The sequence below is a fragment of the Carassius carassius genome, chromosome 2 (genome assembly GCF_963082965.1).
Source record: "Carassius carassius chromosome 2, fCarCar2.1, whole genome shotgun sequence".
Classification (NCBI taxonomy): Eukaryota; Metazoa; Chordata; class Actinopteri; order Cypriniformes; family Cyprinidae; genus Carassius; species Carassius carassius.
This window is the reverse complement of record NC_081756.1, coordinates 14,942,775-15,177,248: the sequence shown is the minus strand read 5'-3', so window position 1 is coordinate 15,177,248 and position 234,474 is coordinate 14,942,775. Positions and strand designations below refer to the sequence as shown.

At 37.8% G+C, this 234,474-nt stretch overlaps 6 protein-coding genes across 19 annotated transcripts; 2 read left to right on the top strand and 4 right to left on the bottom strand.

Annotated features, from left to right (window-relative positions):
- The first annotated feature begins 10,015 nt into the window (after positions 1–10,015).
- On the top strand, positions 10,016–27,838 carry LOC132104045 (CD99 antigen-like protein 2). Of its 4 annotated transcripts, XM_059509234.1 has the most exons (12): positions 10,017–10,270; positions 13,150–13,200; positions 17,749–17,796; positions 17,987–18,049; positions 18,457–18,564; positions 19,818–19,898; positions 20,715–20,777; positions 22,194–22,259; positions 22,373–22,438; positions 22,554–22,673; positions 22,760–22,825; positions 24,708–27,838. In XM_059509234.1, exons 1-12 carry the CDS (start codon positions 10,189–10,191, stop codon positions 24,767–24,769), a joined length of 876 nt encoding a protein of 291 aa, XP_059365217.1. In that variant the 5' UTR covers positions 10,017–10,188; the 3' UTR covers positions 24,770–27,838. The 4 variants fall into 4 exon arrangements, with proteins under 4 accessions (XP_059365224.1, XP_059365217.1, XP_059365243.1 ...); XM_059509241.1 differs by lacking the exon at positions 20,715–20,777 and having other exon boundaries at positions 10,016–10,270; XM_059509251.1 differs by lacking the exon at positions 18,457–18,564 and having other exon boundaries at positions 10,022–10,270.
- Positions 27,839–37,312, bottom strand: LOC132104068 (myotubularin-related protein 2-like). 2 transcript variants are annotated; one of them, XM_059509281.1, is made up of 17 exons: positions 36,974–37,312; positions 36,258–36,360; positions 35,850–35,873; positions 34,506–34,571; positions 33,981–34,059; positions 33,797–33,891; positions 33,567–33,674; positions 33,025–33,126; positions 32,831–32,914; positions 32,575–32,724; positions 31,761–31,949; positions 31,365–31,550; positions 30,168–30,374; positions 29,802–29,894; positions 29,523–29,636; positions 29,256–29,432; positions 27,839–29,146 (listed from the first exon to the last, which is right to left on the bottom strand). In XM_059509281.1, the coding sequence occupies exons 1-17, from the start codon at positions 37,096–37,098 to the stop codon at positions 28,979–28,981; spliced, it is 2,070 nt and encodes a 689-aa protein (XP_059365264.1). In that variant the 5' UTR covers positions 37,099–37,312; the 3' UTR covers positions 27,839–28,978. The 2 variants fall into 2 exon arrangements, with proteins under 2 accessions (XP_059365264.1, XP_059365255.1); XM_059509272.1 differs by lacking the exon at positions 35,850–35,873.
- Positions 37,313–38,072: 760 nt separating this feature from the next.
- On the bottom strand, positions 38,073–58,300 carry LOC132104028 (myotubularin-like). 4 transcript variants are annotated; one of them, XM_059509200.1, is made up of 15 exons: positions 58,172–58,300; positions 56,000–56,083; positions 54,105–54,177; positions 51,705–51,799; positions 49,131–49,241; positions 48,688–48,789; positions 48,397–48,480; positions 48,065–48,214; positions 47,053–47,238; positions 46,414–46,599; positions 43,457–43,660; positions 43,149–43,241; positions 41,879–41,992; positions 40,663–40,839; positions 38,073–39,999 (listed from the first exon to the last, which is right to left on the bottom strand). In XM_059509200.1, the coding sequence occupies exons 2-15, from the start codon at positions 56,060–56,062 to the stop codon at positions 39,829–39,831; spliced, it is 1,809 nt and encodes a 602-aa protein (XP_059365183.1). In that variant the 5' UTR covers positions 56,063–56,083; positions 58,172–58,300; the 3' UTR covers positions 38,073–39,828. The 4 variants fall into 4 exon arrangements, 3 of the variants coding, with proteins under 3 accessions (XP_059365183.1, XP_059365192.1, XP_059365201.1); XM_059509209.1 differs by having other exon boundaries at positions 38,073–39,993; XM_059509218.1 differs by lacking the exon at positions 56,000–56,083 and having other exon boundaries at positions 58,172–58,254.
- A 3,188-nt stretch (positions 58,301–61,488) lies between these two features.
- Positions 61,489–129,749, bottom strand: LOC132104016 (trithorax group protein osa-like). 2 transcript variants are annotated; one of them, XM_059509178.1, is made up of 5 exons: positions 129,406–129,749; positions 86,284–87,936; positions 64,550–64,672; positions 64,338–64,410; positions 61,489–63,242 (listed from the first exon to the last, which is right to left on the bottom strand). In XM_059509178.1, the coding sequence occupies exons 1-5, from the start codon at positions 129,451–129,453 to the stop codon at positions 62,215–62,217; spliced, it is 2,925 nt and encodes a 974-aa protein (XP_059365161.1). In that variant the 5' UTR covers positions 129,454–129,749; the 3' UTR covers positions 61,489–62,214. The 2 variants fall into 2 exon arrangements, with proteins under 2 accessions (XP_059365161.1, XP_059365170.1); XM_059509187.1 differs by lacking the exon at positions 129,406–129,749 and adding an exon at positions 88,215–88,262.
- Positions 129,750–157,428: 27,679 nt separating this feature from the next.
- On the bottom strand, positions 157,429–161,606 carry LOC132097069 (E3 ubiquitin/ISG15 ligase TRIM25-like). 2 transcript variants are annotated; one of them, XM_059502703.1, is made up of 7 exons: positions 161,497–161,606; positions 160,481–161,046; positions 159,828–159,923; positions 159,476–159,709; positions 159,231–159,381; positions 158,366–158,746; positions 157,429–158,282 (listed from the first exon to the last, which is right to left on the bottom strand). In XM_059502703.1, exons 2-7 carry the CDS (start codon positions 161,042–161,044, stop codon positions 157,732–157,734), a joined length of 1,977 nt encoding a protein of 658 aa, XP_059358686.1. In that variant the 5' UTR covers positions 161,045–161,046; positions 161,497–161,606; the 3' UTR covers positions 157,429–157,731. The 2 variants fall into 2 exon arrangements, with proteins under 2 accessions (XP_059358686.1, XP_059358694.1); XM_059502711.1 differs by having other exon boundaries at positions 159,476–159,707; positions 159,838–159,923.
- A 1,340-nt stretch (positions 161,607–162,946) lies between these two features.
- Positions 162,947–233,279, top strand: LOC132103994 (dysferlin-like). Of its 5 annotated transcripts, XM_059509165.1 has the most exons (57): positions 162,947–163,260; positions 172,605–172,660; positions 173,048–173,139; positions 174,385–174,490; positions 175,505–175,619; positions 175,799–176,016; positions 176,939–177,067; positions 177,160–177,222; positions 177,321–177,371; positions 177,523–177,553; positions 177,770–177,885; positions 177,996–178,122; positions 178,199–178,302; positions 178,389–178,457; positions 178,538–178,581; positions 178,741–178,823; positions 180,765–180,880; positions 181,764–181,877; positions 181,987–182,164; positions 183,135–183,259; positions 183,364–183,470; positions 183,556–183,751; positions 184,364–184,510; positions 184,612–184,743; positions 185,428–185,594; positions 185,691–185,805; positions 185,933–186,038; positions 186,140–186,282; positions 187,715–187,888; positions 193,605–193,692; positions 193,784–193,861; positions 196,884–197,065; positions 197,763–197,903; positions 198,346–198,375; positions 198,903–198,938; positions 199,060–199,101; positions 200,586–200,687; positions 200,853–201,014; positions 202,080–202,245; positions 202,676–202,749; positions 210,011–210,071; positions 211,014–211,027; positions 217,695–217,793; positions 219,840–219,968; positions 221,129–221,284; positions 221,895–221,986; positions 222,286–222,456; positions 222,732–222,874; positions 224,414–224,553; positions 224,903–224,991; positions 225,125–225,220; positions 225,484–225,625; positions 228,428–228,527; positions 229,362–229,534; positions 230,289–230,398; positions 230,565–230,712; positions 231,614–233,279. In XM_059509165.1, the coding sequence occupies exons 1-57, from the start codon at positions 163,173–163,175 to the stop codon at positions 231,671–231,673; spliced, it is 6,336 nt and encodes a 2,111-aa protein (XP_059365148.1). In that variant the 5' UTR covers positions 162,947–163,172; the 3' UTR covers positions 231,674–233,279. The 5 variants fall into 5 exon arrangements, with proteins under 5 accessions (XP_059365148.1, XP_059365128.1, XP_059365119.1 ...); XM_059509145.1 differs by lacking the exons at positions 210,011–210,071; positions 211,014–211,027 and having other exon boundaries at positions 162,948–163,260; XM_059509136.1 differs by lacking the exons at positions 162,947–163,260; positions 210,011–210,071; positions 211,014–211,027 and adding an exon at positions 165,402–165,811 and having other exon boundaries at positions 187,718–187,888.
- The last annotated feature ends 1,195 nt before the right edge of the window (positions 233,280–234,474 follow it).

Below are 234,474 nucleotides of genomic sequence, written 5' to 3'. Positions count from 1 at the left end.
ATTTTTGAGTTGACGATATCAACTTAATTTTTTAAGTTTTGAAGAACTACAATTATTAAGTTGTGTCAGCTAAGTTTTTCAAGTTGTGACAACTAAGTTTTTTTGATTCAAGTTACTGGAACTTCCAAGTCTGTAAAAGCCTACTATTTTGAGATCAGATTACCATCCCCTGTAATAACTTACTATTTTGAGTTTAAATTACCCCCCAACATTAAATCATCCACTGACAGTAAACCAGTTAATTTATGTATGTTTATTTGAACGACTTTGGCACAAACAGCTTTACAATTCCACAGTGTAAAAAGTAATCTTATACCCAAAGCAAATACATCAGGTTTCAGAACCATAATATGGGCAGTTTTTTTTTTTACTTTCCGACTCTTGTTGAGACCTTACAAATAATGAAATATTGCCAAAGATGATCGATAAAGAGTTATATAGTGCCTAAGTATTAATTCAGAAAAGTGTAAATCCCCAGCTGAAAAAGCCAAATTATCTGAACTTTCTGAATTATCTGAACTTTGAAATTAACCAAATATGCAAACATGCAGGCTATACCAGTAATGGTGAAACACAGCTTGCTTCTACTGAACAATCAATACTGTAGTCTCTTGACAGTAATATGACAGCTATGTTTTTAGTTCAAATAAAGCACTTGTGTCCAGAGCAAATAAGGCACATGTCAATAAGTTGGGGAAATATAAAGGACCCATATAAAAACTTTAAGGTGGTCTATGTGAAGACTTGCAAAATATCCAAACATAATAAATGAACAGACATGATAAAAGAAATCTTCCCAATGGACACTTGCCACACCAGCAAAAATGCAGACTATAACAGCAATGCTGAAACAAAGCTTGCTTCTACTGAGAAACAATCAATAGTCTTGTGACAGTTATATAGGACAGCTACAAATAGCAGATTTGTTTTTAGTCAAGAAGTTAGAAGGAATGTTTCTCTTCGACAAAGATGTCAGGGTAAGTTACCGTTGGCACTGTGACAAGATGGCGGACACAAACTTTCAAACTTTCGAAGGGAGCTCCTGGGAAAATCCTTGGAAACCCCGTCACAGCCGGTTGCCATGACAAATTTAAATCAGCATGCGCAGATAAGTTGACCAGAGGCGGACAGAGTACACAGCTTTATTACTTGAGTAAAAGTACAGATACCCCTTGCTGAATTTTACTCAAGTACAAGTAAAAGTACTACAGTCAGTTGTGTACTTAAGTAAAAGTACTGAAGTACTTGTTTTTAAAAGTACTTGATTATCAAGAGTACAAGAGTACATTTTCTAAATATTGCATTACTACTGCCACAGTGCTTACATTTATGTACAGAAACGTCCTACATGGAGTTATGAAAAATGTTAATGTTAATACCTTGGAGAATGTAAAAGGAATTGAAAGTAAAATCAAGTCATTTTCATCTTTTTACTATGTTTCTTTATTTAACATTTCTCACTTGCCAACAAGGCAATAGCACAATGGCAACGCTCTGACAAACCTCTGCTAGAGTTTTAATGGATTTTTTGCACCCACATTTGAACCTGACTGTGTTAAACACACCGCATACTCAAGAACATCAAAGCAAATGCTCAGCTTACATTAAAGTGTAATATCAGAAAAGAAAATTCAGCTAATTATTATGTGTACATGTGAGTTTCTGTTTTTTCATCAATCAAATCAATAAACTTAAATCAGCAAAGAAGGCAATATAGCAATGTTCTGATACACCTCTGAACCTGACCGCGATATACATGCAGCATAGAAGAGAAAATAATAATGATTAAAGAAAATCAGCTAATCAGCTGTGTTTAGGTCAGTGTACAAAGAAGGAAAAAAATTATTCAGCTCATTTGAGTGACAGTATTAAGCCCCTTCCTCTCACATTGACATACAGGCAAAGGCAGAAGAAAATACTTCCAGCTGAATTAACACCATTCTCACATACACAATCTATGTGTGACAACTCTTGTGTGTGTGTGTGTGTGTGTGTGTGTGTGTGTGTGTGTGTGTGTGTGTGTGTACGTACCAGTGTTGCCAGATTGGAAATGCCCAAGTATCGTACCAGAAGTTCAAAATTATCGTATTTGGAAGAAAATTATCGTACACGAGTCAAAAGAGTTATTTATCTATTCTAAACCAACAACATTTCGACACAACCTGCAAATTAACACAATAGATAACAAGGTGTATTGTTGGACGGAAGCAGTGAGACAAAATACTATCCCATTATTTTCAGTGACTGTCTCCGGCGTGGCGAATATTAAAACATATTTAAATGTTTTTTAATACTTGCTTTGTCTTATCCAGTGAAGAAGGAATTTAGCTGTTTCTGCGTGGTGCAGTTAACTCCACTTCTGAGCCGCTGTCATCGGAATCCTGCGTGTTGCCAGATGTTGAAGGGGTTCTTTCTGTCATGGACCGCAAATAGTGCAGGGCACCCTCCTGCATTCTTAACCCACTCTGAGGTGCACACAAACGCATTTAGAGTGTCTGTAATGAGCCGATTTCGTGTATGAGTAAAGAAGCCCTATGACTGCAACTACCATCATTTAAATTTTCATAAAATTCTGAAATTATCGTACATTACGGGATTTTTTCATTATTGATCGTACATCGTACAGAGGTAAAAATTATAGTACAAATACGATAATTATCGTAAGTCTGGCAACACTGGTACGTACTGTCATGAAGTGTTTGGCGGAAAGCTGAATGTGATTGCTGATAGGCTGTCCCAATCAGTGGCGCCTGCACAATCCAATCGCGTTTGAGAGGGAAACAACATATTGAGGGTTTCTGATATTTTTTCTTTTTTTCCCCTTTTTTTCCATCCACACGGAGACACGTTTCTGTGAATACGTACAATTTTTTTATCGGATAGTCGTTTCGTCCACACGGATCCGCCATTTTGCGTTTTCGTCTGGACGGCGAATCCGTATATTTTCTGAAACGATGATGTCATCAGCCCACGTCTCGCCCCTAATCAGACACCGCTACGTCATGTAACAGCAACAAAAACATGAACAAACACTGAACGATTGTCTTTTTATTAACTAACATTAACACAGATTAATAAATGTATTGTTCCATGTTCGTTTGTGTACCACTCGCAAGGTTTATGAGCATAGTTCATGTCTTCTTTTCCGTTTTAAGTGTATCTCTGTGGCGCCACATGCTGGTCTGGCATGTGTGTTGCCAGATTGGGCGGCTTCCCGCCCAATTGGGCGGTTTTGAATTTGATTTTGCGGGTAAAAATTGTCTTGGTCGGGCGGACAAAATTTGGGCTGGCTTGGGGTCAGTCTGGCGGTTTTCAAAAATATAAATTGTATAGGCTAATTGGCTAACAAACAAGCTCAAGTGTGCATATACTGCATTCGAACAGTCATCACGTTGTTATAAACTGCAGTGCAGAGGTGCTGATGCTGATGTGGACGTCGCGGCCGTACTTTTAGCCAATCACTAGTGATCTACAGACACACGTGATGATTCATGAGCAATAACGAATCTAATTTTAAATGTATGAACTGTATGAGTGATCATAATGCCTAAATATATGTTACATGGTAAAGAGTGGGAGAGTGTTTTAACACTCAAAACGTGAATTACACCTGTTGAGGGAAAGATGATACCAAGACTCTAATATTACTGCAACTCCTAAAATAGTGCACAGTTAAATTATTTAATTTATAACATAATCTATTTATATCTAATCTATATCTAAACGATCTTGTCTTTTATCTTTTAAACAGTACAGATTGGTATATCTTCTTAGTTTTGACTGTGCAAATGTAATGTTCTACAATATGAACTTCACAAAAGACTAAAGCCCCTATTAGGGCGGTATTGTTTCTCATGTGGACCGCTGTGAAAATAAATTTACATACCTCCTCAGTGATAAACTCATGGATTCGGATGGCGATTATTGTTGTTGTTGTTAATTTTCATACAGTATTTATCAATGAATGACAACACAGTTTTGACTGTTATATGTAAGCATAAACAAGTGTGAAATACCTAATTACGTTGCTTTTTCCTATCACTTATATTGGACACTTATGCATTTAAATTCTGACTGTTGACATTGAAAATGATGCATATGTTTTTTCGAGGGTATCGGTAAATCAATTGTAAATCAATCAAATGTTTTGACGGTGACTGCTTGCATAACCTATTTTAATCATATTCGGTAATTGTCTTTAATGTATTTGCCACCATTTGATCCATGGGAAATGTATCTAACGTTATTATTTATTATTTAGTTTTAAGGAGTTAAAATGGCTCTTAACAACTTTGACTGACATGTTGTATCACATTATTTTGTTAGTTAAAGTTTTTTGTTGGAGTGGGCGGGTTTTTGTGAGCTTTTGGGCTGGAAATCGTCCATCCAATCTGGCAACACTACATCGTTTTGTAGACGCGGATATTTCTTGAGACGAGGAAAAAAAAGATCGGATTGGGGTAAACTCTGTCTTCGTGTGGACGGGGTACTTACGGTTATGGATAGAAATGTAACGGAGTGAAGAGTACAATATTTGCCTCTCAAATGTACTTGTGTAAAGTTATGAGTACTCCCCAAAAATGATTAAAGTACAGATCCCTCAAAATTGTACTTAAGTACTGTACTCAAGTAAATGTACTTCGTTACTGTCCGGCTCTGAAGTTGACCTCACTCTAACTGGGTGTCAACTACAACTTCAAAATAAAATCAACTCAATTTATAAAATAAGATGAACTTTTCCTCAGAAACGTCTGAAAGTGAGTTCAAGTGGCTTACAACAGAGAGGTTGAGTTCCAACTTGCAATTTTATTGTCACTGAATACAAATATCTTTGTAAGGTGAACAATTTTGAGTTGTTGTTTTTACAGTGAAGGGAGTGGGCTCTCTCATAATTCTGCCCAAAAATCACTGCCATGAATAAAGAATTTTATCAATATGTCCTGCAAGAGTGACCTCTTCCAAACAACCATGAGCAATTTGCTGATGATCTGTGCATTTTCTAAAATGATGGAGCACCATGCCACAAAGCAAGAGTGATAAAGAAGTGGCTGGAAGATCAATACATTGAAATTTTGGATTATTTTCCAGGCAACTCCCCGGATATCAATCCCATAGAGAACCTGTGGTCAGTTCTCAAAAGGTGAGTGGACAAGCAGAAGTTCACAAATTGAGATCAACTCCGAGAACTATTAAAGCAAGAATGGATCGCCATCAGTCAGAATTTAATATCCAGCATGCCAGAGCGAATTGCAGAGGTAATGAAGAACAAGGGTCAACACTGTAAATACTGACCCATTATATTGTTTTGCCAACAAAACCCTTTAAAACTTCTGAAATGCGTATCATTGTTTTTCAGTATACTCTAGAAACATGTGGAAAAAATTATCTACAAAATACTGAAGCAGCAAACTTTGCAAATCAAAATATATGTCACTTCCCAAACTTTTGGCCATGACTACTGTATGTATTACAGTAAAGCACAGATATAATGTAAGTACCAATTTATACTCTCAGTATCAAAGTATGCTCACTATAATCAAGTCAAGTCAAGTCACCTTTATTTATATAGCGCTTTAAACAAAATACATTGCGTCAAAGCAACTGAACAACATTCATTAGGAAAACAGTGTGTCAATAATGCAAAATGACAGTTAAAGGCAGTTCATCACTGAATTCAGTGATGTCATCTCTGTTCAGTTTAAATAGTGTCTGTGCATTTATTTGGAATCAAGTCAACGATATCGCTGTAAATGAAGTGACCCCAACTAAGCAAGCCAGAGGCGACAGCGGCAAGGAACCGAAACTCTATCGGTGACAGAATGGAGAAAAAACCTTGGGAGAAACCAGGCTCAGTTGGGGGGCCAGTTCTCCTCTGACCAGACGAAACCAGCAGTTCAATTCCAGGCTGCAGCAAAGTCAGATTGTGCAGAAGAATCATCCGTTTCCTGTGGTCTCGTCCTGGTGGTCATCTGAGACAAGGTCTTTACAGGGGATCTTTATCTGGGGCTCTAGTTGTCCTGGTCTCCGCTGTCTTTCAGGGATGTAGACATGGCTGGACTGGCCATTGGGCATACCGGGCATTTGCCCGGTGGGCCGACGTGCTTTTTGGGCCGATATCTCATACTCATAATTTTTATTTATTTATTTTTTTTTTTAAACGGCCCATTAAATTTGTACATCGGCGGCCCATTTGTTTTGTTTTGTTTTGCTTAATTGGCGGCGCTGGGTTTGTGCCGGTGTAGTGCATTGGTCAAAGTCAGTGTTAGTTTTTTTTTCTGACAGACCAGCCCATGAAACACGTAGATCAGCGGCCCATTGGCTCTTTTCTTGATTGACACTGGGCTGGCCCAATCACAACTTTAAACGAGTGAGCGAGCGGCAGCAGTGTCAGTGTGTATCTGTAAAAAAAGATGGAGAAGAAACGCAAGGAATGTGCAGATAAATAGCGTGAAAAAATAGAACCAGGTCCTTAAAGCAGACACTGTAAACTGTGTCCAAATATATGTTTTCTGACCTTCATCAGCTCCTGTGGCAGATGATGATAGTGAGGACGGAGGATTAGGAGAGAGATGAGAAAGTGTAGAGCCTGCGGTAAGCATAACTACTTTCAAAACACTTAGGCCATGTCATGAGTGTAGATTATTTCCACATCTGCATAGTTGACAATTATCGCAATTCACTAGAAATTTAATAAGAGGCGTTTGTAAACCATGTTTTCCGCCAAAATAAAAGCTTGATGCAGTTTGCGTCAAAATAAAAGATCATGTGCTTATCTCTTTCAAGTATAGAAATTGGTACAACTAATTAAGAAAGTTTCCTTTATTTTTTTTGTGCATTTGTTTTACAAAATATGGCTATTACTGTCATTGGATTAATATTATAACTATTATTATGTATAGGTGTAATGTAAATAGACACTGTAACTAAAAGAGGTTTGAATTTTTCTTTGTTTAATTTGCACACTGAATATGGGTTGGAGCTTTTAATTTTGAACTCTCAAAGTGCATCAGATTAATGAATTTAACATTAAAATGCACAAAATTTTCTCACGGGGGGGGGGGGGGGGGGAGGGGGGGGCATGAACCCGAACCCCCCCTAGAAGGACCGAGGACACACCACCATAGTTTTAATAAAAATCCTGTAAGAAACACTGGTATTGCTATGCCAGAGCCGCTTATAGCTTGTTTTAGGATTCACCGCTGTGGAGTATAGTTCAACTGTATTAATAAATATAACATTTTGACTTATTTCATCTGTTAACTCTCACTCGTTCCTATACTCACTCATTACATGGCATTAGTGGTTTTAATGAATAGGAGTTGGTATGCATATAATTAAGGGCGTGCAAAGATGGGTGGTGTTTATGATCATATAATGGGCCGGTCTGGGCAAAAATGCCCGGGCCGATTTTTTGTCCCAGTCCAGCCCTGGATGTAGAGGTCCTTTCTTAATGCCGATCCACCATCTGGTCTGGATATGTACTGGATCCGGGTGACTGCAGTGACCCTCTGATCTGGATACAGACTGGATCTGGTGGCTACGGTGACCTCGGAATAAGAGAGAAACAGGCTAATATTAGCATAGATGCCATTCTTCTAATGATGTAGCAAGTACATAGGGTGTTATGTGAAGTGTTCCCGGTTCCGGTTTACCTAATTAATGCAGCCTAAAAATCCTTTCACAGATTTCCTGTAGCTCAATTGGTAGAGCACTGCGCTGTCAAGCGCAAGGTTGGGGGATCGAATCCCCGGGAACACATGATAGGTAAAAATTGATAGCCTGAATGCACTGTAAGTCGCTTTGGATAAAAGCGTCTGCTAAATGCATAAATAAATAAATAAAAAGATTTGAACTGCAAGAGTGTGTCTGCCTCCCAAACAATGTTAGGTAGGTTATTCCAGAGTTTAGGTGCCAAATAGGAAAAGGATCTGCCGCCCGCAGTTGATTTTGATATTCTAGGTATTATCAAATTGAGTTTTGAGAACGTAGCGGATGTAGAGGATTATAATGTAAAAGGAGCTTGTTCAAATTCTGAGGTCCTAAACCATTCAGGCCTCCCCCTTTGCCTTTTAGACGCGGCTCATGTTTATAACAGTAATCTTGGGGGGGTGGACTCATTTAAAATAATGTAATCATCAGGTTTTAGCCAGGTTTCTGTCAAACAGCGCACATCTAGATTATGATCAGTGATCATATTATTTACAAAAAGTGTTTTCATAGAAAGGGATCTGATATTCAATAAGCCAAGCTTTATCATTTGTTTATCCGTATTGCATCTGTTTTTTATTTGTTGAACCTCAATTAAATTGTTATTCTTAACTTGGTTTGGACGTTTTTTGTATTTTCTAGTTCGGTGAACAGACACAGTCTCTATAGTGTGATATGCCTCACTGTCACCCAGTTGCCCTGCTGCAGGGGCTCTGTTGACGGAACCGAACAATGTACAGGACTCCCTGAGCTAGACGCATCCAAAGCCGTATCTAGAGCCCTAACATTCTTACTGTCCTCAATTAAAGTTTTGATGCGTGTCTCTAATTCTGAAATCTTCTCTGTCAGCCTAACTATTTCCCTGCATTTATCACATGTGAATCCCTCATCTGCAACAGAGATAGATAAACTGTACATGTGGCAAGAGGTGCAAATAACAATAGCAGGAGAAGCCATTACTCACCGTGCTTGATGAAATATTGTTACCACAGTTGTTTGATGAACTTGTGAAAAACTGGAGCGAGAGAGAGAAGAGGAGAAAAGAAAACAGCGATAAGTTCGAATGAAAACGCTAATGACAAGCTAACGAGTGCTAACGCAATGCAGGTGTACTGCACTCACGGATATAAAATAAAAGTGAACGATCAAAATTAATCTGATAAGATTGATCGATAATATCAGAAATATGGTGTGAATATGGTAAGTATCACTTTAAAAAACAGAGAGTGATAGTAAGATAAAGATTCTAGAGAGAAAAAAAACAGCTACACGGAGCTACGATCAGCTGCAGCAAGGCCAGCGGGCCAACAGGAAGCAGAGAAAACACTGTCCAACAGCGACCCGTTGGACAGTCGCTGTTGGACAGCGAAACTATAATCTTAGGTTTCAGAAGTCAAAGAGCAGATCAAAACTCAAGAATACATGCAAATAAACTGGTCGTAATGCCTTCCTTTATAAAACTTGATTATAAAAAAGCTGTTAGTGTTATTGTTCAGTTTACCAACCAGAACAGTCAAACACCCAAATTACTACATTTGCCAGTTAGTGACTGAGAGTAATGCATGCTGCTAATATGACTACAGTGGCATGCACAGCCCTTAGCAGGGTCAGGGTCGTGTTATAGGGGTTCAAGGGGCAGGAGCTCCAGCCCCCTGCCTGTGCATGCCACTATGACAATATAATTTTGTTTTAGTTGCAATAACACTCCAGCATATAACTATGTAAACTAAGTGTCTGATAATGGCAAAAGAGATACTTCAGCCTGTTTTAAAGGTCCTCATGCTTTGTAGGTCCAAGTACCATGGTTTTGGACTTTATACTGTTTATTTACTAACTGCTAACAGTTCACAGCAGTTTTTATCTTGCTTTAATAGTATTTTGTTTTCTCCAAAAGTGCAATTAATTTCTTAATGCATTTTTTAAATTAGCAAATAATTACTCAATGCTAACTCATATATAAACCAGAGATCCACGTGTTAACCAACCAAACATAAATTATTAACTGAAGTCAATTGTGCAAGTCACTTAATTATTCAGAGACGCACAATTATCCTAATTCAGTCATTCTAAGTGAATAGGCAAATGCACGAGAGAATGCCATCTCTTCTCCTCGAGCAGTCCTTCGCTACCTGCTGTATTCTACATTCAGCTGGTCAAAGTTCACTAGTATGTTCACTATACTTTATTTGTAGCCAAACCGAGTATAATCGGTAGGTTCCCCTAATTATAAAAACTGTATTTCAGCGTGATCTAAGTAAAAAGCAGAGCTGAGTTTAAGGAACCGCCCTAAAGCCGGTGCTGTAACGTGATCTAACACGCGCCTCTGAAGCCCTTTCTCGCTCATTCGCACTGCAGACTCTCGCGCAGGCTTTTCTTGTCTAAGTCAGGAGCTACGGCCCTCAAAATTACCCTTAGGCCACAAGGGCAAATCTTCATATATTCATAATCTCTTGCCAATATTTAAATATCGCTGTAAACCCGATGCCATTTCGGACTTTCAACATGTGGAAACAGCTCTCGACATGGACGCTTCTAGCGGTCTTTTCTCTGCTGATAGTGAAAGGTAAGCGTTGCACCCCTCTTTGTTGAACCCGGTGCCATGCCTGCTTCATCATTTTCTGTCGGCCCCGTAGGCAAGCATTGATTTAAAGCATTTAAACTTTGACTTTAAGGCAGCCTTCGTAAAAAGCACTAGGCGCAGGAATCACACAAATCACCATGTTTGAGTTGCGTTTTAACATCTGTCTGGTCTAGATCATCTGTCTGGGTCGAGCCATTGCTACAGCGCCGTGCATGACATGCTGAGGCTCAACAAACGATGCTCAGCTAAATACGAAACATTACATTTAGTTTATTGCGTGGTGAGACATTTTAAAGCTGTCCGTTAAGCATACTAATGAGGATGATAAGTAAATTACTGTTCTTGCCTTTGAATATCGAAAGTGCATCACTAAAATTAATCTCTTATTATTTTGTTTCCCCTTGAGCAAAGATGAATTTAGGAATATTTAAGATAATATCGCTATGAATAGATTTGCTTCTTCTGTATTTAAAGATCAATCAGTCTTTTGATTAGGTTTCGCTTATTTCATGGAGTAACATCGTCATGTATTTTAAAATAAAATTGGATTAATACCGTGCCATGACTTGTAATATTTTACCAATTCATGGTGCATTGCATCTCTTATTTAATAGAGAATTAAATGTTTCATTGACCTTTTCTAACGCAATAAATCATGTTTTATATCTGGGCTGAAAAATAAAAACAAAACAATACTGTTCAGTACTGCTTGAAATTAAATAGGCTATATTCACAGAACAATATAATTTCCACAGTCTCCTCATGGTAGCACGGCACAGGTATCCAACGAACGTTGGGAGGCTTAGATTCAGAGCGCATGCGCATACGAAGCCACAATGCGCCCAGGTACAGCAGAGGAGTTTGGAGTTTTTTGGAGACTGCGGAAGATGGGAAGATACCATCATTTTATGACAGGGGGTAACGGTCCCCCCTCTGTTGGTGTGAGGCACACACGAATACAATGTAAAAAGATTCCATACTTGTATGAGCAAAATAGTTATATGAAAAGAATGGCATCCTTTTCTAAAAAAAGACTACTTTGAATACTGTTTAGAAGCACAGAGGATGTGGTGCATTGTATAAAAATCCCCTTACCTTACCCACCATTGAAATGAATGAGGAAATGTCAGCATCTGCAGTTCTTCTGGCAGAGGCAAACTGCCCCTCCCTCTTTTCCTGTCAGACACACCACACAGTTGTATATGTAATAGATACATGTTTAGACTCCCTTACCTGAAAACACATTGTATATTTATGACCATATAGTTTTACCACTGTTTCAGGTGTTAGGCTAATGTTTTGAAATGTTTGATTTTAATTATTTTTGTCAGTAATCAATCAATACCATGCCATCTGAATAACCAGTGGAAGCCAAAATGAAAACATATTAATTAATGTACTGTATTTAAACTCATAGGTATCTATTGTGAATGGGAAAAACATCAGATAGATTCACTGCTGTCACATGACGTATTGATCACATAACAGTGTGTCAATGCTGACCTGGCTTTGGCAGCGCTGCATGAGAGATGACTGTTGCTTTTAGCTTTTAGCTAACCTAATGTGTGCACTAAGACAACCTGTAACTGAACAAGGGGGAAAAAATGCAGAAGAGGCAGACAGAAAGAGGAATTAGAAAAAGACAGATTCAAAGAGACAGATAAAGAAATATAGAAGTTTAAGACTTAGGCTACCCCACTGGAGTGTTGCACCACATTATCTGTTACCCAGTGCTAAAAATATATGGTAGACATTCATTGCATAAGACATGGAGACTCAGAGTTGAGCCTGGCTTATTACAGATGAAACCATTTAGAAATGTACTGCTAAAAATGACACATGGGGCAAGAATCTTTGCAGAAACTTCTTTGTTGTGTAGTACATGAGCACAAAAGATTCTTTGTCCCTTTGTGCTTGAAGAATGCATTGCTAAGCTGTCATTTTCATGTCTTTGTTAAAATCCAGGAATGCAGCGGCACTACTGTGGAATTTGTATCAAAAAGAGTCTTTAGTAAAGCTGGGCATCAGATCCAGTTTTAGCTTTAGCATCATCTAAGATTTTTTTTATGGTACCGTATACTTCCCGTTTAGCAGTCAAATAAGAATATTAAGGGGCTTGGATGATCTGCGTGAATAAAATTATGCATTTATATGTAAGCAATAGGCCGTGGCCATGCTATTTTCTGAATAAGTCACGACTGAAAGACATTGTTTGACACGATGTGAAGCCCTCCATGAGTAACTTATTGCTTTTATAAAAAAGTTTTAACACAATACAAATATTTAAACCAAAAACAATTGTATTGATATGTTTGTATGATTGAATGCATTAAATTTTATCCTTCCGCTAAAAAAAAGTTCCTGACAGTGAAAGTAAAAGGCAAGAAAATGTTCCTTTACCAAGCCTCATTTTGTGGAGCTCAAATAAAAAAAAAAGAGATTACGAATTGTTCTCATCCGTCCTGTTATTTATTTGTTACCACAGGCTACATTATATTTTTTTACTCATTTATATCTCTCAGAATGAGAAAACATCTGTTTTTTTCCCTCTTTTAGGTAAAAAAAAAACAAATGATTTGCAGCACAGCGCAAATTTGCAAGCATCATTACAGTGTAAACTGATGGAATACAGCATCATACCTGATACGTAAAACTAATAAATACAGTAATATTCCCTCCACACTTCAGAAACTGTGGGCTTCCACACAGATGCACGCATAACAATGTATCTCCTGCATGAAAAGACTTTATTTGACTGAGTGAAGTGATCATAGCCATGCTTTATTGTGAATAAAACACAGTGGCTGACCAATTAGTGCACAGATATTTTGTGAATGCTTCTTATTTTGTGTGTTTTATAGGAATAAGTCAGGAGCTGGACTTGGCAGATGCAATTGAGAGTAATGAACCAAGTAAGTATGACAATTATGATGATGTATCCATGTTAGCATGACAGCAGTATTAGGGATCTGTATAAACAGGATTGCCTTTCACTGTACTAAAATCCTTTTTTATACAGAAAAAGCTGTGTTTGCCGGAATAATTCTGTAAAAATACAGTGAAATGTAAACATACTTACAAAACAACTACACTGTAAAAACAGGGTCTCCGCGGATCCTTAAAAAGTATTAAAATGTCTTAAATAAAATATAAGTTTTTTAAGGTCTTAAAATGTATTAAATTGCGCTAATTTTTGAAGAGTGGCATTAAATTTCATCTGGGCGGTATTCAATTTCATGCGGGCGGAATGAAAGAAAGTTATCTGAAAAATTATTTTCCATGCTAACGTAATTTCACCAGCGCACGTCCCTGTCTGAAGACAGTAAAGTAGCGTGTGCCTATGGCACAGGCATCATACACTATTTAAGGGGCAGTGTTTTCAACGTAGGCCTGTCATAGAAACAGACGAAGAAGTGTTTAATTCAGAGTGGCAGACGCGAGCCAAGAGGGGAAAGTGCAGGTTTAATGATAACTGGCTCGATGATGAGAAATATAGCAGGTTACAAAAAACGACGGAATACGAAGTGTGGTGCAGACTTTGCAAAAAGACCATACAATTGGGAACAACGAGCTGCAAAGCCCTTAACGCACATATGAATGGGGAGAAGCACAAGCGCTATGCCGACAGTCAGGCAACAACTGTCCTCAGTGATGCGCGGGTCAATGTATTAATAACCCGCACACGACCGACGTTTTCAACTGACCCGCCCGCAACTCGGACCGCAAAAAAAGAAAAAGAAAATATTGTACCCGACCCGCTTCCTGACCCGCATTTTTTAAAAGCAGTAAAAAATGCTCATTGTAGCGTCAATGGGCCATAGACATAGGAACTAGGCAAAAAAAAAAAAAAAACTATTCTAATTTTGTTAAGAATGTCTATTTTGATGTTTGAAGTTCAGCAGAGGTTCGGGTTTGTTCCGATCAGAGCTCGTGAGCGGAGAGCGCATTTCTGAATATTCCGCTCAGCTCACTCATTCCGTGGGGTCGCTCACTCAACCCAGAATGGCCTGCTGGTTCGAGAAATGTAATTGTTTAGTAATAAACTAGTGTTTTCTGTGTCGCTGCAAAAATGAAGTTGACGATGCTTACTCGCCATGAATGCCATAGAGAAATGCATATTTCGTATGGATTACATAATCAGAGAGTAGCCTACTTATTTTGGTTTGAATATTTTATTTTAAAATAGACATTTCAAGCTTTCTGCAATATATAGCCTTTATTTCTCAAATCTGTGAGGCACAAGCTGAGTTTCGGCACCCTCCAGTTAACATGCAATGCAAGTGATCGTGCCAGCGCCTCATTACATTGTCTGCTATATATTTCCTTCTTATTTATAAAATACGGGCAACTGATTGATAAAACATTGATCAAAATTAAGATTGTGTCTAGTACTATATAAATCACAAAGGTTTATTTGGCATCTTTATTTCAAACGACCCGACCGACCCGAATATCATAAAATTTTTTTTGGATGACTCGTAACCGCGGGTGACCGCAGGCACCCGCTCATTTTGGATCAACCCGCGCATCACTGGTGAGCACCGTCTTCAGGGCAATGTTCCCTGACTCGGATTGTGCAAAAACATTTAGTTGTGGCAAGGACAAAACCTCTTATCTTGCTCGATTTGGACTTTTTCCGTACATAAAAAGGCAACGTCTGTCAAGTGTGAATCAAGGCAGCTTCGTTCTCATGTTTGACGAAAGCATGAATAGGACGAAAAACAAAGAACTGTATTTGCATGTCAGGTACTGAACTGAGATGCTTAACGGATCAACAGTAAAAATTGTGCAAGAATATTGGGGTTCTTTGCTGTTGTTTGGACACTAATTCCCTTTTTTTACTCCGTATTTAACCTGTCATTTGCAATTTTGATTTGTTTACGCACTGTTTGTATGTTATTTACAGCAGTATTGTTGTAGTATTGAGAAGGCAGTTGCCTGATATGCACTTTATGTTGCTAAATATGCACTAACTATTTGCACTGTTGTTCACATACAAATGTGCTTTGTTAACCTGAACAGCCTAGAGTGTCGTGTGTATGTATATATATATATATATATATATATATATATATATATATATATATATATATATATATATATATATATATATATACAGTACAGACCAAAAGTTTGGAAACATTACTATTTTTAATGTTTTTGAAAGAAGTTTCTTCTGCTCATCAAGCCTGCATTTATTTGATCAAAAATACAGAAAAAACAGTAATATTGTGAGATATTATTACAACTTAAAATAATAGTTCTCTATTTGAATATACTTAAAAAAAATAATTTATTCCTGTTGCAAAGCTGAATTTTCAGCATCATTACTCCAGCCTTCAGTGTCACATGTAACATCCAGTCTATCACATGATCATTTAGAAATCATTATAATATTCTGATTTATTATGAGTGTTGGAAACAGTTCTGCTGTCTAATATATTTGATGAATAAAATGTTAAAAAGAACTGCATTTATTCAAAATGAAAAAAATAATATATTTTCTTTACTATCACTTTTTATCAATTTAACACATCCTTGCTGAATAAAAGTATTTATTTTATTTAAAAAAAAGAAAGAAAAAAAAATTACTGACCCCAAATTACTGACCAGTAGCGTATATTGTTATTACAAAATATTTATATTTTAAAAACATAGCTTCTCTTTTTTTTTACTTTTTATTCATCAAAGTATCCTAAAACGTATCACATGTTCTGAAAAAATATTAAGCAGCAGAACTGTTTCCAACTTTGATAATGAATCATCATATTAGAATGATTTCTAAATGATCATGTGATAATGATCCTAAAAATTCAGCTTTGCATCACAGAAATAAATGATAATTTAAAGTATAATAAATTTAAAAACAATTATTTTAAATTGTAATAATATATCACAATATTACATTATTTTCTGTATTTTTGATCAAATAAATGCAGGCTTGAAGAGCAGAAGATACTTCTTTCAAAAACATTAAAAATAGTAATGTTTCCAAACTTTTGGTCTGTACTGTATATATATAAATATAAATATTTTTATTTATTGATTTATTTTGCCGGGATAATGGTCTTAATTTTTATTCTTGAAGGTCTTAAAAAGGTCTTAAAAGTCATTAAATTTGTTGATCAAAAAAGTGCAGATACCCTGAAAAAATAATTGTGATTTAACAGTAAAAGACTGTTAACTGGTTAACAATAAGTTTCCATACTATATTTTATATAGTACAAAATTTGTACAAAATTATATAGAGCATATATAACCAGCAGTGAAATGTGAGTCAGGTCTGCTCCATGGACAGTGCAATTATTAAAGAATACAACACAGATGAAAATATACATAAATTTAACAATGAAAGAATGAAAAAAAGTAAACAATAAAAATATAAGAATAAAATATAAATGGGGGAAGAAACTCCTCCTGAGTCTATCGGTTTTTGCCATCAGGCTATGGAAGCGCTTACCTGATGGCAGCAAAGTAAAAAGATGGTTACTGGGGTGGATAGAGTCCTTGATGATTTTAACAGCTCTGCCTTTGCAGCGTTTGAGGTAGATGTCCTGCAGAGAGGGGAAAGCAGACCCGGAGATGCGCTCAGCTAAGTGCACAACTCTCTGCAGGGCTTTGCAGTCTTGACTGGAACTGTTTCCATACCACACTGAGATACAATGTAACTTTCTCATCACCACCAGTTTTTGGTGGTTCAAAACAGATATTAGTACTTCAATATATTGGTTTATTAACATTATATCTGTTGATGAAATACTAAAATGCTACTACCATATTCTTTATGTTGAAGTTCTGGCAACCACAGCTGCCAGTATTTTACTGTAAATGTCACAGATTTTTTTTACAGTGTACATTTTAGTTTAAAACTCTAATTAACAAATATATATATATATATATATATATATATATATAACGTTTAGAATGTTAACTGTAAACTATAAAAGTTTTTTTCACTGCCACAAACTACATGTAACAGTATTTACTGTAAAATGACATGAATTGTAAGGTTAGATCTATTACAGTTTTTCACAGTAAGTCATAGTAAGGGAACTTACCAGTAGACAATAAACAGGTTTTTACTTTCTTGGAAAGCAGGGTGGCCGATAGCTGATATAAAGCCGTTATAATTACTTTTTAAATTATTATTAATATTTAAGAAGTTTGAAATCATTTGTCAATGGATTATAAAAATAAATGTGTAAAATAAACATACTTATACTTTAGATGACAAAGTATTTTTCACAAATAAATAAATATTGAATAAAAATATAATTAAAAAGGAAGTAAACACTATCGGCCTTGGCGATTATATATCGGTCGACCACTAGTTTTTACTGTAGCGGTTTTAGTCTGTTATATTGCATACTTTTTTTTTTTTACAGTGTATTGTCCGATGGATATTATTTTGTGTATTAAGTTTTATTAAGAATTAAGCTTTTTTTTTTTTAATTCTTCAGCTAAACCACCACCTAAAGTGGACCCAGCAGGTGGTGCAGGAGGAGCAGGTGAGGGTAATCATTGTTTGTTGTAATTAATATCACTATAATAAGTAGAGAAAATGTTAAGTGAGCCTTTCAAAATTAAATGATGCGATCAGTTATCACCTTATGACTTAAAATAACTATCAAAGGAATTGAATACTTTATTTAAAATAATCTGGAAAAAATGTTATTAATTTGTTAATTTGTTCAACAGTGAAACCCATTCTTAAACCTGTTAAGCCCACAGTCAAGGAACCAGCAAAGCCCAAACAAACAGGTAAGAGGCACTTAATGTATCCCAGATGCTTGTTCTGCTTGAGATGAGCATAAAGCAAATCTCCCTACTAATCTTCTTCAATAACCACTGGACATCTTTGAGTGCTAAAACATATGTTTCTGTTTCTTGTGTTATGATGAGTCAGCAGGATTTAGCTCTTAGATAGAAAGCTCCTAGAGCTCATATAATATAGTTATTTGTGGTCAAATAATATTGTGTATGGTTGAGGTTGGGGAGTTGCCTATTTGGAACACTGAAGAATATAAAAGAAAAACCTCACAATCACAAATACTTACAACTATTCTGTATTTTGGTGCTTACTAATCAGTCTACATCATAGGTTTGAATACCCCGAATGTATTAAAATGCTTTACAATACTAACATATTAACTAACCTCCACTAACAGAAGAGACATTCACTGATTTGTCTGACGCCACCATTCGGCCAGACCTGTTGCCCCGAACACCCCCTAGTCTTCTCCGAACCTCTGTTCCCCCTCGGAAAGCTCAGTCTGGTTTGTACCGTGCTGTCAGTTTCCCTGTAGAACCTTTCATCGCGTTTGTCTCCATGTCTGTTTGCATGTAGATATGTGTATTCAAAGCAAATTTTAAAGTGGGATGAAAGGTGATTAGATTTCACTTTTGATTGAGTCTAATAATTAATGCAATCATGGAATGTTTAGCATCATTTTCTAAAGTGCTCTGAATGATCTTAATCAGACATAACAGAAGTCAAAGTCACTAATGATACATTTTTAATATAATGCATACCTTTCATACAGTTCATGGTAATTAAAAAACATGCTTTAGCTTGTACTCAAGTGATGTAAATGATAACAGAATTACGGCAGTTAAAATAAGTCATAGCACAGATTTTCTGGTGGATGTCCTTATCCAGCTTGTCTTATACCCCAATATCACAGCACGTTATGATAACATTGTTTACAGTTGTCTTCATTCTCATCTTGTCTTGTGAGATTGTGTGTGTTCAATCTTGACTTCAGAAAATCTGAAGCATTGAAAAGCTTTGTTTTGTTTCAAACATTTACATCTCAGAAACCATCTGTTTTCATTGTCACTTAGCCATATATATATATATATATATAAAAAAAAAAAATTGGTACTAGGGCTGGGCGGTATATCGTGTTTGTACAATATATCAGTATATTTTTTTGATATGGTAACGTTTATTTCGATATATATACAGTAATTTGATGTTTCCCTCAGTGCATAGCTTTTCACATGTATAGTCTCCATCTGTAAATGTTAGAAAGTCATGGAAATATTTCCATTTTGCATGCAATTCTCTGCTAAACTTACCAGATTTCAGCATACATTTTACTAAAATATTTGTAGTTGGACAATAAATGTGCTATGTGTACAAATTGTAACCCAAAAAAATAAGCTAAGTGTATTTTATGCAATTAAATAGCACTGTTTTTGTTTTTAGATTGTAATGTTACAATTTTAGAATGTAATGTGATTTTAGTCCATTTTTTTACACATAATATATAGCATAGCCTACATGGTTACTTGCACTATATTTGTTTTCATTGCCTTTAAACATTGTTTCATTGTACAACATTGGCAGGATGTAAAAATAAAAAAAGGAAATATATATAAAATCCAAATCGAAACATGTAGAAAATTGCATGTATTGCAGTTCAGCCAAAAATACCAAGATATACTTTTTGCCATATCGCCCAGCCCTAATTGGTACTGTGCATATTTCATTTGTTACACAGTGAGTATTTCTTTTGGCTGATAGATTTTGATGGCTTGAATCTTGAAGATGCCTTGAACCCTGACAATGACATCAGAGGAAAGGGCAAAGAGTCTGGCAAAGGCGGTAGGTATTTTTCTTTTTATCCACTTTTACCTTTCTCCATATGTCATTTTTTTCAATTGAGTAGTTCAGTCAAGAATCAGAAAGAGCTTTATTGCCAAGTGTGTTTACACACACAAGGAATTTGTCTGTGACAGAAGCTTCCAGTGCAGAAGAAAGTCCAGCATACAAGTGCAGCCATACATAGGAATCACACAGTAGAAAAGAAACACTAATTCAAGAAAAACTGAAAATTAAATAATGCAATATAATACAGAAGTAGACATATAGAGAAAAAACATATATAATTTCTTTACTGTTTCTAGAAATATGTTATTTATAAGTGTATGGTCAGAAACTTTTAACAGGAATAATGTAAACTTGTGCAGAGCAAAATCTAAAAGCACCTCTGGATAGAACTAGCCTGCTAAACTGAGTTGTAATATGAGAACGGTCTTGGCCAAAATAAGCTGCGTCATCAAAGCAGACTTTGTTCTACTGTACATTCTGAAGAGAAAAGGAAATGGTGAGCTGAAATAAAACTTTTCTCCAAAAGGGGATATGAAAGCACAAAGATGGTGCCGAAAATTAAGATGAGGGGCCCTCTGTTTCCTATTGAATTACATATAGTGTGCAGCATCAGTATCCATTTTGTCAATTTTCTGTAAAAGCCTGTGTACACTTGATGGTCATCAAAAGCATAGCCAAAGGCATCACTCAATAAAGTCAATAAATATTGCCCTTACAGTCTATCACTGGGAAACTTATGCTACTATGTTGCTAGTCAGTGTTGATTAATCCAAGCTAGCCAGGTTTGATGGCATCTCCTGTCCCTGCTAGATAAAGACCTCGGAGGAGGGGGCCGTGATGACGGCAAACCCAATAGCAGAGGTGGAACTGGGGGTAAGGAACAGAGTAACAGCAGGAAACCCCTTCTACCACCCTCTTCCTCTCTTTATCTTCTTGCTTGGAAAAATCACCCTTTGTACTTACAAAACGAAGCTGATCTCACCATTATTTAAATCTAATCATGTCTGATTTCAGGTCAAGGCTTTTTAGAACTGAAGCATTAACCTAGTGATCACCATGGTTCCTGATCTCTTGCATCTTAACTTTGCATGGATTTTGGTTTAATCAGTCAGATTGCTAGTTTCATTGCTTCCCCTAAATTGTATGGCGCAGTAGGGCTGGGTATTTATACAGATTACATGATTTGATTTTGATTGACAACCTCTCAAATGAATAACATTCAATTCTGATCTAAGTTTAACTCCATATTTGTTCACGTAAAACTATTTAATGTCTATGGCAATATTTAGAATATTTGAAATCTATTTCAAGTACATTTCAGTTTTTCTCAAGGAAAAAAAAATGTAATGCTAAACTAATAAACTAATGCTGTGAAATATACAGGGAACACTTTAACTGGTACTTTACTATTATATTTAACAACAAAGATTAAATTCAATTGCTATTTATTTTTAGATATAATAATAATCGATACTCAAAAAATAAATAAAAAATAAAACAATCGTCATCAGTTTTCATTCACTTAAAAAAAACACTTAAAACCAAGAGATGCTTCTGCTTTCTAATTTGGTTACTCATATTATTATGATATAATCATCATTAAAATAGTGGCTTTTGTCATGAAAACGTTTTTCACAATAGATTTATTCAAATATCCATTGCATAATTGTGACATTAGTAATGGGTTAAGTAAAATATAATGAATATTAATATAGTGCATTTATCAAAATGAGTTACTTCTTGCTAAATAACCAACTATGGACATTAATTGGCTTTCCAGAGTTTCAAAGACGTCTTGAAACTGTGATTGAACGATTGCATGAGACATTATACATTTCAGTAAGTTTTCCTGTCTTTACCATACCTCGAGATGTCAATTCATGATTATTTTGTGCTGTAATTTGTAGTAAAGTGGAAGAGATAATCGGTTCCCTCGTGCTCCTTATTTGCGTTGAGCTGTAAGTCAAGAGTGTTAAAAGAACACATTGTATCTTCGTCCATCTATAGGAAAGTACTGGTAATAATAGGATTTACGTTGATTAATTTGAAACCGGATGTACATTATATTAAACTTTTTTTGTGGAAATAAACAAAGAAAAAGTTTGCTTCATCTTGAGAATCAATATTAAATGGAAAGATTTTTTGACCCAGCCCTAGTCGGCAGCTCAGCCTTCTGTTTCCTGCAGTGTTGGAGTGCTGGGCTTTTCCTCTTTTGTGGTCACAAAAAAAGTAAAAAAAAAAGTACTTTTCATGATGTCCCCACGCTAATGGTCTTTTTCAACTTCTCAGGTTTCTCAGACCTAGACCTTGAGGATGTTGGCAATGATAACTCCTACAAACCCGACAAAAACAAAGGTGACAAACTGAAACTGCCTGAACGATCCTCACATCATGTGACGTGTCAAATAAAATAAACAATAATTGGCAAAAATGTAGGAATGTGATTTGAAGTGTTCATATTTCCACAGGTGGAAGTGGTGGAAGTAGTAGCGGACAGAGTGGCAGAGATTCAGATTCTGCTGATGACAACTACGGTATGATTGTGTTAAGTTGCAGCCTATTTAGGGCTATTAAAAGAACATTCTGTAGAGCATTTGCTAATTTGGTCCAGTTATATCTTTAAATAGTGGCCTATGTGTTCATTCATAGACACCATGGCTGAGACTGGAACCATTGCTGGTATTGTGAGCGCTATTGGTATGGCTCTGGTCGGTGCAGTGGGCAGTTACATCTCCTACCAGAAGAAGAAGTTGTGCTTCAGCATACAGCGTAAAGACAAACACATTTTCTTTGTAAGTGTACCACGTGGCTTGTGTTTTTCAGTTCATTCATTTTCATGTGCTTTATCTCTCCAGAGAGTCTGAATACAGATATGGTGAAAGCAGATGCCCCAGATGCTGTAGTTGCACAGGAGCCACAAGGTACTGACACAGTTTATGCTGAATATATGAGGCAAATGGCTTCATTTAACATTTTTGGGTGATGTTTAAAGGCTAAATTCAACTTTGTATTGTTACAGTGTTGGTGGTGTAAGTAATAACCAATGTGTATTATTTTTCCTTGTTACTTGCACCAAGAGTTTATTTGTCAGCAAAATCTGCCAGCCCTTTTTATCCCTGCTCACAGATAGTCTGATCGAACCCAATGCATTATGGGCATTTTTTTTTAACCTTTTTTCATCAGTTTTTTTTTTCCTAGTCGTCTAGCACCGATTTTTAGAAAAATAATTATTTATTTCATTATAACCCCATTTTGCCAGTGGTGATTTTTATTATTTATTTCCATTTTTCTTTTTTATTAATTATGTTCATTTTTCTAAACAATTGTTGCCTTAGACTGACACTTTCTGGTGTGGATGTAACATGATGCAAACGTTTTCGGTTAATTGCACTTACTGCACCTTCAATTTTGTCCTGAAGTTGTTTCTGTTTCTGTTTGTACTGATATATATATATATATATATATATCACCATATATTAGGATATGGTGATACACATATATATTAGGGCTGGGCAAGTTAACGCGTTATCACGTTAATGCATTATTTGATTAACGACGACAATTATTTTATTGCACGTTAACGCAGTTTCTTATTAATATGAAAGTCCATTGCTCTCTGGCACTGAATACAAATACAGACAAATCATGGGTCACGGGAGGGGCTGCTCCCGATCAAATTATTTAGGCTAAGCATCAGCATTCACAAACCACTGTAAACTGTTATTTTTAACAGAAAAGAATGCAACAAGGTCGTAATCATGACTTTATAAATTGGAAATAGGAAGTTTCCGATATCAAGTGAAGACAACAGAGGAGCACTCTCGCTCAACACAGTGGAGTGAATCATTTTGTTAACTTTGTGGTTTATTATTTTGAGTCGTATGGGATGCGGTAACATGGCCCCTCTCACAATATATTGCTTTACACATCTATAGCTTTTTGCCACTCAGAAATATACATGCAACCATGCAACACTTATCAGAAGATCTGCACTCTGGCGGGGTTAGCGCTCACACTTACTGATATATATATACAGTAACTGAGCCAAGCTCTGGCCCACCTCTTCCATCCGTGCCAGGGACTGCTAAACAGAACGATCACACTTGTCAAACGAACCAGGCTTTGGGGGTCAAACGCGACCTGGCACGCTTAAGATTGCCTAGAGTGAGCACACCCAAATTATTCTCCCACATCCCGCACATGAGTCTCTACCCGCACATCAAGTGTTGTCCTGCGCTGCACTCTGCTGCGATGGGTCCCGCGATCGTGCAGGTCTCTTAATAGGAAGGTGCCTGTTATAATGTTATGGTCCAGGCTATGGACTCTGAGTATAACTTTTTTTCTATAACAAATGACAAAATATTTTCTATAAAAATGTCCTGGCTGTGATAAATAGCTTGTTTTAAATTTACTTTAATTACATTAATGTTATAAGTTACGATTTAAGCTACAATAAATAATTTAAACTGCTATTATGTACAAGGAACACTGCTGTAAAAAGCACATTATTTGTTTAAAGTGTTTCCAAACCAAATGTTATTACACATTTGTTCATATAACAGTACGCCTACTTTTAAATAAAAAAAGTGCACAATACACTTTTGAATGCATTATTAGTTCTTTCCATAACAATGAGATTAACTACGATTAATTGCAGACAATAATGCGATTAATCACGATTAAAAAAAATTATTGTTGCCCAGCACTAATATATATATATATATATATATATATATACACACACACACACACACATACTTGATAGAATGATTAATAATTGAATTATTTTCCTTCCTACTGCAGTTCAGCAAACTCTTCTCCAGCCTCCCAACGCTGAGCCGCCAACAGAGGAAAATGCAGTGTAATCTGAAATGCATCATCCAAACTGAAGAGGGCGCAGTTCTAAATTGTTGTTGTCCCATTTGAATGCCACTGTATTTCCTGGCACATTTGCACCACAGCTCCCTTTTGAAGTACCAACGTGACTGTTTAAATCAACCTTAAACATAGTGTAATATTTTTTCCTTAAATTCAATTTGAACTGTTCACATGCAACAACGTACTAAGCCTGTTTGCAATAATATTGCTATGAATTGAATACCTAATAATGAATTTTAGCATAATCTGCTGAGAACCAAGAAATCTCACTTGGGTCTGTTTATAGAGGCCCATACAAAGAGTCCCACAAATACCATGCTACAGTCTTTTAGCTTGTCAGTTTAGCTCATCATTCCTATTGTGCACAAATTAACACATTAATGAACAGTGATACAAGTGATTAATCCAAGGTTTACAAAAACATCTGATTGGATAATCTTAGAAATATGCTTTTAAAAGGTCAAGACTGTTTTCCTTATGTTTTTACAGCAAGACAGGCTTAACAGATCCATTGTTGTGGAATCCGCAATTGAAAAAAAAGAAGGGTTTTTTGTTGTTGTTGTTTTAACGTGATCTGTATATATTTGCCTTGCTTTCACCGAGCAATGTGAAAAGATTGTTATACATATATGCAGATTTTGTGTTTTAGCTAACATTTTACTAGAGTGTAAAAAAAAAAAAACGGCGAACCACTGAAGTCAAAACCTAACCAACAGCTGCTTCCTTCTAATTTGCTTTTAAAAAATGAAACAATGACTAAAATTGGTATTTTAGTGATTGGTACTGTGAAGATGTGATGTGTGTTGATGAAGAAGCCGTGTTGACTGCTTTTGTGTGTGTTAATTGGATGTCAGTGGTTACAATTCCTTCTTTTGAGGAATAGTTTGATTCGGCGTGATCAGATTGCGTATACATTAACGTGAAGTAAATCGTGGCTGGAAGTAACCGAAGTTGTGTTTTCATGTTAGCGCAATACTTAAGCAGTGTAGTAACTCTTCGTTACGCTAATTCTGATCCATTGCCTTTTGTGAGGTTTTAAGGGATTAATGTGCTTGTATATTGCATACCGTTTCCAAGTTTGTACTCAAACTGTGTATCACATCTCTATTTACACTTGTAGCAGTAAATGTACATAAATGTTTGTGGCCCCAACTCTTTTTGGATTACGGGGAGTAGTTTTTTTGCCCCAGCTTAGTGTTTTTATCCTTTGTAGCATGTTTCAGCTTTAGCTTTCAGACTTTTTAGTTACCTGTTACACCCTAGCTAGTTTTGCTATTGCCTTAATGAGTCCCTAGCTGCTTTCCAGTTTTGCTAGTTTTCCCACTTCGTTAGCCAAGCCTCAGGCGTTGGTGCCACAGAGCTTGTCTAGACCCTTCATTTCTACGGATTTGGAAGGTCACCATCTAGAAGTAGAGTTAGCAAAACCGGGTTAAAGAGCAGCTCAGTCCTTAACTATCCTGTCCCCCACTTGAGATGCTCCAGATTTTCCTCTAGCTGTTGTTTTTCACTGTGAATTCAGGTGCACCTTTGTTTCCCCATAACTCAAGCCCTTGCCAATGGTGCTTTCCTTCCCAATGCCTTACCACGCTAACATTAGGGAAGACACACTAGTTTACTAACACAGCACTAACAGTCACGACCGTTAGAAGGGCTGCCTCACTTGAATGTCTACAAACTAGACGTACTAGGTTATGTACGTTGTTTCAGTTTAAAGGTGTGGTCACATTCACTGAAATTTGTGGGCAAAAATGTCCTCCGTCACGCAGATAACTTTCAAACCACACAGCTTTCTGTTAATTTGTGTGGCAAACTTGATTTGCAAATTCTGCATTCGGAAATCTTTTGTCCTCACGCAAAATTCCTGATCACATGGATTCTTATTGAAATTTCGACCACTGAAAAGTGCCGAACAACAGTAAATGTGATTGCACCTTAACACTCTGTTGCAGTTTGAACTGGTCTGAAATATTGTTAACTCACATGCCCAAGATAAAGCAAAGTCTTGCGAATGGCAATGATGTCAGACATCTCGGCGCAGAATGTTGCCTGGTACTTTCCTTTAAAGACGCGTCCTACCAAGGCTTTTGTACAGTATCTATGGTGAAAACCAACAAAGAGAATGTTAGCTGAATGTAACTTTTTACTGCTTTGGTTACGAGAACAATGTAGCTTTTTTTTTTTTTTTGGTGCTACACTTGTAAGAAATGAAGAACACCAAAGATGAAATGTGATGGTTTTGCCTTTTTGCATGTTCTTTGACTTTGGTGTGAGTCTAGTGATCCAGTGGAATGAATTTGAAACAGCTGAGTGAAAGATACAACCGTTTTGGTTAAGGCAAATGTGGAAATTCAAAAGTGTCTTGAACATTTTCTACAATATTATCGCCCGTTTCTGATGAACTGCTTCCAGATTTGTTGCTTTGGACGCATGATGTGTCTGTTAAAACCTCCCTTATTCCTTTAGTTAGCCATCTATTTTCTGGGCACTAGTAGTTTGTATGGTGGATGTTGCATTTGTAAGGATCTCTGGGCTCTCTCTGGTGTCGTTTGGCCAGTATAGTTGCAATTTTGTCAAAACAAGGGTGTACGTGCTGAACTGTACAGATATGCATGTTTTGGAATCTAGCTGTAGATATTAAAGGGTTTTCTTGTGTACTGGGTTTCTTTATGAACTTGAGAAATGTGTTTTTGGGATGATAGTTTCTGAAGTGTCTTGATTTGCACTGCCAGTTTAGTTCTTGCATCATGGTACTGCCACAGATTAGACTAATGCTGTAGGTTTATCGGTCATTGAATGAACTCAAATCCAGCTTTGACGTAAACCAAAAAAAATTGTCTTTCAGGATTAAACCTCAGTTTATATCCTGCTCACTCAAATACAGACGGTAATGAAAACAATTAATTAGACCGGTATCAACTGGCAGTCCTCTTCTAGATATTTAAATATTCAAATTTCACTCTGTATCTCACTGGTTATACTTGGTGGTAAAAAAAAACACACACACAAAAAAATCAGCATACAGAAACCCAATAATAAATAATTTATCTTGTCTTTGATTTCTTCAAGTCTGGTTATAAGTTTCTGGAGTCCATTTTTATTTTTTAACAGAAGTAAAAAATGTGCATGTACAAAGAATAACCAGGGTCGCACAAATACAAAAATATACTAATAAAATAAAAAATAAAAAATACACAACATATTCTTACATGAATTGTTTTTTCGGTGCATTATAATTATTACACGTAATTGTTTATTTTTTATATTATATGGCATCCCTTGTTCAAATGATCTGAACTGTTGGCCATTTGTAAAGTCAAAACACCCATGATTACAATTAAATAGTAACAACATAAACATGGGAGCGATTCACAGATAACTTTTGTTTGCACTTGTGTAATCAAACATGAGCTGATATATATGTATGGTCCGTACTTACCTTGTGTAAACATAGATTTCAGTAGTAATCGAAGTAGTAATAGGGTGTGCACATTAAAACCTAATTCCACTTTCATACAAACAAGTGCAACAGAAAAACAAAGACAAATGCAGTATCTGCTTCCAAAATGGCAGTATCGCAACAGCAACATTCAAATCCCCATTCCTTGTATATAAAAATGTATCTAGTAAAATCTAATTTCAATACGGAAAACCTGAACACAAGATACTATATGAAAACAAATTCACAGGTAGGGGAATGAGATGTTCATGTAAGATTTTATAAATAACTAAGAAGTGATGTGAAATATTAAACTGGTACTGGCACAAAGGCAGGCAAAGCTGAGGCAGTGAAGAAAAACTACAGAAAAATGTCACAGAAATACTGTGATTAAAAGATGCTCATATTATTTTGACTACATACAAATAAATTATTCAAACTTGTGTCAATAATTACAATTCAAGTTAAATGAAAGTTAAAATACTGGCCTGTTTTTCATAACCTCGGTCACAATCAAAAGCTTCCCTGGTTATCCGATCAGAAGGAAGTCTATCGCAGCACTTCCAAACAACCAAAATGAACCTGAATTGTGTTGGAGACTGTCTTCTTTTTGTGCTGGGCCTCCATATATTCTCCCCGAGGCATTATCCAGAGAGAAACGAACAATAGATTCAGACTTCACACTGTCTTTACTGTAACCTACAGATCTTCTACACTTTCTGTTAATGATGAATTCCCTAATGTGAGCACTGCATGTGCATTACACAGAGGTGTGTAGAGGTATACCATCATGTGATGGAGAATATGCATGCTCTGATGAAGAGGAGATCGAGCGTGATGAAGATGCTTCTTTCTGTAACTCCTCCACCTTCCTGTGTAGCTCTGCACGCAGATACAGCAGCTCCTTCAGGTTCTGATGTACAGGCACCTGACAAAAAGTGAATACACAAACCACATTTCAGTTCCTCAGAGAGCAGTTTCTTCATTGTTCACGTGCGTTGTTTAAGCTTTGCTAATGTGTTGAGAACATTTTGCACCTGTGGTCTCATGCGGGGGTTCCAGCGTACGTAGTATCCAACCCAGAGCTCCAAATGTCTGAGACTGGCCAGAGGGTACAGAACATGGTTTTCATAGTTTACATAGAAGGGGTTGGTGAAGTCCTCTGGCTGGCTATTGATGTAGGACCACAAAGACACCGTTTTACGGTTCACTTCCTAAAAACAAAGAGAAGGATTTGAAAATGTCAGCATTGGTCCATCAAATCTACTACTACTGAATCCCAGGGTTGACACAGAGGTGCATGCCTTTTCCACTCGCTCTTGGTCGCTGTTGTAAAGGAATGTCCCAAACAGGCAGCTGTAGAGGTGATCCAGGATGGTGATGAGGAAGAGCTCATTAAACTCAAAGGCAGCGGGAAACTGAGAACACATTATAAAAGACATTCATAGCGAGTTCCAAAACATCAGTATCCATTTAACGAGAATTTACAACACCAACATAACATCTTAAACAACATTTCATTAGAAATCTACATTTTACTATAAATGAAAATGTTAGTGCTTAGCAAAAACGGTGCAGCTCACCTGTCTCATCATTTGCCAAACACAGTCTACAAACTGCACAAATAGAGGCGAGCGCTCAGAGTTTGCATGATTTTCATCTCCGTGACCAACACGCTATGATAGAAAAAAGATTTTATTTTATTTTTTTAAAGAAATGAATACTTCCGTTCAGCAAGGACACATTAAAATCATTCAAATGACAATCAGTGCATTTATCATTTTACAAAATATTTAATAATGATCAAATAGATCTTCTTTTGAACTTTCAAAGAATCCCAAAACAAAATATTAATTAGTAAAACAATTTCCAACATTGATAACACTGAATAACATGCCAGTCAGTTTTCTACCCCATATAGAGTCTCTTTCACACTCAGCTTCCCTCACCGCAGCAAACTTGTGTCCGAAGCTGATCCATTCCTTCTCCAGCAGCACCTGGAAGCCCCTGAGAGTCCTGTAGTATGAGTCCAGCATCAGCATGACCAGAGAGGTGAGCTGAGCTGTGCGGTCCCAGCCGTCACTGCAGTGCACCACCACAGAGCTCTTACTCGACTCAACCTTATCTGCAATCTTCACCGCACCCGCAAGCAAGAGCTAGAAAGAGAGAGAATCAACTCCTTTAAACTGGGTGCACACTGTATGCCATGATTCGACCATCTGAGACAAATCTCGCGAATCCTAAAAAATTCCTCTGATTCTACGCCAAAATCTGTCGCGTTCGATCACTTGTTTGACATGTTCACCGACAGCCGATGACCATTAAAATTCAATTGAACCTTTTGACCTTAATAATGCAACAAACTAGCACTTACTCCACGCACATCTTTTTTTTATTTTTTATTTTTTATTCAAGGCAAGCCATGGTCAAAATTAAAAGCAAGAGACTGCTTTTCTTTGATTGTCGTCATTTAAATTCCATGTGTGAATGCGGCTTACCATCACAGAACGTGTCACGGATTGATGATGTAAAACTCTGGACACTCCATTTTTAGTGAGTCTTAAGGCCCGTTCACACCAAGCACGATAACTATAAAGATAACGATAAAGATATAGTTCTAAAAATTGTTCTCAATATTAAAAAGTAGCAGAGTCCACACTACAACTATAACGATAAAGGCATAGAGAAGCGGTATCGTTGGAACCATTTTCAGAATGATTTTTTTTCTAGCTGATGAACGATATAAACATTGACATCCAATCAGAATCCATCCTGCTGTAACGAGCTCGAGAATTTAAAGCGGCAGAAGCACGTGTGCTCAGAATAAACAGACAATATCCTTCGCTGGTGTGGACGCTAATATCGTTATCTTTATAGTTATCTTTCTTCGTGTGAACAGGGCTTTAAACATGGTAAAGTAGTCTGACATTAATGACAGCTGAGATCCCCCAGTGTGACACGGCTTATAGCTGGGATCATGTGCGTACAGTGTGTACAAAGTGTGCACCTGGCTTCACTTTCTGATTAGACTTGTGGGAAACTGACTACGTCCATTAAATCTTAAGTTGATAAAAAGGTGAGTAGGAGAACAAAAATGCCCACTATTAATTCATATTGTAGGAATAAAGATTAGAGCTGGTGCTTACTCGTATGTACTCCAACCAGTGTGTGGCATCTATGGAGGAATGCCAGTGGGGTTCGTCGATGGTAGGGTAGACCACCTCCTTCAGCTTACGCAGAGACTCTCTCATGACATGAATGCTTGGGATCTCCAGGAAATTCAGCTCCATGTTGTGGTAGAAATTCTCATTCTCATAACCTCCATCCTTAGCCTGAGGCATGAAACAGCAGGAAATAGTTAGAGAAGATTCTTGGCTTCCATTTGTATCTCCTGAAAGGCTCTTCAGATTGGCACAGATGGCTACTCAATAATTCAAAACTACAGTTGCGCAAAACATGAGCGTATGTGCATTATGTGTGAGAGAGGCATACAAATCTCTTCCCTACATTTTCCCTCAAAAATACTTAGCAGTTACTATTACCTTGTGATTGTGAGCCACAATGCTCTGTCGAGCGTCAAAAATGGTGAGTTTATGGGACTGTGCATTGGCATCCATGATGGTCTGGAGGTAATGCTCATCCTCCTTACACCGGCGGTCTGTCGGGCCCACCATGGGCTGACTACAGCGAACTATAGTGGCCTGAGTTTCTGGATGGATCCATGAGAGGACCTCAAAGAAAAAAGAGGTTGTGATTAGTGTTTTTGTTCAGTAATTACTGGGAATATTTCACTGGTACTAGTTTAGAACAGTATTGGAAATTAATCAGGGCTCAGGGAAAAATGCCACCAAAAGTGAATAAAAAAGCCCCACATATCATCATAGAGCCTATGTAGACACTGCAGTAAGAGTTTCTATTAATATTTTAAACATTTTAAAATATAAGTTATTCTTAAGATGGTAAAGCTGACTTTTCAGCAGTAACTCAAGTCTTCAGTGTCACACTTTCATATGCTGATTTTGTTCTAAGTAATATTTGTGTGGAAACTGTGATCCAATTGGTTTCAGGATTATTTTGATGAATAGTTCAAGAGAGTAGCATTTATTTTGAGTCAGAAATGCCTTTACCGTTTTTAAATGTCATGAAGTATTCATTTAAAAAAAAAAAAAAAAAAACCTCTTTCGAACAATAGTTTGTCTGTATTCACTTTCTCTGAGGACTCTGTTGCTGAATGCGTAACTACTGTGAAATGCTGACAACCCTAGACTGCAATGTGTAAAATCAAATATTAGGTGGAAAAAAGATGATTTTGTAAGGTAATGTTGCACGGACACACACACACACACACTCACTTACTGGTATACGGTGTTTCACTCTGAAAGAGGCCACACGTTTGATCTCATCCTCTTTAATACTGGCTGGGGTGACGAGCAGAGCAGGGTAAGTGTCACACACTTCATAATTACTGTTGATCTTACTGATGGTCCAGCTCTCATTAGGCAAACCCTGCATACAGTGTGGAGAAAGAAAAGAAGAGAAACAAGAACTATATAAAAGAAGGAAATCAGTCTGACAAGTCTATTGTTTTCCAGTGATGGGCGGCATGTCTCACCATTCTTTTATACTCTGCCACTGGATCATAAACCTTCCATCCATCCTCTGGAAACTGCTCTTTGTATTGGAAAGCGAATAAAGACTGCAAAAAAAAAGGAACAAATGGATTGTGGAGGCATGAACCAACTACACTTGAGAAATTACTGGCAGATCCATTGGCCAATCACTGCTCTGAACAGAGCCATGTCATACCAGCTCATTGGACAACGGGAAGGCATACTTGGTCAACACCTCCAAAATCTCCTGGTTACTCTGTTCTTCCTTTTTATAAGCAAACCTAGGACTCCTCATGTCCTATTGAGACAAATCACAAATCACTGACAATGGACGAATTGCAGTTTTTTACTTTTTTAGATATATTTTCCTTTAATAAGATTCAAATTTCATCCTTCAGACAACAATTTGAATTTTTTTTAAAAAATTCATTATGTTCCCTAAAAATACTGATGTAAATATGGATTTGCTTTATATACCTTGTATTTTGGTGTATGATGTTAATAACATGACTATACTACGAATTATCATCATTCAACATACTGTATACAATTTAAAATCAATTAAATATTTTGAATAAATATTTTTGTACTTTACCAGTGACAAGTTTGGAGTCAGTAAGATTTTACAATTGTACAACCCCTGTAGACCGACCCTGTGTTTACACTGAGCTCTGTTGGTGTGGGTGGATGTTTCCTATGAACGAGACTAACATGTGGGTGGAAGGTGGTGCATCTGACCTTACAGACGATCTCCATGCCACTAGTATTCTCCCCAAGACTCTGTACACTGAAAGTCTCCAGCCTGCTGATGGCACCCAGGTTCACATCCAATATGAAAGGAGCATCCTGCGGAGACAGATGGAATAAGACACTAACTTAAATGTTTAATTTCATAATTTGGGCATATAGCACAATATCAAGGCACTATGTTGATCTTGACACAGACAATGAGATTTTTTTCTTCATACCCGTTCTAGACTGACAAAGTAAAGTTTGTAGTCTGTGACTGTGAGTGTGCCGGTCACAGCTCCAGTGAAAGGACAGATATACATCACATCTTTAACTGCAGGGACAGAAGATAACAAATATAACCCAACACCATGATACAAGCAGAAACATGAATCCAGTGTCACCACGAATGCTCCGACATACCAGTGGTTTTGATCACCTCTCCGGGGACCAGTGGGACTTCATCCATGGGCGCCTGCCTTCGAATATCCTTGAAAATCTGCTACAGGGTAAAAAGACAAAACCTCGCAAAGTTCACACAGCAGTTACTTTATTCTGCTTATATCTTGTTCATAAACTACTGTTCAAAAGTTTGGGGTGGGTACGATTTTTTTTAATGATTTTGAAAGTAGTCTCTTATGCTCACCAAGGCTTCATTTATCTCTTTATTTGAAATAGTAAAGACATTTGCATTGTTACAAAAACTGTCATCAATTTAACGCATCCTTGCTGGATAAATGTATACATTTACATTTTTCAAAAGAAAACTTTTTTACTGACCTTAAACTTTTGAAAAGTAGTGTGTTTTCTCATAATAATTCAGCTGCTATCATAAAGTCTGGGCTGATGTAAAGGCTTGACAGCAGTAAAATAACTGAGTGAGTGGAAAAGAGGTGAGACAGAGGAAAGATAGACTTAGCAAGTAGTGTTGAAGCGAGAGAAACTTGCCGTAGTGTGAGACGGCAGTTCATAGTCACTGTCAAACTGACAAACATCTTCACCAGAGTCCTGAGACTGAGCATCGAACGCAGAAGAATACAGATAATGTGACAGAAAGAAAGAAAGAAAGTATTTGTTAAAAAGTTCCTGTGGTTTAAATGTTTGCTTTAGAAAGAGAAAGAGACAGAGAATACAACAAAGATGATAGTTGCTCTTTGAGGTTGATAGGCCGTATCCTCACACAGAGACAGGAAGTGTGATTTAAGGGGGAAGAGAAAAAAACATACAGCTGCTCAGCCATTACTACTTCATTAGCAGATCTGAGCTAATGGCAACTTAATAATTCTAATGTGTGTGTTTGATGCTTCTGATGAGCTTCAATACAGATTCTTACCTTCAAGTTTGGCCTCCTGGAAACCTGGAGATCACGCATAGACATCAGACAAAAATGAGTTACAAACACACACACACACTTTCATGTAAGTGTAGGCACAAAGTCACGCAGACTTAACACACATTAGACTGAATCTTGTCAAGAAAAATGTAAAGAAATTTCCAAGTCATATTTTACCCCAAAATCAGAAGAAGAAAATTATTTCACTTAGCAAAGGAAAAAACTATGCCTATTTTTAGGACATTTAATATTATCTACTACCTACTATCTAAAATATCATTCTCATTTATTTCATGTGTTAATAATTATTTAGTATTACAAAGCTGAAACGTCTTAAAAAAACAACAACAACTAAATTAATACTTTTATTCACCAAGAATGCATTTAATTGACTGAAAGTGTTTACACCATTACACAAAAATAAAAAAATCCTATATCAAATAAATGGTGTTCCTCTGAACTTTCCTTTTTTCCCCTTTTTTTTTATAAAGAATCCTGAAAATAAGAAGCAAAAATATTAAGCATGTAACGGATTTAAAAATGTATAATAATCTTACATTTCATTTCTGTAAAAACAGATTTACATTGGACAAGAAGTCTGAAAATACAGCAGACAGCAACAATTGTATCTTAAAAACAGGCTTTATTTTTATGCAAATTAGTTGACCTTTTTTCATTTTGAATGTGATAAAATATGACAAGAAATTTCTTCATCAGATTCATCCTTTAACACCCCGTTAAAGCAGAAAGAAGGGCGTATGAACAGAAGACACACACAACAAAAAGACAGTGTGCAACAAAAACATACTGAACACACACAAAGAAAGCAGACAAAGTGTGCAAAGACAGTAGTTATATTTGTAGTGTTACATATCATTTCTAATCTACAGCTCAAAACAGCTCAAAGCATTGGTCCTTTTGAAGCAAACTGACAAACACCCCACTTCCATCCCCCTTACCCTGAAATCTATCTTCTTCCCAACCTGTCAATCAAAACACAATATCATAATGGCTCACTCTGAGAAAAAAACAAAAACAAACAACAAAAATAAACGTAATATTTGACCACATTAATTTTGAATACCATGTTTCCATGCGTAAATATAACAAAGGTATGATAATAAAATATAATCGGAACTCAAAACTCAAATCAGTATTTCACTTTCATGTGTTTATTATTTGGTAAGCAGCAGAGTAATAAGTTGGGATCATGTACAGTCAGTTAGACATTATCACAAAACAAACCCGCTCATGGGTCCTCATCACCCCTCTCGGGTAATTTACTGATATCACCAACTGGTTGTACATTATCACTTGCTTATAATATACAATACAAGTCTGCCTCAGAGTGAAAGACATCCTCTAACCTTGCATTCACGGGTTATGGCTTCTGGAGGGACACCGCCAGAGATCTGGCTGGAGATAGTGGCCGCTATCAGCTGTTTACACCACTCCACATGAGATCCAGGACTGTGTGAGCAAAAAGAAAACAAAAAACACTCAAGCAAGTGCTTCAGTCAATGCATCTGCCATTAGCTGTTATTATGTGAAACTACAAGCTCCATTCTGGCACAGTTAGATGCAACTATTAATGTGCAGTGCTGACATCCTGTGGTCTGTGGACTAAATATGACAGATGGCGATCTTAGGTCACACAGACTGAGCTTTCGTTGCTGAAAAATGCAACAAAATATATTGAACTTCTTACATTTGGCTTCAAACATGCTTTTATGTCTCATCGTTTCAGTTAATGTTATCACTTCTTCGTCACATTAGTAATAGGCTAACGTTAGGTTACCTTAAAATGGTGATGAAAGGATGCGTGCTGACAGTTTCGGATGGATAGAAAACATTTCATTAGAAATAGTTTTTATATCAGTATTATCTGAGCAGAAACAAACTAATGTACAGTACACATCAGGGTAAATATCATACCAATAGACAATATATATAGGACGCGTTTTATCTCTCCATCACAAAAGGCCTGTTTGAATCGCGCGCGTGCACACCGTAGGTGGCTTGTTTATTTTAAAAAAAATGCATATATAATTATAAATTTCAGCATAAAACCAAGTCTTGTAACCTGTCTGGTGAATCCACGCTGTCCCGTCGAGGTGGAGGGAGGACTCCTCCGAGGTTTCGCGGTTTGCGCGGGACAGGCGGCAGCACCGGTGTCTCTGAACCCGACGAATGCTGCTGTTTCTCCATTTCCCACCTTTTCCGAGCACATTCGTGTAAGATGTGAATGTCTTTTCGCTTCCTCTTGTGTGTTTAGGAAGTCATCTGTATGCGGCTGTTCGTGTGCAGCAGTCTGCGGTCGCCTCTCTGCTTCCTGTTCTGCTGCCGCCGCTGACAAATAAACTAGCGTTTCTTTTTATTCATGTCAAGGAAGCAGCGATGACCAAACCCCCTGCACCCCCGCCATAACCCATATTTAGATCATGCGAATATATAGAACAATTTATGGTTAAACAAACATTTGGAATACTTTAAATAACATAAACATTCGGAATACTTAATAGTTTTAAAATAAATGCTGTTCTTCTGAAAAGCCAGCTATAGTCAACAATTAATAATTTAAACAGATGAATCACAGATTCCACAAAATACTGTTTTCACCATTATTAATACTGATAAAAAATTAAATATGTAGAGCTTGAAATCAGCATATTCGAATGAGTTCTAAAGGATCACGTGACACTGAAGACTGATGCTGCTGGAAACTCAGCTTTAAAATCACTGTTTGTGTTTTCTTTTTTTTAATGCATCAAACTAGAAAAGTTTCGAAATATAACGGGTTTTATTGTATTTTCAATAAAAACGTACATTGTAATAGATAACGTGATGCATGTACCTCAGTTTACCTAAGGAAACATCTGTTTGCTTTTAGATCGGGCTTGTGGTTATTAAATTTCCTGGAAATAATTTTATATCTATGCTGTTTTCACATCAGTGTGACAGTAAATAATTTTTTTTTGTGATTAGAGCATGAATTTTCAATGCAGTCATGCATGCTTGCAGGTCTTCTTAAATAACATCTTTTTAAAGGTGATCAGTCATTTTAGACAAAAAGTAAAGTGCACTGGGTGGTTTATATGCTAGTAGTACTGCATGTAATAGTAATGCAAGCAACCTTTAAAAAGCCCAGTCATACAATCAAGTACAATAATGAGCATACAGTCTTTTCCTTGTGAACTCTTTAAATTAATTTAATCAGCATTATGTACAGAACAATAGCTGGCCAACAAATAAAGGATACATGTGGGAATACAAAACAAAAATAGATCCCTCTAAACTATTATGTCTAACTTAAGCTAATGTCAAAAAAAGAAAAAAAATCAAAGTGTGCAGCTTTCCTTCACTCAATCTCATCCAATGGGATTGAGAACAAAAGAATTCCCTAGACAATCAGATCGTATTCAGATCTTTAAAATGTTACAAAGCAAAACCTCAATGCCCATTAAAAAAAATTATACTTATAAGAGGATGTCCAACAAATTACCAAAACATTTTTCTAATTACTTTCCTTTTTATAAAACTGTCAAATTTTACACTGAATAAAATAATTCTATTTTACAACAATAGAACTTTAAACAGTAAAATAGGTTTTTGTTTGAGGTAATTACATAGTTCTGGTACTTGTACAAAATAAAAAATAGATTTGTCTTTTTCCCTCTAGAAACATCCAACCGCAAATGTGTTTGTGTTTGTTTATTGGACTTGTTTGTCTTCTTCACACACACTATGGTTTAAACTTCATATCCTCATTGAGGTCAAAGTCTTTAGAAGTTCCGTTTTGTGAGACAGCATGAGCAGTGGCTCTCTGTAGCCGCCCTCTTTCACCCCGTGTCAGTCAGCGCTCTCTTTCTCAGGAAAAGGCTGAATTTGGAACAGCTCAATCAGACCGCTTCATATCCCAGCCACTCCGTCCAACCCAAAAGTCTTCGCAGACTCTGCTACATCTCATTGGAAGCAATACTGTCAGCTCCATCAACAACAAAATATTTGCTTTCCGTGGCAATGGCACATCGTTTTACAGGGTATAACCAAACGCCACTAGCATAGAGGGCTTCAAATTGTTCAACTCCAGACCTCAGCAGGAGAAGAAACAACCTGTTGCTTAAATGCACAGTGAATGGAAATCATTCGAATCTACCGCTGATGCTGCCATAAAGAAAAAAACAATGTTTCTCTAAAAAAAAAAATATACACCTGAAAGCCTCAGATATGAGTAAAGGCACCGAAAAGGTATCCGCGTCGCTCGCTTAAAAAAAACCCTGGGTCTGTTCAACAAGCTAATGTTAATTGCTTCAGAACATTTTCCTACCATATCATACAGAGGAAAAAGTAAGACATTTAGACAACGTTTCTGCTTCCTTTACCTTCTGAGGTGAGCCATTTGAGTTTGCCAAGCAGTTAAACCAAATGTACTAATGAAAAGATATCTCTACCCAAAGGTTGAGGACCCTGCTTGATACTGGATTGACTGGACACCATGCAGACTACGGTTTACAAGACCAGCACTCTCGAAACACCATTTACATGCCATCTTACTAGTGCTCAACATTCAAAAATGTTCTTCACTCAGATCTACACTTTAGAACACACATAACGCAACACATAAATCACATACGTCCTTCAGACTTGATCGCTTTCAATTGTCACATGACCATTCCAAGCAGTATCCAAGTGGCATCTGGGATACACACACGTAATCTGACACACTTTCGTCCATGGTATGTGGCATGAAAAAAAACGCACTGTCACTTTAAGGCTTCTCTTTTCGTTTGACGTTTTTGCACGATGAAGGCTGTACTGTGGTTTATTGCATAATTGTTTGTTACTCATTATCACCGACATCATTACTAATTGTGTTATCATAATAATCACTATTGCTATGTACAAATGTCCAATGTCTGTAACAGCTCGTGAGTGGGATCAAAACGGTGTCTGTAAGTGTGTGATGTGCTGATTGGGCGTGGCAGTGTTGGGGGTGGAGCTGTTTGTCAAGTGGGTGGAGTCAGAGAGCTGCAGTTCCTCCAGTTTCTTCAGGTACTGATCCCTCAACGCCAGTAGCTCCTTATAGCGCTGCTCCACTGGACTCTGTTGCTGATATACACAAATATACACAAACATGCACACATGTGAAATAGCCACCAGAGGGCAGCAAAAAATCTGCATTTTTATGATAAAAATGTTTTGTGATGCACGCTAGATGTTGGAATACTAGTTCTCGGACAAGCATTTTGTATTAATCTATGGCTTGCTGGATAATTATAATAAGAATTTGCACATTAATCATCACATGTGGTGCACTATGGATTGTACTCACTACATTTGAATGTTTTTACTGGTTTATTGTTTTGTGGCATGTATATTAATATGTAAATGGTAAACAGCATTAATCTTTGTTATGACTAAGGTGGTAAAATGTTTATTTATGCCAATGATGAAGCGGCTCCTGCAAAACCTCTGTAACAGAATGTGTGTGTGTGTGGTGATAAGGACATTCTGAGTGACAGTTCACTGCAGTGCCAGTCAGGACGTAATTTAACTGGAGAGAGGATTTTCTGCACCACTGAGTCAGGTGTACACAAACACTAAATCCCACCCAGATGCAAAAACACCCATTATAGAAAAGATGTACATGCCCCCCCCCCCCATACCCCTTTAAACATCCATCTGGATATACCTTAAGAAAGCTTAAATAATGCTTATTACCATACAAAATGCTATAGAAGCCACAACCTGATTGTGATTGTATGTTGATACCTGGTGTAGTATGCGAGGGTTCCACCTGATGTAATAAGTCACCCAAAGCTCTAGGTGGCGCATGCTGGCAACAGGGTAAAGCACACGACTGGATTCTGGAGTGTAGAAGGGGTTTATATACAAGGATGTGTCACTGTTGACAAAAGACCACAGAGACACCGTCTTCACCCGAACGTTCTAATTAAACAAAATGGAGAGAAAAAAAAGAATAGAAAAATCAGAAAGTTGGCATTTCGAATAAATAATATTAAATTATTTAAAGTAAATCTTAATTATTATTCTGTTAAAGAAAATGACAGGAGTTTAAATATTTACACTGCCAGCCAAAAGTTTGGATTTCTAAGTGTTTTTGAAAGACTTATCATATGCTCACCAAGGCTGCATTAATTTAATTTAATTTAATTCCAGTGATTAAAGCCACATTTTCTGCAGTTATTACTCCAGTGTTCAGTGACACATGATCCTTCAGAAATCATTCTAATATGTCTTTTGAACTTTACAGGTGATTTAAAATATTGGTAATACAGAATCAGCTGTTAAGTTGCATATATTGGTAATACATCAGGTAAGGTGTTTGAATACTTTGCTTAGCAGATGTAAAGCAAGACTGTGTTTCCTAACATTGTTGTTGCAGTGGACGGCTCTAGAATGAATGTTTAATCTCCCCAAAGTGTATTTGACTCCGACTGAGAGTTAGTGAAGCATCCCTTTCACTCATGCTCTACTTCACACAATAAGCACAGAGAGAAATAAAGAGCAATGTGTGCATGTGAGAGAAAAAAAAAGCAAAGGCCAATATATCCCATTGATGACAACTGGCCTCCAATAAGCAATGAAGAAGATTTTTTGTTAAATCATGACAAAATGAACAAATAATAAGAAATTTTGCATTCACATTAAATTCTCAATTCAGCTCAAATCAATTAAATTGTAATCATTTGCCAGAAAAAAATGATACATTTTATTAAATGAGAAAAATACAAAAAGCATGAATTTTCTGGGGGTTGCAAACTTTTGGCTCCACTGTATTTGGAAGGCAACCATTCAGTGGCTGTATGCAAAATCAGTGAAAATAATAATTATGGATTGCATTATTAAATATAACACTTTACTGTTAATCAGGGTAGGAAGGAACTTCAGAGTTTATATATTAATGTGGTTTAATATCACCGGCACACCAATTGCTTGTGAGGTGTGTTTGTGTGTTATTTCTTACATTGCTTTCACGGGCACTCTCACAGTTGTAGAGGAAAGTGCCAAAGCGGCAGCTGTACAGGTGATCCAAGATTACCACCAGGAGACGTTCATTAAACTCAAACGCTGTTGGGAACTGCAGATGTGGGAAAGAGATAAAAGTTTAAGATCATGACGGCATCGGAAAGTACAGAACATAAAAGTATCGGTCTCGTTCTCGTTGGAAAAAGTGGTATCAGTGGATCCCCAGTTAAAGAGTTTTACTTGCATTAACACATTCAACTCTAATATAACTATAATTTTACAAAACACATTACGAAAATGCATTTCAGATCTGTATTACATTCTCTTTTGATTTACATACTGGTAAAAAAAAAAAAAAAAAAATGTATAGCCTAAATGCACTGTAAGTTGCTTTGGATAAAAGCATCTGCTAAATGCATAAATGTAAATTTACACAAAAGAGATAGTTGAGATGCTGATTTCTGTGTTATAAAAGTAGACAATGATGTTCAAGCTCCAATAAAGTATTTAATACAACTGCTGAATACATACAATAGCTACCTTTGTGTTGTTAAGTGGTTTGCCGCTCAGATCTCAAGGCTGCATATATTTAAATATAGCGCGTTAAGTTGTTTTGTGCCGGGTTTGATATGAATTAGGGCTGCAGGATTAATCGCATGTGATTGTCGTGCGTGTCTCGTCAGTAAAGCTGGTTCTGTGATTAGTACTAAATATCCATCACCTGAATTCGAACGGAGCGGCACTTACTACACAGAGCCATAGTTCGCTGACAAGCTACGCAATACCACGTCATAATCGCAGATGAATCGCATTCGGTTATGAACGCGATATTGCGTAGCTTGTCAGTGAACTACGACTCTGTATATTAAGTGCCGCTCCATTTGAAAGCAGGTGGTAGACATTTACTGCTAATCACAGAACCGGCTTTACTGACGAGACAATCACATGCGATTATTCGTAATGATGCTAATATGAATGATGCTGAATGCTGTAGGTTGTCTCATGTTACAATACGGTCACATTTACCGTTGTTCAGCAAATTTTCACAGGGGGTTAAATCCAGTCATTTTAACAGAATCCAGATGATTGGGAATGTCACGTGAAGGCAGATGCTGTGGATCCTGATAGATCAGCATCCACAATGACTGAACAGCAGCTCAGACATTTTGCTAAATACCTCCTTTTGTGTTCCACAGAATAGAGAAAAAAAAACAAAAAAGCAATACAGGTTTGGAGCAGTATAATGTAGAGTACAATTGGATTCCTACCTGTTTAGTCATTTGCCACACACAGTCAATAAACTGCAAAAAGATAGGTGATCTGTCTTGATCTGCATGGTTTTTGTCTCCATGCCCGATTCTCTACACACACACACAAAGCATGAGTAAATATCAACTGATAACAATTCGTTTGTGTACAAAAAAGTTAAAACACCCAGATGTGGTTTATCCTCATTAATGCTCTACCAACTTTTTTAAAGCAATCACCCCGATAACATGGCTGACAGAACTCAAACTCCATCACTAAATGTGTGGTTTTCCAGATGCACGACTTTGTAAACCCAGCTGGGACTCACTGAGGCAAACTTGTGTCCGAAGCTGATCCATTCCTTCTCCAGCAGCACCTGGAAGCCCCTGAGAGTCCTGTAGTATGAGTCCAGCATCAACATGGCCAGAGAGGTGAGCTGAGCTGTGCGGTCCCAGCCGTCACTGCAGTGCACCACCACAGAGCTCCCAGAAGACACCTTATCGGCCACCTGGATGGCCCCTGATAGCACCAGCTAGTGCAGGATACAAGGTAGTTACAGTAGAGCATGTTGAGTTTTATAATCAGGGGTGCACATAATCTTTCCAGCCTGGATCTCAAAAGAGCACCTGGAGATTTGATTTGGTCTCCATACTGCACGTAGTGTGACCCATTAAATGGTACAGAAAGTGTGAAAGTAATTGTGCAGAATTTATACAAAACAATATATAAAAATAATGATAGTGATATTATTGCGGTTTATATATATACTTTTTTAAAATAAAATAATAAACAAAAATATAGCTGCAAGCAGCAATTACGGGGCCAAGCACTCCAACAGCAAATGTAGGAGTTAAGCATGGCATGGAGCATCACACCAAATGCATTAATGAGCAATAACAGCAATTTTAGGATTATTGTAATTGAAATGGCTTAAAAAATCATAAATACCACCTCTAGTAGCATGATTACTTGGCTTATCAAGTTTGACCAATAGGTGGCACTGTTATAAAATCAATTTGTGTACTCTGTGTGACTTTTCAATGAAACACACAAAGTTTGGTGTTAATTTGCCAAAAAGCATTCCATATATACAGCCTCAAGTGTCATTTTGTCATTGTGCCTCAAATTCGTCCCTGTGGTATGTGAAAACTGTTTTGTCTATCAACACAAAATCCATAACTTTGTGTCAGCATAGTCTGCAGATCATCTGATTCGAATTTGGTGAAAATCGGACCTACGGTTGATGAGGAGTTCGAAATAGTAGGTTTTCAACATGAATAAAAATGGTGGACCGGAAGTTCAGCATACACTGGCATATTTGGTATCTATGTTATCGGCATAAGCGAGGGAATATTTTGAGCCCAGTTTCATTCAAATAGGCTAATGCAATAAAAAGTTATTAGCATTTTTAAAAGTGTAATTATTCATCGTTAACGAATGTTTTATTACTCTTGACCAATAGGTGGTGCTGTTACCAAATTTTTGTGGCATGGTCAGTGTGAGGTGGCGATGATTCATACAAAGTTTGGTGCAAATATGTCAAAGCATTTCAGAGATACAGCCTCAAATGCATTTTGGCATCCTTCCAGCAAATTTGTTGATGCGCTAAATGAGAACCGTTTCGTATATCGACACGAAATCCATAACTTTTGGCCAGTGCCGTCTAAAGATGATCTGAGTCAAATTTGGTGAAAATCGGACTAACGGTCTAGGAGGAGTTCGAAAAAGTAGGTTTTCAACATTAATCAAAATGGCGGACAGGAAGTATGGCCAATTTTCGCATAATTGGTATCTATGTTCTCGGCATGACCCAAAGAATACGGGGAGACTATTTTCATTTCAATTGTCTAATTTACTCAAAAGTTATTAGCATTTTTTAGATATTTCATTATAACTTTTGACCACAAGGTGGCGCCGCCACCAAACTTTTTGAGTACCTTCAGGGCATGGAGCCGAACATTTTTGTAATTATTTTCGTAACGATACGGTAATGCGTTAAAAAAATACAGCATTTTAAAGCGTAATTCAAAATGGCCGACGCCTAAAATGGCTGACACGGGAAAGTTGGATATCATTCGACTCGACATGACCCACCGAATCTAAAGAGACCAGTTTCGTGATTTTTGGCCAAACCATTCGGAAAATATAAGCAAAAATATGCATTTTTCATATCTCCTGACCACTAGGTGGCACTGCGTCGAAACACTGCAGGTAGGCTCAGGACATGCTTGTTATAACACACACCAAGTTTGGTCTCAATATGCCAAACCGTTGCCAAGATATAGCCTCACATGCATGTTTGCGTGCTTTTTGTCAAATTTGTTTACGTGTCATTCGACAACTGTTGGACGAATCAACTTGAATTCCATTCGTCCAACGACTTTTTGCCTGCATGGTCTGAAGATGATATGAGCCAATATTCGTGAAGATCGAACTAACCGTCTAGGACGAGTTTGAAAAAGTAGGTTTTTCAAAAAAGTGAAAATAGGGGTTTGAATTTTGGGGTTCATTCGACTTGGCATGAGCCAAGGATTCAGAGGAAAAAAGAATTTCCATTTTCTGGCTTACGGTTCAAAAGTAATTAGCATACAAACATTGAAAGTTTGGACAAGTGGTGGCGCTAGAGAGTAGGAGTTAGAGACTTCAAATTTGCTATAGTTAATGTTGGGACTGTCCTCTATCAGTGTGCCAAATTATACAACTTTCCCGCAATCGGTTCTATGGGCTGCCATAGACTTGCGGCGGAAGAAGAAGAAGAATAATAACGCCAACGATTACAATAGGTGCTTGGCCCCTAATAATAAAATGTGATAATACAGTACTATTATATTTTTAAATAAAAAGAGAACATTGAATAAAAATACATTTTAAAATAAAATGCTAATATATTTCCTTTTTTTAAATGAATTTTCATCATTTTTAAACTTAAAATCAGCACGCTTTTATTTTGGCGGGTTGCCGGCAAGTATACGCGCTGCTGGGTTTAGCGCTGCCGATTGAAGAATGTCAGTGAAATGTCACAGTCTTGCATCGTGCTTTGAAAACGGCAGCTGATAGCCTAGATTCATGCTCTAAGTCGAATAGAAACCTTATACAGTATTACAGTTTGTCAATCTAAAATTGTAATTGTGCATTAACAGCTGTCAACCATGTCGGCAAGCAAATGAGCAGTCTGGACTTATTTACACAGTGCATTTTTTATTTTGGTTGCACATGCGCACCTGCGTACCACTTAAGTGCACCTATTTAGAATATATATTGGCATGCATGGAATAAAAAACAAACCTTAATATGCTCTAGCCAGTGAGTGGACTCCAGGCTGGAGAGCCAATGAGACTCTTCCACATTGGGGTAGACAATGTCCTTTAACTTCTTCAGTGACTCCCTCATGACATGGATATTATGGATGTCCAGAAAGACCAGCTCAGCATTCTGATATGCATCGTCGCCCTCGTAACCCCCTCCTGTGGCCTGCAGGGTAAGTGTACATGTTAACATATGTGATCATGTAAAGAAATTCTACACACTTATTTTCACACTTCATGTACCAAAACACATTTTCCAAGAAAAAACATATGATCAATAATGCCATTTGAAATGCTCTGTGAATGGTGTTCAGTTTGGCATAGCTTTCAAGCACCACTGTCGCCCACTTCTGGGTCCACATTGTGGTTGGTTTTGCTTATAATTAGTTTGGCAACACGCAAAAACTGACAACATACTCATGCAAAAGCAAAAGTTTTGTTTGTCTAATACAAACCAAGAGTCCAAGACCGACTGGAAAACAGTAACCAGCCCATACCTTCAGTGGATAAGGCCATAAGTTAGATATGAGGTTTTCATATTCAAAAACTCTCTAGAATTTCTTGGAGATGAATTTGAATCTCTCAAGCCCCACTTATTAGTAACCCTCTGTGATCTTACCTTGTTTGCCACTGCATTGACATTAGGCCTGGCATCATAGATGGTGAGTTTGGTAGTACCATTGGCCTCACGGATTAGGTCCAAGTAACGTTCATCATCTTTGTTGCGCTTGCCGCTCATTCCCACCAACGGCTGGCTACACCGCGTGATCACAGCATGGTTCTCTTTATGGAACCACGACAACACCTGAGAGGGGAAGGAAACACATCATCATTACAGAAGGTAAGGTCATCAACAAACATTAAAAAAACCCACATTGTTGAATTGAAGAGGAGGAGAACAAAAGAAAGCTTTATCATCATCTAGGGGTGCACAGTATGTATCATACCATACTGGTTGCCAATAGTAGGGATTTTCTTTTTTTATTTGTATATTAGATATAAATTCAAAATTGGTTATATATTGTCCATATTTAATTGTGCATGCTAATTTATATTACATTTTCATGTAATGCTCACTTAAAGTTAAACTTTAAAAACAGTATTAATGTAATAACACTGTTAATCACTTTTTATTTTTAGCAGATCTCAAAATGAACATCCATTTTTTATACTGTGCATTATAATGTTGTGATGCGTAAATCCACTTGTAGAATTTAAATGACAATGTAGTTTTATATAACCCCCCCCCCCCCCCATTTATTTAGACAAAACAGCATAACATTTTAATATAGGATATTTCTTAGTTATCAGTCATACAAAAATAATTTTGGATTACTGCAGTGGACAGAATTTTAAACATCTTAGGCATTATCATCATATAGAGATATATATACATTTCCTACAACATATAATAATAATAATAATAATAATAATAAATATCACATATTACAATAAATACATTAAAGTAAATACACAATTAAATAAATCTGGAAAGCATTGCTTTCTTATTTATGTGCAAAAATTTTAATTGGCATGCTCCAAAATGTTCCACTAAACAGATATATGACCTTCCAACTAAAATCACACCATTCTTCTGGCCTTTCATACTGGTCATCTGTGTAAGAGCTCACCGGGATGCGGCAGCGGGAGCGGAAGGCAGCAACTCTTCTAAGATCTTCATCTGTGGCCTTGTATGGAACAACAAGAATTGTGGGATAGGTGTCACACAGCTCGTAGTTCTTATTGATGAAAGTGACCCTCCACTCACTATTAGGTAGAACCTGACAATCAGAAAAGAAAAACAACACATAATCATTAATAAAAGTACACTGTGTAGTATTTTATGCAACTACATTAGCAATATTATATGAAAATTTTATATTACATTATATTAGCAAGTGAATGGCAAGTGTGAACAGTTTGAACAAGGGCGGCATGACAAGTCTTGGCATCTGGTCCTCACCTGCCTCCTGTACTCTTCCATGGGCTCATAAACGTTCCAGCCATTCTCCTCATACTTCTCCTGACTCAGAAAGGCAAAGAGTTGCTGTGAAAGTCAAAGAAAGGGAAAGTGAAAGTGTAAGTTAAACCAGTATTTCATGCATTCTGCTAATGATGAAAGCCGGTTATGAAATGCTGAAACACTTGATCGCACTGCATAAAATGCACACAAGTGATTAATGTAGTTTTAAATCATTTCTGAATGAATCGAAACATTAGCATTTGAGAATAACATTAAACACCAAACACTAACCATTCCATGAGACAGTGGGAAAGCATATTTGAAAATAATCTCAAAGATGTCTCTTCGACTGTGGCCTTCTTGCTTCAGAGCAAATCGCAGGTTCCTCATGTCCTGACACACACACACACACACACAAAATGATTTGAGAATGTCACACTTCCAAAAAAGGGATGCTAGTTGGGTTCTAACCTAAACTATCACGTTTTCATACTATACCAGTTTCCATTCAAAGCAGAAGCTGTAAGTACTCTAAAAACACAGATGAAGGTACTAATATGTACAGAAAAGAGCTAATGGTTATTAAACACTATGTGATACTACACATGCAGTATGCCAAGTTAAAATCTGGCTTGCAACACTTTAGGATCCCACCACCACATTTCCCCTCATTTGCTGCCCTTAACATTAGCGGTTATGGGATGTGAATTTCTAGGGCTTTGTGTGAGCGATACCTTGCAGATGATTTCAAGCCCGTAGGAGTTCTCTCCTCGACTGGAGGCTCCGCCCATCTTCTCTACACGGCTTATGACACCTAATGGCACGTCCAGGGTAACTGGTGTCTCCTTTAGACAGGAAGTGACAACAATCTTATTTGGACGTATGTACTATAAACACATCAGGTGTGACACTTTAAGTTCCTTGCAATTATATAAGTGCTAAAGCATGTCACAGAAAGTTTACTTAAAAGTTTGCGAGACACAACTAACTAGATCATCAGTCTAAAGAATAAGATTTTAAAACACTCAATGTAACATTTGCATGAGAGATGAAACAGTATAAAAATTTCTTATCATGATTAGATTATCAAAATGATCACCATTATCAGCATGGTATTTTTAAAATGTGCTGGAAATGTTCTACCATATAAATCATTTAACAAGTTTTATATTTAAAATCAACAAACAACAAATACAATTCATTTTTGTTTGCATAAACACTAAAACAATAAGAATACCAATTATGTCCGGATTTAAAACAACCAGATGACAAAAGTCTAATACCATGTATGAAATTTTTAAATAAAGCTTTGAAACATTTTCATAAAATGGTCAATCTCACATTTCAGCCTTTAAATAAAGAAAAGCATTAAGTGATTACTTTTGATTAATTAAATTTTATTTGCTCCACAGATAATTCTAGATTCCTTATCCGAATTGTTTAAATGTATAGAATGAAAATAAGTGTATTTTTGTTACACCGGTCAAAATGTACAGCAGGCCATGCAAATTCAGTCCATTTTTTGGCCAAACAAAAACTGCACACAGGCTGAATATAAATGCAACGCTCTGACAGCAGGTGGCACTAATGGCACAGCAGAATTAGAGCCGTTTTCATGTAACCTCCGCAGACAAAGCACTGCGGTAAGAACATTTCTTTATTAGGTATTACATGGAGTGAAGATGAAAACAAAATGCCACCGAATCTTTTCTGAAGACAGTGAGAACCCTCAGAGGTACATTCATATAATTAATTAATTCACATAATTATTAGTATAATTCACTCAGCGCTCTTTTAAAACCTCCCAGCTGTCCTGCTGTGCGCACATGAGACTGTTACTTGAAACTTTGCTTTATGCTGGGCAGTATTTATTTATCCTGAGCTGTTCAAATCACAGTAATCAAATACACTTTTAATGATCATTAAAATATAAAACATTAATACTAATTGGGGGAATTTTATCATGATTTATTGTCATACCGGTAATCGCTTCATCCCTAGTTTGTATAACTGTATCGACCCTTGAATGAATTTCTAATTTTTTCTTTCTTTCCACTTTGTCAGACAGACAGATCATGGCAACAGGCCCAATCAAGTCAAAACATCCACAAAATAGGGCTGCAGGTGTCCGCTACCATTTGCCAACCAAAGATAAATCCAGATACGAGATGAAAGTCTTTCTCTGACTGATATGATGTGATATGAATTCCCTCCTTCTTCCAGTGCTCCCAAATTCTTCAAATTGTTGTCTCTTGTAATACAGACTTAAAAGATGTGTGCTTTAACTAAAGGTGGAAACTAGGGATGTAACGATTAACTGTGAGCCGGTTGAAAATCGATTCAAATATGTGATGATTCAAATTAGTTAAAATGCTAAACGATCACGATTCAATTAAGGGTAGGAGTTTATACAGGGGAAATTGCTGTCTTTAGAAAAGTTTAGATGGTATCTTTTTCTTTTTCTTTTCCTTTTGCCTCTGTATAATGCATATTAAAGATAATAAGTGCAGCGCTGCTTTGTTTACAGTGGAAACCAAGGAAATGCTTTAAGTGCCACCTGCTATTTTTTAATGTATAGTTTTACAAAACTGAAGTCAAATCATTCTGTTTTTGCTAGAATATACAATTTAATTTAGATTAAAAACTGTTCATGTTGCATGTATGCAGCATCTTGGTTTGGATCATGATTAAAATGCAGTGGTTACCTCTAATTTTAAATGCAAAGAGCACAGACAAAGCCTTATTTTGTTTATATGAAGAGATTTCTTTTGTGTTATTTATTTGATTTGGGCATTGTTTTAAAATTTCAATTTACTTTTGTGACTTACATTTACATTATATTTACATTTTGTTATTTAGCAGACACTTTTATCCAAACAGCAGACAGAAACAACAGAAGCAATCAAAACTAACAAAAGAGAAATAATATACAAGTGCTATATAAGTATATTATTATAGTGTTATATTTCAATTTCACAAAGAAACATGCAGCATTTTGTCCAAGCAATAATAAAAGGACACATTTAATTTTATAAATTGTCTTAAATTGTGAATCGAATCGAATTAGATCAAAATTGTGAGTTAAGTGAATCGTTACATCCCTAGTGGACACTAAAATTAGTTTCAAAATAAAGAATGTGGAAACAAGCCTTTAAAGGTGAAATGGAGAAGGAAAGACTGAAAGACAGAAGGAAATGGATAAGCTGGTTTTAAAGGCGCACCTGACATGGCCTCAGAATGACTATGTCTGAACACGTAGAGAACTAATGCGTTGCATTTTGGGAAATGAAAATGAAAGTTTCTCTTACCGAGTCAGTATTCTTGAAGTAAAGTCTGTAGTTGGTGATGAACACCTTTCCTTTGACTGCAGCATTAAAAGGGCAGATGTAGATGATGTCTTTATCTGATGAGTAAAACAGTAGGAAATATAAATAAAGCTCAACATTTACATAGTCCCATAAAATCTGACTTAAAAGGTTTGTGTGAAACCATTAAAGGTGCTTTAAAGTTAAGTAGCTAAGATATGAAAAGTACTTTTGACAAACGTGTTTTGTCAAAACATACAATCACATTAAATGAAGAGTCCAGTCATATCAGTGGTCAAGACAAAACTATAGTATATAACAAAAGAGCGCTGTCCTGGCCATTTTGAGACCACATGACCAACCAAGTACTTTATTGTGATACTCCTCTACTTATTATTATCTATTACTATTAAATAAAACTGTGTGATGCTACATCTTTGTCCCCCATGATTTTAAGTTTAAAACGGTTTAAATATTTGGTTGGTTTTCATGAGTCAAAGCACTGACCTGACTCACTTAGGTGGCTTAAGCATTTATAGCTGCTTTATTAGTATGCTTTGGTAATGTGTACAGTGAACATGACGCCACCGGCATCTATACATTTACATGACTTTGCATGTAATGCCTTTTTTCCAGACTGTTTTGATATCACATCTTTTGTTATGTTGACTTAAACAGAGACAATGTGCATCAAAGTTGTAGTGTAAAGAAAGTCCTCATCTCTGCCGAACAGCAGTGTTGCTGGCACGATTGCTAAAAGCAGCTCCAGTAGTGGCAGAGATCGAAAATGCAAGATGTGCAAAGTAAAAGTTCAGAAAAGCAGTGTCTATTTTGCACACAACTTGAACAAACTACAACAGGTAAAGCTGTCAGCTGTATGGACAATAACAATATCTTTAACAGTTCTCGTTTATAATCGATACTAATAAGGCTTCTTGGTATCAAGATCTTTAGTCTATATGCTATGTTCAGTTAATGCCTGAACTTCATATTATTTGTTGCTCACTTGCCTTCCAATAAAATTTTAAATCTTTAAAATTCTGCCAAATTCATAACGAAATTCAAACAATACATACTATTTTGGCTCTCTTTAATGTGGCTGGAACGTGAACCCCTAGAATCATCTTTCTCCTTACTACAGTACTATAGTATGAAATAAACATGAATGGACACCAAAAGGTATATTATAAGATAGCCTACAGAAATACTTACTGAAATGTCTCATGTAATCGCTCATTCAGTGTTTCAAAACGATGGAAAATGTTTAAAGCTTGTAATCAATGCCACATAACAATACATTTACCACAGAATAACCATTCAGCGATTAATAAGCTCATTAGTCTAATAGAAAAAAATAACTATAACAAGGAGCATTTTGCTAAGTATATGCACTATACTGCATATTTATATTTTTATTTAACATGTTGTCTACATGATAAGAAAGAATGCTAAAGATCAAATTCAACACCTCCTATATAAATGCATGTTACTAATGAAGAAGAACAGACTGGATGTGTGCAAGACAACATTTATAGGATGCATTGAGGAGAAGCCCAAACTACACTCAATGGTCAAGTGATGCTGACATAATTATGGTCTGTGAAAAACAATTCTTAGTGACAGAAGTTATCAAGTCGGAAAAGATGTTTAGTTCCCACTTTAGGTGAACATTAGTTCCCAGGACATCTACAAGATTAAAATGGATTAAAATGTTAATGCTGTAAAGAAGGGGAGACATAACTACATGACAGTATGACTGAAATGTTAAGGTGTCAACAAAATAATTAAAAAAAATAAAATAAAACTGTGGCATTTAATAAAAATAATCTGGTGCCTATTTATTTTTCTTATAGGAGACTGATTTTTTTTGCCTGGAGCCCTGGTAAGCATGTACTGTATGCATGCATGATTTTTCTAACCACACACATTCTGTATGCTCAACTTGCATATGCGTCTTGATTTATTTTGCTTCAGTAACTTCAGGAGAGAAATAGTGCAGACACTGGACAAGGTCAATGTGTTTGGCTATATGAAACTAGATGAAAAACATTACATATTCCTTACTTATTAAAATGTTATTATTTGTTTAACTTTTAATACATTTATATTAAATGGAAAAAGATTTCATGATTTCTATTAATTAGACATGATTTTTGATCATTTGATTTCTGGAATCAAGAAAAATAAAACTTTAGGTAAAACTTCAGGCCCTAAATAACCAATTACTACTTTATCTTCAATCTCAAATCAACAGTTTTAGGACCGGCAAGCTATTTGAACATTACATTTCAAAGTGTTAATACATTTAAAAAAAATGCTAGTATGACCAAAAGGCTTATGGAGATATACATTTAGTACTTATTCAATAAGAGCCCACAAACATGGACGCATGCTCTCACTCACCGATCACTCTCTCTTCTCCTGGAAGCACGGCAACATCTGCCAGCGGCTCCATCTTCAGGCTCTCTCTGGACGCCTGTCAACACATGCAGGAAGATTGGGTTGACATGGGCACATCCCTCACACACACAAACACTCTCAAATAAGGATGATCACAACTGTTTTTCTACTCACAACATTAATACACTACACATCTGAGCACGACTGTACTCAGTGGCATCTGATCAGAGGGGGAAAAAAACGCTGGGGAAAAAAATCTGAGAGTGACAGGAAGTAATGGCAGAGGAAGTAGTGAGGAGAGGAAAATAAAGAGTAAGAGGAGACTGTCCTCTGTCACCCTCTGTCTTTGAGCACCAGTCTGATACTCTACGTGTATGTGATCAGGGATCCAGATTCTCTTTCCCTGGGCTATTTTCCTGCTGCCAGTTGAAGGTTAGTGAACTGGAATGTGAGCTTAGAGTGCCATTCACTGCGTGTAGTCATTTATTCGGCCTTTTGCTGCTGTTTACATGTCACAACACTGTGGGCAGAGTGAAGCAAGGGCTTCTGGGTAATGGACTATCCTGTGTTTTTGAGATGACAAATGGAGCAGCTAAACACACACACACACACACACACACACACACAGTGATCCTAGATGGAAAATTAACCTGTTTCACACAAATAAGTAGTAGTTTGGTAAACAGAAGCGGACAGATGAGTAAAGGGGGAGAACTAGTAAGAGGATTGAAAGAGACACCGTTAAAGACATCTTAAAGGTACAGTGTTTTGTTTGTTTGTTTTTTTCTGCAACATTCGTCTGCAATTGTTCACAGTCATCTGGGAAATCAAGCCCAAAAGGCTTAGTTATAATCATTTCTGCATATTAAGCTGTGACAGGAAAACGAAAGGAAGAAACAAACAAACAATGAAAGGAGACTCACTAAGATAAAAAGAGGCAAACAGAGGCAATCACAGAGACAGATGGACGATTCTCTGTACAAAATCACTCTAGCAGTCCTCGGGGACCCTGGAAAAATGGAGACTTGGGTTCTGCTGCCTATCACCTGCCAGGTGTTACAGCTCCACAAACATATGCATGGAACAGCAGTCTCCTGGCTCAAGCCCTAGTGATGTGCCAACTCCCTGTCTGCCTGGAATCCCCTCTGCCCAGAGACGTTCCCTTTGACAAGCCAGACACTGTCCGTGTAGGAAGCTCTGCTTTTAAAGAAAACTATTTATTTTGCTTTATCCACTATTACAAGTACCCATTTGATTTACACAATTTGTATACATTTAGCAACATGCAATATGCAAGCATATTATTAATCACTCTATAAATGTACTGAACAGCTATGCTGGACTGAGTGCACTTAAAATAGACCAGCTGGATAGATGAGACATAATGTGGACATCAACTTTCTTTTTTAACATCATGACCCTATGTAAAAAAAAAAATGTTTTACATTGTATTATGTTACATTTGATTATATTATATATATATATATAATTATATTTACCCTATTCTAAATTAAATCAAATTGTATATTTTAACTATTTGTTTTTTTTAAGCGCTAATACCACACGAGACCTTGAAAATGCGGTTTAAAATAGCTCAAATGTAAAATACGATATGTCAATAAAAGAAGCACAAGGCATCATATCTCTCTTCTAAAACATCTATATGACTGTTTAATGCTATAGGAAAGCAGAGAAAAGGGCAGCTCTATTTGATACCAGCGAACTGCATTATTAATTGATGCAGAACACTAAAGACTAACCCTCCTACAACAGGATTGCACACTTACAGGATAGTGTAGTTTGTAAGGAAAAAGGGAAAAAATGAGAAACATTCTGTTACAGTCAAAGGACAGAAGGACAACACAATTACAGCATGTCTGCACGCAGGCTTCACTCACGTTTGGGCTGGAGCTGTTCCCTAGAGGACTGGAGTTGTAAGGTGCTAAAGGAGCCGAGGCCATCACTGGGTTTGCTTCGTCCACCTCCACAAGACACATGTCATTTTTCTTTCAGCTCAACAATATAGTTTTTTTTTTTCTGCTGCCCAGTAGTTCAGATTTGTAGACATCAGTCCTGTCTACATTTTTCAGTCAATTCACCATAAAAATATCTGTATGTATTTCTAACATCTACATCTTTAAAATGACAGCTACAAATGGGCAATAAAGGTATGAAGTGATTTTAACGCATTAAACAGATGCTTCAAATACTTCTACAAATCATCGACACTATATATCATTCAAGATTTTGGAGTCTGTATGATTTTTTTTAAAGAAGACATATTCACCTGGGCTACATTTTACATCACAATTAAATTATTATATATTGTGAAATACTATTACAATTTAAATAAGCTGATTTAAACACATTTTAAAGTGTAATTTATTCCAGTATTTTGTGTCACATGATCCTTTAGAAATCAACAATTGTTTTTTTTATTTTAAGATTATTTGGTGAATATACATTTCTGAAGAAATTTGAATATTTATTTGAAACAGAAACTTTTTGTAACATTATAACTGTTTATTGTCAACTTAATGCTTCCTTGATTACCTTGAGTATATAATTCATTTCTTCAAAAAAAAAAATTCTACTGAGCCCAAACTTTTGAATGAAAATGTGTGTAAGCCAATCAATAACCATGGCAATTACCAGAGTAACATATGTAAATGAGCAGATTCACAAGATTAAAACAGACAAAAATTTAAATCTGGAAGGCAAAACACAAGTTTATAACCAAACTATGACAGACAGTATGTCGGTTGGCTCCAGGTCTTGTGTTTTCAGATGACTTTTCAACTTGATCTTACAGAATAGTATGACAGACAGTGAGGGGGAGAATATGGTCGGAAAATGATGATGGTCTTAAACCTGGGCCATACAGCTAAGATTGATATGTCATTCAAATTGTATATTTTCTATGAGCCCTAATGTTCTCAAGAAGCACAGTGGCTGTTTATAGTCAAATTCATATATATTTTGGCAGAAACTACCACAAATGTGTCTGAGTGGAAGTGAGAGAAAATATGAAACATATTGTGAATCGACAGCAACACCACAGCTATGAAAGGTAATGAACATCTTGTCAGTCGTGATGCATCATGGGACAGATAAGCTGACAAATCTTTACTTGATTAAACTGATTAAGATTGTACTGTAAATTAAATGATAACTTATTTAATAAACTTTAATTAAAATATAAAAAACTTTTTGTATAAAGGCCAACCAACAAGCCAAACCTGTTACAAGCTTCTTCATGTTGACACCAAACCCTTCACCAATATGTCTGCATACATATTGAAAAACATCAGCACCCAAGTCACTAATTGTGGGCTAAATTTACACTTATGCCACGAACAGTGTTGTTGAAAACTCAACAAGTTCAGATCTCTGATTAATTTGAGGGGCAAATATGAAGCTCTAAGGTTCACATGGACACCTGAGGGAATGACACATGAGGTTAGCAGTCAGAGACAGGCATGTAAACGATTCAGCCTTGGTGTGTGTGTGTGTGTGTGTGTGTGTGAGAGAGAGAGAGCTATTTATAATGATGATAGGACTGTTGTGGCTTTTACGTGACGGTGCACTTTTACAGCCTTCTTTCCCCGCCTATAAAAAATGACTTTTAGCTTAGAGATAGGAGAAAGGAACGCAATCAAAGGCAGTTTCAACCTGAGGCTTTAAATGCCCGGATCAATCATGACGAAAGCAGCTACACACTTTCACCAACTTATGTGATGATGTGATGGAAAATTATGAGCAGTATATGTACACACATCCACTTATATTCATACAATAAGAGATAACGACATACACGTCAAAACAAGCTTCTCACGCCTCAAAAAAGTCCACTTTTATAACTTCTAGCGATTTCGTGGGAGCTCTTACACTGTGAATGTATTCCAGCACAGGACTGTGACCAGGAAATAGGCCTATCTCTGCGACAGCTCTCAACTGCTACATTTACCCCCGAGTCCGCTCCAAGCAGCCCTAGATAAAGAGCAGACCCTCGCCGGGAAGTGTTAATGTGCGACCCGAGCAATGTTGGGTTTGCAAACGTCTTTACTTACCCAGAAACTGCAATTCTCCGTTCCTCAGATTGCCAGTCTATTTTGCTCCGCCGCAGGAAGCGCTCTGCCCGAGTCACGTGACAGCGGTCAACGCGCCCATTGGCTACTTGTCAAGTCGCGTACTGCAAGTAATTTAGGGAGTTGTAGTTTTTGATAAGGACGGTGACATGCGAGGCTTGTTCTCAAAACATGCTGTGATTTTGTCAAGAAATAGATTTCAGATATTTAAGAAACTTCATTTAAAAGAATCCTACCACAACTGATTATTTCATCACACAAAATATACACATTTTGACACATTTAATATAAGTTATGCATTAGTTTAGGATCTATCTAGTGTGTAAGAACAAAACAAAATGAGTAATTAATAATATAAATATTTTAAAATGTTTGTCCCTTTATTTCATGTCATTATTGTTATCAATGGCATTAGCTTTTGGAATAATCAGAAAGTTGTGAAAAAAATGTTTTAAGGTCAAAGTTCAGACCAAGATCCCATTAAACATTTGACAACTAACCTAGTGTGTGTTGTCAGTCAACATTGCTCGGAAAGAACTATAAGGTCAGAAATAGAGTAACTTCTTTGGACAAATTGTAGGCCTACATCTGTTTCCATTGTTGCCTGACACCATTAGCTCAGTTTATCATTTAGAGAAACACAAAAAAGTGCACGCCTAGGGATTTTATTTTCCCAAATAATTTTCCCCCAAAATTTACAGATGACAGAAAAATCTTTTTACTCCTCTCACTCATTAATATTACTCATTAACATTTGACACATCATGAATACACTACTTTTCTTGGATATTAAGCTGTATTAATTTGAGCCACTAAACAGGAACATATTTCATAAAAGTGCAAACTAAAGAGCTGCTCAGTGAAGTAGCTGATGGCTGTGCAATCTGATCCCAGCAGTTGCATAGTCATACCAACCATTCCATTCACTTCTTACAGATGGCAGTTAACTGTACTTCATTAGAGCCTGTCCACACAGCATCTTGTGCAAATTATGACTCTGGGAAAGAAGACACAGATACACACAAGGTATTGCTTTAAATTTTCAAAGTATGGATTGTCAAGTTTGAATTTACCCAGACTTCTGTTGTGTAGCTCTGATCTGTAACTGTGTGATACATCAACCTGTAGTAACAGATATGAGTTTCTAAAACCATCAACTGCAGATGCAGAAACAAAGGCCACTTTATATGTGGAAGCAAAACTGCTGATCTAAAAATGAAACAGGCAAAACCATAAAACAGCATTAAGAGGAACTATGCAAAAATGCCTGTTTATATTTATCTGTTTATCTAAGGAAGCCTATGCAAAAGAACAGATTGTATAGTGTATGCAGAATCTTGTACCAGAAATGAATATCGTTTTAGAGTCCTGTATGACCCTACTGTCTTTCCACTGCATGGTAAAAAAAATCTAGTATGCATAGCTGGAAAAAAGAAAAGAAAAAAGTACATTTTGAAAAATGTGAGGCTTAAAACACATTAAAAAATACATTAACCTATTCCTTGCTAAATACTTACAGACTCCGAAGAAAAGTGTGACAAAGGCTAAAGGTCTAATTGTAAGAAAATATCGCCTCACAAAATTCTGGAGCATCTTTATTAGACTAATTATTATGTTTATTTTATGTATGACCATATGATCTCATATTCCCTCAAGAAAATAAAATAATGATTTAATTTACCACACTAAAAAGCTACACTATGAAGCATGAATCAAAGGGATGTTCAGTTGTGTTGTGGAAAACACTGCCACATCAGGAATCACAACATCATGATTGGAAAGTGAAATTCTTCTGTGAGCACATCTTTCCTTTAAGTTTAAACTAAAGATATCATTTAACCCATTTTAAAAAAAAAGACAAAAGAAAAAAACTTCAACAAAAATTTAAGCGAGCAGCAGTTTTCTCTCTTAAATCAATATCACAAATATGTTTACTTAATCCCTGCCTCGTCCTGATAAGCAGTCACAAAGAGATATATACTGACCCTGGTGTTTTGTGAACCTATAACATTTTAGCACAGTAGTTATCAGGCATCTCAACACTAAATGAGGTATGGTGCTAATATTTATCTGTCGTCATAAACGTCACTCTTACCACTAATGGAAACAGAAGTAAGATATACTAAAGAAGAACAGGGGACATTTTTGTTTTTTTACAGTTTATTTTCCAATCTAAAAATATGAAGACAAAATATAATAAATCACAATTAATCACAAATCAGTCTTAAAGTTCATGGCACCAACTACATGGTCGTGAACTTTTGGAAACCCAAGACTCTGGACTGTGGGTTTTATGCACTTACTGTGAAAGGTGTTGCTCTTATATTACATAAAACGTGACGTGATCATATATTTGTCCCTCTGCTACATTGAGGCTGTTATTTCAGTGTAGCTGGTGTGTACTTACAAAAGACATTCCTAGAATTGCTGCAAAGTGTCCTTGTTCCAAAAGCTTCTAGATCCTTAAGATCCTCATTTCCTTAGATTGAACATATTATTACAAAGACACTGGTGTCTAGTGTAAAAAGTATTATGCTCTTGCAATATGACATAAATTAGAGAACCTTTAGATTGTGCAACTAATGTTAGAATTAAATTCTGTAACAAGGCTGAGAAAAACTGAACTCCAAACCTCACAATTTAAAAACGCAAAACAAGACAACCCTCTTAAGCCAGACTGGAGTACCAGAAGTCCGGTTATGTCAAAAACATAACAAATTGTTCACCTTTGTAATACATAGTATTACTCCAACACTAACCATACTGTCTTGCATAATACAAATTACAATAGAGTTGCTTAGTGTAAAATATTTAATTTGCAGTTTCAATGTGACACTCATATCTTTACATTGCATTTTTGTTTTATTTATTCTTTTAATAATTATTTACAAAGAAATTCTGAAGAATTCATCAGCAGAAAAGAAGCATAAATATGTGTACTTCCTCTTTTGTATGTTACAGTTTAAGAAACCATATTTTACAAAATCCTTTATGTACAGGACAAGCCCCTTTTGAAATACCCTCAAATAGTTCATCACAGAAATGATTTCATATGCTTTTCAAACAGCAAGAATGAAAGGCTGGACATATGAGCCTGGTCTGGCATGAGAATGCCAACAATACTGTTACCACATTGCATTAAAGGGACCGTTCACCCGTTTTACATACATTGAAAGTCAGTGTTGTTTTAAACCCCATTAACTCTCATTGTACAGACACATTTTTTTTCTTCAAAATGTCTTCTGACATACAGGTTTGGAACGCCATGAGGGCAAGTAAATGATGACAGAATTGTCCTTTTTGGGTGAACTGTCCCCTTAACTGAATGAGAACTTTCTTTACACTGCTGAGCAAAGCCCATGTTTTCATAAGTCAGTGTTTCATTCCATAATACATTTGACAATAATTACAATATTATCCTAAAACAGCGCAGGGAGCACTGGAAGAGCAACCATAGAGAAAAGGAAAAAGCATCTTATAATATAAGCCAGTTTAACGACAGCCAAAGCCATTTCAGGAGGGTTAGCAGTGCCTCATTTCCACTGATACATTCTCACTAATGCTAGCCATGACAAACAAACAACAACAAAAAAACGCTTTAAGACTTTAAGGTTCGTTCACACCAAAGATGTAAAGATATAATGATAAACTAAATAGTTTTTTAAGGCAATCAGATACCACATAAGTTTAAACAGCTTGCATATTTAAAGGACTTAATATACTGCGTTATTTAGAACAAAATTAGACCAACACAAAGTTTGGAGTTCGTTTCTGGGGTTCGAAAAAGCTTGCCAAAGTGGATTTCCATAAAAGTTCAGAAAAGTCAGGGCCTTACAACAGCAGACAATGGTGCTGTAAGCTTATAAGGAACAGAATATTATCATCCGTTGGTGTGGACACTAATATAGTTCTTGTTACAGTTAGCGCTCTTGGTCTGAACGCGCCTTTACAGAGCAATGACCCTACGGCCCCATTCTGGAGCTGTGTGTAGTGATTTATAAACCTAGGATGCTCTTGATCAGTCCCTATGAGTTTTGCTCAAGGTATTCATCAATCATGGTGAGATTGTTCAGCCAGTCTTCATTGTTGCCCACCAGAGTGTCTATGAAGTCCACCTCTGCCCTGCCACCACCTCCGCCTCCAGGTCCTTGTAGCCCCGCTGCCATTGCTCCATTGCTCTGATGCTGTGTTCTGTAGTCATAGGAAGGCAGTTTATCTCTAGGGTTGTAGCTCTGCGGTGAACAGTGTTTCCCCGTGGAAGTAGTCTGGTAACTAGGAAGCGCCATCCCATGGGCAGGGTGCATCATGGACCGTCCTCCTGGTTTCATAACAGCTAGAGCGGAAAGCGGACCTCGCATTCTGAAGTTCTGTTGGGACATGGAGGATAGTGGCTGGGTGTTGGGCATCTTCTGGTCCTGTCTGCTAACCAAACCAGGGGCTACTTGATTTGGAGGATGATGGGATCCAGGGAAGTTGGCTGGCATACCTGCCATGCCGGATCGCTGTGGAAACTGAGGACCTCGGCATCCAGGTAGGGCTCCTCCGGCGGGGAAGGGATGTTGGTGGTTTGCAGGGTCCATATGTGGTTGCAACCCTTGTTGGTGCTGCCAGAGCTGGGACTGTGACGTGGGCTGCTGCTGCTGCTGAGAAGGGAACATCATATGTGACTGAAGAGCTCCGCCTTGGTGCAGCACCTGCCGCAGTTGGTGGGTCGACACACGACCGCCTGGTAGGTTTGGACATGGCATTCCTGGTCGTGTCACAGCATGAGCCGGGTGTAACGGTTGACGTGGAGGGCCACCCATTCCCATCATGCTCTGGCCAGGCTGCATCGCCATTCCAAAGTCTTGTGACGGGTGGCAGAGGGGTTGTTTGGAACCTTTGCTGCACATGTATCCTCCAACGGATGGGCCCACCTGGGAGACTGAGCTGGAGGAAAGACCAATTCGATTTGAGGGTAAAGGGCCACTATGGGAGAGCATGGAGGAATTTGGCTGTTGAGAAGCTCCCAGAGGATATCCACCACACTCTGGAGGGAGTGGTCGACCTGGACCTGCACAACAGCGAAAATAATTGATTTTGAGCATGGCTTTTTAGAGCATATTACTGTTCAAAAGTTTGGGGTTGGTAGGATTTTATAATGTTTTTAATCCATGTCTCTTCATCTTTACCATGGCTGCATTTAATTTATTACAAATATAGCAAACCAGTTAAATTGTATATATAATTTATCCATTTAATGCATCCTTGTATTAAAAGTGTTATTTTTTTCTTAAAAAAAAGAAGAAGAAAAAAAAAGAAAATCGTATTGACCCCAAACATTTGAATGGGAGTGTATATGTCACTGGGGTATATTTTTAGCAATAATCAAAAAACCATTGTATGGGTAAAAATTATAGATTTTTCTTTTATGCCAAAAATTATTAGGATATTAAGTAAAGATCATGTTCCATGAAGAAATTTTTATTTAATTTCCTACCGTAAATATATCAAAACTTTGATTAGTAATTTGCATTGCTAAGAATTCATTTGGACAACTTCAAAGGAGATTTTTCTCAGTATTTCGATTTTTTTGCACCCTCAGATTCCAGATGTTCAAATTGTTGTATCTCAGCCAAATATTGTCCGATCCTAATAAACCATTTATAAAAAGTGAAAATTGACACTTAAGACTCGTTTTGTGGTCCAGGGTCACATATAGCTAAATTTTGGCACTAAATAAACAGTAGGCCTCATTCACTAACAATTTTATAAAAATTCCTATTTATGATCCTATAAATTTCCACCAATACATAAATGCATAAATATAGTAATTTGTATAAACATGCACAAACTATGTCCATATAAGGGCTTCTGTATTTTTATATTTATTTTTAAATATTTTATTATATAATTTTAATATTTTTTTCTATTAACAGTGTTTATGTATGTATGTATGTATGTATATCTTATTAAATGATTTGCATTTGGAACATTTTTGTGTGCACAGTTTAAGATATTTTTTTCTGTGTGTTTAAACTTATGAATCAATTTAAAAACTGATGAATCATGACTTCTGCATGAAAAAAAAACAAGTGTACATTTTATGCAAAAATGGTAAATCAGACCCAGTATTTACCAATGTTTATGTGGTTTGATGTTACTGTACCTTGAAATGATGCCACATGTCGGCAGTCTGTGACATGCCCTCCATTCATTTGCTCCATTTGCCTTTGCTTTTCCTATAAGAAACAGAAAGTAATACATTAACACACTTAAGACAGTGTACCAAATTCTACCTCTAAAGAAGTGCAAATTAAAAGGCAATTCAGCCATGCTAAACAACAAAACTGCACTTTAACATGGAGTTTGAGCACTGACTTGCTGAAGCTGTTTGCTTATTAGCTGATTCTTAAGCATCATGTTGTAGTTGCTGCCCTGGGGCTGCCGTGGCACTGCTGACGGAGGGTCCTGAAGAGGTGGCACCATTCCTGCACCTTGATCCTAAGAGAGACAATAAAAGTAAGATCACTATTAAACCTCTACTCACCTTCCAACTACATTTTAGCTACACATAACTCAAATGTGTCAAAACAATGCCTGCCAAATTCACACAGACATGATCTCATCTTTACTAGACCCACACAAACAACTCTAACTAACTACGTATAATCTGACCGTGATCAAAGACGTGACGCCATTCAGTGTAACCCAACACCGCTAAAAAGGTCATCTCAACCAAGCCCACATGTTCTAACAGGGCTTCTTTCCTTAGCAAAGTTGTAAACATCTGTAAAAAACCACAGAGGATTCAGACCAGACGCTGCCTTCCCCGAGCCACAGATGTTTGTTTTCGTTGGCTTTGTCTGAATGCACCCCTCCACCCGAGCAGTCCAGCTAGGCATTCCCATATTCCCATTCCTACAGAAGAAACACTCCCCACCCTCTTCCCTCCCTACTCCCATCCAAATCCTGAAAACAAATGCGTAACCTGAGTAGAACATTAATCACAGACCATTATGAAGACGTGGAGAGATAACTACTTCACGTCTGGCATTTCGTCTATGGCAGAACGCAATGATCTGCTTCACGTCATAAAGACACAAACACCAAATGAAATTACTAGGTTTATTATGTTGTGTGAATTCAATTAAATCTCAAACTACATATGCTTAGCATCACACACAGCTAATATCATGCTCAAGAACAAGCAGAGGTAATCTGAGGCACTAACAGACACTCCTAGCATGAATCTGGTGTAATCATCTTTGCTTGTAGCAGGCAGGGTGGTGAAACGGCTTCCCGGGGGAATATCATGGTGCTTTGCAGTGGAAATGAATGGCTTGTAGAGCTGGTAATGGATATTGATCCAGCACTTGGGTATGTGCAGCTGGAATGAAGAGCTGATTTAGATGCTTTTGTTGTTTGTGTTGTGTTAGGGCTGTACCTGAGAACTGTCCATGCATGATTCTGCTTGCCATTAAGAACCACAACTTCTAATAGATTCTAGACAACACTCACATCTGTTACTTCTTAAAGGTTCTTAAAAGAGTTCGCTGATAAATGAACATTCTGTCAGCTTCAGTCACCAATCACTTAAAGTCATATGGGTTTGGAACAACATGAGTGTGAGTAAATGATGCCAGCCTTTTAATTTTCAGGCGAACTATCCCTTTAAGATATCATGAGTAATGTTTGAACATTATTTAAACAGTTTCTGTTTTGCTCTGCAAAGCGCAAGGAAAGAAAACACTGAGTTGATTAGTATGATAATCAGCGACTCTCACAAATCCAACAGAACAGAGATGTATGAAAAAAAACGTGTTTTTTCCTCCAAGCGAACGCTAGATGGCCCCTGCGCACTCTCACAGTCCTAAACCAGATCAGAACGCCTTAAGAGTTTACGCTTTTCTGTCGCCTGTTTTTATCGACTGTAAAAACCCCAGTTTGTTCTCTACGACGTTTTAGTCTGTCAGGACGCAGCTTTGCGCTCTATCCGGGAAAGCTTGCCAAGTTAAACAGCGTTTCCGATTGTGCCCTCGATAAGGGAGGGCTTTTCATTCTTTCCCCCTGTCCTGAGCTACTCTCCAACACCTCACAAGATTTCCAATCCAGAGCCTCCAGCAACACACGCACGTTTCGAGTAAAGCAGTCCGTCAAGCCGCCTCCCCTTTCCGTTCAGCGCGCTCACTCAGCTCTTCATGCAACTCACATTTCAGTGTGCATTTAATAGATTAGATATCACAGCAGCAGAGGTTATCAAAGCAATCCGCTGTCTTTGTTGTCGAACAGAATGCAACCGTTCCTGTGCGTACAAGACGGTAACAAAGAAAGAGAGATTTGTTTAACCCTGCCAAATCCATCAATGCGGAAAGAAATGTAAATTTAGATTGCTCTCTCTCTCTCTCTCTCTCTCTCTCTCTCTCTCTCGCTGCATTGCAAAGTACGATAACAATAAAGTAATAGTAAATGAATTGCAAAACATTTTTTGCTGCTACTGAGGTGGGATATGGGTAAGGATAGGGACAGGTTTGGTAGTATGGTTAGCTTTAAGGGGTAGCCTAGAGGTAGGATCAACAGTGTAATTATAGCTGTAAACTAAAGAAATTACTAACTAGTCTTACTAAGACTAGTCTTAAAAGTAAGTCATCCAATTTTTTTCTTCAAGACTGGTCATAACTTTTTTAATTCAGTTACATAAAATGGTAGATACTGTATCTGAAAAGTAAGACCACTTGCTTAACTGATAGTTAGAGAAAATAGTTCTTAAGACAAACTGTTAACATTGTGACTAAGTTTATGCAACTGGCCCCAGATTTAATTAGAGGATGGTATTTTGGAATAAAAGTAGCATACATCGTAAAAACATGCATGTTCACACTGTGCATTGTATCAAATTACTTATTTAAATGTAAATACATAGTCAAGGACACTTAATATAAAGTGGGTCCTAATAGATAAAACTAAACAATTGTATAAATAATAATAAAATTAGAAGTGCAGAATAAAATATCATAATGAGATTAATGACATTAATTAAAAGTTTGTAAAGGTATACTGATGAAAAAGAGCACTAAATATGCCCTAAACCACATAAAAGAGACATAATTACCCATAGCAAACTAACAAGAGAAATAAAACCAATTATGCATTTGCGTGCTGCCAAGCATGAAAGGATGTTTTCTCACTTAACCCAGAGCATGCATGTTTGACCTTGCTTTTGTCATCTAAACCAGGGTTATAATAGATTTTTGACATTTCAGTATTTTCTTCCCCTTTCATTTAGTTTTTATTTAATTATTTTTACATTTTTTTTTCTGAAAAGTGATATGTTGAGTTCATTTAGCAATTAAAAAAATGTATATTCCTTTACAAGATTTATATTTATTTTTTTGGCGTCACTGATTGCAAATTTACTCACTCAAAAACCTCACATACAGAGAGTAAACTGTGGTTGATTGTTTTATTATGGTCATCCTCATTCATAATCTATTACAATGCTCCAATCTTGAACTTTTGGTTACATTGGTTTAAGATCCCAAATTAAACACCAAGTAAGGCTTTATTTGCTCTCTATATTTAGGTCCATTCTCAATGCTTTAGCTAATTGTCATGGGAAAATGTCTGAAAACCAGCAGTGCAGGACTATTGGAAGGGAAAGGGGGGGGGGGGGGGATGGAGAGAGGGAGGGAGCTGTTGTGAATGTCAGTGAAGTCGCTTTGTCATGCAACTCCAAGTGACCTTGCTGGGAGTAAAGAGGGGGAGGGACAGAGAAAGAGGGAAAGCATATGACTGCAAGAGTAAGAAAAGAATGAGATGGGGATGAATGGAGTGGACAGAGAGCGAGGAATAAGAAAAGAGGAAGGGACTGACTCAGGCACACAACTTTTGCAAAAAAGGTAGAATTAGAAAGCGCAATGGGTAAGCACATGCAAGCAAAGTGTGTGAAAGAAAGTGGGACAGGGTTGTGTAGAGCGCTCCGCTGTGCCGTCCTGCAGAAGTCCAGCTGTCCAGAGCACAGGCAGACACTAAGTACTGCTTTTATCTCCACAGTAACCAAGTTTATTTACGTCTATTGCCTTGATGGTGCGGTTAAAGCGCTATGAAATGATGACTGACAAATGACCTTCTTTACAAATGCATTCTGAATATATGAGTGTCTGTCTTGAATTGATAACCTCTGATCATATGCAAGTTTTGCATGCCCTGATTTATATGTCCACACACAGGGATATAAACATGTACATGTGTGTGTGATAGTGGGAACAGCTCACATCATTGGGCATGAGAGGAAGATGTTAATGAATGTGACGCCTGACCTACTTCCACAACAAACCATATCAGCTCTCTCTCTCTACTTCTCTGTTTGTATGGCTTGGAGACAAGAGCCAGTCTTTGTGCCAGTCTGGTTAACCACGTTGTGCCACGTCTACCATATGGGGAAGTTGTGGCCTAGTGGTTAGAGAATTTGACTCCTAACCCTAGGGTTGTGGGTTCGAATCTCGGGCTGGCAATATCACGACTGAGGTGCCCTTGAGCAAGGCACCGAACCCCCAACTGCTCCCTGGGTGCCGCAGCATAAATGGCTGCCCACTGCTCCAGGTGTGTGTTCACGGTTTGTGTGTGTTCACTGCTGTGTGTGTGCACTTTGGATGGGTTAAATTCAGAGCACGAATTCTGAGTATGGGTCACCATACTTGGCTGTATGTCACTTTATACATAATATCACAAAAATCCATTTCTTAGGGCACTCCTAACTATCCGGGGACCTTTTGAAACACCGCTTCAGATTGTCATCACAAGTGTGATGGGGCATGCCCACATACTGCATTCGCACAAAACATATTTGCACATTAAAAATGTTCTCACACGTACAGTACACACATTCACACACACCTGGGCTTAAAGGGGAAGAGCTGCTGCCAGCCTAGTGTTAACTTGGCAGAGTGCTTAATTTATTCAGCATTCATTCCTGCCGCAGCTGGGCTCTGTGTCCTCAACCTTGCAGAACCACAGAACGGCGCTGGGGCTACGGTATCTTCAGTATAGCTCTCGGCACCTTCGGCCCTGGCGGACCCTTCTAATTATTACTTAGTAAATTCTTGAATTGCTTTACCTTGGCTTTCTTTTAAGATCCGTCTCAGCAGTTCTTTAACAATGTGGCTCTCTTTCTCCGCACTGAATGCAGAGGCTTATTTGTTTGCGTTTGTCGGAGCTAGGCCCCATCCGAAATACCCTGGAACCATATTCTCTACCATCTGTGTACACCCCCCTCCCGCCCCTCTCCTGTCCACCCTCCTCCCTCTATTCCACCTCAGGGCAAGGTCACCCGGGACGGGCTCTGCTTAGCCACTACACTAGAACACAAAGACAACACGTGCGGCCTTCAACTGCATCTGACCGAGTGTTTTAATAAGCAATTTTAGTCACTGTTGTCTTATACTGTTAGCATGAATATTCTCTGTCACTCCTGTTTTATTCTCTTACTGTACACTGAATAATAATTTTAACTGAATAAACAATTATACTAATTATAGATATCTTCTAGTATTCAAAAGAGCTCTGTTGAAACTGAATCAATTCAAATTCTCAATGCATGAGTTCTCATATAAACCAGAAGGATATTGGGTGTGTTGGTTGGCTGACTAATATGTTACAGTAGCTCAATAGATAATGCATATTTTCATATTTTGTATTAATTTAATAGATAATTAAACTGACATACATTTAACAATTTATTAGTTTATTTAAATTTTTTTTTAACAATTTTAAATGAAATAATATAGTAAATAAAATAGATCATAGAGGTTTGTACAATTTAATTAAAATTCATTGTGCCGATTTGCTAAAATGATATTCTTTTAATTAAGTAATACATTATTACTTTTAGATATGCTTTATAATTTATTATATTGTAAATGTTTGTATATGTTTTGTTGCAAATGTAAATAGAATGTTAGTATATTATTTATTTTAATTATTTTAAATTCTATTTAAATATGTTTTAATTAAATATGAATTTAATAAATATAAATATTAAATTAATAATAAATTATTACATTTACATTGTATTGTATTGTATTGTATTTTACATTGTATTACATTTCAAATATATATATATATATATATATATATATATATATATATATATATATATATATATATATATATATATATATATATATATATAAATTTTATTAATTAAAATAATAGAGGTATGTACAATTTAATGAGGAAAAAAAGAAATATGAAAAAAGAATACATAGAAAAATAAACAAACAATCAAATAAAACGCATAACATTAATAGCGATTGGTCACTGGTAACTGACTTGAAAATTGAATGACAGTTCACTACTAGTTCACATGTTGCATTTACACAGTGTCTTCCAGACTTCCTCTCTTTCATGAAAAACACAAGTTGCTGTAACTGGATGTCTTACAGTCCCTGATGGGGGACAGACCTCTGACATTTCTTCTTTTTGATCTGATCACATGTTCAGGCTTTGCATTTCTCATCTACTTGGCAAACATACAAAGAGTCTCTGTGTGTGTGTGTGTGTGTGTGTGTGTGTGTGTGTGTGTGTGTGTGTGTGTGTGTGTGTGGTGCAGAATACCAAGCACACAGGTCTGGTGGCTCATATCTAATAACGAGGAGGGAATGGGGAGTGATTATTAGAAACAGAGAAATGAAGAGCATTGTGTGCTGCTACTATGTACTATTCCATTTCTCCTAGTCGAAACCAAAGACAATATCTTCAGTTAAAACACACATATGCTTGTTTTTCTATCACTGTGTTGACTTTTCATTGACTTCTATTGTTTTATACTGAGCTAATGATATTTTCTATTCCCTTCCCTGTAAAAACAACAACAACAATAATAACAACATTATTATTATTATTATTATTATTATTATTATTATTAGGTTTTCATTAAAGAGATAGTTGAAAAGTCATTCACAAAGATGAAAAATCTTTCATTAATGTCTTTTTACTTCTGCGGAACATAAAAAGATATTTTGAGAAATGTCCCAGTACTTTTTCGTCCATACACTTTCAGATTTATTTCCTACCCAAACATTGTAACTTTAGGGTACAACAGATTATTTACCTTCTTTTGTGTTACTCAGAAGAAATCAAATCATACAGGTTTTTGGAACGACATAAGAGTGAGTAAATGATGACAGATTTTTGAGGGTGCGCTAACACTTTAAGACATTATTTTGTATGTCTCTTCAGCTGTTTTCTCAAACAAATAAAACTTGCACACAAGGAAATAATTGGCCAAAGTTATTAATTTGCTTCATTATCCAGATATGTGAATATGCAGTCTCCCTATGAGGCTTCCTCACATCACAAAACACACGACATTAAACAACAAAACTTCAGCAAGATTCAGCCTGCATCCTCTGGGATGCACATGATCAAGCTAAATATCCACATTTTAGTTGAAAGAGCACTGAAGCACAAACACTTCAGCAGCACATCATAAAAGAGCGTATATGTGCAGTTTTTACTGGCTTTCAGTTTGCAAAAACAGTCAACAGCACACAAGAACTTCCTTCCTGTAGACCACAAGTGTGCGTGTGTATGTGTGAGAGTGTGTGTACAAAGAGGGATGAACATAAGGCAGAGCTACTTCTGTCTGAGCAGCAGCACAACACCTTCCCTAGAGATTATTCATGTAGACACACACACTTCCCCTCATTCCTTGCTCATTATGAAACTCTGATATTATTATTTAACTCTATTTCTCCATCCCTGTTCAATCTGCTCAATTCCGCTCTTATGCTAACACACATGTACTCTGAAACACACACACACACACACACACACACACACACATAGAGGGATGGTGGGGGGGATTACTGCTGTCAGGATAGATCAGCTGCTTAGACCACTCACCCTTGTCTAAATACGACTGGTAGAAGCTGCACGAAACAGACAATCCCTTACAAACACTTTATAAACACCTCCGATGCTCTTTCTAAACCTGTAAACCTGTGCTTATTAGCCTCTAATGCACTCCACAAAGCTACCACGACAGGTTGTCGCCCTAAAATAACACTCATTCCGTAGGGGTTTATCTTCCTCTAACCACACAAATCTTTTCGTAGTGCATTAAAGATTTGGCTTCCATTTCAGGATGAGTGAAACACATACAAAAAGAAAAATGCTAAAATAACTATTTCAATGAAATCCAATCAAAGTAACAATTTAAATCTTAAAGCTGAATCATAAACAATGTCTGTTGGCTAAAAGCTCAAGAAAATGCTATAAAGCCCAACAGGGTGGTCAGTACCCAGACTCACTTGGCAACTGACTAAATAAATATATTTAGAATATATTTGATCAAAAATACAGCAAAACAGTAACATCTTATTATAAAATATCTTATTTTAAAATGCTATTTATTCCTGGGATGGCAAGGCTGAAATTTCAACAGCCTGATCTTTCAGAAATCATTCTAATATGCTGATTTAGTGCTCAAGAGTATTTGTTTCAGCTGGGCTGCTTTTTTTTTTGGAAAACTGTATTTCTTCAGGATCTTTTGTTTTGATGAATTAAAGTTAAAAAGAACAGCATTTATTTGAAATAGAAATCTTTGTAACATTATAAATGTCTTTACTGTCACTTGATCAATTTAATGCAAGTAAACCCTTATAATTTAATCTAAAAATATTGAGAAATGTAATCAAAATAATGCATAAGATGTGTGTGTGTGTTCTATGATGTCTGCAGCCCGTTCAAGGTTCTCTGTCATCTTTATTAAAGGGAGACCTTGAGATCCACCAATTATTTTCTTTCCTCATGCAAGGATAGCAATTTAAATGCACTGATAAAGTGTACACACACACACACACACTACATGTCCTTGGGCACTTTCTCCCTTTATCCATCTAGTATCTCAGTATCACTCCCCTCTCCCTTGTCATGATGTAGAAATGTGAGAGGATCTAAAAACACTCGTGTGTTTTTATGTGGCTGCTCTTTCTTCTCTTCTTTCCTAGTATGATAACCAGAGCTAGTCTGATCAGGAAGGGGAGGAGCTATCAGAAAGATGTGGAGATTCTAAACTAAGTCCACTAAACAGTCAAAGCTTCAGGTTGTTACAAAGTATTTATTTTTATAATCAACTGAATATCAAGTACTAAAAAATCTACACAGATAACATCAATTTTTTCTGGAAATTTTCTAAGATAATTAGAGCCTGGTTGGAGGACAGGTTGGATAATTCTGGGTATTTATAGTCGTTAAACGATAAAAAACATTTCTAACATCAAATATAAAACAAACAGCTTCTACAGTTTAGTGTGGTGATTTTCTGCTGTAAATGCCTCAAAATATAGATGTCACATTTAGCTTGCTTGTTGTTTATAAATAATGAAATAATATGATGCAGAATCAACTGCATCAATTAACCAATTAATGCAGAATCAACCGTATAATCAGCATCAGACATATTTATATTTCAAGATGGATTCGCACATCTCTCTTCCACTCTCATTCTTCCCTCCGTCTCTTATTCTGTCTTACTTTCTTGAATGTATTCTCTTCTTTTCACTCTCTTTCACCCTCCGTTGTCTTTTTAATAACGCATCGTAATCCTGGATAAATGAATTAGGTTAATGCTGGGGAACGGGTCACATAAACAATATATTCTCTCTCTCTTTCCATCTCACTCTCATGCTCAGTAAGCACAGACTGTTCTTTTAAGCACTGCACACCCGGTTTCATTTGGTAAATTGATTGAGAGATTTGTGTGCGGAGTGGAAGATAAAGCCCTATGGGATGAGTGAAGGAGCTGCCACCATTAAAACTGACAGATGTCAAACATTCAAAATACAAATCGCACGCTAAGGGCCACAGTGGCTTATCATTATGTTTATTTATTGTTATTTAAAAGAGGAAACTAAATGAAACCTCCTTTTTCACCCTCTTACTCTGTCATTAGCTACTTGTATAAAACATTGAAACACAGCCAAGTACCTCATATGCAATTTAAAAGGCATTATACACAACACTCGACTTGCGTACATCAGTTTAATGATTGAAGGGAATGTTTCGATGAGCAATTCTTAAAGTTAAGAACAAATCAAGCTGGAGAAAAATAAATGAGGCAGAATTGGAATTTTATAAAACAAACTGGTGTTAACATGTTATTGGAGATCTGTCTAATTATGCAAGCCACATTCTCGCCCATATGTTCCTCTGCAAGAGTGCGACAGAGGAGGCAGGGATGAACATCCATGTGTGTGATGATCCCCTGTTGGGAATCTAAGAGATGGATTCACTTTCGTAACATTTGCTGCTGGATCGCCAAATTTAATCCTGGTATTAATCTTGTCTAAATTATTCTGGAAAGTATGTCAATGCAATATGTTTGTGTTATGCTGGAATCATTGATATGCAGATTCATCAACCAAAAAATTAAAACTGACATACTACCATTCAAAAATGAAGGGTCAGTGAGATAATAAATACTTTACAAAGATTATATTTAGCAAGGATGCATTATATTTATCAAAAGTGAGAGTTCTGTAAAGTTTCTATAAATCAAAGCATCTTGGAAAAAAAAATGTATCATGGTTGCCATAAAAGTATTTTTAAAAGTATTATTAAATCAGTATCACTGATGTCTGTCTTAAACACCAAATTAGCATATTTCAGAAGGAAACTGGAGTAATGGTTGCTGAAAATTCAGCTGTCAATACAGGACTAAATTACAATTAAAATATGTTAAAATAGAACACAGTATTACTGTTTTTACTCTATTTTTGATCGCATAAATGCAGACTTGAAGAGACTTCTTTCAACAAGGTTTCCGACCACTATAACTTTTGAACGGTTGCTTAGACGCAAATTGTATTGCTCATTGTCATATCCTTAAGAGGGTCTAAGTATCTACAACTACATGCTTCTCTTTTCACCCATATACTGTATAATGAAGAATTCTTTTACACAGGTCAAGCCGAGAGAGGTTTTCAAGTAACTTCAGACTAACCACTCACACAAACCATCTTGTAGGCTCTCTCTCTCTCTCTCTCACACACACACACTGCATATAACAGACAGGAACAAACACATATGTACAAGTGGTAGACTTGGTAGCTTAGACTGTAGCCACAACCCTGTGCATGTTCCTCAGCCAATGAGCATAAAGCATTGGGTGTGAGTGTTTAAATGTAGGTGTTTATTGGGTTGTTTGAACAGATACAGTAAAGCAGAGCATTTATTTCTGCTGTGCAGTTCTTTTAGATCTGCTCGTATTAATGACCAGTGGATTAAGCACAACCTTTCTATTCATCTGTGGTTGCTAGACATGAAATGAAAATAAACAAAATACAGTCTAATTTAGACTGATTAGCAAATTAATCATAAAAAACAAATTGTGAACCAGATTCATTCAAAAACAAGGTCTCAAAGCAATGATTTGTAATGTTCAGACAACACTAATGCGAGCGCGTTTACTCTACAGAAGAGCAATATCCAGCTGATTAAATATTTAGAGCTGAGCGCAATGACAAAATGCATCTTCACTTCAGACATTTCCATGACTTTCCATTACTATTCACTCTTTTGCATGGTTTGGAAAAAATGGTTTTAAATTCCCAGCTACTTCCAAAATAACCTGAAATTGCTGTTTTTTTTTGTCTAATATAAGGCTATACTTTGACATACACAATTCTCCACTGCGAAATTATGCTCTGATATTAGGCACTAGAATATTTGGAGTGTACTACCACCAGTAAATGATAGCAATTTTTAGATGCTTTGTGAGTGTTGTATTGTACACACTTAAAATAACACATTTATAGCTGAGAGTGCATTATTATCGGGACAGATGAGATGGATGGGGAGAAACAGGATGAGAGAGAGAGAAATCCATTATGTTGAAACAGTGACACACTGCACTTGACTGATATCTTTAACCTGCTCAAGACAACACATCCTTATTAAAGCTACGACACCCATTAAACGCACGAATCAGACTCAGATCTGGTAATTCTCTAACCGCACCGCAGCATTTTTCATTCCTGCTCAACATAAAAGTAGAACAAAGACTCAAATGCTCAGCGCTAGCTTTACGCCATCACCCTCTTTTTTCCTCTCCCTCCTCGTCATTTTCTCTCTCTTCTGTATTCTCCTTCATCACTCTCTCCGCAGGGTGTCTGGAAGAAGGCGAGGAAAAGACAACAACAAACGACTGCATGTCAGACAGAATGAATGGTGGAAGAAGAGGGAGAGCGAAAGTGAGAGAGAGAGAGAAACAGGAGCAGGAAGGCGCTGGGAGGAGAAAAGACTGAATCAGCATCCACCACAGCAAGAGCCGCTGTCAAGATCACTGTTTCTCAACCGCTTTGACTTCGGGCTCAGTTTTTACATTAGAACACAGAGTGGCGACCCAACACAGACCCCAAATTGTTTATCGTGCAAAAGTAAATGAGAAAGGCTCTGAAATACAAAATTAAATTCTCTTAATCTTAACTGCAAATTGATAATTTGTTGTAATATTTTCAGATCAGACTAACCACAGGCTCTTCTTTGTAGTTTGTTTGGACTTTGATGGCCTTCTGAACTTTTGACTTTCATGCTCTCTGCAGCCAATAATTCACTAAAAGCACAAACCATGTTTGTCCTCGCTGAAACTGGACCCGTACCGCATTTAATGTAGTCAGGGTCATATTTTCTTTTAGCTTGAGTAGTTCTGTTCATGGTTTCTGAGGATGAAGGCATATTTGGATACATGATTCTACTTTAATAATAACTACAATACAAATATTTGGCGATAATAAAAAAAAGAACAGACTCAAACTGTCTGAGCTGAAGGTTTTGCTACTCAAAAAGTACTTTCCTTCGACTCTGAAGCTAAAACTAAAACTAATATCAAACTTAACTTTTAATGATTCAATCAAGTGAAGTCCCATCCTATATTATATACTCAATATACAATTCCATTCAGTTTTGAATGCTGTCTTTAAGACACAATGCGCATTGATATGAAACAGAGCTTGCATAGTCACCATTAAAGTTACATAGATTTGATATAACAAAAACATGAACAAATGTAATAAAGCACCATCCATATAAGTATTAAAATGTACTCTGGCAAGCAGATACACGAGAGCTGTCAAACAGCCAGTCATCACTGTCCACACATGGCTTCATGTCATGTTAGACTCAATCTGATTTATAAATCTAATCTGATTTTACGTTTATATAACCCGCTGTAACACAAACACAGTGTCTAACCAAATCCAAAAGTCATCACACACGTGGCTGGTCATGTCGCCTAGTTTGTATGAACTGATGTTAAATATACAAAGAGCGCAGTTTAGCGACTTCAGCTGGGAATTATAGACTAAACAGGAATTTACAATATGGCAACGATACAGAGCAAAACACAGTTCATGATTGAGTTTGTGTTTTTAAATTAACATTTTAAGCACCTGGACAGTTCTCATTCACTTTAATGCACTGGGATTTTTAGTTCATATCTCTCGGAACGTAAATGTTTAATTGGTTTGAACTACTTAATGAACATGCACTTCACTGAACAAGTCACTATTTTGATATGAATCCAAAGACTTTAATGAGGCATCTTGTTCATTAATGAAGATCTGCTGATTTAAATAACACTTGTTCATTTTTAATCAGAATTTTTAACAAAAATGTATGAAGTCATAATCTCTGAGATAAAAAGTTGATGGGTTAAAAATCATAATTATGACAAAAAGTCATAATTGCGATATACTAAATTATAATTATGAATTATGACTTTTTATCTCAAACTCAATTTCAACTTATTTAACTTAATTAACCACATCAACTCTGGGGACCCACCGGTGGGTCCAATATTGCATATGCCTAATTCTCAAAAAATCAAATTTTGAAAAAACAGCTGAAGTGGTTAAGTCATAATTCTGGAGTTTATATCAAAATATGGCTTCTATTAATATTACATATTTTAGTTTAGATTTTTGCTCTTGTATGATGGAAACAGGCTTTCATTCATTACATGCTTATCCTAGCAAAAGGAACAAATACAGAAAGTAAAAAATACAATAACAAATACAGTAGCATTTGTCTTAATTGTGAACAGCAAATCTATTGTTTTTACATTTAACACCTAACCTATTAAATATGTTTTTCCCTGAAAAGTGTGCTCATGTTATCTGTCTTTAAAATAAACAGAATTTGATTTGACATATCACATTGTACACATCTCAAACAGAAGAAAATAACTTACAGGAACATCCAAGAGGCCTGAATAAATCTGAGCTAGTCCATTGATATATATATATATATAAAATCCTCTTGTGTAGGTGGATATTTTTATAGAGTGGTGTGTATATGATACTTTTAGAGTGTGTGTGTGTCTGTGTGTGTAAAGCAGCTCCCAGGACTCAGTCGCCAAGACTGTCTCACTCTGTCTGCCTCCTGTCTGTCTCTCCCTTTCCGCCTCCACTTTCTTCCTCCCTCCTTCTCTCTCTCTTCTTCCTTCACCACTAAACTCACATACTCTCTCTTTCTCAGTGCTGCTCACACACTATGCTTTCCCTGTATTTCTGCCTCATTCTCCTGTCTGGAGTCAGACTCTCTCAGAGTCTCTACACTGACACTCCTCTCCTCCCTCCCTCTCTCTCTCTCTCTCCCTCCCTCCCTCTATTCCTCTAGCATCCGCCCCCTCCTCTCTCCCCCCCACAGTAAGATGAAAAAATGAGAGAATTAAACATGAGCTGCCTTTGAACAGACAGAGAAAGAACATTTGGTGCAGATGGATTTAATCGTTGCCGTTCTTGCTACAACAGCAACAACATGCACGCACACACACACACACACACACAAACAAAGAATCAGAGAGGATAGGTAAATTTATTTGACATTGACAGAGTACGTCTGTAGATTCTAGCAGCTGGAAATGTGAGTATGAAGGCCAGGAATATACATTTGAGCGTGTAGAAAGCAGGCTCTCGTTCTCATATTAAAACACTGATGAAGGGTTGAACTGCTGAATGTCCTCTCTATCTCGATCTCTCTTTTCTCTCCGTCTCCTCGGGGCACAAAGCACAGAAGCTGACACAACAAGGCTTCTTTCTCATACACTCTGAATAAAATTAAACGAGGCATTTAGTCTAAGACCTCCTTGTCAGTTTCTTTACAATAAATCAAGATATCATTTGTTTCCTTCAGTAAAGGCTAAGCTGTAAGACAAGGGTGTTACGTTTATGAACTTTCTGTTCCTTTATTTGGTCACCTTCCTTTTCTTGTTTTGGTTAATTGATTATTCCCCACCTGTCTCCAGTTCCCTCATTACCTCCTGTGTGTTTAAATACCTGGTCTGTTCAGTTCTCCCTGGTCCGTGATTGTATTGTAACCTAACCTCAATGTGCATCTAAATGTGTATGTAACTTAATGTATTTGTATCTTAACCTATTGTGAAGTTAATGTGGTGTTGTGTATAGTCTGTATTCTCCGTCGTCATCCAGTAAACTCCTCATTTTGATCACTATCCTCCTCGAGCACTTTGTCTTACGTTTAGCACACACCCATACTTGTAACAGAATCACGGACCCAAACAGTATAGTTTAGTTAGCAGCGTTTTCCAGCAGTCCGTCTCCTGTGCCTGGAGCACAGGAGACTGGAGGACCATACCAGGGACTTACCCACTTCCCCGACCGCTCGCTCTCTAACTTCTTCTACACCGGCCTGAGCGAGCGGTGTAAGGCACGCCTACCAGCGAACGATCCCTGAGAGGATTTCGCCGCTTTTCGGTGCTGGAGAAAAATGGATCTTCATGGACCATCTGCACCGCCGAAGAGGATATCTCCAGCCACACTCCCGACCCAGAGACCAGCCAGCCACCATCAAGCCGCACGGAGCCAGAGCCCACCGCAGCCGCAGAGCCCGAGCCAATCACCGACAGGGTGCAGGACCTCGAAAAACGACTGACCAGGTGTGTGAGCCGGCAACACCGTGCATCGTGGGAGTCTTAGTGGAGATCGAGGGCGTGGAGGAACGCCCTGCCCACACTTCCGCGACTGAGGGTGAGCTGTATTCGGTCTCGGGAAATAATATGGAGCAACTATTGGATCTAATGGGCTGGTCTATGGAGGTGATTCCTGAATCCCCTGTTTGTCCGCTGGTGAATTTTCTGTTTCTCCACTGGTTCCGCCCAGCTCTGAATTTTCTGTTTCTCTGCTGGTTCCACCCAGCTATGAACTTTCTGTTTCTCCGCTGGTTCCGCCCAGCTCTGAATTTTCTGTTTCTCCACTGGTTACGCCCAGCTCTGAATTTTCTGTTTCTCCACTGGTTCCGCCCAGCTCTGAATTTTCTGTTTCTCTGCTGGTTCCACCCAGCTATGAACTTTCTGTTTCTCCGCTGGTTCCGCCCAGCTCTGAATTTTCTGTTTCTCCACTGGTTACGCCCAGCTCTGAATTTTCTGTTTCTCCACTGGTTCCGCCCAGCTCTGAATTTTCTGTTTCTCCACTGGTTACGCCCAGCTCTGAATTTTCTGCTTTTCTGCTGGTTCCGCCCAGCTCTGAATTTCCTATGTCTCCTGTATTCCCTCCCAGCCTCCCTCTCCCACCTCCTCCTAGACCTGCCAGTTCCCCTGCTCCACTTCCGCTGGTTCCTTCCAGCCCTGATCCTCCTGTGTTTCCTCCCATCCTTCCTCTCTCTCCTCCTCCTAGACCAGCCAGTTCCTCGACCTCATCTCTGCTGGTGCCAGTCAGTCCCGCAGCTCACCCTCAGTCCGCGCCATCTGGGCGCAATGGTTCGCCGCTGGACTGCCAGTCTCCAGCTCCGCCTTGGCGAGTGGATTCCCTGTCTCCGCCTCCAGCCTCCGAGCCCTGGACTCCTCCTCGGTCCTTCGACCCAGCGGCTCCGCCTTGGCTCTTAGCTCCCTCGTTTCCACCGTGGCCTGTCATCCCACCTGCTCCACCGGGCTCCCTCATCCCTCCGGCTCCACCTTGGTCAGTCGTCGACCATCTGCCGCCTCGGGACTCCATTCCTCTGGCTTCACCTCGTCACTCCATCCCTCCGGCTCTGTGAGGCTCCTCCTTCCCTCTGGTTCCACCTCCATCCTCAGTCACTCCGGCTCCACCTTGGTCGCCTGAGCCTTCTGCTCCACCTAGGCCCTCCGGATCCTCGGCTTCACCATGGCTCTGCAGCTGTGCTGCTCCATCTTGGGCTCCTCACCCACCAGTGCAGTCTCCGCCTGTCGGCCCCCTGGTGTCGTCGACCCCTTCTCCACCATGGCTCCTCCCGCCATCGACTCCACCGTGGATCTCCGTCCTGGCTGGTCTCTGGAGGACCATCTGGCTCCTCCTGCTCCGGGCTCCTCCATCCACTCCGCCCTGGTCCCTACCTCCATGCTCCCTCTTCACCTGCTCCTTGCCTGCTCCACGCCCGCCTCCAGAACCCCCACCCTCCCTCCGCCGGTATTCCTCTTGTGGTGTGAGGACGCACTGTTCCGGGAGGGGGCGAACTGTTACGTTTATGAACTTTCTGTTCCTTTATTTGGTCACCTTCCTTTTCTTGTTTTGGTTAATTGATTATTCCCCACCTGTCTCCAGTTCCCTCATTACCTTCCTGTGTGTTTAAATACCCGGTCTGTTCAGTTCTCTCTGGTCCGTGATTGTATTGTAACCTAACCTGAATGTGCATCTGAATGTGAATGTAACTTAATGTATTTGTATCTTCACCTATTGTGAAGTTAATGTGGTGTTGTGTATAGTCTGTATTCTCCGTCGTCATCCAGTAAACTCCTCATTTTGATCACTATCCTCCTCGAGCACTTTGTCTTACGTTTAGCAAACACCCATACTTGTAACAAAGGGTAATCCACAAAAAATTTAATAAAATAAATGAACATTTAGGACATTAAACATTTATATGTACATAGATACACTATTTAAGTCATCTAACATATAAGATGGCTTTTTATTTGTATTTTGTGTAAATTAGCTACAATTTGACGTTGTCTCATCATTGTATTTGTGATATTTAAATATAACTTTAAAAAAGTAATATGTGTAGTTGATTATGGTTCTTATGTCACTCATAATTTTTTTGAATTACAGTTGATTACAACTGGATCCCATAATCAGCAATCACCAAGGGAACTGATACTTTCGTAAAATATGTCATTTTTAAGAAAACTATTTTTTTTATCAGAAAATATAATTAAATTATACACCAGCATTTTAAAGTTTCCAAAACTAAGGTGTAGCTTCCAAATCACAGCAATTGTTCCCATTTCAGTTCAACTCACAGTTGAGGAAGAGTGAGAATCAGCTAGTTGTGAACTCCAGAACTGATTCACTGACTCATTGAGTCTGATTCAAACCAGCAAGTTTGAGGCTGTTTCAGTAATCATTTTAACCGACTCCTATTAAAAAAAAAAAAAAAGGTTCAAAGGCGAGTCAATAGTTTGCGAATCGGACTTCACGGCTCATGCTGTGTTTGTACAGTAGTTGCACACAGGAAACAGTGGGAGTGGGGTGCACTCTAACCAGATGATATCTAAATCTCATATTGGCCCCACACAAAAAGCTTTCCCAACAAGATTTTAAGTTGTTTTTGCATTTCTGACCTTTGTGTCCTACACATAACATGTCAATTAAATTTTTTTTCAACATCCTATGTGAAAATTAACAGTCAATTTCCATTTAAACATCTTAAAAGCCATATTTGCTTTCACTAGTTGATACTGATATTGGTATACTAGTTGATGTGAGAACTGATATAAAATAAATAGCAAATTATTATAAAAATTATGTTTACAGCAATTTTATATGGAGTACAACATCATGCAGGACACATCAACTTTCAAAATAAAGAAACAAACACAAACACATGCAAACTCTATAGATAAAATGTGCTCTTGTGGCAGCGTGACCTCACTCTCGCTTTGTCTGTCTGTCTCTGTATTTCTCTCAGACACATTTATGTACAGCTGACCCACTTAGAGCTTTTAAAAATGGTTAAAATCATTGAACGTGCCCAAGCAGAAGAGAGGCGCAAAACAAGGCTAGACTCTCCACACCCTGCTGGGAAGACTGCTGTGGATGTGTGTGTGTGTGTGTTTGGTGTTGGCATGCAATATTTTCTCCCGTGTATATAACCAACCACCCCCCACAACCCACTATTTCAGCCTTGAAGGAAGGACATGATCACACAAAAAAAGAGAGAAAAGAGAGCGATACATAAATTTACATACCAACAGAGTGGAGATCAGTGTTAATTAAAATTAAAATGATAAAAATAGTTTTCGTTGAATTAAATAATGGTGTAATAAAATAAATTACAAATATTAGATGAAAAATGTAAACTTATTTCAGTAAGTCATCAAGGCAACAATGTATTTAAGTATTAAAATTACTAACTAACACTGAAATTAAAATAAATTAAAGCTAATATTTATATAAATATAAAATGAAATTACACAAATACTAAATCACAGAACAAAATTACTAAAACTTACAAAATTAAAATGAAAACTGAAAATATAAAACAAGATATTTGAAGCTAAATTAATAAATACTATTATATTTTAATAATACTACAACAACACTGGTGGAGATTATTAATGGTGGGAGAGAGAATGTCTTTGTGCATGAATACATGAGTACAGTCAGACTAAACCCAGCAGTTTATCATACAGTATATACACTTTAGTCAAACTAAAATTCTCAAATTCAAACAAACAGACCCAGATCTTCATCTTGGTCCAGCATGCATACACAATAATCACTGACTTCAGTGCTGTGATTGCTTCAAATGTTCAGTTATGCTCTGTGTCATGTACTTAGAGATGATGACTGCAGTTTGACTTTCAAAAGTATCAACATCATTTTTTCATAAACAAAACATTTCTCATTCAATTATTCCAAAGCCAAGTCATCTAAGGACTTTAAGAAGAGTTCAAAGTTGATACTGAGATAGCACAGTTCCTAACTGATTCCTTATGAATGCAACTCTCTCCAGAAAACCACGTCTCCACATTGCTTTGATATTACACAAATGCTTTCCTTCTGACCTCAGAGTCACTTAAACATCAATTTAGCACAAGTGAAATGACATCACAAATGTCTGTAGTCACATAAACCAATCAGCTAAAGCCACACCTGGGGTTCTTCAGCAACCACTTAAACACACAGAGAGGTAGATAGAAGCAGCTATGCTGGAGACATGACAGCACACACCACAGACACAAATTAGGCATGTTTATAGCCTGTAGGCTTTGTGTGAGAGTGTGTGTATATTCAGTACATGTGGTCAAGAGGATACGGGGTAAAAAAAAAAAAATTCACTACTGCTGTGAGGGAAATTAAACATTCTCTCTCTTTCATTTTCTTTTCTTTCTTACTTTCCCGAATGGTGAAGTCTCAGAGAGGTTTCAAAGGTAAAAAAAAAAAAAAAAATACAATCTCACTTCTGCTTTTGAGCTCACAGAAAAACAGACTTCCTCCACAAACTGTAAGCATGACAGCGAGAGAACAGAGAGTGGTGTTCAGTAGGAGGAGGGAATCCCCACCTGAGTCAACGACTACAAGAAAGCTGCTCCTGCTGGGAAAATACCTGTGTTGCTGTTGAGTTCTTGTGAATCATGAGTCTTGATAACAAATCAAACTTTTGTTTTCTACTCTATTGCGCTCCTCAAGGAAAAAGATGTACATGGTTTATTTATTAAAATTAAATTATAATCTCGGCTCAGAAAAATAAAATATTGTGAGTTGAGTATTTAAATTTGGTTTAGAATAAAACTGAATTAGATCGTCTTTGTGAGTGTGTGAGAGAAGGAGAGAGAGAGAGAGAGAGAGAGAGAGAGAGAGAGAGAGAGAGAGACAGTTTTGGGGGATAGAAGTTTTGAATCCCTCTTTAGTTTGCAACCATGCATGTGAAGTCACTAAAGAAACCGACCCCCTTTTCTCTTTCTTCCTCAATCTCAGTCTCCTCTAAAATTCATTATCTTTTATTGGTGTGATGAAAGAGGACTACTGGGCTGAAAGAGGGGGACTCTGTCTTCAAACAGACCGCCACGCATGAGACAGAATGCACAGCCGCACTTTGAAACTCTATAGGCACACACATTTACACACACTGCCTTTCTCTCTTTAGCATGGATATACAAACACACACAGTCACAAAGCCTTTGCTCTTTGCTGCATAAACAAACACATATTTTCACTTCAGAGCAAAAAATTTATAGAACTCAAGATCGTCTCTTTTTTTCATTCAAGTAATGATCTTTTTAGACATGACACAGTAACAAAACAAAGTAATTTTGGCCCTATCCTAATTAACAGAGATGGACTGAGCATGTTCAGCCTTTTAGCATGAATGCTAATCGCATAAAAGACTCACATTCCTTCATTCTCTGCTCAGCTGTCCATTCAATTAACCTTTGGAGCTTCCTAACTGCCCCTCTTATACACACATCAGAGTTGGAACACCCACTCCCCTCCCTTCCCATGGTACACACCACAGGGTGCCCACTCCATCTTTCTCCCCCAGTATGAAGTGAGCATACCCAAAGCTAATGGAAAAACCAGGGCTGTAATTCCGTCTTCTTATATCTTTGGATTTTTAATTGCTTACTTCTAAAAGTCCTGTTTAAAACATAATTCTTTTGACACTTTTTCAATGCGCTAAATCATCTATCGACTATATAAATCAAGAATTTTGAAGATAACAACAGATGCATCACAGTCTTAGGAAATAAATAACAGCTACAGAAGTCATCTATTGCTTGCACTTAAAAGTAAAGTGTCAGTTTCGTGCCACTACTGACACCAAACAGAATCACAAAAATAAAATTGTGTACCCCGCCCCACCCGCTCCCATCTTCAAAATAATTGCTTAATTTCATTTGTCTCTCCACATTTACCTGGGATAGATGAAAGTAAAATGTTCTTGCCTCACCTTTACACTATAGTGATACTTGTACTGTATTCAATTCTATTTTCTACATTTATAAAACACAGTAATTTAGACATAAAGAAAAAAGCTATTCCTGAAGGTAATGAAAGATCACATTAAAAGTAGATTTTTATACTAGCTGTCTGGCTTTATATAATTTGTGAAAACAAGCAAGCAATGTTACTCACATCTCTGCAGTGAGGCACAATACCACCAGCAGGCATGCCCCTTTGCACACGCTGTGGCAAAAGATGTCCATGTCCTGTGGCTGATGTGGGTGTCGTGGGCTGCATGCTAGCATTGCGGTATGCTCCCACAGTCAGAGGACCCGGTTTGGTCACAGAGGGATTGGGGTCAAAATGACGTAACGGCTTGGTGTTGTTGAAGGAGTATGGTTCTGGACCCATACCAGCTGTGGTGGTCTTGTTTAGTTGCAGCTGTGAGGGTTTTCCCTGTGCCTGCATTAGGAGCTTGAGGCTACTGGTTGGCTGGTTGGATGTGATGGCCTTGAACAGCTGACTAGACATTGCAGGTGCTTGAGTATTTTGTGAGTTGAAAACAAGTCCTTGTGTGGGAGGTTGTGTTCCTGGTTGGCATTGCCCCGCTGGACTTGGATGTTTATCTGGTCGGTAAGGAGGCGATGGTCGAGTGTTGTTTGATGCTGGGGCCACACCAGGAAGAAAACTTGCCTGAGAACCTTGGATTGCAGTGCCTGAAACTCCTGGTGGGGCATTTCCAGACAGAATGCTGTTTTGGGGGCTGAATGGGGGCTGAGCAATTGCTGGGCTAGCCAGCTTTTCTGGCCTGTAGGGTGGTGAAGGTCTGGTGGACGGGGCTGGAGCCATGCTAGAGATAAGAGAACTCTGGGGGCTCTGAATATTACCTGCTGGGCTGAAAGGCTGCTGATGTGGTGATGAGTTAGGCAGTTTATCCCCTGGTCTGTAAGGTGGAGAGGGACCAGCCCAGGAAGTACTCTGCTGGCCCAATCCAGACAACCCTGACTGTGCAGGTGGGGGACCTGCACTGTTGTTGGAATGATGCTTACTATTCGATGCCATCTGCTGAAGCTGTTGGGCTCGGGGCATGTCATGCCAGTTGGATCCGGGCCGGCTTGATAGGGCAGCAGAAAGCATGGGCGAGCGTGCTTGATTTTGCCCTTGTGAAGAGGAGGAGGACAAGGGTGATGCTGAGAGGGGAGACAGAACTGTTTTGGAAGGGTGTGGTAGAGTATATGGTGCCCCAGCAGGACTTGGACCCACCTGAGGCGACCCAGCTTGAGAGAAACCAGGGGACTGAGTGAGGTGGGCCTCCAGGTGGGACTGTCTCTGTGGAGACCTTTTGGGGGTGCCATTACCCTCCAGGTGGACAAAACCTCCAGCACTACTTGCCTGGTCATCACTTTCTTTTCCTAAGATCTTCTCAATATCAAGTTCAGGTAAGGAGGGATCAGGGTTCTTTGTAAGTTCATCCAAAATCTCCTGCAGTTCTTGTTCCACTGAAGGAGTGGCTGAACTCCCATTTGGGTTGAAGTTGCTTGTCAAGCCCCCTGAGCCTCCCCCAGTCTTTTGTGTTGATCCAGGACTAGCATTTGTGGGTACGGAATATGGCGACCCCAAATTGTTGTTGTTGCTGTTCAGTCGATTAGCTTCCAGAGGGCCCCCCTGGTTGTCCATCCCAGAAAAGAACGGGGGCTGAGGGTAGCTGGGGCCCATGTCCAAGGTGACATCTTCCAGACATAGACGTTTGCCACCTCCCTGGGTTATAGACGTGTCAGAGACCCCGTTTAGTAATGCAGAACTCTCAACGGCCCCAGTCAATTTCCTCTTCAGGGCTCCTGGCAGCTATGGAGACACAGAAAGGCAAAGCCTTGTTATCACGGCAAGTTGCTTCAAGGAAAATGGAAAATTATACATACATATATACATACATTAGACTGCTGACAAGATTTGTGTAATGTTATGTGACAACTTCTGGAGACAAAATCTGGACATTCATTCACGTTTCTCAATATATATTTAGGTTTTTAGACAACAACTTGATTGTTACCACAAGTCAACTGGTCTGTTACTTCCCACAAATGGACTGTAGGGATCTCAAGGCTCTATCTTTTAAACCCTACGAGTATGAATGCCTATTTCCAAAATGGGCTTTTTGGGTCTGAGCCTTCCAAGGCCCAGCTGTTGTCCAATGGTGCCAGAAGTGGGATCATCCAGCAGACCGTTTCCATTAGTGCATGGGTCAACACTGCGAAAGCCTTCTCTCTTACCCCATCCTCCCCAATTCTAGCCCTCTGGAGAGCCCTCTTAACGGATTAAGACTAAAGAGCCGCCAATCAAAAGCGCTTCATTCACATTCAGAATAAAGATGTTTGCAAACTTGCAAATCACATAATATAAACGACAGAGCCTGGGGATTTGTTTTAGATGTGTGGCCTCCAAGGAACTCCTTTTACCAAACCAAAGCATTGAATGAAACTTAAAACAGAATGCTGGTAAACTAAAATAGCATGTGTTCATTCTGGTCTTACAAAATCAACCAAAAAAATCAGGTACTAGCAGTGTCAGTTCATGAGAAAAACATATTTTTAGGCTTTTTTCTTTATCTTTTAAGAGGCTATTGGACTCCCAAATGGGAGGCACAAAAAGGAGAGCGAGAGAGATATGGGTGGGGGGGGGGCAGTGTATTGTTGGACTTTAGACCCAGTGCAGCTTGAAATGCTGTGTGTTCCATGGCACTTTAAACCTTATAGAAAAATTGAGAGAGAGAGACAGAGATAGAGTGATGAATGAAGAGAGACCTCCTAAGAAATGGATTCTTGACAGGATGAATAATTTACTGTAACATTCCACCAGCAAAAGAATGTGCAGCATTTTTTCATTCTCGTTTCTCTGCATTTTCTCTTTTTTTATGAGGATCTTGACACCATTATCCATTTTTAAGCTCCTTTGAAGACTTGTAAAGGCAATTGGAAAAACAGTTACAGAATATTGCCTTGTACATATCATATAGAAGAAACATTCTTGACAGCTCTCTACATTCTATCCGCCTAGATTCGATACAGGAATGTATAAACACTACACCTCACACCCTTCCCAAAAAGCTGGCTTGTGGACACTACTAGTCCACTTCCTACTAAAGCTCTCTTCCCTCCTTTCTCTTCCTTCATCCCCACATTACCTACCCCCTTTTTATATAGGAGGTTTTCCACATAGATTCCTCTCTGACTAGAACAATGGAACTCCGGAGACACACCTTCCCCGGCATCGCCATGCTGTCTGCGCAGTCCACCCTGCTGTGCATGTGTGTGTGTCTGTGTTTTAAAAAGAGACAGTGTGGACACTTGACGGAAGAGTGTCTGTGCATGTGTAACAGAATATGAATTAATGCAGCCTTCATTTTAGAGCCTATATTCTCACTGACACACACGCACACACAATCCTCTCTTTAATGGATGCCAATTTCACCCTGAGTAAACACATCAATACAGACACATCGACTGTCTCTCTCTCCCTCTCTCTCTCTGCTGGAGGGACGCCTTTCATTCGGTAGCGATCGGATTTGCCCCATTATGACTGACACAACCATCTGTCAGCACAGAGCTCTGGCAAGAGAGAGAGAGAGAGGGAGCAGACCTATCATCCACACTGCTGTGCATATTCCTCATAATTATGGCTGGTAAGGCATACATCTGATTGCATTGCTCTGATTATCATTAAAGCTGCACTGAATACACACACACACACACAAACAATCACACATACACACACACACACACACAGAATGCTGAACAAACAGAATGGTACAGTGATGAGAGGGGATTAGTAAATTAGTGCAGTCTGAGTGTGTGTAATGGTAGATTTCAATAATTGGGTTGATGGATTTGGTTGGTATTGAGATTAAAATAAAAAGCATCAAATGTTGTTTTTTGCTCTTGTTAGAGAACACAGATGCAGGATGAGGAGAGTGTGTGCAAGAAAAAGAAAGATAGAGATACAGAGTAGGGCAGAGAGAAGGTCTGTGCCAAGTGAAACAGAATGGGAGGGGTCTGGAGACACTTTTTGCGCATATAAACAGAGTTTCGTCTAATAGACCAACATAAACACACCTAATGTGTGTGCATATGCCTGTGTGCGCTGGAAAACACAGTCATCCTGTCATACGCTCACAAAGACAAACACCCTCAAAGAGGTGCTGAGATAGAGGTACTTTACTGATCCTTATGGGACAATTAAACCCAGAAATGTCATTGTACAGTCAACTTTCTTTCTTCTATGGAACGCAAAACACACATTTTTGATTAACATCTTGGCCACTCTCTCTTCAATATAGTGAAAGTTAATGAGGACTGGGGCTTCCAGGATCTAAAAGGTCAAAAAAAGCATCATAAAATAGTCAGTAAAAGAAGTAAACGTGAAGAGAGGTGAGGCGGGGTGAAAGAAAACGTCTCAAGGTTACGTATGTAACCCTAGTTCCTTGAAGGAACGAGACGCTGCGTCGAAACGCTTTTGGGGGAACGTCCCTGACGAGACCGACTCTGAATATCGTGTGCAATCAGTCCATCGGAAAGGCGTGACGTCACGGGCGGGGTGACGTAGCGACCAGGAAGCTATAAAAGCACGTGCCGTGCAGCTGGCTTCAGCTTCGAGTAGGGAAGCAAGCGCCGGCAGGGGTGCTGGGAGTATGGCTCTGCGACGCAGCGTCTCGTTCCTTCAAGGAACTAGGGTTACATACGTAACCTTGAGACGTTCCTTTTCAGGAACTCGAGCTGCGTCGAAACGCTTTTGGGGAACGATGTGCCCACGCTGCCAGACTTCCAAATCCCTGCCTAGTGTGTAGTCAAAAGAGCACAGCTAAGACGAGAGAACAGAAGAGCCCGGCGTGGCTCGCATGTCAAGATCGTAAAATCGGACAAATGTGGAGGGCGTGGACCACCCCGCAGCGTTGCAGATGTCCAAGAGGGACACACCTGCTGAGAAGGCCTTGGAGGCCGCCATACTCCGAGTAGAGTGAGCCTTGGCCCCCAAAGGAGGGGGAAGACCAGAGGACTCATAGGAGACGTTGATAGCCTCGACTATCCAACGACTAAGGGTCTGCTTGGTGGCAGGAGAACCCTTGTTAGAAGGACCGTAGCAAACAAGCAATTGGTCTGACTTTCTCCACAGGGCAGCTCTGTGGACGTATGCGTCCAGTGCTCGCACTGGACACATACAGTTTAGCTTCTCTTGGTCTGGCTCCCGAAAGGGAGGAGGACAGAAGGCCTGCAGTACGATAGGTTGTGGTGTAACAGAGGGAACCTTCGGAACGTAACCCGCTCGAGGGTATAAGAATGCTTTGGCCATACCAGGGGCAAAGTCTAAGTAGGTAGGGGCCACCGAAAGGGCCTGAAGATCTCCAACTCTCTTTAGTGAGGTGATTGCCAGTAACAGGGCAGTTTTAAATGTCAGATGTCTATCTGAGATATCTTGTATTGGCTCGAATGGAGCTTTACAAAGAGCCTCTAGAACCACAACCAAATCCCAGGGGGGAACACGGGATCGTACTGGAGGTCTCAGCCTCAGCGCACCGCGGAGGAAACGTGTAACTAGGGGGTGTCTACCCACTGACTGACCATTGAAAGGGACGTGGAAAGCAGCTATGGCCGCCACGTAAACCTTTAAGGTGGAGTGGGATAACCCCGCAGAGAGCCTGGCTTGTAAAAACTCCAGAACTGTACCAACTGGGCAGCCTGCTGGGTCAAGCTGGCGGTCTCTGCACCATGAAGTGAAGAGCTTCCACTTCAGGGCGTACAGTTTCCTCGTAGAGGGAGCTCTGGATTGGAGTAGGGTCTCAACAACCTCGGTTGAGAGACCAGCTGCTAACAGCTGTGCCCCCTCAGGGGCCACACCCACAGCTTCCACAACTCCGGGCGAGGGTGAATTATCGTGCCCTGCGCCTGTGAGAGTAGGTCTGTCCTGATCGGTATCTCCCACGGAGAGCCGTCGAGGAGCGAGACTAGATCTGAGAACCATACTCGGCCCGGCCAGAACGGGGCTACTAGTAGTAGACGGGCCCCGTCCCGATGTACTCTCGCCAGAACTCCCGGGAGCAGAGCGATAGGGGGAAAAGCGTACAGACGAAGCCTCGGCCAGGTCTGTACCATAGCGTCCAGTCCCAGAGGAGCTGGATGAACTAGAGAGAACCAGAGGGGACATTGCGATGTCTCCTGAGTCGCAAAGAGGTCCACCTGGGCTGTACCAAATACTCTCCATATCTGCTTCACCACCTCGGGGTGAAGCATCCATTCCCCGGGCCTCGGCCCCTGTCTCGACAGTATGTCTGCTCCCACATTCAATCTCCCAGGAATATACGCTGCTCTGATCGAGAGGAGTTTGCCCTGGGACCACAGAAGGATCTGGTGTGCCAGCTTGTACAAGGGGCGCGAACGCAGACCCCCCTGGTGATTGATATAAGAGACCACTGATGTGTTGTCGGTGCGCACCAACACATGGTGACCTCTCAGGTCTGGGAGGAAATATTTCAATGCTCGATAGACCGCTAGTATCTCTAGGCAATTGATGTGCCATGTTAGATGGCGACCACTCCACAGACCGCGGGCAGGGTGGCCGCTCATGACCGCACCCCAACCGGTGAGGGACGCATCTGTCGCTAGCGTTACACGGCGACAAGGAACTCCCAGCACCGGGCCCTGATTCAAGAACCAAGGTTTCCTCCACATGTCTAAGGCACGAAGGCACCGCCGCGTGACCTTGATAACTCGACGTGGATTTCCCCTCGGGGAAAAGCCCTTGGACTTGAGCCACCACTGTAGGGGTCTCATGTACAGCAGGCCAAAAGGTATCACGTTGGACGCAGCTGCCATCAGCCCTAACAATCTCTGGAATTGTTTGACAGTGAGTGACTGGCCTTCTTTGACTCTCTCGACTGATGTGAGGATCGACTCGATCCGAGCAGGAGACAAGCGTGCCTGCATCGTGGTCGAATTCCACACTACGCCTAGATAGGTGGTTCTCTGAACTGGAGAAAGTACACTCTTCTTGGCGTTTAGTCTCAAACCCAGCTCCCCCATGTGTGCGAGAACGACATCTCGATGTCGAGCCGCCATCTGCTCTGATTGAGCTAGGATCAACCAATCGTCGATATAATTTAAAATGCGGATGCCCTGCATACGGAGGGATACCAGAGCCGCATCCATACATTTCGTGAACGTGCGGGGTGAGAGTGCGAGGCCAAAGGGAAGTACTCGATATTGATAAGCTTTGCCCCCGAAAGCGAACCTCAGAAACTTCCTGTGTTGTGGAAGGATGGATATGTGGAAGTATGCGTCTTTGAGATCTATTGTGACAAACCAGTCCTCGGATCTGATTTGAGCTACAACCTGGTTGACAGTGAGCATCTTGAACTTCAGTGACATAACTGAGTGGTTCAGGAGACGCAAGTCTAGGATCGGACGCAACCCCCCATCCTTCTTTGGAACTATGAAATACCAGCTGTAAAATCCGGATTCCCTGTCTAGAGGAGGGACCACCTCGATGGCCTCCTTCCTTAATAGGGTATTCACTTCTTGTTCCATAACCAGAACCTGCTGGGGGCCGACCACAGTCGGTGTAACCCCGTTGAACTTCGGTGGTGGATGACCGAACTGAATGCAATAGCCTCTTTCTATTGTACGCAGGACCCATTGAGATACATTTGGCAGTAGCTTCCACGCTGCTAAATAATCTACTAAGGGAATCAGTCTCTCGAGACTGACCTCTGGTGTAAGAGGCCCCCGAAGGGGCGGCGAGCATCCCAGCTCCGCTACGCTCACGGGCGGAAGTAACTGGGGGTGGCGCTCGCTGGAGGCCGCTGCGCCCTGAAGCTCTGGCAGGGTTGGCAGACCGACCTCCTGAGGGTACTGAGGTGAGACGGGCACCGTGTAATGAGGTGAACCGCGCTCTACCCCAGCAGGGGCTACCCTCTGGATCCTGGTGTCAGGATCTTTTCGTCGAGGACTTCCGGGCTTCGATGACAGATCTTAAATCGGTTTTCGCCCTAGAAGCCCCCGACTCAGAGCGTCGTTGCCCTCGGTCCCGACGTGGGGGAGCACGAGTGGCGACGCTCTGCATTTGCGCTTCCCGGTGTGAGGAGCCGGTATGTGGCGTGGTCATCTCCCGCCCAGATGCACCACGAGAGCGACGAGGGAGGAAACTCTGGAACGCCGCCGCCTGCTTGTGCGCCTCCTGGAACCTGTCGACGACAGTATTAACTGTGTCGCCGAACAGGCCCGAGGCTTGAAGCGGGGCGTCCAGGAGGCAGACCCTGTCTCGTTCTTTAATTTCTGACAGGGTCAGCCACAAATGCCTCTCCGCGGCCACTAAGGCTGCCATAGACCGCCCAATTGCGCGAGCGGTCTCCTTAGTGGCGCGGAGGGAGAGATCAGCGGTCTTTCTGAGTTCTTCAATATCTTCAGACTTAATCCCCTCCCCCTCATCGACATCTCTCAGCAGGTCAGCCTGATAAGCTTGCAGGACTGCCATAGTATGAAGGCACGCCCCAGCCTGACCTGCTGCCACATAACCTTTGCCCACTAGCGATGATGTAACTCGAAGCGGCTTAGTGGGCAATGTCGGAGCCTTTAGAGACGAGGCCGAACCGGGTGACAGATAGCCCGCGAGCGTCTGTTCAACCCGTGGCATCGCTCTATAACCGCGCTCTCCCAGCCCCATCACGTTGCCATAATATAGTGAATCAGGGCCAAAGAGGCGGGTCGAATACGGGTGATTCCACGATCTCGATAACTCATCATGGAGATCGGGAAAATACGGAAGGCTCCGACGTGGAGGTGGTTGCTTCGGCCGCAGAAAGCGTTCGTCTAATTTGCTTCTCTGCGGCTCAGTCTGTTTTTCAGCAGGCCAGTCGATTTTTAATTTATCTACTGCACGCGTGACCACCTCCAAAAGCTCCTCATACTGGGGCGATAGGGGTGGCGAATCCCCAGCAACAGTCTCCACATCGACCTCCTCGGAGGACGAGAGGTGAAGAGCTGATCCCTCACCCTGGGGGGAAGAAACCGACGAGCGTGCTTCCGAACCCAGGGCTTGGGCGCCGGATCTGGCAGATGAGGAAGGAGATAAGGACTGGCCCGTCTCCATTCCTTCTGACAGATCCACCTGCGAACCCCACGAGTGCAGCAGCCGCTCTGCCTCGGCAGAAGCGGGGCCAGCACCGCGAGGAACGCTGGTGAAGGCTCCCTCCTCGAAGAGAGCCCTCCGGGATCGAAGCGTCCGCATTGGCAAACGTTCGCAATGCGGGCAGTCGGCCCCCTCGAGAGCCGACTCAGCGTGCTTCGATCCCAGGCAAGCCACGCACAGCCTGTGTGTATCCCCGCTCGTAATGTAGCGAGTGCAGGGAGGAACACACAGTCTGTAACGCGGCTTGGAATCGCCCTTCAAATGTTTGGTCTTTTGCTTCTGCTTAGGCATATTGAGCTGTTTTAGCGATCTTTTTAAGCTAAGGGACAGACAACAATAAATAGGACCAACAGGACAGACTTTTGCACATGCACACACAGAGCGCTTGCTGACAGATTCGAAGCTGAAGCCAGCTGCACGGCACGTGCTTTTATAGCTTCCTGGTCGCTACGTCACCCCGCCCGTGACATCACGCCTTTCCGATGGACTGATTGCACACGATATTCAGAGTCGGTCTCGTCAGGGACGTTCCCCCAAAAGCGTTTCGACGCAGCTCGAGTTCCTGAAAAGGAACCCTACTTTCTGAATAAGCCATCTCAAAGAAATCAGTGTGCTTGTGTGACAGGGAGGGGAAAGGAAAACAAGTGACTACCCAGTAAAAGTAAACGAGTTGGCGCATATTTACACAAAGGCGAACAAGAGAGCAAACACACACGTGCACACCCACACACAGACCCGCATGTACACTGAGGTAGTAGCCCTGCTGAGATTAAAAGAGCAAGCTTTCTTCATTTATCTCTTTCCCACTGCACTCTTTTTCTCTTTTCCTCTCTCCCTCCCTCCCTCCCTCCCTGTGGCATGTAATGGTATGCCAATCATCATTACTGTTTCCATTGTTGTGCCCTTAATTACTGTTGCCTCTGCGATGCCACTGTCATCTAGATATGCTAATAAACAAAGAATAGCCCGCCAGCCGTACACCGCTGCACTAGTTGGAGCATGCGCTGGTGTCTTCTGGTGGTGGTTTCTGCCTCAAACTCTGTCTTTTGCAGCACAAACACAAACAGGATGACCTTGAAGATAAGCATTTGTTTAGACATGATCTGTCTAGTCACATAAATGTTAACTAAGAAAATAAATTACTAGATGTTTTTTTTGTTTTGTTATTGAATTAATTATAGCTTGTCAATTTAAGTGTAGTGAAAAAAGTTACAATCATACATATATATATATATATATATATATATATATATATTTATGCATTCAGTAGATGCTTTTGTATAGTGATTTACAGTACAATCAAGGTGTATGTTTGATCAGAACTGAACTTGTGATTTTGGTGTTGCTAGGCCATGGTCTACTGCCTGAGCTATATAGTAGTAGAAATGTATCATCTACTAATCAATAGAACTAGTCAACAACAACAGACGTAATGAAAAGCAGATTTCCTCTATTATACAGTATGTGGATACATGAAGCTGGAAATATATTATAGCTAGATTAGTAATTCATCTAAACAAAGAGACATGGAACTTTTCTCTCAACTCTCTGCAAATAAACTGAAGTTAAAAGGATCGATTGTGTTGACTCTCTCGTAAATAGAGGCAAAATTTGTTTATTGTAGAATATTTTTTGTTCTGTATTGGGGATAATAAATCTCAGCAAACATAATATGGAAAACATATTATTGCATTGCACTTTTTATTTTATTTATTATAGTCTAAATCCTTAAACTATCCTTTATTGAAACATCATATATTCAATAAAAAAAGCAGTAGGACAATAACTGCATTACGATTTCTGAAATATTTACAGCACCATTCAAAAGTTAGCTATCAGTAAGATTTTCAATGTTTTAGAAAGCATTTGTCTCAGCAAAGCTCTATTTATTTGATAAAAAAGCAGCAAAAAAAGTTATATTATGGAATATTATTGTAATTTTAAATAAATGTTTTCTATTTTAAATATATATTTAAAAATGACATTTATTCAGTGAAGCTCCAGTCTTCAGTGTCACATAATCCTTCAGAAATCATTCTAATATGTTGATTTAGTGCTCAAAACATTTATTATTATTATTAATGTTAAAAACAGTTGTGCTATTTAATATTTTTGCGGAAAACTTAATTTGGTTTTCAGAATTCTTTGATGAATAATAAGTTCAGTAGAACAGCATTTATCTAAAATCTAATCTTTTGTTACATTAGAAATGCCTTTAGTGTCACTTTTGATCGATTTAATGCTTTCTTGCTGAATAAAAGTATTTAAAATATAGCTTACTGATCCCAAATAGTGTATATGAACTCTGTATTGTTGAAGTTCATTTCTAAATGGAAATACCTTACAATCACGTATTAATATAGTCATTTAGGCAGATATTTTAGGCAGAAATTTTCCCAAAGTGACTAACTGCACATATATTGCAGGGATTCTTCCCTCTGGAGGAGCCCAGGAGTTCCTCACTCAAAGGCACACTGCCTATGGGGATCCCAATAATTCTGCACTCTATGAACCGCTAACAGACAGCTTACTAGCCCAGATCTTCAATCTTAAAATCATCACAATCCCCAAAACACACTGAAACCCGAACTGCTATTCAAATCTTCATTAGGAAGCAATAATTGTGTGGATAATTGAAAAAGGAGATGAACTGATGAACTGACAGTCATTTATCTTGAATATAATCTAAAACACTAAAGTGCGACTGATTTAGCAACTGTCTCACCATATGATTGAATATTACACCGTATTATGATAATTGGCTCACACATTTCATGTATTTGTAACCCATTTGGAAACCCATTTCCCATTGCCACATGCCAACTACATGCATTATATCTTTAAATCTTAGCTATATATGACAGAGTAGAATCTATCTATGTATATATATAAATAGGACAGTCTGGATACATAACAAACCATGTTTTGTACAAACAGCTTTGTTCCTACATCACTAATAAGTGCACTATGTATATCTGTACAATTAACCTATATTATAAGCTTGAACCTTAAATGTATTTTACGTATGACTGTGGTAACATAATGTGTGTGTGTCCAGATGTGTAATGACAGGTGGAATAGGTTTCAGACAGGATAAAGGGGATTAGGAGAGCGTAGAGTGAGCCCATCCCCAACACCCCAGAGAGCAAGAGCGAGAGACACAGAGATATAGAGCAAATCACAGCTTAAACAAAGAAAGACAAACAGTAATTATTTTTTAATCTGTCAACCATCTCACCCAAAAAATGTCCAACAAGTGAACTAATCAGCCCAAATAAAGGCATATTCACCCCTCTAACCCTTGCATATCCCCTTAAAATAATATAATCCTTGATAACAATTAGTCAAGACAACAGTCAGCCTACAGGTCATATTGACCGTATGACCAAATCACGCTCTGCTCATTGGATTAATTTGTCGTTCACTCCCACCATTGAGAAAAAAAGTAAATGTCTATATATTACAGACTTGAAATGAGTGTGCAGCAGTAAGGTGACATACAAGCTCTTGTGTGAGAAGTCGTCCTTCAATTCTCATCAGGAGGAAGAGTGAGTGAGATTTAGATAACTGGGGCACTTTTATTCTGAGTCACTTCTTGTTTTTCTTTCCATTCTTGAAAATCACTCTCATACAATGTGCGAATGTTTGTTTGTGTGACATTAGGATGTTTTTCCGGTTTTGATTTCAGTAAATGACGCGCAACTAGTAACAGATATCAGACTGAGGGAATACCCTAAATGCACTTTCCGCTCACTTTCTCCACACTGTTTTAATGTACATCTTTATCGTGATTTCCAGTAAAAATATCTAAACATTCATAAATAAGTGACATTGCATCTGATTAATATATATACACATATATATAAATAAGCAAAGACAATTTTTTTTTACAAAAAATTGGACATATACTCCAAACAAAAACTATTTTTAAAAATGATAAACATTTTTGACACATACTCCAAACAAAAACTATTTTTAAAAATGATAATTATTGTTAAATTCACCTGATAAACAACTCTAAATAAGATAAAAACCATTACATTTTTTTTATATTATCTTGATGTTTTCCATTAAAAACATTTTTAGAAGACAAAAGAAAAGTTAAATTCACCTGACAAGCAAGACTGCCAAAAATGCCAAATAACCGGCAAATAAATAAAAACATAAATAAATAAAATCTCTTTTTTTTCCAAGTACAATAATCATTTTAGAAGAAAATAAGTTCATCTGAAAAATCTTTTTAGCCTTGAAATGTTAAGTTTGTTTTGTAGTACTACGTTTTAGCTTAAATCAACTTTTTAAAAAGCAAGTGAAAAACAATTAATTAAGGTTATACAATCTCTAAAAAGTCTTAATATCTTGAACAGTTTTGTTTATTAGGTGAATAATCTTGTTTTTTATGTAAAAAGACGTATTACTGGAGAACAAGATAAAAATACTGATTAAAACATGAACATTTTCCAGTTCAAACACATGGACACCAAACCAAGTGGTTCCATCTGTTATTTTTATCTAAGAAAAGCGTGACTGTGATTTAATTCACTTATTGATACAGAATAACAATCCTAATCATAGAGCTAGAGTGATGAACACACACACAAACAGTCTCTGAGCGCAGAGTGCCGGAAGGTCTGAGCGCTCTGTGCTGTGTTCAATGAATGTCAATGAACTTACGAGGAGTGAGTGAGAGGAGAGAGACAGATGCACAGCCTTTTCATAGCTAAAGATAAATGCTGGACAAAGACAAAAGGAAACGGAGAGAAAAGAAATGCAAGACAGCCCGTCTTTGTTTGGATATGCATGCGTGTAGGCACATCTGTGTTCGCACAGATAGGAAGTGTTCATTCAGTGATTTTTTTTTACTGCATTTGTTAGTCATCTTGACCAGACACACAGCGATCCCAGCTTCCTCAGCCCGTTTTAACATCCATCCGAGCACTTTTATTAATAAAAGAGGAGAGAGATAGAGTGTGTGTGTTTGCGTGTGGCTATATATAAGCGCAGCTGTAGGGTAGGGCTAATTTAGCAGCTCTGCTAGTCTCACTGGACACTCCAGCTGCGTCAAAGCAATGAGACACACACACACACACACACACAACACAGATTCGTGTCTTTTTCCTGAGTCTGAGGGGTCTGACATTGACATGAAGATGAGACCTAGCACAGCTACAAACATGTACTATTAGATACTATTAGATTAGATAACTAATTAGATTCAGATTTAGTTTGATTGAACTGAGATTCATTTAGGCATATTTTAGTTAAAATGTTCAATCCTTCAGTAATGCCTTGAATGAAAGTGCCTGCGTCAGTATGAATTTAAACAGATAATTCTGAACTAGCTATTCATTTAAAGAACCAGCTCATTCGTTTCTGGAATTGTTCTATTCTGGTCAAATTCTATGCTTCTGAATCACTAAAATTAATCGACTCAAAAGATTCGGACTACAGTGGTCTTGCTGTAGGTTTTTGATTCACTAAAAATAACTTACTCATTAGAGTCATTTGTCCATGGAATGGAAAACTGACAATTGCAATGCTTGCCATTTCACAATAAATTCAATAGACAACTTGCCTTTACAAGTCAGATAAAACGCGATTTCTTTTGTTGTAGCCCTGCAGATTCAGCAGCGATTCTGTGTTCTGACATATTATTGTGGGCGCTCAGACACAGGCACACAGCATATATGTATATTAAATATGAAGAGATCAATACTTTAAACTAAAAAATATCAATAATTTTTTTCCCCTCAGTAGTTCACTTTGCTAAAAGGCTGTGTACCAGTGTTCACCCTCTGACATTTTGACCTTGTGACCCTGTAATCCAGAAATCTGCACCAATCTCCGCTCTCCCAGCCTCTCTGTAGTGTTTCATGCTCTGACTCACACACAGTTTATCCCCATGAGCAGAGGAGAAAGACCAAATAGACTAAAAGAAAAATACTTAGTTTTGTATGCCTTCTTCAGATAAGAAAGGCTTAGAGAGAATCAACTCGGCAAATCTTCAGAATCTAGTCTCCAAAACACACAAATGACAAAGAGATGAAGAGAGCAAGAGAGAGAGAGAGAGAGAGAGAGAAGAACAGAGGCAGTGAACAGATACTGTATTCATTTCACACATGTCAGCTGTGAGAGCAGAATCAAAATGAATACAAGGCTGAATGAAGAATGACACAATCTGAAAGCAGTAAGAGAGAGAGAGAGAGAGAGAGAGAGAGAACGATAGAGAGGATGGAAAGGGAGGGGAAACTGCTGATCCTGCTAGAGAAAAAGGAACACACTCTTCCAAAATAATAAGCAACCTACCATTCATATTCAGAAGGTAACCAAAGCCATACTTTCATAGTTTCCCATTTTTAGCATTTGAAGTTTTTATCGAGGTCCACCTAGAATGTTAAAGGGACACTCCACCCCAAAATTAACATTTTATCATTAATCACTTATCCCCATGTCGTTCCAAACTCCGTTAAAGCTTTGTTCGTCTTCGGAACACCATTTAAGCTTGGACTGTCCCATAGACTGCCAAATAAATAACAGTGTCAAGGTCCAGGAAAGTATGAAAAGCATCGTCAGAATATTCCATCTGCCATCAGTGATTCAACTGTAACGTTACGAAAAATACTTTTTGTACATGAAGAAAACAAAAATAATGACTTTAGTCAACAATTCCTTTCCTCTTGTCGTCGCTTCATAACGTAATGGTTAAATCACTGATGGCAGATAGAATATTCTGACGATGCTTTTCATACTTTCCTGGACCTTGACACTGTTTCTTTATTTGGCAGTCTATGGGACTCATGCCTACTGTTTTTTTATCCAAAATATCTTAAATTGTGCTCCGAAGATGAACAAAGCTTTTACGGGTTTGGAACGACATGGGGGTAAGTGATTAACGACAACATTTTCATTTTTGGGTGGAGTAATCATTTAATCTGTTTTTGTTTACCTTTTGTTTTTTTGGCTGCGGCCTTTAAGACTTCTATGTAAACACACCCACTGCTTGTAAAATGGAGCGTTTACGAATAAGAGAAAGAAATAACCCAAAAAATAAATAAAACAGACTTGGACACAGTCGTTTATGCATATTATTCTTATCATTAGTTCTTCTTTGCTACTTTTACTTCAAAGTGACTCGGTGGGTCAAGATTTTGGGCAAAGAATGAACATTGCTGACATCTAGGGCTGAAACGATTCCTCGAGTAACTCGATTACAAAAAATGATCGAGGCAAATTCCTCGAAGTGCCTCGAAGCCTCTTTTAATTTATTTTAAATCTCACGTCAGGTTCTTTCGCAATAATTTTTTTATGTGACACAACGTGTTTACGTCACCCACAAAGCGGAAGGAGACACAAGGAGATACTGCAAGAAGTCAGCAGTGTTTTGATTTGAGGGCGCGGGCAAACGTAAAGAGAACGTCGTGGCGTGTGTCCATTGCAAGATAGAGCTTGCATACCACAACTAGGGCCCTATGATTTCCGCGATGCAGAAAACGCGGAGGGAATCGCGGAATCCAGTCATAAAAACGGAATTTACAGTTTAACGTGGAATGGCACGGAATTTGCCAAATTTTGAATGAATGAACCAAAAATAGGTCATTGCAATTACATCAAATCACGATATGGACTAATATCTGTAAATATTAAGCCGGAACAGTCTGTTTTAATATGAATCCTACATGTTCTGCGTGTCTGTGTTAATGAATGGAGCAGAAACGCGACTTCCTTTATCTACACACAATGAAGCGCGCGTAACGCTCTCAGTGATTCTCAGCTTCTGTCCTCTCACTAAATAAGGACGTGAACACATGAACAACATCTCCAGAACTGCTCTGACAGTCACTTCATGAGCACTTGACCGTTTGATTTGAGTAAAACTAGCGTCACATCACATACACAGAACTGTAAAGGTATGTCAACCCGGTTAAAGACTATTGTTCAGCAGAATGTACATAGCCTACTACTAAAAAAAAAAATCTAACTTTTTTTTTAAAGGTTTAATCAAACAACATTTCTTCCATGTTCTATTTTTTATAGTAAATCCCCTTTGTTTACCAAAAAGTTAAGTTAATTTTCAATAATTAAAAGATAAATTAAATTAATGTTTTATGTGTTTAATGTTTAATGTGCATCTCAGAAAATGCTTTATTTAAAACCCCAACTGAATGGCACTTAAATGCACTTAATTCATCTGTCAACTTTATTGTCATTGTTCACAGTACAAGTACAGACAGAGAAACAATGGGTTATAATTACATGTTTATTTTTGATGCATGCATTGCATTCTATGCATTTAAAAAAAAAAAAAAAAAAATCTAAAAAAGGAAGCTTAGTTGTTCATTTTAAGAGACCCAGGAGTCTTATTTTCTCTTGCATAATTAATATTGCACTTTAATTAAGCAAAAACAAATTTTTTCAGATTACTCGATTAATTACTCGATGGAATTTTTGGTAGAATACTCGATTACTAAAATATTCGATATCAACAGCCCTACTGACATCTAAATGTGGGCATATATGCGATGACGAATCTGCAGAAGTTTCAATAAAATAACTAAAGCTGCATCGTATACATCTTTATATGAACCTATACAACATTTTAGAAGGGTCATGCTGAAAATGAACATGAAACACTACACACAGTAATAATGCTGCAAAATTCTGTATAATTACCATTCAAGAGTTAAGATTACCATTAAGACTTTTAATGTTTGCAAGTCTCTTTCAATTCTTCACAAAGGCTAAATTTACAAGATTAAAAATAAAGTAAAAACAATAATATTGCAAAAATGTATTAACATTTCCAAATATTATTCCAAAACGTTTAAATGGGAGTGTATGTGAAACAATATAGAAAAAATGGTACTAGGCTAGTTATCCTTATTCAGCAAATATGTGAAAACAGGAATGCATGCGAAACCAAACCGTAAAAACATCAAAAGTCAAAGATCATGACCTTTTGAACTCCATAATGAGCTACTACACCAAATGCTCTCATTCACAAATGGTAGTAAGTCTATTCAGGCATACAACAGAGCGTTTTTAGCAAGTGTGTGTACGTGTGTCTATGCCCAGCTGCTTTACTGTAAGCCTGGCCCTCAGGGAAGGCTCCTTGAGTGTGACTGCCCACCCCTACCTCCATCTCCATCTCTCTCTCTCTCTCTCTCTCTCTCTCTCTCTCTCTCTCTCTCTTCTTGCAGTAATGGTTTAATGGCAGATTACAGAGCCTCTGAGGGCTGAATGGAAGAGTAATAAAATAAATGGCTTTGTAAGGGCCCTTCCCCCACAGAGAGCAGACCACCGCTGAACTCTACAGTCTACTCTAGAGGATCCCTGCAGGACCTTACAAAATCTACAAGCCTGTGGTGATAAGCACACAAATGCGTATGTCTCTTTCTATTTTTCTTTCGTTTTCTTTAAACTCTTTCAAATGGATAGACCTCTTAATATTTTTATGTCTCATTTATCAGTTCATATTGCATTTCTGGATCCATTTTCATAATCTGCCAACTGTCCACCAGCCCTCTCTCAGCCCTCAGAAATTCAATTCTCTTCAGCCTCAATCTTTTTAGAAAAACAGCATACTAAAGCGTATCATTGCATAACCATGTTTTTTGACAAGATGTCATACACACATCTATTGCATTTTCATTTCGGAATTAAAATTCACTTCATTTGTCCACCATATCAAACAAAATCAATTTTTCTTCATCTTTAACTTCTCTTATTTGTCACTGACCCATTATTTTCTCACCTATGGGAAGAAAGGTGAAAAGTGAGCATCTGTTTAGAAAACTCACAAGGTTTATTTCAGATATCAGGATATTAGCAGGGTGGATCAGCTTGACCGGAGGAAACTCTCTTTCATAAAGACCTCATTCATGCCCCTGAAACACTATAGGGCAGGGTGGTGGAGTGTGTGTTATATCATTCACAGCCAACAAAGTGCACACAAAAGTGCACACATGCACAAACATTAGCACGTAAGAACATTCAGACATTGAATGCACTGATGCATATTCACACTTTAACCCAACCATGAGTCACATTCAGGGGAAGAATAATAAATGAAGAAATAAAAAGGAGAAAAATTGAGCGAGACAGGTGACTTACACAATCACTTAATAATGTTTCTGTTTCATTGCTAAAAGCTCAATCTACCATTCACCTGTCTTTTGATCTGCTATACTGTGTTCACCCATCAGGTGTCAAGCTGTTAATCAGCCTTACGATTATCTGCATGATCTGGGACAGGAAGAGACGGATCAGATGTGTTTTGAAAGTGTCCCATGTTTAGTGGCTAACGGCATCTATGTAGAACAATGCAGACACTCCTCTCTAATGTTGCATAAACACACTAACCTGAACGAACCTGCACTGAGCATTACAGTAGCCTGTATGTGTCAGTGTGTGTGTCCAGAACAGGTGTACGCCTGGCTTAATCTCCAGTGCGGTCGAAGCCAGTGTCACGCCACGATCAAAAGACAGCATTGAAATAAGGGTAAAAAGACTTTCTCTATTTCTCTCTCAGACAGGCTTGAGCACAAACTCATTTGCTGCATGGCTGGAAAACGGACGGCGATATTGCCAAGAAGTGAAAAGGCAGGGGTGAGCGAAAAAGACAGAGACGCTGAGACTGAGTGTCTTTTGTTTGATGAAGTCCCACCTGCAGCTCTATGGCCACCGAGACACAGCTGCCCTCCTTTACCCCTTCCTCTCTTTGTTTCTGTCCATCATCCCAGGCTCTTCCTCTGCTTATTGATCCTTTCTGCATCCCTTATTCTTAACGTTTTCAGTTTTTGGGTTTGTAGCCCTTAGCAGTTTTTTTTTTTTAATAAAAGCCTGGTTCCACCAGGTAATTAAAAAGAATGCAATTTTAAAGGTAATTGCAAAAAATTTACACCCCACAATTGTTATTTTATTTTCTATAATTACTTACAAAACTTACAATTGCATGAAATAAACTCACTTCATTTTTTTCCAATCAAAACTTTATCATTTACCTGCAACTTCATGTCACAATTGTACCTTCTCATAACTGTGACTTTGTTCCTCATAACTGCAACTTTATTTAGTGCAATTGTGCCTTTATTTCTCATAATTGTGACTTTGTCCCTCATTGTTGCAAATTAATTTCTTGCAGTTGAGCCTTAATATCTCACAATTGCGACATTGCTCTTGTAATGGCAACTTTATTTTCGCAACTGTCTCTCATCACTGAAACTTTATTTATTGTAATGGTGCCTTTAGTTCTCTTAACTGCAACTTCGTGCTGTTGTGCCGTTTTTTCAAGCAATTTTTTTCTTGTAATTATGAGTTTTTTTCTTAACGCAGCTTTATGCTTCTTATTATATCTAACAATTAAACCTGCAAGATTAAGTTTAAAAAAGGAAATAAAGGCATGGAGGAAACTGCCTTCCGCTTTTTTATGTTAACTAAGAAAGTCAGAAACTTTTTCTAAATCATCACTTAAATATTTGACTAAATATGAGTCCCTGAGTAAGTTAGAAATGGACACACTAAAATTTGTACGTTTTTTTATCTATAATAAGATTTGACAGATGTTAAACTGAAGTAACCTGAGGTTACTTGGTGACTGATTTGGACCGGTAGACTAGACTGTCACACCACTGACGCAAACCATCTTGCTTGTGCCTCAAGGGTGCTAGGACTATCAGCAAACTCCTTTAGCTCTTTACCACAAGACCCTGGAGTCTGTTTTCGATGGATTATGCTACTCTCTGCATATGTCTCTGTGTATATAAAGAGAATTAGAGAGAGAGAGAGAGAGAGAGAGAGAGAGAGAGAGAGAGAAATGTTGCTGAAATAGCAGGCACGCTGCCCTGACTTCACTTACAGAGACTGACCTTAACTGAATTCTTGTCATTCATGATGTCACAGGCTCATAGCTTCAACTTAAGCCCTCTTAGTCAGCCTTAGTTTAGATTTGAGTGATATTCATTGAAACTAACAAATAACACCTGTTTTGATATGGTTATATTCAAATAGTTGTGCTGTAATACTTTATCTTAAAAACCTACAGTGAATATAACTGCATTAGGGCTGCATCAATAGTGAAATTTCAATAACAATTTTTAACTTTTTTAGATATAATAAATTGTATGCTACAGTTGAAACAAGCACTCTTATAGATAAAACACCATTACAGGGTTAAATCTTTGCCTTAAAGGGTTAGTTCACCCAAAAATGAAAATTATGTCATTAATGACTCACCCTCATGTCGTTCCAAACCAGTAAAACCTACATTTATCTTCGGGACACAGTTTAAGATATTTTAGATTTAGTCCGAGAGCTTTCCTTCCCTCCATTGAAGCTGTGTGTACGGTATACTGTCCATGTCCAGAAAGGTAAGAAAAACATCATCAAAGTAGTCCATGTGACATCAGAGGGTCAGTTAGAATTTTTTGAAAGTATCCTACAGACTTTTAAAAGATTTTCATTTCTCAGTGGTGTTGGAACCCATGTGTATGGAGTGTAAACATGGCTCAGGAGACACTTTGACTGATATATCAAACACAAACATACAAGCGGCCGCTCAGTGCCTCTTACAGGAACCTGGATATACATTAACAGATACATGAGCAAACACAAAAGAGAACGCACCCACTAAACAAACCCACAAGTTTCCTGATCAGTGACATGTAGTAGTGTATGTCTTATTGTTTCTGACAGGCAGGAGAGATGAGAAGCGGCAACCATGTGCATGTATGTATGTGTGTGTGGGGTGCTTTGGAAATAGGTCAGCTTAGGCTGGCTTTAGTGGCACTAGGCCACTAGCAGAAAAGAGCCCTGGGGGCTCAAACACACACACACACACACACACACACACACACACACGCCCACACAAACACAAACACACACACATCTAGCAAAAACAAAGATGTACAGGCATATCCCACCAATTTACACAAAAGTATTCAAAATCGTACATATACAAACAAAGGATAATGGATTTTAAATGCTAAAGGCTGTTCAGTGTTAATCTCACCAATTGAAGTTAGGAGGAATAAAATGTTGCTTAACAAAACAAAAACAAAAATGCACATCAAGATTATAACCAATTGAAATTATATATATATATATGATATATATATATATATATATATATATGATATATATATATATATATATGATATATATATATATATATATATATATATATATATATAATATATTACAATTAAAAAAATAATAATAATGGATTGATTACAAAATATTAACTCAGTTTGAAAAATATTTTCATTTAAAAAAGATTTAAAAATTCCCTGTCAAACAAAAACCAAGGCTGTTTAATTATAAACATTACTTAATTATAATGTCTATATTATTGACCATGGGAGCAGCTATGAGTTGAAAAACACAAGCTCTCTAATTACCAGTGCATGGCCAGTCTTCTGAATGTGAGGAAAATAACACTAATGAGCTTCACCTCACTGTGACATTAATACAACCTGCTGTCTGCCATCACACAGACATGCTTGTGCTCATAACTCATAAACACACACCTATAAATCAACAGGATGGTTATACAGACAATCATAAAACGCATTAGCACGCTCTCTCTCTCTCTCTCTCTTACACACACACACACACACACGCTAAACATCATAAATCTTTATTCCTACAAACATTAACCTAAGTAACCACATACAATCCAAAGACGAAAATACTCTGTGTGTGAGTGCCTTTTTAAAAAATGTCTACAAGAGAGCTTGAGATTTTGAGGACAGAATGTAAAGAGAGGAGCAGATGAACAGATAGTGAGATAATAAATGAAGGGAAGTAGTGGAGGATGGAGAAAAAAAAGAGGAAGTGCTTTTGTCTGTTGTACCGGCTGCCCTGAGACCATTACTAAGGGGATCTCCCAACAGACACACTCACACGCACTCAGAGTCAAACAAAGGACAACAAGAACAACGAGAGAGTGAAAGAGAAGGTGTGAGATTTGGTAACAAAAGTACATTATTATATACATGCCTTTCTTCTTGAAGAAAAGCTCTTTTGTTCATGTAAACGAAACCGCATAAAGGGATAGTTTACCTTAAAATGAAAATTCATAATTTTATCATTTAGTTACTCAAATGTACCTCCAAACCCGTATGTCTTTCTTTCTTTGAGAAACATGAAAGGAGATGTTTTGAAGAATGGTGACTATATATATATATATATATATATAAATAAAGCTAAAATCACCTGTGCATTATATTCCAAGTCTTCTTAATCATATCTTTGTTTGTGGAATAGACTAGACTTCATCATCATATAAGACATAACAGACTACAGAATACTTTTATGACAGTTGTATGGTGCTTTTTAGATATTTTAAAGTTTTATATAAACTTTTTATATTATATAAAATAAAAGTGTGTTGTTACCAAGGGAGCCAGAATTCCATTCCATTCCATAAAATTAAATATGTGCCCCTGTTGACAGCTTCTGTCCCTATTTACTTTAACTCTATTGAAAAACTGAGTTTTCTGCAAAATGTTTTAATTTGTGGAATAAAGAAGTAAATGGTGATTTTTTTCCCCCCTTTTCTGAAAATATTCTGTTAAACTGCTGCAACCAAACAAGCTTATTAGACAAGTTTCCTTTTTAGTCCAGGAGGATGCTTTTCAATAGACTTGCAAAACTGTTTGTGTGTGAGTGAGTGAGAACTATGAGCAGGAATCCTGCACCCAAGGTTCTCCAAATCCTAGTCCAGCCAAAGTGGAGCGAATAAACACAGTGCAAATGGCCTGAGTTAGTGCTGGAACACACACACACACACACACACAGACACATGCACGCACACACGCAGAAGCACTGGCTGTCTTGCTGGTCTGGTTGTTAAAGCAGTATTAATATTCATGCTGAGGGCTGCTGCTGTCAGTGAGGCAGTTTTAAATGAACACTCTGACCTTGATCCAATCCATGGGGTCTCTCCTTTTCCATTACAAGAATGTGAATTCAAGGCCTCCATCTCTCTCTCTCAACACACACTTTTACTCCATATCCCCCCCTCCTAACTTCTCCCCCTTTCACCCCTTCTTTCCTTATTATGCAGAGTTGGAGGTGGTGTGTGTGTGTCTCCAATCTCTTTTTGATTTTGCTCACAGACAAAAATGGATCTGCCTTGATAAAGATGGCTGTTCAGAAAGAGCCACAGAGGGATTCAGATTCTCTCTCTCTCTCAGTGTATTTCTCCTTCATGGTTTTTGTTGATGAGGTGGGTGTGATACATTTTTGAACCTGATATTGAGAGAGAAAAACAAAAACCCTGACTTCTCCAAGTTTTGTAGTGAGATGAATCTAAACAACCTGTATGTGAAATCAGGGTTCGAAATGAGTGGGGTCTGGGGGGGGTCCCGGACCCTCCATAAGTCATTAGGGACCCCCCATAAGAAATCATTTTTGGATTTTGGGGGGTCCCCCACAAATATACTTTAACATTAAAACTGCTGTAACTTTGTTTCTCCAGAGTAAGAGGGTTACCTGTTAGATTATAGCCACTTCTCCAGACACCACTACAATACTGGGTCTAGCCCAAACCATGAAAAACATCCCAAGACCATTATCCCACCTTCAACATTGGTACATATAATTTTGCCTACAGTATATAGTGTAGCAAGGTAGTCTTCAGAACCTTTAATAATTACATTTTAGGGGACCCCCCCCAAGAGTCCTAAGCCATTTCGAACCCTGTGTGAAATGCAACATACAAACACACACTTGACTGGGAATGTCTGTTCCAATGTGTTATTTTTGGCAGTTTGATCTAATCATGTAAATTGTGAGATCTAACTCACTCAACAAGATTCTCTTTCCTATGACAGTTGGGAAACTTCAGAAAATATTCTAATATGCTGATAGATATAACGTATTATTTTGAATATTTTACTGGTAGTGGTAGTGTTGCTTGACTCTAATTGAATTAATTCCAAGTTTGATTCGCTTGTAGTTTTGCAATTTTGAAAAAGTGAAAGGCCACACTGCTGTAGATGTTTAGGTCTGGTTTTGACTAAATTGTGAAAACCAAAAGCAATCGTTAGAACCAGCAAACAGTTATATGTATATTTATACTGTACACATACATATACATACACACATACAAACATAAAGACAGATAGATAGATAGAGAGAGAGAGAGAGAGAGAGAGAGAGAGAGAGAGAAAATACCATCAGCTCACTGTTAAAGCAACTGAAAGAATTGGAAAGCCCCCAACATGTATGTGTGTGAGACTACGGGCACACTGCGGTTTAGGTGTATCCCTCCATTCTTCACTTACCCGTCCACCATAGAAGCCTCCTGTCTCTTTATCTCTGAAGGCTAAATAATGGACCTGCAGTAGTTGGGTCGGCCTGCTCTAGATCAGAGATCACTCAGATCAATGTCCACTGCTCACTTTCTTTCTCTGATGCCCCATCCCTCCTTTCTTTATCTCTTTCTTTTGGACTGAATGCGGTCATCTGTTCTTTCTGCCTCATGTCCCCCCACCTTTCCATCTCACTCTCTCTTTTGGTGGACCCCCTTTCTAATAAATCTCATGAATGGTTCTCCCTCACTAGCTCTTGCTTAAATGTGTCACAGCAATTACAGCCCTCGTAAAACGGCACCACATAAACCTAGACCCTGTGTTTGTATTTGTTTGTGAGATAACGTCCTTGAGGGGGCAAGAGAAGAGCTGGTTATTGATTGGAGGTCCCTGTACGACACAGAGGCTTTTGATTTCTCTTGTAGAGCACTGCCTCTTCCTTGTCCTCCCAACAGTATTCTACAAAGTCAAATAGAGTCGACTATTGACTGCTGTTCACCTATAACATCAAAATGCCACACTCTTGACTGTTTCTATAGTCACATTAGATTGTGTGAAAAAAAAGGTCTGAGTTGACTTTTCAGTCTATACTTACACACCAGTCCTGCTGTAGATATTTGGACACTTAACAATGTATCAGAAATAGCTGTTTTTCTTAACAAATTCTGTTTACATCTATGATGTTAGCACATAATTTGATGTCAGTCTTTGTTACATCACTTTTTGTAACCAAAAGTCCTTTGCCATGGCCTTATGGTTTAGTAAGGTAATTGAAACTTAAACCAAATCTCTGAAAACATGTGTAAATGTCTTTAAGGTCATGATGAAACGGACCTTCTTCTGTTTTTTGATGCACATCTGAGTGTATTACACAATGAATGAGAGCTTGCACTTGATTGTAGGAATGGAATTAAGTCACCAGAGAGAAGTCGGTATTTTTCACCAGAATATTGACATTTTGAATAAACATTACTAGGTCGAAAAACAAGTAAAAATAGAAATATGCATGTAGGAATTGTTCACAATGAGATCAATAACATGTCTTTTGAAAAAAGCCAACTTTAAAATAAATGGCACTTATGATGCAAAATGCAAAGACTTTTAAGTATTTTTAAGTTTGCTTTAATTGTGCAAACACTGTTTGGGAGCAAAGCAGGTTAAGTAAAGTGTGCTTATTATGCCACATATGTCTACTGGAAATAACATTTGTTAATAAAAGCTGCCAAAAGACTTTTTCCGTTACAGCAGCCAGCCAGGAAATACATATGTCTCACGCCAGATGTATTGTGGGGCCCATGCTTATTAAAACAGCAATAAAGAATGAGCTTTCATCACGCAGCATGCAAAATATGCTTATGTCAAACAGGTATCAAAAGATGGTTCCTATTATGGGTTGACGGATATAGATTTCTTTCAATGGCATATGGCGGATGTGCAATGTATCTGGTTAATGTAATTTACATGTACACATATGCTAAAATATTTATTACAAATTCACCCAAAAATGTCTGAAAAGAGAAAAATGCTCATATCTGTATACTAATGGACATTATTAGGCCAAAAATATTGGTCATTTAATGGGCCAAGGCTGATATATCTGGAAAATGTATTATGATAAATCTCATACCTACTCAAAATTAACTTAATTCCATATGTTGGAATATTTATGGATGTCTATTCACTTATTTGTCAGCACAGAGTTGTTGACATTTATATTTGCAAGCCTGACACACATCAAAAAGCAATAAGGCAAGAAATAAGAAGCGCATACATAGGCTACTTGAGACAACCACACACAGTTGTTAACTAGTGGGATAAAATAAAATCATCTTCTTGGTTAAAGAGAGGTCTGATAATCTGTATGAAGAGGGATTTGATGGAATGAATTAATGTATTAATACTCCAGGCGCTTAGAGTTGCAATCACCCCATTGCAATGCAGAGAGAACCGTGCCCGCGCCGCGGCATCAGTGCCGCTTCCAATGTGTCAAATTTTAATGACCTGCTAGGGAGAGGAATCTATCCACATGTTCATTTGTCATTAAGAAGGCATATTTTAACACCAGACTCAAGTGCTACAGTGTAACAACAATTTAGGGGAAAAGGAGGAGGTAAAGAGAGGGAGAAGGGGAGTTCTGACAGATAAAAGAGGAGGAATGTATTCCTGCAGCCAGCAACTCTATAAAGGGGGATGGCGAAAAACAAAAATGCTTTGTATCAGCACAAACGCACACACTGACTGCACCACAGCACTACTGCCAATATTTTGTTGTGTCAGTAGGTCAGAGAACAGGGAGCATTATGGGGGAAAGTGCGTCTATTGCCTGAGTGGCAGTTAGTCTTGTTGTATAACAGAGACAGAGAGAGACGATCCTACCGTTACTGCTTGCTGGGTGGTTGAAAGGCCAAAGATGCCATCTACATCCTGCTGAAGAACAACACATGTAGCTGACTCCTACACAACCACATGTACTCGGAAAGTGATGTCATTACAGCAGCTGCATAAACATGCACTGGGAAATCAATGAGCGTATGGCACATTTATCAGGCCCTGATGTGGCAGCATAGAAATGCCCAGCCCAGCTGTTATAATAGAAAGCAGTGTGATCGAGAGAAAACTAGAAAGATCTAACCTAACAAGACGTAGAAAGAAGAGAAAAACCCTTTAGCAAGCTAGTCCTACATAGAACTGTGTTTTCTTAAATCAAACTGCCTGGGGGCAAAAACTCAACTAAACTGTTGGAAGACATATTTAAGATGCAGAAATGACCAAATAGAGTGAATTAAGGGATGTGACCAGTGGCAGAATACTTGTAAAACAATGTAAAACAATGTGTCCTGATCATACACAGGCTTACATAATCTTGCCACAGTCCGACCTGGCTACCTTGAATAGACACAAATTTGTGGTCAGCTGATTTGATTTTTAAGTGCAGATGCCAGTATATAGAAAGTAGGGATTGGTTTTCAAATGAGTCAATATAATTTTTATTTCAGCAAGTGTATGTTCATCTCTCTCTCTCTCTCTCTCTCTCTCTCTATATATATATATATATATATGTATAGCCTATATTAGGGCTGTGACAGTCAAGCAATTAAAAATTTGAATCTAATTAATTACACAATGTGGCCATTAATTAATCTAATTAATCAGATATTGATCTCACATCAAATCTGGCTGAGAAAATACCCACAAAACATCAATTAAAGCTATTTTTGTCACATGAGAAAAGTATGATAAGGGTATTACAAAAAGTGGCATTAGAAATAAATTTTACTTAAACTGCCATAGGTGGCAGTTAATGAACAATGAACAAGACATTTAATCATTCATTAAATTCGTTTACGAAAAACGGCTAATTCATTCAGGAATTAAGTAAATGGCTCTCTTTATGAATGGCCAATTGAATCATTGGCTCACACGATTCATTCATAATGCGAATTAATTCAGATACTGTGCATTGCTTGGAGAAGCACAACTGTTCTGTTGTTGCTTTAAACAGCAGGTTATATGGGTTTTTGAAAAATATATATTTTGCAGCTTATAATGTAGCTATCCTTAAATGAAAACAATCTGCAAAGTTGTTAATCAAAAAAGTGCATGATAAATAAAGATACTGTCTCTCAAAAGAGAGAGTTGGTTCCGAAACTCCTCAACGAGTCTTATATTTTCTAATCTTTTGACTGTTACCAGTATACGTCACTGGGTAACACATTTGCATACGAACAGAGTCTGACCTGCCCACAAACACTTCGGCTATTGGTGTGATTACATGATGTTGTGAAGACACTGTGTTCAAGGATACCACAGAAATACAATTCGGACCTTTTGTTGTGTACATGTCATTTTATCAAGGACCGCTTCTCGAATCTTGGTTTTTATCTTCGTTGGCTTCTAGTCTTCTTAATTTGGACTAACAAGCGCTCCGAACCACTACCTGTAAGTAGTATGATTGATAAATTGTGTATATTTTCAATTGTTTTATGTAAAGGTGCTTTGTCAATGGTAGCACTGGCTCAATGACTCCTCTCTGTGCCAATCACAACAGGCTTGTCCAGCTGACCAATCAGAGCAGAGTAGGCTTGAGGAAGGGAGGGGTTTGAACGAATCATTTCCTATTCATTGGCAAATTACTCTAATATTAAATGTATATTCTGAGAAAATTACAATGTTTTCTGACCTTAGATGCATTTAAACCTGTTGTAGACTCCAACACAATATTAGGACACTTTAAAATACCATATGACCTGCCTTGGTGAGAATAAAAGATCCCAAACATTTGAATGGTAACATAGCTATATGCTATAAAATGATCATTTCAAAATGGCCAAAATCTGAAATTAATCGGCAGATATATTGGTGTAACCTAAGAACATTAATTTATCATGCCAATTCAACTTTGAATCCTCAATGTGAAGCAGGCAGGATAGACCTGACTTCCTCCTCAGCATTCACCTATAACTTTCTGTCACTTTATTACTTTCAAAATCTTTCCCTACCTTGCCTGAACTTCTGGGGGGGGAAAAAAGCTGTCAATAAAGCCCCCATCCCAATGTCAACTCAGTTCAGACAGCTCAAGTGAAGTGACATTCAGCCAAATATGGTGACCCATACTCAGAATTTGTGCTCTGCATTTAACCCATCCGAAGTGCACACACACAGAGCAGTGAACACACACACACACTGTGAACACACACCCGGAGCAGTGGGCAGCCATTTATGCTGCGGCGCCCGGGGAGCAGTTGGGGGTTCGATGCCTTGCTCAAGGACACCTAAGTCGTGGTATTGAAGGTGGAGAGAGAACTGTACATGCACTCCCCCCACCTACAACCGTCCTTCGGATGAGACGTTAAACCGAGGTCCTGACTCTCTGTGGTCAGTAAAAATCCCAGGATGTCTTTCGAAAAGAGTAGAGGTGTGACCTCGGCATCCTGCCTAAATTTGCCCATTGGCCTCCGACCATCATGGCCTCCTAACAATCCCCATATCCGCTGATTGGCTTCATCCCTCTGTCTCCTCTCCACCAGTAAGCTGGTGTGTGGTGGGCGTTCTGGCGCACTATGGCTGCCGTCGCATCATCCAGGTGGATGCTGCACACTAGTGGTGGATGAGGAGATACCCCGTCTATGTAAAGCGCTTTGAGTGCCTAGAAAAGCGCTATATAAATGTAATGAATTATTTTATTATTACAATTCCTGCCAGCCCAGGACTCGAACTCACAACCTTTCGATTGGGAGTCCGACTCTCTAACCATTAGGCCATGACTTCCCCCAGCTGTTTAGTTAGGATTCGTGGATGTCCTGTCAAGCACATGTAGGCCTAGAGTAGTGAATAACTGTTGATGCTTGCCGCAGAATCCCTTCAAAATCCATTAAAATAATTAAACAAATATCACGGAGAGGGAGAGAGAGAAAGAGAGTAATAAGATTCCCTGGCTGCATTGTAGCTGTGGAATTTGGTCCTAATGGAGAGTAGCTCCAGCGTCCAGCCTTCATCGTGTTTGATTTGGACGTCTGAGAGAGGTAGAAATATGTTCCTCCTACTCGCAGAGAATAAAGCCGACTCTGAGGAGATAAGTGCGAAATCATTTCTAACGAGGAAATTTCACCTTTATCAATCTTACATTTGACAGTGAAACTCATCTGCGGTTGTTTTCCCGGGCTGACGCAGTTCTTTGCGCGCAAGCTTATGACACAAATTATGGGAATGTTTAGCAAATGATAAACTCTTCATGAGCAACACATCAAATTGATAGCAGATAAAACCGAGTGCTGCCTCATTCCTAAAAACTTGCAAAACACCACTGCTGACTTTTAGATACAGTAATTTCAGAAGTGAGAGCGATAACACGCACAAGAAATCCTACACTTTGATGTCTCGCCCTATTTTGTGGTTTAGGCAGGGTCTTTAGCGATTTAATTCATCTCAGAGCTCTCCGGGGTTTAGGAAATCTGGGCCAAACTGTGATTGAAGCCATTAGAGCAACCCCTTCAAAACACTTTAGGGTGTGCATGAGAAAATGAGATGAAGTAAGGGATGGAAAAATAAGCAGGGAGAAAAGTGCATGACTAACTTATTGTCCTCTCTATTCACAACAGTCTGACAGGTTAAGATACTTATAAAACCCCTCTAACCACCACTTGCAGTATATGCAGACACTTCCATACATGCAATCAGAGTTACATTCATTTTACCCGGCCTAGAAGGAATTCTCAGCTTGCTTCGGAGTTTGTTTTAATATTCTGGTAATGGCTGAAGGATACAGAAGAGGGAAGAGGGTCAGACAAGTATGACTGATTTTTAAATGGCTTTTGTAGTGAATGATTCATTATCTCTCCCATTCTCTCTCTCTCTCATACACACTCACACTCACACACACACACACACACACACACACACGCGCTCTTTCTGTTTCTTCCCTCGCTCTGACTTTCCTGTCATTGCTGACATGCAATCACAGTACGACATGAGCTTGCCCCTCCACCAAAATGAGCATCTTGATCTCAGTTCTCATGTTGTCTAAAAATAACTAAACAGTGGATTAAAAAAAACACAAGAACCACAGAGACATAGTGATGTGTGCAGAGTGTCTCGAATGTAAATGACTGCAACAATAAACAATTTGTCTATTGCTCTTATTCTCTGTCTATAGGATTTCCCATGATAGTGCATTCTTTATCTAGAATTGTTGGCACATTTGTAGCCAATTAAATCAAATGCAAAGTATAACTTGGCTCTAATACAATAGTCTCTTCTACTTTTCTTGTTTAGTTTCTTGAAACAATAATAAAAAATTTTTTTTTTACCATTCCACATGGAAACTTTGAAGAAAGTGACACAGATTTCACAAAAGTCTACTGATTCCCATCTCAATGTGTGTTCTTTTAAATAGTTTATGGGGATGGCTGGATACACCTGTATGTGTTTGTAACCTGAATCACTGGGCAAACCATGGTAAAACATTATGTCTGAAACAAGTTACACAGTGAACCATGTGCCACAATCTATTACTATGGGCTTGCAAACAGACACTTGTGTTCAGGCATAGGCCTACTACTGCCATAGTGGCACTCTCACTGACCTCACCACTTACACATGTACATGGAGACAAAAAAAGAGGATAAAATAATAAAAGGAAGGACAGAAGGAAGGCAATGAAAAGAAAAAGAAAATATATGTGGGTGTATTTAATGAACATTAGAGGAACAATGAAAAAACTGAGAAAAATAGGTGTCTATCAATCTTCACGAAAAGGAACTACATGAAAGTTGCAAGCACACACTTGTGATCAAACGAAGACCCACACACACACAGGCTCTGTTAATGGATGACACAAGGGAGGAGGGAGTGACCTAGAATACCACTCGCAAACTAGACAACAATGAAACAATACAGAAGACAACCCATAATACTTACTTATTCAACACTGTTACCTGATAGATTGTTACCACAATAACCTATGCACACAGGCATAGATCATTTTCATTTCACATACATTACTTTGTTTCTTTCATTACAAACATAGATAAAAATGTCTTTGTGTATGAATAAATAAAATCCTTCCCCTACCATCTCCACTAATTAATAATTTACACCCCATTCCATTTGTATCCCTTAGAAAGAAGTAGGAAAAAGATCGCACTTATGAAAAACTGCCAAGGTTACTAAGACAACTGCTTCTGGGAATAAGTGCCTTATGAAGTGCCAGGAATTCTGGGTATTTTTACTTTGGGCAGCAGAAGAAATTGCGGCCGTTCGCATGCATGTGCATTCTTGTGGGCATGTTTGCTGTCTTGGAGGACCATTCATCACGTTGTACGCACGTTCAACCAAGAAATATTTACTTGTTCTTTTGTTGCAACATGGGCTCTTTGAAGTTTCCTGTGAGTCACATTACTGATTAATCTTCAGTCACATCTGTGTTCAGCTGCACCCTTGGAAGAACACCCACTGAGGTTGTTCAAGTTTCTCTAAAAACCAAAATAAAATCAAAACTGACCCTGTTTACATTCTTAACATGTTTGTGGTCTTTACTTTTCAGATGACAACACCAAACCCTCATACTTTTCAATTCATCTCCTCCAAGCACAATTCCCACTCTGCATTTTTTGTCTCACTGACAATCCAGTTTAACTCAGAAATACACTCACCTAAAGAATAATTAGGAACACCATACTAATGTGTTTGACCTCCTTTCGCCTTCAGAACTGCCTTAATTCTACGTGGCATTAATTCAACAAGGTGCTGAAAGCATTCTTTAGAAATGTTGGCCCATATTGATAGGATAGCATCTTGCAGTTGATGGAGATTTGTGGGATGCACATCCAGGGCATGAAGCTCCCGTTCCACCACATCCCAAAGATGCTCTATTGGGTTGAGATCTGGTGACCGTGGGGGCCATTTTAGTACAGTGAACTCATTGTCATGTTCAAGAAACCAATTTGAAATTATTTGAGCTTTGTGACATGGTGCATTATCCTGCTGGAAGAAGGGCATCAGAGGATGGGTACATGGTGGTCATAAAGGGATGGACATGGTCAGAAACAATGCTCAGGTAGGCCGTGGCATTTAAACGATGCCCAATTGGAACTAAGGGGCCTAAAGTTCAGTAAAACATCCCCCACACCATAACACCATCACCACCAGCCTGCACAGTGGTAACAAGGCATAATGGATCCATGTTCTCATTCTGTTTACTCCAAATTCTGACTCTACCATCTGAATGTCTCAACAGAAATCAAGACCCATCAGACCAGGCAACATTTTTACAACTGTCCAATTTTGGTGAGCTTGTGCAAATTGTAGCCCCTTTTTCCTATTTGTAGTGGAGATGAGTGGTACCCGGTGGGGTCTTCTGCTGTTGTAGTCCATCCCCCTCAAGGTTGTGCGTGTTGTGGCTTCACAAATGCTTTGCTGCATACCTCGGTTGTAACGAGTGGTTATTTCAGTCAAAGTTGCTCTTCTATCAGCTTGAATCAGTCGGACCATTCTCCTCTGACCTCTAGCATCAACAAGGCATTTTCACCCACAGGACTGCCGCATACTGGATGTTTTTCCCTTTTCACACCATTCTTTGTAAACCCTAGAAATGGTTGTGCATGAAAATCCCAGTAACTGAGCAGATTGTGAAATACTCAGACTGGCCCGTCTGGCACCAACAACCATACCACGCTCAAAATTGCTTAAATCACCTTTCTTTCCCATTCTTACATTCAGTTTGGAGTTCAGGAGATTGTCTTGACCAGGACCACACCCCTAAATGCATTGAAGCAACTGCCATGTGATTGGTTGATTAGATAATTGCATTAATGAGAAATTGAACAGGTGTTCCTAATCAACCTTTAGGTGAGTGTATGTCACATTACGTCAGGTAACATGGATTGCACTTGTGGCGTCATGTTGACTTAAGCCTGATGCACACTATATGTGATATTGGCTGTCTGGAATCGTTCTATTGTCAAAGTGCAAATTCATGAGTCTTTGATCACCTGGTGTGACGCTGATCAATGACTAAAGCCGAGTTCAGACTGCACGATTTTCAAAGTAGTCGGGTCACTGTTGTTTTCACACTGCATGACTATCTTGGCCAGCATTCAGTCGCTGCTGTGTTCACACTGCACGATGGATTGGCGACAGAAGATTTCACACTGCATGACTTTACATTTGGAAGAATCGCCGACAACTCTGTCTGGCACGCAAACTACGTTTCACAACCAAACACGCGTGAGATGTGACAAGAAAACAACGCGATATCACGCGTGCAAGACTGGAGTTCTCTAGTGAGACTGGGATTATTTTTAAAAATGGTCGCCCGCAAGATGATTGCAGTAAGAATTGCCTGTGCGCTGATTTGCAGCGAAAACAAGAAAAAGAAAAGAAGATTATGAAGGAGGAAATGGTTGGGAAGACGCGAGGAACAAGGATTGTGTGGTCTATAACCCCTCCCCGAACTCCCTGTTGCTCTGTATATTGCTCTCTCATTGGCTGTCGGTCATCGCCAATGTAGTTTTCAGTCAGAACACTTTTCACACAGCATGATTTTTAATCACCGACAGGTCCAGATATTTAGCATGCCAAATATCTCACGGGCATCGGCGACTCATCTGCGATATTCTCAGGTCGCATCTTTGCTCATTCACACTGCGTGAATGTCATTTGCCTGTGATTTCGGGCATTTGTCGGCGATTTCTCAAAACCTGTCGGCGAGCCGAAAACTGGGCTAAAATCGTGCAGTCTGAACGCGGCTTAAGTAGTGGTCTTTGTGAAGAATCTTAGCCTCCAACAGAGTTCTGTCAGTGTCAGATGATATGACTCACATGCACATGGACTTATGAATTTTGCACAGTTTTTTATGATTGCACACACACTGGCTGTTTTACAATGAACTGTCCTAGTGTTTCTCATCCAGTGTGTTCAACCAGCTTTTGCCAACACTGAACCGTGGCTAAATGGCTACAGTGCTGGAAACATCACACAATCTTCCCTGTCTTTCTTTTTAAGATCACATTGTACAATCTGTCATTGCATAATGCATTGCAAGGACTGAAAAATTGGTATAGTGTGCTTAAAGTGACTGGTTTATACCAAAATTTTCACATCCTTATAAAGAACAGATAGTCCGATGACACAGTTTAGATAGACAGATTAGATTAGAAAATCTGGTCAGCACAGAATTGAAACATGAAAAGTTGCTAATTGACCAAGTGCTGAACAGTGAACACTCATTTACAATCCAATACAGAAATTTGGAGCTGCACACATTTTATGTCTCGTTCTTCAACAGCACACACACTTTTTACAATTATGTTCTGGGAATGCTTTCTTGACTGTTCAATATTCTCACTTTATGTCTGAATGGTTGCAGTTAATTTCATCACTGCTAGCGATTTATAGGGCTTATAGTGGAAGGTAAAACAAACTATATCCCATCTACCCTGAGAACATACATTCTCCAAAAGAAGCCACAGGTTCATTACAGTCTGAGTGTGTAATGATGATGCAAGCGGGAAGCCACTGCTGGTGCCGAACAAAGATCTGTATTACACTTGGTGAGACTATAGACAGACAGTGTTGCAACAAAGTCTAATAATGAGAGAAGAGAAGGAAATTTGATGATCTTGAATGATTTTCTATATGTAAACTAGAGAAATACTCATGAAAGTGAGACAAAATGGAATGCTAAATATACACTAACACCAAAACAGTTACTTAACCATGGCAACTGCCCTGTTCCCTCAGAGCAGTACAATAACCTGAATAAACGGTGTCCTAGCAAATTTGTAGGCATGATGTCATTCACTGGGTACATGGAGACTTCCATTTCTCATTGTTTTGTTTAGCCTTTTCCCCCTGACGTTTTCACAAGTGATCTTCCCTTTTTCATTTAAATTCCTTCACTAAAAACCTTTTAAAGTCACAGTGAAACAGAAATAGTGGCTGGAAAACAAAGCACTTATCCCAACCTAAGATCGTTTGCTGGTCATATCTGGTTTAAAATGGGTCTTCCAGCCTGGCCAAACAGGTGTTTAGCTGGAATAGGACAAATATAATATATGTAATAAATGAAATAGGAAAAAATCTAGACCCATTTAAAACCAGACTGAGAGACCAGCAATTTCATCTGGTTTCAGAAGCTGTTTTTAGGGTATGTTACAGTTTACTTTCTAACATCAATCCCTGATTTGCTATCGAGCTCTAAATATGGTGGTGCAAGTTCAAATGACACCTTTTCCTGGTGTCAAATAAAACTAGCATAAAAACTGCTAAAACATTTTAGCATAATTCACTCTCAATGAATAAGCAATAACTAGAGGAAGAAGAACGACTCCACTCACAGGCCTGGAATAAGTCATAAATTTCCCACATTTTTGCACGGAAACAAAAACTTGGCTGCAATCGGCTCCAAATCGGTGTGTGGAGAGTATGCAACTTTTTAAAGCATTTTAGTTGCTGACGCAGCTAAAATGATGTGCCAAATGAATGATGTTCCTTTGGGCTCTCGAGCCATAACAGATGCTGAGTTCATAGGGGGCTTTACAGTAGCTGACTGTCAGAGGTAAAGTAAGCAGTCTCTTTTATTGTTGCCCTCATATCCCCTGACGTTTTCTCCAGAGGCAGCATACATTTCCTCGTTGCTAAGCTCTGGATCTCAAATTCATTTAATAATTTGGGGCTAGCGTTGTGAAAAGTACCGATGTTGGTACTGAAATGTTAAAAATGTGACAATGCTAGTGTTTCCTCTGATTGGCCATTGTTTTCATGTGCTCAACAGATATTTCTGTGATAGGTTCAATGATCATCGATTCACACACTTAATGGAGCGCTTATGTAATGAAGGCCAGCGAGTAAGTGCTGGGCTCCTTGTTTGTGTGTCCACCTCCCATGTCGGAGACCCATTCGGAACAAGAACGAGGTGTGAGGACCCTGAAGAGAGGGGTTACACTTACACATATACAAACACGGGAGTGTTTGAAAACCGCATCTATAAATTGATCCATCTATAAGCAGATATATTAGGGATCCACTGATAGATGTGGCTTACAAACGCTCCTGTGTGTATCTGTGTAAGCATGTGAAGCGATCTTAGTAGTCAATCTAAGACATATCTGTCGAGCTCGAGAACACAATGGCCAACTGACCTATCGTTATGCCCCTCCCCTCGAACACAGATGAGCCACTGGCAGTTGAGCATCAGCTGCATAACTCGGACAACTTTAGGTTTTAGCCATAGAGAAACATTGGAAAATCTGAAGCTTTCACTGGTTTGATGGTGTTTATGGTACAAAAATGGAAAAACAATGTGCCTGGAGTATGTGTAAAACTTATTCCAGGTATCCTGAGAGGATGGGCAATGGATTTAATTTTATTCCATTTCCTAAACCAAAACAATACAGAGTAAAATATCCCTAAGCATTCAACCCCAATCCCAATGAAAAAGAAAACTCAGTTTCTTTGTCTGAGTTAGCAACAGTAGCTAAAGGGGCGGGGCTTACTGAGTTAACAGCGCTCAATATGCTAGTTGGAAATGCTGGTATAGTCACATTTTTTAAATTTCAGTACCGACTGGTTCCAACATTGGTACTTTTGACAACACTATTTGGGCTTATGCATTTAGACTTCATCTTCTCATTCGCTGCTATGCCAGACTTAGCTTTCACTTCTGACAAAAATTAGGTGCTTGTAAGCTTTCTTCCACGTGTCAGTGAGACGCAGGTGTTTCCGGAGAGGGTCACTTTAAGCTGGCAAAGCTCTGAGGTGAGTGATCTACAGTCTAGTACCTCTGACTAAGTTTTTGTGCAAAGTTTTGGAGACAGGAACAGAAATTACTCAACCCAATATTCTGTATGTGCTCCTGTTTGTTTTTCATCCCTAGGCAACACTGTTATTTCCTGGTGAAGTCTTGCCTGATCAGTGACACAGTTTTTCTCTCATTCGTCAGCTTAGCTTGTTCTCTCTGTCCTTTTCGCCATCTGACATTAAATCAGGAAGCCAGAGTGATAGCAGGAACACATGAGGGTTTCCCTTCATGGGTGGACGGCCCATGCATTTTTCCTCACATTCATTCTTTTTTTTCTTTAAGTTCCCTTTCTATGCAAAGAGTCAGTACCAAAGACCTGGTCTGGAACTGGCAGGGTTCCTCTGAATATGTATGAAAATGTTTGTTTGTTTTTTATATATGACTAATGTGGACACTTTTTAATTTAGATATGGGTCTACTAATGAAAAGCATGTGTGCTTATAGACCACAAAGTTTACTAACACTTCATAAAACGGTAACGTTTTCTGAGGAGACCAGGTTGGAATCACACAATCAATGTAATTTTATGAGTAATCATTGATTTATCTTCCAATTACCCTGGTACTCATGCTCATTCTGAGCATAAACATGGGCGTTGGAAGCAAAAAAATAAAAACATAAATGTGAGTGTGTCCAACTCCAGAAAAATTGTACTGGAGTAGATGCCATTTGCGGTATTCTGGTATATTTTAATTAAACAATTGCTTTTTTAGCCACATACAAAGTTTCCCAAAAATGAGCACAGCAACACATGTCTAGTAAGTTGTTTTGATTAAACAAGCTGATGTACTGTAGCTAGCTAACTAGTCTAGCAAAAATGTCAGATAACAGTCATAACAACATAGTTTAACTGTAATACGATGCTGCAACGCAGACAACATGATGCCTTTAAAAGCCATGAAATCGCTTGAAAAATCAAAGACAATTTTGTTATATAAATCTGACTGGATTCGTCAGAAAGGAGAAAGACATATACACCTAGGATGACTTGAGGGTGAGGAATTTATAGGCTAATTTTCATTTTTGGGTGAACTAACCCTTTAACACATATGAAGTGAATGCATACTTTATAAAACGATCATGTTGCTATTTTCATTTAAAAATTCAACTTTCAATAAACATATTACAGTGCATTTAACTACCCTTCATGCGCAGAAATGATTAAAGACAGTGTGACAGACAGTACTTGAGCATAGAAAGAGGTTTGTACTAGAAATGCAAACAGTAAAAGTGTATGTTTGTACAGTAAACAGGTGTGTGTGTGTGTGTGTGTGAGATCAGGAAGACTTGTATTTGGCTAATTCAATACTCAAATGTTAAACCCATCTCTGCAATACAGTGGAATATTGCAATAAGTTTAGTAGGCTATACCACCCTACCTTATTAATCAAACATCTTATTTAATTCATTCATTTCTTTTTTTATTATTATTATTATTATTATACCCTCATTGGGGGCTGAGCCTACCTAAAATGAAATTCCAAGAATAGTCCCTGTTGAACAAACATCTGTGCTAAATGGTAAAAGTGAGTGGGTCCAATATCACTGGTTTTTAATGGTTCTGACAACTAAGCTCATGACAATGAGGTAGAAATGTCCATCAGCCACCATGAAAAAACATCTGGGCTAGGACAGCACAACCTTACTATCTTCTTTGTCTGGATTGGAATCACTTCAACACCCTATCTACATCTCTCCCTTCCATTCTCCTGATCTATCTCCTCGAGCCACCATATGGCTCCTCCTGCAAATCAGCACAATTTCATCCTTGTCTCCTCAGTCCTCACTAAGGAACAACAAGTAAGTCAAGGTGATGCATTGAGAACTATTCTTAGTTAGCGCAGGAAAATGACAGAGCGACTGTTTGTGGTATGAGGGTGTGCTGAGTCTCGCTCTTTGAAGACTGCTTTTGAACTCACAAAGAAAAAAACGCCTCAGAGTTAAATTCCTTCGCACAAGCCCTGACTCAGTGATCTCATCCTAGAAACGGCGGTAAGATAAAAGTTAGATGTGTTGTTTTAAACTTTAACCTAACTTTGAGGTGAGATCCAAGTGTATTCACGAGCGCGGCTAGCATAACAGTGAATCGCTCTGTTCGTGCAATAGATCCGAAAACTAGCGCGCGCATTCCTCTCCGGCCCTTTTATTCATCCGTCAGCAGCAGCTTCCAAGCGCACTGACTCATTTGGCCTCAGATCACTTCAAATCGACTGGAGCAGAATATCCGGTGCGGGAAATCTACAACTGTGGTATTGGATTCCAGAAAAACTCGCTCACAGAGGGACTCAGAATTGTAAAATATTTATTTATCATTTAAAATGAAATAAAATATTCATTTATATTTAATAAATATAAATATTATTGAACACAGATTTATTTATTTGAAAGTATTATATATTTTAATAATAATAATTAGAAGATAAACTTACAATACAATAATAATTAGGAATTTTTGCTATATATATATATATATATATATATATATATATATATATATATATATATATATATATATAATTATTATGGCTCAGGCTTAGCTTGGCTTGCGTAAAATAACATTTATTCACTGAGCTGCCTGCCTGCTCTTAATGACCTCAAAAGATCGAAAACCTGGGCTGGGGGTCAAAGGGGTTAGGTGGGCGGGAACCGCTGAAAAATGTATATTAATAATACATGAGTGACTGTCATGTCAACAAACAGTCTCGCGAAAATGATTGATATATGCCTAGTGTAATAAATTGCACTCTGTTCATATTCTATTCATAATCAATTTTATTCGTGGCAAAAAATATATATATATTTTATTCTCCTATCAGTTAGCCTACCGCTTGTCAAATGTTACAGAAAACGATCCGAGGAAACTCCCTCTTCAACTAAGGGAAACTTATGATACTGAGAAGATGGGACTGTCCATCCGGGGTAAACATGCTGTAAAATACAATAATAGCTCTCGGAAATGTATTTGGGCAAATCCGTGACAAAGCCAATGGGAAGGGGGACAGCGCGTGAATCAGTCGCGTCATTGAACGTTCCCTTTTAGTTTATTGATCTGCAAGAAGCTGATTTAGTACATGGGATCTCAAGCGTGTTCTAAAACAGACAGACAGAGACACTCTTCGCATGCTTATCTGAAAATGAGTGATGCAAGCTGCCTTAGTCTTTCTTCTTCTGATAGTGAACGAGCCCTCCGCTACTTTAATAATCCCATTACGTATTCTGCTAGCTCTGCTTAATCCTGGACACACTGGCAGTCCTGTCCTGTATTTCAGCCACCGTCTGTCTCTCTTATCTCTCAGCTATCCACATTAACTGTTAACCACAAGGCTTAAACGCAGTCGCGATTCCGACAGTGAAAACTCACATTATCGCTCATTCTGAGATGATTTACACAAGCGCCTGCAGCCCCAGAGCCGCGCTCTCATCCAAGTCCCCAGTTCTCAGTCTTTTGTTAGCGAGCGCAGCCCCGCAGAGTGTTTGATAAATGCTATTTCATTCCAACAAGCAGACCACATGCTGCTTTAACAGTGTGGCACATTTACCTCTCTGGCTCCATATTGCCTTCAGCCGTATGTATGAAAAACAAAGGTTTTATCAATCGTCAAATTGCGTTACATGCATCGATAAAACATGCATGGAAGCTGTTTAAACGACTGCGCTGATAGGATCTCCAGTCTCTTTCAACCTGCTATTCTCCCTGAATCAGAGTTTTTCATAGCAGACTGTGAGTGTATGGTCAAACCTTTCAACTAACTAGTATTTATGAATCATGTTACTAACACATATATTTTTTTAAATAACAAGCAATCACAATGACCTATTCATCAGTAGCTACAAGTAGCCTAGCCTGCTTATTCCAGTAATGAATCTATTAAATTCGTAACCAGTACTTCCCTGCTACTAATCACAATCACAGTAATGACAAATAACTGTATATTTTAATCACTGAATTCTATAGAGATCTGTGACACAAATATCAACTATCCACAAGAGACTAATACTTATTTCGCAGTAGTTATTAGTTTATATTGCATACTATCCAGCGTATTTAAAAGATAAGATAATAGCTACATCATCTCCTATCTAGCTCAATTGTTACCAGTAACATTCTCTCATGTTAAAACAGCAGTCTTACTTGTCATATGACTAGTCAGAATGACTGCTTCATAATTCAATAAAAAATACTAGCAAAATATATACAGTAGGCTAAATGGAACTTCAGAATGTGTGCCTAAATACGTGGTGCAGTCTTCAAGTTTGTCTTCTAATCTATGTCTGCCTTATCTAACACACAGAAAACTGGGATTTCTCCACTCAAGGTTCCAAACTTCACTGTGAACCCCAAGCATAACAGTAGATGTGATACAGTATAAAAAGGCAAATGCTGCGTAAAAAGCCAGTGTGGAGGTGCAAGAGGTGCGCGTACTGATAACGTGAAATACACAGGGGTTTAGTTGTAAACACCAAATGATCGTAACATTGGAGCGAGCCACCGTTTAAAGCAATCCAATAAGATGAAACTCATAAACTCACTAATGGGTCCATGCGAGGTGAGTCTAGCCGCTGGGAGACCAGAAGCATCTTGGAGTGCGGGTGAACCACGTAGCCACTGTTAAATCCACTTTGTTTCAGTATGTGTAAACTGTCTTATACAGAAAAGTCTGATTGGGAATCTAATAAAAGATTGTTGATATAAGTCTGGAAATCGTGCTATCGCCCAGCTGTGTGCGCGTTGACAACGAGGAATGAGGATTGCGTCCAAATGAAAGCTAATCTGACATTCCGTTCAAGCGCCAGTCATGTTGATTCTCTTGAACAGGGACTAATAACACAAACGTCTGTGTCAGCTCTCGCTCTACACGGCCACTTACGATCACAGAGCTCTGTGGCTTCCTGGCTGGTGGGCGGAGTCAGACAGTCCATAGGACGCTCCTCAGCGCGATGTCACAGAGGAGGAGACGCCGATGTTTCTCTCGCAGTCTGCGTTTAAAGGGACATTCTCTGTGCTCTCACGCGAATGGGCTTTTCACAGAAGCAGTGGGGATTTTGCTTCATCCCTGTTACTCGAATCTTTTAAATCCTTTTTCTGTAGGTTGAAGCGAGGGTCTTTTTGTGTGTTATGGATGAGTCACTGAACAATTTACTTAATTTAATCATAAAAAGTGCATACACACACACACACACACACACACACACTGTTTTTGTGAAAAGTGGGGACATCCCATAGGAGTAATGGTTTTTATACTGTAGAAACTGTATATTCTATCGGCCTTCACCAACCATACCCCTAAACCTAACCCTCACAGCAAACTTTGTCCATTTTGACTTTCTCCAAAAAAAAAAAAAACTCATTCTGTATGATTTATAAGCGTTTTGAAAAATGGGGACATGGGTTATGTCCTCATAAGTCACCCTCTCCTTGTAATACCTATGTCATACCCATGTCATTATACACAGTTGTGTCCTGATATGTCACAAAAACAAGAGCACACACACACACACACACACACAGTTGTATGCACAATTATGCAATATATATTGAAGTGGTTCTCAACAGTCTCAACTGGTGAACGTAAACTTTAACCTGTTGTTGACGTCAGGGCCATGCATCCATGCATAATTAAATTGAGACATAGGTTGCATTGGAAAGGTGTAGAAAAAAAGCAAACAAACCAACACATTAATATTCTTAAAACACACACATACAAAAAAGTACAAAGCATTGACTGTAGACTTTGTTTTTAAATTGTTTATCTGTCTACTGATTATTTCACAGGGGGGGAAAAAATCTGAGAAAAAAAGTGGATAATACAGTTCTTCCCTTGAAAATCTGGTTAAATTGGCTCCAACAAAGCTATGAGTATCTTTCAAAGATTTATATTTTATTTGACAGTTCCAGGGATCAGGTCTTAGTTGCTTTAATGGCTATTGCTTTGTCCAAAAGTGAAGAATTAAATATCAAAAGTACAACCAAAATTGCTCATTGCACCAGCTCTTATTAAAAAATAATCAAATAAGTGAACATATATATAACCCTCTCATATCAAGGCTGGCACAAACAGAAAGAGTGTTCTAATCCTCTGCTTGCACCTGGAGTCAGGAGAGTTTAGGTTACAGAGCACACACACACACACACACACACACACACACACACAAACACACACACACACACACACACACACACACACACACACACACACACACACACACACACACACACACACACTCCCAAGCTCTTTCACGCACAATGCAATGCTCACACAGAGAGGAAAAACCCCCCACCCCACCACCCTGCTCATTCAAATACAAGCCTACAATACAAAGTTAATCACTTTTCATGTTTTGACAAGCATTGGGAAGATATGGCCGCTAACCTAGAGTGAGAGGGTTTGATAGCAGTTCCAAACAGTTTCAAGTGTATATGCTTGTCTTTATTGCCATTCTGTGTGTGTACTTCAGATATAATGCCACAACTCTCATGGCAGTGCATATGGTTACACACACACACACACACACAAACGCACGCACGCACGCACACACACACACACACACACACACACACACACACACACACACACACACACACACACACATAAACAAAAAGTGCAATCCCAGAGTGATAGCAATCTCAAGTATTCAGACACTCCCTGCAACTTCTTCATACGCATCAGGTTACAAATGTGCTAAACCTCTTCTTCACCCTCTAACCCAGCCCATTTTTTTCTTCCTGTGTCCAACTACATTGTTGAGTGTTCCAACTCATACATACTAAGGCTATCACAATGTCGTACACGGCCAGAGGGAGAGAGAGAGAAAGAGTGCTGCTCAACGTGAGTAGTCTAAACAAGAACGCTCCTTATATCAACTTTGTGTTTATGCAGTGATGTCACTCCTTCCAGTTAGGCTGACATGAAGGTTAAAGCCTCGCTGGTTTATGTGTTAGGCTTTTTTCCACCCTTAATTTCTTTCCTCTACACATGTGCAGTATGTGTGAAATGGATGTACAGTGTACACAGATGACTCTCTCTCTTTCTTCCTTTCTGTATCATTCATCATCTGGACAGCTGATTCAGGCAAAATACTGGTTATATTTTCTCCGTTCGATGCCATGCGAATTCAATTAAGCTGATGATTGCTGAGTGGAGTCTTAGAGGGCTGAAGTAATACTATAGCGCATTCACACACAATGCACATGAACGCAGATAAGCACTGCAGCACAATGTACAAAAAATTATTATGGCATTACAAGTTTTTAGGACAATGTAGCATGGTAAATTCACTGTACTGCTTTATGTTCCATAGAGTACTAAATACCCAGGTAAGCGTTAACACAAGTAGCATTCTATCAGAATGTTAATTTAAAAAAATAAATAATTTCTAATTAAAAATTATTTATTAAAACATAATTTGTAATAATAAAATTAATTTATGTGTGCAGGATTATACATGTATCTTTATATGTGTCATGGGATAAATCATTGCTTGGCCAAAGTCAGTCCTTCCATTTTCCCTTTCTATATTAAGAAAAGCAACACACTAAAAAATAATGGTTCTTCAGGGGTTCTTTGTGGTGGATATGGTGCTATATAGCACCACTACCATTTAAAGAACCTGTCAAGCCCAGTTTGATTCTTCAGTGGTTCTTCAGCGGTTCTTTGTGGTGGATATGGTGCTATATGGCACCACTGCCATGCAAATAACCTGTTAAGCCCCTAATTCTTAGTGATATTAGTTCTCTAATATCCTAAGTGTCTTAGCTTTAGTTGGTAATAGATAGGATTAGAAAAATGACATTAAAATACTGTGATTTTCCTGAACAAAAGGCACTAATCCAATCAAGGCCTCCACACAAGACTTTTTGACCACAGAAATTTTTAGATATTTACCGAAATTATGTCACAAACTTCAATAAAAACCTATATTCATATTCATCAATTGCTCTTTGTTATTTGTGTAGGTATATAGGCCCCAAATAATTAGCCTAAAATGAGTGAGGAGAGAAGTTATGTTTAAAAACGTGTTTCAATTTCTACTTACAAAATGTGAAAATGTGTCAAAAAAAATTAAGTTCAATAAAAGAAATTATATGTTATATAATTATAATATATATAAAATTATATATATATTTTTTTTTATTATTATATTTTAATATTATATATATATATATAATGCCAAAAGAGGTTCCCCTATAACGAGCAAAAGAACCACTGTTGAGCACCATTTTTGTTGAAGAAATTGTAAACAATCAAGGTGCTTTATAGCTCCTCTTATGGTTCTACATAGCACCATTTGACAAAGGTGCTGTACAGCACCTTTAAAGATAAGTGCTATATGGCACTTAAAGTGGTTCCCCTATGATTACGAGCCAAAGAACCACCTTTAGTGCTATTCAGCACCTTTTCTTTTTAGAGTGAAGTAAATTCCACTAGAATTATCATAGTCTAGCAACAATAAAAAGAAACGAGAAAGAGAGATGAATATCTTCCGTATTAGTATGGCAGGAGCTTTCGGGAACATTGTGTTAATGATTAATATGAAGTCCATGCATGGCTGCAGCCTCTCTCTCTCTCTCTCTCTCTCTCTCTCTCTCTCTCTCTCTCTCTCACACACACACTCTCTCTCTCACACATACTCTCTCTCTCTCCCTCATACGAACAAACTCACACACACCTAACATAAAATAACTGACTCCTCACCATCTCTCTCTCTATCTCTCTCTCTCTCTGTGCGCGTGTGTCGCGGGTGTGTGGGCGGAGTCAGCGTGTGTGAGTGAGAGTGTCTACTCTGCGTACGAGGGAGTTTGCTTTTTCTTCTCTTTTATACCGTTTCTGATTTAAAGATTGTTTGTAAAAGTAGTAAGGAATTTTCAGAAGGGAGGACCTGGTCTTGTGAAACGTTGTTAGTCAGCTTTGTGCTGGTTGGCAATGGCGGGTGCAAGCCAAACAAAGTTTGAGCAGCTTTCACGTAGGAATGGGATGAGACACCCTTCGCTGCAGACTGTAGCGCGGTGACGTCACGTACGTACGTCACGTATGTGTTTACCGCGCATGCGCTTGTAATTTGCATTGCGTGATGACGTTAGTTGTTTTCGGGTCGTGCGTGCATTAAAACGATGCGCATACTTAAAAGAAAACTCTAATAAAATGTTAAAGTATTAAAGAACATTAAGGTGTAAAAAAGACGGGGAAAACAACCATGTTTAACCATGTTTCATCTGAGGTAAAATTATACGGAATTAAAGTTTATTCTGTAATATCTGTGTAGTATCTTACAATATATTAACATTCTGTTGCACTTTACTTTACTGTGTATTTTGTAATATTACACTTTAATGGCACCTTATATTTGTTATTGAGCTAGTCAAAATTAAAACAGATAAAGTACAGTCGTCGGCTCTAATAGAGCAGATGGTAAAACGTGTGTTGTTCACAATTTGATGCAATCGATCCGGTCCGAATCTGCCTTTTTTTCCCTACCTTTTCAAATTTCAAATCACATCAGAAAAACATTTATTTTAAATAAAAACGAAGGAAATAATCAAACAGTTTTGAGGGAGGGCTTCATTGTCCTTATATGCTGGCATCCATTTAATAATTTGAATTAAAATTATAATTTACACTCATTATTGCATACTGTTTTATAATGTAGGGGAGAACCGGGGCGAAAGTAACGCGGGACGAAAGTAACAAAGCGATTTTCTCAGAGCCTATTACTGCATTTGCATTCCCAGCTATGACGGTATATTCAGCATTCAATCCTTGACGGAGCTGAGAAATATCACGTGATTTCCTCATCATTTCCCGCAGTTAGGTCGGTAAAACTGTTTTCGAGTACAAAAAGTAAATTATTGAAGCGGTAAATTTTTTTATTTAGTTGTGTTGTTTTTTTTGTTTCATGTGTCACCGTAATGATCAATCTACAGGTTATTTAGTGCTTTAACACATCCTAAAGTTTGTATTATCAAAGTTTTTTAGTATAAAAGTAAATCCGGTTTAAATGCCAGGAGTTCCTGTCGGGACAAAAGTAAGTTGTTACTTTTGTCCCGCTACAGTGACAAGAAGTATTTATTTTGTTCCGGTACATGCTATTCTGTGAATTTCTGTCCCTTGCATCATTTATTAAAATGTTTATGTCATATTATACCAAAAGAATATGTCTGAGTGATGGTCAGAAAGACAAACAGTGGTCTGGTTTTATCCAGATGTTTATGAAAGAGCGTTTCTGGACATAGAGGAACATCTGGGCAGCTCCTACCTCGCATTTACCTTAGTTATATTTAGGTTTTAGCCATACCTTAGCTTTTACACCTCCAGCTATGCATTTGCAGTGTTTCCAGATGTTTTAATGCACATTTTGAATTTATGCATAAAAACAACTGGATGGAAACATGAATAGGCCTACTGTTACATTATGTTTAGAATTTATATTATGCCAATGTAATTTAATTATTATATTGTTCATTCTGTTGAAAAAATGTTTTATAAAAATACACTGAAATAAAAAAAATAAAAAAATAAAGTTTGTACAGTCGGGTTTTGAGACATTTGATGAAACTTAAATTTAAAATAAAAATATAAATATGTAATTTAATAATTAAAAAAAAAAAAAAAAGACAGAATATGTTTGCAGTTACATATTTACAAGGTCATAGTCAGGTACGTAATAAAAATAAGAGTAACAGAAAATAAATCTAGCTTATAATGTTGTGTTACTTTTAACCCACCTGTGTGTTACTTTCGTCCCAACCGATTGGGTCAAAAGTAACAATGTGCAACTTATGTTCAAATTGAAATTATACTGAAGGCTTTCTACATTTCTACAAAATACCACCTGGTATTGATAGACCACACTTATGAGTTACTGACCACAGCAGACATATATCTCTGTCTACAACATTATCTTTTAAAATGATGTTTTTCTGAAAAAATGGTACTTTCGCCCCTGCTCTCCCCTACTACAATACTGAGGTGCAAATAATTGCCACTATTTGCAATAAGTAATATAAATAGCAGAAAATCCTGCTATTTTAACATAGTATAAATAGAATCTATAGCCATTTGCTCTAAGTGTAAACCACTGCCTTTCTTATTTTAATCTTTCTTTTTTGGTTCTTGTTCATCTATTTTTTAACTATAAATTTGGACATTTTTCTTTTGCTTTGGCAATTCTGCATGTGAAACATTTAAGCCAGTAAAGTAGTTTTAAGTTCAGTTGACTACATACAGTATATTTTCAGTGTCTGCATCCCATTTTATGCAAGGTGCCTCCAAAAAAAGCAAACTTATGACAGTGATCTTTTTTTATTTATTTAAAAGAACAAAACAGAAAATATAATTGTATATACAAATATAAATTAAGACTATAGACATGGCACAAGAAAAAAAAAATCTGAAATTCACCTCCATCACTGATAAAACAATAAGTCAAGCAGTAGCCCTCAAATTCTTTGAATGGATAAAACCCACACAGGACTCTCCTCCTGCGACTCCTCACACACAGGTGGACAGTCTTTAAATATCTCACTGCACCGGAGGCACTGGGTCAGAGAACATGACGCCCGGGAACTCAGGTTGTATTGTTCAGACAATGCACTCCAGTTCACGACACCTAATTTACATAAAAGAACAAACAACACTAAAGCAAAATTAAATCATTTTGAAGAAAGGCAGAAGAGCCATACAAGGAAAATATTTTAAATATATTTTTAAATATATTATAGCATGGTGTTAGAAAAAGTGTTATTTGCTTTGTCTGTAAACTACCTAAGAGATTTAATTTATAACCAGCATTAACATCAACTAAATTAATACATTTTCTCAAGTCAAAATTTAGGTTGGCTTGGCTTGAGAAAGCATGGCCTTGAAAGTTTGAAGTTTTTTTCAATTTGAAAATTTTACAGTTGAGGGGTATACAGTCTGTCAGAGAAAGAAAAACAGATAATTACAGGACTCTAGCCACATGAAGTGAGTCTCTTCTCTGAATTTCTTCTCACTGACAATGTCCCCAAAAAGTCATATTAAGACATATGAAGGTCAGTTTAAGAGGGAACACTTTACAATAAGGTTTCATTGGTAAACACTAGTTAATGTATTAATTAACATGAACTAAAAATGAACAATACATGTGTTACAGTATCTATTAATCTTTGATAATGTTAATGAAAAAGATTACAAATATTATTTTTTTTGCAATGCATGCAACTATCAACCCTTACGAAAGGAAAATATATTTACCAATATATTTCTTAAAATATATTGTAATATATTTGTAATATATTATATATTTGAATACATTGAATAATATATTGATGATACATATATCATATAATATATTGCAAATGATTGCCGCTTTCAATATATTTCAATATATTGGAAAAATAAATATTAAATCCCATATATAAGAATATATGCCTAATATATTACATGATATTTTCCAATATACTGCAATATATTTTTGTTTCATAAGGCAATGGCTTTTCTGGTCTTTCTGCTCTATTTTAAGACATCTTTGATGGTTCATTTTAGGCGAAATAAGACTTTGAAAGACCAGCATTCGAATACTATATCATAAAACATGTCATAAGTGTTTGAAATCGCACACATTTGCAATGACACTCTCTATGATTATGACCAAAGCATTCTTACAATTAAAAGCAATTTAAACGCAAATTTTTAAGAAAACAAAAGCAATATCTCATATCCACCATACCTTACGAACATCCGGAAGTGAATGAACCTGGATATGCGCATTAATGACAGTCAGTACGGCGCGTACGGCGCACAATCGTATTTACGGTAAATACATATACGTTACTGCGCATGCGCAGTAAACACACGTCACGTACATACGTGACGTACATACGTGACGTCGCCGCGCTACAGTCTGCAGCGAGGAGTACTTGCATGGGATAAAACTCGCAGGATTGCAGCCTAGCTGTAGGCAAAGCTGTTGGCTTTGACAGCATCATTTCTGCATCGCGAATGAACAGTGCTGTTGTTATCTTCCTTGATACTATTGAGAAAGTTAACAGTGTAGTTCAAAGTGGAGTAGTGATTCAGGACACCTTCACTCCGGTAATGCCATTGGTTCAGCCGGCAAAAAGGATAATATTATCCAATGTGCCACCTTTTATTAAAGATGAAACTTTGATTAATGAATTGTCTAGACATGGTAAAATCGTATCCCAAATGAAAAGGATTCCTTTAGGTTGTAAATCGCCCCTGCTTAACTGGGGACGGATTGGGCGGTACCGCCCAAAATGGCATACTTTTACAAATGTGTAGTTATCTCAAAAACTATTAATGCTAGAGAGATGCGTTTTTTTTGCCGTCTTCCTCAGATTCCACTGAAAACAGCGGTATCCAGTTTGTATATTAAACACGCTTCCCTTATTGCGCAATACTACTGCGTAAACAGGCCAATGAAAACTATTATGTTAGGCAGATTCAACACGCAACAACCAATGTAAAAACCGCTGGGAGGAATATTTTTCTAACCCAATCAGAGGAAGGTTACCATGATTTATTCTAGCCATTCAGAGGACTCTGTAGCTCTGCTGTAGCCTTGTAAAAGCTGGGCTGGACTATAGTAAAACGACCTCCAGCCAGGTGTAATCAATAACCGATCGGAGAATCAGCATGAGGTGGAGAAAGCAGAAAGCGATCGGAGTGTTACAGAGAACGATCGGAGTATTAGCGAGCACAAAGAGATAAATTCAAGAGAGATATAGCATTATTACAGAATTGTTTTATCAAAATTGCAAGCAGTAAAAGATCTAGGGCAGAACAAGCTCTGGAACAATTACTGGAAAGTGACGAGGGGAAATCTGGAGCAGACAGCTTTTACACAGATGACGAAGTATTTTACCAGGATGGGGAAGATCCATTTGAGGACTGGTATGTAACTTCAAATAACCTCTTTATCATTATAATTTATTATATCATACATCTTGAGTATGTATATGTTTTGGATTTTTAGTCAGATAGCGATTGAGGCATGAAATATTTGTTTTAGTGTACCATACTACTCTTTCCCTGTAAACTCAGTTCAAGAGTGGTGTGAAATTTGTTTCAATAGACTGACTTACTCAACTAAGTAAACTGCTCAGGTCAAGAGAGGTGAAATGTGTTTTTAGTGTACAGTGGAGTTTCATAGGGTTACATGAGTTTATAGGAGTTATTTTTTCTACATTGAATTTTGACACAAAAAAAGCTTCCAGTTTGATTATGTATTTGCTCTGATGCAGGATGCAGACAGGACAACTCGCCGCACACCCCTACCCATTGTCCCTTGGACCCAGCAAACCCTGCACACAAGCCTGCAGATGTCAGAAAGTACTGTGAGCACTGCAAGGCAAGCAAAGTGTACAACAAGACCTCCTGGCCTTGCTTTGCTCACTGGCATGCCTAGGACTGTTTGTAAAAAAAGTTAATTATTTAATTGTTCTTTACACATTTGATTAAACAATAACACATTTCTGTCAAGCAAAGAGTTTGAAAAAAATTTTTTTTTTTCAAAAACTGTTCTATATTGTGTTTTTCAGTAATAAATGACAAAAAAAAATCTCATTTTCGTTTTTGAAATTCTCTAGTTTATTGTACAATTTTTCACTCATACTTCCTTTATAAACATATTGCATGCATGCTTATGGTAGCTTAGGGTCTTCTGAATCCATCGATACCAAATACATGGTGGTCCATCATCATTACATATGGTTTATAAGCCGAAATGTAAAAATAGAGAAAACAGACCAAAAAGGGCTTAGTCCCAAAAATGAAAAAACGCCTAGGACTGTTTGTAAATAAAGTTAATTATTGAATTGTTCTTTACACATTTGATTGAACATTAACCCATTTCTGTCAAGCAAAGGGTTTGAAAAATATATTTTTGGGTCAAAAACTTTTCACTTTTGTTGTGTGAGGTAGGATTTTCAGTAATAAATGACAAAAATCTCATTTTCGTTTTTGAAATTCTCTAGTTTATTGTACAATTTTTCACTCATACTTCCTTTATAAACATATTGCATGCATGCTTATGGTAGCTTAGGGTCTTCTGAATCCATCGATACCAAATACATGGTGGTCCATCATCATTACATATGGTTTATAAGCCAAAATGTAAAAATAGAGAAAACGGACCAAAAAGGGCTTAGTCCCCTAAGGGTTAAGCATGTAGTGTGTTTCAGACGGTAGTTATATATGATCTTAAAGAGCGATTTGGATGAGTTGAACTTGTCTTTTAAATTTAAATTTTCGACGTGCGTGTCCTGAGAGAGTAAATGATTCTGAGCCAGGGCCGAGTAGAGAAACAGTGCACGATAGTGATAGTGGCAATGCAATGCTTACTGAGAGTTCTGCTGTCGGAGATGACGGCAGTTTTTGAGCAGTGGGGAGAAAGGACCTGATGCAGTGTCTGCTGATGTTGTGGGAAGCAACATAGAAAGCGGGGAGGGAGAAAATGATGGGGCTGCTGATGTAGTTGATGTGGCTGTATGGAAGGCCGTTTCAGCATAAAAACGTTCCAGCGTTACTCGTCGTAATTATATTTTTACTAGTAACAATTAAATTAAAGAGCTCTATAATTTAATTTGTACTAGTAACAATTACAATTATAGAGCTCTATAATTCAATTTTTACTAGTAACAATTATGATTGTAGAGCTCTCTAATTCGGTTTTTACTAGTAACAATAACAATTATAGAGCTCTACAATTAAATTGTTACTAGTAAAAATTACAATTACAGAGCTCTATAATTAAATTTTTACTAGTAACAATTATGATTATAGAGCTCTCTAATTCAATTGTTACTAGTAACAATTCCAATTAGAGAGCTCTACAATTCATTTATTACTAGTCATATGTCTCCATTGACTTCCATTCATTTTTAATTATAGAGCTCTGTAATTCAATTGTTACTAGTAACAATTACAATTATAGAGCTCTTTAATTCAATTGTTACTAGTAACAATTGAATTACAGAGCTCTTCAGTTGATTTATTACTATTAAAAATACACTTTAAAGATATGTGTAATTGCAGAGCTCTATAATTGAATTACAGAGCTCTCTAATTTAATTGTTACTAGTAACAATTGAATTACAGAGCTCTATAAGCATAATTGTTACTAGTAACAATTAAATTGTAAAGCTCTCTAATCGCAGTTCTTACTAGTAATAATTAAATTATAGAGCTCTCTAATTCAATTGTTACTAGTAACAATTTGATTATAGAGCTCTATAATTAAATTACAGAGCTCTCTAATTGAATTGTTACTAGTAAGAATTAAGTTACAGAGCTCCATAATTCAGTTCTTACTAGTAACAATTAGAATTAGAGAGCTCTGTAATTGCAATCTTACTAGTTCAAATTGAATTACAGAGCTCTACAAAAGCAATTCTTACTAGTAACAATTGCATTACAGAGCTCTGTATTCGGCGACATATCATTATGCTAATCGTGCCTTATGCATATTCAGCTGGGGTATATAAAGAGGCAGGTGGGAAACTTTGGCGCCCGCAGTCGACATGGACGAAGTACACGGTGGAGAGGCAGGGCAGCAGTCTGCAATATCTGCGATTTGTAGCCAAAACATTAAATTCAAACACAATACCATTTTAAAATCCCCAGGATGTCTCCTAATAAAATAAAAAGAGAAAATGCAGATAACACATCCATAAAAGAAATTATAGACATATTTGTGCTCTTGTCTAAAAACAATCTGGTGCTTCCTAATGTGGGACACTGAAAAGTCTATGATAAAAGTCCAAAATCTATGATAATGATGGTAGTAATAGTAATGATAATTATAATAATGATATTGATAATAATAATGATCATAATAATAAAGTTCTGAAAAGGCCAAAGTCTATGATAAAGGCCAAAATCTATGATAATGATGATTGTAATAATAATGATAATGAAAATCGTCTAGTAATTCTCTTGGTTATGGATGGATTGATTGATAATTGAACATCATCAGACAAATAATACAATATGATAGTTTTTAATGCATTTATTACAAAGGCATTAGCCAACTATTTTCATAGGCTAGGTTATTATATATAATATATATTTTTATATATAAAAGAGTTAAATGCACAGTCAGAATTCCTCACTGTTCTCTTGTTCATTTTACTTAACAGCAAACACATGCAACCATTTATAAAAAAGTTTAAGACTATTTGGCCTAATGTTTTCTATTTTCCTAAACAACAAACACAATCATTCTATTATTGCATAACAATACTAAACACTGTAAATATTTCAAATTAATTTATACTCCTTAATATCAAGTTTGTCAAAAGGCTTTCATCTCAGGCATCATCTTAATTTTGCTTTAATGTGAGCATGATTAATATGTTACCTAAGTCTGTTAAATATTTCAGGATACTTTAGAACCACGCTACAGGGCTTTTATTTTGAAACGCACTTTTGTAGGCGGGAAATCTGCAATCTGTTTTGCATCTCATGTACTGGAGTTTCTACTAGTAAAAATACAATTATTTAGCTCTGTAATTAGAATTGTTACTAGTAAGAATTGAATTAAAGAGCTCTCTAATTCAGTTTTTACTAGTAACAATTACAATTAGAGAGCTCTATAATTCAGTTTTTACTAGTAACAACTGAATTAGAGAGCTCTCAAGTGGAATTGTAGCGCTCTGCAATTGGATTATTACTAGTAACAATTGAATTACAGAGCTCTGCAATTGAATTCTTACTAGTAATAAATGAATTGTAGAGCTCTCTATTTGGAATTGTTACTAGTAAAAACTGAATTATAGAGCTCTTTAATTCAGTTGTTACTAGTAAGAATACAATTGCAGAGCTCTATAATTCAGCGAGCTCTACAATCGTAATTGTTACTAGTACAAATTAAATTATAGAGCTCTTTAATTTAATTGTTACTAGAAAAAATATAATTACGACGAATAACGCTGAAATGTTTTTATGCTGAAACGGCCTTCCATATGGCTGAATCCATTGTGGAGGAGGAAGAGATGGTGACAGATTTTGTTAGTGATGAAACACTTTTTAAAATACCTCCTACTAAGAGGAAAAGGGCAAGGAAGAGTTTGGAAATGGTTAAAATGAGCAGACCAACATCAGCAGGATCTGTAAAGCTTGATAACTCTGAAGGCAGCATGGTTGATGATTCTGACAGTGAAGCAGTGGATAGTAAGACAGGACGAAGTCGACGTAGTGATTATAATTTTGACAAAATAAAGTTATTTTTGCAAAAAACTAAGAATGCAAAGAATGTTCAGTTTGAGGAATTTTTGCTGACAGAAGGATGTTTATGAATTCAGTTACAGTGCTAATGAAAGGTGAAGGAGGGGAACAATTTACAGTACAAGAAATATACAGACTGAAGAAACTTGTTTCCAAGCTAAAATTAGAAGTACAAAATGAAGATGGTTTTGAAACCACATAATCTTTTTTTTCTTATAGTTTTGAGTGTTTTGTTTCCTCTCATACTTTTTTTATGAGTGTGTTGAGGGTGGGTTCTTTAAACTTGAATGGTGGCCGAGATTTGCATAAAAGAGCACTGCTTTTTGAGCTCATTAAGCAAAAAAACATTGATGTTCAGGAAACTCACAGTGATTGTTTTAATGAAAGTGACTGGAAAAAGGAGTGGGAGGGTGAAGTGGGGTTTGCTCACATGTTTTCTACTAGAGGGGGTGTGGCGATCCTATTTGCTAAAAAGGCTTTGCCTTTTTCTTGAGGTTAAACATGTGATACCTGGCAGACTTTTATTTATAAGGGTTCAGTTTGAAAATTTCAAGGCTGTTTTTGTTAATGTTTATGCTCCTACAAGTGGCAGTGAAAGAGTACTATTTCTCAAAGATGTTAATGTAAAACTGCAGAAGTGTAGTTCTGATGAAGTTTTATTTTTGGGTGGGCATTTTAATTGTACAGAGAATTACAGACTGGATAGGAATCATTTGGAGCCTCATGCTCCCTCAAGTCTTGCTTTAAAGGAGTTGATTAAAACACATTGTTTATGTGATGTGTGGAGGGATTTAAACAATGATGAAAGACAATATACAGTACATGGGCACATAATAGGGGAAATTTTATTTCCTTCGCCAGATTGGATAGGTTTTATTGTTTTCGACATCACTGTAATATTGTGAAAGGTTGTTTTATTACCCCAACTGGTTTTTCTGATCATTGTCTTGTCACATGTAATGTGTTTATAGCCAATGTGAAGCCAAAGAGTGCATACTGGCATCTTAATACTTCTTTGTTCAGTGATGTGAATTTTAGGGATGTTTTAGTTTTTTTCTGGAAAAATCTTAGATTAAAAAAAGCAATGTTTTAAAAATTTACGCCAGTGGTGGGACTGTGGAAAAGTTCAAGTGAAATTACTTTGTCAGCATTATACTTTCAGTGTCTCTCGGGACATCACTAGATTAATTAAAAAAATTGAATCTGAAATAATGGAGGAACAAGGGTTAGTGGAGGCTACTGGGGAGGAAGGACACATTGAGACATTTAAAACTAAGACATCACTCCTTGCAGACTTGCTTGGTATATTAAAGCACAAGGGGCTCTGATATGATCTCGTTTTCAGAATCTAAAGCAAATGGATGCCCCATCTAAGTTTTTCTTTAGTCTGAAAAAAAAGAATGGTCAGAGTCGCTATATTCACTCCTTACGATCTGAAAATCAGTGCAGCTTCGGTCTCAGCTATCGGTGCAGCTTCTGCAGTAATGCGGTCGATGTACCGGTCTGTCGTGGTGAAGAAAGAGCTGAGCCGCAAGGCGAAGCTCTCGATTTACCGGTCAATCTACGTTCCTACTCTCACCTATGGTCATGAGCTTTGGGTCATGACCGAAAGGACAAGATCCCGGATACAGGCGGCCGAAATGAGCTTTCTCCGCAGGGTGGCTGGGCGATCCCTTAGAGATAGGGTGAGAAGCTCAGTCACCCGGGAGGAGCTCAGAGTAGAGCCGCTGCTCCTCCACATCGAGAGGGGTCAGCTGAGGTGGCTCGGGCATCTGTTCCGGATGCCTCCTGGACGCCTTCCCGGGAAGGTGTTCCGGGCGCGTCCCACTGGGAGGAGACCCCGGGGAAGACCTAGGACACGCTGGAGAGACTATGTCTCCCGGCTGGCCTGGGAACGCCTCGGTGTCCCCCCAGAAGAGCTGGAGGAAGTGTCTAGGGAGAGGGAAGTCTGGGGTTCTCTGCTTAGACTGCTGCCCCCGCGACCCGGCCCCGGATAAGCGGAAGAAGATGGATGGATGGATGGATGGACGATCTGAAAATGTGCTGTGCAGTTTTATGACAAATTGTATAGGAGTGAATATAGAAAGGATGAGGTGCTCTCTGCTGGTTTCTATGAAGGTCTGCCAAATGTCTTGGAGGGCTCTAAGGCAGAGCTGGAGAGACCCCTTTCTGAGGAGGAACTTCTGAATGCTCTTAGGGGCATGGAGAGTGGAAAAACTCCTGGGATAGATGGACTCCCTGTTGAGTTTTATAAAGAATTTTGGGCTGTGCTGAGCGAGGATTTGCTGGCAGTCCTAAATGAAAGTTTGGTTGAAGGCTCCTTGCCTCTGAGTTGCAAGAGAGCAGTGATCACACTACTACCTAAAAAGGTGACCTGCAGGAGATAAAGAACTGGAGACCTGTGAGTCTGCTATGTTCAGACTTTAAGATCCTTTCTAAGACTCATGCCAATAGACTGAGAAAGGTGATGGGGCAGGTCATTCATCTTGACCAGATGTATTGTGTGCCGGGCAGGTCAATTACAGATAATGTCTGTCTCATACGGGATGTTTTAAGTGTCTCTAGTCTTTTTGGGGTAAATTTGGGGCTTATTTCTATAGATCAAGAAAAAGCATTTGATAGAGTTGAGCATCAGTACCTGTGGGATGCCTTTGAGGCCTTTAATTTTAGTTCTGGTTTTATTAATATGATAAAAGTGTTGTACCAGAACACTGAGAGTTTACTGAAAATCAGTGGTGGTTTGAGTGCCCCTTTTAAAGGCCATGTTGCAGGTTAACCACCACTTTCGATTGATGGGTACATAAATCACTCAAGATATGTATATCATTTTTAAAATGTTTCAAAAATAGTCTTAAAGACCTATTTTTTAAGTTTTTGGTATTAACGGTTTTTTTATGCAACTCGGCGATGACGTCACGTTGGGGAGAAGTCGAGGAAAGGTAACCTCAGTTTAGTATGATGCCGCGTTCCAGGCAACCCGTAACCCGTGTTTTTCCAACCTTAAACCCGTGAAAGTGCACAGGAACGGCAATCAAGCTCGTGACTTCCCACCCGTGAACTCGTGTCTCGTACTAGATCGATGTACTCCGAGTTCCGAGGTCACACAGCACGCGAAACAACAATGACAGCCCCTACGGATAATACTGCCTACGGATGCAGTTTATGCAAGCGGCACACGTTGGAAAAAACGATTTTAGGTCAATGTACAGTTGCAATAAAAAAAAAATTATCTAGTTACAATTCCTTGCACTCAGAAAGTTTGGCGTAACTTGCCTGGAACGGTACAAAGTCGTTAGTCGTGGTATGAAATAGTGATTACGAGCTCAAAAACCTGCCTGGAACGCAGCATCAGAACTAACGTTATAGCGACTGACTGGGATGAGGAAGAGGTGGCAAGAGCCAACATGTATGATGACCTGGAACTGTGTAATTTCGAACCTGCCAGACGTGAGAGGGCAAATGAGGAATTGCCAAGAACTGTTGTTTGTCAAAGCTTATTAAATGCATGGTCCGAAGAGAATGAGTGGAGAGTTGGTGAAGTGTCCTGGTGAGTTGCTATCGTTTAGCATCGCAGCAATGAGCACTGGAGCTAGTCTACGAGCAGCAGTGCACAATAACGATACACACACACACACACACACACACACATATATATATATATATATATATATATATATATATATTATTATTATTATTATTTATAATTTTTTTTTTTTTTTTACTGTCTTTGAGTAGCACCGAGTGAAAAATCAACGTTTTCTTTATATCTAGTGGCAGTGATCATGATGTTAGTTCAGATAAGTACGTTACCGGTAACCTTTGTCGAAGTGTCGTAGAACTGGTAAACGTTGTCTTTGTCATCTAGAAATAGAGGGCATCATGCTAGCTATATGGACGTTTCTGAAGCCGCTTGTCCACCAGCATCGGATCAATTTTTGTTCCGACGCGATGCCTGTGATGTTTTCGCAGCTTGGGGGCGGAATTTGTGGGCTGGACATTGTACGGACGTCATTTGTGAAGTTTTGGAGGGAAAAATACTTTTTTATCATTTATTTATCATTTTGAAATGGATCGACGACGAAGACTCGCTATCAGGAACCGGGTGGTCAGCATTGCGGTGTTGTACCTGCGTTGGAAGAGGGGGAGACGGCAGTTCTGGGTCCATCCCATCCTGCTTGGCCGGCAGCAACTTTAAATATGAAACCATAGCAACGGCCATACACAAATTCTCGCCGCCGAGTTTCCATTGGCTGCTGCCCCGCGTTTTGACGCTCTCATTTGCATAAAGTATCCACCGAGATACTTTTTTGACGCGCTGCTGTTGACCAAATCGACGCGACGCGACCCATCATGCTTTGCGGGCGTTTTTGCTGCCTGACGTAGTTCCATAGGAAATGAATGGGCTTTGACGTCGCGTCAGAAATTGAGACGCTGGTGGACAAGCGGCTTAAGCGTTTATCTCTTCCTCCGGTGAAAATGTTGTTGCAAACGTAGCCTTGTGTGTGTTGCTGTGTTTGGCAGGTGCTTGTGTGGGTGCTGGCCCATGGAAACTGCGCTGAAAAGCTTGTGCTGTTATATTAACCAGCTGGTTTTTATTGTTAATGGTTTTAGGAAAATTTCATCTGCAAAGGTTAATTGGGAGAAAAGTGAAGCACTGGCTGTTGGAAAATGGGAGAAGGGGCTTCCAAATTTGCCTGGTGGGATGATTTGGAGGAAGGAAGGTTTTAAATATCTAGGAGTATATCTTGGGGATTCAAATATCCAACAAAAGAATTGGGAAGGGGTAATTGACAAAGTAGAAGGAAAATTAAAGAAATGGAAATGGATTCATTCGCAATTATCATTTAGAGGAAGACTTTTAATAATGAACAATTTGGTCACTTCTACATTGTGGCATAGATTATCATGTGTGGATCCACCTGTTGGATTACTGTCTCGGTTACAGACGATTCTGGTGAATTTTTTTTGGGAAGGTCTACACTGGGTTACTCAAAGTGTCCTTTTCCTTCCGAAAGAAGATGGGGGACAAGGTTTGGTGCACCTTCCAAGTAGACATGCAGCCTTTCGTTTGCAATTTATTCAGCGGTTCCTCACTGGTCCTTTGGATCTGGTGTGGAGAAAGATGGCAGAAGCAATTTTACATACAGTGGATGGACTTGGAGTGGATGCGGGACTGTTCTTAATGGATGTTAAACAACTACGTTTGGCTGGACTGCCTCAATTTTATTGTGGACTTTTTAAAGTGTGGGGACTTTTCAATGTTTGCAGGTTGGAGGGGATACAATCCTTGCACTGGTTACTGGAGGAGCCTCTCATCAAAGGAGCACGGATGGACATTGCTGGAGGGAGTTTTCCAGGACTGATGCTGATACTGTGTTCCTCAAAGTTGGTGACACTGAAGCATCTAGTTGATGTGGCCGGACCCGACCTGAGCAACATAAATGCAGTTGCTGCTTTCTTGGGTCAGAAGTCAGCTCGTCACACACGACTCATGTTGACTATGTGGAAAACTAGGTTGACAAATGAGGAATTGTCATTATTAAAGGGCTTCAAGAATGGAGATATAACTTTGGATATAGCGGATCCTTTTCTGAGACTGGGGATTACACCAGATTTGAAAGGAATGTCAGGTCCTTTGTTGGATCTCAGTGAACTGGACTATTTAGAGTTGGGTGAGGCGAAAGGGAAAAAGATGTATAAATGTTTTGTGAAGATCTTTAATAAAGGGACCTTAAATGGGAGGGCTGATACAGTGTGGAGGGATAAACTTGGGTTGAATGAGGAAATGAAGCCAGTTTGGAGAGTGCTGTACAAACCACCATTGATAAAGCGATCTGGTGACTTACAATGGAGAATATTACATGGGGCTGTGGCTGTTAATGCATTTGTTTCAGTCATTAATCCAAATGTTGATGATAAATGTGTATTCTGTGGATCTAGAGAAACTATTTTTCACTGTTTTTTAGAATGTGCAAGGCTTCAAGTGCTTTTTAACTTGTTGGATTTGTTATGTGGTAAATGTGGGGAACAGTTTACACCGGTTGGTTTTATTTTGGGTGTGCGGTATAATCAGAAACAGAAGGTGAAATGGCAGTTGCTCAATTTTTTGTTTGGGAAGGCAAAACTTGTAATTTATAAAACCGGGAAAAACAGAATGGAGAATAGGTGTGGTCAAGAGATTACATCTCTATTTAAGGCTTTTGTGAAATCAAGGATTGTTGTGGAATTTAAGTATTATAAAGCAATGAAAGATATGGAAACTTTTAGATTACAGTGGTGTTATAATTCTATTTTCTGTACGGTGGTGGAGGAGGATTTACTTTTTGATCTTGTGTGGACCTGAAACTTGTTTGGTATAATTATGATTGAATAAAGTTTATTATTGAAAATCTAAATCTCTCTCTCTCTCTCTCTCTCTCTCTCTCTCTCTCTCTCTCTCTCCCCTCTTTCCCTTTCCCATAGGCCCAGAGATGGCCAAAATCAGCATAGCCAGTTGTCAAGGTAACTTCAATGCAATCTATTTACCCACCTCTCCTCTCACCCGCCAAGGTCAGCTTTCTCTCTCTTTCTCTCTCTTCTCCTCTCTCTGTTTTGTTCTTTGAACAGCAGGGTAGAACACCCCCTAAAACCATCATTAGCACAAAATTAAAAGAACTGACAAAAGAACAAGAACTGAACTTTCCAAGCCACCAGTCTGCCTCTACATTCAGCTCTACTCTTAGGCCTCCCATTATTGAATTGTAATTTCCATCTTCCCCAAACACACACACACACACACACACACACACACACACACACACACACACACACACACACACACACACACACACAAAGAGAGATTAGTGTTTATAAAGACTCCCTGCTATAAGGCAGCTCTTAAACTAAAATGAATGTACCGTGGTATGTAGAACTACAACTTAGATCTTTCTTTCTTTCATTTCTAATTTTCATGTTCATCTTGCTATATACATATAAATATATGCTCGCTTTATGAAACTAATCCACTAAAGCACATCCAGCATTACACCATTTCCATATCTGCTTAAACATTAAACAGTACCAAAACTCAAGAGCTCCAAATGTAAAAGACAACAAAGACAGCTGTCCCACACTGACCAAACCAGATAGATAAAGGCCAATTTAGGTATCAACACCCTCCTGGAGCTCAGTAACTTTTCTGTTTTAAAATGCAGTTCTTAAATTTAATTTATTTCTGTGATAGCAAAACAACAATTACTCCAATCTTCAGTGACACATGATTCTGAAATCCTCCTAATATGCTGATTTTGTGCTCAAGAAATATTTATTCTTATCAATGTAGAAAACAGTGCTATTCAATTTTTTTTATGAAACCAGGATTTTTAACAGGATTCTTTGATGAACAGAAAGTTCAAAAGAACAGCATTTATCTGAAATATAAATCTTTTGGAACAATGTAAAAGTCTGTATGCTCTCACTTTTGATCATTTTAATGCATCCTTTCTGAATAAAATTTTTAATTTCCTATAAAAACATCCTCTTGACTCCAATCTTTTGAATGGTAGCGTATCTGTATAGAGGGAGGACATTGTATCAAATCCATTAGCACAGATTTCAAGTTCACCACCAGAGCTCCCTGTCTGCATAATGTTATTTTTGTTGTCATGGTTTCTGTTCTTTGTTTGCACCTGTTCTTTGTTCTATTTGACAAGTCACCTGTAATACAGCCTGCTTAATCTCTTGGCTGCATGCAAAGTCTGGCGTTTTTTTCTGATTTAATGGCTAATGACTTTTTCTGAGGTACAGATGACTGTTGACTTGTGACACATGGATTATCAGCTTTTTATTAGGCTCCTCTATATTGATTAATGTGGTGATTCAAAGTGCTTTAAAGCATTTCTAAGCACTCTTTTCTATATATATTTCACATAAGAGTCAAATTCAACAAAGCATTATTGATAACATTTGCAATATGAAATCACATGGATTATCAGCTCTTTATTAGGCTCCTCTATATTGATTCATGTGGTGATTCAAATTGCTTTAAAGGATTTATAAGCATTCTTTTTTATATATTTCACATAAGAGTCAAATTCAACAAAGCATTATTGATAACATTTGCAATAAGGAATCACACCTGCTTCTGTAACAGGAAAAAAAATTATCATAGTGCATATGCTTTTTTTCAGCCAATCAGAAACACTCTTTGCATGTAACTCAATTTGTCTATTTAGGTTTGCTGTCTTTGTTGTTGTAATGATCAAAAGTCCTTAAATCACTGACCGCACTATTAATGTAAATTTAACAATCAGTTTTCAACAATAATAGCACTTCCAAACAGAGAAAATATTTAATATATAATTTACTTTTTAATTGTTAAAGTTCAGATAACTGTCACTGATTAGGATTGCCCTCTTCATTGGAGCCATACTGATGAAAATATACTTCTACATTTTTTTAGCAGATGCTTTTATCCAAAATGACTTAGAAAAGAGAACAATACAAACAGAAGCAAACACAGTCAGCAATACAGAAGAAGAACATGTAGTGCTACAAATGTGTCATTTAAATTGTGCTGTAGAATAGCACTTCTATAATGCTCTTCTAATTATAGAATGCACATAAATAACGTTTCTAGGTGCAAAGTTTCATCTGTATTAAGCAGCATATGCTGGGGACTGGGTGTGCAGCGTTTTATTAGCTTACTAGTGGAAGCCCCCAGTGTTAGCAATAGGTCAGTAAATCCTTTGTGCCCTGCTGGCAAAGCTGGCACTAGCACACTACAAAACTCACTGCCAACACCTGAGTAATTAGAGAGAAAGTGAGAGTGAGAACGAGAGGAAAGACACTGTATGGTAGAATGAGACATGTAACTAAATATGTTTAACTGCCTCACCTTGTTTGCTTTTGCATTCATTAGCCAATGTGAGTTAGTCAGTATGGTGTGTCAGAAATTACAGCTTGAACTTTGCTCAAGTACATGCACTAGCACACGCAAACACATACATACACCAGTTAACAGGTCTGAATTGTGCATTAACTAATTTAAAGTCAAAATGTGGGGTTACACAGCCCATTGTACTTCTGTAACATGACATATTTCTGAGTGATATATATATATATATATATATATATATATATATATATATATGTATATATATATATATATATATATATGTATATATATATATATATATATATATATATATATATATATAAAAACCCTGAAATTTAACTAGAAATAAATTTACTTATGTTATCCATCTCTCTCATGACTTTAATACTCAAGATTGAACAAAACTATACTTTACAATACTCTACAATACTACTATATCTTTATAGAAAAATCCTAATACTGTACACGAGTCATGTTTTTCCCTTACAAAAATTAAGCATGCTTTTATTAGCCTATATAAAAGTAAAATAACCTTGTTTTTTTTTTGTTTTGTTTTTTTTTTGCAAATGGATTTGTATTTATTTTTAAATAAATACATTTGTAAAATAATTTTACATTTTTGGTTACCACAGTTAAACAATAGTAACCATTTTCTCTGGATTTATAGTTAAATATTAAAATGTTAATTTTCGTAAGGGGTTGTGTTGTTGTCTGTTGTAGCTCCCCCTAAACCTATAAAAAAAATCTGAATTTTTTTCAGCTAAATTACTACTGTAACATTACAACAGATAATAATGATGTCCTTTATATAGTATTTTGAGTGATGACTGATTAGCAACTTGCTGCTGCTTGATTAAATAAATAAAAAAACAAAGACAAAAAAGCATCTTTACAGATGAAACTGACCTGAAACCCTGAACAGTAGTTCTGCTTCTCTGCTCCAGCAGTCCACACTCTCTCTCTCTCTCTCTCTCTCTCTCTCTCTCTCTCTCTCTCTCTCTCTCTCTCTCTCTCTCTCTCTCTCTCTCTCTCTCTCTCGCATTGATTACTCTGAGTCTGATCCAAACCGTTTGGCGGAGGCGCGGAGAGCGCGCGAGTCATGATTAACACTTCATGACTTATTAGAGATTTAATTATCAAATGGCGGATTCGCAAATGATCGCTTTAGTACATTCGGCGTGCAATTATACAATAACAATATTAAAATAGAGGGCCAAATCATCTGCCAGGCCACCGGGAATTGTCCCGGTTCTCCCGGTGTCCAGTCCGCGTCTGATTTCCACAGACTCGCAGAATGTGCAAGTCATATATTGCATTTTTGGGGCTTTATATTCACTAGTCGATGTCATGTTTTGATTCAAGTGTACTGACCTACTTTTGATTTAGTCATCCAAAATGTGGCATATTCGTCCGCGTTAGGCATTCCGTTTTTATGATTGGATTCTACAAACCAGACTGTGTTTCCGCATCCCGGAAATTGTTAGGGCGGTATGTCTCAGAATAGTCAGTGCAATTTGGGAAAGAAATCAGTTAAATCTGTATGTGGATGTGTGTAAATATTCAAATGTAATCCCCTTTGTAATCGTTAAAAATTTCATAAGTAACTGTAATTTAATTACTCATTTTTTCGTAGTAACTGTAACTAATTACAGTTACAATAATTTTGTAATTAAATTACGTAACGCCGTTACATGTAACTAGTTACTCCCCAACACTGACTAAATGTAACGTAACGCAACGTAACATAGCGTAGCATAGCATAGCATAGCATAGCATAGCATAACATAACATAAAATTGGTGAATGTACTGGTTGCTTTTGATTCATCATTAAACTTTAATAAGGACACACACAGTCCAAAAACACTAACAATAAAACAGTCAAATAAACAAACAAATAATTAAACAACAACAACAAAAAAACACAACATCACATTGAATTCAGATTCATTAAAAAAAGAAATTAACGATTCACTAAAAACAACTGGCTCATAATAATAGTCATTAATTTGGGAATCAGGCACAACGGTTGCCCAAAAACATTGTTTTCCCCTGAAAAAAGTCTGAATTTGCTCAAAAAAACTAAACAAACAACAACAACAGCAAAACTTTGTGATGGAAACATTTATAAATAGTAAAGCAATACATATTTCAATACTTTTTGTGAGAAGAGGGTTTTGTAAGTGGTGAATGCAGAAGCATTGAATCTATTTTGCATCTCATATTTTTTCTATCACCGCGTCCCCTTAGGGGCTCCACTGAAACATACTGTAAGCAAGCTGTGCCAATTTCTTGTTAGTTTTAATAGTACTAATTCTTGTGTATAATCCAATAAACGGACAAGCTGTTAACTTGCATGCCAATTGTTCCATGGAATTCATCCCCGAGCAGTTATAAATGAAAGGTCATTTTTACTATTAACTCTTGTTGCTCGGATAGACAAGACAACTGCAGTGAGAAGACCCGAGGGAAGGAATCAGTAACTGCTAGTGTGTGAGAGAACAGAGAGGTGTATGTGTGAAGGAGGGAAGAAAAGGGACACTTAGGTCTCTCTTTCTCCCTTCATTCTCCCTGTATCAGCACGAAATAAAAAATAAAATAAATTAAAAAAATGCTGGCCTCTGTTGACACAGCCCTGACCTTCCCCTCATTCTGCTCCCCCATGTGTGAAATTGAATGCCTGCCAGAAAGAATGAGGGAAGAAGGAATAGAGAGAGTGAGACAGAAAGAGAGAGGCAGAGTGGGGGAAACAGAGAAAAAGTCCAATATCACATGAATCAAACAGTGCAGATTGTTGCCGTGCTTTTTCATTTATGGACAGTCCTTCACATGACAACCACACCAGGCATTTTTTCTTTGACACATGCTGCTCTGTCAAAAGAATAGAATTGAACCTCTGCCCCGGAATAGTGTCTCATAGAGAAAAACTGTGTGTAAACATGGTCAGTATATTGTTTATTTGACTTCAAACCATTCCCTGTTCGGAGAGGAGACTGTTTAAGTATACATGTGTGAAAGTGAAGTGACATTCAGCCAAGTATGGTGACCCATACTCAGAATTTGTGCTCTGCATTTAACCCATCCGAAATGCACACACACAGAGCAGTGAACACACACACACACACTGTGAGCACACACCCGGAGCAGTGGGCAGCCATTTATGCTGCGGCGCCCGGGGAGCAGTTGGGGGTTCAGTGCCTTGCTCAAGGGCACCTAAGTCGTGGTATTGAGGGTGGAGAGAGAACTGTACATGCACTTCCCCCACCCACAATTCCTGCCGGCCCGGGACTCGAACTCACAACCTTTCGATTGGGAGTCCGACTCTCTAACCATTAGGCCACGACTTCACACATACACCTCTCTGTTCACATTCGTTTGAATGTGACACACATACACACTTCCTTACTAAGCACATGCATTGCCCCAAAGAAAAAAAAATCTATTACAAACAAATGTAATGAAACACCTTTGTCTCAGTCCTCAAATGTACTGCTGCTTTACTCTGGAAAAACTGAGGGATGGGGGAGAGAAGTGGAGCAGAGTCAGGAGGAATGAAGCGTCTGTGATGTCATGGGGGGCGTCTCCTGCTGACTCCATACATTTCTGTCATTCCTATAGAGACCAGCTTCCATTGTGCTGTGGGGGACCTTCCATTCATTCAGCTCAGGAAAAGGGAAGGAAAAAGAGCGGGGAACAGGGAGGGAGGGAAGAACAGAAAAAGAAGAGGGTGGGGTGTGATGGGATGTTCTTACATTCTGTAGTCGTACGAGGTGTTGAGAGGAATGAAATAGGGCTGTTATGAGGAATTAAGAATGTTACTGTATTTGTGGAATTCAAGAGCTGCTGTTATCTACAGTTAATTACTTTTTATGTATTCAAATATGACTAAATCGACTGCTGGAGTCAACTAGAGACAACTCCATCAAATGTGACTATATAAAAATATCATGTTATTTCTTGCACCTTATCATGACTACTGTTTTATAGGAATGGTTGCTCCGACGTTTTCAGAATTATAGGAAATGTCCTTTGTACGCGGATTTCATTTCCAATTTATTATTCTTTGTATTTAATAACGGCACACTTTTTTTAAACAATTGCAATGATCAGAGTTTACACAGTACTAGTGCACCATCTAGTGGCCTGATTGTGAAATACGATTTGAAAGGAAGTTAATACAAGTGAATTTTCAGAAATAAATAAAACAATAATAAACAATTATATATATATATATATATATATATATATATATATATATATATATATATATATATATATATATATATATATATATAAATATATACAGTACAGACCAAAAGTTTGGACACACCTTCTCATTCAAAGAGTTTTCTTTATTTTCATGACTATGCAAATTGTAGAGTCACACTGAAGGCATCATGGGCTATTTGACCAAGAAGGAGAGAGATGGGGTGCTGCGCCAGATGACCTGGCCTCCACAGTCACCGGACCTGAACCCAATCGAGATGGTTTGGGGTGAGCTGGACTGCAGACAGAAGGCAAAAGGGCCAACAAGTGCTAAGCATCTCTCGGGGAACTCCTTCAAGAAGACCATTTCAGGTGACTACCTCTTGAAGCTCATCAAGAGAATGCCAAGAGTGTGCAAAGCAGTAATCAAAGCAAAAGGTGGCTACTTTGAAGAACCTAGAATATGACATATTTTCAGTTGTTTCACACTTTTTTGTTATGTATATAATTCCACATGTGTTAATTCATAGTTTTGATGCCTTCAGTGTGAATCTACAATTTTCATAGTCATGAAAATAAAGAAAACTCTTTGAATGAGAAGGTGTGTCCAAACTTTTGGTCTGTACTGTATATACAGGTCCTTCTCAAAAAATTAGCATATTGTGATAAAGTTCATTATTTTCCATAATTTAATGATAAAAATGTAACTTTCATATATTTTAGATTCATTGCACACCAACTGAAATATTTCAGGTCTTTTATTGTTTTAATACTGATGATTTTGGCATACAGCTCATGAAAACCCAAAATTCCTATCTCAGCATATTTCATCCGACCAATAAAAGAAAAGTGTTTTTAATACAAAAAAAGTCAACCTTCAAATAATTGTTCAGTTATGCACCCATTTTTTAAAAAGTAAATATCTCAATCATTTAATGACAAATTTGCATGTTTACTTCAAAAATATTTATTATTTTTTAAATCTATTTTAAAGTTTTTACGAGAATTATTTTACATAGTTTTTGTTATTAAAGATGACACAGCATGAAAATTTAATATCACAATTATAGTGATCAAAATGATCACATTTATCAATATTATCACGGAACCTAATATGCTCGAACTATTCAAAAAGTACTCAAACACAGTTATTTATAAATTGTTTTTACATTATTTATTAATTTATTTAAATGTTATGATTTAATGACAATTTATTTAATTAATAGCTTTTCATTAACTCACGAACCCCCTGGAATTTCCCTGTGAATCCCAGTTTGGGAAGCCCTGCGGTAGGCAACAGAACCAAATCCTCCACCTTTATATTTATTCATGCTTTTTCCCCAAAGTTGAAAATAATTCAAGCAGCAGAAGCACAAAACTACCACATCAACTGCCTTAGAACAGAATAGATTTAGAATAGCGCAATATTTCATAAAAATGGATTCTAGCTAAGCAACTGAACCTCTGAGAAATGTTAGAGGTTCAGTCTTGGACAATGCAACCCCTGGCATTTATTTCTTGCATTAACTTTTTTTAAAAGGACCATTGATTGTTTAATAATTGCACAAACTAGTAGTAGATATGATCAGAGGCATTGTGTTCTCATCTCTTCTTTTGTTGCAAGGGCTGAAAAATGGATAGATTTTCTCTGTGAATGACTGGCCAGTAAAGGTGTAGATAAGAGCTTTGGTCCCCACATTGTAGAAGGAGACCAGACCCTCCTCATAATCCACAAACACCCCCACCTTCTGGGGCTTGTCTTTTAGGGAAATAGAAACAGGTCTAGATTCATTAGCCACATATTCACATCCATTTCTTAGCCAAATACACCAAAATCCTTTCTCTGGGCACACTGTTATTTTCCCTTTTCTGTGGATGGATCCTCGAGCCATACCCAAATCCCATTCAGTCTTATCACCAACTTGGACCTCAAAGTAAAACCTTCCACAGGAATACCCATCATTTCCCAGGACGCAAGCGGAGGAGTCAAATCTCTCAGGGTTATTGGGGACATCTCTCCAGGATTCTCCATAACTTACTTGTTTCCTGTTTTTAGACAGCTTGAGTCTAGGGTAAGCTGTATTAGGATCCAAAATCACAATCACTGCAAAGCAAACACAGGTAAATTGATGAATGCATTAGAAGTTGCACTTAAGCGTGTGTTAATATTTGTCATATTTATCATACCTGCATAAAGTTTCTGTATTGTACTCAGATCTGCTACTGGAGAACCCTCACTGAATTGTGAGACCTTCTCTTGTTTGTTCATCTTTCCTGCTCTCGTCGTTGAGTGAGTGCTACAGTCTGTTTTACCCAGAGTAAAGTAGATTTTGCCCTCTGTCTGAACATTGCTTGTTTTAGCGTCTAAAATCTCTGTCGGGATGCCCTGTTGTGTTCTCACAGTAATCGTTTTATCTTTTTTCTCCATAGCTGAAGAACTTTTAGGTACACGTGAAGGATGGGAGGAAACACAGTCTGTGTTAGTTCTGCCAAATTCAAATATCCTATTGGCTGAAGTTTGTGATGTTGGTGGAACAAAGTTGAATCCCCGAATAAGAGAAGGTTGAGCTGTGAAAGTAAATGTGAAAATTTATTAAAATGTTTAACAACAAGCCTTATTAAATCTAAATCAAGAACTGAGCAAGAAACACTATAAGACGGCTGCATCTTATACAAATGTTGCTGACAGACCAGAATCAAAAAACTGCATATAACCTCAGTTCCCGGGTAAATAAACCAAAGAGTTGCTGCCGGTAGCCATTGACTTCCATAGTATGGAAAAAGTACTACTATAGAAGTCAGTGGCTACCAGCAACTGTTTGATTACCAAAATTCTTCCAAAAAAAAATCTTCTTTTGTGTTTAACAGAAATTGATACAGGTTTGGAGCAACATGAGTGTGAGTATATGATGACAGAATTTTCATTTTTGGGTGAACTATCCCTTTAAATTACTGTTGTGGATCAAATGTTCTAAATAAACTCACCCTTTTTGCCTAGACAATACTTCAGTATACTTCAGTTTATATATAAATTCACTTCTAAACTGCTTACTGATCTCATGGATTTTTTTTAGATCCTTGTTGACTTTTTCCTGGAGGCAAGTAAGAGCTTCATCCAGAAATTCTGTGTTGAGTAGACCAGTGTTAATGTTGATGTTCATCCAGGTCTTGACTTCTGGGGGGCTGCACACAGATGAGTAGACCTGGACCAATGCAGGAGACCAAAGAAATGTTTCAGAATGAGAAGTGATGTCCTGTGATGTGAACAGAGAGAGAGAGAGAGAGAGAGAGAGAGACCTGTAGGAGATGTAGGTGATCCTCAGTGTGTGAGAGCTGCTCCAGCTCAGTGTTTCTTTTCTTGAGCTCACTGATTTCCTGCTCCAGGTCTCTAATGAACTCTTCAGCCTGTGTTTCTCCTGCTTTCTGCTTCTGCTCCATCACCTCCAGCAGCTCATCTCGACATCTCTCAATGGAGCGGATCAGATCAGTGAACAGCTCAACTTTATTTGCTTTATTTTTCTCAGTGGTGCTCTGGTTATATTGAGAAGAATAATAGACACTCCATGTCAGATTCCAAATCATTCTTTCCACCACCTCTATACAGTAGAGCTGTTTTAAAAAATATGTTGATTTGTCACTAACAACACACCTTGCTGGACTTTGCTAAGTTTTTTATCTCCTTAATCCTATTACATCTGTCCTGGATCATCACCTTTATTTCTGCCTGTGTCCTTTCCAGTTGAATCTGAGGGCAGAGAGCAAGATTTTTTTTTTTTACAGCTAAAACATCAAGTTCAAACGTGCATAGAACTGTTCTCTTACAATATTCAAAATATTTGTTGCAGTGATTTTGGTGGGTTTTACCAATTCAGTTTACTTTAAAAATCCTTTATTTAATTAAGTTGTTTTCAATTCAATTTCCAGATGTTTTCAGTATTACAGTAAAATGTTCTTTATTTTAAAGTAATATATCAACTCAACCTTGTGTGTATAATTTTGTAAAGAATAATTCAAAATGTAAATTTTTTACCTGTGCCAGTAACTTAAATTGTGGTTTAAGAAGCTATTCAATTGCTTTAGAAATAATTATAAAATGTGAGTCATATGGACATATTGGCACTGGTGGAATGGAAAATAGTTTCACAAATAATTTAATAGTTTCACATTTTATAAGAATTATTTTCACAAAAGGAATTAGAATGACATGGTGATAATTTAGCTCATTTTGTCTGAACAGTTCATTAAGTAGAATTAAATAAACATGCTAAAATGTCTTCTAATCTCTCATATCTCTTGTCTTACCCTCTTTTGTCCACTCTCTTCCTTTATGGGAACAGCATTATGAGTCTTATGTTCTGTTTCAGTGCAAACCAGACACAGAGAGGTCTGATGGTCTCTGCAAAACATCTCCAGTGGTTTCTGATGTTTATTACAGATATAGTCTTCCAGGTTCTCCACAGGGTCAATCAGTTTGTGCTTTATGAGCCTTGGTGCAGTTTTGTGGTTGTCAAGGTGAGTCTCACAGTAGTAAGAAGTTACACACTGCGAACAAGACTTTACTGCCCATAGCTTGTTTGCAGAGCAGACATTACATTCAATTTGATGAAATGGTTTTGTTTGGTGTTGAAGCACCTTGTAACTGTCCACAACCTTTTTAAATGCTACATTTATTTTCATTTCTGGTTTACTTTCAAATGCTTTCTTACAGATAGAGCATATATAGAGCTGTCCACTCTCCCAGCATGCCTCGATACATATGTTACAGAAGTTGTGTCCACATGAAGTGGGGATTGGGTCAGTGAGCACCTCCAGACATGCATGGCAAATGAGCCGCCCTTCAGAGAGTGATGAACTGAAGGAAGTCATGACTGTAAGTTAGAAACAGGGACACCATGAGGCTCTGCATAAAAGTGATCAAAAATCATTATATTATATTATAAGGTAAAAAGTAGTTAAGAATGAGAATTGCAATGTGATCTTAAACTGAATTTTCAGGCATTGAGGACTGGCTGCATTTCCATGTAGGCAGCATAACTAATAAACAGCTTAAAGCACATGCTTATGTTAAAATATATACAATATGATTTTGCCATTCTTTACACAGTCTTCACCATCAATCTAATTTGATTTACAATGTCACTGGAAAACATATAATCTTTTTGATTATCAGTAGCCACGCTGTAAAAATTTATTAAAAAAAGCATTTACATATGAAATGTCAAATCACTTGTCTATATATATAAAGTCAAATTTTATATTTCTGTAACATTTGTAGGATAATTGCTTTATAATTACTTTAAGATTAGATGAAATCTCACCTGTTAATGTTGTCTCTGGCTCAGGAGAAAAATAGAGTACCGCTGATCTGAACTCCTCATTTATTCAAGACCAGGTTTTATGATGAGGTGAAATATGTTTCAGTTTCAATTTATTGTAAGATCTTACGTAATACTGATAACGCAATTGATAAGTTTTGTTATTCTAATGACTATACTAAGGTTGTCGCTCTTTGAGACTAGTTTGAGACTGGACCAATAATGCCCCCCCCCCCCCCCCCCCATTATTATTTTTCATGTTGGGAACATCATTAAACAATATGACAGTTATAACCATGTTTGACTGATTATATACAAATAATGTCCATAAAATCTTTTATGTTTGGTGTTCTGCTAAATTATTATGCTTCACAACAAGTGCATTCAAACAAACAGACTTCTTCAAATAAAATGTAAAAAATTTCAAGCTTAAATAAGAAGACATTCAAACCTTGATGCTATTTATGACAGACACAATTTAAGTAGGAGGAGATATTGCACCCTAGTAACTCTTGTTTTCACATGATTTACGCTAAATTGCCCAACTCCAGTTAAGTTTCATTTCTTTAAATTGTGTGTGCCAATTTTCAGTTATTGAAATTGTCCTCTTTTTTCACTCTCCAATGTGGAATTCAATGTAAATCTAGAAACATAATTTGTTGATACAATGAGATCATTCTAAACAAAAATATTTTGAGTACAATTTTTACTTCATGTGAAAGAAATAGTGGTTTGAAGTGAACCACTGAATCCATTTAGTAATTTTTTTTACTCCCCTTAACAACTGCCAGTACATCCTTATTTTTCATCAAGAAAGATTGCTTCAGGTACTTACCAGGTTCAGCCTAATCCATTTTCTGTGGGTTACTAGTCCAGTTACTAGAGTTGCAGGACAATAATCTGCTGGCAAAATCATCAGTACTAGTTTACTATCAGTAAAACTTGAAAAAAAGAATGCTAATTTACTTGACAACAGAGTATATCAATGTATCATTGTTTTAGAAATAACAAATTCACAATGAGGAATGTTAATACACTCAATTTCAATTGTTTAAATTAGAACCACGCATTCTTAATAAGGTCATAAAGTAGAAGGTGTAAATTATGAGGATGGTTTTAAGTTTAAGTTCAGTTTATTATTTTAGGTTTGATTCCTATAAATCGATACTGTGTTGTGCAATGCCAGTTGTACTTAAATCTTTCTTACTGTTTTGCCAGAGGCATGAATAGCAGTAAGAGTCAACTTTCCAAAAAATTGTGAGTAATAGTTGCATAGACACCAAAAGTATCCTGTCCCTTTAAGAGGAGCTGCAGTCTGTGATTGAAAGGGCAGTGTGTATATGAGTCAGGGGGTTTAGAGCCAGCTGTGTGTGAGTGTGTGCAGTCTGGTAGGACGTGGGGGAGCAGAGCAACCACACCAGCTACCGTCCCATCAGACTGCAGTCCTAAACGTGCAGTCTGTGGCAGAGCTTTTCTCTCTTTCTTTATACGTCTCTCGACTATCTTCTTTCTGTCATCTCTTATCATTTTCTAGTCTTGGAGGAAAAACCAGGCTTATTCTTTGGGACTTATTTGGGATCTAGACCCCCCCAACCCCCCCAGTGGTCCATCTCTGTGTGGGACCACAGTGCGCTGCTGTTGTTACTAGTAGCGGATCCTGCCGTAACCACTGTCCACCCATGCTCCGCGTATTTATTCTCTGTGCCCAGAATGTGCTGACGCATGATGAGGACATTAGCGATACCTACTGCACCGTCACTTATGAAGGTAGGGGCCAGACCAGGATGAATGAGAGAGCAGTTTTCTGAAAAATGTGTTGTAGAGAATTTGCTAGAATACCAATTTCTTTTCTGCACAATCACAGTCATTCTCTTCTCTCACTGTCGTGTTGTCAGTCTTCCTACTTTGCACATTCCATCAATCAGGCTATTATTGTCAAAGCAGTTGCAGTCTCTCTGTCCCACTCTTGTGTATATTTCTGGGTGTCCAGTTGCACTTGGAATATGTGTGTATGAAAGAGTGCTGCAGATCTGCTCAGTGTTTTTAAGAGATGCTGTATCATCACAGTCTGGTTCAATGTGGGGCTCCTGGTTGCTTTACATTCAAAGCTTTTAGGGACCCATAATTCATCTGAGATGGATCTGATGGGACCCATAATTCATCTGAGATGGATCCCCCCCCCCCCCACACACCACACAGATGCACGAAGGAACTCAGTCTCCCTCAGGGTCAATACCCTCTGTGTTTCTTGGGAAATGCAGTTTGTTTGCTCAATAGAGGGTTTGTTGTTACTGAATCACGAGGCAACCATATACCAGTACAGACACAAGCAGAGATGGCAATGTTAAAGTGCAAACTTTTCGCAAGAGTTATGCGGTGAACCTCTTAATCGATTCACTAGAAACGGTGCTTTAGGCGTCTAACGTTGCATTAATGGTCCATATTCTCTCAGAGAGGACAAGAGACGAATCTACTTCATATGCTGATAATGGTAGCCTATATAGCTAAATGTTAAAATTTACTCCCTTAATATTTCTCTTGTGGCCTGAACATAGGCTATTGGAAAAAAACTAAATAAAGAGAAGAAACATAGGCTTTTTCGTGTTAAACAAATGTTTTCTTCTTCTTTTTAAAAAAAAGTCGGTGCTTGAAATAGGCCTAAAGCTTTTTCGTTGATGATTGCAGTGTTAATAATTTTAATTATAACCAGGCATTTAATTCATTGTATAATAAACCTGTTTTAAAAGAACAATTTTTAATGAGTAAGCTAGCCTAATCTTTTTTATCCTCGCAGTGCATCAGTTATGCCTATGCAGTGATGCGCTATGAAATTATTGCAGGGCAAATTAATTGTAGCTTAATTTTAATTTAATAATAAAAGTAACTTAATAATAATAATAATAATAATAATAGGTATAATAGGCTAATAAAAATACTTTAACAGGCCTATCTTAATTGAAAATGCCAAATTAGATATAGGCTTAACTAAAGTGTATACAATTATTTGATTCAGAAATTTCATGTTTGTGATATTTTTTTTCATTCATAATTTAAATTAATAGGCCTACCAATTAACTGGAAACAGGTGCAGTTAATTACTGTCATCAGTCACAAATTATATAAACAATAACAAAAAATAAAGGCTGATCTTTGTGAGGACACCCCGCACACCAAACGACTTTGAACACCGACGGAAACCACTGACTGAGCTCAAATGACATTCATAATCTGACAGAAGTGTTTCTCAGCTTCCCAGAATAAACCTGTTTGCACATGTAACTGAAAGTCTACATCAGAGTGGACGGCTGCCTACGCCCCTGTATGAGAGGATCAATATTTTGTGCCAAAGTTTTTTTTTTTTTTCAGCTAAATCAACTTATAGTTATTTCTGCATATTAAGCTAGTTGGAAAATGTATCTTAATGTAAAAACAAAACAAGCTTTAGGAGACAGGAAGATATGTGTTCAGGCTTCAGAAATCTGAGTCATGGCAGTAGGTGGTGCTCCTTGCCTGGAAATGTCAGCTAACAAGTAAGAACTCTACACAGAGACTGCAAAGACTCTTGAAGTACAGTATACTGACATAATAAAATAACTCTATATAATAACCAATGTTTGTAAGTGCATAGATGAGGGGATTTTAGTATTGTTGTAGGCAATTAAATCTAGTGCCATTAAATCTACACTATACACAATTACACTAATTGTCACAGGATGATTACACAAGTTTTTAAAATATAAAGTGATTTTATATTCCTTAATGTTTTATATTCCAATTAAAAGGTTATAAAGAAAAGAGAAATGATGAGAGAGAAGAACAAGTTGCAGGAAATGTTTAAATTTCCTCTTGAGTTATGGGCTGGGTCAAATGGAGAGGAAAGTGTGGTCCACAGTAAGTTTGGCTCTGAAAGTTCCTACTAGACATTCTCTGTGTACACATGTAAGAAGTGCTTGCAAGTGAAGATTGTGATAACATTTAGCAGTTTGAACCCTTTATAAAGGACGCAAACAGAAATTGATTTTTAGGATTGAGGTGGACATTTACAGCTCCCGATACATTCCATTTTGGACATCACACTCATCTTAAGCTTTGGACCTAAAGATCACAAGACACGTTTATCTTCAGAGCATCCTTTGTTAGGGTCCTGCCGGGATCTCTCCTTCTTTTGTGGTCTAATGGTAGTTTGGCCTGCTTCTTGCTGGAGAGTTTGGGCATCAAGGCAGTATGTTGAGGTGTTTGTTACAGAGGGCGACCAATCTGAGAAATGTAGAAAAAGGGGAGAGGCATAGTGACCCACTTGCTAGCATCACTTTCAGAGGTAAGAGATGACATCAAAAATGTGATTGCCTGTCCAGCTCAGGGTGTGAAAAAGCAAGATCTTTCATGAAACTGGTGCGAATGTGAGGTGAAAATGCAGATTTCAGTCATTTAGACTGTCTGGTACATGAATGTTATTTATAGATAATTTTAATCTCAAACTAGTATAGCAAAATTGCATTTGTTTACTAACATTATTAGTTTACAAATGGAAAGAGGTCAAGTTAGCGGGACCTTTTTTTTCAGTCAGTCTGACATTGACTGTTGAAAGGGAGGAATGTAACAAATGTTTAGATCATTTTACTCTAGGACGGAATGTCATTTCAGATCAGTCATCAGTGCAAAATGCTATATCTAGAAGATTTCTGGATAGATCTGAGCTTGGTTCATTATTTTATTAGTTCTTGCATTAAATGAATGAATGTGATGGACGCTAGTTTTAGACTACCTCGTAAACTAAGTGGCAGTTCCTCTCATTGTTCCATGTTTCCTGTTCCAGCGCAGGGATGTACAGGAACATGCGTTCGTGAGCATGTGGGATTGATGAGCTTGATGTGTTTTTGTATTCCGAGTATCCATGGCAACAAAATCCTCTTCTTTCTTTAAACATTTTTCTATTTGATTGTCTAAATGTTCACAAAACAAGAATATATTTTAAGACAGAAATATTTAAAGTTAGTAAACAGTAGTTAATAAAGATGTTAATAAAGTTAAGAAAGATGAGGTTTGCTTTGAGTATGACTTTATTTTGCAGGATGCTGAGAGAAACAATGTAGTTCCTTCCATGTGTTATTTAGCACTTTGCACACTGCTTTGGAAAATATCAAGGAGAACAGAGATTTTCTTCTTTACAATTGGATACTTTTTTCTGGATACCAAACCCAAAGTATTGTTCGCGGTGCTACGTTGGTTATATAGTTGATTCATTCATTCATTTGCTCCAGTTTTATTTTAGAGTTATTAGCATAGCATTTGTTAATATTTTGAATTAGTTTTTTTTCCTCAATATATTTGATATAGTTTACATTTGTATTTACTTTTTTTTAGTAATTTTAGGTTTGTATTTTTATATTTCTATTTAGCTATCAGTTTCAGTTGTGGTGGCAAGGCAACCTTTCTTATTTCTGTGGAAAATTTTCATGTATTTTTTTTACATTTTATTTTATACCAATTTTATTACAATTAACAACCGTTTAGGATAACAATAACAGCACTGAGTTTGTTTTGAGTTTCATTTGTTTGTTCATCTGTTCATCCATACTTGATTAAATTTTGTTAAGTCAAGTCAAGTCACCTTTATTTATATAGTGCTTTAAACAAAAAAAGATTGTGTCAAAGCAACTGAGCAACATTTATTAGGAAAACAGTGTGTCAATAATGCAAAATGTCAGTTAAAGGCAGTACATCATTGAATTCAGTGATGTCATCATTCAGCTCAGTTCAGTTTAAATAGTGTCTGTGCAATCATTTGCAATCAAGTCACCGATATCGCTGTAAATGAAGTGTCCCCAACTAAGCAAGCCATAGGTGCCAGCGGCAAGGAACCTAACCTCCATCGGTGACAGAATGGAGAAAAAACCTTGGGAGAAACCAGGCTCAGTCGGAGTCCAGTTCTCCTCTGAGCAGATGAAACCAGCAGTTCAATTCCAGGCTGCAGCAAAGTCAGATTGTGCAGAAGAATCATCTGTTTCCTGTGGTCTTGTCCCGGTGGTCGTCTGAGACAAGGTCTTTACAGGGGATCTGTATCTGGGGCTCTAGTTGTCCTGGTCTCCACTGTCTTTCAGGGCTGTAGAGGTCCTTTCTAGGTGCTGATCCACAATCTGGTCTGGATACGTACTGGATCGAGGTGACTGCAGTGACCCTCTGATCTGGATACAGACTGGATCTGGTGGCTACGGTGACCTCGGAATAAGAGAGAAACAGACTAATATTAGCCTAGATGCCATTCTAATGATGTAGCAAGTACATTGTGTGTTATGGGAAGTGTTTCCGGTTCCAGTTTACCTAATTAATGCAGCCTAAAAATCCTTTAACAGATTTGGATATTAGATGCGTATTAATATGTTATGTGTATGCCAGGTTAAAAAGATAGGTCTTTAATCTAGATTTTTAGCTGCAAGAGTGTGTCTGCCTCCTGAACAATGTTAGGTAGGTTATTCCAAAGTTTAGGCGTTAAATAGGAAAAGGATCTGCATCCCGCAGTTGATTTTGATATTCTAGGTATTATCAAATTGCCAGAGTTTTGAGAACACAGTGGACATGTAGGACTATAATGTAAAATGAGCTTGTTCAAATACTGAGGTGCTAAACCATTCCGGGCTTTATAAGTAATAAGCAAGATTTTAAAATCTATACGTTGTTTGATAGGGAGCCAGTGCAGTGTTGACAGAACCGGGCTAATATGGTCATACTTCCTGGTTCTAGTAAGAACTCTAGCTTCTGCATTTTGGACTAGCTGTAGTTTGTTTATTAAGCATGCAGAACAACCACCCAATAAAGCATTACAATAATCTAACCATGAGGTCATAAACGCATGGATTAATATTACTGCGTTTGATATTGAGAGCATAGGCCATAATTTAGATATATTTTTGAGATGGAAAAATTCAGTTTTACAAATGCTAGAAACATGGCTTTCTAAGGAAGGATTGCTATCAAATAACACATCTAGGTTTCTAACTGATGAAGAAGAATTGACAGAGCAGCCATCAAGTCTAAAACAGCGTTCTAGGTTATTAAATGAAGAATTTTTAGGTGCTATAGTTCACACCTCTGTTTTTTTCAGAAGTAAGCAGTAATAGATTACTCATCATCCAATTTTTTATATCGACTATGCATTCCGTTAATGCGACGAGTGGGGCGGGGCCGAGAGCCGTGGGAACGGGGCGAGGCCGGCGGAGTGATTGAGAAATGAGCGACACCTGCTCGACCCACCGGTCTCGAGTCCCACGGAAGAGATGGAAGGATATAAAACAGGAGTGACAACAGTGAAGGACGAGAGAGGACCAGGCCTGGATTTTAGTTTGTGTTTTGGTTTTGTTTGTGCGCGGCAGTCGGCCGTGAGGGGCTGCCATGCTGTTTTATGTTTATTTTGATTATTAAAGTTTTATTTGATTGTCCGCCGGTTCCCGCCTCCTTCTTCCCGAAGATTATGAAGTTTGTACATCGTTACAGTTAGTTTTTCAAATTGGTATGTTTCATCGGGCTGCAAAGAAATATAGAGCTGAGTATCATCAGCATAACAGTGAAAGCTAACACCGTATTTCCTGATGATATCTTCCAAGGGTAACATGTAAACATGAAGAGTAACAGCCCTAGTACTGAGCCTTGAGGTACTCCATACTGCACTTGTGATCGATATGATACCTCTTCATTCATTGCTACGAATTGATGGTGGTCATATAAGTATGATTTAAACCATGCCAGTGCACTTCCATTAATTCCAACAAAGTTTTCTAGTCAATGCAAAAGAATGTTGTGGTCAATAGTGTTGATTACATTATTTATGTTTTTATGGAAAAATTATTTAAATCCCCTTATCTGTGCATTTTATGTGTTATCTTGACATGGAACAGTTGTGACTTTCCTCTAATCATTACTGATGGTCATCTCTTTTTCCACGTCTTTGTCATGTGAAAAGGCTTCCCCTCATTCTGACAAAAACTCTCTACACACTCTACTCTAGAGTCACTCTATCTACTCTATAAACAATGACACCAAACAACTGAAGGAAAATCAGGTGTTCTGGCCTTTATTCTGAGTGGAACAAGGATAGGTCACTGCATCAGGTCTTGTGATTGTGTCACATCTGGAGATCACCTGTTTTTCTTATTTGTTTTTCCATTTAGTTCCCGTAATTTGTTAGATATGCGTTTTGGGTTTAAGTTTCAGACAACTTTTATTTTACTTGTGATTAGTCTGATTCAGAGTGATCTTGTGGTTCCGTGTGTGTACACGTGTATCTTCTGTTGTATGTGAATGTTCGGGAGAGGGGATGAGACTGGAAGACATAAAATTAGCTGCAGTAAGTGTTTTTTCCTCAGGCATGGTATCAAATACCATTTCCATTTATAGACATCACAGATGCAAATTACCCTCCCAGTCCAACTGCCAGAGTCCTTAGTTTGAGTTCTGAGTAAGCAACAAGATATGCAGACAGTGCAAGAGAGAGAGAGATACATGATAATTTGATGGACTTTGTGCAGAAGGCAAGTGTTTTTAAAATGAAAGGTATTGACAGAGATGGGTGTGCTGTTAGCATTGCTGACAACCAACAGTTTTGTTTAGTTTGTTTTGTTAATGCTGACAATATGGCAAAACCTAAATTGTTTCAGTATCTGTATGCGACACACATCTAGTTTGTGTTGAATACAAATTGAATAGATGTATTTAGACCGGGCCTCCAGGATCTCAGTTTAGTTATTTTTAACTCATATTTATCAAAGCTACAGTTTCCTGACTATTTCTCAGATTGTATCCACCCGTGGACTCCAATCTGATGTGTTTTGAAATGCACACTGAATGAAGCCCAGGACTTTGAGGGCCATGGTTAAGAACATTCCATCCAGTTTCCGTAATATTTTGGTGGAGGATGTCATGGCATGCCAGTGTTTTCCTCATTCCTTTGTTGTCCTCTCCTGGCTTGTACAAAGGTTTTCAGGCTACAGGTCTATTTCAGGCAGGCAAAGAGGTTTTCCCACAAAGCCACTGAGCATGTATCTGCCACAGGAGCTTGTTTTTGCTTCATTCACTCCTCTTGAAATCTCCAATCAAAACACGAAGATAAACAGAGCTGTCTCCTGAAACGCTTTATAGCATGACAAACCAGTGGTGATTTAGAAGGTTACAATGGATACACCATGCATTCCATGGATACATACTATTGGTAGCTTACTTTTGTGTGTGTGTGACTACTGATTGTAGCAAAAGGTTTCAAAATATCTTGAAAAATGTTTGTCTGCTCATTAGATCAGCTATAAATTTTCCTTCATCAATATGGGCTCAAAGTCAAGCCAAATCAGTGTCCCTGTGGAAATCTTTCAGCTGTGTTTGTCAGGTGGAAGTTAGTACCCATTGTCCATCTTCCTCTCACTGAAAACATTTTCAGCATGGATTTACTGGAGGCCAGCCACTGCAGAATATTACATCAGATACATTGTCCTCATATGACCCTTTCTGATAATATGTTTTCCTGAACAAATTGTTTTCTTTTGTTTTGAAATAATTTTTTTGAATTTAAACAGTGACGCATTTGATTAAGTAAAGATTTATTTGCATCTAAATCAAGTTTTTGAATATATCAGGAATGCTCAGGAACGTAATTGTCATATAAGGATTGTGTATGTGATTAACATCAGTGGTGGATAAAGAATTTGAAAGCTACACTTAAGTAAAAGTATAGATATCTGACCAGGAAATAACTTTGGTAGAAGTTGAAGTCAATGTTTGGAATATACTTGGGTAAACATTTTGTGATATTTAAGTAAAAGTACAAGTAAATGCAAAATGGAAAAGGAGAAAATACATTTTAAAATTTTTTCTAAACACAGTTGTGAGATGTGTTCAGTTTTAACTCTTTTTTTCCATTTTATATCTTTGAGTTTGAGATAAAAGGCATTTCATCCAGGACTCTGAAAACATAAGAAAACATTTCTGGAATCGCATTTGAAGTGGCATTGGGATTCATTTAATCAGTTTAATGCAGCTCAGAGAGGACATGGAAGTATTATTAATGCATAAATAATGATTTGTTAAAAAAAAATGATATTCGAAATGATCTTAAACATACTTGATAACATAAAAATACTTGAAAAGTGAAGTCACTGTTAAAGAGTGAGTCATTAAGATTAAAATGATTAATTCAAACGGCTGATTCATTCAGGAAAGAAGCATTCATAATCAATCGTTCAACCGATTCATTCAAAAAGCTGAATCATTCAATAAGGAAAAACTCTCCTGTGTGTTGCCCACAGATGCAAAACATGTAGGTCACTTTATGCTAACTTTATTAAACTTTTATAAAATCAATATTACATTTGTTATCATGCTGATATCTGGAGTAAAAAAGGTGACTCTTAGTGTGATATGGATTAACTTTGTTAAATGTTATAAATATAAACGATATACAGAGGCATTTTTTGCCGCCTACAAATTAACCTTAGAATTCCTTGAATTTTGATTATTCTATTTGCCCCAATATTTGCCGATTTACAGTTTGAAAAAGTTGACGGTAGTTGCCGAAAGTCAGAGCCAGTCTGCAGATTTGAGTAGACAGATTGATTCCATAGAAAATTGTGTAGTGTACTGTGGTCACAAACTCCGATATTTTAGCTTCAGACTATGATTCTATCCAGTTGGAGGATATCAAACATGTTTGTGTAGGATTACTTGTGATTTAAAAATCTGTTCTGATTTTTAACTTGTTTGCACATGAGCGAAGGTGTTTTTTAGGAGGCTAACTTAAAGCGCCAGACCACTGATTCGTCAAAAATTGCAGTCTGAGTTCTTCAGACTTTATTTTGTAGTAAGTAACAAATATCCTTTGGGCAAATGTATCGGAGTAAAAGTGTAAATCTTAATTAGGAAATGTAGTGAAGTATTATTAATGTAACTTTATTACATTACACCACTGTGTAACATACGTACACTACTATACACTACCGCTACCACCACCATTGGTCAATTTAATGGATTGTTGCTGAATAAAAGTATTGATTTGTTTAAAAAAAAAAATCTTACTAAATCAAACTTTTAAATGATAGTGTTTTTTTTCTTTTCTTTTCTTGTGTTTGTAGGGACAAAAAAGAAGACCAAAGTCATCAAAAATAATGTCAATCCTGTCTGGAACGAGGTTGGTTAATTGCTACAGTAACACTTTATTTTAAGGACCTATTCTTACTATTAACTAGCTGCTTATAAGCATGCATATTACTAGTATATTGGATGTATATTAGTACTTATAAAGCACATATAACTGCCTTATTCTGCATGACCATATTTTAGATCCCTTAATCCAGCCCCATGCCAAAACTTAACAACCACCTTACTAACTATTAATAAGAAGCAAATAGAATCTAAACTGATAGTGAATGTGTTCCCTTTTCTAAAGTGTTACCATTGCTTTTTACATGCTACTCACAAATATTAATTAACCACTATTGTTACTATAATGAGATTTATAAACGTTTGCCAAGCCATTATTCTGTTCCCTTTCATCATTCCCTTCTCTTTCTCTCAGGGCTTTGAGTGGGACTTGAAGGGTGTTCCTTTAGAATCCGCAGCAGAGCTTCATGTTGTTGTCAAGGACCATGAAAAAATGGGGAGGAATAGGTAAGGTCTCTCAGTCTTTTATTCTCATTTTGTCTCTATTTTTCTTTCTGTTCATAAGAGGGTACAAATGTGTCCCTCAGAACATATATGAGGGACACAAATGTGTCCCTCATATTACGCAAAAGCAACTCCTCTGCCAACATGAAACAATTGCTCAACAATTCAGCTGGGAGAGCTGTAGAATTCAAAGAATGCCCCATTGTTTAAAAGACTAGTAGCATTAGTGTGGACCGTGTTAGGCCGTTAAAATGTTAGGCCTCTTATCAAGGCTGCATTTAATTAGTAAAAATACAGTAATAACAGTAATATTGTGAAATATTATTACAATTTATATATTCAAGAAACATTGCTTATTTTTTTTAACAGTGTTGAAAACGTTGTGCTGCTTAATATGATTGTGGAAACTGTGGAGCATTTGGCAGAACAGCATTTATTTGAAATAGAAATCTTTTGTAACATTATAAACTTTTAGACTTTTGATCCCTTAAAGCATTCTTGATAAAAGTATTAATTCCTTCAAAAAAAGCCCTACTGACTCCAAACGGTTAAACAGTAGTTTGTGTCTCAGCATGCACTTACTAGGGTTTCCAGTCTATTGTAGCCTTTAAAACATGGAGACAAATCAAATATTTTAATATAAGCATCTTTTCCTCGTTGTGTTTCTAAAAACGTGTAGTGAAGTCTGCATTTTTGTAGTGGACAATTTATTTTACAAAACCCAATATGTTTTAAAGGACTAAGTCAGAACTTAAATAAAAAACTCAATAATCTACATGCCAAAACATCGATCTGTTATAGCATTATTTTATTATTTGCGTTTGGTCTGTTTGGTCCTTGAGTAAACAAACGAAAACCTTACAGAGATGAAAATAGTCAATGAATGCAATATAAACATAACACATTTGAATACTGGGTGAAACATTATCAGTATAATAAAGGAATAAATTAATAGGAGAGGAGGGCAAGAAAAGGAAGGAAGAGGGGAATGCCCACAGGAAGTGAGTCAGGGTGGTATAGCATGTCTCCTCTTTCCTTTCAAACCTTATCTGAGCCTAAGAATGAAACAGAAGAACAGCAATTTTTAGAAAAACATTCAAAAATCTGTCATTCAGGGTCAGATGCATAGTCATGTGTCACAACTGTTAAGCTTAGTAACGGTTTGTCTGTTTATTTTTATTTCTTGGCATTATCCTAATCTTAAAATAGCATGACAGTTGTGTAATAGTCCTTTGTGTATCTTTACAGGTTTTTGGGGGAGTGTCGGGTCGCTCTTCGAGATGTGCTCAACTCTCCCCACCTAGCTGCTACTTTCACTGTGTCCCTGGTGGACACCAAAAGGAACAGCACAGGGGTGCGTTTCTCTGTTCGTCACTGTTTTCAATGACTTAAACGTCTATCAAATTTACTTTCACGCTAACTGACTGAACAACATACAGCTTGGACCTTTCCTGTTGGTGGCAACATCCCACCTTCATGTCTACTACACTCTGAGCATCCCCTATCCGTACAGAAAAGAATATTTTCCATCATAAATTCACGTCATCCCTGTCCCACATGTGATTTAAGAAGAAATACTACAAGGCTAGGTCTTATACAATAGAGTGCCACTTTCTGGCATTGTGTGTCAGAGTATATTTGCGTGTAGGTTGATGTTGAGTGATTCGGAGCAAAAAGAAGGAGAGGGAAAGGTGGAGTTGGTTTTCTTAGCTCCTTTTCATCCGTGTGCTCTTGAAATAGCTGATTCCGGAAATAATTTCAGGAAAGTACATTATAAGGTATCACCCTGACGCCGGTCTAATCTCAAAAACAACTCCTGCATGCAGCTTTTCTTTCCCACCCTTCCCAAAACAGTTACATCTTCATTTAGAACTTTGATAATAATTTCAGAATTAATCAAGTATTTCTTTTAAGTAATTTGACATTTAGCAGATACACAAACATAAAACTCTATTAATGAACAAAGAGGGGAAAAGGGAAAAGAACAAGGAGACTTGCAAAAGAGCAGCATGATGAGGTGCTTAACACCTTCAGAGTTAAATAAGGTAAAGCTACAAAAATAGAGATCAAATACACAGTAAACGGTGCTATTGTGAAATATTATAATTATATATAATATATTAATATTACATTGTAAAATGTCATTTATTACTGTAATGCCAACATGACCCTTCAGAATTCCTTCTGATATGCTGATTTGCAGCTCAGGAAACATTTCTTATTATTATAAGTGTTGAAAAACAACTGTGCAAATAGCAAATATATGTTTTTGGAAGTAGATTTTTGTTGCAGATTTTTACATTGTTGTTGCATCATTGCAAATCTTGTGCTCTTTCCTTCAGTCTCCAATCTGTGTTCCGTCTTCCAGGCCACAGTAACCCTGCAGGTTTCCTACATCCCTCCTCCAGGGATGGCTCCCATCTTCCAGCCTCCTCCACAGCCAGAGGCCCAGCACACCCCAGTGGAGCTGGACACAGTTACAGGTCAGTCTGCTAGCACAGAAAATACAGTAGCTCCCATTCATACAAACATGTACTGTGAGATCCCTGTTAAAGTATGCCTAAATTTGATTTCACCAATACAGTAGTTGTCAACTGAGGGCTGCATCAATTTGATTACACATTTGTGTGATGTGATTCATCTGACTTGTGCATACATGTAGTTTTCTCACTGGACACTATGGGCGAGGAGGACACTGAGAGCATGATGATGATGGAGGTGGTGGAGGAGCCTGAACCTGTTCCAGGGCCCCAGGGTCAGGACACTGGGGCCCCTACAGCACCACCTAAAAAGGCTCCACCAAACTTTAACCATGGCCTTAAGAAAAAGAAACGCAACAGCAACAAGTCCCCCCTGTCAGACAAACCACAGGACCTCCAGGTGTGTATGTGTGTGTATTTGTGTGTGTGTGTGTGTGTGTGTGAAACCACAGTTTGCTTTGTCATATCATATGCCATCTTATTTCCTCAAATAATTTTTTTTGTATATCTCCGTCAGTCAGTTATTATGCTGCAACAAAAATGTCTTGAATATAAGATGTAATAAGATGATTAATAGTGGTTAATTTTTATTTATCTGTATTAAACGTCAAACCTTTTCCACTGGATCCCCTTGAATGCTCATGCTATACGTCTGCTTTTAAAAGAGTGCCACCTTGTGGCAATACAAAGTAGGTGAAGTAAGTCAAAAATGTATTTTGGCTTCAAATTGGTTTATTTGCCCCAGACAGGACAATGTATTCTACATGTTAATTAAACAAATGTCTGAGCACTGTTTTTTAGAACAGATCCAAGTATAACGAAAAGTTTATTTTGGATTTGAAGAAAATACATAAAGTATACTTAAAGTACTGTATATTTAAGCCATTGGTTCTCATCTCAGCCGGATGATTTGTGGAGAAAAATGCTGAATGATAAATAAATAAATAATAAGATCCAACTAACAAAACAATCTATAATTTTACAGAAAAATAAATACCTTTATGAGGAAGAAGAAAATGCTTCTTTTTATTTTATTTTTGATGTTAAAAGCTGTGCATCTAATCAAACACTTGGTATAAATAAATTTTACATTTGGTAGAGGCTTGCTGAATTAGGCAGATTCCAGCATGAAGATGACATGTCCTTGATGATTTATATCAAATTTAATAATAATAATAATAATAAGAAGAACAATAATAGAAACGTTTATATAGATGGATAATAGGTGGTTATATCCAAAGATGCTTTAATTTCCTATTTAATAATGTCATCATCAATGACTGTAATTCTAGAAACATTAATTCAGTGTATGTTAAATCTAGGTACGGCTGCGCATCATTGAGGGAAGACAGCTCCCTGGTGTCAACATTAAACCAGTTGTCAAGGTCACAGTTGCAGAACAGACAAAGAGAACACGCATCAAGAAGGGCAATAATCCATTTTTTGATGAGGTCGCTTTTTTCTTACTGGGGGAATAAAAAATATATAAATGAATGTATATACACAATAAATTTAATTGTACGCATATATTCTTGACTTTCAGACTTTCTTTCTAAACTTCTTTGAGAAACCATCAGATCTTTTTGATGAGCCTATATTTATAACCGTAAGTTATATTATTATCATAATGAATGTAGTTGATGTTGTTGTTCTCATTTAACACAATCCTTCAGTTGTCTTTATCTTCTCTATGCCCCTTCCAAGGTATTCGACTCCAAGTCACTACGGAAAGACTCTGTCATTGGAGAATTCAAGGTAGATTTGCTCATATTTCTTATTTTTCTTCGCTCATTGTCTGCGTTTGGTGGTTTCTTCTAATTTCCAATGAGTTCCAGAATTTCTTTAACACAGGCATGTGTCTGTGCTAATGATAGTGCTGATATTGTTTCATTGTTCTGTCTTTCAGCTGGATGTTGGCATGGTGTATTCTGAACACCGTAAGTACCTCATAGTCATAATGTGATATTAATTGCTCTTTTCAAAAGCACCAGTTTGATTGCGTCTCAGAACAAACTAAACTCTAGACCTGGACAATGTTTTGAGTCTTAAATATCAGTTTTGAAATTCAATTAAGCTTGTTGCCTCTTAAATTGAAGCTAAAAAGCCCCACAGTGCTTTATATTTAAAATTATTTTTTCTGTTCCACTGCAAAGGACATGCTATTCTCAGGAAATGGTTGTTGCTGGCAGACCCTGATGATCTTTCTGCAGGGGCTAGAGGTTATTTAAAGGTCAGCATGTTTGTGCTGTCTGCAGGTGATGAACCTCCGGTAAGTGAGAGATGGATCGTGCATGATTCGGCATTAAAAATAATACAAATAATAAAATCAAACCTGATTGCATTGTTTTCTCTTTTGAAAACACCAATGCTGTGTGTCAGATGGATAAGAAAGAGGGCCTGGAAGAAAAGGAGGATATAGAGAGCAACCTGTTGAGACCAGCTGGTCTTACCCTGACAGGAGCCACGTTTACCCTCAAAGTGTACAGGGCAGAAGACCTGCCTCAGAGTGAGTATCAAACACGTTGGTGTGTAGATGTGTGTGTTCTCTGATTCATCTCTGAATCTGCTCTTTCCCCGGATAGTGGATGATGCTCTTATGGATGGTTTCAAACAGTTCTTTGGTTTTGAAACTAATCGAAAGAACCTGGTGGATCCATTCGTGGAGGTCAACTTTGCAGGAAAAACGGTACTTCTGTTTCTGTAATTGGTTTAATCATGAGGTATTCATTAAGTTGCTGAAGTGGAACTGACATTATATTCATATATCTTTAGATCAGTAGCAAGATTCTGGAGAAAAATGCCAACCCTCAGTGGAACCAGAGCCTCACGCTGCCCATCAGGGTAAAGGACATACACTCACCTCACAGAGCAACATAACACGTCCTTCATTAGATCTATTAAAAGTCTGTTTTTCTCTCCAGTTCCCATCCATGTGTGAAAAGATGAGGTTACGGATTTTAGATTGGTGAGTTAAAATTATCTTCCTTGTGTGTATATATATATATATATATATATATATATATATATATATATATATAAACTAGCCACCATATATTAATATGGATTTCTTAATTTCTGACAAAAATGTGTTAGTTTATATGCCTTCTCATTCTTATTCTCTTAGGGATCGTGCTAGCCACAATGATGTTATTAGCACTACACACTTATGTATTTCCAAAATCTCAGCCCCTGGAGGAGAAATTGAAGGTAGGCTGTGTTTTGTAGAGTGCAAATTGTTAGTTTAAGGCTGTTGTCATTGTTTTGCTTTACAGCTTTTGTACTCTCTATACCAGTGCTTCTCAACCTTTTTAACTCCAGGGTTCACAACAAATGCATTTCAGAATTCTAGAAATTTTCAGAGCCAGATGTCCTTTGGGGTTCCCAGTCTTTTCTTACCAATATTTTTTTAATTACTTTTCCAGTCAGTTTCCTAAATAAGGATTTTAAAAAATAGTTTTTATGCACAATTTCTACCTTATAAAATATTTTAGAGCATGGCGTAACTGGAACAGTGTATATTCATTATAAAAATGTCCATAGAGTTTAAAGACTTAATTAATTTTCATGACTTTGTGCAATCCCATTTTTGGCATTAGGCTACCTCATCAAGGTTTTTGCAGGACTCTATGAACCCTGGTTCTTGAAAGATGAAAGGGGGTTCATCTGTTGAGGGGGTACATTTTTTGTTTTATTTTCATGCTTATTTTAAATAATTTGTAAGTCATCTTGACATCCCTTTGGAAGTTTGTTGAGGCCCCCTAGTGGCCCCAGCCTCTTGGTTGAGAACCACTGCTCTACTATTTAAAGAATTTATGACGAAGTGCATTATTTCTGCACAACTAAAAACATTAAGTGAAAGCGAAGTGGTGTGATGTGGGGACAAGCATGGTGTCCCATACTCAGAATTGGTGATCAGAATCTGCATTTATCCCTTCCAAGTGTACACACATCAGTGAGAAGTTGGGGGATCGGTACCTTGCTCAAGGGCACCTCAGTCGTAGTATTAAGCGTGGAAGAGAGCACTGGTCATTCACTCCCCCAATCTACAATCCCTGCTGGGACAGACACTCAAACCCGTGATCTTTAGGTTATAAATCTGACTCTCTAAAGTCTAACCATTAAGCCATGACTGCCTAAATATAACTGCTGAACAATGGTAGAATGTCAGTTCCCAGAGCAAAAGCTTATTACAGTCAGTCCTTCCCAAAACTTGCATCAGTGGTTGAGCCAGAATTTTACATGTCTATTCTCTCAATCAAACAGCAGTGTTTGTGTCACAAAGATTGCTACACTCTTTGGGCAGTTAAACCACTTTAAGTAATTCATTTTAGTCTCTATTTATTTACATTGTTAAACGATCATGTTGGTTCAATATTGTGCTGGTTGCAGTGTGACACTAATTCTTGTTTGCTTGCTGATTTGATGTCTTGATTTTGCATATTGGTAATGAACTGGATGTGAATTGAAACTAGAAAAAGAAATGAACACTGCTTTTAGGGGAATTTTGTAAGAAATTGGCTTGTGTGTTTTAATCTCAATTGGAGGCAAGGATGACAAACGACTTTTTTTTACTACTATGTTGTCAAGGAAACATGACAAATCAAGATAATTATGTGGCTTGGTTGGCAAAATTGTGTAGTATTGTTGCAATGCATTGGTTTCACCATCTTTTGTGAGCTGCATATAGTGAGTTTGGTGTGCAAATCTAACTCTTCACCTGGTGCAGACGAGATTAATAGAGACCTGTGCATGAGCATAAGCTATTTTTCACTTCTTTTATCCTTATTGTGTCTCAAAATTGTTATTTCTCTATGCACTCAGATGAGTTTCCTCCCAGGACCTTTCAGGTCACCAGTATGTGTCTATCTCAGTTTGTGCGGTACCCTTCCTGTAGATCACACCTGTCAGGTTTAGACTGATATTGGGCTGTAGTATTTTGTTGCATATAGCTTTGTTCTGCTGGCCTTTAGAGAAGTTGTTTTCCACGACTAAATGGAACTGTATTTGCCACTGAATCTATGTCAAGAAGCAATGTGTCAATATGGCCATTCATTTACATGTACAATTTCCCATGTATTTTTACTGCTCAAAGCTAGAGGTGACCACTGTCTGTCTAAATCTGGCTCTTCTCCATTTTATGTCAATAAGTGGATGACAATATAGGCTTTCTTCCAACCTTTGGACCTTGCTACATCAACATGTATGGGAGCCCCCGAGAGTTCACAGCCTTCTCAGACCCACATGAGGCACTAAACATTGGAAAGGTGAGATTTACTATTATTTTACTATATATATATATATATATATATATATATATATATATATATATATATATGTTTAAAAATGTTTAAATGTGTGTGTGTGTGTGTTTGTGTGTGTGTGTGTGTGCATAAACAATTGATACAGAGTTTCTTAGAGCTTGTTTAACACATTTTTATATTAACGTGTTATATAATAATTTTTATATTAAATATTTCATATTTATTTTTTAATGATTCTAAAGCATTTTAATGTATTCGTTTTCTCAATATAATGTTTTTGTGTAAACAACTGTTAATATTAATATATTCATATTTTTTATGTTTCGAAACACCAAAATTGTTCCACGTATTCTAGTTTTCTTTTACTTATTTTAGTATGCTTACGTTTTTTTTTCTTATTTTTATTTCTTATATTTTTATTTTTATCTTAATTCTACTTCGTTTCTTTTTGTTTGTTTTATGCTGTTGTAACTTCTAAATTCAAAAATGCTGTAATGATAAAAAAATATTTTATTATAAATCTTTAATTTCTTTTTTGCATAATCAACTTTTTTATTCACTTTTTTATGCTTTTAAACATCTTAATGGTTTTACTGAATTACAGTTTTCTTTTTTTGTATAAATAAATATACTTATTTTAATTTGAAATCTTGTTTACATATTCCTCAAATCTAACTTAGAAATACCTAGGAAAGTGGCATAGCATACCCAGGGTCCCCATTATCTGATATTTGTCTGTACTTATAGATGACTTCAAACTCTTAGTTAATTTAGTTTGATTATTTTGTATTTTTTTGATTATTGTATTGTATTTAGTTTGATTATTGATTTGTATTTTAACTATTTTAGGAATGAAGTTATGATGAGTGTGTGTGTTTTGACACAGGGAGAGGGTGTGGCCTATCGTGGACGTGTGCTGTTGGAGGTCATCACAAAGCTGTCTCATCAGGTGGAGCAAAAGGTTGAAGACATACACCCTGATGAACTGCTGGTGGTAGAGGTGAGATCACAGCTATTCTGGCTGGGTTTGGCACCAGACGTGGGATCATGTGACACAGGATAAATCAGTTAATAGAAGTGAAGGACCTCTGTTGTGTTGTGTCATACAGAAATTCATGCGGAAGAGGAAGTACTCCCTGTTTGCTGCATTCTACTCAGCCACGCTTCTTCAAGATGTGGATGATGCAGTTCAGTTTGAAGTCAGTATTGGCAACTATGGCAACAAGTTTGACAACACCTATCTGCCCTTGGCCTCCACCACTCAGTTCAGCAGGGCCGTGTTTGATGGTGAGAAACCACCAGAGATTTATACCTATACATACATACTGTAAATCACACCTATAACCCATACATATTGTAATGCAACACGTAATATATATATATATATACATACATACATATGTGGTGAATAAGTATTGACATTTGTTGTTCTTTTAACAGAAACACCTGAACATTTTTTTAATGTAATTTTACTTATAAACAATAGGTGACTATACATAACAGATTGTCAGTAAAAATGTGTTATATTACTCCTATTGTTTTACTAAATATCCTCTAGAGTAATCTGAATCCTTGAAATACTAATATTTTTAATCTGGTACTTTTAATTGGTAATATATTAACTTAAAAAAATGTAGGGTCAGTATGTTTTTTATTTTATTTTATTTCTTTACTTATCCAGCAAGAACGCATTTCATTTTAAAGTTTTATAAATTTCAAAACTTTTATGTTGTAAAAAAATAATATTTCAAATAAATGCTGTTCTTTTAAACATCCTATTCATCAAAAAAATCCTGAATCCTGAAAAATGTATCACTGTTTCCACAAAAATATATACCGGCACAACTCTCTACAACATTGATAATAATAAGAAATGTTTCTTAAGCACTAAATCGGCATATAAGAATGATTTGAGTGATTCTTAAGGATCACGTGACACTGAACACTGGACTAATGGTTGCTTGGTCTTACCACTATAGAAAAAAAAATTACATTATAATATATGTTAATATAGAAAACAGTACATTTAAATTTAAATTATAATTGTATTTTTACTGTTTTTATTCTATTTTTGATCAAATATAGCCTACCAATTTGAAAAAAACGAAATACTGATGCTTTGTATTACATCAAATGTATAAATACATCAAATGCATTTCGTTTTAAATTGTTATTTAGATCTCAACACCTACTCACAAGCCAATGAGTGCTACTCAAGTATCTAACACGACTTCCACTGTTTTACATGGTTATTTAGGCTGCCATTACTACTACCTGCCATGGGGAAATGTGAAACCTGTGGTGGTCTTGTCTTCAGAGTGGGAGGATATCACTCTTCGCATAGAGGCCCTAAACATGCTGCTCAGCATAGTCGACCGATTGGTGAGGAACATTTAACAAATGTCTCCAATCAACGCTTCTAAATATATCAAAGCACAATCAGTTGTAATTGTATTTCCTAATATCCTTTTTACTGTTCATAATAGGAGTCAAACCTTGAGCAGGTACAGTTGATGCTCAAAGCAAGTAGCGATGAACAGGAAGTGGAGCAGAAGGTTATCCAGCTGCTTGATGATGTCATAGCCGACTGCAGGTTCTGATGTGCTTTAGTGTTTTGTAAGGCTGTATCACTTTCACTATGTCAAACTAAAGCACCTCTTTGTGTGTATGTGCTGTAGTGAGGAGCTTCCTGAGTTGGATAAATGGCCTTGTGTGACTGCGCTGGATAAAGCTCTGAGGAATCTGCGCAAGTTTAACATGCAGCAGATAGTGCAGGCGGCACTGGCGCTCAAACACGGACCAGAGACCGAGCTGAGTGCAGTGTTGGAGCAGGCAGAGGACTGGATCCAGAGACTTCGCCACCTTTCTGAGGAGGTGAAAGAGATGGGGCCTTAATGTCTAAAGCTCTGCTTCCACCTGGTATTAAGATGCGTTTACGGTGACTCAATCACAAGTGGTCAGCTGGTCTTAAAGGGATAGTTTACCCAAAATTAAAAATTCTGTCATCATTTGCTCACCTTCAAGTTGTTCCAAACCTGTATGAATTTCTTTCTACTGTTGAACAAAATATTTAAATGTTTTGAAGAAAATAAACAAAGAGTTTATGGTAACCTTTGACTTCCATAGTATTTTTTTTCTTCATACTGTGGAAGTCAGTGGCTACCATCAACTGTTTGGTTACTGTTAGGTTAGTAGGCGGGGTCTTTTGTGCATTCGTCGAATCTACACTACGAAAACAGTGCTGTCAATTGCGTTTTTGACTGCTTCTGGAATTGGTCAATAATGGACAAGCTCAAAACCCTTTAGATCCCATTCGTATTTAGTGTTCTCCACTTGTGATTGGTACAGTGAAAATGTATCTTTACACCAGTTGTAAACATGGTCTAAATTACCTACAGTCTTTTTATTTTTTTGTGCTACTTACACATGGTTCAAATAGTGACTCCATAAATAATAAAAAAATGTTTTAACCTTTCTTTATTTCAGCCCCAGAACAGTTTGCCAGATATAATAATCTGGATGCTTCAGGGAGACAGACGAGTGGCCTACCACAGAATCCCTGCCCATCAAGTTCTCTTTTCCCATGGTTATTGCGGAAAGCATTGTGGCCAACTTCAGACGGTTTTCATGAAGGTAAACACAATATTTGGAGGCAAAGCTACAGTACAAATGATGAATGGAACTGCAGGGGCATGGATAAATCACTCTATCTCTGTGTGTAATGTTGTGCCCAGAATCCACAGGAAGATGGGGGATATAGTAAGATCCCAGCTCAGCTCAGGGTCAAGGTGTGGTTCGGACTGACTGCTGATGTCAAATCCTTTAACCAGTTTGCAGAGGGCAAACTCTCTGTGTTTGCAGAAACGGTGAGTTTGCAACTACCTCAAATTGCAAATTTAACACTGCCGTCAAATATTAGAATTAGTTTTGTTTCTTCATCTATTGCCACCTTTGCTGTGGACTTTTAGTTAATAATGTCTCTTAAAATACATTTCACACAATCACTAATTACTCATTTGTCTATTAACAATGTCCAACAGTGTATATACTACTTATTGATATAGAAATCAATTTCACAATAATAATAAAAACTGAAATTTTATTGCACTTTTTTTAAGATGATCATTGTTTTAAATGTGCAGTAAATAATATTTTTATGATACATATAGTAAAACTTTTCAATCTCAGATTTTTAAAAAAAATCTATTATAAATCATGTTAATTTTATATGAAAGATTAGTATTTGCTGCTCTTTTAAACCTATTCATTAAAGAATTTTGAACATCACAGTTTCCACAAAACTTCCGCTTACAATATTGATATTAGCAATATTGCAACAAATTTTTAGCAACAAATAAGAATATTATAATAATTTTTGAAGGGTCATGTGACATTTATGACTGGACTAATGACATAATAAATTCATTCTTGCCTTCAAAAGGAATAACGTTTTTTTTTTTTTTACTGTATTTTTAAATAATTGCAGCATTGGTGAACATAAGAGACGTCTTTAAAAAATCAAGTGTGATTTATTTATATTTCATATTCAGTATGAAAACCAGACTAAATTGGCTCTGGTGGGGAACTGGGGTACGACGGGTTTGACATACCCCAAGTTCAGTGACTTGACTGGCAGAATCAAACTGCCAAAAGAGTGCTTCAAACCCCCTCCAGGATGGAGCTGGACAGGAGACTGGTACGTCAGCCCAGAGAAAACGTGAGTACTGTCTTATCATTAACCGTGATATCTACATCATTGAATGCCCTTTGAGACTGCATTACATGGATTTGACTTTATGCCCACAATGCCCAGATTGCTGTATGATGCTGATGCAGGTCATATAAGCTTTTTAGAAGAGGTGTTTGAAAATCAAATGCGTTTGCCAGGAGGACAGTGGATTGGCATGTCGGAAGGGTACACAGATGTGGTTAGTGTGTAGTTGTATCATTACAAAACTGTACCTTTAGCTCTTTTTAGGTGAAGTAAGAGTTATTAGTTTTAATCAGTTGGCAGGAACTGAACTTTTTGTTCTTTATGTGTCCACTTGGGGGCAGAATGGAGAAAAGGCCATTCCTAAAGATGAGATTGAGTGTCCCCCCGGCTGGGTGTGGGAGGATATTGAGTGGAGTGAGGATCTGAAGCGTGCAGTGGATGATCAAGGTATGGAAACTTTGAGTCTTCTTCTGCTCTTCATTGTTTTGTACATTGAGAAGATTTGCAAAAGGAATGTGTCTTTACAATAAATCTTCTTCTATCTGTAGGGTGGGAATATGGAGTAACCCTCCCCCCAGACCGCCGACCAAAGTCCTGGGTTCCATCTGAGAAGATGTACCACACCAACCGCCGGAGACGTTGGATCAGACTCCGTCGTAGAGATATGCAGAAAATGGAGGCACTCAGAAAAGTACATCATTAGTCATTAGCGAAGTGTTGCCGCTCGATTTGTTTTCAGTCAGAGAAATAACAAAGTTTCATATAGAGAGCGATAAACAAAAGAAGAATCTTGGTCCAGGCTTCATTTTGTTCTCTATGAATTGAGGGGGTTTCTGGTAAAGCTCAGGGTGGCGTGACACTGTGAGCTCTGTGTAGTCTCAGGAGGTCTTTCCCTGTCCCTGAACGCATCTGGTGAGAGGACACCTAATAAATCATGCCATCTGAGAATAATCTGAAATCAGTCCCACACCTCTTATCCACTTTGCAGGAAAACCTGGGTCCAACTATAAAGTCCGGCCACAAATGTGCCTAATGTTCATCATCTGTGTGAGGGTGTGTAACAGAGAGAGAGATAAAGAGTTCTTGTTTCATTCTGTGAAAGTCTTTATCCAAATAAGCAAAAACGTTTGAGTAAAACACACTTTGATAATAAAGATCTAAAAATACATTTTTTAAATCACTGTTTCTGATAATACTAATAATAATGATGTTAGACTGAAGAAAATTAACATATTTGCATTCCGGAGTCTGGAGAGAGAATGGCGCTGCATGGGCCTCATTCATAAAACACGTGTTAAATCATTCGTAAATCCATTCTTACATACATTTACAGAATAGATTTAAGAACCATTTAGACACACATTTGTTCTTCTCATGTTTGAGGCTCAGCGTGTTTATATTTGGTTCTGTGCAAGAAACAAGTAGGGCTGCTAAAAATTTGTAGATAAATAAGTGGAAAAAGTGTGTGAGGAGTGATTGGGTAAAAAGGTGGTTAAGATTATATATTTAAGTTATTAATTTAGCAGTTTCCATTAATATACTTATTAAAAGATGTTAACATTTAACAGGGATGAATGAAGTCAGTTGCACTTGTAGTTGACATGCGTTCACATTAACCTTATCCTAATTTTAAGCAGTTTTGTCCTCATTTAAAGCATCTATCCATTTATCGTTTTATAATTTGATAACTATTTTGCGAAATGTTCTGCTTGAAAATTGTACTTTTAAATAAATAATATTAATAATAATTGGACCACATAGATATTTGATTAAATGCAATAGTATATATTTTTAAGTGGCCATATACTTTTTAGAGTCACAGTGAGATAAATCAGTTGTCCTCATGGTGGCACCCTTCAAGCATGGATTTAAAAACATTTGTCTAGTTGTACCTCCCATCTTTCTACTCTATTAGATAACTCTAATTCCTTACTAATTCTTTCTTCACTATCACTAACCTAAAGATCCTGATGTCTGCCATTTGTCTTTAAAAAAATTTTTTATTGCATTGTGCACCACTGGTTAGGATCCAGATACAGAACATGCATATGAGAATAATAATTTAATATAATCAAGTGCAGTTTTATACATTTGTCTTTTTCTGTGTGCTCACTCTTCTACAGCAGCGTCCGGACGAGTCGGAGCGCGAGGGCTGGGAATATGCCTCTTTATTTGGCTGGAAGTTTCACCTTAAGCAGAAGAAGACTGACTCCTTCCGTCGCCGGCGCTGGAGATACCGTATGGAGCCATTAGAAAAGACGGGGCCGGCGGCCATCTTTTCCTTGGAGTGTTCGCTGGTAATGAGGGTTGACTATTTGAGTGATGTGGAGCTGAAATTGGGTTGAAAAGAAAGAGAGACAGTAATGGAAGGAAAGGAAAGTGGTCGGGGAGAATCAGATGAAGGTGAGATGCAATTAGGACAAGGCCAAGGCGAGAATGGGTGTGGAGGGCTTTGAGCTTGGACGAATCGGAGGTGCTGAGAGAGACTGGGCAAGCAATGTGGAATCAGCATGGTAAAGTAAGGGCATCATGGGATATCATTTACAGGGAGACAGAGATGGAACAGTGAGTGTGAGAGACATTGTATGCATAAAGCCTAGTTAGTATGCTTAATCTTTAACTCATAGTCTGGTCCACTGGGTCCATTGTTATGGATCTATTCTAGGCAGCTTTGGCATGAGATGTCATGTGGGCTTGGCTGGCTTGAGAACTCATAGTTGATGAGGGTCTGGAATAGATCCATGGTGCAAGTGAAAGGCCCCGGTGCCTTGCAAAGGTGAACCTGAAAACTCTGACCCAGAGACATCAAGTATAATCATCAAATACTCAATTTAGTCTTTTTCAATTATTTTCATATGGTGTGGAGTTGATTTCTGTAACTTCCTTGCTAGATTAAAACTGATTCATTGGAATAACTTTCCAAAACAAATGTATGAGAGAGAGAGAGTCATTTGGAACAAACTAATTGAATCAGAATCAGACTAGAATGAATCATTTTAAGTGCTACATATGAGAGAAATGACCATTTAACGTTCACTAGAATGAATCAGACTTTCCACCTCTACATGTACATTAGGGAGCCACTCTTCAATTATGATGAATTCCATGAATCAGATTTGTAACGGCTACATACGAGATATGCAGCAGTTTAAGATAAACTGATTCAGTAGAATGAATTAGATGTTTTACTGCTATGTATGAGAGAGAGAGAGAGAGAGAGAGAGAGAGAGAGAGAGAGAGAGAGAGAGAGAGAGAGAGTCATTTTATTTCACTAAAAAGAATCAGATTTTCCAATGCTACTTATGAGAGAGATTCATTTAGATTGAAATTGATTAACTAGAATGAATCAGATGAGAGATAGTTGTTTAAGACAGAGAGCAGTTTAGGACGAATGCATTCATTAAAATAAATCAGACTTTTCTGATTCACTTGAGAGACTGAAGGCAGATTTCATTATATCTCAGCTTGTTTGTTGCTAAAAGCTGTGTGCGTTAACATTGTGACATTAAAAATAGCGATTTAGCGTTTGGTTGCACTACACAGCTACTCGTTGGAGTTGAATTCCAAATTTTCTTCTTATTCTAGAGGGCACTTTTATGGAAGCAAAATAATGACTTATGTCTTTGAAACAAAAAAGCATGCTTAATATCACTAACTGAAAAATAATGCATTGAATTAACAGTTCTTGCATTTTAATGCCTTGAATTTCCAGGGCTTGCATTGTTAGGTCCTGAAATTTTATATAGTTGTTCATTTAAGCTGTGAATATTTCAATTAAAAATATTTCACACACCTTTTCATAATTAAAAAATCAATAATTCATATTCACGTTCCAGAATTCACTTCCAAAATATTAAATCGGTTAAAAATACGATGTATAATATTCAACAGGCAAATTTCGGTCCGTTTTATTTCACTTTCCAAATTCGCTTCCACAAATTCAGTGGTTAAAATTCGGCAGATAATTCGCCCTTTCACATCCGGGAGCTGCAGGAATAGCAGTAGAGCACAGAGGCATGATCTCTATCTACTGTCAGTCGCTCACCAACAGGTGGTGCAAGCGGCTGTTAAATAAGGCCAAAGCAACAGGTGGATTAAGTAATACAGTTACAAAAACTGATCTGCAGAAATTAAGCAAGCGCTAAGTAGAAGTTTTGATTATCGGGGCATGTGGAAAAGCTGATTGTGCGTATGTTTATTTCAACCTCTTTGCTGTTACCAAGTAAGCAGCTATGATCAGCAGTTACTTCATCTTGGCTGAGCTTTCAACGTTGTTACGGGAAAGGATGAAGCTGAATGTTTAGTTCTTGTCACATGATCCGCGGTGCGCTTGCGGCATTCTGAAAGTTGAGATGTTTTTAACTCGATGCTGTTCGGACGCGCCTGGAAAAAACGGGCGCGTCGCACCGCGTGCGCATCGCGACCGCGTCGCTTCCATTATGAGCGCGCATACCGTGCGCCTACATTGGAAATAACGAACTTGAGCATGCAAAAGACGCGATAAGTGAACGCCCCCTAAGAACTGCGGTCTTCTACAGTACTTCAAATATGCCGTGGAGAATCACAGAAAGTGACCGAATTCAAGAACATTGTTGCAGCATCTCTCATGCAACGAATAAACACCGCTAACTTGGAGAATACAGTGAAAACTCCTCTTCTCGCGTCTGCCCTAGACCCTCGGCACAAACATCTCAGGTTTCTCGATGAAAACATGAGAGAATTAAGAAAAAAAACTTTATTTGAACATTATCAGAACATTTTCCTTGATGCAAGTGGTGCGGATGCAGCCGCCGTCACCAACGATGAAGAGGATGCAATAACAACTCGTAGGAAAAGGCTGGAAAAGGCTGAGCCAGTACTTCAGCGATGATTACAGAGAGTCCAGCCGAGACGAGTGGGAACAGTTCTTGCTGGAGCCATGTATTCCATGTATTCCACCAGATGAGGATCCAATTCAGTGGTAAACGAAAACACGAAGCGCTTCACAAAACTTATTCGCTTAGCACACCGTTATTTGTGAGTCCCGACAACGTCTGTGCCGTCAGAGCGCGTTTTCTCCGCGGCTGGCCTTATTGTTAACAGACTAAGGAGCCGACTTTCCCCCAATCATGTTTACATGCCCGTATTTCTTAACAAGAACATTTGAAAGAAAAGAAAAAAAGATTTGCTGACAGTTTAAAAGTTAAGTGTACAATAGCCTAATTGCTGCAGGCTGCTTTACGTTTTTTCTTTGTTCACTTATTATTATTTTTTTGCTTTTAATCTGTACTTTTATTTGTTTGCACGCATTGTTAAAGGTTTTCAGCTACAAAACACGATGTGTAATGTTCAAGCTTATTGTGTGTAAGCTTGTTCAAAATGACGAAAACAAATGTTGCTGAAAAATGTCTGACTCATTAAACTTAATTTAAATAAACGAATATTCGAATATTCTTTTTTTTGTGAGCTCAAATAGTCGAATGTGATATTTGTGGAAAACGCCCATCCCTAGTAAGTCAGTCTTGTATCTAGCAATGTACTACAACTGTTGGAACATGAAAACCCTTTCCAGGGATCTTTAATATGTAAATGATTGTATACTGTAAATATATGAAGGGAGGTATTGGCAAAATCTCACCTGTAGAAAATCACTATGAGAAATACAAGATTAAGAATTTGACTGTGTTATTTAGAATTTTAATTAAAACACATTGGACCTTTTAACCCAGTCAGTGGACTTGTCAGACGGTCCCTTGGGTGCGGTAGCACGTCAATAATTTCTTCAGTTTACATTTTCAGAATATACCTAGATTGTTTTTAACTCATTTTTTTATGTTAATATAAATTGGTTGCATATTGTTAAAACTAATCATGGTATTGATATCCTTGTGTGACTGTCGACTTTATAGACCAGTGGTAATGGAAATCAATTATAAAGAAAATGCAGCGCATTTGGATTCTTTTTGATCCCATTTGCTTGCCTGTATATAGTTTGCATAATCCTCAATAAAATCTATTCTGAGATCTGAGGTCTTATATCACAGTATTAATTGACTGAGAAGCGTTACTCGTCATTGGGGAATTCTGGAGTGTGACGTGAGGGGATCCCCAGTATTACAGCACAGCCACGCACAAGCCATGACACAAAGTTAGGCAAACTAAACAACCGAAAGCAATATGTGTCTTCCTTAGATGTAATGTTAGTTCTGTAATTCAGCGTTGGGTAAAACACCATTATAATCTCCTTTGAATGGATTGCCATTTTGAAATAAATTTAGTAGCAGAGCTACTGAAAGCGATTTTTTTTGTGCTGCAAATCCATTTATCCTTTGCTGAAATTTCCGCGTCTTCATGGAGAGAGCGCGTCATTATTGCTTAGCCTCAGGAGCGCTTCTGCCCGAGCACTTTGGAAAAAAGGAGAAAGCGGCGCACATAGCCTTTTCCACGCGTTATTAGGCGCGATATGTGAATGGCCCCTTATTCATTTATTAATTATTTTTTAAATAAATTAAATAAATTATTTTATATATATAACATGCACTTTTTCTTGTTCCGTAACTTGCGTTCATATCCACATCTGTCTGTATATAGTTTGCATCATCAGTAAGATGTGAGTTTGTCTTTAAATCGCTGTCACTGTTAGTGCGCTGAGCCACGTGTTTTCTTTTCTTTAACAGATTTCTGAGGGAAACCGCGTGAAACCTTGAGCGTTCGTTCATATTTTACATCTGCTTAACTGTCTATATAGTTTGCATAATCATCAATAAAATGTATTCTGAGATCTGAGGTCTTATATCACAGTATTATTTGACTGAGAAGCATTACTCGTCATTGGGGAATCCTGGAGTGTGACGTGAGGGGATCCCCAGTATTACAGCACAGCGACTCACAAGCCATGACACAAAGTTAGGCAAACTAAACAACCGAAAGCAATATATGTCTTCCTTAGATGTAATGTTAGTTCTGTAATTCAGCGTTGGGTAAAACACCATAATAATCTCCTTTGAATGCTGCTTACTTGGTAACAGAAAAGAGGTTGAAATAAACATACGCACAATCAGCTTTTCCACATGCCCCGATAATCAAAACTTCTACTTAGCGCTTGCTTAATTTCTGCAGATCAGTTTTTGTAACTGTATTACTTAATCCACCTGTTGCTTTGGCCATATTTAACAGCCGCTTGCACCACCTGTTGGTGAGCGACTGACAGTAGATAGAGATCATGCCTCTGTGCTCTACTGCTATTCCTGCAGCTCCCGGATGTGAAAGGGCGAATTATCTGCCGAATTTTAACCACTGAATTTGTGGAAGCGAATTTGGAAAGTGAAATAAAATGGACCGAAATTTGCCTGTTGAATATTATACATCGTATTTTTTAACCGATTTAATATTTTGGAAGTGAATTCTGGAACGTGAATATGAATTATTGATTTTTTTATTATGAAAAAGTGTGTGAAATATTTTTAATTGAAATATTCACAGCTTAAACGAACAACTATATTACATTTCAGGACCTAAAGATGCAAGCCCTGGAAATACAAGGCATTAAAATGCAAGAACTGTTAATTCAATGCATTATTTTTTCAGATAGTGCTATTCGGCATGCTTTTTTGTTTCAAAGACATAAGTCATTATTTTACTTCCATACACTTTGGAGGGTTTTTCTTGTATTTTTCTCCAAAACCATACAAGGGTATTGGGTTATGTAAATATTAAGTAGCCGCAAATGACATAGCAGTTTTTGTCTGGTTAAGAGACATAATCTAGCAATATATTCAGAGAAGGTCAGAATTTTCTTATGTGTCAAAAAGATATTCAAGTGTTTTGGGGCGGTGACATGTAATCACTTCTTGCCAGAGGTTTGTGGCAGTTGCCCTTTCCACAACTGACAGCAGAGTCATCATTAACACATACTTTGTTTACCCCTTTGGTTGGAATATTGTGATATGAATGCCTTGTCTCCAGTCTACTGTTTAGTTCGAAGGAGCATAATGTGTCTCACAGTGTTTTTATTTTTTCATTTTTTGTCAACAGAGCAGTGTTACTGATGAAAAGAATGACGATAAGTCAGTTACAACAAACTTTGGTGTTAACCGCCCAACCATCTCCTGCTTCTTTGATAGTAAGTCAAACATGTTTTCTTACTTCATTTAAAATAATGACAGTTTAAAATGATGGCTGAAACGACACTGATGTTCTTCTTGATTCTTCAGATGGCACTCTGTACCATTTGCGATGTTACTTGTATCAGGCCAGAGACCTGCTGGCACTGGATAAGGACAGTTTCTCAGGTGAGCATATAACACCTTCACTGTGAGCCAGAGGAAAAGGTAGATGTATTTATTACCCAAACATAACTAATACAGACATATCAAGGGTTGTGTACAATTTGAACTGAATGATTTTTTTTTATTCCATTGCAACATTTTTTATTTTGTACTTAAATATTATTTTATAATTAAAATAGAATTGTATATTTTAGCCTTTTGCTTTAAAAAATGAAATACCAAAAGAGATATTAAGAAGTAAAAAAGAAGCTATTGTTTCAATTCAGAATTTTGCCCTTTCCTGATGTAAATCAGGTTTTCCCAGGTCAAAAGCTAAAAAAATGAACAAAAGCATAGTTACAGTCTTGTTGTTTAAAATCTGATCAAATCTATGCATAGTAACAAGAACTATATGCACCATTTATTCATTTAGTAGAGCAGCTACATTTATTTAGGCAGAATCTGCATGTCTTGCACTGTGACCTCTCAGATCTTGAACTTGTGGTTATTTGCATTGATTTTGAGCGCAGCATTAGTGTGACAATCATACACACAGCAGGCATCTGCAAAACATGCTTTTTAAAAACATTTACTATAATACCACATAGCATGAAGTGCGCTCTGCCAGCTGCAATGACATTTTGCACAAGTTAACATACAATAAATTACATAATTCCAGGTCATATATCATTCAGGGTAGTCCTAATGTGAACCATATTGAGAGCGATAGCATAACACGACAGAATTACAAAATTAATTTAATTATAAATTTATCTTTAAAAAAGGTCAGTATTGCCTAAATTAATAGGAGCATTTTATAAATAACAAACTCATAAAAGTGAAATCTTTTGAAATGTAATGGTAAAGAAACCGTAGCTGAGCTTACATCAGAGGGGGTGAAATATTGTGCCTTGCACAGACTGGGTCAAGGGTACTTTTGACTTTTACGTATTTTTACAATGGTGTCCATGAGAGAAGATATTGGCAGCAAAGACGTAAAAAATGACATTTTCAGAGCCATGGTCTAGTAGTTAATGCATGAGTTCTGATGCTGTTGCTCTCATGGGGGAGGCAAGTTTGAATCTAGCTTGCAACGTATCCTATTACCCTACTCTCTCCCTATGCCATTCTTTTCTTTAAAAAGTGAAAAGCCCTTAAAATATTATATTATATTTCTGTATGTTGCATCTATCTATCTATCTATCTATCTATCTATCTATCTATCTATCTATCTATCTATCTATCTATCTATCTATCTATCTATCTATCTATCTATCTATCTATCTATCTATCTATCTATCTATCTAAACTCCAATTTTTGGTCTGTCTGTCTCTTAGTCCATCCATCCATTCTTCTGTCTCTCAATCTGTTTGTCTTTCTGTCTGTCTATCAGTCACTGTCTCCCTGTATTTATATATATCATTCACTGTACATTTATTTACATACATCTGAATATGACTTTTGCACAGTTAAACACTGTATAGTATTAATATATGAAAAAATGATCCATAGTCAAATTTCTTGGTTGCCTTTCCCTGTTTTCTTTGAGCATGTCATTGCTCCCAAGGGTCATGCATCATGTTTGAGTCGTGCACGTGGGCAGCCGTCAACATGTTCAGTCCCACAATGCCCTTGGGGAAGACAGTTTATTTACTGTTCACTGTGAGCAGCCAGATTAGACACTGCCTGTGTTTATTTCCCACTGGCTCCTGGGTAACAGTGCACGCTCCCCATAGCTTGTTTATTCTTTTGTTTATTTGAGCCACTGTGTTTGTGGGAAGTAGGAAGTTGTGTGTGCATGTGTGTAACTGGGCTAGTTTAATATGAGCTGGGAAAAGTGTCTGTTTCTCCCTCCCAAGTGAAACTATCCCACTGAGGCTGCTTTACGTCAACTGAAATAATAAACTTTGACTGTCTCTCCAGTTTATGGCATTCCTAAGTAGTAGATGTCACTCTCTTATTTTTTGGCACCTTAAGTGCATATGTTTATTTAAATGTTTGGATGTTGTTTAGTTTAAAGGTATAGTTCACCGAAAATAAAAATCCTGCTATTTCATTACTCACCCTCATGGCATTAAAAACTCATATGTTGCTATTTTTTGCTGAGAAATTTGAAAGAATGTACACATTCCTATTTTCAGTGACAGCTCATAGTTCCAAAAAGGACAAAAAAGTAATCCATATTAATTGTTCCTAGTGTTCTGAAGTCAGATTAAAGCTTTTGTTTAAATTCACATTTTGATAAAACTCACATTTGTGCTTGCATTCAAATTTGGCTTCTTTAGACAGTCACATATGCCTTTTTGTAGAAAAAGTGTAATTTAATAGCTACAGTAACATCTTACATTTCAGTCTATACCACAGAGTTGGCATATTGCACAAATGGACACCTTTTTGCTTTTTTTTTTGGCTTATCGGCTTATATCAGCTATTCATTTCATTTTTTATTTCTATTTTATTACATAGAGATTTGGAATTGGAATGACATAATTTTCATTTTTGGGTGAACTATCTCATTAAAACCCTCACTTAAATTCATAAACACTCATTCATGCACATGCATTGGTTAACTCAATCATCTTTTTTTGCTTTGTCAAACTCAGGGTATCTCTGGTTCTTTTCACTTCTATAATTGATTTTATATTCTTGGTCCCCCTCATTACAGAACCAAATAAAAACAGAAATGCTTGTGTTTACTGATGCATTGAAATTCTAGTTCTGAGGAGAATGTAACAAATCACTGCCTCAGTCTTGATGACAAACAGACTTCAATGAGTTGATGGCTTCACATCTTTCCTAACTCTTGGTGCACTTTTTCCCATTTCATTTATCCATCTGTGTGACAATAACCTCTGTTTGATCTAACGTAGCCTTTCTTATTTCAGTTGACAGTTTAATACTCGTTTTTAACAGTATATAATTGCACATTATCCATGCTATTCCCTCTTGATGTGAACTTCCAAATCATGCCATACTTCATCACTTATTTTGACATGAAATTGAGATGCAATTCATTAACCTTTGACTCTTTTTCTCTTTAATTAGATCCCTATGCTATTGTGTCCTTCCTGCATCAGAGCCAGAAGACAGTGACTGTTAGGAACACACTCAATCCCACCTGGGACCAGACCCTCATCTTTTATGAAGTGGAAATATTTGGAGACCATCTCGTGGCTGAGAGGAACCCTCCACACATTGTGGTGGAACTTTATGATCAGGACACCTATGTGAGTTTTCGTTAATTGAAATTAAGCTAAAATAAAATAAAATACAGAAAACTTGAGGGACTATAATTAGAAATGTTGCAACTTACTGAAACAAAAAAAAATTAAGTTACTAAAGAATTATTTAGAATTATAAAAGTACTAAAATACTAAAATTATAAAAGCACTGAAACTATAACAGTATTAAAAATAATCTAAGTATAAATATAACCCCAGCCGCCTGAATGAAAATAACAAAAGCAGAAGCAGTAATGAAAATTACAAAAGCAGAAAAACAAACATAATTTTCCACTTATAATAATAGTAAATCATGCTAAAAAAAATATTCACACCCCTACTCATTTAAATAAAAATATAAAACACTGCTTACACTTTTTCAGGCTGGTCCAGCTATCTTGTAATTTGCATTAATTAAACCAAACCTGTTTTAGGTATAGACACGATATTAAAATATTAAATGTTATGATTACATACCACAATAATAGACTAATATTGGAGACCTTAATTCAAATAAAAAAGTGAAGTGAAGTCAAATAAAGTAGTTTTAAACTATTATTTCATAGACAGAAAGCTAAGACTATGAATCATCTCAAACAAAACTCTGAATGACGTGCTGTCGGAGGCTTAGACTAATGTCACATAGGTTTCACTTAATGTCTATGAAGCTGAACATTCTTGATAAGCTATTTGACCCCTGCAGGGTGTAGATGAGTTTATGGGCCGCTGTGTTTGCCAATCTTCAATGGTGTCTTCCCCTCGCCTCGCCTGGTATCCCATCCAGAAAGCTGGGAAGCGTGCTGGGGAACTGCTGGCTGCTTTCGAACTGATCCGCAGAGATAAAGTAAGAGTCATATGAATTATCTCCCTTATAGTGATTAATATCATTTGTTATATTGTAACTGACATCTGTGGCCTTAATTTTCCAATTTTTAGTCTCTTTGTGAATGACACATGACATAAGGCCTTAAAGGTCACAGTCCTTCACAAATAAGATGACCTCAATGATGATTCTGTGGGATTCTTTGCATCTTCTAGACCCATCTAGCACAGCTTATGTCTGTAGCATCTCTGTTGAAAGAAATGTTTTTGTTATGAGTTTAACCCACAAGTGTTTACATGACACATATCACAGCTGCTCCAGAACCGCAGAGGAAGTTTAGTGGCTCATTCACCCACACGGTTGTATTTGTATTGTAACATATGATTTAAAATGCAAAACAGCTCTTAGTTTTTATAGTACAAAATAATTTAGTCATTGCTCTTCATTCTTTCTTTCTTCAAAGCCTGCAGTTCATCACATCCCTGGTCAAGAGGTTAGTCATATTTCTTTGCCAATCTTTTCAATCAAAGTTGCCAATCTCTTATTGTCCTTTTCCCCTTTGCTTTCTTTAAAAAAAGGAACAAACACACACACACTTCCTGTCCTCCAAGTCATCGTTATTCCCTGTTCTCCCAGTCAAGCACGACTGAGTAATTGGATAGAGCTGCTGTAAATGACATAAACATCACTGTATCTGAACCGGTTTCACTAGCCCTGTCTGTTTGGAGACTGGCACTGCTCAGCAGCTCTCAGTTCAGGCAAGCGGCCCTGTCTGGGCAATGCAGACAGCCAGAAGAATGATTGGAGATGCCAGTGGAGTTTAAAAGTGCCAGAGGCCCCACCCAGTCCAAACCTGCCCAGCTGGCATCAGTTAGAGTGGGATAATCACAGAGAAATTGAATTAAAGTGAACCCTTAGAGAACAGTCAAACCACTCTCCCACACAAACAAATGCCCACACAGTAACACTAGTTATTTGATTATAAAAGTCTTTTTTTTCTTCTTCTTCTTTTTCCCACAGGGGGATATTATACCACCCTCACATATCATGGATGAGGTAAGTGTTGGTAGAAGATTCAGTAAATAGACAATGAATCTTATTTGCAGTTGTTCCAGAGCATCTCTTTCCTGTTCTATCGTTCATTTTCCCCTCTCTGTTTATTTTGGGCATCTTCAAGCTTGTGATTCCAGGGTTCCTCTCTGACAGTCAACAGCAATGGGTACAAGCATGAATGCATACACACAAACACATCTCACTTTTAGTAGAAACTTTTGATAAAAAACAGGACATGTGGTTCCACCATATTAAACCAGAACTAATAATCACAAAAGCCATTCAGACCTTTATATAGCGGTCAAGCATTTCTACAAATGTTAAAACACAACTCAATGTGTAAGATACTGAACTGGATCCCAGTATACAGTAGTTAGCTCCAACATGTCATTCCCACTGGCTGTGGATATGGTGTGCTGAGATATAGATTTTTGTTTTATCACTGGTGGGTAGATTCCTCCAGAACTCAATGTACTTCTACGCACCTCCTTGATTTTTTTGAGTCCTGCCAAGGACAAGATCTTGAGGGAGATGGCTTGGAAATTAAGAGGCCTTCTTTTTACAGTGTAAAAATAGGAGAAATGTGGTACCAATTTAGCAATATTATTATTATTTTTCATTCCTGTAGTTCAAACAGATGATAAACTGATACATTTTATACCTTGAATGCAATGTAAAGTAAGTAGCTTTGGATAAAAGGATTTGCCAAATGCATAAATGCAATATATATCATGCATCCTTACTGGGATCTGATTAATTCTGTTTGTCCTTTGAATACTGTGGCCTTTCCAAAATTATTTGTTTGTATTGCTTACGTGTGTGTGTGTGTGTGTGTGTGTGTGTTGTTTGTATTGCTTTACGTGTGTGTGTGTGTGTGTGTGTTGTGGCTTAATTGCTAACTTTGATTGGCATGTGAAGTCATGATATTTGACTTTTTGTTGCTGCTATTAGTAACCAGCTCCTTGTTTGTTTTCACACCCATTTTCGAATTTGGGTGCGTCATGCAAATGTACTTCTAGAGAAGAATAGAAACATTGTGCTTGTGAAGCTGAGTCCTCTAAATGTATTCTTTGTCTCCTTCAATTGTGAAGACAACATTTTGTGTGGTTTTTGAAACAGTGAAGGCATTTCAGCCATCCTTACATGCTTGTTGTATATAGTTAAGTGCAGAATATCCACATCAGAGTTATTTTACATACTGTTATTGTTTTTAATAATATTTTGGATTACCTTTTATTTTTACATTTTCAGTTTTAATTTAATTTTAGTTAACTTTTTTTGTTGTTGTTATATGCTTTTGTTGTCGTTTTTGTTATTATATGAATATCACTGTTTGAGTTTAATTTATTTGTATTTCATTTTTAAGTTTAGTTGTTATTTATTTCCGGTTAAATACATTTTTGTGTATTTCCGGCTATTTCAGTGCTTCTCGTATAACTTAAAAAATAAAGTTGAAATTGGTTTAATTAATTTGATATGTTAAAATATTGGAAAAACATTCAAAACATTTCAAATGTATTCTAAAAAAGTTTTTATCGTTCAGTTTTATTTAAATTAACAAAACTATTTTTAATAGTTTTAGTTTTATTTAAGGATAAAAGCACTGATCCTTATTAACTTTTCACTTTATGCTTTGCTCTTCATTCTTAGCCAGAGGCCTCTGATTTGCCTTATCCACCTCCACAGAGGGAACCTAATGTCTACATGGTGCCGCAGGGCATAAAACCTGTCCTACAACGCACTGCTATTGAGGTGGGCCCAAAACCTTAGCTTACCCATTTATAGTTTAAAAAGCTTCTTGCGCAGTATTTATTTGAACCTCACAAAAAGCACTGCCATTTGGCTGTTTTACTACTCATGATTACTTTAGGACATTGCACCTCATGTGCCTTAACCTTTTAACATTTGAACTCTTAGATACTGGTGTGGGGTTTGCGTAACCTGAAGAGTTTCCAGTTGGCCAGTGTGACATCTCCCAGTCTTCAGGTGGAATGTGGAGGATGTGTGGTTCAGTCATGCGTCATTCGAAATACTAAGAAAAACCTCAACTTTGATGTCAACACCCTGTTCATTGATGTCGTAAGCTCCTGGTCTTGGTTTTTTTTTTAATCTACATAAATCTGTCTAAAATTAGATCAAATTGGGAAGATTAGATATGCTAAAATTAGGTAAGGTTTAAAGGAATAGTTCTCCCAAAAATGACCCTCAGACCATCCAAGATGAATGTAGATGAGTTATTTTCTTCATCATAACAGATTTGGAGAAATGTAGCATTACATCACTTGCTCAGCAGTGGATCATCTGCAGTGACTGGGTGCTTGATGTGTGTATATTTCTCTCCTGATTCAGAAGGGATTACTTTTTCACTGTAAAAAAAACATCTTAATAATGGATTTAATAATTTGTTTATTTCAAACAGGCAGCCTTTGGATTACTTACATTACTTGTTTGTTTTTGTGACGTTTTTATCAGCTGCTTGGACTTTCATTCTGATGGCAATAAAATTTCAGTATATTTTTATTCTATTTATTTACATTTTCTTTTAACTTTTTCATCAAGGCTGAATACAAAAAGAACACATCTATTGTAACTATCAAATGTTGATGACCAAATGTGGCTGAGCACTCTTCAGAGATTTCTTGAAGATTCTTCATGTAGAAATCTGGTTAAATTATATATTTTGTTTGCAGCATGCTGCTAACCAGTTGAGACAGTCTTGTATACAATGTGGTCATGGTGTCCTTCACATGGTGCATGTTTCATGAGTGATGACTGGCACAGTAACAATGTTCCCCAGCAATAAGCGTCAGTACTTAATTCCAAAACGTAAGATAGTCTGGATTCCGTTCCAGTACTCATCTAGAACTGGGAAGCATCACATGGAAAGAATGCTGAATGACTAGCAAAGTTATTTGCACTGTCATTCGTGGTCAGCCCTGTGCCATACTGTGTCATGTTTGCCTCAGTTAAGGGTGTGAAATTCTTGCACAGAGGTACTAGAGGAGAGAGAGAGGAAGGTTCTGCGGAATAACAAGAGAATCTGAGAAAAAAAAACAAGTCATTATGTTAGAAGTTAAAGGTTTGGAAGCCTTACATTTCTTTATGTTCATATCTTTGCTATTTGTAATCTCTTTTTCACTCTAGCGACTGCCCAAGGAAGAGCTCTACATGCCCCCATTGGTGATCAAGGTTATAGACAACCGTCAGTTTGGCAGGAAGCCTGTAGTGGGCCACAGCACTGTCCACTCGCTGAATGAGTTCCGCTGTCAGCCAGAGAGCCTGGACAGAGACCCTACAGAAGAAGAATTTGGTGAGATAATAATAAAGGAATGAGTAAATACCATTTGTACCATATTGTTTCGAACTGCACATCAATAAATAATTACAAAGGAGCAGCAAGTAACAATTAAGTATAGAAAGATTGAAAGAAAGAAAGAAAGAAAGAGAGAGAGAGAGAGAGAAAGAAAGAGAAAGAAAGAAAGAAAGAAAGAAAGAAAGAAAGAAAGAAAGAAAGAAAGAAAGAAAGAAAGAAAAGGGATATTGGAGAAAAGTAGGTGTATTTTGAGCTTTTTAGGGTATAGACATATTAGAACCTGTTCTAATTCAGAACAGAAATCATCATTATTATTTTTTTTGGTGCTCTGTTCCATTAACAGTTCTCGAATTTGCATTCTTCTGATGATGTGGATGAAACACTATATTTCATGGTTAGAATATTTAAGATATATTTCCATCAACAGAGGCAATTGCTCACACCCCTAGAGATGACTTCCTGGTTGATATTGATGATAAGGAGCCTCTCATTCCTACACAGGTATGATCAGTCTTTTTAACTGCAGCTTAAAATGTTGAACATTTCCTTCTTTCTTTTAGCTGATTGACAAGGGGATATGTAGTGCTACATCTAGTAGATCTCTTCTGAAATTCTAGAAATCTTTATCTTTAATATCCAGCAAATCAAAAACAACTGGAAAAGTCATGTGGCCTATGAATATTGAGGACAGTAGGGTCAAACAGTACAGAACCACTGCTTTATAGCTATGAATACTCTTTTTTGTTGTCTTTGATGTTAGTCCCCTTGGTTGCTATTCAGTAGCTTGTTGGTCACATAGCTTGGGTTTCTCCAGATTTTTTTAGAGCCTTGTTAGAATTTGAGGTAGGCTGTCATAGCAAAGTTAAGCACTTCTGATCATATACACCACTTTATTAAGTCTTCTATAAGGATGCAACAATACAGTTAGCCTACAGTTCAATACATACCTTGTTTTTTTGACCACAGTTTTTGTTTCGGTTATGATGGCTTGGCACATCAAAGTGTTTTTTGAATTTGAAACCGTTTCAGGTAAATTATCTAAGATGAACTGTGATTTTTGCAGAAAATCTGAACATCTTACTTTAACAGAGGAAAAAATTTGATATGGATGAGGCTGTGTGAACATACCTGAAATGATCCAGGCTTTTATGTAAACTGTCTAAAAGAATGTCTTCTAGCCTGAAAAGAGCTTGCATTCCCATTATTGAGACACATATAGAGTGAAAACAGCATCATAGTCTACTACACTTGCACAAGCAGAAATACATGGAAAATATTCACAAAATACAGTACAAATACACACTAATGGCAATACATGTTAGAACTGTAAATGCAATCAATGTACAGTGCATTGTGACTGAAAACTACTGCTTAGTAAAAATATATATAGGAGCACCAATGGAACTGATTCAATCAGGACAGGTTCTACAGGGGTGCACCCTCAGCTGAAACTGATTTAGCAAACGTCCCAGTGGGTATCTGTGTTTGCCCAGTCTGGAGAGCATCATAAGTTTCGGTTTTCAATGTGTTTTTGCAGTGTTGAGCAATGGAGTCAATCACAGACATACTGTATCTTTTGATTTCTTGAATGGCCAACCAGAGGTATCTAATCCACTCACCGATTCAAAACACTGGAGTGAATTTTGGTAATTTCCACCATTGGCTATAATATATAATTATCGCTGTTCTTCAAGCCATCTTGGGTATATTCATAATGATAACATTTTTATTTAAAAAAAATAAAAAATCGCAAGCGAATACTGAACCGTGGATTTCATACCTGAGTGGTACAATATCATACTGAGAATTGTAGCATCTCAAGTCTTCTTGGGGAATTTAAGTGTGATTCTAGTTGTGAAACAATCAATATTCTGTCCATTATAATGTCTGTGCTATGGCATTGCCCCAGAGAGACACAGTTTTTGTGACACTATAGGAAAGCATTGATTTTTAGACAGTGAATAGAGGAAGGCTGCTTCTTGAAGGACTGGGAGACAATTTGTATCATAGTATTGACTTTAAAGGGATTATAAACTGACAAATCAAAATTCCCTTGATCTTTTGAGATTATAAGAGGTCATTGTACTATAAAAACATCCTGTAAGTTTCTGAACTCAAAACTTTCTTTTTTTCTTGTACTGAAGCCAGTCTGCCAAAATGACAGGTTGTGGATTTTGCCAATTAGGGACATAATAGTGTGGCTAAACCCCACCTCCGCAGAAGAAGATCAATGCCTGCTTCTACAGCACTGCCTGCCTATTACTTCTTATTATAGATCATTTGATATGAACTGAGTATTTATGCGTTTTTAACCTTATCACAGCAGCGTCCATCTGTAGTCTGTCAAACATACACAACCACTTGCCAATCATAGAAGTGGGCGTTTACTTCCGAGTGTATGATCTGCTACACCTATTCAAACAGTACAGAAAATAGCCTATTACTTTTCAACTGAGAAGTGTTTTGATGTAAAAATCTTGATAACATTGTAAGTGGACCTCAGAGAACAGTACAAAATAATAAAAAAGGTAGTCCATGACCCTTCTAATTCAGTTGCAACAATTAGCAGAAATTCTGAAAAAAAAAAAACGATTCGCTTTCTGAGAAAAAGAGAGGCCAGCTCTAATAACGCCTCCTCGAGCTGTCATCAATTCCCTCTCATAACTACAACCTAAAAATACTCCCAAAAAAATAAATAATAACAACATAAAAAATGATCAAGGGGGATTAGGAAAATTGAAAAATTGTTTCCATGTCTCAGCTTTAACCTCTCAGCCTTTATTTGTTCAGTCCCTGGAAGAAAACGAGACTAGAATATCAGATTTGGGACCGCATGGCCCACTTGGTTTCCTTGGAAATGGATCATACTCACAAACGCCAGTTTATTTCGTTTTTCGACCTTCCAGCCTGGCTAGCAGTGTTTCCCTGTGGATGTGAGGTGTTCTGTCATTTGCATTGTAGAAAGAGGAATACTTCATGCTTGCTCTTTTGAGCTCAGTTTTATAAGCCCACGCCCAGCTCTAGTTATGGGCCATTAATGGGATTCTTCTGCACTTGCCACCTTTTCCATTGATCTAATCCAAGAATAAGATCGAATTTCATGTATTCCACAGTATGTGACACAGTCAACTTACATTCATCAATTAGTAACCAAATGATGAACCTGAAATGTCACTTAACACAGTGCCCACTGGCCAGGATGTCAGTCCAAATGCTAAAGGCCATTCAGATGGCATCATTGGGCACACCATTTGTGGTTTGACTAGAATCAGTTGAATATACAGTAACTGCATATTTGACTCTGAAAATGTATTGCTGAATACACAGTAAACACCTCCTCAAGTTCTGCTCCTGATTTCAGACGTCTTGTGAACAGGGCACTGTGGGCTTTATTTATAAATGTGCATTTGTGTGAGGACTGCCATCAAATGGCTCTTTCTGGCCATAATATAAATAAAAAAGGGACCACAACCACAGTCATCTGTGGCAGAATCCCCAGAGACCCTCATTTTTGTGTATCAGAAATGTTTGATGGAATATTGGAAGAGAAGGAACTGTGGGAAAAGGTTTTGTCAGTAGTTCAATTATTATTATTTTTTTTTTGTAAAGAAGGGCTTTTGTTGCACGGGTTTGCGTGCTCATCACATTTAGATTTTGCTTGAGGGTCTAGTTGTTTTTCTTTTGCACACGCATAGAACATTTGAGCATTTGATTTGCAGGTTTGGCAGCTCATATACATTTTACTGTATGCTTTTGATTTTATACCATTATAGCATTGATCAACAATGTCTCAGGTAGTTTTGACATACAGTAGCACGGTTGTTAGTACCGGTTAGCTGCACTGGATCAGAATAAAGTTTCTGGGGTCTATCACACTAGAAGCAACAGGAATTTGATCCCCGGCCTGCAATCCCGCAAGACTTCTAGCAGTCTAGTGGGAGCCTGAGGCTGCTGTGATCCACTCAGGAAATCAGGAATGGCAAGGAAAGCTAAAGAGAAAAACTTGTTCATCTCTACATGGCTACTGTTTGGAACCTGATAGCAGTAAAAGATCGATTTCTATGGATCCATTTAGCAATGTGCACATATACAGTAAAATGTTGAAAACAGAAAACAAATACACAACAGAAAATGTCAAACCTGCATGACCAAGCTCAACTGAACAGACTAAATCTTCTCTCTTGTCTTGAGACTTTTTTCTGAGAATGATTACGTTGGAGGCACAAAACAACTTTAGTTTTTTGCAACTTTTGCATTTCTTTTGTGAAATAATGTGAAATATTTTACCGTTTTCTATTTTAATATATTTTAAAATGTAATTTATTTCTGTGTCAAAGGTGAATTTTCAGCAGCCATTACTCCAGTCTTCAGTCTACGCGATGCTTCAGAAATCATTCTAACATGCTTATTTTGTTGTTCAACCAACTTTATCACTGATGCTGAAAACAGTTGTGCTGATGCTGATGTTTCTATGAAAACTTTTTTTTTTTTATTCTTTGATAAATAGAAAGTTCATATAGAAATTTAATGAACTTCAATAAACATTTCCTTTAAAAAAAAGGTTATTTCTGTACATATATTTTGTACAGAGCTTATTCAGGTGCCTGGTTTGCAGTGGTGAAGTGATGCTGTATAGTCCTAGTAAATAATAATGCTAGAACGTGACAATCTGTTGCATCCTCCACAGCTGCTAGCACTCAGAATTGCGGCATGCAATTTGCATTCCAAAGACAGCGTGTGTAAGTGAATTGTGGTATCAATGTGTGCAATTTTTGTTTTTATGTATTCCCTCTTAAGCATTACATCTTATTATATCTTCACCTGTAATGTCTTGTTTTTGGTGTTTGGTGGTATTCAGAGCAGTACAGCAAACTGGTCCGAATTCCCCTGTGCATTAAATGAAACTTGATCCCCATTATCTCCCCAAAGCCTTTGCTTTGGCTTGGCCCAGACCCCAATACTATTCCCTGGTGGCCTCATAAAAAATGCTCCCTGGATCAGGTTCGTCACTTAAAGAAGGTTTCTGATGAGACCAAACACAACCTCATAGGGGAAAATAACACCAATCCAGTGGCTTTGTGGATTTGCTACGGTTTTGAGCGGGTTAAATGGTATACTTCTGAAACATGGCGCTAAAAGCAAGCACCCATGTAGAGAAGCTTTGATGAGGTTTCTGAGGTTAGACTTGAGGGAGAACTACTGAAAAGGTTTGATTTTGATCCTACCTCTCCGTGGCTTCGCTGAAAGGCCTTTAGACAGCGAGAGAGGCGAACAGTCCCACTAATGTATGTACTTCAAAATGTTCTGTAATGCAACTCCTCTAGTTGGAGGACAACAGCAAACAAAGTGGCCTGGTCCTAATTAGCTGTTCTACTGAGTAGCAGTGTGGAGTCCTCTCTCTTGTTGTATTTATTATGCCCTGGCACTACACAGCAGAAGGCTCTGAGAGGGTTCAGTCCTCCCTCTGATGTGGTAAGTTCTCGTCTTGGGCAACTGCATCCCCCCCACTCCTGGCTGCTCACCACCGGCGCCACAATAACTGCCACCCCCTACCCCCACACCTCCCCTGCTAGGGGTCGATGCTGGGGGAATGAGAGTGCTCGATGACTACCATAGCATTGTAAACATCCACACCATGTGCATCAGAATACAGAGGAATCAGGACTGCTTCGACATTAGTGTTGGGCAGTAATGCATTCCTTAGTAACGCGTTACTGTAATTTGATTGAGATTTTAAGTTCTGCCAAACTATGCACGCAGCAGCCGCTTACTTTAGATAAAAATAATCAGAATCAGCTTTATTCGCCAAGTGTGTGCAAACACACAAGGAATTTGTTGTGGTTTTTTAAGAAGCTCTTGGTACATACATGCGTACATACATAGCCTTCACGTAGGCTCTACATACCGAACATGTCTGACATGATAACAGAAACATTTAAAAAAGACTTAACAATAAATAATAATGTGTATGAATTTGGAACAGAAGATTTATGTAAAGATTTGTGCAATATTTACTCTATAATGCACAAATGACAGTATTCTGTGAATATTGCTTTAATAACAAATATTTATCGGGAGGGTGTATGCTGGGATTCCCTAAATTTAATGGAGAAAAAAAGTAATCTAACTAATTACTAATTACTTTTGAAATAAAGTAATCAGAACAGTAACGTGATTACTTTTTAAAGGAGTAATCGGTAATCTGAAATTTGATTACATTTTCAGAGTAACTTGACCAACACTGTTCAACATGATGAGCTTGTGACAGATGCAGTGTGGGAATGCAGTCTCCCAGTCCCAGGCTCAACAGGGAGGGATGTGTAAAATTGCTCTGCTTTTTTGGGTGAAGCTGCTATTTATCACAAGCCATTTTTGGATTAGATTACTTCTCTATACAGTGGAGATCAGAACTAGAGAGCAACCTATAAATACTTTTTTTCTGAAATATTGTTAATATTCTTCGCTCAAAATTGGAAGGAATATTAGCTTATGTTCTACTAACATGTCTGACAAAATATCCAAGGCATTTCAACAAAAACCTTTATTTTGGGGAAAATACAGTTATCAAAATTTAGAGAACAGTAACCACTGTAGCACAGAAGATATGAGTAAAGTTTTGGAGGGTTACAGCTGTCAGAAGTTATTAGGAAGTATAGAGACTCTGCTACAAATGACTTCAGCAGATCTGCGGCTGCAGGATATCAGTAGTTTCTCACACTGCGCTGATGTTATCTTGGTCCACTCTCTTCCATAGCTCACAAACTGTAGTAGGTTACTTCAGTCAGGTTTAGAACAATACTCTGTTCTAAATATTACAAGTTAACCAGACTTTAAAACCTTTTTATTATCCTGTGACAGCAGAATTGTTGTTGTTTTGCATGATATTTTCTCCTTTTGAGGGGAGGAGCATTTGTTCACATAGATGTAATAAGATTTGTGCTTGAATTATATGAGTTGTTTGCCCTGAGCATGTTATTTATTACAACGCATTTCATAATGCGTATATGTGGACAAACGTCTTTAAAATGATACTGTGACGCTACATTATTCTTACTCCTTGAAGGGCTCTCTCTTCAGAATGTAATTATTTTATTCCATTATTCATTGCATTTTCACCAGTCTGCTTTATGGCTGGCGTGGTACTTTCTCTGCGACACGTTCCCATAGAAAACAATGGTTTGATTTAGCATGGGGAGGTGCAGCTCTACGGAATATGAATGTGTATCATGTCTGCAGCTAATTAGCGTTAGCGCTTGCATTGCAGCATGAACTCATCCTCTCTTCATCTGTTAAAGCTATTATCGATGAAAACCCACTCTTGAGTCCCATCCAGGAAAAACAACAATCTTGGGGTGTCATTCTTCATCGGGAAATCACATTTCATGGTCCTAACCTTGGTAATGATTTATCTATCAGCTAGAAACAGTCCTGTCTGAATTCACATACCACAGGATCGCGTCAGAGCATTCGGTAGGGTTGCCATCTATACCTCATTGACGCTCTTAGTCTGGGAGTTCCAGACCTGGCTTCCTAATCCACTGTTTTCTCTGTAATATATGCTGTCATGTCATCTTCCTTCATCCACATATTCAGCTGATCAAATGTGTCGCTCTGTATTAATGTCATTCCTCATTATGCTACAAAAAAATTAATTAACAAACTAGGGCAAGAATTGAAATGTTGACTGGCTTGAACTGTTGAGTGCGAATTACAGATATTTACTAACGTTAACCAACTAACCAATGCTTCTGGTTTACAACAGGCAGACGGCACCAACTCTGCCGTTATTAACATCTCGCCTTCTCAGTCCAGCCTCCATGTACGTATGTATGACCTCATCACCCCTTTCACCATCTCTGTCCATTTCTCTGTAACCTTCCTTTCATCCTGACTACAGCTCCTTGAGTGATAATGTTATGGGTTGAGTCCAAGGTTTTTTTGTCCTCAATAAGTAAAAATATAATGTGCAATATATATATATATATATATATATATATATATATATATATATATATATTATTATTATTATTTTTTAATTTTATTTATTATTTGTCTCCATTTGTGTTTGTGGCCTATGGAATGTGCACCTTTATTCAGTCAGAATAGTGACGTGACATTCAGCCAAGTATGGTGAACCATACTCAGAATTCATGCTCTGCATTTAACTTGCTCAAGGGCACCTAAGTCGTGGTATTGAGGGTGGAGAGAGCACTGTACATGCACTCCCCCCACCTACAATTCCTGCCGGCCAGAGACTCGAACTCACAACCCTTCGATTGCGAGTCTGACTCTTTAACCATTAGGCCACGACTTCCCAATAGCTGTGGTAAATTCATCCAAATGTGATGTGGCTTGTTTTTTGTGCTGCATGCTCTTGGTGTATGATGATGCATGGACAAGTGACATCACCCAGACCAAGGTCTGACATTTACACAAAGATTTATAAAAAAAAATATTGTAGTCAATATATAAATGGTTTACTGAGTCTGTTGTTGAAAAAGCTGACTGGTCTACACAAAGTCCAGACCTGAACATGTTTTGGGATGAATTGGAACACCAACTTCGAGTCAATCCCCATTGTCCAATATCAGCGCGTCTTGTATCTGAATGAGAGTAAATCCCTGCAGCCATGTTACAACATCGTCAATATCCCACAACATCCCCACAGCATGTTCCAGGCCTTTTCAGAAGATTGAAACAGTTATAGCTGCACAGGGAGGATCAACTCCCTGTCAATACCCATGGTTTTGAAATTGAATGCTCAGACGTGCTTATATGGGTGTGGTGTTTGGGAATCCACATACTTCTGACCATTAATATATTATTTCCAATGATATTTACACCAGTTTAATTAGGTTAACGGATGCTTCTAATCAGGCAGATACAGCATATGCCAGAAGGAGAGTTGGTCTGCTTACGCAAATGTTTCTAACTCAAGGAAGGATTTATGCATGTGACTAACTGTAGGAACTTTGGGTGAGAGACATTTGTTAATTTTTTTAATTTTTTATTTCTGAGGCAAAGTTCATTTGCTCTCATATTTGTCTTTGACTCTGTAAAGTTCTATTTGTTATGCTTATGATTGGTTGCAGAACACAGTTCCTCCAAGAGATGAATCCTGTTTCGTGTTAAGATCAAGGAAACTTAATGGATTCAAACTATCCTTCTTTCTGCACTTTTTTTTTACTTACAGCAATTTTATTTCTAAGAGAAAAGAGTCAGGACCCAGTGGCGCCCCCAGAAAATGTTAACAGGGGTGGCCAAATGAGGCCACAGTAAATTTTGGGGTGGCACATTAAAATAAATAAAAAAAAAATTAAGGGTTTGCAATATAGACAAAAAGTTATATCTGTGAGTTCTAGGATTTTATCGATAACGATAATTACACTATTTTGCTGAGTGTTATTGTGCTGATATCTTATTTTTAATTGTGCTGACACCTGATTTTTTTTTTTTACCTTTACACCATTGTTTCTAAAAGTGTGCACCATATTTTATTCATATTTTAGGTCAAATACTTTTATTTGGGCTGTTACCAAGCAAATGCAATCAGTATCAACAAAATTGATCTTTGCAATGCAGATAAAACAGAAGCTGCATCTGAAGTGCCATTTAGATGTTTTTACACACTGTTTAATGCAGCTCCGTGGAACATGGAATACTTTAACCTGCAGTTACAAATGAATAAATAATGTTTTGATATTTTAAAGATAAAACATTGAAAACTGATGTTTGAAATTATTTAAAAAATGAAAAGTTTCCATTAAATGTGAAATTAAAACCGCCAATAGGTGGCAGCGAGTCACTGTTAATAAGTGAGTCATTGCGATTGAACCGAATCATTTAAATGGTTGATTCATTCAGGAACGAAACACTTTAATGTTGCTCAGAGACGCAAAACTGTGGCTGCAGCAGCTGCTGCACATTTTTTTTCACTTCTTAAACTATTGTGAATTTACATTCTGCATTTAAATTAATAGTACCCACTGCAAATAATCCTAGGGGTGGCCACAGGGGTGGCCAGAGTTTATACAGGGGTGGCCGTGGCCACCCCTGGCCACCCCTTGGGTGCGCCCCTGTCAGGACCATGACTGAAAGGCCAAGAAAAGAGAAGCAAGCATATAGGAGTTGTGTGTGTTCTGTCATTTTTTAGGCCCTTCTACTCTTGGATGTTGTACAGGTCTTAGAATGGTCCAGTTTGGTCTTGGTCACATGATCTCCATAGATTTAGGGCTTTGGGTCTAGATCTTAGATCAGACTAGGACTAAGCAGAATGCTTTTTCTGCTTTTTGTTTATATAAAAAATCTAAATGTAGTACTCCCTTCTCCTTTCTCCTGCTAAAACATAGAGGTTTATTTATTTATTTATTATTTATTTATTTTATTAGAAAACATTCAAACCAGATGAACAAAAAACTGAATTTTCTCTCTCAACAGAGCCAAAGTAAATAGGGCTGTTAAAAGATTCCCAGTGCATTTCCCTTCATAACCAAATGTCAAGAACAGAAAGAAAAAGAAAGAGTGAAAGGAAGAGAACGAGGGAGATGAAAATGTGTATTCAATCATTTTTCAATTAAATTTTGTATAGATACTTTCTATGAGCCACAGTCCTGTACTTTTACTCTCAGGAGGGAGAGAAAAAAGATTGAGAGGCGAGAAATGTTCATAATTTTTTTCTTTTTCTTTTTTTACATTGTAATTTTAATGAGATGTACTTCATTATTTTGAGGTCTTCTGATTAAGGGATTTTTAAACGGGTCTAGGATCCACAGGAGGGTGCTAGAAGGGCAGTAAAAAATATTGAAAGCTAAAGATATTACAAAATGAGTTTTGGGACTGTCAAAGCACATAAAAACGATTTATTAAATATGTTTAATGCAAAAATAAAGTGTTTCACATTTTTTGTTGATTTTATTTTTATTGAAAACACTTCTCAGGTTTATACATCTAACAATAATAGTGCGTAGAAAAAAGATACACAGTTTTCACTTTCGTCAAAAATTTTTATAAAATAAAACATCCAGATAAAACCCTGTTTTATCTAATTACCCTAAAGCAGGACCATAACTATTCTATTCTATTCTATTCTATTCTATTCTATTCTATTCTATTCTATTCTATTCTATTCTTTTCTGTTTTGTTCTGTTATGTTCAGTTCAGTTCAGTTCAGTTCAGTTCAGTTCAGTTCTGTTCTGTTCTGTTCTGTTCTGTTCTGTTCAGTTCAGTTCAGTTCAGTTCTGTTCTTTGCTTTGTGAGAACTGCCATACACACAGGCCTGCACCGTGGTGATGCCGTGTTTGCTGAAGTCTTTGCCAAGCCTTCAGACACGCCAGAAGACAAATAATATTTCAACAGTTTTGCCAGTCTTAGTACTTGACATCCAAAACGCATCAGTAGTTTTGAGAGGAGAAAAAAGAGACATGCAGGACTGTGGTTGCTCATAAAATGGAATATTGGTTGGTGGCTTAATTTTCTTCAGACCATGAAACTATACTGAAGGTTATTTGAAAGAATGCCTTGACTCTGCTGAAATATGCTTAGTGAACAAGGGCTGCCCTTATAAATGTATACATACATTCAAAAGTCCCTCTAGCATTTATCCAAAATCAAGGCCAGTACTGGCTTTATGATATTGTATTATTATGGATGCTTTTATACAGAGTGACTTACAATAGGGGAACAAACAACTGTCAAAGGGCCAACAATATTTATAGTGTATATTTATAGCCAGCTTTGTTAGAAAGCTAGACAAGGAACAAGCTAGAGCAGAGGTGAAAAAAAATAAAAAAATGTCCCAACTGCTGTGCTGTACACCAGTGGTTCTCAACCCAGGGCCCACTAGGGAGCCTCAGTAACCTGCCAAGAAGGCTTCAAGATAAAACTACAATTTTTACTTCATTTTAAAAGTGTGATTTTTAGAGCTGTAAATGAATAAAATCTTAAAATGCTGTAAGCATTATTGTAATGGATATACATTTCTGTAGATACGGCAAGCTCTAAAATATTTGATCAGGTAGAAGTAAAGTAAAATTCTTATCCATAGTCATTTAAAATAAGCATTTGAATATTGTCATAGACCCTGGGGAGGGGGGGGGGGGTCTTGGAGTAAAAAAGGTTGTGAATCACTGCTGCACACTGAAGATTTGACAAATTAACTTGTATCTTAATTTCACTTCTTTATAAAATATTGTTGCATCAGCTGTGATGAGACTTTACAATGTGATGTACTGTACATTGTCAACTTTGATATTTACAAAGTCTTTTGCTATATTCCAGTATGCATTTGCATATTGAGTAGGTACTACACCAAGAACATACTTACAATAAAGTATGTTTTATATGGTATACCTACTATACCTACATTTTTATGAATGCTATGAATTGAGACATACTACTCTTTTTGCCTACTGTATAGTAGGAAAGTAGACATATTCAGATGCAGGGACTCTCACTGTGAAATACATTTAAGAATATCTATACTGATATGTATAGTTGTAGAACGGCACCAAACCAGCATATTTCAAATGTACTATATATAATGTACAGTATATGTGCTATATGTATATGCTGACAGCCTCTACTGCACTCTATCACAACATTCATGAAAAATTAAGAAACGAATTGTCAATTCATGGATGAACTCCATGTCACAAATATCATTTTGGATATTGTGTGTATTTCTGAATGAACCATCAATCAAACCACATGAAATGTCTGTACAGTATATTCTAAACATAACTTATGTTAAAAGTCTATTCAGCGCTTAATTGTTACCAAATCTGCTTGGTTATTTTTCATCAGTAGTGCACACGAGCCCTTTCAGACCCAAAGCTAACACCACCAGTGCCCTTCAGTAACCTTCATCTCAGGAATTGAGAATGTTTGCAACCATTTTAACAGGTTTTGCTTGAATGAATTTTTGGAGGAGCAGTGAAGTTCACTGTTTTCCCTCAGCCTCTCCGACCACCCTGTTCCAGTACCAGGCCGCCCATGGCCATAGCTGCCATTATAAATCCTCTAATTTTTAAATTTCTAGGTTCCCGTTGTCTGAAATTGTATCAAACCCATAACATTATCTTTTCATCTGTATAACATCACTTTTGAGGGTGTGTTTAACTTTTTGCGAGCATGCACGCACATATACACCCAGGTTTATATGGTGCGGTCTTCTCTTGTGCAGTGCGTATTTTAATAATACCCCTAAGCCCTAAAACCTTTGGGTAAAGTATAGAATAACTAAATGCATACATCTGGTGCACTCAAAGTGTCTGGGTGACCAGGCGCACATGCACTCACTCATTACACATCATTTCAGAGGCAAAATGGAACATTATTTCCTTAACACAAACACCTAAGGCGCACACACATAGTAGCTAGTATGGAAACATGGCTGTCATGGCGTCCTTAGGCTCCGCTTTAATAGCTCTGTCAGACAAAGAGAGGAGACATGTGGCAGTACTATGAAAAGCACCATTCAGGGCCGGTTAGACTGCCACACAGTCAGGCCAACTCAGCTTAAGTGATTCTGAAAGCAACTTCACAATACTCTGCAAATACTTGCTGCACACCAAGTCCCATTTACCCCGTGTGCCGCCTTTGGGTAGACACATGGGCTGGACTAGGGGACTGTCCCCTAAAAACATGCAACTTCATGTTAGCTTCACCTTCTACTCATCTCTTTCTCTCTTTGCCATTTGTTGAATCATTAATTTCTCTCCTTTATTATATTGGCTTGAGGAAGTTCTTGTGTAAATCTGAGTTTACAAAATCTCTGACCTGATGCCAACATGACTCTAACTTCTAGAGCTTTCAAGTTACATTCACTTGTCTAATTGATTTATGTCTTTTGTAAATGATTGGATTTACTGTTTTTAAAACTTTTTGTCTGTAATGTTGTGAGCTTTGTAAGTTTTCAGTGTGTTCACCAAGCTTGGCACAATCCTTTAACCTGTTCGGACTTATTGTCATGCACATGTGCTGCACACATCCCTTCTATAAGTGCTTGCCTCCTAATACAATTACCCTTTAGATAAACTGTTTTTGCTGGGTCTTTCTTTGTTTTACAGAGTCTCATATTTTCTGAGCAATTCTGGAGCTTTATATTGTGACACTTCTTCTAAGTTAGTAAGTAAAGTAAAATGCACTACCATTTTAAAAGTTTGGGGTCAGTACTTTTTTTTTTTAATAAACATTATGTGTTATTTACAAAGAATGTATATAAATTGATCATAAATTGATCATAAGTTATAGTAAAGACATGTATAATGTTACAAATTAAAAAAAGAAAAAAAAACCTTAAAAACTGTTATTTTACACAAAAATATTATATAACATTGATAATAAGGAGAAATGACCACCAGGTCAGCATATTACAATTATTTTGTAATAGACAGTGAATGCCAAAGACAAGAGTACACACGCATTCTTTGGCTTGAAGTCCACTTAAACAACAGTGTCGGCCCCCTGCCTGGTCACCAAAATGCACACCACACAACCACACTCCTTAACAACTAAGACGAGGAAAAAACACAGCAGAGCCCGGCATTGCTCCATCACTACTGTTTTTCCTCTCTCATCATAAGAGTTAAAAGAACGATGGAAGCGAAACTTGAAGTCTCCTCGGGGTGAGTCGGAACTGGCCTTCTGGAAGAGAGAGAAACATACTGTGTTCTATGCCATTTTGGCTCAGTCTGTCTTTCACACATCTGTCAAACACACACACACGCATTTTGACAATACTTGCTTCATAATCAGACTGCACTTTTGTTTCTTGTTTTGAAGCAGTGACAGTTGCAGAGGGTGTTTCACATTAACAACACTCTTTTGTCTTTTGCTTGGATGGGAATGTGGTGCTGGCTGAGGTGGGAACTGCCTGATTTGTACCTTTTCAAAAAATTCCCACACTTTCCACATGAAATCAGTAAGTGTTGGCAAGACTAGCTGTATCAGTGGCTCAGCTCATCCTGATTCACTTCTGAATTATACACGTGAAAGTACCAGGAAAATGACAGTTTGAAAGCTTTCTTTCTAGCTTTAGTTGATATGCTTAGACTTACAAGCATTACAGCAGTGGGATGATTTATCACTCACTTATGGAAAATATTAAGTTATAGAAAGGGTTGTTTCCACTGGTCATTTGGTCTGTGGATGGTGTCACTGTCACTTTTGCATGTGTCTGTCTGCTTAAAATGTGTTGACACCTGTTCTAACATTGTCTTCTTGTTTGTGTTGAATTTGTTGCACATGCTTTAGTTGGGGCAATGGGTAAGTTGAGGCTTTTATTGATTTCAGACTAGATATTTTTGATCATAAAATTATTGATTTAATTAAGAAGGGGTCCAATGAATGAGGGATGTGGTGTCAGATATGTACTGACCTTCCTTGTACTATACTGTCCTTTTAATGTTTTTTTTCCATTCTCTTGTTTTCTTGCTCTGTGTCTACAGCAGGATGAATTTATGGACTGGTGGAGCAAGTTTTATGCCTCCATGGGTGAGAGAAACAAGTGTGGCAGTTATCTAGAGAAGTGCTTCGATACTCTGCAGGTAAGGCATTGAACTGATCACCCTGTCAGGGGTTATTCTGTGATAACAACCGGCTGGATGTACATTATCCCTTACTTAAATTAGAAGTTGTTTTTTTTTAAGTGTAATAAATGTAAAAATTTATAGCTCTCAATTATACTGTAATGTTGAATGGCTAAAGTCAATGGTTATGTATGTAAGTATAAAAAATGTTGTTGTTTCTACATTAATTTAAAGATCAAATGTGAAAATATTTAAATATAAAAATAAATGTAAAAACATTAATGTTAGGTTAGAGATTAATCGTGATTAATTGCGATTAATTTCAGAAAAATGTGCGATTATTTAGAAATCTTTTTTTTATTCGTTTGACAGCCCTACTTTCAGCTTTTGTGCCATTAACCACACATTGCAGTACCACATTTGTGTAGTGTGATACAATGCGGTGTTAGAAAGTTATGGCTAGATGTTTACTAACAGACACCCAATCGCGTGGACAGTTACAGAAGCAAAAAGTGTTGTATAAACTCTCAATTCAGCATTTGAGGGTAAAAAAACTTAAATGCTGATGTAAAACATGTGAATTGGAAGAAGAGAGCTTTATTCTTATTCTTATAGTCCGAGAAGTCCATTCATGAAAAACCTGATCGTACAGGGGAAGAATGCGCAATGCTAGAGCTTCTATGTAAACAGGTTGCATGGTGCATTTGTCAAGACATTTTTCAGAACAGAAGAAAATCATAGTGGATTGACATGATGACAGAACATTTTGGGGAAGAACTATCCCTTTAAAGAACCCAGTACATGGTTTCCTACACAACTTGAGAACAAAAATGTACATTTTGTCATAGTATTTTCATCCTCATGTCTCCCAAATGGCACGACTAAGACAATCCCATCAGTATGAAATCTGTCCATGGAGATTAACAGCAAAAGTTAATAGTAACTATAGTGACATTATCAGCGCTCAAAGAAAACCAAACATAAAGATGCCGGAACTTCAAAGTCCTGTGGTCTCTCTCGGGAGAGCACATGCCTACTTTCAAACGCTCACTCACCCCAACTCCAGTCCACTCCAGCCCACTTCCCACAAGCTTATCCATTTATAATAGAGCCCGTGGCTGCCAGATTCCCAACTTTTCCGATGAATTCATGTCGGGGTTGTCGCAGGGGGATAACCAAGTGCAGACAAGGGCTCTGTTACTGACGTCATCGGCCCGTTTTCCCCCCAGCCCACACCTCCCTATCATACCTCGATCTCTGGCCGGTTTGTCAGCGATCTCCCCTGTCACCACATTCTCTCTCTACTTGCCTTAGTCACTCTTTCCAACCTTTCCGATCTAAACGTGTCCTTTAGTCATCTGGCAGGGGCTCGGGTCTCAGGGCTACCTGCAAGGCCCTGGGTTCGATTGTTGGCTGCCACCGTGTGAGTGTCCCACGCACCGGGAGGAGCAGCAGACAGAAACACTTTGCCTAAAACTGCTGAGATGAGCTGTTATTTTCGGCTAATGGTGCCTGAGGGAGAGATTGAAGGCAGGGAAATAGCAAAAGAGACTGGGAGAGGGCTTCATGTGCTGTGTCACACGTTCAGGGACCAGGCTTGAGTGAGTCAACTAGAAAAACAGAGCGACTAGCTTACAAGGATTCCTTCATACTTTTGTCACTAAGTTGTCTCCTGGGTGGCCGATGGTTGGAGAGTTAACCGCCGCTAGTTAAAAGTTGTGTAATGTCATGGCGAAGCATATTTTTCCTCAGGCACAAATCGTTTTGCGCAGTTTTATTGCTGAATTTAAACATCCTCATAATCAGGAATTTCCAGATCTTTTTGTATTAATGATGCATTTGAGGTTGTTTGACTTGCGCCTGAAATGTTAAACCCACAATTAAAGATCTCAAGAGTCCAAGATTCTTAAAGAAAACTGCTTTGGCAAGACAAACAATGGATGTCTTGTGCATAGTATGTGTCCTTTCAGCCCTTCTGTTGATTAGAGCACATTTTTAAAGCGCTAGATCTGCATCCAAATCATATATCACAAAATACACACTCTCCTGTGCTTCCGTTCTCAGGTGTATGACAGGGAACTGGAGAAGGTTGAAGGCTTCGAGCAGTTGACTGATTTCTGTCAAACGTTTAAACTTCACCGTGGAAGAGTCCAGAATGAGAGTGAAGACCCTTCTGTTGTTGGAGAGTTCAAGGTAGGGTCACTCATTACCTCTCAGCTACTATCAACTGTTATCTCACGTCTCCAAGAGGAAAACCATTCAGACGGCGCCAGATGAAGCAATGGATGGGTGTCGTTGCTTATTATCAAAGTTAATGAAAAGTCATTTGAATTGGGCCTTCTATTTAAACTGATCACATACTTTCCTGGCAGGTTCAGTCTGTACTTTGTCAAATTTACCATGCAATTTGTTAATTTAGAGCTTTCTGCACCAGATCCAGAGTCTTGTACCATTCTTTTGGTGAACTGTCTAAAACTCTGAAAATGTGCCTCCTTGTCTTCCTTACAGACACTGCCTCTTAAAAATAGAGGTTCTTTAATGGTTCTGGGACCTTTAGGTCACCCAAAGCCTCTTACCAAGAACCATGTCATGTTGTATAGGGTAGTTGAGGTTGCTATACGGTTTTATTGGAGATGTATAAAATGTTTCTGAAGATACACTGTGGGTTATTCAAGTGATTTTACTAGCTTCTGGGTACGTTGTGCAAAGAGGATTTTTGGAAACTTTCAGAAATTTACTGGAAATTTTCTGACCCTTTGCAACGTTTCTGTGTTCTTTAAAGCATCAGCATATTTTTGTTTTCGAAAGAATTAAGGAATATTTTTTTTTTAAATGTAAAATAAAAAAAGTAAGAAAAAGGAAAAAATTAAAATTTGTCATTATTATTTTTCTTCTGTGAAACATATGGTTTCAGACCAATGTTGTTTTAGTATTGTTTATATTCTATTGTACTATTTAGGGATATTTTCAATAGCATTTATTTATTTATGGTTTTAGTAAGTTTGTTATGTGATTATTTGAATTATTTGTATTGTAATTTTTATCTATTTAGATAATAAAAGAATTACAGTAATATGGGGTTGGAACTTTTAAAAATAACCTCCTATGGCATCCGGCATCCGGCTGTAAAACCCATTTCTTTTCTAATTGGAACCTTTAATTTGAAAGTTCTAGATGCTTTTTCCTGGTTTATTTGAATTACAACTGGTTTAGTTAGTTAGGATTTGAGGGGACTAAATTTGAGGGATTAAAGTGTAATTTGAGGTTTGTCTGGAGGCCCCAGACAGCAGGTCTCCAGAAAAAAGTCAAACTAAATTGCACCATGAGTTACACTGACTCCTGTCCTCCTTCAGGGCTCATTTAAGATCTATCCATTGCCTGACGATCCCTCGATGCCCGTACCCCCACGCCAGTTCCGCAAACTTCCCCCGAACGGTATAGAGGAGTGCCTGGTACGTGTCTACATCATCCAGGCCTATGGCTTACAGCCCAAAGATGCCAATGGCAAGGTAGGTACAACACAAGCCAAAACAAGGCAAAAAAGGAAAGAAACATGTTAGCAAGCAGTTTGCTTTTCAGTGACCTTGTAAAGCGTCTCTGGGTTGGGAGACGTTGTTACAACAGTCCTTGTATTTTCATCTAGACACATTCACAAATCTTTAGGTTTTTTTTTCATCAGCCAGGAGTCCTTTGCAAAGCCTCTGCAGTGCCAGAGTCATAAGGGAAAAGGGAAATTGCTTTATGAAAACATGGAGCCACCCTTTTACACACAACCATAAACTCACAATCGCTGCCCCAGACCTGGCCAACACGTCACCACCACTGGCCCTGCGTCAGATGGGCTTTCCCTTCATTAGTTACGAATATACTAAGATGACGTCCTTTCATCACCTACTCAGGACAGGAGTTATGATATGGAACATTTCACACTCACTGCTGTCTATGAAACACACACTGATCACAGAGATGTGATGCCTTTTTCCACTGAAAGAGCAAAAAACTGTTGTTTTAAGTACAAAAAGAGGGCGTGCTGTTTTGGATATTGTCGCTTATGGTATATATGTGCAAGTATGTGGCTATGTTAACACGTACTAACAAGCACTCCTTGTTCTTTCGTAGTGTGACCCCTATGTTAAGATCACACTTGGCAAGAAATCAGTCGATGACCACGACAATTACATACCCTGTACTTTGGACCCTGTTTTTGGAAAGTAAGTTTTTTTCATTTTCATGCTGTCCCTGGACATATCCTCTTTCTCTCTCTAACACACACACACACACACACACACACACACAGATGTAGAAACACGTCATTGCAAGGATCAATTATACCAGCAGGGGCCGCCACACTCATAAAAATTATGATGCCCCAAATTCTAAGAGTCTTGATCTGGTGGCTAAATGATGACTGAAAAGTAAGGGTGTGCTTTTGAAAACATTTAAGCTAAATAATTTCTGACCAGAGGAAGTATTCAGTGATCAAAATGTATGTCTTGTTATTCTCGTTTAGGATGTTTGAGCTGACATGCTCTCTGCCCCTTGAGAAGGACCTAAAGATCATGCTGTATGATTATGACATGGTCACTAAAGATGAGAAAATTGGAGAGACCGTCATTGATGTGGAGGATCGCTTCTTGTCATGTCATGGTGCTCTCTGTGGCCTGCCACAGTCCTACTGTTTGTAAGAAATCCCTCTGTCTCTCATTATACTTTCTTCCACCTACCAGGTATTGTTAGGAGTCATTATGAAAACTGTAAATAACAGGAAATGAAGATTGAAGAAGAAAATGAAGCAAAGCACCTTAAGCTGGCTTAAGCATTGTCATATTATAATGCTGAAACACATCCCTGCTTAAAAAGCAACTACAGTATGCCTATGGGAAAAGTGCTGGTCTTAGCTGGTTTAAGATGAATTTGCTGATGGTTTAACTGTGATAACACATTCTGCTTCTCCAGGTCTGGAGTTAACCAGTGGCGAGATCAGCTGAAACCATCCCAGTTACTTCATCGTCTGTGCGAGAGGCAAAACTACAAACTGCCGGTCTACAAGCAGGATAGAATCTACTTCAGAGGACAGGAGTACACAGTTGCAGACCTTGGTCAGTGTCCTAAACACACACCCCAACCAGACCTAGTTTCCTACCACTGAATTTAATGTTCATGATATTTGATCATTAATTCTGCGATTGTCATTACCAAGAGCTGTTTCTTAGAGAACTGTGAATTACGTGAGTGCATACGTATGAATAAACACAGGCATCACAATCTATCAAACCCACGAGCTGGACGGGTGAAAAAAGAAAGTGGAAGTCTTTTCTTTGGAGCTGCTGAAAGCATTAGTCACGAGTAAGAGCTAATCAAAGCACCAGCCCGACTCCATCACATCTTCCGTCATTTAAAAACAAGCAAGTCGAGCATGAGATCGACTGCGGTTCTGTGAAAACACTGACAGAAAAAGATTAACGATATACGTCTCGGCTTGTGCCATACAGCATACCTGTGTGTGTGGGATCACAGAGCTGTTGGGGAGACTTCTCTTGCACAGTGCTATGAACGTAAAGAATGAGTGTGAAGAAAAACAAGTGTGATATTGTAAAGACGAAGGACCTGTGTAAACATACAGCACCTCTGATATAATCATTCATTCACCGCAAATATATCACTCCTTGCCACAGCAACCTGACGTCCCCTCCTGTTTTGAAGTTTGCCCCTGGGAAGATAATGCTAGCTAATGCTAGTTCACCATTAGGTGTGTATTATGATGATCTTACTTATGCGTAACCTCCATTAGATCCTCCCAGCACTTCTGGTTTGACCTCTAAGCCCTTAAAGTCCCACAACACCATTCAGCCAGTCAGATGTCACACAGGGCCTACAGAAAGCCAAGCTCTCCAGCCATTTTCCCTTCCATGATGCTTTGGGACGAGGTCGGCTTCAGATTTATGGTGAACTAGCATACAAGCTTGTTCAGCCAAGATCAACAGTGTGGCAGGCTCCTCATCCTCCTGCTCCCATGTCTCGACACGGAGAATACTACATCTCTTTGTTTGGCCCACGTAACCGCAGTAACCCGCGCGTCAAAGCAATTATCAGGTGGCCTTTTCGGGCATCCAACCTCATAGCAGAAGTGGTCTTCCTCCACTTCAATCTTTTTCCTCTTTTCTCCACACTCCAGCCATGTTTCCCTCAGGGACGTGACACAGGGTTTCAAACCATAAACTCAACAGTGGGTGTTTATTTATTTTTTTCTTCCCTTGCTCTCTCTTTTTGCTTTTTGACAAGGGGAAACTTTCCTCTTAGATCAACAGCAATGAAATCAACGCATCATCTGAGGAACAAGGAAAGATAAACATTTCCGACTATTTAAGTGGAATGCTTCATGAACGTTGGCTTTTTTCTGTTCTCGGTTATGGCTTAGTAAAACTTGATGCCCAAATGTTCTTCATATCAAATCAGAGGTTACACAGTGGTTCCATTTCATGGTTTTAACGGAAAATAACATTGTGGTGAATCTTCCTTAAACAATTTTAAGCTAAAAGAAAACATAAAAGTTTGAAGTGCCTCAACATTTTGGCTTTTTCATGTCAGTATGAATTTAAACTACAGTGACCTTAATGTTTACTATATTTGGCCCTCAGATGAAGGAAAACCTCTGAACACTCACCTGGGACCAGTGATGGAGCGTCTAGCTCTGTTGGTGTTGAGGAGGCAGTGTCTGGTGCCTGAACATGTAGAGACGCGACCCCTCTACAACCCTCTGCAGCCAGATATCGTACAGGTTACATATTCCTATTTCCAATTTTTTTATTTTATAATATTTTATATTTATTATTTACATGTATTTTGTTTTGTAGATATTATGCAAGATTGCATATTGTATTCTTTAAATTTAAACTGTTATACAGTTTATATTATCTTATTGTCAATATGCAGTGCATTTTATTTTATTCTATACTAAATAATAACATTTATTAAAATAAAATTGAATTCAATGTTTTAATTTCATTTTTTTGCAGAGCACACTCTAATTATCTCATACAGCTTTCTCTATGCTTTTCTCATGTTTTTCATGACATGCCCTGTCACCCTTTACTGAGTTTTATTTTTATTTTATTACCAAAACCCAGGGGCGGTTGCAGATGTGGGTGGACATTTTCCCGAAATCTTTAGGCCCTCCAGGACCTCCATTCAACATCACGCCACGCAAAGCTAAAAAGTAAAAGCATTTCCTTGGTCTTAAAAAGAGCTTAAAATGCCTTAAAAAGTAAAAGCATTTCCTTCCTATCTGTCAATTTTGTTTTCAAAATACATCTAGAAGCATAACATGTCCATGTTTTCTGCTCCAATAGGTTCGTCCTGCGCTGTATTATATGGAACACAAGAGATGTAATCTTGGATGATGCCAGTGTTACTGGGGAGAAGATGAGTGACATTTATGTGAAAGGGTAAATCTGGGTGTCATAAATGGGTTGTTGGGTTTGTGTGTATGAGCTCTTGTTTCTCATGTCATGGGCCTGTTGCTTGTCTGTTGCCACTGTGACCAATAGTAACAACGGCTTGCTAAAATTTTCGATCAGTAGCAAAAAAACACAGTTGCAAGGCAACCATAGACCCAAGCTGTAGGTCAATTACAGCTAAGCTGCATTGTCTTCTAATGTGTTGGAAATGATGTGTTGGGTAATTGTGAATGTTATTTTTTCAATCCTAGCTGGATGAACGGCCATGAAGAAAACAAGCAAAAAACAGACGTGCACTATCGATCACTGGGTGGTGAGGGCAACTTTAACTGGCGGTTCCTCTTCCCCTTCCACTATCTACCTGCAGAACAGCTTTGCACCATTGATAAGAAGGTGAGACGTAATCTGCATTTGTAAATTAAGTGGAGGTGGACAGCATGTCATTTGAGAAAGACATGAAGGAAAACTCAAAATGAAAAAAAAACTCTGAACTGTTGATAAAAAGGCGAGACGTAATATGCATTACGTGAGTTTAGTGGAAATATGTCAACTGTCACTTAAAAAAAGACATAAAAAGAACTCAAACCAGGTTTGTTTAGTGGTTAGCTACTGACGCTAGGCCTGTTGATATTTATATCCGCATTTTGCACTTCAGCTATGTCACTGAAATAAAAATCTCTGGCCTTGATTGAATCTGAATGGTGATCCGCAGATCTTCCTGCATGATTTGCAGAGGTTTAGTCTAACGCCCACATTTTGAAAGATATCACTACAGTTGGCAGGTGTTTAAGGCAATGTTTCAAACCCAGATATGTTGCAGGCTGCATCTGGCACACTTTCACTTAACGAACGTGGTACATGAACATCTTGCAACTGCAAGACAGTCCAGACTTCATCCAAGCAATCTCAGGCAAAACAGTTGTGATGGACAAGGCACTTAAAGTGAGGTTTTGGCAGGCAAGAGATCAGTTATGGTAAGATTGAAGATAGCGGTTCCACCGATTAAATTGAGAGCGGCCCGCAACAGCTGTCAAAAGACATATCCACTTTGGCTGAAGTTTGTTGGACGCAACACACAATAGAACCGATACAAAGTGAAACAGATTCTCTTGCATGAAACACGTCCCTCTGTGATAAATTAGAAGTGAGTTCTTGTTTGCAGTGTTTGTTTTGATGGATCTGTATGCGGTTGTCAGGCAGGATGTGCAGACCATGGTCTGTTTACCGGTGTACGGCAGCAGTGCGGCTCTGTCAAGCATGAGTTCATTATCCTCGCTGTGATTGTCCGCACATCCATCACGGGTACAGTACGGTGGAAATGCTGTCACACAGATGGAATCCTGTCTGGTGGTGGGGTGCAGAATCAGGGCTGTTGTGGGAGTTGCTAACACTCTTTTCTTCACTCTTGGTGGCTCTCACTCTCCCTCTGTCTCTCACCATCTTTCTAATTCTGCTTCACACATTCACGTTATCATTTCCTCACTCTGTCTTTCTCAGTCGCTGTCAGTTTATATCTGCCTCTCTGTTTCTCCTAGAGGTGGTGTCGCTGGTTTGTTAGGCTGGGTACTAATAGTTTGTTGGGTTTCATTTCACAAGCAAGGCGCTTAGCAGTGATGCACACTATGTTGATTCTTGGTTGTTATTTGAGATTTTTTAAATTTTTTTAATATATGTTGATATTGAACATTAAATTGTTAAGTCTCATTTCCACTTTTTTCCGTCATGTAAAGCTCACTTAATCTTTCATACGTTAATAATTATTGTATATTTATTTGTACAAGAACGTTTACCCTATTTTTACATTTGGATTACTATTTCCATCATTTAATGTGCACTTAAATCTGATATTTAAAGGCAGGGTAGGTAAAAAAAATTATAAAAAACTTTTTTTCCAAATTTGTTTAAACTTTATTTATATATCAATACATAATTAAAATGTAAGTACTCTGAAAAAGAAAGTATAAAAATCGAGTGACTGTAGACCTCTCACGACTGTTTTAAAGACAGCTCATTATTTCCATTCACTCCACCCCCTCCCTTCTGGGCTCCTTCCAAAGCCTCTACTACGGCTCGCTAAGTAATGTTATGTTAGCTATATTACGCAGCTACGTGTGCTAATGACACATGCTTCATGAAAAAAATATGTATGATCAAAATACAAAAAGAAAGATTTACCTGTCCAGCAGAAATAAAGCCATCAAGGAGTCACTTTTCAGCCCCTTGAGTTCCCTCAGTTCTCGCCATTGCTGGAAAGCCACGCCGATATAAACTCGCGTTTTATTTCTTTGTTTATCCAAAAACTTTTTGTTCATTGCCTTTTCTTGTACTGTTACTGTCTTCCTTTTTTTGCCTGGTTTGCCTTCACTAACTGCATAGGCTGGTACTGTGAATTTTGCTTGCTGTTTCTCTGCCATTGTTTTGGTATTCCTAGGATCCGTGCCTGTTGAATTCCTCAAATCAAACGTGCACGCGCAAGTGGGCAGGTCATGTGTGGCAAAAGGGTGGTTGCCATGGTTGCGAGAGAGTGACAGTCGCCTAAGCCAATCCTATGTTTCGTCCCGAAATGGAAATAATGAGCTGTGTTTAATACAGATTAAACGGTCTAGAGTCACTCGATTTTTATACTCTTTTTATCAGAGTACTTACATTTTAATTATGCATTGATATATATAGAAAGTTTAAACAAATTTGGAAGAAAGTTGTTTATACATGTATTACCTACCCTGCCTTTAAAGCACAAATAATTTAATAACTGTTACGTTAACTTAAGAGAATCCAAAAATTAATCTCTTTTTTTCTTATTAAACATAATGTTTTGATGCTTAAATGAAGCAATTGTAGCAAATGTACATTTTAAATATTTTTGTCTTATTTTACATTTATTAGACATTTATCTGCCATATGTATAAATTTTATCAGCTCTAACAAAAAAAAATTGGCCCGTCACTATCAGCTAGAGTGGTAATATTGTGCATCTCTAGTACTTAGCCCAGGTTGCTTAAAATAATATTTCAGGATCAGTACAAGTAAGGCTCACTCGACAGCATTTGCTGCATAATGTTGATTACAACAGAAAATATACTTTTCACAGTTAAAGTACAGTAAAACACTTACAATTAAATAAACAGTTACACTTACATAAGTAATTCTTCTGTTTGTATCTCTGTCAACTTCACCATGTTTCCTTCTCCGTAGGAGCATTTTTGGAGTCTGGATAAAGTTGAAACAAAATTTCCTCCTAAACTTACTATCCAGATCTGGGACAATGACAAGTTCTCCTTTGATGATTTCCTTGGTAAGACCAAAACCCAATAATCGTCCCGCTTGCCGGATCACTCCTCAGCTCTCTTCCACAGCTTCGCCTCCCTCAGCAAATTCAGTCATGTTAACCTTGCAAAGCACCACAAAGCTGTTTTTCAAGCATATTTCTCAGCCTTGACATGGCAGAAGAAAAACGTTCTGTGGAAATGGACCACACTGATGGGACCATGTGTGTGGTTCATTGTCATTAACCTATACCTCCGTCTATATGGATTTGTGAGTACAGGGAGATAGTTACCAAAACCTGAACCTCCTTACCTGTGTGAGGTTACCTAGCGCACAGTTGTGTAGTGTGACTGTCAGCATAGATGCACTTAACAATCTTAATGCAAATACACCATTCAGACCACACAAGCCCTCTATAACATCTTTACTGCTAATGCTATTATTTTCAGCTGTCCCAATTTCCAGCATGTCAGCACAACTGGAAGAGAAATATGTTATGACCTGACTCCTTAAAGACTTCTATAAAATACACTGATCTATGTACATTTGTAAAATAATTAGCATCCAACCACAATGGGAAAACCTCAAAGAAATGCCAGCAGCAAAGTCTGAAAGTCGCAGACTTTTTTGACTGATATTATAAGAAACAAGTTTAGGGCACTTGCTGACTGTTGATTCTATTATATTCTTATTTCTTTTGCATAGATAATCTACAGTACATTAAAATATATATCTGCTCTTCTAAACTTACAGATATTCTCTTTTCTTATATTTAATGTTTCACCGCTGTAGTTTATCATTGTGTTTGACTAATACATTGTTGAACTTTTCTGCTCAGTTATTCTCTGTCTCTCTTTCTTAGGCTCCTTGGAAATGGACCTGAACCATTTGCTGAGTCCAGCAAAGTCTCCAGAGAAGTGTGGTCTTGAGATGCTCTCTCAGTCCCAGGACAAACTGGTGTCTTTGTTTGAGCAGAAGGCAGTAAAAGGCTGGTGGCCTTGCATGTGTGACAGAGAAAATGAAAAGATACTTGCAGTAAGAGTTACACACAAACCAGTTATTGTTGTGCTGAGATATTCAAAAATAAAACGTTTTTATTTTTAGTTTCAGTTTAACTTTTTTAATTTCATTTGAGTTTTTCTGTCAGCATAATTCTAGTTTTCGTCTTGCATCACAAATTGTTCAATTTTTCTATGGTGACACATACTACACCTTTTACATGTTTCATAACTAAAATCATAACTAAAATATAAAAAATGGCTGGTCAATCATATCGATTAGACCCTCTCATATATATTTAAACATTTATGACATAATACAACATACTCTATATCTATCAGATTGTCCTGCACTGAATAGTTGTAATGTTTTGTAAAATAAAACCTTTATATTTTAATGCACATATATAATTTCAGGGTAGTTTTGTTAAATTTTATTGTATTCAAATATTACGTTAACTATTACATACTAAGGTAAATTAAATATTTTTTATAATAATTATAATATAAAAAATAAAAATGAAATAATATGAAACTATTATTAATATATTTTTACATATTTTAAATATACATTATGCATTTTCCAACTGCAAGCCTATACGTCTCTTTTTAGTTACAGTTACATTATGCATTGGGCAGATGCATTTATCCAAAGTGACTTACATGGCATTGCAGGTTTACAATTGATTGGTTCATGCATTCCCTGAGAATCAAACCCATGACCTTGATTTTGCTAGTACCATGCTTTTCTTTTTGAGCTACAAGAAACTGAGCTGCTCTTTGTCACTCAGGGAAAGTTGGAAATGTCACTGGAGATCGTCTCTGAGCAGGAGCAAGATGAGAGGCCTGCAGGACTCGGCAGAGATGAGCCCAACATGAATCCCCATCTAGATGAGCCACAGTAAGTTAAGCACACTCATCACAGACATTCCTCTAACCAAATAACCCCCCCCCCCACCAAAAAATTAAATAATTTCCTATTAGCCTTTTTAGTGGCCCTAAGCTCAAAGTGAGAATTACAGGATTTAATATAAGGTTGCTAATATACTTTCTTCCTCTCTCTCCAGGCGTCCTGAGACCTCATTCTTATGGTTCTCATCCCCATATAAGACGTTTAAGTTCATTGTGTGGAGAAGGTTTAAGTGGCTTATTCTGGGCTTCTTTGTACTCTTTTTCATTATTCTCTTCCTTGGAGTCTTCCTCTATGCCTTCCCTGTAAGTATCTGTGGGGATGGTAGTAATTGCGTCTATAAAAGAACGGGATTAACGTTTAAATGGGGGTTTCTGAGATCATGAAGTGTTTGATCAGAGATGCGTGTCTCTGATCATAGTCCAGGAATGTGGCATGTGTTGTTATTCAGTATTACAGACACACTCATACACACAAACACTGTCATGAACACTGAAGACATTTCATATTGTTCTGTGTCGCATACATAAGTTGAAATAATATGTTTTCAACTATTAGCCATGCATACAATGTAGAACATACAGGATCAAGAAAACCAGCCATATGTGCATATAGCACCATTTGTATTATATTATATTATATTATATTATATTATATTATATTATATTATATTATATTATATTATATTATATTATATTATATTATATTATATTATATTATATTATATTATATTATATTATATTATATTATATTATATTATATTATTGTCGTTTAAATTTTTTGGAACAATAGGATTTTTTTAAGAACTTTTTTTTTTTTAAGAAGAGAAATCAATACTTTTATTCAGCGAGGATACATTAAAGGATACAAAAGTGACAGTGAGGACATTTTTAAAGTTACAAAAGATTTAGATTTCTGCTCTTTTGAACTTTCTGTTTATCAAAGAATCCTGAAAAAAAAAAAACACGTATAACAGTTTGCAATTAAAAACTAAGCAGCTTAACTGTTGATAATAATAAGTACAGTTTCTTGAGCACCAAATCAGTAAATTAGACTAATTTTTTAAAGGATCGTGTGACACTAAAGACCAAGTTTTAAATTTGACATTTTAAAGTATATTAAAATAGTAAACATTTGTAGATAGATTATAAAATGTGCTAGAATTTTGCGTTTTTAACAACTAATCTTTTTTTTCTTTTTTTGCAGAACTATGCTGCTATGAAGATGGTTGGACCCTTCAGTGGAGTGAGAAAAGGAACACAGTGAGACTGTGATTAAAAAAGGACATAAACCCTCACATCCATTACCAACCACACCAAAACTTCATCCACACATATCTGTCTATCCTACTGGAGACATCTTTGCCGCTTGTGCACATATCCTTGTGTCTTACGAGCCAAGAGAAAACTGAAGACAGGCTGAGAGTATTTAAAGTCATTATGTGTGGTGCTTTAGCCTGTTCTAGTCCTACAGTATATGCATGAAAGTTGCATAACGTTTGTGTGTGTTTGTACATGTATTACACACCAAGCTCCCTGCCCCGTATCTGCCCCGGTCCTGAACTCTCTCAGTATTCTCTTTAAGTCCCACTAGCACTTTCATCTCTCGGCCCGTTTAATCCTTTTTCATGTCTCCTGTAAAACTGGGTTCTTTCTTCACAGCCAGATGGCTCTTTCTTCTTCCTTCATGCAGAGAGAGGGAGACAGAGCTGCATCCCAACACCTCCCATCCATTCATTCCTCTCCTTTCAACAGCGCTGACTCTTTAGGTTAAACCCTAATTTGTACCGTTAGTCTGTAAGATCCGAGACAGGCCGGTTATTAGCTGAGTCCCTGCTGTCAGCAAGCCCACCTCTCTAATTACTATCACACTTTGTTATTTTGCTTTAGTGAAATCCCCTTTAAATGGATTCAGGGTCAACTGTGGGTTGGCAACATGTGTGTGAATGTATGTATGTGTGTGTGTCTGGAATGTGGGCTGTGAATGAGAACGAGAGATAAAAGACTTGTTTATTCGTGTAAATGTTACACTCATGTAAAGCATGAACATGAACAGGCACAACTGGAAGAATTTGCCAGACTGCTAAACAAAAAAAGTTGTCTTCCTGTGAAAGAGCTGTTACTTGATGAAATACACAAATTACTTGTTTTCTCTCCATGACCAGGTCATGAGCTTCTCTTTACCTAGCGAGTATAAACTATTGTGGAGTCACATTTCATGAAACTGGAATGTCAAAACTTGGATTGACTTTTGTGTTAACTCTGTATGCTAACATTACATTTATCTGATGGAGCTTCTCTATGAACAGAAAATGTCAAGAGAGCTGGGTTAATCTGACATAATCTGCAGGATGTCCAAAAGTGTTTACATTTTATTTTAAAAAATGAGGACAAAGTATCGAAGAAGGGATTTGATGTTTCCATCAAGTAACTGATTTGACAGTAAAAATGATGCATTCCTATCTCTTTTACAGAAAGAAAAATGAGCATTTTTTTTCATTGTAGCTATTTTATGCATGGATCTACAATATCACTGATTTATGAAAGGAAAGTGAATGTGAAAACATTAACCAAAAAAGCTTTGCCTAGGCATTCTCTTGACAAATATTGTACAGTATATAGCTGAATAACTGGATTTATGCAAAACACAAATCTCCATGCTGAGCATCTATGAATAGTTGTCATTCGGCATAAGTTTTTTTAATTTGACAATCAAAATGGCTATTTCTCTTATTGACCTTCTGAACGTTTTTTGCAGTCTTTACTGTAATGATGCACATCGTCTAATTGCTTTAAAGCTTCTGCTGTCAGTTATGATGTATTTGTATCTCACCGTGATATACTTTTGTCAAATATATACCTCTATATACACACTATTTTGTATATATTTATCTTTTCATTTTGAGTCAGATATAACTGAAGTTTCATCTAAAGAATGCTGTTCCTTTTATTAGATTTTTTTTTTTCACCAGATCCACGGACCACCTTATGTGCAGATTTAACCTTTAAAGCCAAACCACAACAGACTGCTCAGGGTGTATGACTTGAGAGCAAATTAGAAGCACTCCAGCGACTAGCCAGGGTTTAATGGAGCCAAGGGCAACTTTCACTTGCATTTCTAACTGTTCTGTAAAGTGAGTGATTTAAAATATAATACAGTATATTTCTGATTCAATGTTCTGAGCTCACTTTTCTTTTGGTGTAGGACACTCTTACATTACATGCGTCTTGTTAACTTTTTTAACTCATTGTAACAAGATTACAATATATAGAAATGGCCATATAATAGTCTCCAGTGCAAGTTATTCCAGAGTGATAGATTTGGCACACAGTGAAACCACATCATTACTGTACCTCTGTGTATTGCTCCAGCCCAACCTGAATGGGACCATGGACCCCAGTTCATGTTAAATGTTGCTGTAATTAATTCTAATAACTTTACATTTTTTGAGTTAACTTAAATATTCAACTTAAATGAAACAATAATGATTACTTTGTCTAATAGGGAATTTTTAAGTTCTGATAACTAATCTCAGCAATAATTATTACAGTGTATACACACATAGCCATTCAAAAGCTTGGATTATTTTTATGCATATTAAATGAATCAAAAGTGATTGATTTAAAGGGGTCATATTACGGTGCTAAAAAGAACATTATTTTGTGTATTTGGTGTGATGCAATTTGTTTATGCAGTTTAAGGTTAAAAAACACATTATTTTCCACATACTGTGCATTATTGTTGTTCATCTATGCCCCTCCTTTCTGAAATGCATTTTTTACAAAGCTTATCGTTCTGAAAAGCAATGTGTACGCTGATTGGCCAGTTATCCAGTGCATTGTGATTAGCTGAATGCCTCAAGCGTGTGACTGAAATGTTATGCCCCTTAACATACTGTGATTCTGTGTCCTGGCGCAACGTGACAAAACCAATAAAACCCATTACAAACTAGGCATTTGTGCATCCAGGGGGAAATAATTACAGATTATAATGACTTATATTGTCTTTTTACATGTTGTGTTGCGTATTGCGCCACGTTAACATAAAGCCATGTCTGCATTTATGAT

Excerpts from the sequence above, each read along its gene's own strand:
- LOC132104045 (XM_059509234.1), top strand. The coding sequence starts at position 10,189 with ATGCCATTTCGGACTTTCAACATGTGGAAACAGCTCTCGACATGGACG. Across the intron at positions 10,271-13,149 it reads TTCTCTGCTGATAGTGAAAG|GAATAAGTCAGGAGCTGGAC; the intron begins GTAAGCGTTGCA and ends TGTGTTTTATAG. Across the intron at positions 18,565-19,817 it reads CCCTCGGAAAGCTCAGTCTG|ATTTTGATGGCTTGAATCTT; the intron begins GTTTGTACCGTG and ends TTTGGCTGATAG.
- LOC132104068 (XM_059509281.1), bottom strand. The coding sequence starts at position 37,098 with ATGGAGAAACAGCAGCATTCGTCGGGTTCAGAGACACCGGTGCTGCCG. Across the intron at positions 33,127-33,566 it reads GCATGGAGATCGTCTGTAAG|GACATGAGGAGTCCTAGGTT; the intron begins GTCAGATGCACC and ends TTGTCTCAATAG. Across the intron at positions 31,950-32,574 it reads GAGTGAAACACCGTATACCA|GTCCTCTCATGGATCCATCC; the intron begins GTAAGTGAGTGT and ends TTTTTCTTTGAG.
- LOC132104028 (XM_059509200.1), bottom strand. The coding sequence starts at position 56,062 with ATGGCCTCGGCTCCTTTAGCACCTTACAACTCCAGTCCTCTAGGGAAC. Across the intron at positions 48,790-49,130 it reads GGCTTGAAATCATCTGCAAG|GACATGAGGAACCTGCGATT; the intron begins GTATCGCTCACA and ends TGTGTGTGTCAG. Across the intron at positions 48,481-48,687 it reads TCCCACTGTCTCATGGAATG|CAACTCTTTGCCTTTCTGAG; the intron begins GTTAGTGTTTGG and ends TGACTTTCACAG.
- LOC132104016 (XM_059509178.1), bottom strand. The coding sequence starts at position 129,453 with ATGCTTCTGGTCTCCCAGCGGCTAGACTCACCTCGCATGGACCCATTA. Across the intron at positions 64,411-64,549 it reads TAAGCAAACAGCTTCAGCAA|GAAAAGCAAAGGCAAATGGA; the intron begins GTCAGTGCTCAA and ends TGTTTCTTATAG. Across the intron at positions 63,243-64,337 it reads ACATGTGGCATCATTTCAAG|GTCCAGGTCGACCACTCCCT; the intron begins GTACAGTAACAT and ends GCTGTTGTGCAG.
- LOC132097069 (XM_059502703.1), bottom strand. The coding sequence starts at position 161,044 with ATGACTTCCTTCAGTTCATCACTCTCTGAAGGGCGGCTCATTTGCCAT. Across the intron at positions 159,382-159,475 it reads ATCACCTACATCTCCTACAG|GTCTACTCATCTGTGTGCAG; the intron begins GTCTCTCTCTCT and ends GCATTGGTCCAG. Across the intron at positions 158,747-159,230 it reads AAAAAAAATCCATGAGATCA|CTCAACCTTCTCTTATTCGG; the intron begins GTAAGCAGTTTA and ends TTACTTTCACAG.
- LOC132103994 (XM_059509165.1), top strand. The coding sequence starts at position 163,173 with ATGCTCCGCGTATTTATTCTCTGTGCCCAGAATGTGCTGACGCATGAT. Across the intron at positions 178,123-178,198 it reads GGCAGAAGACCTGCCTCAGA|TGGATGATGCTCTTATGGAT; the intron begins GTGAGTATCAAA and ends TTCCCCGGATAG. Across the intron at positions 184,511-184,611 it reads TTCAGACGGTTTTCATGAAG|AATCCACAGGAAGATGGGGG; the intron begins GTAAACACAATA and ends TGTTGTGCCCAG.